The following is a 203903-nucleotide window of genomic DNA, read 5'->3' as shown; positions in this document are numbered from 1 at the left end:
AAAATATCTTCTTTATACACACCACTTCTAATTTTAATATCACATGTCATTTTATCATTTAAAGCTAATTTCCACATTTCAGAATTCCACTCTTCTATTCTAAAAATCACATCTAGTTTCCAATATCTAGCTATTATAATTCTACCTATTATAATCATAATTCTAATCAATTCTTTTTCATATTTTGTTAATTCTATTTCCTTAATTACCAACAATAATATTACTTTCCCCATCATTTCAAATATCATTTTCTCCAATTGTTGCCAAAACTTTTTAACCTTATCACAATTATACCACATATGTTCATAAGTCCCCAATTCCATCTCACATCTCCAACATTTTTTACTGATTTTTTTATCCATTTGTGACAATCTTACTGGAGTCAAATACCATTTCCAAACAACTTTATAATTGTGCTCTTTAATCCTTATAGATAAAGTTCTCATAATTCTACTCTTCCAATTCACATTCCAATCTGACTCTGATATTTCAATATTAAGATCTTTTTCCCAATTTATCCTCATCACTCTTTGTAATTTTTCATCAGAATTTATAATCTTATAAACCCTACTAACGAGTCCCTTTAGCCCAATTTCATCTTTCATAATCCGAGATACTAAATATTCAAATTCGGTTTCACATCTATTTATCGAATAATTTTCCTTAGTTTTTGTCCATTTTCTATCTGTATTTTTCAAACCAACTTAACCCTAATTTTTCAATAATTTCTTTATTCCTCCTTTCATTTTCCATAACTTTTATCCAATCTCTAATAATTTCTATATTTTCCTCTTTAATCACTTCATTACGTATTATATTATTTTAATTGGCCAAATTCAATTGTCTCCCCAAAAGATTATATCCGAATTAAAATTTTAACAAATTTATTCCACATTTTACTTAATCCCTTTAACCAATAACTTCTACTTACACATTTTAAATTTGCTTTATCTAAAAACCACCTTGATCCAAATTTCTCTATATCCTTTAACTCTAAGTCTCTCCAATAGTTATCTTCACCTTTTAATATTTTTACCACTATCCGGATACCATACGCACAATAATAATTAAATAATTTGGGGATTCCTAATCCACCTTCCTTTTGATTTTGATACCACATTTTCTTCACTAATCTAGGTCTTTTGCCACCGTTACAAAATTTATCCAGTTTTTTCTGATATCCTTCAATATCTTTCTCTGTCAAATTTAGTGGTAGCATCTCGAATAAGAAGTTGAACTTAGGCAACAACATCATCTTACACAGATGATAGAGGAGTTGCAACACTGATATCAGATAGGGTGTATTTTGAAAAACATAAGGTAATTTTGGATGAAGATGGAAGATATGTAATAATTGTTGGAAATCTTAATGAGGAAAAAGTGACACTTGTTAATTTATATTTACCGAATGAAAAACAAAGAGAATTTCTTGAAAAAATAACAAAAATTTTGGAGAATGAAAGTGTAGGGAAAGTAATTGTGGCTGGGGATTTTAATTTAATCAGAGATAAAATAGACAGTACTAATCCCACCCGCTGTGGAGGAGCAAATAAAATGGGGATTTTAAATATGTGGATGCTTCGAAATGGTGTGGTTGATGTGTGGAGAGAGGTTAAAGGAATTGAGAGAGTATACACTTTTTTCTCTAAGATATACAATACATATTCTAGAATTGATTATATTTTTCTTTCTAAAGATTTGTTGAACAATGTGGATAAGGTAGATGTGGGAATTTTTAAAGATTCTGATCATGCAGAAGTTATGGTGGACTTAGATTTTAATTTTGAGAAAAAAAGAAGCTATTGGAGATATGACGAGAAATTGTATAAAAATGAAAAGGATAAAAAATGGATACTTAAAAAATTGGAGGAAAGTTGGAGATTAAATGATAACGGGGAGGTTAAATTTGAAATTGTTTGGGATGCGATGAAAGCGGTGTTTAGAGGGGAGAGTATCAAATTATCAAGTAGGAAATATAAAAATTATAAAATTAAAATGGAAAGAGATAAAATCAGATTAAAGAATTGGAAAATCAATTTTGCTTACTAAAGAAAAAAATTCTTCAGGAGCTTAATATGTTAAGAAATAAAATGATAGAAGAAGATACAGAGTTAGTAAAAGAAATTTGAGATTTTAAATAGGAATTTTTTGAATTTAGTAATAGAAATTCTAAATTATTGGCAAAGATGGCGAAAGATAAAAGAGAGAAGAGAGAAATTGGAGTTTTGATAGATGATAGAGGTATAAGATGTTATAAAATTAGAGAAATGTGAAGTGGTTAGAAACTTTTTTCAGAATCTATATTCAAAGAAACCAATTAATCGGGGAAAATTGCAAAGCTATTTAGAAAAGTATGTGGTGAAAATTGATCAAACATATAAGGAATTGATGGAAGAAGATATAACACAAGATGAGATTAATGGAATAATACAAAAATTAAAATTAGGGAAAGCTCCAGGTGAGGATGGATTACCTGTTGAGTTTTATAAAGAATTTAAAGAATTAATAATACCAAGACTGCAAAAATTATTCAATGGAATATTACATGGTGGGGAAGTACCTTCGTCATGGAATAGAACGGTGATATCCCTAATTCCTAAACCAGATAAAGATTTAGAAAGGATTGAGTCCTATCGGCCCATTTCTTTAATTAATCAGGATGCAAAGATATTTACTGCTATTATAAGCAATAGATTAAATAAATTTATAGATAGATATATAAGTTATAATCAAGTAGGTTTTGTGAAGGGTAGATACATGAGTGATATTGTTAGAAGAGTATTAAATATTATAGATGTAGCTGAATATAATGGTGATAAAATTGGAATAGTATCATTGGATATTTTTAAAGCTTTTGATTCTGTACAATGGGAAACTATTAAAGTAATTGTGGAGGCTTTAGGCTTTGGTAATAAGTTTATACATGTTATTTCAAAACTGTACCAAAAGAGCAGTGCAAGAGTGAAGGTGAATGGAATATTAACTGAAGAGATAAAATTAGAAGCTGGCACGAGACAAGGATGTCCCCTGTCCCCAACATTATTTTTATTGGCTATGGAAATATTGACAAAAATGATAGAAAAAGATGAAGAATTAGAAGGATATAAAGGGTATAAGATAAATTTGTATGCGGATGATACTTTAATTATTTTGAAAAATGTAGAGAAAGATCTGAAAAAGATATATAAGCATTTGATAGAATTTGAGGAAATGACAGGATTGAAAGTAAATTGGTCAAAGTCAGAATTATTGATGGATAGTAATGGTAATGAGTCTGAGAATATGCAAGAGCAATTTGGGATAAGGATTAAAAACACATTGAAATATTTGGGTATAGTGCTTTCACTTAAGGTTAAAGAATTGAAAAAACTTAATTATGATGTGGTGATTAACGAAATTGAGAAGAAGATAGATAAATATAAAATTTTAAAATTGTCTTGGTTTGGTAGAATTGCAATGTGTAAGATCATATTCAAATATTCTATTGGAAGTTTTATCTCAAAGTATTTCAATTTCACTGGATGTGCTTAAAATCTGCATATTTTCTTAACTTATTAACTGCCTTGTTTGCCTCGTTCCTCCTCTCCTCATTTTTATAATCCTCTAATCTTTAATACAAATTTTAATTTTACATTATTATAACATGCTTTTTATATTCTTCTCTATCATTGCTGCAAGCAGTTCTTGCTTCAACTTTATTCTTTGATATTATGAGTCTTAAAGGTCAGCCATCTAATTGCAAAAGTGTTCCTTCGGTGTGTCCTGAAATCACAAAGACATTCCCCTCCTGTATTTCTTCTTCTGCCTTTAGGTGTCAGTCTTTAGTATTGTTTTCTGTTTTGTTCTTTGGTGTTATCAGTCTTAAATTTCAAGTTCCTTTGAAATTGTCCTGAAATCACAAAGACATTTCCCTCCTGCATTTCTTCTCCTGCCTTTAGGTGTCAGTCTTTAGTCTGCAGTTACAATCCACAATTATCCATTTTGGAACCTTTCCTTTGTTTCAATTTGTTGCCTCTTTTCAATCCTGTAAATACATTATAATTCTTTAAATCCAAGTTTATGAAGAGTAGAGGAGCTGGGAAAAACTCAATTAAAGTCACTTTTTAAAGTTCTAGTTAGTTCCACTCTTTTTCCTTCTTGGTTATAAATTTTTAAATAATCGATAAAAGCTTCCAAAATTCTCCAAAGTCAATTTTAAATGGAAATGATATTTTCTCTGCTTTTCCTATTCAATTAGGGCTCTAGAAATAGATTCCAAGCCATCTTTTGTCAGATTTTAGGTATCTTTAATTATTTCCTTCCATTTTCATTTCCTGTTTAAATTTCTCAGTTTTTCTTTAAATGCTTATTAGTAAAATTGCCTTAAGTGCCTCTTCGTGAGCTGGTATTGACTCACCCGGCTTCAATATTTTATTCAATATTTGTGCTTTATCCCCCTGCCCGTTCTTATGGCCATCCCGACTTCAAGCAGCTGGTGATGGCTGCGGTCCTCCTTGCTGGGTTGAGGGACAAAAGCTGGAGCTACAGGGAATTTGCAACTTTCCTGTCTGCTCCAGCGGCTCCCTCATTCTTCGCTGCCCCTGCAGGGCAGCTATGGTCCGAAGTGGACCCCCATTTCGAGGGGATTATCGGCACTCACCCCGGACCTCTCGGGCTTCATGTCCATTTTGTCATGACGCTGGCCACTCCTTCTCTCTCTATTCATCTGTCTTTGAATCAGCACAAATTGTTCCCTCTCCTGACTTTATAGTGACCATTTCAGATTACTGCCAAATGGTGCTGACCTGATTATTTGTCTGCAAAACCATCTGCACATCAGACCACTATAGTAGGATTTTGTCGATAATTTCTAGGCTTGTTATTTTCTATGTTCCTCTTCCAACAATCTATTTTGTCATTACCCAAGTTCAATAAAGTGAAAACCAGAACAGACCAGATCAGATTTAGTAAGGGAGTTAAGTTACAAGCAACTTACTCTGAATTTCTCTTCCCTTCATTTCCCCCCCTTATATAGACAGATACGTGCAGACTTCCACATTTCTTTGTGTTCTGTTTAGATTGCAATAGGAGTGGAGGTCTAACACTAGCTGAGCCTCCTATTCTATTTCCCTGGTACACAATTGCACTGTTTTACTATCCACACTTGCATTAAACAGTAAGGGTTAAAGCAGTTACTGCTGAGTAAGTAGTCTAGAATTGTTTCGTAGTTTGATCAATCTGCAGCGCAATATTGCTAATTCTGATCCACCAGCAGCACAATGTTGCTATATACAACTGTATGCAGAGATTAACTGCAGAATGGCAGCTAGGGACTAGAGGGGAAGGCGTATTAACAGATTAACAGGGTTGGAAGGGACCTTATAGGTCATCTAGTCCAATCCCCTGCTCAAGCAGGAGACCCTATACCATTTCTGACAAATGACAGCCCAATCTCTTCTTGAAAGTCTGAAGTGATGAAGCTCCCACAACTTCCAAACATCCACTCAAAATGACAGATAAGAACTCCTTTGATTCCATCTCCTATTGATTGCTTGACTCTTCCTTCAGGGTAATGGTTGAAGTATACATTAACAGATTTTACACTTTGGACTACCATTGAAACCTGTTAGTGTAAGGCAAAGAACTTATCCCTATTTCCAGAGGTGGGCGGTGCATTAATTAACAACCGGTTTGCCTCAGCACCGAAAATGTGCATGCGCCCCTTCTGCGCATGTGCTTTGCTCACACACACGCTTGCATGCAGCTTAAAGACGCAGCTAAATAGGACGGCATAGCACCAGGACGGGTGGCTGGACCCACCCACAGGTCACAACTACCGGTTTTCCTGAACCGGTATGAACCGGTTGAATCCCACCCCTGCCTATTTCACATACACAGTGTAGACAAGATGAATGCAACATCATGGTAAAAGAGAAGAAAAAAGGTGTTGCCAGTGCATGTTGGTACTACAACCAGGTGAAAGTGGGAACAAGCCAAAGATTCTTATCACAACTGTTGCTACCATTACCTCAACTTAAATGTCAGTGGTATATGACAACATATAATTGGTCTAAGTGACAGGTGCAACCCTTGTAAATTTTTCATATTATTTTTTATGCTTGCTGAATTTGTAGCCGCTTTATCATGTTGGTTCTTATTAGTGGTATTTATTTATTTATTATTTATTTATTTATTATTTAAATTTGTATACCGCCCTTCTCCCGAAGGACTCAGGGCGGTTCACAGCCAGGTAAAAATACAATACAATAAATACAAATTAAAATACAATTAAAAAACTTATTAAAATTTGGCCAGGATTAAAATTTGGAGCTAAAAACCCATTAAAACCCATTAAAACACTAACCCAGTCCAGCGCAGATGAATAAGTAGGTTTTAAGCTCGCGGCGAAAGGTTCGGAGGTCCGGAAGTTGACGAAGTCCTGGGGGGAGTTCGTTCCAGAGGGCGGGAGCCCCCACAGAGAAGGCCCTTCCCCTGGGCGTCGCCAGACGACACTGTCGCGCCGACGGCACCCTGAGGAGCCCCTCTCTGTGAGAGCGCACGGGTCGGTGAGAGGTATTCGGTAGCAGCAGGCGGTCCCGTAAGTATCCCGGCCCTATGCCATGGAGCGCTTTAAAGACATTCACCAACACCTTGAAGCGCACCCGGAAGGCCACAGGTAGCCAGTGCAGCCGGCGCAGGATAGGTGTCACTCGGGAGCCACGAGGGGCTCCCTCAATCACCCGCGCAGCTGCATTCTGGACTAACTGTAGCCTCCGGATGCCCCTCAAGGGGAGCCCCATGTAGAGACCATTGCAGTAGTCCAGACGAGACGTCACAAGGGCGTGAGTGACTGTGCACAAGACTGTGTATCATTTCTGAAGTGAATCCAAGGCCAAAAGTTGGTACTATACATATGCAGAGATAGTTTCACAGTACCAGTTTTGGAGAAAAACCTCAAATACGATTGGAATTTAATTTTGTACATGAAGTGTAAGGAGGCACTATATTGTCCCACATTTCTGGCAGCAAAATGCCTTGAACTAGCTTTCAGTGGATTACACTGTTTAACATATATTTCCATTTGACATCTGAATCCATAAAACCATATAGGACTTGATTTGAATTTATGATAGTTCAGAATTTTCAAGCTAATATCTAAATATCTGTGAGAAAATAAAAATCCATATTCCATAGGGTATTTCATATGGAATTAGCTTTTATAAAGTTAGTGCAAGTTTGCAAAGCATTTATCAAAGCTTGTGAACTATTTCATGAAATTTCAATTTGTTAATAAATTTGTCTTCATGGGAATTTATTTTCCTCATGGCAAGTATAGCTGTTTACATTAATTGACTCTAGATGAACACTGCTTTGGAAAACACCGTATTTAAGACAAGTACCACTACATTTTTAAAAAATCATGAAATATAGGTGAGACTGATAAAATTTACCTTTTAGTTCTCTGGCATTTTTCCCAAATATTTTAGAACTTAATTTAAAAAGACTTCTAAACACATTTTGTCAACCAGGCTGATTCTGTCTATTGACAAGAACTAAATTAAAAATACAATCATCTGACAATAAAGTACAGTAGAAGATCCTTGCTTAGCTGAGATTAATACTTCATAATATAATTAGTGAAAGAATCTAGGTAGTCTTTATAATCTTTCCTAGCATTCTCAATGTATAGCAGTGAAAGAAAACTATTTAAGCTTAGATTCAGAGCAGTGGGAAAGGGAGATTCTCAGAATTACACTATGTAGCAAGGTGGGCAATCTGTGACCTACTTACTGTCCTCAATCCCTTCCTTTTTCTTTTCCTTCAACCATGAGTCTCTAGAAATTAAGCCACTGAAATTTAGCAGCGAAGTTTTTTTTAGAAGGAAAGAGCAATTTGGCTTATTATTTTAAGTAACAAAAGCTAAAGACAACTTTGGGAGAACTACATAGTGATGTGAGGAAGCAGGCCTGGCAAAGGACTACCGTAACTGCTGATCCAGTTCTACAGAGAAATTATTGAGTCTGTCATTTGCACCTCTATAACTGTCTGGTTTGGTTCTGCAACCCAACAAGACTGACACAGACTTCAGAGGATAATTAGAACTACAGAAAAAACAGTTGCTACCAACCTGCCTTCCATTGAAGACCTGTATACTGCACGAGTGAGAAAGAGGGCTGTGAAAATATTTACAGACCCCTCACATCCTAGACATAAACTGTTTCAATTCCTACCCTCAAAACAATACTACAGAGCACTGCACAACAGAACAACTAGACACAAGAACAGTTTCTTCCCGAACGCCATCACTCTGATAAACAAATAATTCCCTCAACACTGTCACCATCACCCATCTCCTTCCACTTACAATTTATATTGATAGTTTCCTGATTGCTTATTTGTAACCTATGACTATCATTAAGGGTTGTACTTTATAATTATTGATGAATGTATCTCTTATGTACACTGAAAGCATATGCACCAAGACAAATTCCTTGTGTGTCCAATCACACTTGGCCAATAAAAAATTCTATTCTATTCTATTCTATTCTATTCTATTCTATTCTATTCTATTCTATTCTATTCTATAAATTATATCTAATTTATAACAGAAAGAATATTTATTTAAACTCTCTTCTGATTTTACCAGCAAATTTGGGTATCTCAATGAGATGAGAGCAGTTTGGACATTAACTGCTGGAAATTATTTTTACGTACAATAATTTATATACTGTCTTCTCCTAGAACTCTATCTACCTTACAATCAACAAAATGAAACTCATCATCTGCACAAAACTGCCTCTTTAAGTTAGCTATTTCCAGCTAAGTTACAGTCTCTATCCTTCTTGCTTGTTGGAAAGGAACTGCTTTCTCTGATTTCTGAAAGAAAACAGGAAAGAAGCCATATTCACAAGCTGCTCCATAGCAAAGGACTGAGAACACTGATTCTTTGTCTCCCTCCTCCTTAACTAGTCACAGAAGATGGACTTTCAGCCTCTACTTTCAGGTTGGGCAAAATGGACAGGCAGACTTTGCCTGAATCAACCACAAAGGACTTTAACAGTATCTTGAATTGGAACTAGAAGCCTACTGATAACCAGTGCAGTTCCTATTAGATTGGTTTTATTGTACTGAACCACTTTGGACCAATCACAGGCTGGCAGATGAATTCTGACTAGTTCTAGCTTCTGGGACAAGGCCTTGTAGAGTGAATTGCAATAATCCAAATATGAAATGGCAAGGGCAAGAGTTACTGATGTCAGAACTTGTTGAGCCAAAAATGGTTGTAAATGGTGCCCCTGCCAAGGCTAAGAAAAGGCAGGAGCCGTAAGTCTAGGATCCTCAAATCACACTTTTTTAGCGAGTTTTCTATCCTACCTATAATTTAAGAAACGAGGAAATCTGTAACCCAAAATGGGAAATTTAGAAATATTTCTGCTGCCTGACAGAAATCTCTGAAAAATATCTTATCCCTAATTGATGGGTGAGACTCAATTAGCAGGCTTGAGGGCTCTCATTCACTCCATCTGTCCTGTAAACATACAAAGATGACTCAGTCAAATTTTCTCTCGCCTGCCCTCCACCAATCCCATTGACTAAGCAAGAACTGTGAAAGCTTTTCTGTTTGGGAACTTTATAGTTTTTACATCCTTATTACTGAAGCCCGAAGTGGTTTTTATATAGAAAAGTAGGATTTTTTTCCTTAATAATATGGTATGCCATTTATATATGGCAGCTGAAATAATGACTCAATGCCTTTACTGTTCCCATCTCTACTTTTACTGCAACTGCACTCCCATGCTGGCTATTTTTACCCAGGGTGATTTCATACATCCCACCAAGCTATAATAAGGTGGCTTTGATTTTGATCTCTAAAAACCAACGTGCATCTTGGCCAATTCTTCATGCTACATAGGGTTTGATGCTGTTGTTTTTTCCAAACAGCCACTCTCTGTGCCAATCCTTTCTGATGTCCAGAAGTTTCAAAAGCAAGCTGAGTATGGCATGGGAAGGGGGGGTGGGGAGGGAATCTGTGGGTCAAAGAAAACACAGTAGTCCAAATCAAAGGCCCCACTGGGAATGTTTTACTAGATGATTCCAGTCAGAGCTACATATCTCGACTCTCCGAGAATTAGGCTTTTGCTGCTTGCCACGTTATTTTAAGAAATGTGGTGGAAGTTATCAAAGGTGATACTAAAGGTTGATGCTAATAGTTGATGCTAATTGGAGGCGATCGGCCTTGCACCCCGCGCCGCTAGAAAGGAGTCCGGAGAGTCGGAATTAATTTTCAGGGCTTTTGAGCACGTGCTGAGTTCCCTTCCTCCGCCTCTGCAACGGGCCTGGAGGGTAGTCGGTATTAGCCGTTGCAACACGTCGGCATTAGACTTTGCTTCTGCTCTGCCAACTCACGGCTGCGACCTGCCGCCTCCAGCCCCGAATACGCTCGGTGGCGGAAAGGGGGCGCTGAGAAGGCAAGCAGGCTGGAGAGGGCGGCGACTCGGGGTGGGCGAGGCTGAGCTCCGGGCCGCGGCTGCTCCCGGGGGCCAAGCGACAGGGAGATCTGCTGGGCTGGAGCGGCCGAAGGACCGCGCAACAGGTAGGGGCTGCCGGGGACGGCGGAGGAGGAGGAGGAGGAGGAGGAGGAGGAGGAGGAAGGATTCTCGCGGAGATATCCCTTTCCGCGTCTGGTCTCAGGTTTCTCTGGTTGGTTTAGTTTCGCTCGCGTCCCAAAGATTCTCGTGTGGAAAGGAAACTCCTTCGATGGGGCCCCAACTCTTGACTTCATGGCTTCTGCTGGTCCCATTAAGCGGTGCGGTGCTGCTTCGGTCGCCTCCGTGCTTCGTCTGCCGTGGGAGATCCCATCTCCCCTCCCCTCCCCATCGCGTCCTGCAGTCTTCAGAGAGGACACGTTGGACCCGCTTCCTGTACGATTCGTCCCTCACGAACACACACTCGTTCTCCGGACATCATTTTTTCCCACAGTTCCCTGGTGCCAGTTCCCAACCTGGGAATCATACGACTTTCTGTCATTTGGTTTTAGTCCCATCGACCGGAGATTTTGCTTTGCTGCTCATCTTATGTCACCCCTGCCGGTTACAGGAGTTACTTTAAGAATATAGACTCAGAAGCAGCTCTCCAGACAGAGGTGACTGACTTTTCCCTTTTCCTTCGTGTTGACAGGGTTTGTCAGTATCCCTCGTTCAGTGTTTCTCAACCTTGGAAATTTGGAAGGTGTTTAGACTTCAACTCCCAGCATTGCTAGCTGGGGAATTCTGGGAGCTGAAACCCACACATCTTCAATTTTGCCAAGATTGAGAAACAGTGCCTTAATGCAAGACGAAGCCTACATCTGACATTCATTCTGCTTTTCAAATGGTCAATTCCAGCCTCATAATTATTGATGCTTGCTGATCATTGTAAATTGTGAGGCAAGACTCAAAAGTTGTGTCATAGTTGGCTGCCTTTTCTGACAATTGAACTTGAAAATAAAAATCAGTGATCCTGCTGTAGAATTATAACGTAACATGTTGAGCAATAATAAAATAGCGCAGAAAGGAATTGGTTATTGACTAAAGAAATGCTAGTTATATCTGATATCACTAATATAATAGAGTGACAGTTACTGATATATATGCCTTAGTTAGAAATAACTCCTGGGTATGAATAAGGTCAAGGAGCAAAATACAATTATATGGTTCCTTTTAAAAGATATCTAGTTTCCTTTAAAAAAAATGCTGCAACAAAAAGGGGAAAATTTTGAAAAAATTATTGCCATTAGAAATATGCCCTTGTTTGATTTTGGCTTGATACTTCATGTATTTTTGTTTTGGTTTAATATCTCAAAAACTAGAATGTACTGAGCTAAAAAAAATTTAAAATACCCTTTCCCTTGAGATAATAGTACCCAGTTAACCTAGATTCATTCAGCATCTTCCCAGATCAGGGATGCACTGAAGTCTTTTAAACCATGTGGTTTCTCTCCCCCACCCCCACCCCCCATACTTCAGGATTTTTGAATACATGTTTCTTAAAATGATGTTTAGACTTCAGTTCATATTTTCTAGGTTCAATGGTCCAAACCAGTGAATGTTCAGAAAGTTCTATAAATTATAACGTTAGTACAAATATTGTTGTTTCTTAGTGACCCTGTGAGAAGTACTTAAGGCCTCCATTAACAAGTTAAAGTGCCACCCACTCACCACTGAGTCAGTTGTAAACAATGCCAGAATACAATTTGCTACCCTTATTGTTTATTCCTGTCCTGACTCCCTCCAAAGTAATGGGAGATAGACTCTAATAAATTTTACAACTGAAGATGACTTAAGCTTATTTCATTTGTACTCTGAGGGACGAGATGAAGGCAATGTTACAAAAGGCCAAGCATCAAAAAATGTTGCCAGGGCATATTTATGCTGTGAACATGTTCTTAGATATCCATCGTCTTGAAATTGCATCACGTATTGCCAAATTCCTCGTCTGGACACACTTAAGATTTGTCATAATACACATGCTGTACAGTGTCTCTCTTGGGCTGATTCTTTTGCAGGTCTCATTTCTGTTTCTCATCATCATTTGGGCCTTGTGGTGCGGTCATTTCTGGCGCAGCTAATTTTTTTTCAAATTTGATTTTCAAAACTCACGTATGAATGTACCAGAGGACGGCACTTTAATAAGTTTTTATCATCTTCATTTAAGCCAATTCCTTCACATACTATGATAAATTGTATCCCGTGACAGCAAATTTATAATGGTGAATATGCAGTTGGGTAACCCTGCTTGCTTGGAAGTGTGCATATGAGGGAAAGGGTGTGGTGGGAACAGTAATAAGATTGCAAGGAGGCCAAAATGCCAGCGGGTGCTGAAGGCCCCACCAATCAGCCCTATAAATGTTAAGCATTGGGCTTTTGCCTGTGTATGCCACATGTTAAGTTATGACTTGCAATTTCCATGTAGAAATTTGTTAGTGAATTAATTCTGATTGGCCTAAATTTTCCACTTTCTCTATTGCTTTTCTATATCTATACAAAGCAATTCCTTTACAAATTTTGGGAAAACTTGTAAAGAGTTCCTAGATCTGGGTTGTTGTTTATTCAGTATTTCTGAATTCATGCATCACAGGGCTAACTGTGGCATACAGAGTGACAAAAAAGGGAATTACATTTTCTTCAGTTTATGGTTTGTAGGCAGGAGCCTCTCTGAGGTTATAACTAGGAACAAATATCTCCACAGAGTTAAGCATATTTTCTAGAATAATGTTGTGCCTGCTGATTGCTTGTCTGTTTGAATGGTGTCACTGGCACCATTTTAAAGGATATTTCTCGGTGTTTGCCTCCTTCATCACTGGACTTTTAACCGATAGTGTAACTTCGTATACAGTACATTCATATATTTAATTTGGACAGCCTATTATAATAATACATGATCCTTCTTTTTTTGAAAAAAAAATACATGATTTTTGGTTTTTGAGGGATTTTTTCCCTCTTTTCTAAGGTTATTCAGTAGTCTTGACAACTTTCTATTATCTCCTGTATCGGAGGCAATATGCTTCTCTTATTACAGAAGTGTTAATCCAGCAGGACATTTCTTATTTATGTGCTTGCTTGCCTGCTCTGCTTCTAGTAACTTTGTTTTTAAGTTTGTATCCTTGCCTTGTACAAGAAACTAAATCCAGTTGTATAGATCTAAGTACCCAGGAAGAAGAAACATATAACTGTTGCCACTGCTCATAACCCATGAAACCTTTAACTTTGGCATCCAATAATTTTATTTTTGACCATACTGGCTGGTATTAATTTTCAGACCCAGATCTACTGGGAGGCATTCTTGCAATTGAGTTTCTAAGTAAGAAGTGCCCCTAAAGTTTTGTAATGATTCCATGTAGCCTTTGATTCACCATCATTTGTTTGATTCAAAGTTATGACGGCCTTGAAAAAAGTGACTTGCAACCTGTATTAGTGCTTATGACTGTCATATCACCCTTCCGCTGTTGTCATGTAATCATAATTCAGATGTTTGGCAACCGGTTCACATTTACAACTACTTGCAGCATCCTACAGTCACATGATCATGATTTGCAGTCTTTTTTTTTTTTTTGCTGCTTTGTGGCAACAAACAGCAAAAAAAAAAAAAAATGCCCAGTGGGAAAACTTTTTATTTAACAACTGCGTGATTTGCTTAACAACTGTGGCAGTTCGTTTAACAACCATCAAAGATATTGTTGTAAAATCGGATCTGATTCGATTTAACAACCACAACAATTTTCATTGGCAATTCCAATCCCAATTGTGGTCATAAATTGAGGAATGCTAGTATTATGATTCTGCTTTTGTTTCTCCAAATGAGAGTTGCTTTGGGCTGCTCTGATGGGGATCAAGCAACTCTCTGACTATTAGTTTTTCCTAACAGAGTGAACTGAATGGGCTCAATCAGATGCTGCAACCATCATAAATATGAATTAGTAGCAAAGCATCTGAATTTTTATCACATAAACATGGAGATGCTACAACAGTCATACATGTGAAAAATAGACATAAGTCACTTTTTTTCAGTGCCATTGTAACTCTAAACAGTCACTAAATGAATTGTTGCAAGTCGAGGACAACCTGTACTTTGTGAAGAAACAGTTTCTGCATCTCAAACTTTTTTAATATGGAAATTAATGTCAGGGCTGGAAATAACCTTCCTGTGGTATTGTAAGATGCTCTGTACACCCTGTTCCATACACGCACACACCTACCATCATCAAATATAGAATACTGAGTATAACTTTGGTGTCTTGGTAAATTAAAGTGTCTTTCCCCAACATCAACTCCAGATGTTTGAGCTACAATTTCCTTTAGCCCCAGCCAGCCTAACTGATGGTCATAGTGATGGAAGTTCTCTAATTCAGAGCTCTCTAGATGCATTGGACTTTAGTTGCCAGCTGTTTGAAAGACATCAGATAGAAAAGGTATTGAAATTGAAAGCATCTGGAAGGGCACGCATTAGAAACATCTTTTTTTACTCATATAAGGAATAGTGTTATTCGTATTTGGGTCAGTAATGAGTAAATCCCAGGTGTTTTACACCTTTGCTGAAAATACATAAGGGGTTGTGATAACGGTTTTTGGATTATTATTTTTTTGTGCAAATGGCTAATATGCTTTACTGAAATGTGCTGACCATTCTTATTTATTTAATTTATGTTTAATATGGCAAGCTTTGCCCTATTAAACATAAATTACAGAATCCATCATTCTGTATTTATGCATAAATTACAGAATCCATCATTCTGTATTTATGCTAACATAATGCCGTTTTCCAAATGGGGAACACATGGAAGGAAAATTGAGAGTTTATCGCAACACAATTGGGAGATAGTTTATAGATGCAATGTCTGACTAGGAAGTTTTCATAGTGTTTAAGTTCTGAATGCACATACACGTATGGAACTGGGTATATGTACTGATTCATTGAAGGAGACATGGATCTTTTATCTAGGGAAATAAGTGATTAGACCTTGCCTTATTAGCATGACTGAAGAATAATATTTTTCTGGGGATGGATTGGTTCTTCTGGACGTGCCAACTCTGTTCATTATGGCATATTAATGGTTAGGAATAAGTAGCTATTCAATTCCCCATATCAAATTACAGATTACTGATAATTATTGTCTTGTGCTTGTCAATTTTAGTGTTTGATAAGCATCCTCATTATCTGGGAATCAGGTTTGCCAGTCATATGGCTGGTTCAGCTTGCATTCAGTTTGAATAGGAGCCTACAGTAGTGACTGTTCAATTTGAAAGGGCTGATTGAAGTGACAAGGATGGGGACATTATTAGGCATACACACCCACATTCCTTCTATAATGTTAAACTTCACAAACACTGGTAAGGTTGCAGAGACCTATTTCCTTATACCTAAGAAGAATACTGTAAGGGGACTGGAGCAAGGGTCAGAAAAGGTTATTCTGTGACTAGGACAAGTTTTCTAAGTGGGAAGGGGATAAAGGACTTATTTTCTATTCTAGGCTTTCCTGGTATATTTGCCTGTTAAACTGATGCAGCCATTCCCTAATTGCAGAATAAGAATTATGGGAGGTTTGGTGAGAGCTAATAGTGGTTAAGTCCAAAAGCTATCCAATATTGCCTTTACTGTTGTCCAGCCCACAACTGTGGAAAAAAGATGCTTCCTCTGAATTTCCATAGGTCTTGGAAAAACAAAACCCACCTTTCCCCATTAAAAGACCTGCTAAGGTGCCTGGAGCCCAATGATGCCAGGGTTGCTTACACAAACCTCATAGAGCTGCAGCGTTTCAAAGATGATTCCCAGGTTTCAGAAGCAGAGAAAAAAACTGACTTAGTTCATGTATTAACTGATGTTACGTGATTGCAGCGGTCTGAAACTGGTTCAAAATGGGCATTGAATTTGTATGGAAATGCTCATAAACTTTGAAATGTAAGGGTTAGTAACATCTATAGATACCTTTCTCAATCTGGTGCTCTACCAATGTGTTTTATTTATTTTCATTTATTTGTTAGAATTATATCCTGTTTTTCTTCTGGGAGCCGAAAGTAATTTATACAAAGAAAATCTCTTCATTTTATCCTCGCGATAGCAAGCCTTACAGATAGGCTGGATTGACAGTGACTGGTTCAAATAAATGTTTACCACTAAGGTGAAGTTTGTCAGGTCCCTTGTGTTATTTTCAAAGATGATTGTGACACTTTTGGCAGAAGAAATGGAAGCACTGCAAAGGATAATCTAAACCTGTTGTGAGGGTTTAGATTAGTATTGCTGAGGAAACCATGGAAAATTAAATTCAATGAAGTTTTGGCTATCAGGATCTTCTGAAGACCAGAGGAATCCAGTCATCTTGCATATATAATAAACCTCCATGAACTTATACGGCAGAAGGATGATAGGGATTCTTCTACTATTTCTATTCATTTGTGGATGTCCCTGAAATAAGAGGGGAGGAGTACTGGCAGGGAGTTAAAGTTGATGACTCAGCTGTGGGCCAAGGCTTGGGTACATAACATGCTTCCCCACCTCCTTTCCCCTGAATGGCGTTCTCCTGCAGCACACTGGCCTGTTATACTTGGACTGAATATTGCTGGTCAAAAGAAGGAAGCTGGAGGCAAGAAATCTGGGAACAGTTTTCTGTTTAGGATAGAAGGCTGGGTTCTCTAATCAGGCAGCCGGATGAAGCTGAGAGATTGTTTCCTCCCTCAAGGCCTTAGTTTGGAAGAAAGATTGGCAAGCAGATGTTCCTGAGGAGACAACAATATGTTGATGTTTTATCATGGAATAAGCTATGGTTTTTGGAGCCAGCCTAACAAACACAAGGGAGGGCTGGCTGCAGAAGACAATCCTATACAATGAAAAGGGTCCCAAGGTTTAAACCTCTTGTAACTCGCCAAATTACAATATGGGAAAAGTTATAGTATGCACACATTGTTCTCTTTTTTGTATCTACCTATTTGCGTAATCAATATAAGATATGGAACTCTTTGAGCAATCTTTTAAATTGCATTTTCTATGTTACAATAGCTAGAGGGTTGTTCTGCCATTGGCCTTCCTTATAATCATCATTTTTTGCTCATTATTATGCAGCTGATTGAATCCTTTCCTTAGTAGGGTCATAATAGTGCAGGGTTTTTTCGTTTACACTTTAGACATGATAGGTTGGCTGTTGTCAAAAAAGTAAAGTAACACTGGATGTCTGCCATGAGTGTTTTAGTTTGGATTCTTGCACAAAGATGGAGTTTGCACAATGGTCCCTCTATAATCCTATGCTGCAAGGCCACCTTGACTTGCATTATTATATCTTCGGAAGGCAGTAGCTTCTGTGCTAGATTATCAATATTTATGAGTTGGGACACTTCTGAATCTATTTGAGCCTTCTTATTCTTCTTCTGGCATCATAAGAAATCCTGCCTTAAGGAAGGAGTACATCATGGACAGTTCGCAATACTAGAGCAACCTTCTGCACAGTCAAATCTAGTTCATAATTGTCTGCACTGACTTCCTATTGGTTCGCCAGAGCCTAAGATGGAGCCTAACACTTTCTGGCATTGCCAGGAACGGAATCTAAAGCTTTGCAAGCAAAGCATGCAATCCACCACAGAATTATAGCCTTTCTATATATTGTGCCAGTTTGATTTTTCTCCAAAGTGGAGAAAAATGTGCTTCTTTTCTAATCCTCTATAATCATTTCAGATTTAATACTCTTTATTGGCCCTGTAATTCATATTAAGATTATTAGATTATTTATAGCTCTCTGTCGGTGGCTGAGTATTCTATACGGTTGGGATATAAATAAATAATTATAAATAAACAAATAAAAATTTGCCATACATTTTAGTCATCTTTCCATCATTAGCTTGTCCACATTGTCACTGTGAATTTGCACCTCTTTCAGTGCTTTTATACTTACAGGGTAATTGCAATTGTTGCACTCCATTGTGGCTCCTTCACACAAAGAGTAAAAAAAAAAGCTGAATGAATTGTTAACTTTCAGCTCAAAGCTTCTCCAATAATCCAGCTCTTTCTGACTGACTGTAAAGTGTTAGAAGTAGCATGTGGTTGCCTATGAATGACATTATGCCAGTTATGTATAGGGATTAAGTGTCTGGGGTGCAAAGGCAGAACTAGCTCAGGAATGCCAACAATGCCAGAGGTCAAAAAGATGGCCAGGTAGGCAGGGAGAAATATGAAGTTCAGTGTGTTATGTGACAATGCAGAGAAAGCTTCTATTTAATCAGGCTCTCCTAAAAGACCTTAAAAGTGATATCAAGTATTTTACAATTTGAAGAATATTCCACATGATCTTTAAAGAAAGCAGTCGTGTTTTTCTAGGCTAAAATTCTACAGCTGGTAGTTATCTGGACAGTTCAAGGTCAGTAGAATGCTGCCAAAGGCAGTTTCTTCTCATTGTACTTACGTTGACTGGAAAATAAATTCTTAATCTGCAGATCCTTTTATCCTGGAATCTCTAAAACAGGAATCTCCAAAATGAGACATACAATATTGATCCCCAAGGATCAATGGGACTCAGTATTGATCCCCAAGGATCAAGGGGTCAGTATTATTGTTAATAGAATTAGTTAAGTTAAATGTCTATGGAGATTCTCAGTCATCCAGGTCATGGTTGTCCCAAAGTTCAAGAGGCAACTGGAGTTAATAAGTTAATGTTTCTTAAATTATTTTCATATAATAAATATTTGGGAGTCAATAGACAGGCTGGAACCTCATGAAAGGGTTGATGAGTTGAAGAGTTTGGGAACCTCTGTTCTATATTCCTCATGCCAGCTGCTTACTTTCTACCAGAAATATAGAGTACCTAAGCTCTTCAACTAAGATAGATAGACAGATAGATAGATAGACAGATAGATAGATATAGACAGACGGATGGACGGACGAACATCAACCTTTCTTGTATCCTTCTAATAGTTATACATTTGTAATCCTCATGGGTTTTTAAATCATGGATAACTGGAAAAAAATAGCTGTGTTATATATTGCTTCATATACCAAAGGCAGTTTATAATAAAAACATAATCAAAGAATACATTAGATAATATTAAACAACAATGTAAGAATGATATTCAAGAAAACATACTCTTGAATAAGATCAGGAACGGAAAAAGAACATTTTAAAAATACATAACTTTCATATCAGGCCTTAGTGGAGTTTTCAACAGGTGCCAAAAATGCAAGGGTTTTCAAACTTTTTCAGGCCATAGAATCAGGTTTTTTTTTGTGGGGAGGGAATTCCTGATGAAAAACAAAGCTCTAATGATGGGTCGCGATGGGTCAGACACGACTTCGCAACTAACAACAACAATGATAGAAAATTGGTTACATTCAAGTGAACCCTTTCTCCCTTATTGTTTTATTGAATCGTTTTGGATCCTCAAAATTCTGTGGAACATAATTTGATCAACTCTAGTCTGGTGGCTGCTTTCTGAATTTGGAGGATGAGCATTCCAAAGTTTGGACAAGACCTGTTGCCTAATGACATTGAACAACCCTTGTAGCATGTTCTTCAGTAACCAACCATAATGGAAAAAGCATTTAATCAGAGTCTTGGTCCTCAAATATTAAAACCAAATCTTTGAATCATTGCAAATGCTTCAGTACAGTTAGGGGTACTCTGGGCACAAGCAAGTTCCCCATTCGGTAACTTCTCCATTGCATTCTGTGGCTTCCCAGGTCAAGAGCAAGGATGGTCCTACCCAGACTGTATTACAATTATCTCAATGTGAGCTTATTTGATACACAAACCTGAACTTGCCTTTTCTGTGTTGTGGTCTTAATAATCATATATCTATGAAGAGGGCTGGTTCATTGTATCTCACAAAGAGGCAAAATACATTATCTCAAGATCTCTTATGGCTGTGATTTTTTGTTTCTAAATATATCTATTGAATTCCTCTGCCATTTTTCAGCAGCTGTTTTATTGGATGAAGTTATCTCTTAAAGTTGTTGAGGTTGGAAGTATTTATTTGATGCAATCCAATACAGAAAACCATAAGGAAGGATTTGTTTTATATACTGCATGTTGCAGCTGGGGTCATAGTTGAAAGGCAACTGGTAACATTGTTCTCCATCTATCAGCAATATAAAAGCTGGGAATTGCCAAGGCAGCATTTCTAAAAAAGGCAAGCTTCACATTGTTGCCATGTTGAAACCCATGCCTGATAATAAAGCAATGCCATCAAAACAGCATATTGTTCTCTGCAGTCCCTCATTCAAACTTACTTCATTCTGTTTTGTGGGTTTTGATACACATTTGTATCAATACACATCCAGTTATTTCTTTTTAAGAACTACACAGCCAGAGTTCTGCGTGTGCAAATGGACACTTCCCAGGCATGGCAACATGTTATCCCCTGGCTGGAAGTGGGGGACATATAACTTATTTATGGTCTAAGAGGAGGCAAGTGTGTCATTTTACGAAATCATGTGCTTTATCCCTCTTGATTTCTAATGCTAAAGGCATAGGACTGTGGGGAGCTCTCACATAAGTCTCATAGCATACAGCAAAGTCACACAGTCTGTATCTTTGGCACTCATACACTTCATAACTCTTCCCCCCTTTGTAAAGACTCTTTGGAAACCCCTCTACTCAAAATGGGTAATGTGCTTTCCTGCCACAGAGGAAAAATATATACAAAAATGGTAAACTCCAAAATTGGGTCAAAGCAGTAAAAGAGAAAAATTTTCCCCCTCCAAAAAAACAAAAACAAAACCCCACCCCAAGAAAATAACCCTGGAAACCTACCCATGCAATGCAGCCTATTAATTCCAAAACATTGCCAATCCCACCTTTTTCACTATTTAAATCAGGGGTCTCCAAACTTGGCAACTTTAAGACTTGTGGACTTCAACTCCCAGAATTCCTCAGCCAGCTGCCTGAGGAATTCTGGGAGTTGAAGTCCACAAGTCTTAAAGTTGCCAAGTTTGGAGACCCCTGATTTAAATGAAGAAATTACAATGACTAGGATAAAGCTGAGAGAATAGAACCACCAACTTTCCAGAAGCATCAGGAGAAAGCTTTTTCATAGTGTAGTAAACCTGTTCATATTAGTGGAATAAATGTTATAATTCCAATCCAGTTAGTTAAAGAGACAAGAACAAAATTACTGGAAAGGTAGAAAAAGTTTGATAGCCAGATCGGTTTTTTCCTTCTTTGAGTCTATTCTCACCAATGCACAATCCTGTGCGTCAGGGAAGTTTTAAACTTCTGTGCTTGCTTGCCCTTCTTTCCTGAATGTCATCTGTTTCCTTCCTAAAAACTCTTGTGATTTTTGAAATTGGGGAAATGTCTATTGAGCTAGAGCTCACATTAAAAAAAACACAATACCGACTATATGAACATTTGGAAATTTCCCACATATTGTACACATGACCAGTCACTAGAATTATTCATTCGCCACATATATTGTGATAGAACTGAGGTAGTAGCCCTGTTACCTTTCTGAGTAAGCTCACAAATAACATTAAACCATGGTTTGTAACCCATGGTTTATTGAATGGGGAATGTACATGAAACATGCTAAGCATAAGCCACAATTCATAAATAGTTGGCTTCATGAAATATTTTGTTTGTTAGAAGTATATTTTAAAAAAACATTTCCTTAACCTGGGAGTGAGCCAGAGAAAGGCATACCAAACAAATGTCCTCTTCATAATGGCTTCACCTTTAGACTGGTTTGGTAATGGGAGAGGCAGCCTTTCAGATAGGCAGAACTCAGTCCTTTGGGGGGAAACAATATGAAGTAAATTACACTACAGCATAGTGCAATGGAAGAATCCAGTAACTATCTGCTTGGGTCACTCTGTATGCATATCACACCCACTTTTCGGTACATGAGCTTCTGTCATTCCACCCTTTATAGATTATATTTGAATCCTACCCATACATTTTTAACAATATGCAGTCCTAATAGTGCCGTGATTTCTGGAGTCTGGACCTAGTGCTCCCTTGAGACTAGGTTTCTTTCATCTGAAGCCTTTCAAGGGGTGTTGAGTTTCATTTCATTTCAGGCGTGTTGAATTGATTCCCATAATCCTCAGCCATAGAGCCCACACATTTCAACTTGATTCATATTTTGCAGTGCTGCCATTTTTTAAAATATGGTTTATTGAATAACCGTCATTAGTTAGGCTCACGCAGTGTACTACACTAAATTATGGCTTAGTTCAAGAATGCAGTCCCTGAATATTTTTGCTTGGCTCCTGCAACTTCCTTTGTGAATTTCGAAAATCCAAAGTGTGGTTTTTCTACCATCTTTCACCACAGCTGTTGTGCGACCTTTCCACAAACCTTTAAAACTAAAGAAAGACTTGAAAATTTGATCAAAAGCCGGGTGGGGGCAGAATGAAAACTTGGTCCTACCCAATTTGAACAATTGCTCTATACACTTTTGATTCTCAGAAGGCAATTCCTTTCTGGCTTAGAATTGTGTGTAAATTAGGAACAATTTATGAATGGGATGACTCCCCACAGACTCCTTCCTCCCCTAGTAGTTTCATGTCAACTTTCCCCCATGACCTTTTTATGCATAAAATACAAGATTGCTTAGGACTGGGCAGAACAGTTTATCCCTGGGAATGCTAAGTCTATCTTGGAACTCATCAATCGGTCTAATTAATGACATTTACCAGTGAGATTTAGACCTAAACTGGATTTCAGATATAGGTTACTGTTGTATGTGAAATATTTTCAGAAGTCTACCAATCTTCACTCTCAAAATATTTTGGCTACAACTGCTATTTTTTTTCAGAGCTGCTAACCATGAAGCAATTCTAGCCCAACACACCCAGGACTCTTAGAGAAGGCTGGTCTAGGACAAGGTGGGGTTGTGCCAGATTACTCATATACATGTACTTAATAATTCCTGCCTCATGTCAGGACAGTACTTCTCCATATACTACCATTAATGGTATATCAAGCAGATATCTTTGTTGTTTTGTTGTTAGTTGTGAAGTCGTGTCCAACCCCTCACGACCCCATGGACAATGATCCTCCAGACCTTCCTGTCCTCTACCATCCTCTGGAGTCCATTTAAGCTCACGCCTACTGCTTCAGTGGCTCCATCCAGCCACTTCATTCTCTGTCATCCCATTCTTCTTTTGCCCTCAATCTTTCCCAGCATTAGGCTCTTCTCCAGTGAGTCCTTCCTTCTCATTAGGTGGCCAAAGTATTTCAGTTTCATCTTCAGGATCTGGCCTTCTAAAGAGCAGTCAGGGTTGATCTGCTCTAGGACTGACCAGTTTGATCGCCTTGCAGTCTAAGGGACTCGCAGGAGTCTTCTCCAGCACTATAATTCAAAGGCCTCAATTCTATGGTGCTCAGCCTTTCTTATGGTCCAACTTTCACAGCCATACATTGCAACTGGGAAAACCATAGCGTTGACTATACGCACTTTTGTTGGCAGGGTGATATCTCTGCTTTTTAGTATGCTGTCTAGATTTCCGATAATTTTCCTCCCCAGGATCAAGTGTCTTTTAATTTCTTGGCTGCAGTCCCCATCTGCGGTGATCTTGGAGCCCAGCAAAATAAAATCTGTCACTACCTCCATTTCCTTCCCATCTATTTTCAGGAATTGAGAGGGCCAGATGCCATGATCTTCATTTTCTTAATGTGGAGTTTCAAGCCAACTTTTGCACTCTCCTCCTTCACCCACATCAAGAGGCTTTTTAGTTCCTCTTCACTTTCTGCCATTAGAGTGTATCATCTGCATATCTGAGGTTGTAGATATTTCTCCTGGCAATCTTAATTCCAACTTTTGATTCATCTAGCCCCATCTTTCTGATGATGTGCTCTGCATATCAGGGTGCAGAGTGACAGTATACAGCCTTGCCAGACTCCTTTCCCAATTTTGAACCAATCAGTGGTTCTGTGTCCAATGCTCACTGTTGCTTCTTGTTGCAGCTGTCTTACATATCAGTGTTGCTCACTGTTGCAGATATCTTACATATCATTAACTGCAGATGGTAGTTTGAATCTCAGATTTATCTCATCCAAAACAGATAGTCTACCAGTGAACTTAGCTCCTTCTCCCTATCCCTGTCCTTGGATGTACATGACTAATGTCAAGTCTTCTGTGAAATTCATCCAAGTTCAAAGTGAAACAGGAAAGGGCTAGAGGAAGAGCTGATTGAAAATAATAATATCTGAAAGCAAGCTAGGGAACAGAGGAGGTCAGCAGGTCAGCAGGCAGATGGCATCAGGAGGAAGTAAAACAGAAAATAAGGCCAGGATGATAAAAAGCAATATCTTATATGAAGACTTTTATAGAAAATAGGAGTGAGCAACTAAGAGAGGGACAATGGTTTGTGGGAAAAGACAGATGAAATGTATTTATCTTTTTATTTGACTTAGATGCTGAATGGTATTTACTAGCCTACTAAATCAGGGTTCTGCAACCTTGGCCACTTTAAGACTTGTGGACTTTAACTCCCAGAATTCTTCAGCCAGCAAAACTCTGGCAGTTGAAGTCCACAAGTCTTAAAGTGACCAAAGTTGGAGACCCCTATACTAAATCTCTCATGCTGGTGTGGATCACATAGACTTGAGATGTAACAAAGATACTTTACAACTGTAAGACTATAGACCTAGTATGATAATGTTGTCCTTTAGCTATCAGGAATGTATGCTGAAATAAATTGTATGATTGGACTTGAGAGTGCCTCAAGAGCACTCTGGCTGGCAAGTGGTGCTGTCATTATAGTTTTAATACAAGACAATTAAAGGCAGCAATTGGTGGATTCTTCTGGCTGCATTTCCCTTCCTTGTTAGCCTCACCGGCCAATAGGAAAAATAACTCCCCATTGCTGTTCTTAATGCAAGGTGGATTGAATTTGAGTAACAGAGAGCAAATGCCTGGGATGGAGGCTTTTACTGTTTTTCAAGTTGCTAAATGACTGGCTGTCAGTACAGAGAATTTCTGGATGGTTAACCTGCCCTCAGGCTACAGTATTTCTCAACACAAAACTCTTATTCTTTTGAGCATTTAAACCCGTGTACCAAAATAGTCTGACAGGTTATTTGAAGAGTCTGAATATTAAGATTGTTGGGGGTAAGAGGAAGGAATATAAAGATGGTTTATTTGACCAAAATTAAATTATACAGGTATTTGTGGAAATTTTTAATGTTTTTTTTTCCAGGACTGGGTGATGATGATATTTTAAAATTTTGTTTATTTGCTAAATTTTAAATTTATCTGATTAAAATTAAAATAGTTATGTTATCTCTGATTATTTTTCTTGGTTTTTACTGACTACATTTGGATGATGAAATTTGTGGGATTTGTTTAATGATAAAAAGTGAGATATAAATGTAAAACAAAGCAATAAAATGGGCTCATTAGATCAAATTTATAATATATAGGTTATTATTTTGGGCAATTGAATGGATTTTTTCCTGATTAGAATGGAAGATGAGGTTTTAAAGACTTGTTTATAGAAAATGGGATGAGATTATTTATTTATTTATTTATTTATTTATCAATCAAAGTTATTGGCCACTCATCACAGTTTAACTCTAGGGGACTTACAATATTAAAAATAGAACTATATAAATAGAATGCTACAAAACAGTTAAAATACAAAATATAAAATATGATAGCTAAAAGATGGGGAGAGGGGAATTGATGTGAGATGCAGAGGTTGTTTATTTGTATTTTAAGAGGTGGTAATAAGTTGTTACATATGCTTATACTTTCTGGGAGAATAATGGGGAGTTATTTCTTTTCTTTTCTTTTTTCTTTCTTTTTTGCACTTCTTTCTTTTCTGTATTATCTGTATATTGTAATCTTTAATAAAATTATTATAAAAAAAAATAAAAATAGTTAGCAAGGCATTGTTTCACTGTGATTAGTGAGATGTGGAAATACATTTTGTGTTCCACAAAAGAGTAGCTGACGCAAGTCTTTGCATGATTTCTGGAACGAGCTGATGTTCTTGCGCTTGTGCAATCTGTTACCTGCCTTTTTCAATTTGTAACATGCTGGCATTGCTATCCTAATCTGGATTTTGTATCTCTTTATTGCAGATTCCAAAGATGGAGACAGGCTCCCTGGTGCGGGCTGTCTTTGATTTCTGCCCCAGCGTATCTGAGGAGCTGCCACTGTTTGTGGGGGATATCATTGAAGTGCTGGCAGTCATAGATGAGTTTTGGCTGTTTGGGAAGAAGGAAGGAGTCACAGGTACATCTAAAAGGTCTTTGGGTCAGTTCACGAAGTTGATTGCGTCAGAACCAAAGATGCTTTTCAAAAGCAACTGGGCTTCCTTTGTTTTTTCTTGACAACGTTTCACTTCTCATCCAAGAAGCTAACTTGGTTCTGACTGATTGGTGGGGAATGAAAGGATTTATGTTCTTTCATTTCCCATCATTCAGTCAGAATTGAAGAAGTTCTGGGATGAGAATGAAACATTTTCAACAACAGCAACAACAACAACCAACGTCTAGTTGCCTTTTGACCTGGATGACTGAGAATCTCCATAGACGGTTGGGGTAGAAGTTCTAGAGGAGCTGAACAAGTAAAGCTAAGTAAAGAAAAAGAAATTTCATCCTAAATAAAGATTTTAATACTCTTAAGCCTTTCTTTACTACTATTTAGCGGTCAAAAGATCAATAACTCTTTGATGAAAAATTAGAAAAAGATGTGATTGAATGCATATAAGCACCACCCCAATGCCCTTTCTGCCTGGTGGTTAGTGGTAACTTTGGAATTGGAACTGAACTTCCGGTCAAGGAAAGCATCATTTTCTACCTTTAAAAGTATCACATTGTAGACCTCTGCAACCAGCAATGCAGCACAGCCCCATTCTGGTAAGCCTGAAAGGTATGCTGCACAATTTATGCTGACAGAAAAGTCTTTTTGGTTCTAGGACAAGAGGAATGCTCAGCAAATGGCTATATGGATGAGACCATAGTCTCTGTGGAGCTATTCAGGAGACATTTTTATCCCCTTCCTCCTCTTTTATTGAAGGGGCGTTTTGGTTTCTTTAGCTAATACTTTTTGGTATTTCTGTAAATGTTTGGGCTCCCACACACTTCCTGATGCCTCTCTGTTGTACTGTTTGGTCTTGCAATTAGAGAAATGAGATAGCTATTAATATATCAGAAGCTTGCTTCCCTTTTTTCTTTTTATAATTCTTTGTTTCCTTAACCAGTCAAATGGAATATAATTCTCAATATACTCAGTATATGGTAATAGAATAGAATAACAGAGTTGGAAGAGAACAACCCCCTGCTTAGGCAGGAAACCCCACACCACTTCAGACAAATGGTTATCCAACATCTTTTTAAAAACTTCCGGTGTTGGAGCATTCACAGCCTCTGGAGGCAAGTCGTTCCACTGATTAATTGTTCTAACTATCAGGAAATTTCTCCTTAGTTCTAAATTCCCTTCCAACTCTGTTAATCTGTATCTGTAAATTGCTTCTGTCCTTGATTAGTTTCCACCCATTGCTTCTTGTCCTGCCTTCAGGTGCTTTGGAGAATAGTTTGACTCCCTCTTCTTTGTGGCAACTCCTGAGATATTGCTATCATGCTATCATGTCTCCGCTAGTTCTTCTTTTCATCAGACTAGACATACCCAGTTCCTGCAACCGTTCTTCATATGTTTTAGCCTCCAGTCCCCTAATCAACTTTGTTGCTCTATTCAGTACTCTTTCTAGACTCTCAACATCTTATGGGATCAGCGTAGCCACAGTACCCTGAACAATTTGTGATAGTTTTTAGGGCAGTGCCTGTTTTGAAAATTAGCAAAATGACCCAAGACTTTTGACCTCATAAAAGCACAGTGTCTCTATCTTTCATTGAAACTGCCCTTTTTTCTCTGTGCAAACCTGAAAGAAAATGATAATACTCTTGGTCAGATTTATCTTATGGGATCATTAAAGGGCATGGCTACTTATATAGGTGAGGTATGAGTTCTATCAGAATTTTAAAATATATACATATATTTCTAATAAAGGAGAATATTTGTAGCTCAGGATTGCAATGAGGAATCCTTAATGCTCTCTAAGCTTGCTTGTTTTTTTTGCAGACTTTACATTAACCTAACTAGGTAACATCATCAGTGCCCTGGACCCCACATATATTTCTGTTAGACTTTTCAGTAACATTCCTCAACCTGTTGCCTTTCAAATATGTTGTTACTATAACTATCAGTTATAGTAACTGAGAAGTCAGGAGGTTGAAGAAGGCTGCCTGAGGCAATGCTCAGACATGAATCTTCATTTGTACTGATCCATGAAAATATTTGGAGCTTAGAGTTGAAACTTGAATGTACACACATTGTGAGCAGCGTCAGAAAACAAGCAATAGTGCAATCTAGTAGAGTAATGATAAATGAGAATATTTGTAGCTTAGGGTTGAAATGAGGGGTCCTTGGTGCTCTCTGAGCTTGCTTGTTTTCTTGCAAACATTTCATTATCCAAATTAGGTAACTTCATTAGTGTCAGTGAAGTTACCTAACTTGGGTAATGAAATGTCTCCAAGAAAACAACCAAGCTCAGAGAGTACCAAAGTCTCCTCATCTTCATTTGTAGTATATTCTGATGGGATATAGTGAAATATTTGACTTGCCCATTTTAGCTTTTTTTTTTAACCTACCCTGTTGTTAACTCCATGAAATGGTGAGCATGTACACAGATTCAGAAATAATACTCATTAATGCATGCATACATTTTTACCTATATAAGAATTCTGAAATGTCAGCATCCTTTTTTGAGTTCTTTTTCTTTTAATGTCAGTATCCCTGTTAAGCCTCAAGAACCAAGAAAGACAAGGAATTACTTCTGAATAGTTTCCTTTATTGTTCTTCACCTATAGATACAATCTTCCCAGGCTGTACATTGTGATGCAAGCTTATTGTATTTGCATCATGATGTTACAAAAAAAGAAGTTAGTAACAGAGTTGTCCTTGTGACACCACAAGATTGTTGTTAGTTGCGAAGTCATGTTCGACCCATAGCGACCCCATGGACAATGATCCTCCAGACCTTCCTGTCCTATACCATCCTCTGGAGTCCATTTAAGTTCACGCCTACTGCTTCAGTGACTCCATCCAGCCACCTCGTTCTCTGCCATCCCATTCTTCTTTTGCCCTCAATCTTTCCCAGCATTATGCTCTTCTCCAGTGAGTCCTTCCTTCTCATTAGGTGGCCAAAGTATTTCAGTTTCATCTTCAGGATCTAAGATCTTCAGGATCTTCTAAGGAGCAGTCAGGGTTGATCTCCTCTAGGACTGACTTATTTGTTTGCCTTGCAGTCCATGGGACTCTCAGGAGTCTTTTGCAGCACCAGAGTTCAAAGACCTCAATTCTTTGGCGCTCAGCCTTTCTTATGGTCCAACTTTCACAGCCATACATAGAGACACCACAAGATAAATTTTATTAATTTGATGAAATCACAGCTTGCTGCAGATGGCTCTGGCTTATTGTTTTCAAAAGATGAAAGAATCAAATTATGGAAATTAATCCTTAAATATGGAGATAATCCTAAAATGGTAATGTTATATTGTTTTGATTTTTGATGTATAACAATTGTTTTATTATAAAATTTAAATTATAAAAATTATTTACAAAAAGATGGGTGTACAGGTATTTATGTTATGAAACAGCAATTCACAATAATTGTTGTTGTTCAGGAACTTAATACTAGAAAAGCAGGACAGAACAAAAATTTGTGGAACTTTCTGCCAACAATGATTATTCCCTCTCTGTGTGTGTGTGTGCGTGTGTGTGTGTGTGTGTGGCTGTCCATGTGCATATGTCTGAAAGAGAGAATGAGAACAGATGAAAAAAAGTTGAACAAGTGCTGATTACTAAATAAAAATGGTAACATATGCATATCACGTTAATTTGCTGAAATAAACTGTGCCCATAAGAAGACCATTTTGAAAAAGCTTTCTGATCTCCAGTAGCTGTATAGCAGCTATCTTTTGAGAACGTAAGAAAGAAAACTTGAAACAACCAGGAGAGGGAGCCATTCCCAACTCTCTGCATTCATCCATTGCTCAATCTTGTGGCTCATCACAGAACCAAAAATTATTTACGCCAGGGGTCTCCAATCTTAGTAACTTTAAGGTTTGTGGACTTCAACTCCCAGAGTTCCTCAGCAAAGCTGGCTGAGGAACTCTGGGAGTTGAAGTCTACAAGCCTTAAAGTTACTAAGGTTGGAGACCCCTGATTTAAGCTGTACCTTAATTTCACCACTAAGAGATAAGGAGAGTTAACCATCAACTGAATCACTTGATTTCATACATATATTTCAGGACCTGTTTTTAAACGTATTAGAACTATGACAATCATTAGAGATATTGACAAGTACAGTATTATAGTTGATGTCTTGGTGGTCCCATATCTAGACAGAAAATATCAATGCTTTTTCATGGACAAAAGCTCTAGATACACTTACTGTCTAGATGAATAATGACAATCACATTTCCAGTAAAAAGAACAACCTTATGGATGGAGGGAAGAGATTGTCCCAAACAAAGGAAAAGCAACATACCTCTCTTGGGTGACAACCATTCCTTTGATCCTAGAAGAAAGTGCTGGGAATTTTCTGTAAGGGTATTAGGAATCAAATCCGTTGTTTAGTTATATTTCAATCCTTCCATGGCTCATTTCGGTCATCTTGTTTTATGCCAGACTGGATCTGACATGAATCTGACTCCTATTTTGTTGAAAGATACTGGGAAATAGTTCTATCATGAAGGATGGTTTAAATCTTAGCATACTAAACATTTCTGAATTGTCATCCAGTTATAAATGTTTGCTGTTCTAAAAAAAAAGAGGATTAATGTAGAAACTCATTTGATGCTTCTGTGGAATTTTCTATTTCAATTAAGAAATTTTAATTTTCCTTAAAGGTACAATTGTGATAGTAGAAAATACTAAATAAGATGGACCAATGACCTGGTAAACCATAACACATTTTCCTTACATTTTCATATTGTTGATGTTACCAATGGAAGTTATCAAAGTTTGTCAATTCTCATGTAGCAAAACTCAATTCACGTTTGTGGTTTCCAACAATGTACACTACAGAATTTCTTTACCTTAGCAAGTGTATATTAAATGAGGAAAGCAGTGTACAAATCCCTCAATTTTATGGAATTGACAACAGAATTGTTAGCACTAAAGACAGCTTATTACACTGCTCACTTCCCACCATATTTTCAGTGTGAAAGGCTGGGAGAATCCTGATGAAAAGGATGGCAGCAGGAGAAAACTTTGTGGTGCTTTTATGCCATGGTAAAGAGTGAAATAGATGTCAGGGGAAAGAACCATGACTATCATTTCCACTATTTAGATTTTTCCCTCCTTTTCTATTGAAAATGCTCTTTGCTCTTATCCATTTTAGGCCAGTTCCCCAGCAGCTTTGTAGAACCTGTGGATGTTCCTGTTATGAAACAAGGAGAGAAGCTATTCGTTTGTATCAGCAACTTCACTTCCCAAGAGCCTGGCAGCTTGGCCCTTCAGAGAGGTACTGGCGATTTCCATGAATTCCTAACTCGGGCAGGAGTTCCTTAATGCTCTGCTCTTCTGTAGATCTCTGTCAGTCCATCAAAAGGAATTCTCTTCTGCGTCCTTTCTCCCTTACAGTTCTAATTACAGCGGTCCAGGGATTTCTGCTTCCGTACCTTGGTAGTCTTGCTCTATTTGGAACAGAAGTCTGATAATCTCGACAGTCACTAGGATAATTGCCATTTTCCAGCACATTTGGACTAGTGGTTAAGGCAGTAAGCTAGAAATTAGGAGACTTCGAGTTCTAGTCCTGCCTTAGGTATGAAAGCCAGCTGGATGACTTTGGGCCTGTCACTCTCTTTTAGTCCAATCCACCTCACAGAGTTGTTGTTGTGGAAAAATAGGAGGAGGAGGGAGTATTGGATTTGTTTGCCACCTTGAGTTATTCATAAAAATAACAAAGGCGGAATAAATATAAATTAATAAATATAGTTGTTTGTCAGATGCAATTGAGAGCAGTCTTTGTGACTGGCTGCTTTGAATTGAAATCATAAGTTGGAGTACAGATAGTTCTTAACTTAGAACCATTCATTTAGTGACAATCCAAAGTTATAGCAGCACTAAAAAAAAGTGACTTGCAATCAGTCCTCACACTTATAACTGTTGCAGCATCCCTACAGTCATGTGATCAGAGTTTGGTCTCTTGGCAACCAGCATGTAGTTATGGTGACTGCGCCATCCCAGGGTCATGGGATCACCATTTCCAACCTTTCCAAATGGCTTCCAACAAGTAAAATCCATGGGGAAAGCCAGATTTGCTTAACAACTGTGTGATTCATTTAACTGCAGTGATTTGCTAAACAACCATGGCAAAAAGGTCAACATCCACTCACTTAACAACCGCCTTACTTTGCTTAGTAACAGAAATTCTGGTCCCAATTGTAATTGTAAGTTGAGGACTGCCTGTATAAGGAGAGGTGAAGAGGGAATGCTTGAGCTATTCTTTTTGGATGACTACTAGCAGGAGTAGGTTGGGGGTAATCCTGGCTTTTCTTGACCCCTTGACAGCTTTGTACCATCAGTATTGGTATTGAATGACGTATCATCAGTATGTGGATGATACCCAGCTGTATATCTCTATCCCTGGTGAAATAAACAATGTTATGGATACCCTTTCATGGTGTTTGGAGACTCTGGGGGTCTGAGGGTCTAGACGGGGAACAACAGGCTTCAACTGGTAAGACTGGATGTAGGAAGGAGGCTCCCTTGTATCTGGGGATTATCATTTCCAGTCTTGGATGGAGTTTGCTCTTCCCCAGACAGACTCAGAGCTAATATGCAGATCCTCTTGGATTCATGATCCCTGCGTGATGACAAGGTGGCAGTCATTGCAAAGAGGTTTTTGGTCAACTTCCTGTTTTGCCTACTAGTTATGCCCTTTCCTGGATCAGAAAGCCTTTCTTTCTGTCATTCATGCCCTGGTCATCTCACATACAGATTAGTGCAATGCAGTTTATATGGGGCTACCCTTGAAAAGAATCTGGGAATGTAGAATGTGGAGACACAAGCAGTTTTGGGTGCCTCTATGATAACACCTTGGCTATGTTAAATGCATCGGGTGTCAGTTTACTTCTGGGTCCAATTCAAGATGTTAACTGGTTGGTGTAGAAGTAAAATAAAATAAAAATCTGTTCCTTATCCCTGCAGGAGACCTGGTGATTTTGAATGATTCTATAGCATCTCCTTGGCTGAAAGGCCGGAGCAGCTGGGGAACCAGTGGTTTCTTCCCATCATCCTGTGTCCGAGAACTCAGCCTCTCAGGTTTTGGTCCCCGATTCCTACATGGCGCAACACTGGAAATGCCATCCTACGCTCTGGGTCAGGCCCGAGCACTGATGAGTCTTTCAGCCCAGATGGAGGAGGAACTTGATTTCCGGGAAGGGGATGTGATTATCATCGTTGGAATTCCAGAACCTGGATGGTTTGAAGGGGAGATTCAAGGTCGCCGAGGCATCTTCCCAGAGGGGTTTGTGGAGCTTTTGGGTCCCCTAAAAACCATCAATAACCCAGATGATCCAACTTCATCAGAGATTCCAAAGATAAATGGAATGAAAGATACATATCCCCAGGAAGATGAAAAGCCATGGAGGGATGAAATGGCACTGCCAGGACTTTATGGGATTGCCCTCTATAGGTTCCAAGCCCTGGAATCAGCAGAACTAGACTTTGAGGTGGGGGAACGGATCCGAATTCTGGAAGTTCTGGAAGATGGCTGGCTAGAGGGCGAACTTCGAGGAAAACGTGGCATCTTTCCTCATCGGTTTGTGAGGTTGGAGGAGAACTGCCTACAGCCTAGAAAGCAATGGAAATCTGGATATTTGCCAAAGGGGGTGGATTCTGTTATAGCCAGCGTTCACAAAGCAGGTTCTCCTGGCATGTCAGAGGAGCCTGGCTGGAGTTCAGACTATACTGAGGAAAAGACTTGTCAACTTCCTTTGATGCAAAGGAATTCTTTGGACTCTGAAATAAAACAGAACCAAATACCAAATGACCAGAAGGAAAGCTGCCTTGGCTCTGTTCCTTTAGAAGTATCAGGCACTTCCTCCCTAGATTCTAATAAAACTGTCAATGGAGTTTCTTCCATACCTCATTCTCCACTTCAGGTAAAAACCCAACACTATGACCATTCGGATAAACCAAAGCCCATTCAAACCCCCAAAACTTCATGGGACCATTTGAAAGGCTGCAAGCGCTTAGAGCAGGATGGAGAGGCTCATAGTCTGATCCGCCACAACATTCTTTGTGAGGACTTAGTTGTTTGCATGGATAGTCAGCAGCAGAAACCTAAATCTCATTCTTCCAGCTTCAGTGGAACTCAGGAGAGCTTGGACATTTGGCCTGTCTGTCAAGGTACTCAGAATGAACTCCCTCCAGGTGTGGCCCATGGGGAGATCTGTGGGGACCTTGACTCAAAACTGACAGAGCAGCTGGCTCAGTTTGAACAGAGCCTGACAAATCCTATTGGCCATGGTGGCTATGACGCTTTCGAGCAGGATAATGTTGCTCGGCATTTTTCCATTCTGGATTTCAATTGTGAGAGAGATATTGTATGTGGTACAGTAGAGAATACTTCACAGAGAAGAAAGGTGCTACGGCCACCCCCTCCTCGACCTGGTATCCCTGTCTCTGCCTCACCACATGTACCAGTAAGGCTCACCCCCACTGCATCTGTCTCACAGGGTATCCCACCTTCTATGCGACCCTCCAGGCCAGCACCACTTCCACCTCCAGGGAGCCAAAGGAAAAGCCCAGCCGCAGTTAAGCAGCAGCTGGGGAGCAGAGATAGACAAGGGAACACTGTTGAGTCTGGAAGAACATCTCCATGTCCTTTCTTATTGAATCGTATTCAAGAATTAGAGCAAGAACTTGATTTTTACAGGAAGACTCACACAGAGCTCAGTGCAACATTGGAACAGCCACAGGATGAGGCTGGACAAGCTGAGACATTAGAGAACGTGGACCTCTGTGACTGTAAAATATCATCTCTGTGCCTGGAGCTACAGGAGCTGAAGGGTGAGTACGGTCAGTCGCAGTGAGGGTGAATAGAGAGGACAGACCCTACCCCAATCTACGTTTTGCATTGGTGGAATTGAAAAAGAGAAAAGAATATATGTAGTTCAGGGTTGAGTCCTTGATACTCTCTTGAGCTTGGGTGTTTGCTTGCAGATGTTTCATTACCCAAACAGGTAACATTATCTGTATGGAGAAATGTCTACAAGCAAACAACCAAACCTAGATGTCTATGGAGATTCTCAGTCATCTAGGTCATGGTTGTCCCAAAGATGCTTTTTTCAAGAGGCAACTGGACTTTCTGTTTTTTCTTTGAAGGCATTTCGCTTCTCATCAAAGAACCAAACCTAGAGAGCACCAAGGACTCCACAAAGAAAAGAGGAAGTACTAAGAGACTATGTTAAATTCAGCCCTATTCTCTCACAACATATTTCTGGTTTTTAAGGTGTAAAATAATATAAACTGCCTCTTGCTCTTCCAGGATCTTTGACTGGGGCAAGTATTTACAGAAAATGTTGTTATATTCAATATCTCATACTGTCTTTCCAAAAGAGGCTGGGAAGAGTGTGCCAGATTGGATCTGTATTGGGATAATTGTGGGGAAAATACATTCTAGATGTCCACTTTTCTTGCTTACAACTGTAGTCAGATAAAACTGTAACTTCAGCAGTGATATTGTGTAATGCATTAGTTATAAAAAAAATTGCCAAAGCTTTTGAACATGTTGCTTACTCACAGCTGTTTCTGTGCAACAACGATGCCGTGACAATGTTATTACCACAGAGCCACTTAACTTGTTTCAGGTGTTAAAAAATAAATATGTAACAGTAATGGGGAAGCAAATTCCTTTTACTCCTCACCCCTTTTACTCCGATTCTGTCTGTTAACAGTGAAACCCTGCATAGAGAATGCAAACAGGTAAAGAACATGCAAGTAGCCCTCCAAAATGAATACTGTGTTTAGGCCGAATGCCCAAACAAGTTCTTGCATATATCCTACAACCCAGTAAGAAGCAGAATGGAATAGCATTAGGAGTAGCACTTAGACTTGCATATTGCCTCATAATGCTTTACAGCATTCTCTGGGCGGGTTAAATGACAGCATATTAACCCCAAACAATCTGGGTCCTCATTTTACTGACTTCAGAAGGGATGGAAGGCTGAGTCAACCTTGAGCTAGTTAGGATTGAATTTCAGGCTATGGGCAGAGTTAGCTTGCAATACTGCATTCTAACCAGGATGATCAACGTCAATTAAGTAGAACTTGAAAGGAGTTAAGATTGGGGAAAGAATGAAAATAATAAAGTTGTTCTGAATCTTAGGAGAATAACTTGCTACCAATCACCGTGTGCATAAATTACGATGTACAAATGCTTTCTTTCCATTTTATTGACTAGAAAGCTATTAGCACTTGGGAAGATACATTTTAAAATGCCTGCTCTCTCAAATCCACTGAATAAATAAGCAGTTTGGCTCATCTGAGTTCTTTGCAGAGCATCATAATTGTTTCTTTGTGCTTTTCTCCTCTTCCTGCCCCCTCCCCAGTAATGATTATGTAATTTTGTTCATTTTTATGAGGCACAGAGACTTAAGAAAAATAAACATGGGCAAATAAAAGAATTAGTGATCATAGAAAGACAGAAAACATCTTTTTCCTGTTATCTTCTTAGAAAATCTGCTGAGTAGGTGTTTTTGTGTTTTTCTTTGAAACCTGTGAAATTAGTTGGCTTTCTATATAAACTGCTGTATTCTGCATTAGATGCCAGTTTTATTTTCTGAAGTTTAATCATTCCCATGCTAATTATCAGCGACTTAATGTCTATCTAGGATTTTGTAGACTTGAGACAGTGAATTAACTGAACTCTGAGATATGAAAAGCATTCAGGGTCAGTGTTGTATTATTTGCTATGTATTTGGGCTTCTTGGATGAAATATTATGGATCACTGGGAAACGGGTTGATGCGGGATATCTTAATAGTCAAGATTATCAATGTTTCTACTACAAGAAGACCAGAGACACGTAAGAATCCAGAGTGCAGCAATTTTCCAAAGCTGTGTGCTTTTTCAGAATGTATTCCCACACCCAGAGAAGTCCTTGGGTGATATAAACACATAAACCACATGCTTAGTTTTCCTGAACCTACGAGCCCTAAAGAGAGGTCACTTACTCCTGCCTTTAGCATTATAAAGCAGAGAAGCCGGTTTGGGCAGGGCACTGGTCCAATCCAAACTGTGGTATTCTTGTTATTCATTACCTGCCAGCAGCAGGGAGAGGCTGTCTGAACTGGCTGCCTATTGGGTACGAAGGTTACACAGCTTCTCTATTGTAGGCAGTTAGTCAGCACCGTCTCAGGGGTGAGGTGCAGGGAAAGAGTAGTTATGAAGGAATGGTGAACTTCTGAGAAAAGAAAGGGGGTGGGGTGGATAAGAGCACTCCAGGAAGAATATGAGCATTTATTCTGAGTCCAGAAATCAGATAAACTCTCCAGGACAACAGATCTGTCTGTCACAAGTCACCAACCGTGAGTACAAAGACTACAGCTCTGTAAGAAGAGGAAAGATTTATAAGGAAGGTGGGCAAGATGGTGGTAGCGAAAACTGGAAGAGCAAGTGTAGAAACAGGGACCTGTATGGCACCATCAGACCTGTGAAGAGAGTCTGTGACCATTTCAAAAATGGAGATAGTGGATACAGGGACAGCAGTGTGACCAGAAGCTGCAAGGACTATGTGGAGGAGGGTAAACAATCCGTGGACCAGAGGAAGATGAATCTGTATGAGGAGTATGAGACAGGAAGCAATGGTTATCTGGAAGAAAACGGCTATTATACAGACTTTGAAAATAACACCCCAGTGGTTCACAAGAAATCTTTTGTTGTGCATAAGGGTGGCCAGGATGCCCATTTTAGATTCTCCAGAAATGCAGAACATTTGGATACAAATTGTTGGAAGGGAAATTGGAATTTCCGTGACCGTGCAACAGAGGGTTGGAACACAGGTGGCCATACCTTGGATAGGACTGATAAGAAGAAAAATGACAGGTATGTGGACTATAGCAGTAACCGGAAATACTTTGGGAAGCCAGAAAGCTTATTTATGTTGTGTGAAGTCTCATCCAACGCCCAACATTCAGAAGCAATTTCTGGGAGTTGTACCACCGATGTTATACAACACTCTGCCCTAGAAGATCCACCACCTAGGACCCTGAGAAATGAGAATGGCAATCGGGAATTAGAACCTGGGTGCCAAATCGCAGTATGCCAAATTGCCAAATCGCAGTATGCGCCAGATACCAAAAGGATTGAAACTGCAGCAGGTGCACACGGCTGGAAGGGTGGGTGTCCCAGAACACGTGCAGGACGCTCAGACTGGAGTCTGGACTGGGAGGATGAAGCTGGAAGGGCAGGTAGCACAGAAGCCTGGCAACGGAACAGTTGTTACCGTCGTACCGCTCCCAGCGTCCTCAGGCACCATATAAAAGGAAACCAAGGTAAGTTATGGAAAATCATCAAAGGATTGTGGGGCAAACTCTACAGTTCTTTGGATGTCAACACCTTCCCCAGACAAGCAGCCCTAAAACAAACACCTGCATTTACCACAGCATTGGAAAATGAAGAACTGCCTGTCATTCATCAGCTATTTTGTAGAAATTAAATAATTGTTTCTTATACTGCAAATAATCTTTATACATTAGACTTGGTTTCTTTTGTGCTTGCCTTTTCTCTTTCCTGGATAGGATAAACAGCTACTACTACAGCATTAGTAAAGTGGCCTGCTCCCTTTCTCTATATGGAGTAGCTTCCAAAAGAATCTTTAAGCTCAGGATTGGATCCTGTGCAGTTCTTTGGAACTAACTTTGCAGCTCCTTTATTGGTTTATTAGTTAAGGTGTTGAACAAAGACCCTGAATCTAGTCCTCCCTCAACCACTGAGATACTTGGGCCATTCCTTTTCAGTTCCATCTACCTCTTGGGGCTGTTGCTGAGGAGACTAAGAAAAAAGTGATCTGTATATAAAGTTTCATAAATTTCAGAGTTCTAAGCTAAGCCAGGTGTGGAGAATTAATTTTTCCAAGGGACCACATTCAGAAAGTAGGGCTGCTGTGAAGGGCTGAACCAATAAGGCTGTGAAATGTGTAGGCATGCACGCAGGCACATATGTAAATTGGGGGTAAAAATTGTAATCGCCTTCAGAATAAAAGCAATGTAGTGTGCACTTGGTGTACACTTATATACATTTAAGTTCTAATTTCTCATTCATCCCACGTGGGCCAAACAGGAACAGCTTAAGGGCCGGATGTGGCCCAGGAGCCATAAAATGCCCAGGTTTAGTCTAAGCAATTCATATGGTACCGTGAATATTCCGCAGAACCTCTTGGAAATCTTGGGCTGTGAGATTGTTAAATGTGTAGAATTGAGAGGCTGACCAACTCCCAGACAATCATGGAGAAGTCTCCAACTGTTATGGAGAAAAATGTGTTTATGTGGTCGCTAGGAGTCAAAAACAACTTTATGGCACATAATTAATTAATCAACTCTCAAACAGTTCTGGGCAGCTTATATTTTAAAATAGAAAATTAGCACTAAAGAAATGTTAGATAAGTCATTATGTAGAACAACTAGCCGGTTCATACATGAAGTTTTGTGAACATTTTGTTAACTAGGACTTCTGGTTAAATTACAGCAGGTTAACAGAGTATGCTAAACTACAAATACATCGTATTTTAATACCAAATGTAAGCCAGCCAATATCTCTTTGGGCTGCAATCTTAGTTTATCCTTCTCCAAATGGCATGTTTTTGATATCTTGCTTTGCAACCTTCATAATTTTAAGCCGATTTATTTGAGAAAATTAATTTAGCTGGGTTTCTCATTTACTGGTGAAGTGTTTCATTTTCCTTAATATGAAGCTTGCTTTGCCTGCTGCTTTGAGCTTATTCTTTGCAGCAGTAGAACTTGCATACCTGCCTTACAGCATGTCCGTTCACTTTGATGCAGTTCGCTTGGATTAGCTATAAGGAAGTTATCTGTACTTGCATTGAGAAATGTAGGTGAGAAATGCACTGAGTCTTGTTTTGTTTTCTGTGCTAGAAATCAGCTCAATTTTTATGTTCGGCCATTGTGCTAGATGCATAATGTTGTAAGCAAATGTTATTGTTCCTTTATTGCCATCAGTGTGCATAGACATTTACAAAGTAACTCAAGCAAAAGATCTTATGCTCTGGTCTTGTTTATCTTAAATCCTCCCTTATGGGTTCCCTTGAAATATGAGTGTAACAAGGCCTGGTGGGCTCAGATTTGAAGGCAGCGTTGTGCCCTAAGAATCTGATAAAGCCTTTCTGTATTATCAATCAGATCTTAGATTACAAAAGGAGAAGCAGAGCTAATGTGTGATTAAAATTTGGGCATTTGGCACCTGACATGTATTTGTAGCATCCTTGTAGCATCAAATCTTGGGATTTGATCTTCCCAAAAAGCTTCTGAGGAGCAAAGGCAATGAGGGAAGCTGAATTTGCTTAACTGTCATGATTTGCATAAAAATAAGGTTGTAAAATTGGGCACAAATTACTAAATGGCCACATCACTTAGCAACAGAAGTTCTGGGCCCAATTATAATCCTAAAACAAGGACTATCTGTAGTTTCATCATTTGCCACCTCCCAAACAGATACTTATGCATCCAACCCAGGGGTGAAATGCACTTACCTTCGCTAGCGGTTCGGGAATGTGAGCACGTGCGCCTCTTCTGTGCATGAGCAGAGCCTTCTGTGCATGCACAGAGGGTCAAAAACGGGACGTAATGACATCCTGGGGGTAGGCGGAGTCGGCATCGTTACCAGTTCGCGCATGCCGGATAGATCCGGCCAGTTTCACCTCTGGTCCAACCTATACATCTTATTACTCTGTGTGTTCTGGGTGTAACACTCAAGTTGCTTATATTCATCTGCTACTGTAATACACACACACACACACACACACACATATAAAGCATGCACTTCTATATACCATTCGACCGTGTTATAGGTTATTATCTACTTATCTCTTATTACTCATCTCTTGCTTCTGCCTTTATTATCAGTTATACAATGCTCAGTAGACAGTGGCCTTAGTATTTCCTTCAGGCTACAAAAAATTGCTTATCTTTCAATAAAGCGATCATATTGGACTCACCTTCGTGTTAAAGTGAAACCTACCTTTGCCTAGAGTGAAATTTTTAGCCATTGACCAGAAACAGTGATTTCTCCCAGTTTGAAACAGTAGAATAACTGTTTTTCTTTCTCTACAGTTCATTGTTATCCTTATAATTATGGTTATTATGCCTTTAACTTGCCTTTTGTTTAACATTTCTTTGTCATGCACTCCTTGACTTTCTTTAGTCCAAGAAATAGGTAGGTAGAAATAGGGCTTGAAGTACTCTTGTGGCTCTTCTAATGAGTTAGATTGCAAAATGTTTGGTCATTCCTTAGTCATCCCTTATCTGAGCATAAAACAGGAACTGTGTTTGACTTTCTTTATGAGCAAATGGATATTACTGTTACAGGTTCCTTTCTAGACAACCTGGTGGAGGTTATTGGCCTTAATCTTTTCTCAAACTGGCATTTAATCCTCCTATAGCTGTTTGTCCATCTGCCTCTATGCTGTTTAAACCTTTCTCAGATTTTCATAGTTTACAGCAGCTAAAAGGCTGAGAATGACTAACGAATCTCCCTACTTCCCCCCCATGCAGCATTCCAGAGGCTTTATAGTTCAGTTTCCACTGGAATAATATAGAACATTGACATTTATGTTGTATTTGTAATCTAAATTCTAATTAGAGCGAAAAACACTAAGTTAAGTCTCAAAAGGATGGAATATATATATATTGTGCAATAAATCCTTTATTCAAAATTCTGATCCAAGCTACCCTAAGACAAATAGACACCTATTTGTCTTCGTAAATAGCAAACAACTGAATTATGTAACTGATATTCATGATACAAGTAAAGCTAATTTATTGATTAGGTGCTAATTTCTCACATTTCTATTTTCCTCTAAAGATTATAAAATAAGTCAACTCCTGAATTACTTTATTCCATCCTACAATCTTAACAAGAAACCTGTCATTTGAAAATAAATTTAAAAATATGTACTGATTAGTATCTCATATCAGATGTTAAGAATAAATACGCAGATCTCTCAAGATTCCATCCAGCTAAACTACCATATATATATATATATATATATTACTGTTTCTCAGAAATTCAAATATTTTCTCCCTCGCTGTCTGAAAGGTTTCCCTTCCAAAGTTCAGGGAGAGACTTCCAACATCAAGAAATGTTATTCTTTCCAACCCAAAGCATTTGTCTCAGGATTCTCTCTGTTTACCTATCACTGTGATAACCATTTGAAAACAGAATAGTACAGAATCAAAGTTGGCATAGGAAGAGACAACAGAAAAAGAAAAATCTAGCTCTTATCAAAAGTTGGATTTAGGGCAAAATCAAACAAGGACTGTAAAGGAAAGCAGTATTCTGAAAAATATCTCAGTCCCTATGGGAGATGCAACTGGACAGTGGCTTGAAATGTGAACACAAGTCTATTTGAATTTTCCTCCTTGTCATGTGACCCAGAGCACAGGCACACCTTCAAGGGGTTGGAAAAAATCCAAAACCGTGTTCTGCATGTTTTACTCGCTTTGTTTTTTTAAAATACAATTTTTGACTAGCCATTAGTTACCAGCACATTCACAGTATTCCAGACAGTCATATTCACCTGTACAAACAAGTTTGCAAGAATTATCCATGTTTGTCAAATGTGTCATATTGTTTGTCTGGATTAGTTTCGGATAATATTCTTCGGATAAGAATTGGAACGTAGTCAGCTAACATGTATGACAATTACCTGAGAGTTTGACACTTGCCAGTCTCAAACTGCTTGCAAGATCTGGCTAACTTTGGGTTAGGATGCAAAGAATTATCTGATGGACGCAAAGACTACTTTTGGAAGAAGTTGTTTCATAACTTCTTAGGTAAAGAACAAAGTTGCCATATCTCAGTATAAAAAAAATTCTGAGCAAATCAGTTTTTGGTATTGCCAGCTCATATACTATACAGAACTTAAATGCCCAAACATGCTATATGAAGCCAATCACTGTAGTTTTTCAGTTTTCAGCATTAATAATTAACTCTAGCCATTGTAATTTATTCAATAACCATGATTAAACAAACCATAATTTAGTATGGGTCTTGTTCTTTAAGATTGATTTGTATTTTAATATGTTGTAAACCATTCTGCAGGTTTTTTAAAAAGGCATAGGATATGTAAATTAAAACTTAAATATAAATATTGAATTATGGAACAATTCACCCAATGATTGCAAATTAAGATTTGCAATCTACTAATGGCATATTGATGCTTTGTGAGAAATTACCATAAGCATGTCTGGCATGTCTGCTTTGTTTCTACACCCTTCTTAAGATGATTTGCTCTGTTGGGCAAAGATTCCTACTGATAGGCTGTGAAAGATGCATCTGTATATGCTTTACCTGTGAATACGAGGACGTGGTGCAAGATCATTTCTAATAATTTCAACTGGTGAAAGATTTTCTAGGAAAAAGTGCTCCTATAATTACTGAACCTGCATCATAACTATGCATGACCTAAGCTCAGACAATCTTGCTGCAGCTCTGCTTACTAAGAGCTTTGGCCCCTTCCCCCTGCTTGAGTGGGAAATCCCGACAGATTTCTAAGGGAAAATGCCTTTTGGCAGAAAAAATAATATTTCCTGTCATGGCAGGTGGAGGAGAGTAAACTCAGTGCCTAAATTCACAGGTTACACTTACTTTAGCTTATCTTACCCAACCTTGTGCCCTTCAGGTATGGGATGCAACATTGAGCAGAACTTGTCCAAACAGGGGGCTGTTTCATTAATCATAATTATAGAATAAACTGTGGTTTATTCAGCTAACCACAAGTGGTACATTTGTGGATCACATTCAAGCAATATACAAGGCTATAACCCGTGGCTTTGTAAATGGCTACGGTTATCTTTGTACAACTCAGCAAGCCAAAACCAAACCATGGTATATATGAGCCCAGCCAGTCTGTGAGTAGGATTTCTTCTATGGCTGAAGGAATCCCCAAAGAAGGGTTATCAACAGGTGTGGAGGAACCCAGAGTTTTGCAGAAGTAGAAAAACAGGCTAGGAAGGGGAAATCCTAAGAACGAATCAATAGGGTGGGAAATTGGAGGAGAGGGGAGAGAGGAGGAATAAAATACAATATCTTGGAAGGGTATATGGTGGACTAACTTGGCAGTATTTTGTTGCAGATTCCAGTTTTAGAAGCCCAGAATTACATACTGAGAGTTACAATCTATTGATTCTTCCTAGTGCCCCACCCCTCTAGCAGAGATTCCTCTCTCCCACACCCTCTGGTGCCTGTGCCTCAGCTCAGTGGAGGCTGGTTCTTTGTCTCCTTGTTTGCTCTGCTGCTTTTTACGCAAAAAGCAATGAAGCCTGAAACAAAACAGAAACTTGCTTTCAATTAGATATTGTGGCCATGTGCATGTCAGACCCTTGTAATTTCCTCTCGGTTGAAGTGTTCTGGTTGCACTGGGCAAAAATCCTGGATTTTTTTTCTTCTTCTGCAGATGTAGGAGTTACTCTACTGGAAGGGTCCTTGGTGCTCTTTTGATCTTGACAGACATTTCATTACCAAACCAGGTAACAACATCACTGCATTGATGATGTTACCTACTTTGTGTAAGGAAACCTATGCAAGAAAACAGACAAGCTCAGAGAGCACCAAGGACCCCTCATTTCAACCCTGAACTGCAAATATTCTCCTTTATCATTACTCTGCTAGGTTGCACCATTGTTTGTTTTCCTGACGCTGCTCACAGTGTATGTACATTCAAATGCAAGCCACACCTTCTTGGAATTTCTTATACAACGCACTTGCTATTGACTCCCTCAGAAGGGGAGGAATATGCAAAGAACAGCAAATCCCAGCTGTCTGTTGCTTGAAAGACAATGCAGAAAGCTGCTTTCATTTGGCCTTCCAAGTTCACATACCAAGCTGGATGTTTCAGTCTTGTTCTTAATTGATGGAATCCTTCCCAGGCTTTTTCATTAAAGAAGTCCTACAATGGGTGTGGAATCTACACTCAAGAGGGCCTTCAGTAACTGCTGCCAGATTACAGTGTTGTGCAGAACATTTCTAACACAGCGACTTTCTTTTCCCAGTAGTTTCTGCCCATCTGATCAGATCTAATAGGGAAGGAACCCTTGGAGTCCCATCCTTCAGGATCCATAGGAGTTTATCTTCTGTAGCTGTGCCTCTCCTTTAAAATGGTTTTCCACTTAAACTCAGATCAGTACCAAACTGTTGACATTCAGGATTATCAGTCCTGAGAAATCAATGATTGCGCTTTTTGATGATTTGTGGTAGGATCAGGATGGTGGTGAAGCATCTGTCCTGGCTTTCCTGATTCTCAGTAGCTTTTGGTGCCATTGATCATAGTCTCCTTCTCTACTGGCCTAAGAACTTAAGACTCGGGAGATGGTGTTGTAGTGATAGTCCTTCCTCCAGGACTGATGTCATTTGATGCTGATGGGAGCCTTGGGGTACCGTTCTTTCCTGGGCTCTGTTTAATATGTACATACAACTGTTGATTGAGACTTTCAGCATGGGTTGAAGTACCATTAGTATAATGATATCAGTCACTATACATCTCTAACCTTGGCTGATGAAGTGATGTGGTCAAGATTCTTTGCCAAGCTTAGAAGGCTATGGGATCTGGAGGAGATCTAGTTTAACCCTAGCAAAGCCAAGTGGCTTTGAGTTTTAGGGGTTCCCATATCTGGGCACTTCCCATCATTAACTCTGGTTGGGTTAATACTCCACCAGATAGAACCAGTGTGCAATTTTGGAATCTTTCTGGATTTTTGTTTAAGGAGCGGGTAATAACAGTAGCCAGGAGGGCCTGTGCACAAATCCATTTTGTGCACTAATTTCACCATATCTTTATCCCCTCAAAGTTGGACTCTTGCAACATGCACTACATGGGGCTATTCTTGAAGATCACTTAGAAGTTACAGTTGGTTCAGAATTTAGCAGTGTGGGTAATTATCACAGTATGCCCACATCACAGATTGATTCCCAGTGAACGTCCACGTACAATTCAAAGCGCTTATTATCGTGTATAAGGTCCTTCTTAGTACAGGGCTGGGTTATTGCAAGATTACCTACCTTTGATTATTCTACACGTTCCATATGATCTTATATGGTGGAAGTTAGGATGGCCCCACCTTGTATAAGGCATTGAAAACTTGCCTTTTCCTTTCAGGCAGGAGGACGCTTTAGAGACAGGGATTTGGGAGGTACAAGTGGAAGGGCAGATATGAGGGATGCTCAGAGTCCAAACATGGAAAAATCTCTCCCTGTCTAGTTTAAGAAGAATTTTAGTTAATATTGACAGAATTGAGATAACTGGAGAAGTTGAGCTACTGAAACCTCTTCTCCCCTTAAAACAGTTGCTTAAGCAAAGTCTTTGTCAATCAAGTGTCTATGGTATCCTTTATCTTCCCTATATTCCACCAAGTTAGCATAATTTAGACAATTAAGGATAATTCTAAACCTTCAGAGAAGTTTAGTAGCAGCAAAGAAAAAAGATTATGAAGGAAAAGGTCCCATCCAATAAGGGGCTATGCAAAAAGTATTTGTGATCCTACGGTAGTTGGAGTTCATATGCAGTAAGAATTCAGGGTCATCACAGGATTACATGTTGACCTAATGTGAAACCTTCCTAGCAAGACACAAGATATTTTGACTTCTATAAAACAGTTATATACCAAAGCTGTTGGCCATTGCGGTTGCCAGGTCTGAGTGAAGTATTACATTGGGGCAAGAAAGTTGTTGATGAAAAAGACAAATAGCACTAAGCAAAGGACCAGCCTATGTAAATTCACACAAATTGTGGTGTTCTCATTGCCCTGTAAATGTTGCCTTCTCAACGGCTTGCTTTCAGCCATTAGGATTGTCTGCCTCTTTTCATACAGCAAATTCTTGATTGAAACAATGCATCTATATGCATGCGTCTCTGCATTGGTCACTGAGGGTAGGCGTGAGATACAAACTGCATGCCGGTAAACTTCCAGTCATGGAAGACAAGAGGGTAGCAGCTGCCAGCCTCATTGAAATTCAGCCCACTTGATCAGAAGAGTAAGATCTGGTACCAAGAAAACAAACTTGCTGTTGTGCCAACTAATGCAGTGACCTCTACCCATTGGGTCTACTTTTTTTTGTGGCCTTTGAAAATAATAGCATTTATTGTAAAATGCTGTTGGTAGGTTTCCAAAGAGAGAGGCGGCTGGTTTCCAAGTGTCATTTGGAGAACTCTAGAAGAGGGGTGGCGAAGTTTGCTTTGATTTAATTATTGATACATTTTTCTAACACATGTAAAATGAGGGAAACACTGTTAGAATTCCTGGAAGTGTTTGATTGCCCTCATGCCTGGGGGAGCAATTTTTTTCCTTTCATTTTACACAACCGTATGTATGGGATGGAGTTATGGGAAAGCGCCTCGGGAGGGACCCGCAGGAATGCTGCTGGGAAGAGCACGTGACTTTTTTTTTCCTTTTTAAAAGACTCAATGCCGAGGATTTTCCGGGCGGGAAGGGGCGGTGGGTGTTGTTCTGAGACCCAGGAATCTCCATGTGAACCTGAGGCTGGGGTGGGGGTGGGGGACTGGCTTCAATTAGACGACAGCAGGTGCAGTAGAAAACCAGGAATTGTTTCAGGACGAACTACCAAGGAGCCAAGCTGAATCGCATATCTGCTGTCTGGAACCTCTTTTCCATGCCGTCAAAGTCCAGGCAAAAGTAACTTTGCTTCTTATTAGCATTGATTCACTAGACGGCAAAAAACACGATCCTGGGTCAGGAGAAAACTCTCCTGTTGTTTTGGTTTAGCCGGTCGCGCCCCAGCTGTATTAAGTCGTGCAACTTAACATGGTTCCCATCACCAATCTCTTTCCACTTATGACTGTATGACTGTAACTTTGTTGCTGGCAATCCTTATGATTTATATTGATATATTGACCATTTGTGTTGTAAATGTTGTACCTTGGTGAAGGTATCTTTTCTTTTATATATACTGAGAGCATATGCACCAAGACAAATTCCTTGTGTGGCCAATAAAAAATTCTATTCTATTCTATTCTATTAATACAGCTGGGGCGCGGCTGGCCAAATGTGGCCCTCAGCTCTTTCCTGTTAAGATCTGCATTCGCCCAGCACTGTCCATCGGATATCAAAACTTGTTATCCGACAATCCCCGAGGCCTCGTTTCAGAGGAAAGGAGCATCGGAGCTGAAGAACTGGGGTGGTCGTGTCCACGGCCGGAGATTCCCAGCTCCGGGCTTTGATGTTGCTCCTGATCTAGATAGCCTCTCCCTCCCCGGGGCTATTGAGATGCTAATAAGCGAAGAGCGCAGAGCTACGGCTCCAGGGGTCTGCTTTGTTCGGGCGACCCTCGATTTCTTATCAGAGACAGGCTCCAGTTTGGAACCGCCAGCGAGGACAGGGATGGCCTCTGCATTCGGCTGGGGGAAAAGCGTAGGGAGGTGATGGCAGGTAGGATCGCGGGAGACGTACTGCTGGGTTAGAGCTCTGCGCTCGGGGGCTGAAGTTGCTTGGAGCCAGTCGCGGAACCTGCTGCGCGCTCCTTTCGCCCGAGGCCACGCCTTCCGTTCTCTCCTCTTCCCAGCCGGCCCGGGAAGAATTCTGGGCTGCCCAGGCTTAGCGGCGCGTACTGGAAGGCGCAAATGCACCGCTCGTGTTTGCGCGGCTCCTCGTAGGAGGAAAATCCAGTGCTGGGAGGTCAGAAGTCCCAGAGTCGTTGGAGGGAGAGGAAGAATACCCCGTAGTTTTTGTTCGTGCCAGTCACATCCTAATAGAAACTCAAGGGGTTCAAAGCGCCCCACGTTCGTCTCCAAATGGGGCTGCGTCTTGCGAAAGTTCATTTGCTCTGGGCGTGTTGGCAGACGCTGTGTTTTATTTCTTTGTTTCTTCAAAGAAACAAAGTCGATCATACTCAAAAATTCCTTAATGTTCACTTCTTTATGGTTACAGTCCATTCAAAGGTGGTCTCTGATTCTCTGTAATCTTTGTTAAATTCTTCTTCTATTCATCCACTTCTTTCCCCCACCCCCCAGGAAAATCTTGACCTTTATGTAAAAAAGAATGATGCTATTGGAACACTTTTTTTGCATTACAAAAATACTGTTATTATAGTATTTCCTTCTTGAGACTTTTAATATCACTTCCTTTGTCTTTCCCCAATTTATGTGCCGAGGGTTTCCCATCTTTATTCGCAAATTCAGAATTTATTTGTTTTGCATAATTCCATCTTTATTTGCATCTCTCACTGTCTTAACATAGAAATAGAAGTTGCCTATAAAAACTTAATTTGGCGAGTAATAGTTATCATCCTTGGGGATTTTTCTAATTCTTCCTGTATTTATCTCATCCGAAATCATTTGTATTTTTTCCTGCCTCTTCTTTTGGAATTCACTATTATATAAAGCATCCTCTTAAATTAAAAGCTTCACTTTTATTCCAACCCATTCTTACTTCTGTGTCTTTATTAAGATTATTCTCAAAAAATTCTTTTAACTTTTTTTTGTAGTCCTCCTTTATTAATAGCATCTGATTCAATCTCCATATAAAAGAGCCTTTTTTCATGTAAAATTAAAGACACTTGTTTGTGATCTGAGAAAACAAGTGTCCAAATTATGAACAATAGTAGCCAAACCTTTGAAATCCAAACCATATCCCTGAAAAAGTTCCATGTCTTTCAGTAAAATAAATGAGTCCTTTGACTCATCATTTTTAATCTTCATCTATCAACAAGTTCCAAATTATCCATTAAATTAAAAAAAACATATTTGGTAGCATACTGAGTGTAGGGGAAGTGTATGAAACTATTAAAAAAATTAAAACGGGGAAGGCACCTGTTCCATATTCAGGGTCAGCTTATTACTATAAATATTTTGAGGATGAGCTTTTACAATAAACAATATTATTTTACAGAATGAATAGCTGATAGCTGGGAGGAGGCTAGTAAACATTAATATTTGATGCCCAACACTTGACTTCAGCAAGAAACTATTGGCCAATATCTTTATTGAATAATGACTATAAATTGTTTACCATGGTTGAAAAGTTAAAATAATTTTACAAAACTTTATATTCATGAAGATCAATGTGTGTTTTTATCTAAAAGACAATTAAAAGATATTAGAAATATTTTGGATATGCTGATGTATTTGGAGCAACATAAAAAAATAAGCTGCATTAATATTCTTAGATGCAGAGAAGGCTTTTGACAATTTGAATTGGATTGGTGGTGTTTTTTTGTTTTTTGTTAAAGAGTCCTGGAATGAATCTTGGAGATAATTTTATTAAATGGGTAAGATTTATCTATTTAATCAGAAATAATTGTAATGAAGAGCTAACAAAACCTTTTGAGATTCAAAAAGGAACAAGACAAGGATGCCATTGTTTCTAGTCTTGTTCATTTTAGTTCCTGACTAGTATTGACTAGAGGTCAAAGAATCAAGGGAATTAAGAAACTTATAAGTTAAGGGTGTTTGCAGATGAACTGGTGTTAGTTTTGGAGGAACTACCTAGAGAGAGTTGAAACATTAATGGGAAAACTACAGGACTTTTGTTTGCTAACAGGTTTTAAGATTAGCAATAATAAGTCAAAGATGTTAACAAAAATTATGAAATTAAAAAGTCTTAATAGAACTGATGGGAGAAAATTGGTATTAAAATTGAGAAAAATGTAAAGTACTTACCAGAAGGTATTTTTATAACAAATATGAATTATATATTATTTCAAACTAACTGTTAAGATCTGAAATTAAGAAGGATATGTTAAGATGAGAGAAATTAAATTTGTCATTATTAGGGAGAATTTCTGTGCTAAAAATCTGGGCAGGGGGTTGGACTAGAAGACCTCCAAGATCCCTTCCAACTCTTGTTATTATTATTATAAATCAATGTACCATAAAAAATGGAAAAAAATACTTAACATACAACTTTAGATATAAGATAAACATAAGGTGTTACAAGATGCAAATCAAAGAGAGCAGTGAGGTTACTGGATTGGAAAATATATTTTACAGCTTCTTGTTTGGTCCAGGCTGGCTGAGGGACTCTGGGAGTTGAAGTCCACAAGTCTTAAAGGGACCAAGGTTGGAGACCCCTAGTTTGATCTGATGAAGGAATGGATGTTGCTGCGAAACAAGTGACTTTTAGAGTTACAAGATCATCACCTGGGAGTTGGATGGTATGGATATTTATGGCATGATAAAACATTTTATTAGATGTGCCATATTGAGAATATGGAATAGATATAGACCCTGGTTACGTCTGAAACACCTCTGTGGATCTCAGCACAAGAACCATTTCACAGAAGCAGGCAAAGACAAATGGGTGATATCCTGGGAATTATTGGAAAACTCAGGGAAATATAAGATTAAATCAAGAGAACAACAATAGCAGGAAAATGCAGTTATCAATGGTTTTCCCATTTATAGTTATCAGAAAGATTCAAAATGGATAAAGAAGACTTACGGTATGGAGCAAAGTAAGGCAGAATTTGAAATATAATTTGAATCAACCCGCTACAGTCAAATGTTGGGACATGACCAGCCTGATTTTATGACCCTTTTTATGGCGATTATTAAGCGCTGTGGTCATTAAGTAGACCCATGATCAGTTTTGCCTAAAAACAGAAGTAACCGGTCATAAATGTGGCTGTGTTGCCAAATGTCTGAAGTGCGGTCATGTGACCATAGGGGTGGGTGACCATCAGAACTTCAGGACTGGGTCACAACTCCCATTTTCCGTAACATTTCATAATGTTAAATGGTCTCTTAATGACAGGTCCTGTCACATGCAGAGAGATAGAAAGATTGGATGCTATCCACCATGGTAGAATAATGAAATTGACAAAACTTGCTATGACAAACTTTAAATATAAAATATTTAAAATATAATAATAACATACCACTAATTAAAATACAATTGTATTTGTAATTGCGGTGAAGAATATCAGAAGCTACTTCTTTGTAACTTTATAATTTTTTTTCCTGCTTTTTTATTTTTTTATTGCAATTTGCACTTTTTCTATTATTCCTCTTTTTTGCCTCTCTGTTCTAATTTGGTTTGTACTAGTTCCTGTTATTGTTCTTTAAAGATTTAATAAAAATTATTTTTAAAATTCCCTTAAGATTAATTTCTGCACTTACGACGACAACTAACCATTGTTCTCAGGATGGTCATGGGATAGTTTTGCATTCTTTTAATGCCCATTGCACACAGATTGCTGAAAAATTAAACAAGGGTCTTCCAAGCAGTTTCAGAGCTGAGGTGGTATTCGCTTTAGTGTGTTGCTATGAAGAGAGTATTCATGTCTACACTTTCCCATTCTCTTGAATCTCCCAGACAACGACAGGGTTTCTTTAAGTCTAGACAAGCAGAAGTCAGCACAATAATGATCCCATCTGTTCTACTCTAGGATAGTAATAAATAAGGATTGATAAAAATTTGTGATATTGTTACAGTGCCTGATTTCATTTTTGGAATGAACAAATAAGGACCATTGAAGGAAGAATTGAACACCCCTAATATTTTTGATCCTTTTTCATTTTTATGATTTGTTGTTGTTACAATGGATCCATAGCCCTGTTCCATTTAATATGAACTGAAAAGTAACTCCTACTGAGTTAAGAATAAATATATCTATTGTATTATATCCTTCTCTCAATTTCCTTTTCTTTTAAAAATCATCAAATACAGCACTTAAAATACTTATTGGTTACTTACAGTGGTCATGGAATGAACAACATATGGTTACTATGTTGTTTTTAAAATTCATTACATTCTACTTGCATTTCAGTAACTGTCAGTCATTAAATTACAATTTTAATTAAAATTAAGGTAAATTATATGTAGGTATATTTTTAAAAAATGGAGTGACATACAGTACTTAGACTGGTGCTACCTATTTATTTATTAGATTTGCATCCCATCTTTATTGCCTTATAAGTAACACAAGGCAATGAACATACAAAATACTCTTTCTTTGTGTTTTACCCACAAGAACAAGAGGTGCTTTGGGCTGAGAGAGAGTGACTGGCCCAAAGTCACCTAGCTGGCTTTCATGGCCAAGGTAGGACTAGAACTTATAGCTTCCTGGTTTCTAGGCCAGCTCCTTAACTAGTACACCAAACTGGCTCTTGTCAGACTCCTTCTATCCAGAGGATTTTAAAGTGATTAAAGAGACATTTCTTTTATTTTCCACATGAATCTGTATTTTCTATCGTAAATAAGATAAGTGTGAATATGTGCTTTGCAACGATTCTCCTCCCTTATGGCGAGTTCTAGTCAGTGTTGTTAGGGGAGTCCTACTATGGGATTAAGGAGAGGTTAAAAAGGAGAGGTGATACCTCTCCTTTTTAACTTTTATCTAAAACTACCGGGGGAGGTCATCTGATGGCCTGGGATGCAGTATCCTCAAAACACTGATGATATCCATACATCTTCACCCCTTGCCAGACAGGTGATGCTCTTGCAGTGCTGGCTGAGTGCTAGGAGGCTGTAAAGGTCTGGGTGTGGAGGAACAGGCTTTGACTCAACCCTGGCAAGATTCAACGGTTATGGGGTTTTGACCCTCCAGGCTCAAGTGATAGTCTATCTGTGACTCTGGAAGGGGTGCCATTCCTCTGGACTGAGCTGGTACACAGTGTGGAGATCCTAGTTTCACAGCTCTTGCTCAAGGAACAGGTGGCAGCTGTGACAGGGGAGGCATTTGCACATATACATCTTATATCCCAATTGCATCCTTTTTTGGACTGTGAGGTTTTGCTCATAGTCACTCAAGCCTTGGTCACTTCATATTTGGATTATTTCAACACACTCTACATGGGGTTTCCTGTGAAGACCACGCGGAAGTTACAGCTGGTCTAAAATGTGGTGGAATGTGCAATGATGGTTACTTCTAGGTGTATCCACATTACAATCTGTATTAAACCCCTGGCTCCCAGTTTTCTTCTGAGTGCAGTTCAATATGCTGTCATTACTTTTAACACCATATATGACATGGGACCAGGTTTTCTGCAGGACCATCTCTCCCTAAGAACATCTGGCTATCCTTCTAGATCAGACAGGGTGGGCATGCTCCTACTACCCTTCCTTAAATATTGGCATCTTATGGAACCTAGGAAATGAGCTTTTTTCATGGCAATCCCTGCCTTATGGAACATCTTCCCCCTGAAATTTGGCAGGTCCATCCTTCTAACCTTCCAAGAAGCACTTAAGAGCTGGCTTTTCCCTAAAGCCAAGGGATAGAGTGAAATTGATTAGATGAACTTGTGGGCTGCATGTGAAAGTTTAGCTATAGGTGCCAGGTTTTAATTTTTTCTTGTTTCAAGATTTTTATTGTAAATGTATGGGGTTTTTTTTGTTTTGTTTTGTTTTTGTTTTGTTTTTGATGTGAGCTGTCCCGAGTTTGGGCAGCTATATAAATATTTTAAATAAATATGTAAAAAAGTCTTGATTTAAAATATATTTTATTGACCTTAGATGAAAAACCTTGTACAAACTTCCCAGTGTAAATCTTGTCAAACTGTCTCTGGTACTTTGCTCTTGCCAATCTCAAGGACTAGAGGACAATTTTCATTCTCTGTTCTAATTAATTGTTTCTACTAACACAATCATCACTTACTGAAATCCTCAGACTAATCACAAGTGGGAGACTGGCAGGAAATATGTGGGTAGTGCAGCTTATGCAAAGAGGCTGTTCAAGACTAAAAGACCTATTATCTGCTAAATGCTAGCTGATGGTCTTGTGTAAGTTAGATTTGGCTGAGAGCCTTCCAGTTACCTTTTGCTGCTTTATATTGAGCTGCTGGCTCCGAGTTTCTGTCCTGATTGCCCTGCTCTCTTTCAGAAATGACTCTGCTAACATCCCAGCCAACATCACTGGAGTCAGCACCTCCCGCAGCCACCACACCAAACCCAGAACAAAGAATGCTGGAGAAGAGAGCAAAAGTCATTGCCGAACTGTTGCAGACTGAACAGGATTATATCCGGGATCTTGAAATGTGTGTCCAGAAGGTCCTGGTGCCATTACAGGAGGCACAGGTGAGAGTATAATGTGTAGCATTTCACCAGAAACAACATTATTGAATCATACTGAGCCATTGAGTATAGTGGTTAGAGCACTGGGTAACATTTTTGGAGATAATACAAGAAATTAAGCTTTCTTTCTTCCTTCCTTCCTTCCTTCCTTCCTTCCTTCCTTCCTTCCTTCCTTCCTTCCTTCCTTCCTTCCTTCCTTCCTTCCTTCCGCCATTATATCTATCATATTTATATAGTTGCCTGTCTCAAGGATGTGACTAGGCAATGTACAATAGAAAACAGTCATAAAAAGTCATAAAAAGACACAAACATTAAAAACTTCAATCAAAGCTTATTAGGTAATCCTGAACAAGATCACTTGCAGATGTCAGGAAGAGATGAAAGGTATCACCACGCTAACTTGAGCTGAATTAATTGTATTTGTATAATTTTGTAGAGAAGCAGAGGTCCTGACAGTGGTACTTTTTCTGGAATTTGCAGAGGAAATACTTGCTCCAGAGTTGAAGGGGCCATTTTTAGCTGTTCTTAGTATCAATACCAGCAATGATGATGCTAGGGTGTTATTCTTGGTGCTCAGTATTTATTATTGTTTTGTAGCACTGCTTTATGTTCATGGGGAAAAGGTCACAAGATGAATTTCCATATGAAAACAGAATGCCCCGGAACAAATTGCCCTTTGCTTCCTCCTAGATGCCACATGTAGATTGTGAACTGCTGTTTGGGAACATCTGTGGGGTAATTGCTTTCTCAAAGAAGTTGTTGAGTTCCCTGGAAGCCGCAGATGCTGTTGGTATGTGTTTTACCTATTGGTACTTTTGATAACAGTGCTCCGTGATAACCCCTCCATGGTAACTGTGTACAGCATACAGCATACAGTCATGCCGGCCACATGACTACAGAAATGTCCTTGGACAATGCTGGCTCCCTCAGCTAAGAAACAGAAATGAGCACTGCCCCCTAGTGTCAGGCACAACCAGACAGGAAACCTTTACCTTTACTTGTGGGATATCAGAGCACTAGACTGGAAGGAAGGAGAATGATTAGAGGAGGCAAAGATAGGTCTTGCTTAGGGGATGCGTAAGCCAGCCTTCCTCAGCCTTGAATCCTCCAGATGTATGGTCTGCAATTACCAGACTATCAGCTGCAAAAAACTACTGCTAAGAGTTCTGGAGTTCATGCTTACACCTCAGGATGGCACCCATATTGGAGAAGGCTGATCCAGCCTGCTGATATCAGTATAATTTTGCTAATTCTAATTCATTTATCAAGCGGTGCTTTTTTCCCAAAAATTATATCTGAATCGGAGGGATTACTTTCATCCAATAGAGCTTTTCTCTTATGTCAGTGCTTGGTTTTCCCCTCAATTAATTTGAATGGAAACCGAATTACAGAGCAAATAATGGACACAGAACTTGTCTCTTTTTTATAACGAACCGGGTAACTTGAGAAAATAAATCAAGCTAGAATAATTCATGACTTCATATATGGCAGTTGTCCAAGTTTCAGATGAGTTGTATTTTCCATGTCCAAGATGAGGAGGGAAAAACAGCATATTTGTGATAGAAGCAACCACACCCGGAGTCCCATGCTGATTCTGACGGCCCACAGTTAAAGAAGATATTGCCTGGTACAATATTCTTAGATAATATTAATGGTGCTCTTCATTGAATTTTGGGGTTGTTTCCCATATCTGTTACATCAAGAAATAAAGAGATTGGCTTTTTTTGTTTTTCTTTCAGAGATATCAGCATTAATATTTACAAATAATACACAATAACCAAAATTCTTAAAATATGATTTCATACAGTACAAGAGAGGCACTGAAACTAGAAAAAGGAGGCCATCAGGAGTACATTTTTCTTACTGGAAAAAAATATGAAGGAAAATACTAAAATAATGGTTCTTAACATTTTTGTAGAAATTGTTACAAATCTATGTAGCCTGGAATATATTTTACAACTGAGTTCTGCGTGATGAAGAATTCCACGCAAGAATCTTTTTTGTAACAGGAACAATCTCAAAATAAACCAAGCTGCATTTAAGATATTTATTTGTTAAATTTAGATATTACCCAGTATCCAAAGTGACTGAGGGACTTACGCTGCCATAAAATCATAAAATAGAAAAACATGACAATTAACAATTAAAAAGAATTGAATCAATTGTCACAAGATTCATAATGTTTCACAATTTCCTGAATTACTGAATTTATATTGAGCTGATATTTATATTGGCTGCATATCTGTTTACAATATATATTGTACTATTTAATTTTATTATTATTCAAAGTAAATAGTTGTTTTATCGCTGAATTTAATGCTTGATGCTTTTTATGTGTTTTATAAAATAAATAACTTAGTTATTTAGTTATTTAATCTAAGCAATATGATACGGCCTGTGTGCTACCACATTAACAATTTACTTCCGTTCCTAAGGGCCAGTCTTTCTGGAGCTACGGGCTGAGCTGGAGGCTGTGTATAAGGTATATTGCCAGAATCACGATGAAGCTATTGCTCTTCTAGAGGCCTATGAAAAGGATGAAAGGGTGCAAAAGCTCCTGCTGGAATCTCTGGAGATCCTCAGGTAAAAGGCAATATGGACTTCTAAGCTGCTTAGACAACTGCTGATTTGTGCTTGTGTGGTATTTGAGACACTGCCTCAGGTGTATCTCTTATCCTAGCATAAGTGTGACCTTATGAATTAAAAAGTAGAAGGGGATGCATACAGTGGCTGCTTGACATGTCCATCTGCTGATTTCACTGCAATTTAGTAGCTGCAAGGCAATAAAATAAAACACGCTCATCATCTACTCTTTCTTGTATGTTTTTCTTCCTGCTGCGGGACTGCCAGGAGTCTGTACACTGAATGGTAAGCATCTTTATATATTATTGATTTACTTGTTTAGGTGTCTAAAACAGCAGAAAAGGATTTGGAAATATAATGGGGGATGAGCCATTTGTAGGAGACAACTACAGAAATCATTTGCATGGTCGGGATTCAAAGAAGCGAACAGTTTACAGCCCTGTTAGCCTGCTTAGATTGAGGCGCGTGAGATAGGATTGGGTGTGGCAAGATGAATAGTGTAGATATTGAGCAGGTGCAACTAGTCAGCAAGGGAATATTGTTAACATTAGCCAGAGAAGGATGCATATAAAGATTTGTGGAATTTAGTGGCTGGGATCGCTGGTGTCATGCTGTTTAGCTGTGAAGAGCTGGGGTTTCTGGCAAGAAAATGGCTTGATAGATGTGGAATTACTTGGATGTAATAGTTTAGGTTATAGAGAGAAGTCAGTTTTGAAGGTGAGTGGTTACTAGAGTGCATGTAAATGTTAATATATATATTGCTAGTCCATATATGATATGCCATATGCCAAATAAATACTAGAGTGCAGTACATTTAGCAGTAGAGTCCAGATGTCACTTGATTCCAAGTGCTCCTTTGTGTTCTAACACTTTCAGGGGTTGCACCAACTATATTGACCTGGGCTCCTTCCTGATCAAGCCTGTCCAACGTGTGATGCGCTATCCGTTGCTCCTGATGGAACTCCTGAGTGCTACTCCCGAATCGCACCTTGATCGTGCTCCTTTGGCAGCTGCTGTCTTAGCTGTCAAGGAGATCAATGGTAACCTCAACGAGTACAAGCGCCGGAAAGATCTAGGTGAGCTGCAGGGCAACCAACATTGAAGTAATACAGCCAATGTGGATAAGTGGGAAGGAGCTGTGCAATGCTGCATTTGAAGATTGCCTGTACCAGGTGGGCTGCTGTGAGGGCGTGTGGTTAAACTTGCTTTCTCCACAACACTTCTCAGCCAGTAGAGAACTGTATTCTTTGAGATCTATTTTTAGTAGACATGAAGTATAGACCAAGTTGGGAAGATTGGATTCATCTGAGAGTTGTGTGAATTGCAGTCCACACATCTAAAGTGTACCTGGGTTGGGAATAGCTATTTCTGTGGGTGTTGAGAATAAGAACAAAAAAACCATTAAACTTTAATACAACTATGCTGTGCTCACTAGCTTTGATGGTGTTCTTCCGGTTTAAAAGTAATACTCAGGTGGCGTTAGAATGAGATAGTGAGAATGGGATCTGTAACAAAAACTCAGAAAAGCCGGTCAGCTAACAACTCCCCAGTATGGGGCTAATTCTGTCTCCTTTTCAGTGTTGAAATACAGGAAGACTGATGACGATAGCCTGATTGAGAAGATCTCCAAACTTAATTTCCACTCTATAATCAAGAAATCCAATCGGGTCAGCAGTCACCTGAAACATCTCACGGGTTTTGCTCCCCAGGTGAATAAGAGCTTTTTCTGCTCACATGTTTTAAAGTTTTTACAAGGATTTGGCACAGCGGGAACCTTCCGAGGGTTCACAGCCTCTCTCCCTCCCTCCCACCCTCTCTCTGGCAGCTCAAAGATGAGGTTTTTGAGGAGACTGAAAAGAATTTCAGGATGCAGCAGCGTCTGATTAAATCTTTTATCCGGGATCTTTCCCTTTATCTTCAACATATCAGGGTAAATAAGTTTTGTCTGTCTATGTGTCTGTTAAAGGGGGAAGGGTACCTTGAGAAAGATTGTGATATCAGTCTCTAATAAGACTGAGGAGTGTCAAAGGAATGGATTGGAAGACTCTCCCATGGCTAGGCTTGTATAATGCCAGGCCCACAATTCAAGACTATGCCTGCCTCTGGAGCTAGTTGGAATAAGAGCATATTTCAAGCCAATTTATGCTTATGAGATTGTTGTTGTTGTTGTTTTGGCCTTCAGGAATCAGCTAGTGTTAAAGTGACAGCAGCATTGAGTATGTGGGAGCTGTGCATGGAGAAGGGTAGTGCTGAATTGGAGCAGTTCCAGAAGATTCATGGTTTCATCAGTGATCAGCTGTTCTCTGATTTCGTGAGTGAGAGCTTTATTCCTTTCTTTCATTTGAAAACTTAGGTAAAATATCTACTACCAGAAACATTGGGAAGACGAATCTGTTTAGAAGAGATTAAAGATCTTTTCCCTAAGCAGTAGACCCAACTGGCTTTTGGCTATAATAAAGTGTTCTCTAAGCATCCTTCTCAGCCTCTTGCTCCCTCCTAAAGGTTTTTGATGAGAGGTCCCCTTTCCCCAGTTCACTGGTCATTTTGGCTAGGAAGTTATAATCTAAATCATCAGGAGGACATTAAATTATTATTACTACTACTACTGTTACCTCTACCACCATCACTACAGGCACAGAATTACAGAATCCCTAGAAATATGGAAACGTTCTTGAAAAAACATGAAAGTTCTAAAACACTATAGACAGCAGCTGGCATGTAAATTTGCTGGACAAATAATACTATGGCAATGGAGAGAAGAAAATATTTGATGGTTTCAAAATTTCTGCTAAATGTGGGAGATCTTACATTATGAGCCACAGTGGTTAGAGTGCAGTATTGCAGGCAACTTCTGCTGCCTGCTGGCTGCCTGCAATTTGACAGTTTGAATCTCACTAAACTCAAGGTTGACTCAGCCTTCCATCCTTCCGAGGTGGGTAAAATGAGGACCCAGATTGTTGGGGGCAATATGCTGACTCTGTAAACTGCTATGAAAGGGCTGTAAAGCATTAGGAAGCAGTATATAAATGCTATTGCTATTCAGGGATAAAGGAGAGAGAGAGAGCCATTTGTCTGCTGCTCAAACGGGATTTAATTAGAAGACCTTCAAGGTCCCTTCCAATCCTATCATTTTATGTCCTATTTTGCATTAAACATATACGGCAAACCAATAAAGCCTATTTGATTATAATGATAGTATAAATGAAAGGGTTTGCTTTTGTTAACGGAAGAAGTTTTCTTGTTCAGTTTCTACTGAATCCATCAAAGTAATTTGGCAGAGTGGGAAAAGCTGCAGTGTGATACCTAGGTCTGATTGTTGCTCTCTGCTTTGCAGAAGAAGCGCACTGAGCGTCTGGTGATCACCCCTCTGAATCAGCTGCTGAACATGTTTGCTGGGCCTCACAAACTGGTGCAGAAACGCTTTGATAAGCTCCTGGATTTTCACACGTGCACTGAGCGAGCTGAGAGGTTGAAGGACAAGCGGACCTTGGAAGAATTACAGTCAGCACGCAACAATTATGAGGCCTTGAACACCCAGCTGCTGGATGAACTGCCCAAATTTCAGTGCTGTGCCAAGGAGCTTTTCACTAGCTGCCTGCGCAGCTATGCTGAGGCTCACTGTGACTTTGTACGTCTGGCACTGCAGGAACTTCAGCCTTTGCTCTCAGTAAGTACAGAAGCTGCGAGTGGCTGGCATTGCTAGTGCTTTCCATGAGAATGGAAGGAAAGAGCATGGCACTTCCTGGTTTTCTTCTCCATCTTTTCCACTTTTAAGGCATGTTTTCACTGAGCATACAGACCTCTAAATGAAATGTTCCTTGGAGGAGATCCATGGTAGAATTATTAATACTGATTACCTCTCCACTAACACGGATATGAGAAAAAGTAATCCTCACTGTTTTGGAACCATCAAATTATCGTCATGGTTACTCTGAATATAGTGGGTTATTATTGAGAAGAATTTACCTAAAATTGTCCTTTTCTGACTCGTGCCTAATATCGCTTTCCTCTATCTCAGCTGCTACAAGTGGTTGGCAGGGAAGGGAATCTTATTGCCATCTTCCAGGAAGAGCATAGTAGAGTCCTCCAGCAACTGCAGGTCTTCACCTTCTTTCCGGAGAGCATTGCTACCACTAAAAAGCCCTTTGAAAGAAAAAGCCTGGAGCGCCAGTCAGTGCGAAAACAGCCCCTTCTGGGCATGGTGAGTTCTATACAAGTAACAAGAGGTGGAGGGCTGCCCTCTAGAGGTGGAATTATGACATTAATGTCAGTATGGTCATGGTGAAGATTACTTGGGGGCTTAATGTATTCTTCCTGATATTGAAAAGAGTAAACAGAGAATCTGTGGAATGCATTGCCATCAGATACGCTAATAGTCACCAAGGTAGAAGGTTTTAAAAGAGGGTTGGATAATGTCATGGAGGTTCAGGCTATCAGTGATTACTAGTCATTGGCTATAGGTTACTTTTTGAATCATAAGTAATATACTTTAAAAGCCTATTGTTGGGAGCAACAACAGAAAGTTCTGTCATCCCAGTTCTTCAACCATGTTTGTGAGCTTCTAAAATGTAATGCTTCAACTTGATTACTATACTACATGAAGCTCTTTGGCTGATCTAATATGGTACTCGCCAGTGGTGGGACCAGTTCGCTGATCGCATGCTTTGTGTGCCTGCTTCGTGCTTCACGTGCGCATGTGCATGTGCAGTTTGCAAAAACTTTCCACTTTCACATTTCTACTGGGGAGAGCACAGCTGATTCTCATGGCAATCCACTCTGCCGCACTAATCAGCTGAGAAAATAAAGATAAAACAGGAGCCTGGGCAGACGAGTGGGTCAGTCTGAACATCGGGAGGAACCGGTTCGCTACCAGGTGATCGTCGGTGCTACCAGTTCTCCCAAACCGCTGCGTACCGGTAGCAACCCACTACTGGTACTCACTATTTAAAGATGAGTCTAAGTGAAGAACTATAGATGCCTGGATTATTCCCTTCCCCTTCACTGGAGTTGTTTTTCTCTCTTATAGCCCAGTTACATGTTACAGTCAGATGAACTGCGAGCAGCCCTCCTGGCCCGCTATCCTCCTGAGAAGCTATTTCAGGCTGAGCGTAACTTCAATGCAGCTCAAGAGTTGGATGTGTCATTATTGGAGGGGGATCTTGTGGGTGTTCTCAAGAAAAAAGATCCTATGGGCAGTCAGAATCGTTGGCTTATTGACAATGGAGGTGAGTGGAAATGTTTCTGAACCTCAGCCCTAGCTCCTGTTCCCAGCTTTATTATGCTTAGCATTAGTGATTATTTTCTTCCTTGTCCCATCTCTATAGTGACAAAGGGCTTTGTGTACAGCTCCTTTTTGAAACCTTACAATCCACGCTGTAGCCACTCAGATGTCTCTCTGGGCAGTCATTCATCTGGTGACTCTGAACTCAGTGGTTCTTCCTCATCCCATGGAATCAGTACACCAAACAACATTTTGACCATCACATCTGTTAACAGCCCGCACAAGCCTCCACAGGACTCTGGCATCCCAGGCAACCTGATTAATTCTGTTCAGACTCTCTCAGAGCTGGATGCTGTTTGCCAGCTCCAGATGGGTCCCACTGTGGACTCTGCACAGCCATCCCGCAATCCACCATCATCTCGGCGACACAGTAATCCAGATGCACGAAATGGGCACCAAGCCCGGTACAAGGCAAGGCCAACCCCATCAGTGGACAACTTAAGGCTGAAGAGCAGTGAGTGCATGGGAAATCAGGTGAGTGGGACAGAAGCATATGTAGACACATGCTTGTTGCTTTTAATGGCCTGATTTTAAATTTCATTTGATCATGGTTGACCAATTTCATTTGGTCATGGTTGATTATGACCAAAACCCAGAATTGATTGGATTCATACACTGGACAAAGCCAAAATGGGTCAAACCAAATTCTGCTTTATGGTTTGAACAAGACTAGTATATCAATTCTAAATTGGCTAGCTAGTTTTTATAACTAACATCTTCTTAGTAATGCAGTATTTTGGATGACTAGGAAGAATTTAACATAGCCTCACACTTTGCTGAAAGAAATGCACATTTATGTAGATCTACTCTGGAAATAGGTTTCCTACTTATAAGAGAGAGAATCTCCAAAATGTTGTGTAGCAAAATAAAAAGAACAATTTGGAAGGTGCACGCTGGGTTCTGGTTGGCCCAAAGTGAAGATAGCAATTGGTTTTCTCCTGTGCTCTTTCTCACCTCCTTCTATATTTTTTGCTTCCAGGTCTATTATGCCCTTTATACCTTTAAGGGCCGCAATTCAAATGAACTGAGTGTAACAGCCAATCAAAGACTAAAGATTCTACAATTTGAAGACATAACTGGCAACCAGGAATGGTGGCTGGCAGAAGCGCATGGGAAACGGGGCTATGTACCATCCAGTTACATTCGCAAGACTGAGTACACGTGAGATGCTGGAATAGGAGATGTCACAAACTGATGCCTTGATAACTACCATGCAAGGGCGTAATCTTGCATCCACGCCATTCTTCTGAAAGTTTGGATTTCAGTATATTTATGTGGGGAGGTGGATCTGGTTTCCCCCAAAGTTGGATGCAATGCTCTTACTGTGCAGCCTGAGACAGCCCTGTCTTCCTCTTAGCAGTGCTGTGTAGAGCTCATATTTCCAATTGAGGTAGACATTCAGTCCATTAACTGGATTGTAAAGTGGCTGGAAATCATGCAGCCAAGAGAGTTATCTGACTATTGGTGCAAAAGCATGAGAAGAGAGCCAGTTAAGATAAAAGGAGGACTCAGATTGTTGGGGGCAATATGTCGACTCTGTAAACTGCTTAGAGAAGGCTGTAAAGCCCTGTGAAGTGGTATATAAGTCTAAGTGCTATTGCTATAAGTCCAGTATTTCAGAAGAGTCGCCAAAGGAGTATTAGGTATATTTGCTGCCTTGAATTATTTATAAAAATAATAAAGGCAAGATATAAAGAAACAAATGAATAAAATCGCCTCTTAAGGCCCAATCTTCCTGTTGTCCTTCAGCAGCTGGTGCTCAAAAGGTGTAGCTGAACCTACTAATAGTTATGGCAAATAGCTGTTGGTATTTCTGCCCTTTGTGAAACCACGTATCTTCAGCCCTGTAAGGAGTGAGCCTAACAGAAAGGCAGGGGGTTCAGAGAAGTTACCACCAAGAAGCAAGTATTCCATGTGTCCTTTCCCTGTCCCAGTATTAGTTAATATTGTTTGCTGTTGGGCAAAATAATTCTTTGGTTCAGGTTTGGTGCTCATCTTGCATGCTGCAGTATCTGTGACAGGGCAAGGCTGCAATTCTTTTGTCCCTGACTCAGGTCAGAGCTGGAGGGGGAGCATTTATGCTCTGAGGGAAGCAGCAGAATGTAAAAGCTGTGTTTTGCTTCCTGAGTAACTTGCTTGAGTTGCTGTTGTGTAAATAAAATATATTTCTCAAATTACTTGTATTTATTTTGGACAGAAACAATGCTCTTTCTCCTAGTGTACAAATTTATTTTCCATATTCGGGTAATCTTAACTACAGGCTATTGAGAAGAATTATATATGCTGCCCAGAGGCTTCCTTTTGGAGGAGATGGGTGTCTATATAAATTTGATAAATAAATATAAAAAGTTACTTTTTTAACTCCAATAATAACTGGTAAAAGTTTATATCAAAAACTAAATAAGAGAGATTTATCTTACAAAGACTCTAAGCATTTTGATAAGTCCAAAATACTTCTGGAATCTTTTTTATGATCTTTTTAATAAAGACCAAAAGATTGAAAAATAACCTGCTAGTAGCCTGCTTCACTATGCTCTCTCTCATTGTTGGCTCGCATCGCCTAGAATCTTCAGCCAGCATAGAGGACAATAATTCAGTCTATCTTGAATTTACCAGATTGGGAAAGAGTGCCTCTAAGAAGAATAGTATAAAAGCCAACCTTCAAAAAACTATATACAACATACATGCAAGAAGGTTATGAAATCTGAATTGCTCAGAATGGTTTCCCACATTTTATTCCTTGATTTCACGTAGAGACCCTGTGGTAACATGTTAGCATGATGCCAAACCTCAAGTTCTTTCCAGGTAAGGAAACACATGCCGATGCTGACCCAAAAATAATAAAGCTGCCTTTAAATCTCAGGTAATGCTCTGTAAACTATAGTGTTTTAAGGGTAAGTGACACTAGCAGCACTGGTAACATTTTTCATTCAGTGCCAGTGGCAGATCAAAGAAAATCGCAATGCCGCAGAAGGTTGCCGGTGATTTTTCTGCCTTGAGCTTCTGTTCCTCTAAAGTGCAGTGTCCTGACTTCTTATTATGCCAGCTTCCCTGGCCATCCCTGCAAAGATGCCTTGCTGTTGAAGCAGCTCTTCAGGGCTGTCAAATTCTACAATTTTTCCTTCCTGAAGTACCATCACCCTAGAAGAGAAAGAGCAATATGAATTTGGGAACGTTTCAATACAGGTAGTCCTCAAGTTACAGTAGTACGTTTAGTGACTGTTTGAAGTTACAACGGCACTGAAAAAAGGGACTTATCGCCATTTATCACACTTATGACCATTGCAGCATCCCCATGGTCACATGATTTATATTTGGATGCTTGACAACTGACTCACCTTCATGACAGTTGCAGTGTCCCTGGGTCATGTGATTCCCCTTTATGACCTGACGAGCAAAGTCAATGGGGAAACCAGATTCGCTTAACTAATGTATTACTAATGTAACAACTGCAGTGATTCACTTAACAAATGTGGCGAGAAAAGTTGTAAAATGGGGTAATATTCACTTAACAAATTTCTCGCATAGCAACATAAATTTTGGGCTCAGTTGTGGTCATATGTTGAGGACTATCTGTACTTACATGCATCACCCATTATATAATTTTGAAAGGGTGAACAGAGGAAAAGAGTTGATTGGATATCAGTCCAGTTTCAGCAAGAAAGTATAGATTTAGGAATCAAAATGATAAAAAGGAAACCAAGTGAGACATGCAACAAGACTTAAGAGTTTTTTCTAACCCTCTTAATTGCTCTTGCTTATGATCTCAGCAAGAGTCTGGAGCTTTATGGTAAAAACAATAACTGAACAATAGTTTATTCTCCAAAATGTTTTGTTGGGCTTTCTTTCACTAGATGCCAGTTCCCAGATTATTCTTTATTTTATATAACAGCAGGAAGGAAAGAAAGGACACAGTTATAAATTATTCTTACATAGCCTAACATCCAGCAAAATTTTAAAATGTGGAATCTCCCTCTGGAAAGCCAACCTATTACCCTCCTAATAATGTTATCTTGCAAGTGGTATGGACAGGCATACTACCTGGAACACTGTGCAGTTAGCTTGACCGATTACCAGTGATAGCTTTATCGTCTAAGAGTTTGTCTAATCCACTTTTAGACTTACTTGATGGCCATTGTTACATCTGATGGTAGAAAAGTGCCTAGCTCCATTAATTCTTGTTTTACTCCTCCGCCATTCCATTTCTTTGGATTTCTTAGGTCTTATTATTGAGAACCAATAGTATCCATATGATAAAGAATTTTATGTAGTCATGTGGCCTACACATTTCCTAATGTCTTTTCAGGGGTCTTAAGCTGACCATTCCCTTCCTGCTTGCTTGTTTCAGTTTTTGTTTACAATAGGAACAGACATTTCTATAGTTGATTTATACTTCATCATATGAATACTGACTTGCATTCAAGATCTATTTCATTGATTTATGTCAATTTATAAGGTCAGTATAAATTAGCAAGACCAAAGCATTACTTTGATTTATGTGGCAAAGTGCAAGGCACAGGCTCAGTGGCTCTGCCAAAATGCTGAGCTCTGAAAGCTTCTGTGCCGCCTTTATTGCTTTCTACTGAGTGGTGTAAAATGGATTTAGTGAGATCATGGCATGTTTTCTAATACTGCTTTTGTAGCAGCTTACCATCTTGCCATGAATACAAAATAAAGTTTAAAATACTTGAGAGAAATCTATAATTCTCTTTTTCTTTTTTTGAGAATTTGTGGCTAGAATCCAACCTGACAGAACAGCTTTCCTCAAGGGGAAAAATAGCTGGTTTGAACAGGTTATGTACATTCTGGCTTTCAAGTATTTGTTGTTGTTTTGCTAAGTCTGTATTGGTTTTTTCTCTTAAAATGTATATTCCGCTTGCCAAAGTATTTCTCTGCTGTCTTATCTCAGAAATCCATCCATTTAAAAAAAAAATCATACTAATGGATCTCAAATCTTGTTTTTATTTTTGGTCCTATTTCAACATATGTACATTTGAAAGAGATTACATTTGAAATTCCTTGGATTTCTGTGTTATATTTAGATGTCTATATTATATTTACATTTCTTTTAGGAACAGACAGGCATGCAGGAAGTGTATTTTAACTACTTTTACTACAGATTTTTTTAAAGTGCTCCATACAATCCTGTTGTGGCAGATTTCATGCCTGTAGTGTAATATTCTCTATCATGGATTCCTTTGCTGCCTCCCATGGCTATTCTGCATGGTCTTTTGGGTGTGCATGGTAGAAATACTCCGCTCCTGGCTGTCTACCTTTTCGCTCACTGACACAGACACACACACACTTTTACCTATGGCTGTCCATGATGGTGTGTAACCGATGGGCAATGGTGATTACGGTGCAGTTGGCAAACTCGCTTCGGATTGTTTCTTGGATCAAGTGATCAGTTTCCATATCTACAGCAGCTGTTGCTTCATCCAGAATCAAGATTTTAGATTTACGAAGCAGGGCTCGTGCCAGGCATACAAGCTGCTTCTGCCCCACACTGGAGGGTGGGGAGGAACACAAATAAAAATTGATTATTGATGCTACTATAAAAATTAATGCAAATAACTGCAGGAAACTGAAATGAACATCAGTTCAGATAATACTCTCCATCAATCAAGCCAGGCTGTGTGACTCAACTACAGAATAATGCCAAATAGGAGATACTTGAATAGCACAAGCACGTAAGGTATCTTAAGATGACATCAGCTCATGGCCATTTTCACTAATTTCCTATACCTCAAGTTCTCTCCTCCTTCGCTCACTGGAGAAGACAACCCTTCAGGTAGAGCTTGTACATAGGACTTCAGGTGTGCCAATTCTAGAGCATGCCAGATGTCTTCATCTGAATACTGATCAAATGGATCCAGATTCATACGCAAGCTCCCCGAAAAGAGTATAGGATCCTGAAAATGTAGATACAAGGCACTTTAGTCAAGGCTAGTTTGATTAAGAACTATGGCTAAGATAAATTGAGGTAAGAGAGTAGAAGTAGATAAAGTTACAGATTAACAGAATTGGAAGGGACATTATCTAGTCAACACCCTCCCCCACCCAAGCAGACCCTACATCATTTTTGACAGATGGCAGTCCTGTCTTCCTGAAAGCTTCCAGTAATGAAGCCCCACGACTTCTGAAGGCAAGCTGTTCCATTGGTTGATTGTTCTCACTGTCAGAAAATTTCTCCTTATTTCCAGGTTGAATCTCTCCTTGTTCAGTTTCCATCCATTATTTCTTGTCTGTCCTTCAGGTGCTTTGGAAAACATCTTGACCCCCTCTGTGGCAGCCCCTCAAATATTGGAACTCTGCTATCATGTCTCCCCTGGTCCTTCTCTTCACTAGACTAGCCATGCCTAGTTCCTGCAATTGTTCATACGTTTTAGCCTCCAGTACCCTAATCATCTTGGTTGATCTTCTCTGCACTCTTTCTTAGAGTCTCAACGTCTTTTTTATAGTGTACTGACCAAAACTGGATGCAGTACTCTAGGTCTTACTAAGGCTTTATAGAGTGGTATTAGTACTTCCCTTGATCTTGATTGTATCCCTTTGTTAATGCAATTTTTTTTTTTTACATTTATATCCCGCCCTTCTCTGAAGACTCAGGGCGGCTTACAGTGTGTAATTTAGGATTGCATTGGCTTTTGTGGCTGCTATTTAACTGGTTGTCCACACAGACTCCAAGATCCCTCTCACAGTTACTGCTATTAAGCCTGGTTTCAACTAATCTATATGTGTACTTTTGTTTTTTCTTGCCTAAGTGTAAGATTTTACTTTTCTTTACATTGAATTTCATTTTTTTAAATAGGGCTCAGTGTCCAAGTTTGAATTTAACCATCTGAAATTGCTTTCTGCTACTGTAATGGTATTGGGAATGACATTGGGAGAGTGAAGGAAGATCTGCAGGCTAGGCTATGGTCAGATAAGAGGCAGCTGAGCCCACAAAAAAAAAGGGTAAGTGACAAACATCTCAGAAGTGACTCTCCCTACTTCTTGGATTGTAAAGGTTGGGGAGTTAATGTAACTTACTATAAAGATAGAGCTATTACTCTTGGGTTTGCTTCTTGTTTGGCCCACCTTTCAAGGCTCACAGCTACTGTACATCCAGAGCAGATAATACACTTTATATAGTAGCTGGATTAGCCTATTGTGTCATTCCTTTCATAATACATTGTATCATCAGTTAACCAAATGGTGTGGGTTTGCAGAACAAACTAAATCGCATAGACACATCTTTAACATGTTGTGTAAACACAGCCCATATGTAGAAGAGGTAGCTATAGTATTAGCTACCTCTTTGAATAATTGAATTAAGTTGAATTGAATAATAAAATTAGTAAGTTTCTTCAGCTCTTCAGCCTCCTTCACTCCTGGAATTCAAAAGGGTAATTTAAATTGCCTAGATCAGGGGTCTCCAACCTTGGTCCCTTTAAGACTTGTGGACTTCAAGCCAAGCTTTGCTGGCTGAGGGGCTGAGGGAGTTGAAGTCCACAAGTCTTAAAGGGACCAAGGTTGAAGACCCCTGGCCTAGATCCCCTGTTAGTACCTACTCTAAAGGAAGTAGTAATCACAAGATGGTAAAAAAAGAACACCTCCTTATCCCTCCTTATCATTAGTGCAGATGGAGTTTGGTACAGTATTCATGCAACCAACCACAGGCCAGATGCATCACGTGCAGGCCACGCCCATCCCAGTTCCGCAAAGGGGAGAAACGCAGTGAAACATCACGTGACAGCAACGTGATATCGTGAGTTTGACACCCATGCTCTAGGGTTTCTTTTACCTGTGGGATGATCGTGAGTTTCTCACGTAGGTCATGAAGGCCAAGTGTTGCTATATCAATTCCATCAATTAAGATCTTCCCTCCAGCTGCTTCCAAGATGCGAAAGAGGCAATTTGTAAGAGAGGATTTTCCAGCTCCCGTTCGGCCCACCACACCAATCTGAGAAGGCAGAATTCAAGGAATTAGGTGTCTGATAAAGCCTTAATTTCTCTCTTCTTGTGGCCTGTGTCTGTGATCCAACTGTGCTTACATCCTCCATTCCTGCTATTGCCAAATAGGTCCAGGACAGGTTGCTCAGTAACTGTTACTTTGCTTTTGGCAAAAAAGGTCATTCTTGATATCTGAGAAATTTAGCATAAATTACTATATGGAATGTAGGCCCAGTACAGACACCCTTTTCTCATTTTATCTCCGCTTGATTTCACTTTTCTTTCTCCTGGACCATACTCATTCTCAGTAAAACCTTGAAAGCTCCATTGATGCCTTTTCCCAAGATATCTCACCTTCTCAGTACCCTTGATGTCACAGTTGATCCCATCTAGAACTAGCTCTAGCTCTGGCCGATACCGAACCTTGTAGTCCATGAAAGTGATTTCTCCATTGTTGGGCCATTGAGAAGGTGGTCTCTGTGTTGTCACCCATGGTGCCTACACAAGGGAAGATGACCATTAGAAGAACATGCTTAGAACAATTTCACACATCTCTTCATCTCACACATGTACACAAGTATATATTATTTGTGCAGCTCCACTTTCTGTACCTCATTTGCAATTTCTGTGTATTCATGCAATCTCTCAATAGCCACAATGTTTGTCTCCAGCTCCGACGTCATTCGTACCAACCAGTTCAGAGTTTGAGTTACCTAAATGAATTAATGGAGGTATCACTATCATTCTGCTTCTTCAATTCCCTCTCTCTGATCAAATACTTACATTGAATATATTCCATTTGGATGCAATTTATAGACCCCAACAAGATTGTCATTTCCATATTCATTTATTTTACAAAAAACTGTGATGTTGCTAGTTGCTAGAATAGTGCAGAGGAATAACTTCAACATTTTTGGGCAATGCAAAGGGGAAACTTTCCAAATGTTCTTGAACTAGAATTCTCAGCATTTTTCACTATTCAGTATTTGGGTTAGATTGGACTACTGGGAGTTCAAATGCAGGGGATCTGGAGGCCCTCAGTTGTATACAGTCAGGGTTAGTTACCAAATTTTCAAGAAAAAATCTTATTTATCTCATTCCACTTTCTTTTCAACACAATGCTTATGAACTGATTTATAAATCCACTGATTTCATCTGAGAATGTATAATTTCTAATATATGACTTTCACTGTCAGAATTAATCTTATGGTCAATTGAGCATCACATTTAAAGTTTATCTGTTTGATATTTCTCTTATTGTTAGTAGTACTATACTACCACAATGGACTTGCAGTAAAAACTGTGCCAGAAGCCCATGATTCGGGGATTGCAGCCAGACAGATTTACAATCAAAACTGATACATCAGATATGTCAGTAACACATACACAGCAAGCCCCCATTCAGCTATCTCTTTGTCTTAAAATATGAGTCTCCGTTACTCACATTCAGAGCCGAGGAGATGGAGAGTCCCACAATGCCACTGTTCAAGGAATCTTTAACAAAGACTGCTAGAAGTGCTGCAAAGAAAACTGTCAAATTCCCCACCAATTCTAGTCGCACAGCCAGCCACCTTTAGAAAGAGAGAGAGAATGGGAGTCTATGAATCTTATAAGCAATATTTACTGCTTTATAAAGGAGAGATTGTTCCAGAATAACCTCAAATTAATCTCCTCTCACTGGCTTGCAACAGAAATGCCCCGTTTACCTTCTCCTGACCTCCTAAATACCTGGTTCATACTACAGATAGTCCTTGACTTAAAATAGTTCACTTAATGACTGTTCAAAGTTACAATGGCACTGAAAACATTGACATGATCATTTTTTCAAATGTATGACTGTCCCAGCAGCCCCATGGTCACATGATCAAAATTCGACCATTCAGTAACTGGTTCATATTTATGGCGGTTGCAAGGTCCTGGGGTCATGTGATCCCCTTTTGCAACCTTCCAACAAGCAAAATTAATGGGGAAGCTAGAGTCCCTTAACAACCATGTTAGCTTCTGTGACTTAACAACTGCAGTGATTCACTTTGTGGCCAGAAAGGTCTTAAATTGAGCAAAACTCACTTAACAAACAGCAGCAAAATTTTGGCCTCAATTGTGGTCATAAGTTGAGGACTACTACCGTATACATCAGTCAATCACTCAAGAGGAAAAGAAAATTACTTTTAAATTTCAGATTTATTATTGCCAATCTTCCCAATTTCATGTCTTCCAAATATTATCTGAGAATTCAAGAAGTTGGTCAAATTCATGAGGAAGAAACCAAACTGAGAAGTACTAATTCTAATGTGTATTCATAGAGTGTGACTATATTATTATTTATCCATTTATTACATATTATTTCTCCCTTCTACTGGTTACAGTTTTTATTGTTGTTGTTGTTATCATCATCATCATCATCACCATCATCGTCTTCATCTCTGTTGTTTTACAAGTAATTCTCTACTCTACTTCACTTCACTCTATTCTTTAGAAGGCTAACCTTAGGAGGATTATTTAGTGATGCTACTTGAGGATAAATGGCCCACATTAGAGTAAAGGCCAGAAACTGGCTAGATGTACCTATCAGATCATGCTCTCACACAGGCTAGAATATTGCAAAATGTCAATGATCTGCAGAAAGTTCAGCAGTTGAGGATGGGAGACCAGTTTTCTTACATGATGGCAGTGGACAAAAAAACCTGACAATCTACATCATAGATTTATATCTTCTACAGGAGACTTGCCTGTTGGAAACAAGCCAAGAGTAAACAGACTTCTGATTCACATCCACAATCTTCTCATTGTGCTGCAGGAAGCGTTCCTGATGCCCAAAAGCCCTGATGACTGAGAGACCTGATACAGTCTCACCAAAATGGGAATAAATTGGAGACCGGGTGACAGAGTCCAAACGTCGTAGCTGGCGGGATGTAGCCACATAGAATTGCTAGGAAGAAAGAGATAGCTCAGCAAGATCCATGAAACTATATTAAGACACATCATATTGGAGTTTGCTTTTCTCAGTTTTAACTAACATAAAACAAAGTTGTGGCATCCTATCGTTTCAAGTGTACATTATTCTGGCACATAATTCTTGTATTTGAGCAAATTGTTTATAATTAATGTTCCTAAAGCAAAGGCCTACTTCTCCACAACATAGATGTGTGTGTTTACATACAATTCACCTCAGAGTCTGGCCATGTTCTTTTAACATGTTCTTTGCTATCTTATCACTGTCATAGCTACAGGGGAATATCATTTCAGAAATGAACAAAGCAAATACTGGGACATGTCTTCGTTATGAGAGGAAAAGAGGCCTATTCAATTTTAGGAATATGTGATTTAATTAATCTCTTGTTTTATATATCCAAGGTTCAAACAATTCTTCATTCTATGGCATTTTCATTATCATCAAGACTCACCAGAAAATCCATAACAGTGTTAGGGTTAGGGTTATTTTATAGAAAGATGTACGGGGAGTCAACATTTTCTGACAGAGATCCAAAAGAGTCAAGTATACTTAAGAATATTAGAATGCAATATTATTGAGTATTGAGAGTACAATAAGATATTAAATATTCTTTATGAAACATACAGGACTTTCACTGTCTTTTGTTTCACATTCTACAAAGCATCACAGATTTGGATCTAAAGAGGCGGCAGCAGCTGTCTTTAGAAATGAATTTCTGAATAAGAACTCTGAAGGTTTTATTGCAAGAATATGCACTCCCAGCCCTATTGACAACTCACTAGAATGAAGTAGTACAGGATCCCCAAAGGCAGGATGATAATTGCAAAATAAGGTGTAGCTAAGCAAATTATCACTAGAGTACTGAGAATCATAAAGAAGCAGTTCATCCAGGAGCGAAGTGATATTGGAATAGTCTCATCCACAGTGAAAATATCCTGTAAAAAAGAAGGTGATAATAAAAATAAAACTAGTAAAATAAGAATACTCAGCAGAAGCATATGATGCAATCTAATGGTACTTTTATACCAAATTCAAGTAATGCCTGCCTTTATTATTTTCATATTGTATGCCATCTTTCCCATGATGCTTGGTGTTTAAAATAACTCTGTTGCAGTGGTGAGGATATCTCATAACTGTTCTTGGATTATAAAAAATAATTTTCTGCATTCAAGGATTTCAATACAAAATGTTAAAGGTAGTATTTGGGCATCAGTGATGGTTGATAAGCTAATAAGAAGACTAACTTAAATTTCCTCCATATAGAAGACACAGAAAATGCATCCATGGCCAATTTTCTGTTTATGAATGGCTTTACTCTTTCCTTTATTCAAATGTGCAAAAATCCCTAGTTCACATGTTAGCAAAGGTTGGCTAACTAAGTTATGGATGGTTAATTACTACATTGTCTGTAGCAGAGGGAGCGACTGTGTGTGAAAACAGCTTGGCATGAAGTCCAAATTGGCCCAGATTGGAAAATATTAGAAACCCAGTATTGAAATGTCTGAGCAAAGAATATGTGTGAAAGTATCAATATAATCAAGAATTAAATTATTGACCGGTGATAGGAAATAGATCAAAGTAAGTAAGGCAAAATCTCTAGCCTAAGAGAAAATATCTAGGAAAGACTTTTTTGAAACACAGGAGGAAGGTGGAGATTAGATCTCTGCAGCGGGTGAGTCCCAAAGCCTAAGGGCCTATCTGATTTGATCAGACAAGCAGATGACTTGGGAGAAACCAGTCCTAAAGATAATTATGTCATAGCTATGAAGAACCTGTAAGGTAATAAGTTGCACCTTGCATTGTATCCAGATGCCAACCAGCAACCAATGCAGCTCCTGAAGCAATAGAATCACATAAGTATGGGAAACACCCATCAGCACTTGGCCACTCTATTTTCTACCAGCTGTAGTTTCCAAATGCTTTCTGAGAACTCCATTACACAATCCAAATGACAGATGACTAGAGGATGACAGATTGTGAGCAGAGTTTTCTGATCCAGAAATTACTGTAATTAGAACACTAGAAATAGCTGTATTATAACTCTTCTAAACACAACTGCCACCTCCTTCTCAAGCAGGAGTTGCATCCAGAAGGACCCTCAGATCCAAGCCCACTCCTCATGATTAGTACTTAGGCTGTATCAATTATAAAATCCTCACAAAGTCAGAGTTTTGACCTTGGCAAATCTGTTCACTATACGACCAGTTGGTGTTGAATCAAAGAAACTCATAGGCACTCGCAGGATATTACTGAGGAGCTGTTCGTGCAGGACCCGGGAAGCTCGGATAGTCCCAAAGGAAGCAAGAGCAATTGCAATCAGCAGGAAGAGACCTAGAAGAAACACAAGCACTGTTCAGACCCCAATGCAGGTGGGGATCGTTGATAGAGGTACTCTGCATAAAATGCATTTGGCTTCTGTTACCTTTGTGTTGCATCTTGATGACATCATAAACATGCCACTCAATCCTCTGCTATGTTGTCTCAATTCATTCTGTTCTGACATACAGAATTCAAGCCTCCAAAAAGAATCTACCAACATGTTTGTATAGTATAAATTATCAGATTGATGATGAGAGCTAGAGGGGCTTTTTATGCTGTTTATGATGATTTTCTGTCCCTCCAGAGACAGAATAAGGTGTTTTTTTTCCCATCTGAGGAGGGGGTAAGGGAAGCAGATAATAGCAAGTGGTCTGACTTTGGGGAAACTTACTGTTGCTTCCACCCAGTATTCCATAGATTCCAATACGCATATCACGTTGTGTGACCGGATAGGTCTTATTCTGATAGCGTAGAGCATCATTCGTCCAGTCACTAAGCCAGAGGTTGAAACCAATGAAGGATGCAGCTTGTCCAATATAACCAATGAGGATGCATATTGAGAGGCCCCAACCGATAGCATGAAAGTATTGCAGATACGTCAATAGCTTCACCTGCATAGCACAGCATTGTGATGAATCATACACTGCACAATTGGTTTGCACTTTCTAATGTTAGGTCCTGCAGACTCTTTTCATTCCAGTAAATCTAGGTCTCACAAATATATTGACATGGATATAATAAAAACAGCTTAGAATATAATAACTAAAGACGGAGCTATTCTCAGGAAGGCTGTAGTGGAAATCCAAAAATTCTTATATTAAGCATCAGATAATGGCAAAAAAAAAAAAAAAGAGTACAAACACAAGCAAACCAGAATCGAGACCACAAAACTAGAATGTCATCATACTTTCTTAGGGATAAAGCTGAAAGTGTGGTCTGCACTTGGGAAAAGCAATTCTGAAAACATGGGTTGGAATGGCTGCTGTTAGGCAAAACCAAAAGCCCTCCCAAAGTTACTTTCAGCCCATCCCCCAACCCTTAATGGGACATGATTGTTTTACAGTCCTGGCTCTGCCAAGAAATCTGAGAGGGAAGCAGTCAATTGAGGAACCTGCTGAGAAAAAAGCAGACTGGCCAACATGGCCACACTATTGGGTTGATTTAATGGTGATCACAGCTGGCAACTTTAGCCCCAGCTTGGCCCTTTCAGAGCTATGCTGAGGTCCATAGCCTGCTAGGTTAGCATACCTCTCACCCTCAGCCTGAGGAAATGGAAAATGATGTCCAGGCAAGACATAAGGTCAGCTGCCAGGACCGGAAGCCACAGTAAGCATTCAATCTTGGCTTCATCCTGCCTGGAGCTTAGGAGCTGAGCTTGGTTGCTTAACAGCAGCATTGCTTACAGTGGAGTTGGAACCTGGCTTGGAGTTTAGCAACAACTTTGGTATACAATTGTAGGCATATAAGGAACATCCACATTGAGGCAGCACATAATCTCCAATGACTGCAAGAATTTTTGAAGAGAGACAAGGACTATATTTCACTTTAATAACTTTAATAACAATAAGGACTAAGCTCTAAAGCATTGAGTGAAAAGGCATTGTCTTGGGGCACATATAAATATATATATAATTTAATTAAGGTATATAATTATACTACATAATGTTAAAAGTTCACAATTTTGTGGAGCTACATTATTAGTTGTCCACAGCCATATGCGGCCTGTGGGCCACAGGTTGGACAGGCCTGCTCTAAAGGGTTATGTGGTTAAACCAATTCATATGTGCTAGGAGGATGGAGTTAGCCCTGCAAAAGCCAATGCAACAGCCTTTCATTGTGGAAGGTGTGTGACATAATAACGTATTGTGTAAAGTTATCATAATGTATCTAGTCACAGCAAAAAGAAACCCCCACAAAGCTATATTGATCCCTTTACTATCCCCCATAAATAATCTCTATCTAGTTCTTTGAGAAGGGTGTAACACTCCCATGTCTTCATCTCTTACCTTGCCAGTTTCCATGGCTTCGTTATCAATCAATCTCTGTCCTTTAAACTCTGTCAATGTTTTCTTCTCATTCAAATGCCCTTGATGAACCTTCCTGATGGATATGTTACTGCTGGTACTGCGGCTAAAACAGAAATGGTAATGGCAGAATTTCTAGAACTTGGCTGCTCTGGCATTATATTGTCTTGCTTTTTAAAAACATTTCTGGAAAAGAAAAATCTTCCAAAGGGTTCATAACAGTGGTGAAATCCAATTTTTTTGTGGGTGCGTGGCTTGGTGGGCATGGTGTGGCTTGGTGGGCGTGGCTTGGTAGGCGTGTCAGGGGAAGGATACTGCAAAATTTCCATTCCCACCCCACTCTGCGGTCAGCCAGAGGTGGTATTTGCCGATTCTCCGAACTGCTCAAAATTTCTGCTACCGGTTGTCTAGAACCTGTCAGAACCTGCTGGACTTCACCCCTGGTTCATAATATCTATGCAGTATGCACCCCTGCCTAAAACAGCTCAGAAAGGAACACAGTGATGAAATTCTAGGTTGGCTAATACTATAGAAGTCCAGAGAAGCAGGTTGTTTGATGGCTCTTTCCCATTGGTTCTGCCCAGCCAGTATAACCTAATGGAGTTGGTATGTTCAGAGTTCATTCAATTAAACCTTGCCATCTATCAGGACACATACCCTCTCTATTGCAGCACCTGCCCTCTGGGATGAGATCCCCCATGGCTCCCATCCTGATGCCATCCTGGACTCTCTAAAAGAATATTTTCCCAAATTAGGTTAGATGGAGCCCCTTATTGGATGTTTTATACTGTACATGTTTTGTGTGTGTGTGTGCATGTGTGTACGTGTGTTTGTGTGTGTGTGTGTTCAGATTCCCATCCTTATTTATCTATTTTGTATTGTGTTTTTATTTAGTTTTTGTTACATTGTGAGCTGCCAAGAGATAGGCTGTGTGGGAAGGAAGGAAAAAAGGAAAACATTTTATTGTGTAGATATAGGGAGACTATAACTCTCAAAATTCCTTGTCAGAATGTTGGAGGTAATACAAACTATAACATTGTATGGATGATCCTACTTTGAGTGTGTTCTTCAAATTCTACCTAGACCAAAAGCAGGGCATATATGCAAGGATAATAAAAGTGTTACGCCGGCAGGTGTTGAGAAATTGATTTCTAATGTTGTTGTGGTAATAATATAAGTTCAGAGAATGACATGAGTAACTTTATTCCAGGTCTTGGATCTAGCTCCAAGAAATAAGTTACCACCATAAAGTTTTAATATGACATATTGGGAATTAATATGGGAGAAACTTAAGAGAATTATATTAATAAAATGTAATTAACTTAATTTCAATTAAATCAAATCAAATACCATTTTATATCTGGCTTTTGTTGTGATCCACTGGCAGCCTGCAGAACTGGCAGCAAAGTTGGACAGTGAGGAGGCTGGGGAGGAATATGGGTCTGTCCTGGAGTCTAGGAAAGGCTCGGACAAGGGCTCTGCATCAGAGGCAGAGATGGGGCCAGGGCCATCTGGGAGTTATGTGTTGCCTCCGGAGCCTCTAGAGTCAGACATCAGTGAGGCAAAGGAACAGGGGGAGCCTATTCCCAGTGCGTGCATGTGCAGAGCTGCCAGAAGGCAAGAACAGTTAAAACGAAAGAGTTGACTTGGGAGTAGGGCTTGGAGATGATTGGCACCTCCCATAAGACATAAAGGAGGAGCAAAGGCATGTGGGCCTTTGCAGGAAGCAACTGTTGTTCGTGCTGGCCGGTTTCAAGACTGCAGCTCTGTGTTGACTCTGTGTTCCGTGTGGCCTTGCAATGTTAATCACCAATTAGGTCTTGGCAGCATGTCAAGGGAGATAAAGGTGGGTGCTTATTAGCCTTATCAGAAGAACTGTGGCAGACTTCTGTCGGACTCTTTACAACTATTTGGGACTCATCTGTGAACGAACAGATTGAGAATGAACAGGCTCTGAATGAGCAGAATTCACAACCGTTGAAATAAAAAGAGGGTTTTCTGGGACTCATTGTGTGCTGTTACTGTATCAGGAAGCCTAGGTCAAAACAGGTTCATACATTTTGTCTTGTTTCTATGCAATTTTGCAAGTGCATGTATCCACATCATTTTTCTTCATATATTTGGTTAATGGTATATACCTCTGCAAACAAGTACTTTTCATCACCTTATCCTGGAGCTTTCAACTTGACTTTGCTTAGCAGTTGTTGTACCTGAGATGAACTAAGCTATGTAGTGTTCATAGTGAAACGATGGTCCACAATAGAATAAAGCAAGCACCACAGCAAAGGTGATAGAGAAGATTAGCTTTGCAAAATGGGTCAGGAAAGAAAGATGTTCTGAGCTCTGAAATCATCCAAGCAAGTTGACAGAGAAACCGTCTCAAATCTAGGTACTATCAAGACGTGTGGATGAGTGAATAGCCTCAATTCTACTTTTCAAAAGGATTTATTGAATTTACTTTGGTCCTTAGCAGCATTTTGTACCTCATTGTGTATTTTACTTTTTTCCCCACTGTTTTATCTTGTTATTCAGCATGTTAGGATTAAGGTAGGAAAATAAATACATATCCCATATATCTAGAAGATGCCCCGATTAGGGCAAGCTATGATAAGACGAGCATGAAGACAATGATATACTGGTTATACTGGGGCTGTCATTATTAATTATTTCTGCAGCACAATATTTTAGAAAGGAACATTTTCTTGAAATTGCCCACTGCTTTGTCTGATAACTTTTCCTTAGCCACAAACATTAGGAGAAGCCAGGCATTGCTGTGGTTATAGAAAGAGTTGTCATTATAACAATGAATTGCCCAAGATCCCTTTTCTATCCTTTCTATTTGTTGCTAGTGGATGTTCTGCAGTATGGTAAACAGTAGAACAAAGCTTTATAAATTATGGTCTGTGGATGACACAAACCAGCATCAGGAGAACAAAGATAAAATGTTGGTTGCTGAGCTGTTTCCAGTGATGCTTCAATAATTTGTGAAGAAAGATAACCAGACCAGGATCAGGAGATATACAAAAATCACAAAGGGGCAGGAAAAAAGAAGGGGGAAAAACAGTGACTGAAAAGAGGAGAAAAAAAACAAGTGGAGAATAGGAAGACAGAAAGGAATAAAGGAATAATGGGCTTGTAAAAGAACTGACCTGCGATTGAAGATTTTTTGTTGGACACTGGCCTCATTCTTCTGTGTCATAGTCACCACATCAGCTGGTACTTCTTCAGTTACAAGTTCAGGATAATCATCCAGTTCCTGCTCTTCATCCATTCCTGCTAAAAATAACCAAGAGCATGGGATATTTGAATAAAAGAATGGAAATAACTCCCAGGTGAGGAAATCTGAAGATCATCATATTACATCTTATTGCCATGATATGTGTTTTGTTATGGCTTCATCTTAATTAACTCATCTTAAAACAAAAGTAATTCTAGATGCTGTATGTTTAGTTACTGTTACTACCTTACCCATAGCTTCTTCTTCATGTATATTATCCTGCTGGTTGCCATACGTGTTGAGCAACTGAGCAAATGATCCGCTATTTGCCAGTAAGGTGCTGTAGGAACCACGTTCCATGACAGTTCCAGTCTCTAATACGACAATATCATCAACTTGTGCAAGGAAGCTTAGGTTATGAGTCACTAGGATCCGTGTCTGTAGCACAAATAAGCGTACCAAATTCAAAGAATAGTTTAGCATTCCTAGTCATGCTATCCCGGATTTCAGTCATATAAAATAAACAATGATTCTACAAAGTATTCAATGCACTCAACATTTTTTCTCTTTTTTTTCTTTTTAGATGTTTTTTTTAAGGTTTATAATAAAGTTTATTTATCTTAACAAATTTCATATGAATTTTCATGTGAATAAATAGAAAGACGTGGGGAAAAAAGAAAATATAGGAAAAGAACAAAATAAAGCAGCATCAAACACCAAAAGGGGGAAGCTATCATATCACATTTCCATCACATATCAAACAATACTAAAGCATATCTAAATTAAAGAAAATAAGTGTTAACTCTCTATTGTTACAAGGTTTTATAAAATCAAGGCCAAAGGAAAGCATTTTCTGACTGATAATGTGCCATCAAGTCATTTTTAACTCCTAGCAATCACATAGAGAGATTTTCTCCATGATGACGAAAAGGAGAAGATATTGTTATTTTTTTATCAGTGGATAAAATTGCCTTTTCAGAAACAGATAAATTACATATCTCTTGAATTTTAACATCAGAAACTTTTCCATTTTTCAAAACAATTCCCTAGCCCAATATAACCATGGCTCCTCAAAATAGAACATTATTGCCAATACAGTTCTCAGATACCTAATTCTTTTCGTGGTTGGATAATGTTCTGCCCTTGGTCTCTTTACCCCTCCCCTTTATTTTTCAACCATCTGAATTTCAGTATGCAAAATTTCCATACTGTGCCCGTCTCAACATATGCCATGGCCTACTTCTTACATTTTTTACCTGGGGCCTTTTTGAAATACTTTTTGAAATAAAACATTTTTAAGAAAATGTTGGATAACCATCTGACTGAGATGGTGTAGGGTTTCCTGCCTGGGCAGGGGGTTGGACTAGAAGGCCTCCAAGGTCCCTTCCAACTCTGATGTTATGTATGTTATAATGTTACCGATGATATACCCTCCGGCCCCCAGCTGAGAACTGCTGATTTAGGCGATCAAGTCTACTCTTTTCCCTGCCTTTTATTATAAGGGACAATGAGAACTTTATGTCATTCCTTAGTGATCACTCTTCTTGATGGTATTGACCATCAATTGTGTTGTAAATGTTGTACCTTGATGAACGTATCTTTTCTTTTATGTACACTGAGAGCATATGCACCAAGACAAATTCTTGTGTCCAATCACACTTGGCCAATAAAATTCTATTCTATTCTATTCTATTAAGAATCCAACAGAGGAAAATGTTAATGTTAGGATTAATGGTCTACCATTTTGAATAGTCTTACTGGCTTTTTAAACCAGCTGAAAAACCAAATCTTTAAAAAATCTTTGTACCCAAGCCAGTTAATATCTTTTCGGATGGGGATTATTATTAGTCTTGTTATGCCCCCATTGGAGGCCAGCTTGGATGAGGATGAGGAGCTGAAGCCAGGTATCTGGCTTCAGACTGAGGAGAGCACCATGGCTGAAAGGGAAACAATTCCGGGAACATCAGGGAATGAGGTAAATGTTCGACCGGATGAACAGCTGCCTGCGCAAGCATAAAAACAAAAGATAGGAGAAGCAGCGGGTCAATTCCGATGAGAATAGCTGTCATCTCTGCATGATCCATGAACAAATGCTGAGAGGCACAGCAAAGAAGCAGCTTTGCCCATCCTAATGAGAAACATCAGCCGGGGTTGACTTAAGTGGACAGAGGGTGTTGGTTGGTTGTTGGAGACAACCAATCGCAATTTGTCATTTTGTGCATGCTCTTGATTTTTTGTGCCTTGAACTGCTTTACTTCTTGTTGATTTCATTGTGCCTTGACTCCTTGGACTCCATGTCAATTTCCTCATGCCTTGAACCTCCTTACTTCCCATTGACTTCATTGTGCCTTGACTCCTTGAACTCTGTTTTGTTTTCCTTCTGCCTTGAACCTATTGACTTTGCATTGAATTTGTTGTGCCTTGAACTCATGGAACCATGTTTGCCTGTGCTATGCTTTGAAACAAGAGAGTTGGGGTGATTTACCTGGCTAATGTCCCCCCCCCCATGCCTTAGAAGCAAAGAGGAATGTGATTTGTTGGAAACAGACTTCTGAAGGACTGAACTTGCAGTTGGGATCTGGGGAATGACAAAGGGATTTGACTGTGTGAAATAAACATATTGAACCCTGCTCATGTGCTTCTGTAGAATGGTACAGGACAAGTTTCCTATATGGGCTATGTTCTGGTCTATGTTATTATTTTCTTCTAAGAAAGAAATATATGTTAATTTTTATAATAATAACAAATACAAAATATCCACAATCCTCAAAACAAAATCCATAGTACAAATTTACCTTATTCTGTAACAATCCTTCCGGCCCAAGCACTTTGTCAAAAATGTGCCTTCCCACATGGGCATCCACAGCTGAGAGGGGATCATCCAATAAGTATATATCTGCATTGCTGTATACAGCTCTAGCCAGGCTAACACGTTGTTTCTGACCTCCACTCAAGTTAATTCCCTATGAAAGAAAGAACACTGAACCTCTCTATGATCCATACCAGTGATATTGTTTGCACAATTCCAGGGTTACTTAAATCAAGATGATTACACCATGCAGCCTAAAGTATTTGTTTGCTTGCTAGCCTTAGAGTTTCTTGGTGCAATTAGAGAGATGGTATTAGCCAGTCATTCAAGATAGGAGAATAAGACTGATGAGGGTGTGATAAATTTTCTTGATAAATCTGGCAGAAATTAAACTAATTAATATACTGGCTCCCACCACTCTACCTTTCAGTACTTCTTTGATTACTGAGCTCAGCGGTGATACCTTTTCTCCAATCTCAGTCAGGTCTCTTCCTGGAAGCAATTGTAGGTCAGGAAGCAAAGCACAGGCCTCCAGCACTTGTTGATATCGAGTCTCATCTAGGGGGGACCCAAAAAGGATGTTGTCTTTCAAAGTGGCATTTTGTATCCATGCTTGCTGAGGCACGTAGGCCATAGAGCCCTGAAAGAAATGGAAAAATTATATTCAGCTATTTAAAATAGAAACTGGAAAGAACTATTGTCTTTTGTCAGCAGTTGGAAAAAGGAGGAGTGCAGCGGAAATAAAGGATATTCACTGAATACTTAAGTCTGGCAGAGTCTGTGGTAGAGTAACTTTTTTAAAACAATCAGGTGAGGGATTGGATTGGATTCCTTCAGACGGCAGGCAACAATTCAGAGTTTTGAAGGTCCAGCTTTATAGAAAATCTCTCTACAAGGGAATAAGCTGGCATAGAAACTCTCTGGTAGAACTATTTACTGGCAACGGAACAGGATGTTTGTTTTATTCCTGTTTTTAAACAGAAGTGAGCTTCCAAACAATGACCTCGCTTCAGGATTCTACCAGAGCACTTTGTTCTATTTATTACATAGTCCATATTTAATTCAAGAAAAAAAAGGTTTCTTTCACCTGAATATTGATGTGTCCCTTGATGTTCTCCATCTCACCCAACATGGCAGATATCAATGAAGATTTTCCTGATCCCACAGACCCCACTACGGCTACAAGGCTTCCATTAGCAATTTCCAAGGTGATGCTGTTAAGAAGAATGCCGTATAAACAGATGTGAAGTTAATGCCTGGAGGCAGTTTAAAAAATGGCTGTCAGTCCCTAGGCTAAAGAGTATAGTCTCCAGTAAAGCAGTGCCTCTAAGAATAAGAGAATGTGTTTGTTTGTTTGTTTGTTTGTTTGTTTGTTTGTTTGTTTGTTTGTTTAGTGCCCAATTCAGTATGTCACTGAATAAAAAGAATCCCCATTCCACAGTCCCCACAATCAGGGGTACCAATCTTGGCAACTTTAAGACTTCGGGACTTCAACTCTCAGAATTCCTTAACCAGCTTTACTGGCTGAGGAATTCTGGGAGTTGAAGTCCACAAATCTTAAAGCTGCTAAGGTTGGAGAGGCCTGATTTATATGGTGTCTTACTCTTTTACAGTGACATCAGAATCCTGGTCCCAGGCAAAAGAGGCCTCATGGAATTTCACAGCACAGGCTGGAAGAAAAAGAGAGGGCAATATCAACCTTAAGGAGAGAGAACTACTCAGCCCAGACCCAGTACACAAACACACTTGTACTTCTGCATATTTTCTCAAAAGCTTTGCCTATTCTGACCACCCAAGCCTGAATCCTAAACGTAATTTACCAGGGATGGAATTATGCCATATAGCTGAAGTGTTCAGGTCTTCACCTCCCAGGTACCGCTCTAGTCGATCAGTAGATACTTTCACCTGTAAAATTTAAAGACAAAGTCAGGCATGACACCTCCAGGGTCACCAAGCAGTCTTCTTGGATGTTTCCTAGAATCTACTTCATAGTTTTCAATATTCCAAGTCAGATTGAGGAACACCAGTCATATAGGTGACTGAACTTAAATTTGTAATATCTTAAGCTCTATATACATTCTAATGGAATTATTTGCCAATAATACAAAATAAATATGGGAAAGAGATCGGCATTAATTCTCAAGTCAGGCTCCTTCTCCCCTGATGTATATATTCCTTGTAAGGCTGCTCACTTGCACCATGGAGGATAGTGTTAGTGGAAACATGCCAAGTGGGAAGCGCAGGATATTGAAGAGTGCTATAGAAGTAAAGGCCTTCTGTGCATCCAAGATGTTGTTCTCATCCACCATTACATAGACAGCAAAGGTAGCTACAGAGACCTAGTGAGAGAAGTGGGAAAAAAAGGAATTGAAAATGGTTGAATTAAGGTTGTTTAGTTTCTAAAGAACGACTTAAGAATCTGGAGAAATGCCCACCAAGGAGAGACTACAACCCGGACAGAGTTTTAGAATATCAGTGAGAGATGTGAATTTTTGCACTTTTCCTCCCATATAAACAATTCTGCTTTGGTGTTGTTTTTTTAAAATTGCATACATTTTTGGTAAGCATTTGTAATCCATATATTTTTGTGCATACTTTTCCTAGTGTGCGCATTATTTGCAAACAAATCTTTCCATAGGACATGCCCATTCATATACAGTATTTCTATTATAATATCTGCATTAATATAGTTAAGACTTTTCTGTGATATACATTAATGCACATGTTGATTTTGGTACTAGCTTTTAAGCTGTAAATTGTATTGCAGAAATCAGGAAAGTGCACATATTTAGTATGTTCATATGTTCTGAGTCATCCTATATATTCAATAGATCCAGACTAGAATATTTATTTAAACAACTTAATAAAACTATTTCCCCATCCAGGTCTGACTTTTGCCAATTCTACACCAGATCAAGCTTACCAGCAATAAAAACTATAATATTCCTTCTCTAATTCATGCTTAAACATACCACATGCCTCCCACCGACCCGTACGCTCTCACAGAGAGGGACTTCTCAGGATGCCGTCCGCCAAGCAATGTCGGCTGGCGGCCCCCAGGGGAAGGTCCTTTTCTGTGGGGGCTCCCACACTCTGGAACGAACTTCCCCCGGGTTTACGCCAAATACCTGACCTTCGGACCTTTCGCCGCGAACTGAAGACACATCTTTTCATTCGCGCGGGGCTGGCTTAAATTTTATGGATTTTATAGTTTTTATTAATTTTAAATGGGGTTTTAGTTTTCTATATATTTTAAATTTTTAGGCAAATTATAATAAGTTTTTTAATTTTGCATTTTATATAATATTGTCTTGTCTGTTTTTATTTGCCTGTACACCGCCCTGAGTCCTTCGGGAGAAGGGCGGTATAAAAATCAAATAAATAAATAAAATAAAAATAAATAAATTAAAATGGTTATCGTTAAAGTAATGTAGTGTTCTCTAAAACAGCTAAAAATTAATCATTTGCTAATTACTTCTGATTATAGTTAAGTTTCTGCTTGCACTTTAGACTCTTTAGCCCAGAGGTCTCCAACCTTGGTCCCTTAAAGACTTGCGAACTTCAACTCCCAGAGTCCCTCAGTCAGCAAAGCTGGCTGAGGAACTCTGGGAGTTGAAGTCCACAAATCTTAAAGGGCCCAAGGTTGGAGACCCCTGCTTTAGTCTGAATCAGCCTTTCTCAATCCGGTTATCAACTGTCTTTGGCTATCAAACTCATTATTCATAGCTAGCATTGGCTTGAAAATTTATTTATTTTTATTAGTTTTATATGCCGTTCCATTCATGTCTGACTGATTCCAGTGCTGATGGGGTTTCCAGAGAGCAACAAATATGGGAAGGTAAAATGGTAGTTTGTGAAACAGACCTACAGTTAACCTTCAGTCCTTGAGATTTTTTTTAGTAGGATGGTCATGGATTTGCACTAAGTACATTCAGCTTTTGCAGTCTTCAATCCAAGCTCAGAGTGTAATTTTTTGTTTTAAGCCAATGTTTTAACTGAAGACAGGCCATCTTCATAATTTTGCCTTGGTTCTAAGTCAACAAACCTTTGGCTATCCCTCTTAATTAAAATTAGCCAAAACCATCTTTCCCTAGTCTGCTGTCCTGCACATGCATTAAGACCAAAACCCTGCAAGACAAGGCCATGTGAGAAATTGCTAAATTGCTGCAGGACTCATCCTCACTAAAATCTATCAGTATGAACAGAATCAATTTGTGTTTGAAACACAATTCTATTTGTGTTTTACATTTCATTTACTTGCTTTCTTCTTCTTAATGCCCATCCCATTCTCTGGATTGTCTTACTAGAAAAGGTGCACAAGAAAAGGCGAAGATGCCAACTGATTGTAGATGGAAAAAGTGTAGCAGCCCTTTCAGTTCCCAAGCCCGGATCTTTTCAACTTGCTTCTGAAATGAGAGCTCCCAAGCAAAGAACTTCAGGATCTGAAAGATACTCATCAACAGAAAAGAACACATGTAGCTCAGAGTTGAGTCATGGAGTCCTTGGTGCTCTCAGAGACTAGTTATTTGCTGGCAGATGTTTCATTATCTGACTAGGTAATATCATCAGTGCTAGTAATTGTGGGGAAAATGGAGGAAATCACATCTCCACCAACACTGGCAGGGCAAGCTATTGTATGTAACAAACAAACTCCACACTTACTAGCACTGATGATGTTACCTAGTCGGGTAATGAAACGTCTGCAATCAAACAACCAAGTTCAGAAAGCACAAAAAAACTCCAGATACTCATCAAATATGAGGCTCAGTCATACTGAGGTCTGCAACAATTCAAAACAAAAGAGATGGCTTCATTTCATTCTGCTTCCATTTTTAAGGTGGGCAACACCCAGCCCATTGGCCTAATACAGGGGTGTCCAAACTTGGTCCCTTTAAGACTTTTGGACTTCAACTCCCAGAGTTCCTCAGTCAGCTTTGCTGGCTGAGGGACTCTGGGAGTTGAAGTCCAAAAGTCTTAAAGGGACCAAGTTTGGACACCCCTGGCCTAATATGTACACTGATAATACTCAAAGAAAACATAGATACTGTCACATATTTGTTTCGGGATCTAATCTAAGAGGGACTTCAGGTAAATCACAGCTGCCGTACTACTTGTCTATTTAAACTGAGATATACAGTTCATAAATCTTAAGGCATCCTTAAGTACTCTACTGCAAATTAGTAGTGTGGTTTTCTGCTGTTTTAGACAGAACACACACAATAAGTTGTTTAGCCCTTGAAACAGATTTTGAACATTTTCAAATTTCTCAATAACCCAATCCTAAAATTCCTATTCCACCCACTACAGCCTCAGATCACCCCACCCAAATATATATTTAAAAAACCTATGATCCCTTCAAAAGGTTGTTTACTCTGATTTATACCATGACTGGAAAAATCTACAACCTTGGCTTACTATGGCTTCAGGCTTCTTTTTTTCTTTGTCTCTCTCCACTTTGCCTTTGGCCCTATCCAGTGATGTTTATAGAGCAAAGTACAAGTGAAGAAATACGTATCCCAACAGGAAAAAGAATTCTACTTTAAACCTAAGACTAACCAATGCAAGATAAGCAATAAAGCCCCACTGATGGCAATCAGTTTATTGCTCACCTTGATGCCATTAAGAATTTCATTCATTATTTTCATGCGTTCATCCTTGTGCTTCATATTTTTCATCTGATAAAATAAATGAAGTACATATCATAGCTGAGAACAGAAACATATAAAATATTAGATGTTTATGAGTACACCTCAACTGGTTGATTGGTTTTGTTTTGCCTTAGACCAACAGTTCTGAAATGCTTTGATCCAATCACTTCTTTCAAATCAATAAACAAAACCACCCAGACTCTGTTATTTTACTCAAGCATCTCAGCAGCAGCAGTCCCAAACCAAATCCTTCACTTACAAACAAGCAATTACAAATGCCTTGTTACCCTCAGAGTTGGCCCACATTACCATCAGTTTCAGAACCAATGCCTTAGACAATCAATGGGATTTGCTGCTGTTTCTGAAAGGAAAATGAGGGACTACAGCTTTGTCCTACTTTGTCCTACTCTAATGTTGTAGAGTAATGGTGAAAATGGGTGTATCCTGGGTGAAAATGATGCTAATAGTAGTGTTGAGGATTATCAAGTAAAAATTATTATTTTATTATCATGGAATAATAAAAATGAAAGTGCAGGGCATCCACAACAGTGATTCAACTCTTCTGCTTAGAGCAAAATCCATATTAAAGCATCCTGGATAAAATGGATGCCTCGTTTCCACTTGAATACATCCAGTGAAGGCAACTCAATCGCTTCTCTTGGCAACTGATTCCACTGTCAAACCCATGTTTGGAGAAGTTTTTTCTAACATCCAATTGAAACTTACTTTTCAATTAATCTATTCTATTCTATTCTATTCTATTATTCTAGGATCTTTTTCACATGAATTATTGCCAAGCCATGTACCCATTGCATGTAGAACCTGTGCATTTGTCCCTGTTAAATTTCATTCTATTATTTTTAACCCATTTCTTAATCTATCAGAACTTTCAAAACCTTTTGAATTCCATTTGTGTCTTCAAATGTATTAGGTATCCTTCTCAATTTTATTTCATCTGCTAGTTTGATAAAAATTGCGTTCATTTTATCACACCAATTATTAATAAAAATACCAAAGAATATAGGAACTAGTGACTTATAGTACCCTACTTTTTTTTTCCAATTTGATGAAGAGCAGTTGGTGTTTGAGCATGATTTTCTTAGCCATTCACTGAATTGTCATGACAGTCACCTCACTTTTAATCACTGTGCAAATCAGCATGTCATGGAGCACTTTGTGAAATGCATTACTGATGTCAAGTAACAATATTCCCTCAGTCTATTCAAGAAATGAGATAAAATTAAGTCTGGCAAAATTTGTACTAAAAAAAAATCTATGCTAAGTTCTGGTATTTATGATATTATTTCCAACGTGCTTTATAGATAATCTCTTTGTAATCTTTTCTATAGTCTTTCTAAATATTAATTTCTCTAGGATTTATGAAACAATTCAGTCAGACATCAGCTGGTGCTTTCAATATCCTAGGATGCAAGTGGGGACAAAGAGGTTGTCCCAAAAGCAAGTGACATGTATCACTTACTTTTGGGACAACCTCGATAAGATTCAAAGTCTAGAGTGAAAGAAGGACGATTCTGAAACTTCAACTGCAAATTAACAGAAATGGCTCCAGGAATTGAAAGATACCTGGAAATACAGCCTTTATAAACTGGAGATTTGGATGTGGTGGGGAGCACTACGTTGTCTTAATTATTTCCTTCCTCCAAGGCCATTCTCAGTCGATGCTGATCAAGAGTGGGAGATCTAGCTCCTGACATCTGCCTTCTGGGATCCCTTAAGGGTTGGTACTTTCTCTATTCCTATTTAATATCTATATGAAACCACTGGGGGAGTTCATCTGTCACCATGGGCTGAGGTATTGCACCAATATTCAGCCCATGGTGACCTAAGCAATTCTGTGACCATCCTCTCTTGGTGCCTGGAGCCTGTTTGAGGTCTCTTGAGGCCTGGATGGAGAGCAGCAGGCTAAAATTAACCCTGGCAAAATGGAGTGGCTCTGGGTTAGGGACTCTTTGGCTCTTGGAGTGTCATGGATGGGATGGGATTGCATTGCCATAGATTGCCCAGTGCATAAATCTGGGTGTTCCCCTGGACTTGCAACTCCTGCTTCAGGTAGAAGTTGTAGCCAGGAGAGCCTTTGCACAACTTTAAGTTGTGTACCAGTTATTCCCATTCATGGGCCAAAGTGCCCTTCTTACAGTCACCTATGTTCTCGTCATCTCGTCTTGACTATTATAATGGACTCTACATGGGACTGCTCTTAAAGAGTAACCAGAAGCTTCAATTAGTTCAAAATTCAGCAGCCTAAACTGTATGAGCCTAGACATGCACATGTGTCACCTCCTCTGCGGGAGCTGCACTGGCTACCAATCTGCGTTCAGGTACAATTCAAGGTGCTTGTTATCACCTTTAAACTTCTACATGGCTTGGGGTCAGGCTATTTGAAGCACCACCTCTCCTTTATTATATACATCTGGTCCATCAGAACAGGAAGGCAGGGTTATGGGGCCCATCTACTAGGGATATACATCTGGTGGAACCTGGAGTGAAATCTAAAAATTTTCCCTACCGGTTCTGTGGGCGTGGCTTAATTGGTGGGTGTGGCTTGGTGGTCAGGTGACTGAATGGGCAGGGTCAATAATAATAAATAATAAAAATAATAAAATATACAAAACTTGGGAGGCACCAGTCTACCTTCTTTAAAAATAGAGGCCCCGGTCTACCAATTGTTTTATTAAGAGGCCCCGGTCTACCAAGTGCCTTTTTTTGGCAGGCACCGGTCTACCTTCTTTAAAAATAGAGGCACTGGTCTACCAGCTGCCTACAGCACTGATCAGCTGTAGTGCGGCCCTTTGAAGTGGCACGGCAATCATTTAAGGCCGTTTGCAGCTATATCACCACCGAGCGCTTCAGGGACAGAGAAGAGGAACAGCGAGGCATGGGCAGTGAGGGGGGGCAGGGATTTTTGCTACCGGTTCTCCGAACTACCTGCTCCTATCGCTACCGGATCGCGCGATCCGGTCCAAACTAGGAGCATTTCACCCCTGGTTGGAACCATGAAAAAGGATCTTCTCAGTGGTGACACTTTTTTATGGAATATCATTCCCCCTGAGGTAAGATTGGCCCCACCCTGTTGCTTTTAGAAAAGGCCATAAAAATGCAGTTTCATCACCAGGCCTAGGGACAATGAATGGAGATAGAGTTGATTAACAGGCGGAATAAATTGCTGCCATGGGGGATGGAGGTGGCGGGGAGGACTGGTTATGGGTTTTTATTATATGGCAGATTTTTTCAATGTTGTAAGCCATCCAAAGCTACCTATGTGTTTGTTGTGACACTGAATAAACTTGTCAAATAAATAAATAAATAAATAAATAAATAAATAAATAAATAAATAAATAAATAAATAACACTTCTCCTCTTTTCAGCATTGCTGCCAGATTCACTATTTGTTTGCTTATTTTCTTTCAGTGTAGCCAGCTATTTACCTCAAGATGGAAAGCATCTTCATTTACTGTTCCTCCATCAGACTAGCATTGTTTTTTGAGCCAGAAAGCTGACTAAGCTAAATGCAGGGGTAAAAAGGAAGAGCTTCCTTGAGAGGCACTTCTCAAATGGGCTCTTGGTGAAACATGGGCCTTCAGCAAATTCCAATTATGCTTACCCTTCATGACAGCATCTGAAAAAGAAAACCTGTACTCACTTGAATATTCCTGGACTTAGTGACCAGCACAGCATTTAAAGGGATAAGTATCACCATCACACCAATCCCGGCAAGCACTGAGGGTCCCAGCTCAGTCCACAGAAAGACAAGACATATAATAATCTGCAGTGGAGATGACCACAGCTGATGCATATAGAGTGTGAAATCCATGAAGCGCTGGGCATCTACTGACATCAGATTCACTGTCTCGCCCACTGTTGATTCTTTCCGTGTAACATTGGAGACTGTAAGTGCCTGGGAACAGAATCGATTTTGAGGTTTTACAACAGAATATTTTTCAAATGCATTAATCTGCATCCTCATGCTCTTTAAATTGCTTTGATCAAAACCCCAATTATCTCTAACCAAACAAGTCACTGGCCAGGTGAGCTGGGACTGAAGAGAAATTGAAGCATAAAATATTTGAACGTTACAAGGTTGGGGAAGACCATTCTAGTATATTAGTTAGGAGCAATATTTTATTCAGCTAACTCAAAGCGGAAGTTAGTATGTGTGTGGGTGTGAGTGGGTGAGTGGGTGTGTACCAGTGTATGTATGTATGTATGTATGTATGTATGTATGTATGTATGTGTATGCATATGTATAAATCAATATATATAAATCAATATAAAGATCCAGAAGCATCAGATCTACAGCAGTGCTGAACAAACTCAACTTTTACACACAGACCCAATAAGAAGAAAGCATCCTATTAGCACAGATTGGCCAGCATTAGGAAAATCATCCACTCCCAGCAGTTCAAGAGCCAACTGACCTTTTTGTAGATGGCAGCCATAAGAGAAGTACGTAAATTCATTCCAAATTCAAAACACAGCTGGAAATACTGCTGTAGGCAGAGAGACTGCACCAACGCAGTCACAAAGAGCAGCACTGCGAACACAAAGCCCTGCCAAAGGTAGGCCTTTGGATCAGATGCAAAGTTGATTATCATCCTATAAGAAAAGATAACCTGTACATCACCCCAAATGCCATAGAGACTTTTAGAGACCATATACCAAGAGCACTTTCTGCTGACTCTATCTATACCAGCTTTGTCCTTCATGGAGTCCTCAATCAGGTTTGTACAATGCAAGCAATGAGTATCCCACATAGGACTGCACCCAGGAATATTTGGGATTAAATGGCCTACAAGACTCAATCATCTGTGATTCTGCACTATGTATATCAATTCAGAAATAAGATCCATTAAGCTCAGAGGGATCGGAGCCATTAATGCTGAGACTCACACAGGAGCCAGATTAATTTCTTCTGGGAATATGGTCTTGGGTAATAAAGTAGACCAACCTTTTACAGTGACTGAGACCATACCCTCAGTAGGTATTGGGGGGTAATGATTCAAAGTGGGTCAGATTATATCACATACATGAATGAAGGTGCAATTTAACTTTTTCTTTTCTGAGATTTAAAGAGGTTGGGTTGTTTGTTCTCTAAACCATGTTAATTCTATTTCAGAGCTTATGTTATAGTATCTTTCTGTTTCCTGACTCAGAATGGTGAGAAATGAAACACCACCACTCAGGAATCCAGAGATGTTTCAAGCGAGGCAAGTTTGGCGGGTGAGTGAGTCACACTAGCAGGGGCCACAAGGCCTTGGGCAGCTTACCTGTAACATACCCTACAAATAATTAAGTGGGATTGCAGCTGCATTGTTAAACTGGGACAAACTTGTTTTCAGGTCCTAGTCACAAATATGATATGCTGTGATTGTTGTTAGTTGCGAAGTCGTGTCCGACCCATCGCGACCCCATGGACAACGTTCCTCCAGTCCTCTACCATCCTCTGGAGTCCATTTAAACTCATGCCTACTGCTTCAGTGACTCCATCCAGCCACCTTGTTCTCTGTCGTCCCCTTCTTCTTTTGCTCTTAATCTTTCCCAGCGTTAGGCTCTTCTCCAGTGAGTCCTTCCTTCTCATTAGGTGGCCAAAGTATTTCAGTTTCATGCTGTGATATGGACACTTATGAAACTATCCTAACAATTTTAAAGCAGAAATCTGGAACGAGGTATTTATTTTGCAGGCTTACTTTAAGATCTATAACTGGCATTGGCAACTTTTAATCACTGAAAGCTGCAGTTAATTGGGGGTGGGGGGTGGCTAAAGACTGTAAAATGGATTAAAGCCATAACATACATTGGGAAGGGCTAACTGCTGGATCAAGTTTTGCTTTATCTCCTTTTTATACCTATAGTACATCCATTTCAGGGATTATTCCATAATTTTCCTCCTCAAGGGAGGGTAAATTGTGCTATTAGGTTTTCAGCAATCATAGCAAAGGGAGGACTTTGAGGATACTGAAAAATAGACTTAAAGGTTATTGATTGGCTCCTCCTTTCCACTTACTTTCAGAACAATTTAAGATATGATGCATCCATGACAGTTCATATCCTTGGTGGAAGGAAAACATTGAATCTGAATTTGGAGGCTTGGGATAGTATTAGAAAGAGCTGGACAGCATATTTAATACGATAGCAAAATGTAGAGAGCAAAAATATTGAAAAAGCAGAAGAGACATCGCAGAATAACATTTAGTCTCTGTATAGTGAATTTGACAATAGAAATAAAACAGCAACATGAATGAAGGCAAATATACATCTCCCAGAATAATGTTGCAGGATCCTATCTGGATCGGTCACTGGGGCCTGAGGTTTAGTCTTCCAAGTTTTCAGACTCATGCTGGAGCCCATCCTCAGAGAACTTCTCTCTCAACCAGAATGTTTGATCACCTCTAGTGACCAACCCAGATAGGATCCTGCAAAACAGCAACAGCAAAAAGATTTGTCTCAAAAATTATGGAAATATTTAAGATATGTTTATTTTCTAATTTTTATCTACTATTTTGAGCAGAATTTGACACAATCTTACACCATAAATTTTGTTAACTGTTCTGGGTTAATCCATCGGATCAGTGAGGCTTAAAATAAAACCTGAAATAAGGACTTACTTCAGCAGTTGTGGGTTCACAAACACCAGAAAATCATGTAGCAACTTCAGTGCCACAGATTTCAGCAGCTTTCCAGCACAAGTTTGAAACAAAGCAAAAATCAACCAGTGTTTAGCATGGTAATTTTTGGACTGTTCTCCAGCAATCGCCATTTTCTTGGGCTTTTTCTCCTTCTCTTCCTAAGTTCAAAGCAAAATTTGTTATCAAGCATCTGTTTATCTCAGTCCTCCAGACAGACCACCTATGATAAGAACCAATCTTACCAGGTGATACAGCAGATAGTGGAAAATTTCATGTCCTAAATTTCTCCCATTTCCATCATTGCCATTTTTCAGAAATAAAATGTAAGACTTCCCACAAAGTAGTAATATTTACCAGAACTAATGCATCTTGACTCTGGGCCTTGCTCAAGCCATTTGTGAGGTCAGTGCCTGCCAAATGCTGTTTCCTCTTCCGATGCCAAATCTCTAGTTTTCGTTGAGCCTTTCTGACCCCAGTCTTCATTCTCTTCTCAAATGTGCAATAAACCTGCTGTGTCTTCTCTGAATCCCTCAAATCCCAGAGGTCATCAATCTCTAATGGTTTCCTATATCCTTTGGCCACCATACTGAAAGGTAAGCAAATTCCATCAGTGTGAAATCCAGACATCCTGCTTACTCTGTATAGCTTTAGCAATGAAATGTGAGGCACAAGGGATGTCAATCCTGAGCAATAATAAGAATCTATGCCAGGGATGAAATGCTCCCAGTTCGGACTGGATCACCTGATCTGGTAGTGATCGAGGCGGGTGCTTCGGAGAACTGGTAGGAAAAATTCCTGCCACCCACTGCCCAGTTGAGCCATGTGATCATCAGAGGGTTGTTTTTTTTTTTTGGTTTACATTTATACCCCGCCCTTCTCCGAAGACTCAGGGCGGCTTACAGTGTATAAGGCAATAGTCTCATTCTATTTGTATATTTTTACAAAGTCAACTTATTGCCCCCCCAACAATCTGGGTCCTCATTTTACCTACCTTATAAAGGATGGAAGGCTGAGTCAACCTTGGGCCGGGCTCGAACCTGCAGTAATTGCAGGCTACTGTGTTCTTAATAACAGGCTTTTACCAGCGTGAGCTAAACCGGCCCCTACTTTTTTTACTTTTACTTTTACTTTCTTTGAAAACATGCTTTTAAAAGTAAAAAAAAAAGCATCTGATGATTGTGCGGCTCAGCTGGGATCGTCAGAACCCTTTAAAAGCATTTTTTCTACAACCTCTTTGGCCGAAGAGGCTGTAAAAAAAATGCTTTTAAAAGGCTCCTCTGGTGATCCCAGCTGAGTTGCCTGATCATCAGAGGCTTTTAAACGCATTTTTTACAACCTTTTTGGCCGAACAGGTTGTAGAAAAAATGCTTTTAAAAGTTAAAAAAAAAGCTGGCCACACTCACCCAGTCACATTAAACCCCCCACCACCACCAAGCCACGGCCACAGAACTGGTAGTAAAAATTTTACATTTCACCGCTGATCTATACCCTATTTCCATTTTGCTAAAGTTCTGTATTGACAACCCACCATGACCATACAACTGCTAGGAAGTTTGAGAAATGTTGTCTTGTTCTTTGCTCTGTAATCACAATATAGCCAATCAATAGAAATATCCATATTCACCCTTTTGTCCCTGCAACCACAGGTAACATTGCAATGACATGAACTGCCAGCATCTCAGATTAAAATATAAATGCTATTGCTTATTGTCGTTGACACTCCCTTGTCTTTTTCCAAGTAGAACTGCATACCTGTTATACCAATGGTAAGTGATGGAACTCAGGAAAGAGGCTGTGATCTCTGGGTTCTGTGAAATAAAGGAGGCAGAACTTTCAAGGTTAAACATTTAGGGAACAAAGTGATGCAGTCTGATCTTCCAAACAAGAATTTCAGTCACTCCCACTCTACAATGCATGAGGTGGGTGCTATGGCGAACTGCAATTAAGGCTCCCGTAGAACTGGTAGGTGGAAAGAGTCCTATTTTACTGGGAAGCTGTCTGAAAGGAGGCATCCTTCTCTAGAATGCCCATGACTATTCCCTACTTTGACAATTACTCTGCAAATTGAAACTTTTGACAAATGACTCTCACTTTCTTTGCAGCTTCCTTCAATTCAGGAGCAACGTCAGAAATAACTGAAACAGACAATAAGAGAAGTTGAAGTCCATAGGACCCAATGAAGAAGCTGAAACGTGGTACATCTGTAATGGAGCCCTGCAAGAGAAGAAAGCAAATGTGAATTATGAGTGGAAGTTCCAAAAAGAATAAAACTGCCTTGATTTTGCCTGGTAACTAGAGAACCTGGAAGAACTCTCTCCTATGTGTGGTTTCTTTTCCCACAGATGATGGTCCCCAAATCTCTACCCACACAGCATTAAATGTGTTCAGTGAGAGAAGCTACAACTGATAGATGGTTAGCTAAAACCGAATGTAGTAATTTTATTCATTTGCAGTGGAAACATGGCTAAAGGAAAAACTGCTACCAAGAGGCTTTATTACCCCATTTCTCCTTCTCTCTCTTTAGCTTCTCACCTGCACTGCTTGTCGGATAAGTGTCTGGAGCTGAAATATACCACTGATTAAAGAAAGCATGAAGAAAAGGAAAAGAATCCCCGAATCTCTGCACACAGTGAAACGACAGCTATCATGGATCAGCAAAACAAGTATCTGCAGTGTAGAGAAAAGCAGAGAGGTTATAAGTTTAAATTGCCTTAAGTCCTTCAGAAGAAAATAGTGCCCCATAAAATTGTTCTATCAGGAGGACATGGAACTTATTAATGGAGAGCAGCTTGAAGATTAACTTCTTTAGGTAACAAACCAAACTCCATTGCGACAAGTAATGCAGTACTTGCATTTAATAGAAATTGCAGGGAGGATGAAGCAAAGGGCAGAGTTGATGAAGTTAATGATGGGGGGAAAACTTTGTTCCCATTACTCTGTTTTCTTTTAAATATATTCAGGGCAAACCCCAAAAGTGTTATTTTATCTACTGATGAAAATATGACAAAATAACAGAATAACAGAATTAGAAGAAAATTTGGAGGTCTTCTAGTCCAACCTCCTGCTCAAGTAGGAGCTCTATACCATTTCAGGCAAGTAGTTGTCCAATCTCTTTTTTAAAACCTCCAGTGACGCAGAATCCACAACTTCTGAAGGCAAGCTGGTCTACTGATTAATTGTTCTAACTGTCAGGAAATTTCTCCTTATTTCTAGGTTGGTTTTCTCCTTGATTAGTTTCCATCCATTGCTATATAAAAGTAGCATCTTCAAGCATCTTGAGTGAAACCTGATACATCTGTTTTAAATAAGAGGACTCTTTTTCTTAAACAACATAAAAGAAAATGACCAGACTCAACAAGCTGATTGAGAATCTTACATGCAATGATTTGGGGGAAAGTCTTTGAATTTTCTCTCCTGCCCTTCCCTCTAATGCAGTCCCCTCTAACTTCACCTCATTAGATGTGCTGAATCAACACTTCCATCATGAGTGGGGAACATTGACCTAAAGAAAATCCACTCTCAAAATTTTTAATGAGTACTAGTCTAAAATAATAGAAATAGATTGGTGCTGAATTTATCAGTCTGGAGTCAGCAACATGGAGAGAAAACTAAATAAAAAATGCTTTTGTCCTGATACAGAATAAAAGTATGGCAAGAAGTGACTCTCACCCAAGTGACGGAATAGAGTACAGGATTTGTGTACTGGACAGCAGGTCTTCCATTACTAAAGACAGGCTCCTGTAGCTTCCCTGAGTCTTCAACAATGGTAAAAACCATTTCAGTTAATGCCATCAGTAAGAGCAGCAAAGTCAGCACCTGATTAAAAGAAGAGAGAGTAACATAAATTACTACTCATTGCTGCCCATTAGGATTCAAAGGAACAAATTTCCAAAAAGTTTACAAAGCATCAAAGAGAAGAAACCACAAAATAAAGGAAAACTTAAAGACTGCAATGTATTGAGCTTGGTTCTTGCTAAGGCAAAGTTCCAGTAGCTGACAACAAAACAGTAGTGGTTTGCAACTGTCTGTTTGTAGATTTGTTTTAAAAAACAACCTCCTAGTCTAGCCTACAGTCCAAAGAATTCCTAGTGGTCCAGGAAATCCAATACTAACTAGGTCCAATCTTGCATAGCTTTTCTGAGATTAGCAAAAATCTGCTAAATGGGACTAAAGCTGGACAGCTGGTACAATCCAAAAAGTATATTATGATCCAATGGTTTATCAGCAGTATCTCAATGTGTCTTGACTACTGAAGAGTTAATTAGTGTATCTGTATAACATTTTCTGTAATTGCTTCCATAAAAATTCCAATTTGGTTGGAGTAAAACTCTATGTTGGTTGGAGATGCATGTTCACTAACATCCTCAACAGTCTTATCTATTAAGTATATAGAGATGCTGGTCAACAACTACCCAACATGACTCCTGGTTGGAGAAGACTAACACAAGACTTGGTATATCTATATCAAACTAAGCTACAATGTAGTTTTATCTGGTTGTGCCTTAACATTGTATGAAACCAGCCACTTAGGCTTTAGTCAACCAGTCAGTCTGTTTTGTTTCAACTATAAATTATAACTATAATACAAAACCTGGGTAAGGTGGTAGTCAAATAATTAAAATAAAACTTAAACAGCTTAATACAGCAACTGTGTAAATATGTACTTATTTATTGACTCTGAGCAGTTCATAATATATTAAATCATAAAAACCCAACACAAAATAAAGCAAAATGGGAGCCACAAAAATACATCCATCAAGAGGCTTAATCTATCTTAACCCAAGGTCTGGGACAACTAGGTCTTCAAAGCTTTATGAAACGCCAACAGAGTAGGAATTATATAAATCTCATATCAGAGAATAGGTATTCAACAGAGAAGGTATACTTCTTGTATTCCAATAGATGGCAATGTTTGATGTAGGAGAATCTGAATTACACTAATTCTGCAGGCAGAAACTATGAGAGATAGGCAGTCCTCAAATAACCTGGCCCTATGCCATTTAAGGCTCTATAGGGAATGACTAGAACTTTGAATCACACCCAAAAGCATAGTAGCAACCAGTGCAAATTATGAAATAGAGGTGTCACATACCACTGCCTGCACTGCTGCCTTATGGACCAATATAAGCCTCTGAATGGTTTTCAAGGGACGCTCCATAGAAGAACATTGCAGTAGTGAGGTGATTATGGTATGAGTGACTGTCTGAAGGGTCTCCCAACAAGGAAGGAGACTAACTGGCACACCAGATGTAGCAATGTAGAAACAGAGCAGAACAGAAACTTTCTGTTTAGTAGATATTCAAGTACAGCTTGTCAACTTCCACAATATTATCTTCTAAGCTAAACTAATTTATCTATATATACTATTAAAACAGACATGTCTGTCTCGATGTAACCTTTAAATACAGAAACGGTATAGCATAGGGCAACAAGGTACCTCAAACGTGCTAATTTACAGAATGTATCCAAAATCCAGAACACATGATTTTCATGGAATTGAAATTTGGTAATAATACAAAATGTCATAAAACATTTCCTGTGGTCAGTTCCTGATGTTTTGATTATGCTATACATTTCAATATAAGCTGTTTTCAAAGCAGATACATCTCTGAATATCTCTCTGAATTTTTAAGAAGTTTTCCCATGAAAGCATTACATTAAAAACTCTGTAATTGTTGGAAGACATTGAGGAATCTGGTAAGGAAGCTATCTCTGAAATGATGATCCAACGAGTCAAGGGTTGTTTAGTTAAATATTAAATTTTATGGAAATCAGGCTGAAAGATTTCCTCTTTAAAACAAGGTCCAAAAATGTTAGCAAACAACAAATATAATAATGTGGGACGTTTGTTGAATTCATACTTATCTTTTTAAGACCAGGATTTGAGATGCTTTACTCAAAGAAATATTTCTAAAGCCACACAAAATAACACTGCCCTTTGAAATGCACTTAATAAAGTTGAAGGTGAATATGAGTGTAATACAGCCAATTCTTAGGCTTCAGTTTTAAGAAATGTCTTAAACAACAATTTTTAAAAATCCCATGCAACTTTTGCTTTTGGCTATTTTCTTGCAATTTCATCAGAGACAGCTAACCAATCAACTGCTTAATGCACTATATAATTTTTTTCTTTAAAAAACACTAAAAAATATGTGACTATAGCTGTATTCTATAACTATCAAGATTGCTACAAAACTAAGTTAAGTTCATCCATAGAACAAGACATTTCAATAGTACATTCATTTTAGTACTTTTGGGAAAAACAAACATTTAACATTAATTAGCAAATCAAAGAATACTGATTTACGGACAACTCTAGATCTATCATATCTGGATATTTTTTATTGTTCTTCCTGCTCTTTTATTTTTAGTTACATTTAGATCTATATTTCACAATCACATATACCCTCACACATATACGGTAGTACATCAATTAACTATATAGAACATGGACACATTTTAAAACAAGAACAATAATTTCATGCTATATAATATGAACTTTTTAAATTTTAAATGCTCATCTGGAATTTTCTCACATCTCTAACATCATATCTAGTTCAAGGGAATGATGGTACTCTTCAAGTTGAGTACCCTCTTACTGTTTGACCACCTCTGGGAAAGGACTTTCTCTCCCACCTGTTTTATGAGATACAGCTTGGTGACTGATGATTTCTTCAGCTTAGATTTGCACATGGGAAGAAGCTTCCATGGGCCAAAGAGCCAAAGGAAGCCCAGAGGGATCCAGACAAGAACTGTCTGTTCAAAGCAAAATGGCAGATCAGCATCATCGTTGTCCAGGAAAGAGGAATTCTGGGGGTAACAACAAAGAAACAAAAGAAATTTATGCTGAAGGCTCACTTTGAAATGGATTATTAAAATATAAAAAGTCTGTCTCTTACACCTCTTCCCAAGGTTCCATTGTGTCTTTGCTCTGCCAATAAATACAGCAACTACTGCAGTTTAAACGTTGCTGATTACTAAACACTACTTGCATTGATATCCATTCCCTACATCTCTTTATTATTTTTCATTGGTTCACATCCTCTTTCATTTGTTCTATACATACAACAGTATGGCTGATCTATAATTAAGTTCATTTTAGAAGGTAACATCGGAAAACATTTTTTAAAGAGTTTGTACTTTTCTACACACAGCTTTTTCCATTTTACAACCTTTCGTGTCTTGGTGATTGAGTGAATCACTGCAGTAGTTAAGTTAGTGACACTTTAAGTGAACCTGGCTTCACTTTGCTTGTCAGAAGGTCGCAATCACAGGACCCTGGGACACTGCAAACACTATAAATATATCTCAGATGCCAAACATCTGAAATTTGATCATGTGACCATGGGGATGCTGCAATGGTCATAAATGTGAAAAGCAGCCATAAGTCACTTTTTTCAGTGTTGTTTTAAATTCAAAAGGCCGCTGTAGTGTACATCAAAATCCAGTCATAGACATTCCAATTCAAGGTGTTTGCTCCATTCACAGATCTATTCTAATTTATGATTTCACATAATTTGGCCTCTTCAGTAGAGCCAAATTACGATCAACCATAATGAAGAAGAATGGACATTTGTTTACTCATCTAGCAACCTGAACTGGATCCTGAAAGGAGCTCTAAGGACAATGCCCAACCTCTTGCCTTCATTTTAGACAAGGAAGCTACAAGATTTTGTACTTAGGCTTCTGTTGCTGTAGATCTGCAGAAGCTTATGCAGAGCAGTTATTTTTAATTTTTAATTCTCAACATACCTGATTTAACCAAACTGAAGATGAACAATCTGAAATAATTTTCCAACTGTTTTTGAGCAGCTGGAAAGTGATGACAATGATGGTATGAAAGTATTATAGAAATCAACCCTCAGATATTCAATATTGGTCTCTCTGTCTCTCTCCCTGTCTCTCTCCCTCTCTTCCTGTGTCATAAACATTTAGTTATTTCCTCTGCTGAGCCTGGAAACACTTGGCTATGCTTTCCAATTCTATACTGTAAATGTGTATTGGTGGTTCCTCTTGTCTTGGTGAGTATCTATCATGGGATATCTTGGCCTCTTGTCCCAACTGGAAACAATATAAATGCCATATTATATGAGATCTTTACTATGTGTGCACCTCAAGGTTTTCACTCTTGCCTAGGGAAATATTGGAGAACAAACATTTTTTATTTTTTTCCCTAAAAGCCATGATGGCATGTAAATGGGCAAAAGCTAGTCTGGGCTTGTAAAATTGAACTACCGTATAAAAATCAGGGCGATTACAAAATATAGCAGAAGTGTTCTCTTCCCAAAATTCATAAAACTAAGATTTACATGAGACAATTAGAATTATTCGTTCATTTATATATGCTACCTAAATCACAAAAGTAAGTCATACATAATAATCATGTGATATATAACTTCAGAATTTAAAAGGAAAGCAACATATCTAGACACTGACCCAGTCAAAAACTATTTAGGAAACTAGCGTATTTTGGACAAAGTTAAGCAAAATGTCTTTTCTGACATGCTTTCTTTACAAGAGTGGGCTTTTTTATGGAATCAGTCAACCATCCAACCTGTATTACTGTTCACATAGATCACCCATTTTCTTCATCTTTGTGAAATAAAAAGGATTTTAATTTTAATAAAAGTCTAAATAATTTCTCTTCTTTAAAATGAATGTATTCATAAATGATAGTTATAATGTGCATTGAAAACAATGTAAACATTTTCCTGTAACTAATTTCTGAAGTCCCGACCAATAAGACACTGTAAATTAAAACCAGTAAGGTCAATGTTTCAAAATGGATATACAGCGAGTTTGTTAATGCCTCAATAGAAATCTTATTTGTGCATATTTGCTATATGTATAAATCAGTAACTGATACACGCTGTCTCAACCCACAAATTAAATTTCTTTACTGTTATCAAATGTCTTCTCACAATTCATGACGATTACATTTCGTGTCATCCTGACTAAGATTTATTTACCCAGAAAACGTATCCAGAAAACACTTACCCAGAAAACAGAACCACAAAAATGTTCCAAAGTTGCTGCTGCCATGGCCAATGATCTCTCCTCCAGCTGTTGTCAAACTATTCTGTCTAACCCAGGAAGCCAGGGCAAAAGTCCCAAGTGTTCAGCAAAGCAGTATTAGGAACCTGATAAAATACCATTAATCTTTAACCCTATAATCAAACTCAGGAACTGTGGAAAAGAGCTGGCTGGCATTTGCCTAAGACTTGGGAGATACAAAGTTAATGGATCTGAGTGGGGAGTAACAATGTCCTGGTGACATTCTCAAAATATATGATAAAATTTTAAAAGTCCTCCTTTTCCAGGAGTGGGTGGATGAAATATACATGGAAAGAGTTCTTTTAGCAGATTAGTTCTGCATTGGGAATCCAGTTTGGAGAAGACTATGTTTTCAAGTCAGTTTTGACTCTTGTTGATGGCCTGGAAAAGTCCAAGCAGGGGGTTTTTTTGGCAAAATTTTTGGAAATCGTTTGGCATTTCCATTGTCCTAGGGTTGAGAAAAAGTGGCTGTCTCACAATGACCTACCTGAATTTGACCCTAAGGAGGACTAGAATTATGGTCTCCCAGTTTCTATCCTGGCACCTTAATTACTACACCAAACTCTTTCCCTACTTACTCTCTTCCCCAATTTATTTCTACCCAGCAATGGTGATACCAATTTCAAAAAACATCAGAAACCACTGAAAAAACTGAGCACAGTGAAAAGGCTTCCCCCCCCCTCCATATACTGTAAAATGACTAAACCCAGAGCAAACCATTATTTAATTCTAAGGAAAGTGTTTGCTGCCCACAGGATGGGGAATCTACATCCCTTGGTTAATTAAATATCAACATATTTTTGAAAAATGTCTGTAGTAGAGACTTGCATTCGGTTGGAGGGCGAGACATAATCAGTAACTGGTTGTCGTGTGGGGTGTTATAATTCCTTTGAGAATTTTCTAAAAATGCAAAGCAGTAACACTGAGATATTCCTTCCCTCATGTTTTCTGTTTGACGGGAAGGGAAAGAGTTAATTTTATGCAGCAAACAGTCCATCACCTTCTTTTACAGTGCATGACTTGCACAATATAACATTTGGCTCAAAGTCTCCTGAACTCTTGCAACATTGGGTAAATGAAAACACAATTATTTATTGAACTTTTCTGACTTTGTTTTGCTCTGTGTATTCTTCTTGTGCAACTTCAATACTTCCATATGCAGCTTGTTTGATGTGTTTTATACATTATGCTATGACATCGGTATTTGGCCATCTGTACAGGCTTACAGTTCGTTTCTAAAGCCAACTGATTAAAAGATATTAATGGGATGTGCATATGAAGCTAGTGGACAAGAATCAATAAACCTTCAGAATAAAAAAAAATGTCCAGCCCTATTTAAAAGTTCAGTAGGACTTGAGACCAGGTTATTTGACAGGACAATCTCCTATATTAGTGATACAATCATTGCATCAAACCCTCTTTCAGTTTCCCTACTTCCCTAAATGAGGCAAATCTAGGGCAACAAGAAAGTGATAAGTGCTCAAAGGTTAAGTCTTCACTTATGGAATGTTCTTCCTAGAGTTTTTTGCTTGGCCTACATTGTGGTCTTTACAGCAAGAGAAGCTGTTTTTGTTTTCTTGGACATTTCATTTTAGTACACAAGTTTAATTAACTTTTGTTTTCTGAAATATTTCTATATTATATGTAAACAATATAGGTAGCTCTTGAATTATGGTCATTCATTCACAGAATGTTCCAAATTATGAGTACTGAACAAAGAGACTTACAACCTTGAAGTTCCGGCTGTTGCAGCTCCCCATGGTCACATGTACAACATTTGGGTGCTTGGCAACCAGTTTCCACTTATGACTGGTTGCAGCATCCCGCAGTTACATGCTTGCTATTGCCGAACTTCTCTCTCAATTTCCTACAAGCAAGTCAATGGGGAAGCCAGCAGGGAAGGACCCAAGCCGCTTGGGTAATTCTCCCCCTCACCCAGCCTTTCTTCACTCACATGCACTGCAACCTTCTTCCCCCTTTTCTCGCTCTTGTTCAATGCCCTTGTTCCCCAGTTCCTACACTCTAACACACATAGGAACTCCCTAAGGTTCTCCTTCCTCAGCCTCCCTGCACTCATTCAGGCACTGTTGTGACCCAGACCAAGTAGGTAGCAGGAAACTCCGCCCGTGAAACAAACAAACTTTATTCGAACAGTTGAGAATTACTTCATTTCCAGAGTAGTTCAACAAAATTAAAACAAGTTCCTTCCAACACAAATTCCTCAGTCCTATCGCAAACCTTGGTCCAATTAGGCAAACTGCCAAAGGCCTTTCTTGGCAAACGTTCAGAAGTCACAAAAATAAATGCACGACGTAGACGAAGCAGAAGACGAAGCAACTAACATTGTTTTCCCAAATGCTGTTGCTGGTCTGTTTTAAGCCTTATGGGAGGGGCCAATCATCTCTTGGCCCTACTCCTGAGTTGTCCTTTTTGCTTGAGCTGCTCTTGCCTTCCGGCAGCTCTTCTCATGCGTGCACTAGAACAGACTCTTCCTCTTCCTCTGCCTCTCTACTATCAGTCTCTGGAGGCTCTGAAGTCCACACCTCACTCCCCGATGGCCCTGGCCTCACCTCAGCCTCATCGCTGTCCGACTCCGTTGCCAGCTCTGCAGGCTGCTGGCGGACCACAACAGGCACACACTCACCAGTACCCTTCTTTCCTGGCTTCCTTCTGTATGTTCACACACATACGCACACACACACAAATTGCTCTCCTTCCCTTGGATTCTCTGCACTTGCACACATGCGTACCTGCACCCTATGTCCTCTTTCCTCAGCCTCCCTGAGCTCACACTGCACTGAGCTCACACCAGCCCACCCACAACTTGCTCACAGCCTCCCCAGGCCTCCCCCACACCCCTGAGGCATCCTTATGCTCCTTCTCTTGGACTCCCTCCAGTTTCCACTTAATGATCTGCATGTTTTGGGGTTATATGACAACTAGGCTGTCGCAAAGTGATGTGATCACATGCCATCACACTTTATGAATGCATCATTTTGTGACAACAATCCCAGTTCCAATTACCACCATATCTCAGGGACTACTTACTTGTACAACTATTGGAAGGTTTACCCTGGTAAACTAAGGAAAAATAGAAGGAAACTTTGCAAAAAAAAAAAAGTTTGCACACTTCCCAGAGTCATGTTTGAATAGCATTACTGACTCCTATTAATTTATTCATCATTTGTGACAGATGAAATCAATGTGCCTATGAATTTGGATATGGCAAAGCTTGCACTGCTAACTCTTGCCTTACTGATCCTTTGTTATACTTCCCAAAGGATGGAACCTTTACCAACTTTTTCTTTCTTGTCTTATGTGAAAGGATCCAATTTGTGGAAACATCGAAGCCCTTTAAACTGTCACAACCTGGAATCAGTTACAAGGTATTGCACCATTTTCCCATGCTGTTCTTGCTCTTTTAGTCATCCATTATCTAAATTACCTCTCACCCATTGCTAAATTCCATTTTATTCCGGCATTCCACAGAAACAGAGGCCTGAATTTTCATCCAATGAACTAAGAAGGGAAGCATAATATACTCACCTCTCTTGCCTGCCTGGAATAAACACCAAAGTCCCTACCCAAGCTGGACAAAACATGCAGCATGAAGAAGGGCTACAGGGATGAAAATCAGCTTCATCATTTATTTGAAAAGTAAAAGTCTAAACGAGTTTCACCCAGTGATGAATGCCTCTTTACCTAGTATCACGCCTCGCTAGAGTTTGCTCCTCATAGACAAATGATGTCACACTATTTAGTGAAAAGATTGCTTGAATGAAGACTAGGAAGTGGGAAGAGGAGAAAAACACACATCAGCATCTTCACTGGACTGATCCAAATACTACTGAAATGTCTACACTTAAAGAACGGGGAAGTCAGGGGATAGTAGGTCTTCCTGTCCCGTATCCTCTTCTTTTTCTACAGGACATTCTTTGCAATGGCATTCAGGGTCCTCACTTTAGTCACATCTGCCACCATGCTAGAATGCTCAGGTGTAGAGAGGGAGGTTCCCATCTTAACACTGGAGTTCCTAAAAAAAAAGCAACAAGTCTTTAAATATTATCTAAAAAGTAATCCTTGGGATATAAACAATTAACAGCTGTTCGAAGTTATAACATCCCCTCCAAAGCTACATCTGACCCCCTTTTGCCCTAACAACTGACTGTAGGTTATGTATTATCTGTAATTCAGTACCAATTTAATGTACGCATCCCCCCACTGGAACCCTGCAGCACTTGGACCTGTTCTCCACTTGGGGGCAGAACAAAATGGCAGCTGCAGGACAAACCACTCTGGCTGCCGTAACAATCCCTGAGGCACCCTGTACTTCACTTAACGACCTGCATGTTCATTTAACACCTGCAATGTGGGGAGCAGGGTTGAGGTTTAATTAAGTGAGATTCTCCATTTAACAGCAATCACAATATAGACCATAATGGGCAGATATTCATTATGATTGTATCTCAAGAACCACCTGAACCCAGAAAAAAATCAGGAAAAGAATAACTTCAAACCAAATTCTTATTTGGTCAATACACAGCATTTATCAGAACACCTCCTGTTGTCACTCTACTGAAATATCAAAATGCGAGTGGCTGCTTCAGTAGCCTGACAACTTCCTTGTTACAGCTAAGAAGTTAGGAACTAGAGATGAATTTTATTGCAATGCAGCCAATGCTTTTATTCAGTTTACAACTGTAAAGTTACATTAAGTAGTACAAACAAGATTAAGGCAAGGAAGAACTTGCCCTGTTACCTGAACTTCATGCCTGAGTTCTTGGCTGAGCGAGCCGAGCAGTGAAACTCAGAAGCACCAGAGCCTTCTAAAATTCTTTGTAGGTTTCTCTCTGTTATGCCTCCCCCTGTCAGAGATAATCCATCTCTGAGTTACAAATGAGAAGTTAAGCATAAGCGTTCACAAAAAAAGCCAATTTTCTCTAGATATTAGAGGGAAACTCTGCTCTGAATCTGGGATTATTTCTCAAAAACACTTTAGCTTTTAATATCAACGGATAGCGAACTTGCATCTCTTCAGCAAGTAAATCTGCTAGGTAATATTCCTCTTCAAGGACCAATTGCTGTTGTTTTTCCTTGATGGTATAGATAGAGTAGAATGGTAATACTAATGCTAGCAAAATTTAGAGAGGGGATAGAAATGAAGTCCAGTAGACTCTCATCCAAGAACTAACATAGTCTTTATCAATACATTCTTGAATTTTACCCTATATCAGCTAATGGCACTCATAACAAGCTTACCTGGTACAATAATAATCCTGCCCTTTGCCTATAAAGGAAAAAAAAGGATTAGTAACCTTACTTGTAAGAAAAAATAAAACTCACATAGAATCTTCAGATATCAGACTGACGGCTAGCTGACATTTTCTCTATTCTGAATTGTCAGGGGAAAAAAGGATAAATTATCAACAGAATTACAAAATGGGAGAAATAAAAGCTCACCTGTTCTATCAGTCGCTTTATCAAGGGCAGCCCCTCCAGGGCAGAGCTGTCACAGCCACTAGTTAGCACCCGTTCAAAACCTATGGATATCAGTGTTTCCATGGCTGTTACAGGATCACACACCATGTCAAAAGCTGCAGGGGAATTAAAACTCTCCTGGTTAAGACTAATTACAATTGATAAAATGTTATTTTAGATAAGTTTTAAATTTCAAATAGTATCAATCTTGGTTCTAGAATAAGAAATACAAGATTAGCAAATAACAGAACACATAAACTGGGAAAGGGGAAAACATAAAGAGTAAAATACAATATTTTATAAGATTCAAAAGACAGAGATGGGCCTGCTCTCCTAAATTTTATTACTAAATTAGCTGTTTGTCGTGGATTATCAAATGGATAACATTCCTGAGCAGCACTGATGTCAATATAAGACATTGACATTTAAGAGATGATACACAGCTCTGCGCATAATTGCAAAAATAAATATATAACTAGTGTACAGAGTTTTGTGACGGTATTCAATTATTTCCTAGAAAGTTTGGTTTTATATAGTCAATTATTTAAGCAATGAAATGATTATTTTTAAATTTTATAACAAACATAAATGTTCTGGTTTTTTATTGACATTTTATTTTATTTTATTTATTTTAAGTACTCATTTATTTTATTCCTTAAATGTTTTGATTTTTTTTTATGTTCAAAAGAAAAAAAGCTGCATTAGAACAAATCAGTCTGTATTAAAAAAATCTACTAATAAGAAAAGTCTAACCATTCATGCAATATAAACATTTTTGTAATAAATAAAAAGCAGAATATTAATTACGAGTCTGGATCTCCAAGTAAGGCTGAATTCCCTAGGCGGAAGCAGGGACACCTCAGACGACATTCTCACAAACCCCCACTGGCATGTCACAGTGCCTGGGCCTGCATTTTTCCAATTCCCTTTTTAAGCTATAAAACTCACCTCTGTGGAAGGTGACTGGCAGAGGGCGAGCAGCAGCTGCAAAGGAAAGACCACCAATCAGTAACATTCTCATGCTGAGGTGAAAAATATATTTTCTTACAAAAGACTTTTCATAAAAAGGCAGCTTGTATAATAGTTCAGCCACCTTGCTACCTTGAGACTATTTCTACAATCTGTATCAGTTTCTAATCTTGTCTACCAAGATAGCTTTTCAAAGTTTTCTCTACCTTTTGTATATGAAATCCCTTACAACAATTATGCTCGTGTACCCACTGAAAAGCAATCTTAGAATCAAAGAAGCATCCATGAGTGAGAGGGGCAATCTCTAAATTTGATATATAAATTAAATAAATAAATATTTTTATTCTTCTCCATAGACAACATGTCAATAAATCATTCACAGAATTAAATGAACATTTGTTTTGATGCTTTACATGTCTTTGGAACCAAATACCTGAAGGACTGTCTCTTACGCTAGATACACTACATTTTTTAACACAAAGAAAAGGCCTTTTCTTTGTATCAATCCAATTTTGTGACATTCTCCCTAAAGAATTGCTAGATTATTTTACTATATGACTATATTTTTGTTTCAAATATTTTACTAGCTTATCAAAATATAAAATAACAGAAGTACCAAGAAAAATGAAAATAAGGGAAAAGGGGGAAGAGAGAAAAGTGTAGGATAAGGGGGAAAAGGAAAAAAAACCACTGACTTCCAATTCTTTCTGGTGCAGTAGAAAAACCTCAACTTTTTACTTTTATATAATAATATATACTTGCTGTATGACTATACTTTTAGTGTCGGATCAAAATAATTTTATTTGTCCATACATTGTAACTAACTGCCTTGCCTTTGCTTCCTTGTTCATACGCTTTCAGTTTTACAGCTAAAATTATATTTACTTTTATTTGTACTATATAGTGTACTGTATGGAGTACCATATGGATTATATCTGTCACTTTGAACTTTCGTTCTCTATAAATTTGTAGAACCCATTCTGATGCAGAACTGTCTAGAAATTATGAACATAAAATTAAATGAAAAGGCTTCATTAAAGATGCTGAAAGCTGCCAATCTTTAAGGGTTATGAGTGCTTGGAAAATATACACTATTTTTTTCTCTGAAAATATGAGCTCTTGGATTAAAAAAAACCAAAAAACCACAACTATATGATTCATTTTATATGAGAAAGGACTAAAAAATTGGCTAATTCTAATAATAATGCACAATGCCTCTAGATGAACGGGAAGCAGTTATTGTAGCTCAACTATGATTATAGGAAATCATACATCCATCTCAACGATACATCCATCTCAACTCAGAAGAATGAGCCTGCTTCTCCCAAGCAATAAGAAGGGGGTCATAACATCTACCTATAAGACACCATTGGGGTTTTTCCTATCTGAAATTTGGATTTACTAAAGTTGTGGTCACAAAAATCAAATAAATCTTAAGGAAAGCAAGATCTAACCAAGCAGTTCTGTGCAGAGTTCCGTGTCTACATAGCCATCCTCAGTTAAAGCTCCAAATACCAGCCCATCTGCTCCATACTGCTTGGCAAGTTGGATGTCAACTTTCATCACCTCTATTTCCCGATCAGAGTAGAGAAAATCCCCACCACGGGGACGGATCATTACAAATATGGGGATTCTTGTGCATTGCTTCACTACTTGCAATATACCTATAAGTAATAACAGTGGTAAGACACATCAGTTAAAAGTTAAGATAGCACATGAATATGACACAACAGTAAAGTACATTATAACAAAAGATAATTATACCAACCCAAAAAACCTAGTTCCACAGTTCTGCTTCCTGCAGCAATAATCCAAAAGAAAAAAAATTCTTACCTTTTCCTAAAGAGGTTGGGAAGTAAAAGGGATGTTGAAGAAGTGCATATGAACAAAAATGAAAAGGTCTTAACCTGCTTCTAAAACATGGCTAATGCCATAACATTCTGGTTTCAATTAGAAAAATAATATCTTCCTTTTTATCTGACAATTGGAATGCAATAGATCATGGTGTCAAACTCGCAGCGTCACGTTGCCGTCATGTGACATTTCGCAACTTTTTCTCATTCGCAGAGCTGGGGTGCACATGGCCTGTGTGTGACACATCCGGCCCATGGGCAGCCAGTTTGACACCCCTGCTGTAGACCAAGAACTAGTTTACAATATTTTATAGCACTATTCAGTTCTCATCACTGTAAAGGCTGAGAGGCTGGATTCAGCTTGTCAACTCACCAATACTTGGTGTAGTTCCACCCTCCATCAAATTGGCACATAATTCAAGGCGACCAGCACCTGCAAAAGATACAGATACCGGTATACTGTTTGAAAGCAGATGTTAGAAACAATACATTTTTTGCTGTAACAGAAATGTTTCTGGGCATTCCTGGAAGTTCATTTACAAGGAAAGGGCTTATTTAATGTCCTCATTTGGACTTCTAAGTAGTAATAAATATGAAAAAGTGAATATGTATTCCACGTGATTTGCTGAGGGACTGATTAAAGTAAAACAACACAAAAACTCTAAAACAGCTGTATATGAATTATCTATTCATACAGTAGTGGGTTGCTACCGCTTCTCCCCAGTTTGAGAGAGCCAGTAGTGGAGATGTTGAAGTGACAGTGAACCGGTTCGCTCCAACTGTCATCTGGCCCTCCCACCCGCCCCTGCGCTATACCTACCTTTATTCCTCCGTTTTTAGCCCAGCTGAAAGGCGCGGCAGAGCGGATTGCAATGCCTCAGCTGTTCAGCCAATCAATGCGCTTGCGCAAAGTGAATGCGCAAATGCAATTGTGCGCAAAACGCATGCACGAAGCAAACCGGTGGGAACATTGGTTAGAACCCACCACTGTATTCATATAAATTTGCACCTTGCCTGTATCAGAGCACATAAAAGAATTGATGATATTAAAAGGAATACATAGGTTTATACTTTGTAACATTACACATCCTGCTTTTCCCTCCAAAAGAATTTCCAAAATGGCTTCATAATGCCTTTTGCAATAGCCTATGTCCCCCAGAGGTAGGTCTCCCAGTATCTTCAACTTCTATTTTATGCAATTACCTCCTCTTTCAGCGTTAATGGCAGATTCCACTGAATCAACACATACTTCCATGAGAAAGCCATTGGCCATTCCTTGAAGAGAAAGACAAAATGGAAGTTAAGGGGCAACTGAACTCTACCCTTGAAGAAAGAATAAAGCTATTTATGAAAAAGGTGAAAATATTCAAATAAATTCCTTGTGCGTCCAATCACACTTGGCCAATAAAATTCTATTCTATTCTATTCTATATCTCAAACTGTAGCTCTCACTGTTTCTTCTCCATGATTAAGCCAAATATATTTGAACTCAAAACTCAGAAGGTTCCTAGATTTTCATTTACTCGTCAAATTATGTCTACGCTATTGTAAACAACAGTCTGAACAACATAGCTAGGCATTATTAGTGAAAAACTAAAACTTTAATAGAAGACTCGATCTTCAACCACCTCCATATTACTTTTGAAAGCAGAATGAATATAAACTTCTGAAGACAATACTTTAGCACATTCATGCATTACATACAATAATTAAGGTAATTAAAGGTAATGCCAAAGATTTTCCTAAAGCACAAAAAAAGAAAATTAAGATGAGGGCATAAAGGGAGAGGCAACAGCTATAATAGTTTTGCTTATTAAAGATCCATTTTTTTCTCCATGTAAAAAGATTCTACTATATAGTACAATGAGCAAAAACTGATTTGCCTTCCCTCTCACTTTTTTCAGATAATTTAAAGTATTTTGGCTGTTAAATAGGAATTACAAAGTTGAGGAAAGATTTGGCATCCATAGAAGTGATGAATATAGCATCCTAGGCTAATGCAGAAAGATTTTAGACACATAAAGACTGACCTGTGATTGCTAATAAGTAATGCACCAACTTCAAGACTTTTGATTACTGTATTTTATGTTTCTTACACAATTGTCTATGATCAACTTTTTAACTATAAGACAAAATACCCACATGAGTTTGGTAACGCTAACTACTCTAACTTCTCTAACTTGTGTAGATAATTACCATTCTTAGTCCAAAGCAAATATTTCAACTATAAAATATTCAATAGCCTAGTTAAACATACTTATGCATAGTAATCATACATATTTTACAGCTGTTCTTAATCTTAGAATACTAGGATCCCATGTTCAACTGAAATAGTGCCAGTTAATTGCACTGTTGGCATTGTATTAATTGCTTATATTATTTTACATAAATGTGATGCAATGCTTTACATTATGGAAAAACAAAAGTAACTTAGAAGCTATATGGGCAAACACTTATCCTGAACTAAATATAACTTTATAAAGCCTTATTGTAACTGTATTATTTTAACAGAAGGGAAAACTGGAGACCAATTTATTTATTCATCAGAAAAATAGTGAAAGTCTTTAATAAAAAAGGTAAAAGTTCCCCTCCCACATATGTGCTAGTCGTTCCCGACTCTAGGGGGCGGTGCTCATCTCCGTTTCAAAGGCGAAGAGCCAGCGCTGTCCGAAGCTGTATGTTTTTCTCAATGAAAGTAGATGATTTGGGAGGATGGTTTTCACTAGAGCCATGAGGAGGGAAGAAACGCTTAACTCCATCACTTTAACAGCACTTGTGCTGATGCCGATTTCTGTGTGTCAATACAGACCCACTTCAAAGATCTAAAAAGTTTGCCGATGAGAGCCACCCTAATAATCTCTTCTATGTTATGCTCTTCCACATCTAAGGATCGTTTCAAGTGGATTAATATTAGCAGCGCAATCCTACACATGTAAATCCCAAACCCAGCAGAACTTGCTCAGGGTTGCGTGCGTACCTGGGATCAAAACCCACTGAATTCAGTATGAATTTAGGTCTTCAGCAGACACACAAAGGACTATTCTAAAAACAAAACAAACCCATCAGCCCCCTTATCTGCGGCGCCTTTTCCCGTTTAGTTTTCTGGAGTGGATGCAGCTAAGTGCAGCGAGCCAAACCCAGGTAGAAGTGGGGCTCCAGCGAAACCTCCCCACCGCATGATTCGCTTCTTTCGAAGCTATTCTGAACCTATTGAAGGTGGGTGGGTGCTCGCTGATTTAAGGGTATGCGTTCAAACTCCGCCTTTCCAAGCCTCATGATCCCTTCCGGCTCCCGTTCTTAGTTTCGCCTCCACCCACTCACCCTCGCACCCTCCCACCGGGCCTCGTTTCCGGTCCCATTTCCTCATTCTAAGTCAGTCACGGGGTGGGAGCTCCGCCGGAGGTGGCTTTAAGGTTGACGGGACTGCTGGGAAAGGGAGAAGGCCACGCCCCCAGCTCTCACCTGTCTTGACCTTGAAGGCGAGAAGCGCCGTGCCAACCATCACGTGATCCCACGGAACTTGCCGCACTTCGTTTCCGGGGAAAGTTGTCTTACTTCCGGTTAGAGGAAAGCAATTTGAAGCGATGCCCTTACGGACGGTCCTACTAGGAGGTACTCGGTTTTTGCTGGCACCCCGTCAAGGAAATTCTTCTGGCCAGGTACTTGCACAGTAGAATATGATTTCTTGATCTCTAAAGTTAGGGCTATCATCTGGGCTGCAAACATCCCGACAAAAATTAAATAATAAAGCGCATTTTATTATTCTGTCCTGCAATGGTCATACGGAGTCGTACACCCAAGCACACGCAAAACGTATTATATATGAAGTGACTTGGGATCATGTTTCTATGATAATCCTACTGTGTAAATACATCGTCAATGTATGTATATCAAGCAAGTATTGCTTGCTGTCACAGTTCGTGTACTTCTGTTTCCCAGAAAAATAGTCTCAATTTACTCTTAACACACCCTTTAAAATGAAACCTGCACTTTCCACATTGCTGGGTTTTTAATGTAAAAAAAAGAGAAGAGGCTTTATTTCAACAAACCAAAACATAAAAATGCCGTTGTTTATTTAAAACATTTATGCTTTTCAGCATTGAAAACAGCGTATTAGATAGCAAAAATAAGATAAAATCTGGTCTTAATTTTTGGTCCAAAATAATGCTACATGGACCTGAAATGGAATAGGAAATGGGGGGGAAGCTTACCAGTTCTTAACGTATTCTAATTCTTGGCTGTGATAAGAATAGGATGCTTAAAAAACTTGGTTAACATTAACATCTCCAAAATAAGATGGTTTTGCTGATCTGCCTTACAGTATAATGTAAAGGCTTGGCCATCCAGTTAAGAGGCAGATAATGTAAAATACAGATAAGCTTTGACTCACAATCATTCATTTAACAACTTAAAAATTATATCAGGAGAGAGTTATGATCGGTCCTCACACTTATTACTGTTGCAGCATCACCACAGTTGCATGATAAAAATCTGTGCTTTGCAACCAACATGTATTTATGTTGCAACATCCTGAGATCACATGATCACTATTTGCAACCTTCCCAGTTGGCTTCTAAGAGTCCATGGGGGAAGCTAAATTCATTTAATGACCATATGATTCACTTAATAACTGGAATGATTCATTTAACAACCATGGCAAAAAGGTTGTAAAATTGGGTGCAACTCACTTAATATCCATCTTGCTTAGAAACAGAAATTCTGATCCCAGTTGTGGTTGTAAGTTGAGGATTACCTGTACTATATATGTAGTTCATGATTGAATTGCTGGGTTTTGTTGATTGCTGAGTTTGCTTTTCTTCTTGCAGACATTTAATTACAAGGCAACCTCACCAGTGCCTTGTAATTAAGCATCTGCAAGAAGCAAGCTCAAAAGACAAGAATCCAGAATAAGCTGATAGAGATGGTAGTTCCTTACTATTGGCTTCTATCAGCTTCTTTTCTCTTTGAGGTACTTATGAATGTGGTCATCTCCAGAGGGAAAAATTGATGATACACACATAATATCATTATACAAATGCTCTGGCTTGCACACTTGATCAGATATTAAGATACAATGATATACGTTTTACAGTTGCATGATGACATTATTGTAGATGTGTTGCTATTTGCCATCATTGTTTGCTCTGGATGTTACTGTTTCTGAGAACAGTAACATCCACAATAAACAGACTTCTACAATAAAAATATAAAAAGTTGTACTAAGCTTCGTGGTCAAATCAGTTGACATTCTAATGTATCATTTTCTATTAGAACTCTTGTGAATGTGTTTTAGTATAGTATAGTATAGAATTTTATTGGCCAAGTGTGATTGGACACACAAGGAATTTGTCTTGGTGCATATGCTCTCAGTGTACATAAAAGATACCTTCATCAAGATACAATACTTACAACACTTAATGATAGTCATATGGTACAAATTTAACACTTAATGATACAACACTTAATAATAGTCATAGGGTACAAATAAGCAATCAGGAAACAATCAATATCAATTTTTTTGTGCTTTTTAAAAGCACAATAGCTTATCCTTTAAGTACATCTTAAATCAGTATTTTTCAACCTTGGCAACAAAGATGTGTGGATTTCCACTTCCAGAATTCTCCAGCCAGCATTCCAGGATGGGGAATTCTGGGAGTTGAAGTCTATACATCTTCAAGCTGCCAAGGTTGAGAAATACTGTCTTAAGTGATATATTGAAAGCCACTTTGGTATAATGGTTAGGCTAGAAACTGGGAAACTCTGAATTCCACTCCCACTTTGGGCATAAAGTCAGCTGGGTGACCTTGGGCAGGTCATTAATCTCTAAGCCCTAGGAAGGAAAATGTTGCCAATAAAACTGCAGGGAATCTATCCATCCCATTTTCAAGAATCAGACATAATTAAACAGAAGAAAGAAAATGATATACCAAAAACATTTTTTATTATGAAGTGCATCTTTCCAGTAGCTGTGGTTCCTTTTTTATTAACAGTTATCTTCTCAGTCCAGTCCAGTAGTAAAAATATTTAATACTATACTGTACCAAGAGTTTATATACTTATTGGAATAGTTAATTGATGTCTTATCTCCTTCTTTGTCTTTAGCAATGTCTCAGGTGGTGGCGGCTCCTGCAGAAACGAACACAACACAGTGCAGTTTCAGAAGCAGCTTCACATTCCAGAGTGGCAGTACCACCTGTACCCAATGTTGTGACAGACCGGACAATAGGACGTTGGCTCATAATCTGCAGTGGTACTGTGGCCGGAGCTGTGGTACTTGGTGGCATAACCAGGTGAGGAAAGTTATTTTCTCACTCTCAAATCCCCCATCTTTTTCTCACAATATATGCATCGTATTCAATGGATCTTTTTATATCCAAAAGATATATTTTTGCAACTTCCTCATAGCTTTGCTGTGTACGCTAAGTGTCTATTAGTGAATGTTTTAAAAAATATGTTTCCTTTGAGTACTTGTGTCATTCTTTTTATGTCTTTGAGGTAGGAGCTCTGTGCCTTAGTATTTGAGCTGAACATGTCATTTAAAAGTGCAAACTAAATATATTACATTTTTATATGACCCTTTATATCAATCTCCAGAGTGTTTAAAATAATCTTATTTCCTTTTCCCTTGGAAAATCTATGAGATATGTACATTATTTTTACTATATATGCATATCTTAAGTATTTTTTAATCACTAATAGGTTTGTGTTCAAATTCCCCCCCACCTGCTTTGCCTCTGAATCAATTTCTAAATTTCTTGTTATGTTCTAACTCTGCTTTTCTAGGTAGGCACCTCTATCATATTTTAACATGAAAGGACCTTCTTCCCTAATAAATAGTTTCTTTTTTTCTTTTTCTAAGGTTGACAGAATCTGGGCTTTCAATGGTTGACTGGCACTTAGTGCGGGAGATGAAGCCTCCTCAAACGCAGGTGGACTGGGAGGCAGAATTCCTAAAATATCAGCAATTTCCAGAGTTTAAAATGTAAGTATGATTCATGTTTAAGTTCCTTCAAATTAAAGTTCAGTTAGGAGGAATTGTATTATTTGCAAGCTCTCTTTCTACAACAGAGAAGTGGGGTGGGAATTGGAGATTTTGGCCACTTTTCTTGAGGGAATTTGAGTTGAAAATTAGAGAGAAATTATTAAATTTTGTTGCTGTTTTTTTCCTCTATTTTTGAAAACAAAATCCCCAATGCAACAGCCTGAACCATGACATGACACTGACAGAGTTCAAATTCATCTGGTACATGGAGTACTCACATCGAATGTGGGGGCGACTGGTAGGGTTGGCTTACATCCTTCCAGCAGCCTACTTCTGGAGAAAGGGCTACTTGAGCCAATCCTTGAAAGGTCATGTCCTTGCCCTGTGTGGGCTTGTCTGCTTTCAGGTAGGAATGGCTATTGGAATTTAGGAATAAATGGTTGTGGGTAGTCTTAAAATAACTGAGACATGCAATGAAAAATAGTAATATCTCAACATTTAAATGGATGGTGCTGAGCTATATATAAGTCAAAGCCTGTAGTTTAGCCTTGCAGAAGCTTGAAGTAATTATGCTAGAGATGGGTAGGCAATGAAGGAATGAAAGAAAGAATGAGGATGGATGGATGGATGGATGGATGGATGGAAGGAAGGAAAGTGGGTGGATCAGGCTGTGAACGTAATCCTGTTGTTTATTTAAATTCAGTTCAAGGCTAACTCAGCAGCAACCCACCAAAACGTTAGGGACTCCACAATCAATCTACCCCAAGGCTTGGGAGAACAACCAAGTTTTTGATAGTTTCTTGAAGATCCTTAAGTTAAAAACCACATGAGTCTTTGGTGGGAGGTCATTCCAGAGGGCAGGCCACAGAGAAAGTACATTTCCTAGGTTACACATGATGACATTGTTTAATCAATGTGACCTAGAGCAGCAGTCCCCAACCTTTCCATCTTGGCAACCTGGCTCGGTGTGGATTTGTGTGTGTGTGTGTGTGTGTGTGTGAATGGCAGGTGCATGCACATGCATGCACAACTCTATTGGTGCAAATGATGCACCGTCCACTTGTACGAGCAGTGGTCCCTTGCACTCATCCATGAAGCTCCATTCATGCAAGAGGAGAGTGCTCGCACACAAAGCTCTATTTGCATGAATCTCTGTTTTGAAATGGCTGTACACCGCCCTGAGTCCTCCGGGAGAAGGGCGGTATAAAAATCGAAATAAATAAATAAATGTAATATATAAGATATTAGCAGAAAAAGAAATGACCTTTGTTTCAGTATAACTATTTTGTTATTTTTGCAGGGTCTTTTGGGTTGGTATATGGTCAAAAGTGGATTAGAGGAAAAGCCAAATTCCCATGATATCCCGCGGGTCAGTCAATATCGTTTAACTGCACATCTGGGATCTGCTCTTGTTCTTTACTGCTATAGCTTATGGACTGGGCTATCCTTGTTGCTACCACAACATAAGGTATGTAAAATATGGGATTTGTATCTTGAATATTGGTTTGGTGCCATAGTCCTAGACAACATTTGCATTTGGAATAGGGAAGAGGTATGACAGGTATGTCCTATACAGGCTTAGACAGGAGGCAGAGATGGAGAATGTAATCAGAAAATATGTTACTTTTGTAAGATCTTTTATGTAGAATGCTATGAAAGGATTATAGCATATATTACTGTATTTGTGTTTTGGCAGCTACCTAAAATCCACCAACTATTACGCCTGAGAAAATTTGCTTATGGGACATCAGGACTCATCTTTCTCACTGCCCTCTCAGGTAAATGTCTGTGTTATTGGTGCCTTAAATTTGGAGGTGGGAAATAGGGGGAGATAAGAAAAATGCATCTATTGTAAGTCCTTGCTTCATCATGATAAGGTTTGCATTTTTGTGTGACATAAAAGTTCTTAAATCCCTTCTCCTGAAGGACAGTATACAGAGCTAGGAAATGTTATATGGTGTAAGGATAAAAACTTACCATCTTGAAAACTTTTAAATCTCATTGAAAAATTATCTTCAAGTTTTTCTGTTCTCTGAAACTGTAGGAGCATTTGTGGCTGGACTAGATGCTGGTCTTGTATATAATTCCTTTCCAAAGATGGGAGAACGCTGGATACCTGATGATCTCCTTGCTTTTTCCCCAATGGCAAAGAATATATTTGAGAATCCCACAACAGTGCAGTTTGATCACAGAATCCTGGTACGCATCATTGCCTTTATGCTATGAAGTAATAGGTTTTTTTTATCTAATTAGTTTTTTAAAAAATATAGACAAAAAAACCTAAGGTTATGGGAATGAATTCTACCAGCTTAGATGGAGTGTTAGCTTTTCCATACCTAATTTCAATTCCTGCCATCTATAATTTTAAAAATTGCTCCAGGTATGAAGGTCAGAAAGATCATTTTTGTTAAAACAGTAAAAATGTTGGCTCAGTTCTGAAGCTTGCATGATCCATTAAAACAAGGCTATTGCAAATGTACTACAATAGTCTTTGGAAACCCACCCATTAAGAGGATTTGAATATAAAAATTATGAAGATAATTTTTAGAGCCACAACAGTAGAGCTTAGAGACTATAATTTGAATCTCAAGAATTGCTGTTGACATAGTATAAGAGATAGGAGAAGGCTTGAAAATGCTTGAAAATGGCTCTGTATGTATCAGTATACCCAATACTTGTTCTACCCATTTCCTTCCTGATGAAAGCAAGATGGCTTGCTTTGTAAAATGGAGCTTTCTAAGGCTTTTGTGGGGCTGTTGGAAGATGTTTTAATAGTTTTTTCTTTCTTTCTTTAGGGCATTTCCTCAGTTGCAGCCATCACAATTCTCTATCTACTTTCCAGGAAGATCTCCCTCCCACGTAGAACTAGAATGGCATTTGCTTCCTTATTGACTGTAGCATATCTTCAGGTATTGATTTCTCATTAATGTACACATTTTAATGTACACATTTAAATTCCAGCCAGCAGAGAAATAGTATTCTCTGGGCTAAATGATAAACTGTCCTTCTAAATGTGTATGCACTTTAAACTAATTTATCTTGGATGATTGATTCAGGGATTTTAAATATAGTTAATAGCAACCATGACACTGTACAGACCTGCTTTTTTCATATAGCTTTGAGCTAGAAACAGACAGACAAATAGACTTGCCATATCATAATGGAAGAAATTGTCAGAAAAGGTAAAGCTGTGTAAGCATTATTTCATGAACCAATGGGTGGATTACTGTTGCAGTTGTTTCTTTTTCTTCTACTTGTAAGAGTGTAAAGAACGTAAGAGAGTGAGTAACCAAAGCTACTTACTTACGGTACTTACTTATTATAGCTATATAGCTGCCTACCTTATAGCAAACTTCAGGCAGCTCCCAACCAACAGTTAAAACAACATTAATAATAAAACAGCATAATACATACATATATTCATTAAAAACCACAAACATAAAAATCCTGGCAGAAAGTTACGCTGTCACATGCAATCCATCACTAAATCCTCTCATTATAAAGTTGTTTTGTATTACTGTTTATACAGTATACAAATGTAAGAGCAACAGATAAAAAGGTCTTCTGAACATTTGTAAAACATGCTATATACATTAAGTTATACCTGATTCAGCACTGATATTTTTGCTCCGTTGCAGGTCACCCTGGGTATCAGCACATTACTTCTGTATGTCCCAACTCCTTTAGCAGCTACTCATCAATCAGGTTCTTTGATGTTGCTCAGTATGGCTGTGTGGCTAATTCATGAACTCAGGGGGATTCCTAAATAGCTCAAGCATTGAATGTTCAGAATTCACATCTTTACAATATGAGCAATGTGATCTTCTACCTGAAGACTGAATTGAAGAAGAGGACTGTATAGAATGCTGTCTTGGCTTCATTGATGTGGAGAATACTGCTTCAAAACATGAATACAAACCATTATCTGTTTTGCTGGCCTTTTTCATGTTATAAAATGATTGAAATTATATCTGTGGAAAAAATTAAGGATTGTTTTGGCTATTCCTCATGTCCTGCAATACAGTTCATTGAAGATATAACCACAGACTTCCGGTGGTGACATCAGAGCGGAATGGGTGAGGGTGTGATCTACAGCTTCCGAAAGCCTAATTAATTCCTGAAAAGGAGCCCTTTAAAATTTAACCTTAAAGAATGGTTTGAATAGGTGTTGGAAGAATTAAAGAGGAGGATATACTCTGATTATTTGATATTTTATAATAAGCATAGTGAAAAGATTACAATATTTAATTAATTAATTTGATCTTAGGCTGAGGGAAAAAGGGGGGAGGGGACGACTGTTAAAGAGAAATTGAATGGTAAAATTTGATTTGGGTGGTGGTAAATAAGTTAAGGAATTGATATATAAGAATTATAGAATATTGATATAAGAAATTGTAGTTATAAATTCAGAGCAAAGTACATATATAGATTTACATAGATATAGATATATGTTTAACTGAGATATAGGATTTGAATATTACTAGTAGTCTAAAGTAAATAAGGGTGATAATACTTAAGTGTGTAAGAAATTAAATAATTAAATTAGAAAGTAGTAAATATAGAAGAACGTCTCAAATTAAATAGATTATACTTTTATGATATTGTGGAAGAACTTTACAAGAAATTTAACAATGGCAACCTCAACAATAGTAATGACAACTGGAAAAAAGCCTATTTCTAATCCAACACCTACGGCTTCTCGTACAATTCAATGGTCAATCGAAAATACGTTAAGGAAGGAGAAAGATAAAACAGAGCCAACAATGCATAGTATGCAAAATATGCTCCAACTAATTCAAGAGACACTGATGAAGTCGCAAGAAAGAATGGCAGATAATCAAGGAGAGGCTAGAAAACACCACCAAGAAATTAAAAATGAGATAGGAAAAGTGAAGGAAGATTTAAAAAACATGAAGGAAAAGATGGAAAATATACAACAAACAACTGTAGAAAATGAGCAAAAAGTCAAAAAAATAGAAACCAAGGTAGACCAATTAGACTTCAAGTCAGAAGTGGCGGAGCAGAAAGTATTACAATCAAACAAAGAATTAACAGATTCAATTATCTTCCTGGAAATGGAGAAAGCCTCATACTTCCTGCGCTTCCAGAATGTCGTGGAGGAGAAAGAGGAAGATCGGGGGCGGAGGGGGGGAATGGTCAAAATAACAGAATTAATACAGAGAGACAAGTCGGAAATAAAAGATACTATAGATGAAATTTACCAAGTACATAATAACTACATAAGAAGACACCGCTTAGCATAATAAGAGATGAAATCTATAAAAAGTCAAGAGAAGAGACTGTAACATACAAAGGGAAAGAGATTATAATTTTAAAACAAATTCCACGTAGAATTTGAGAGCACAGGCAACAGTATCAGTTCTTAACATCACACTTTATAAAATACAAAATAATGTTCAGATGGATAATCCCCGAAGGTATTCTCATTACATGGCAGGATAAGAAGTTTAAAGTGGACTCGATAGAAAAAGCTCAAGAATTCTATAAAAATTACCTGGAAGAGGAACAAGAAAGCAAAGACGAATCAGAAAGTAAAAGTCAAGAAGAAGACCGAGACAAAAAGAGAGAGAACTAAGGAAAACTCAAGAAAAAGAAAGAGAAAATATTGTGAGAACACAAATATTCACAAAATTTAAAAAACTAAATATAGATGTAATTTGCCTGCAAGAGGTTCATATTAAAAAAGGATTCCAAAAACTATTAGAAAACAAGAAATTAGAAAGATTACATGTATCTCTAGCACAACAGAAAAAAAGAGGAATTGCAGTATATGTAAAAGAAAAAAAATAAATTCAGAATTAGTGTATGCAGATGACAAAATTAGATATGGAACATAAACAAATTTTATTAGTAGTAGTATATGCTCCAAACAAAAATCAACAGGAATATTACAAAAAATTGCATAATAGAATAATAGAACAAGAAATTGAAAATGTATGCATAATAGGAGATTATAATGCCATAGTTGACAGTAAAGGAGATTACTATAGTAATAAGAAAAATAAAAAAGAAGGAAATATTACCTAAAGAATTCTTTAATATGGTATCAGAATTAAGTTTAAGAGACAAATGGAGAAAAATCTATAAAGAAGAAAAGCAATATATGTATTATTCCCACCCACATTAATTTTGGTCCAGGATTGACATGGCATGGATGACAATACAACTACAATCAGAATTAGAAAAAATATATATAGGAATAAATGAATGGGCCAACCACCCGATAATTATCCATTGGAAAGGACAAAAAAGGTACAAAAGATGGACTTTAAACCAAAATATATAAAGAGAAAGAATATAAGCAATTCCTCGAAAAATAGTTAGAGATTTTTCTAAGTGTAAATAACGAAGAAGATACGTCATTTTAAAACCTTTGGGATACATTAAAAGCATATATTAGAGAGGTGATGATCGCATATATGGCAAAGAAAAGGAAAGAGAAAAGGTCCCAGCAAAACAAACTACAAGAATAGCTTAAAAAATCAGGACGACCTACAGAAAGAACCCCAAAATAAAAGAGCAAAAGAGGAAAGTAGAATAATTAAACATAACTTAAACCTGATAACCCAAGAAGTGGCATTGAAAATAAAGATGGCGAAACAAAATTATTTTGAGCATGCAAACAAGGTGAGCACATGGTTAGCTTATAAATTAAAAAAGGAAAAGGATAAAAGAACGATACAATGTTTGAAAGATGAGGAAGGGAAAATCCAATATAAAAGAGAAGATAAGAAATGAATAATACATACTTTCTTCTCCAAACTATATACACAGGAAGAAACGATAGAAGCAGAAATTAAAAATTATTTAGAGGAAACAAATGTATATAAATTTACGGAGGAATAGAATGAAGTATTGAATCAACCAATCTCAGAAACAGACTTTGGAATTGCAATAAAAAGGCAAAAAAATAATAAAACGCCAGGACCAGATGGAATACCAGTTGAATTATATAGGAATATACAAAAACAGACAGGAGGATTAATGCTGGAAATATTCAATGAAGCACTACAGCAAGCAAACATGCCCCAAACACGGACAGAAGCCTTAATCACACTTATACACAAGGAAGGTTCAGACCAGCAATTAGTACAAAATTACAGGCCTATCTCTACTAAATTCTGATTATAAAATATATATGTCAATTATTGCTGAAAGGTTAAAAATAATCTTAGACAAATATATACATCCGGATCAAAATGGTTTTCTGCCTGGACAACCAATTAAAAACAATACACGGACTATAATAGACATATTGGAGTATTATGAAGTACACCCAGAGAAACAAGTTTCACTGGTTTTCCTTGATGCCCAAAAAGCTTTTAATAATTTGAACTGGAGATTCATGATACAACAAATTAAAAAAATGGAATTCGGATCAAAATTTGAAAAAATGATTGAAGATATAACCACAAATAATTTCAGTAGTACCTATCCTTAAATCCTATATATAAAAATGGCATGATGTAGAATAGGATTATGGAATGAGTGGCCTTGGAAATTTGGAAGTATTTGTATTCTATGAAGGATAGGAAAATGCAGTTTATATTCTAAATTGTATGCAACTATGTGCTTTCATATTTCTTTTAGTGGAATTATCTTCATTTTTAAATATTAACATATTGTGTATTATGAGTTCTAAATAAACATGATAAACATTTTTTCATTCACTGTTTTTTCATGTCCTCATGCAACCTATTATTAATAAGTTAAAAGAGAAAGCCATGTTATATTTTATGACTTGAAATGGTACAAGATTAATCATAAACTTCTTAAAAAATAGTAAACAGTGAAACAGAATTATGTAGGCAGGACAATGCTTTCCACAATCAGAAAACAAAAGCAAAGTCCAATTAATTTGGTTTGTCAAGAAGTCATCTCCACAATTGTTTGCTTTAATTCTTAAACATACTGGGTGCATGTTTCTTGTTTGACTTCCCTCTCTCAGGGCTGGCAATAACATACATTCAGAAAACATTTCTAATTCATACAATAAGCAGAAGCTTAGCCAGGTCACCTGCAAACACTAACAGCTTAGCTTTTGTAAGTTATCATATTCTTTGATTGTTTTTATGTTAAAATGAAGCGTGAACCCAGCCATTGTGTCCTGTAAATCCTGATTTATGTCTTAGTATAATATGTGAACTCAGTTACTATATTGCTATTCAACAAACAATTGCTTGATACGATGGGACTATAGTTAATTTGTCTGCCTTTTAAATGCTGTCTTATGGAAAACCTACAGTAGGTACTGGAAAAATATTTATATCCTGACTTTATTGTTTTTTATAAATAATTTAAGGCAGTGAACATATCTATTAGTCCTTCTCCTATTTTCCCACAACAACAACCCTTTGAGGGAGTTGGGCTGAGAAAGAATGATTGACCCAAAGTCATCCACCCAGTTTTCATGTGTAAGGCAGAACTCACAGTCCCCTGGTTTCCTGGCCAAAATGGCTTTCAAAAAACTCATATTTTCTTCCAGTCTGTTCCCTGGACACACCAAGTTCAAAAAGATACAGCCCACATTCAAACCCCTGTAATTATTAGGCAATTATTAAATTTCCCAGCTACAACAGGAACATATTGGTTTCTACTGCAATCAGTCTGTTTAATGCAAAGATGTTGAATATTTTATTGTCTATGTCCAGTTTTATGGTTGCTCTGATCTATCATATGTTGAAGCCAAACTTTTTTTTATTGGTGGAGAGAAGAGCGGGGGAAAACCTAAAAAGTGCTTTAACAAAAAAGTGAAAAAAATACAGCAGAAAAATACATAGTATATGTAATTACAACAATACACGATTAAAATTGTATATACTTGTCCAATGATGATAATCATATATTATCTATAGACAATCCACTTGTAAGTGGGAAATGTAATCAGGCCTTCAATCCATTGAATAAATGGAGCTATACATTTATTTTTTCAATGCTGCAATATCAGTTTGTAGCTATAAGGGCACATTTCTGTTGTCCAGTTACCACACTCCATGTACTAGGTATAAAGTTCAAAAGAATATTATCCTCTGAAATTTTAGCTTTCGTTGTCCAGTCATATTTATATAATCGACTTTCTCTGAAAATTTTAACTTAGAAGTTCAAGATAACTACTAATAGCATCTCCAAAAGTAAGCAATCCTTATTAAACATTCTCTGAGATACTAACTAAACTATATACATTTTTGTTGCATTAACCTCTTTTTAAGATCAAAGAAATTTAATTTTACTTAAGCCTATGAATGGCTCTTGTAATTATCAGAACGGGACTTTGATTATTTCAGAAATCCCCAAATAATTCCTTTCAGAATAAGTTCCTTCCTTAACATTGCTGAAATTTTACAAGCCAGCCAGCATTCATTCAAATACTGTAGAAATTAGGAAGATGGGTGGAGAGAGGTGGGCGCTTTTAGAAATGTGAAAAATAAAATATTTCGCCTCATCGAGAACGCTACCGATTGGGCACCCTTGGTCTAATCTATGCTGCAAGTCTCGAGGCTCGTTCGAGGCGATTTGGCAGAGGCCAAACGGACACCATTGTATAATCTGCTCGGATCCCAAATTGCAAAAGAAGGATCAATGAAAGTCCAGTGACAGCCAATCACCGCGACGCCTGCGGAGTTGGATCCGGAAGCAAGCCGGAGAGGCTGTCCAAGGGACCAATGAAGACGGGAATCGGAGAGAGGGGGCGGAGCCGTGGTTTTGCAGAAGTGGACAGCTCCTCTCGTCGATCCGAAACGGCCTCGCTATGACGGCGCACGGCTTAGCGTTGCCGATGGTCCTCTTCTCCATCTTCTGGGGGCTCGTGGGATTTGCGGGTCCGTGGCTGGTGCCGAAGGGGCCCAATCGCGGGTGAGGCTTCTTTCCGCCCTATCTCTTCCTCGCCTTCCATCTCAATTCCATCACACCATCTCAATTCAGGACGGAGCGTCAATAGCTTAGGAAAATGTAGGAATAGGAAAATGTTCAAGACCTTGAAGCCGTTCATCCAGCTCGGTGTACATTTCAATTTCCAAAATTCTCCAGCCAGCAAGTCCTCACATTCTCAAGCTGCCAAGGTTGAGAAATACTGATCTAGCTGCTCACCCCACCTCACCCCCTGTGCCCTCTAGCCTGCTTTCCCCAGTGTCCTCTTCTGTTGAGACCCCTGAATCCCCAGCCAAGGGTAGGGCAAGAGACATAAGTGATGCGTCCATTTTCAGAAACTGTGCCACCACAGATCAATGCTCTGTGTAGAATAGGGTGTATCATTTCCCCAAAGGGAAGTGGAGGCAAGTGTTAATTTATGCTCCTTGATTTTGCTATAGATAATCAACTACCAAAAGGCTTCACTAGATCATCTGGTAGGATTCTGGTACATGATGTACATTCAAAAGAATAATAGCTTACAGTACAATTATTTTATGCGTACAGCAGCCTAGGATGTAATTCTTGATTCTGTTATCCTGAAATTTCCTTATTTGCTTCTCTAACTTTTTTTCTTTTTTCTTTAGAGTGATTATTACCATGCTGGTGACAACTGCTGTTTGTTGCTATCTTTTGTAAGTAAACCATGGGAATGAGGTACCTGGGGCTGTTTCTAAAAAAAAAGACATAATGCTTTTCTAGCTGGGGATGATATAGTAATATAATCCCGATTCCTCCTTTCTGGGAAAATAAAAGTAATCTGAGATAAAAAGAAGCTATAGTTCATTCTTAGCATGCTGGTAGGATGATGTTACTCTGCTGTGCCACTGGAACAGTGTAAACATTTATTTATTTTATTATATGCACATTTTGTTATCCACAGCTTCTTTCAACATAATTTCACCAAGCATCTTTTCTCATATTTCTCATAAACATAACTCAACTCTATGGTACTTTGCAACATAATTCCTTTCACCCTCTTCCAAATAGCTTCCATATCTTCTTTCCTGGTGTTCTCTTCCCATTAATTCCATTGGGATATTATTGTATTTTCTAACACTTTTTCATGCAAAACATTTGTACTGTACCTTCATTTATAAGTTCCTTTTGCTCTCACTAGTTTCTTTCACTTCTTTATGTCTGTTTTTTTCTTGATTTCCTCGACACTATTTCCTATTCTGAACTGTATTCTTTACTAATTCTTATCTTTTATCATAAACAATTATATATAATCATGCTTTTAAATTAATTTAAATTAATTAATTGCTCTTTGTTGTGATTGTTGTTGTACAGCAATTTTATCTTTTTTTTCTTGCAGTTGGCTTTTAGCAATTCTTTCTCAAGCCAATCCTCTCTTTGGCCCTCAGCTGAAGAATGATACCATCTGGTATGTGCTCTTTCAGTGGGAATGACAGACCAATTTAATAGGTATGTATCCACCTATTCATACTCATAAAAAGCATAGAAAAGACTAGCTTCTTGTGGGTAGTAACCAATAACTGGAAAAAAAGGAGGATTGACTGCATTATTATTTGCAAGAGATCCTGAGTTTGACTCTTTACTTGTCCTAGGCCTGCACTGGTATGACCAAAATTTTTGAATCCAACAGGCTGTTATTCTTTTGGTCTGTGTATGGCAAAGAAGGGAAGCAGTTTATAGTTCTAAGACAGGTTCTCTCTCTTTTGAAAGTTCACTGATGATAATTTTTCTGTTTCAGGCTTCACCTTTCCAATCGAAAGTGTGATGGACCCTTTACAATCCATTTCCACTGTAGTGACCATCCCTGCCCTCCAATTTTAGCTGATACTTTGGCATATATCATCTTAAATGTTTTTATTAAGGATCCTACCTTCGTAACTGCAGTGAAGTAAGTAGTACAGTACAATAAGTGGTTATACCCTTGAAATTGAATCACTGTTGATAAGAGCTTTGCAACATCCTTCTGAAGAGAAAGACCTTTTCTCCATTTCAAATGACATGGTAGATTTGTAGGTTTCTTCACATCTTGATCTTTGCATACAAAGGTTCTCTGTCAGAGTGTACTTGCTTAGACATTTCTAATTGCCTATGTTAACTACCAGTTGTAAATATAAACATGGTATAAACTTGTATTGTGAAAATTAAAGTACTGTTTGTGACCTGCTGTTAGTGGGATCCTATTGGGTGAGTTTATCTACAATGAATCAGCTGATTTCATTTGTATCATTTTAAAGAACAGTTTTACCAAAATCAAATTTTGAGTGGAGATTTTGTTGCCAAGCGTGATTTCAGTCTAGCTACTCATGACTGGCAGCCAGTTTAGGCTGGTTAAGGCACAAGGCTAGAAGCCAGGACACTGAATTTAGCATCGCCTTACACATGAAAGCTGACTGTGTGACTTTGGGTGACTCACTCTTTCTCCTTTGAACTCACTTTAGAGCAGGAGTCTCCAACCTTGGTCCCTTTAAGACTTGTGGACTTCAACTCCCAGAGTCCCTCAGCCAGCAAAGCAAAGCAAAGCTGGCTGAGGAACTCTGGGAGTTGAAGTCCACAAGTCTTAAAGGGACCAAGGTTGAAGACCCCTGCTTTAGAGGGTTGTTATTGTGGGGAAAACAGGAGAAAGGAGTATTATGTCTTCACCACCTTAAGTTATTTATAATAATAAAGGCAGGATATAAATTAAATAAATTAGATTGAAGCCAATAAATGACTCTCCCTTTCAAAAGTAGAAATGGGAAAATGCAAGCCATGTAGCAGTTTATTCTGTGCAAGCATTCAAACTTTTTAAATATATATATATATTCTGTTAAATCTTCAAGTAGAAAGACACGTGAGGAATAATGGCTTGTGTAGCCCCTTGGGCTATAGAAAAGAAGCATTGAAGACGGTTTTAAGGAAATCTAATTACGTAGCTCAGTATAATTTATTGCTACAGTTCACTGGATTTCAAGTATTCAAACAAGTACATTATGAAATGTAGCCCACCATTTATTTAGACAGTCACTGTTGAAACAAGTTCAATTATCCAGAATGGTTTGTATTTCAAGATAGTTTTCTGCTATACAGGTAGTCCTCGAGGTACAACCCTAATGGAGCCTGCCCACTAGGGTCGTAAGTCAAAAACTTCTTCAAATGAATCAGACTTAATTTTACAAATGTTTAAAATTAAATTCATTAATTAAATCAAATGATTTGTTAAATGAATGAAATATGACTATTTCCTCTGATGCGTTAATTGATCACTGCCATTGTTAACTGAACTGAGAGGCTTTCTCCACTGCTGCCAGCCGCCCATCAGCTGTTTCCAGTGCAGCCTTCAGCTCAGGAACTAAATTGCCTCCAAGCAGGCTCCCAGAACTTTCCGCTTGTAGTTGCTTTTTAAAGACAGCTCAAGCATCTCCAGGTAGAAGGGTGGGGGTGGGGTGGGGTGTTACAGAACTCTCAGCTTAAGTTGCTTTAAAATAAAAAATCAACTGCCCTGCTAAGCTCAAGCCTATCCAGACAGGCAAGGACTTAAAAAAAAATTGCTAGTCAATTCAAGCCTCTCTAGGCAGCCAGCCAAATTGGGGTGGGGGAGAATTTCTGATAAATGCCTATTCAATCTCTTCTTAAAAGCCTCCAGTGATGGGGCACCCACAACTTCTGGAGGCAATTTAATTTAAAACATATTTTTTTAAAAAACACTGTGTCTGATCAGCACAAGCCTCTCTAGGTAGCATCAAAAAAACCAAAAAACAAACTCGGCACTGCTTGCAAAATCACTGGATCTTGTTTGGCCATGTAACCAGGGGGAAAAAAACCCTGCTAGCTTCAGGAAATTGCATGTCATAACCCAGAATGACAATGGAAAGTCAAAAGTTTAAAATGGCCACTGCTGCAGCAGTAACTGAATCCAAGTCACATGGCTACAGAGGCTTCTTTTTGATCACAATTTTGAATTTCTAATGTAAGTATCTTTCCTGAATAAATTTGTTCTTATGAAAATTCACTAAATGCACGGTCGTACCTGGGGATTACCTGTACTAGAAATAAATGAAATGCCCAAGGAAGGAGCATCCCCAATGAGCCATCCTTCATCATGTATGTAATAGGGAATCTGACAGAATCTCCATGCTCTCTATGTACAAAATTAAATTTCTCGAAAACCACAAGTGGAAAAAAAAGGTAGACTGTAGCAGCCAATTATAGTTTCTTTTTCTTCTAGTTTTAAAAGAGTGGGTTTTTTGTCCAATGGGTCCTACATTTTAAAACATTGTCCTCTCTCAGCCATTGGTACAACAAGATGCCTCTATTCAAAACAGAGGGCAAGCACCAGTATGAGCTCTTCACTTTCCTTTGCAGAAGATCCCTCAGAAAAGCTGCTTGGTCCTGCAAATATCCTATGGCAAGTTCTCCCATCCACTTTTTCCTGAGCAGATAGTTTTCTTTGGTCATTTGCATTGATACCGTTTCAACTCCAACAGGGATGGAAGTGAACTTTGGTCCTGTAACACTGCAACATGGTTGTCCTATCCCAGTTAGGAACTTCAGACACAATCTGAAGTCCCCTGACTGCCACGGCCTTTGGGGTAGAATAATATTGAGCAGCCACTCTGAGGCTAACAAGGAATGCTACAGTATTTTGGATTGGGGGGAAAAAGGGAATCACAGCTTTTGGCCCATTAAAAACCAGTGCCAATAAGGAAACACTGGACAGTCACTGCAACAGTCCTGACAGCATTCTTGTGTCAGGAGCCTTCTTTCTGAGCTGGCAGCGGTACAACTTCTTCTAGCCACAGCAGATCAAGGGGTGCTGACTGCAATGGCTGATGGTGGATACGGCGCAGACGGAGGAGGTAGATCCCAATTGCAAGCGTCACCACAAGAATACATCCAAAAAACAGATAATGATTGTAGACAAAGGAAAGATGGAACCAAGAGCTGTGTGACTGATGGAAGCTCTCCCGTTGGATGTCCCTGAAACAGAACAGAAATTGGCTACTGTTATACTTCTTGTATATCACATCCTCTCTAGTGCTTAGAGTGTTATATGTAAACCCTGCCCCCCCACCCCATTTTATCATTTCAATAGCATTGAGAGAGGTTAGGAAGCAACTGGCCCAAAGTCTTCTCATATGGTTTATAACTAAGTAGGGGTTTAAAACTGAGGCTTAATAGTTTCTTTAATCATACATTATCCTGTATCTGCTAATGTGTGATGCTGTTTAACGGGAATTTTGTCACTATTTACTTATAGTGGCTTTTATTTTACAAGAGGTGCAAGGACTGTGACATAGAGCTCCAACTCATCTTTCTTGTGATAAGGCTACCTTTCTGGATACTTCCATATATTGTATCATCTGCCTTCCCAGAGGCATGAACTCTTTAAGGACCCATTCTGTGGAAGAAGATTACACTCCTACCTAACCTCCACATCAGTTCATATACGGTATTCTAGTCTGACCTAAAAGTCAAATGACAGGATTTCAACTACCAAAAATTGAAGGTAAATAAACCTTCAATGCATGAAGAAAATTTAAATGCATGAAGAAAATTTAAGTCCCAGATACCTAAAGATTTGGCTTGTGTTAGTTCAAATCTCACAAACAATTTATGAAAGGAAGAGAAATATCCCCTAAAACTCTTCTTCCAAAAGGTTGATGTTGGAGTTCCCAAGATGACTTGACTCCTAGAGAAAAACTCACAAAACTCAGGAACTAACATACTATAATACCTGAGAGGTAAAAAGCGGGTTTTATAAAGAATGGCTCCCAACGTCCATTGCACTTCTCGGTCATATAACAACTGCACTGTACGCAGGCTAGAGTAATCTTTGGGGAAATGGAATCCTTCATGCAGAACCTGGTGCACCCAAGCTGACTTGAAGCATTGATACCTGCAAACAGAACATATCAGTTTCATTACAAAGATGCAGATCTGGGACTCCTCTTAGTAATTTCTAAGGCTCTTCTCCCAACACTGCAAACATAGGACTATAGATTTAATACCAGTTCTACCCCCAGTTCTTCTCCTGCAAGAAGTAAGAATGGCTCCTTACTTAACACGGTGGAGGTCTGCATGTGGTGAGTAAAGCTTGTCTTGGAATCTCTGTAGCAATACTGACCAGCTCAGGCTACAATAATCCTGGAGGGTAGTAAATCAAAGGGAGATTAGTGTAAAAAATAAGAGACACACAGAAAATTATCAAGGCAAAATTATCAAGTAACTCACTTGAGCAGCACGTGTAAATGTACTGCTTAGATAAGGTCCTCCTAGACGCAGCACATCATCAGTACAGTAGTAGAATTCTGAGAACCCGTAGAATTCACTGTTCATAAAATCAATAGATGCCTGATAGGAATTGCTCAAAGAACTTCCACTGCTGTTATCTCCAGCCAATAGAGGGCGCAGTTGTTCTGCACAGCTCCTCCAATCACCTTGGCCCCTGACGTGCATTGCCTGCCCACCTTTATCCACAACATCCTCTAGTCCCATTGGTAGGCACGGGTCCAAGACTGGCACTTCAGGATTCAAACCTATTTGTACACTGCGCAACCTACAACAAATAAATAAATATATCTGTAAAAATTAAGACAGCATTCCAAATTCATGGCACAGATCAGGTCAGAACATCAATTTTTCCCTTGCCCTCATTCAGGTTCCCAGTTTGTTACTTCCCAGATTATCCCTAAAACAAACACACACATCTTAATAACAGATACCTGAAACTTGAGACCAGAACAATTAACAATGGCATATAAGCTGACCTCCAGAGGCATAATCACCTGTGGCAGCAATAGGAGTACTATCTTCAGAGCTGCCTTGCTATTCAGCACAATGGGGGCTATTTTGGATTTTCATTGGTTTTTATACTTTATGATAAAAACCACTGAGAGTCACAATTTTAAGTTCCGTGGTACAGAAGCACATTCATTCAATCAGTCAATCATTATGACCTGGCTAAGACAGAAACAGTGAAGATCTGATCCTTAATTGCAGATTGAAGAACAATATGGACTGTTTTTGGAATATTGCATTACAGTACATAAATCGTATATTGTGATTTTCGTATTAAAGACTTTCCTACAAACTTCCCTAGAAGATTGGATGGATTGCAGGGCACTTTTTAAAATGTAGCAAGATTTAGTCATGAAATCTTAGAGACACATAATGCCGAAAGAGCATTCTCAATTTACTTTTTCTATATCAAATACTTTGAATTCTTTTGCATCGTTCCTGAGGTCTGATTCCAACTTTAATTTGGAATAATGTAGCAAAAGGAAAAGGGGGAATTGTTCAACTGGAAAACAAAGGGCAATAGTAATTTTTAAAATCTTTAACTTTATAGAGTTTATGGAGAAAGACAGAATGAGTCTTCTGATTGTATTGATTACGTATCCTCCATGCCAAAAGCCCCTTTTTCTGTGTATATAATTATAACTGATTCTGTGCAGCTTGGACCTTCTCTTCATTGACGTCTTGTAGTTTGTCAATCCCATTTGGGGCTTTCCTTGGTATGGGGAACAGAAAGTTCAATTGCTAATCCTAGGAAACCTTATGATGAATAAGAAATGCATTTCAGCAGCACAAGGATACCTGTTTTGAGCGATGGTCTGATTCAGCACCAGTTCTTCATATCGTTGCCGAGCAAAGTTGCCCCCAAAGCCCAAGAAAGTATTGACATAGACTCGATACACATGTTTTGTGTGTTGCACATCACATCCCAAGTTGAAGTCCGCAAGCAAACTTTTGGCAGCTTCCTCCTAGAAGGAAAAGAAAAGTGGTAAAAAGCTAAACCTAGCTGAGCCTCCCATTTCAAACCCTCCCTAGTCAATTGATGTACCTGCTGTGGGGAAGAAAAGGAGATTGAGTTTGGCACCTCATAGGCTATTTGCAGGGAAGCACCTCCCATGTCGAGGATCCCAACTGTTCTTTTTCGGACCATGGGCTCTTCTTGACCTGACAGAGTCACAGAAATCAGTGCATCTTCCTCTGTAACCCAGGTAGAAAGAGAAGAGAGAGAGAGAATAAATTACTATTACTACTAAAATATTTGCAGATCCCTCGCATCCTGGACATAAACTGTTTCAACTCCTACCCTCAAAACGACGCTATAGAGCACTGCACACCAGAACAACTAGACACAAGAACAGTTTTTTCCCGAAGGCCATCACTCTGCTAAACAAATAATTCCCTCAACACTGTCAGACTATTTACTGAATCTGCACTACTATTAATCGTTTCATAGTTCCCATCACCAATCTCTTTCCACTTATGACTGTATGACTATAACGTTACTGGCAATCCTTATGATTTATATTGATATATTGACCATCAATTGTGTTGTAAATGTTGTACCTTGATGAACGTATCTTTTCTTTTATGTAACACTGAGAGCATATGCACCAAGACAAATTCCTTGTGTGTCCAATCACACTTGGCCAATAAAATTCTATTCTATTCTATTCTATTCTAATTGTAGAGGGGGGGGAAAGAAAACGGAAAGAGAAAGGGAAAAGGAATTTATGCCTTTCCCTTTATTTTTGTTTCTGTTCTATTGAGGAGACAAAAAGGGAATAAATAAAATAGGACAGCCAGTTCTTTGCTCCTGCAAGGAATGAAGAAGTGCATAGAATTCCTTCCTTCATGTGTCAATGAGAAAACACCCATCCACTCATTGGGCCCCATATTTCAAGAGACCTTTCTCTAAATCTCACCTTCCGCATGATCAAATCTACCTAGGACGAAGTTAATGCCTATCCAAGCATAGACACCTGGAAGAGAAAGAACACAAAATGCAACATCAGACCCACCGAAGAAGCAGAGCAGCTTTGGTGCTTAAACACCATTTCTATATGGCTTTAAAAAAGGAACCCCCTTATAGGGGCAGGTACATTGGGCCAGAAAACAATTCGCCAAGACCAAATTCAGCCACCAATTTCAGCCAAATCTGGTTTCACTATATACATACACCTTCAGTCTGTCTTTAATATTGCATCACTGAAACATGAAGAGATTAAACTTGGATCCCTACCTTCTTGTTTCCCTGAAATCACTTCTGCCTGAGATTCCGAGAAGAGGAAGTCATATTCCAAGGGTATGTCCCTCACCAAGTCCCCTAGGATGGCCTCCTGCTGCCTGCAAAGATTCATAAGCAAATGAGGAATATTTCCTCCTATTATATTTACCCACCCTGCACTGTTTACCTTTCCGGAGAGCATAGCAGGCTCCCCCATCAATTTGAAAACCTGTCTCTTTAATTCTTGGTACAAGAATCCAATCTTTTTCTATTGGAACAGTTTTCAGTTCTAAGTTTGCAAATCTTTGAGCTTTAATATAGAGCTACAAAGAAGGTCAGGGTGATGATCAGTGGTAGGGTTCACTTATCTTTGCTACCAGTTTGCTCGCGTGTGCACCACTTCTGCACATGCACACAGCATATTTGATAACCTTTGTGTGGATGGGCGGAGCCTCCCACCGCCTCTGCTACCTGTTTGCCTGAACCGGGGTGAACCGGTAGCAATCCACCACTGGTAGTGATGGAAATAACTATATCTAAATGAAGAAAACAGAGTTGCTTTACAGTGAGCAAAATTGGGAAATTGGAAAAGAAGGGATAGCTAAAACCGTACCGAAAATTTGCCATTCAAGAGTTCTGCACTTTGAGAAATCTTTCCTATTCACTCCCTGTCTAATAGCCCAGTACTTCCTGCTTTTAAGGCCCCAAAAGGCTGGGATCAAGTCTAAGAAAGTTGTTGATCACTCACTTGTCAGGCAACAGCCTCATGCCTGCTGTACACATAATGTAGAGTGGTGTCTCTTTGTGCTTGACTTTGGGTACATAGGCAGCAGCAAAGGTGAGCAGTGGCTTCATATATTCATTAGCCTTCTCTGGAGTTTTTGCCAGTGTAGAGATTCCTATTCAAGAAAAGAACTGTCTCTTTAGTCTCTTTTACCTAGTTCAAATAACTTAGGCAGACCAGATGGCTTTATAACGGAAGTTATAAATAACAGTATTTTTAATACCACACTTTCTTAAAGTATGAACGAATCTAAAAAAATATTTTTTACTCCCTAATAATGGAAAAATATATATTTTATATATCCAAACCCTTTTAAAGTGTATAAATTTGCAGGTAACAAAAATTTATCCATTTATACTACAGGTATTAACATATCTGCTCTAACAAAACTGCTATTTTTATTCCATTCTGTTCCCTTCCATTTAATTAAAAATCTAAACTTTATTTTTTCAATTTTAGTTTAAAAAAGCCTTAAATAAAACAAGGTTGTTATATTTATATCTGTTATATCTTAATGAGGATGGGCTCTCCAGATTTCAACTTAAACACATTTTTTATTAAACCATAAAAATTAGGAAATATTGATGTAAATTATAAAGCTTTAAAATAGCTTTTTAAAAATGCAGTCTTTTAAGCATATTAATTTTCTGTACAATTTACTCAAGAAATATTTAAGACATGGAAGCTGTATGTGGATCTTTTAACCCTAAATAAATGCCTTCTCACTCTTACACCAGTTTATCTCTATTTTTAAAAAAGTAATGAAACAATATATTGGCTGAGAAGAAAAAATATTGTAAAATTATATCATATAATAGGTTTTATTTTATTCCATTATCTAAAGTTGAAATTTAAATTAGCAATTTAATTAAATTGATTAAAATGGACAAGTATTTTGAAAGCAGTTTTTATCCAACTTTTATCTAGTGTGTGTAATTAACATATATAATTTATAATACTAATTATTATGAAATAGGCTGAAACTGAACCTTAGCAAGATGGAGCTGCAGATTTGTTCATACTTTAAGAGAGTGTGGTATTATGCTAGTAATATTCTTGCTCTGAATAATGTTTACACTGCATTGAACAGAATTTGTGAAACATTTTAGTTTGTACAGGTGTTAGAATTAAAAAAAACAGATTAAAGATGACTAGTTAAGGTCACATCAACATTATCTCTTGCCAAAGTACAGATATACACCAGCATGTCAAGGACTACTATGGATTCTGCCACCTGCTTTTCATGGAGGTCTGCCTACTGTAACAGAAAGTAATTAGAACATTCCAAACCTGGTTTGATCTTCTTGACCACAGGTTCACTGCTGTGATCTCTCATTTGCCGGATGTCAAGTAAGTGATGAGGATTCCCATTATGTGGTGGCCAATAATATACAAAGACTCGGGACCCACTGCTCCCACAGTCAACAACCACCCCATAACTCAGAGCTGGATCCTTTGTGTCTGTTGCCTCCAAGGCGCGATAACGTGCTAAATACCTGCAAGTGGAAAAGTGATTTAGCATTGTGTGAAAATATGTAAGAGTAAATTTGCAGCACAGAAAACAAGCTGACTTTTCATAGAAGATTTTTCTATGGTTCTAGTCATCCCCAAAAGACAGTTATTCAGGTTTTGGAGCACCTTTAGCTGTAAGAGGACTACCTATCTATCTGAAAATGCAGCTAAGGAAGCCTACTTCATGACTGTGCATTTGTTAGCAAGCTGTTCCTTTAGAGGTAGTGCTATCCCAAGAGACTACACTGGGATTTAATGGAATCATAATGAACAAACAGCAACTCCATCTTGCTAAGGTTCAGTTTCAGCCTATTTCATTCCATCCAGACCCTATGAGCTTCCAGGCACAGGAACAAAGTTGTCCTTCTTTCATGAAGAATTTCCAGTGCATATCTTAGGCTCTTAATGCTGATTTTCTTTCCATTGTTCTATTAATTTAAGAACCAATGCAACCATTTTCTCTCCCCACTCCACCCCCCACCCCAAAAAAGCAGCATTATTAGAACAGGATCAATTTTACTAGTGGGAAAATACAAGCTGAATTCGGTCCAGACAACTCCTTTTCCTCCACCTGGGGGAGAACAAATGCTAACTTCTATCAATAAGAGAATGTGGATTGAGGGGAAAAGCACTATAATGTCTTCCAACTTGTTTTAGATTTCAATCAGTGTTTAAAATAAAGTTAAAATCTTTCTGCTTGCTAAAATAAGAGAAAAATCAGGCAGAAAGATTTTATATGACATAAATTGTGATCACTTTCTTCCCTTGATAATTTGTACAGGAAATCAGTCTCTATTCTCTAAATAGAGAAATTTAGAATTTATATTGTGCATACATAATATCTTCAGAATTTGGTTACAAGCAACCAGTGTCTTCTATGTCCAATATAATGACCGTTCATTTTACTAGACAATTTGTGCTCCACCACACTAGAGCAATATTGTTCTCTGGGGTTTTTTTCTTTCTAAAATTCCTTTTACAATGTATTTTGATGATCAACTAATTTGTACATGGAGACAACGAAACTTGATTGGCCCATCTTCTTTCCTCTCCAACAGGGTTTACACTGAGATCTAATTAGATTGTAGTCCTAAGCATATTTATTAAGTAAATTGCATTGACTGCAACTGGACTTATTTTTGCATAAATATAAAAGTGCTATCCACAATGAATAGAGATCTTGTGTAACAAATAAATCAATGTGATTTGGGTTTTAAAATCATAAGATTTCTCTCTGAAGACATGGATTTTTTTCTGTTGAGAACTTTATTTTCTCAGCTGTAATCTGTTGGGAATAATTTGCCAATGATAAAAAGGGATTAAGGGAATAATGGTCAAACTCCCACACTTCTTACTACCATCCCTTTTTTTCTTTCTCTGTTCTGTAAGTGGCTGGAAAAGAAACAGATCATTTTTATTTTTTTTATTTTTTTTAGTGTTTTAATGATTATTGTTTTTGTTTTAAAATGTTTTTGAGATTTTAATTGTAGTCTATGATTTTGAATTGTGAGCCGCCCAGAGTCGTTTGCTAAGATGGGCAGCTATAGAAACCAAATAATTTTTTTTATACATCAAAGTATTTGGCTTGCAGACAGCTTTTGGAATTAGGCTCCTGACTGTGGCTTCCAGCCCCTCCACCCCCATCCCTGCTACTCTAGAAAGCATCATTTGTTTTAACTTAGCAGATCTCATTTCAACCCAATGCTCCTCTTACCTACCTTTCAAACTGCCTATCCCTAGAATCAGTTTTCCAGTGCCACAGATTTTTAATTGCCACAATCAGTAGAAGAAAGACTGTAAATAACAAGAGTACCAGGGCCAAACGCTGACGGAGACAAAGGCTCACTGAAGGCACAGTGAAGTGCCAAGATGCTGGACACAGGCAGGAAAAACTGATCCTGGAAAAAGAAAAAAACAGTTTTTTCAAAGACTGGAGTGTAATCTCAACCAACATTGCTTATAAGTACAATGATTATAGCAGTATTTCTAAAATTTGTTTAGGATGTTTAAGATGTGTGGACTTCAGCTCCCAGAATTTTCCAGTGAGCTATCAGGAGTTCTGGGAGTTGAAGTCCACATATCTTAAACTTGTCAAGGTTGAAAAACACTGGACAATAGTATTAAAAAGCTAAGTGTAGATGTTTCTAATATCCACAAAAAATCAATTTGGCTCAAAGCTATACATTTAATAGGGTTGGGAGACAACATAGAATGTAACTGGGAACACACGAGATTCACAGATAAATAAGAACATTAAAGTCTGCAGCACTGGTTCTTTTATGCCATTAACAGCCCCTAGAAGCTTCTTCACCCAGAGATCTCATGACACCGGTTCTTCCACATGATAGAAGCAGAAGAAAACAAAAACAGGACCACTTTCTGATATCCTTGGAGGATCGTTACTAGGGATTGGACCCTCCCGAACTTCCGTCCAAGAGTCATTCCATCAGACTATGGCAGAAGGAAAGGAGGGATTGGTACCTGAACATTCGTTTTTCACCATTGCTTTCATTGGAAGCAAGAGGACAGAGGAGGATTGTACTTATTAGAAAAAAAATTAAACCTGTCAGCTGAAATACGGGTTATAAATCCTTTGAATAAATGGGCAAGACTTCAAAGCTTTTACCTGTACCAAAACTCACTGCAATTCCTCCTCTTGTACTGTACTGAGACTTACCCCCTACGCATACAACTGCAATGAGTGCTTGACATCTGCTTCCCCCTCAGCTCATTTTTCTCCAGTGGACTGGACAGCAGCTTTTAGAATTCCCACCAGCAAGCAGATAATAATTTTGTTTTGATATAGTGATGTAATGCTGCGTTATATCATCTCTCTTCCCTTTTCTCCGGGAAGTCTCGACCTACCTCTGTGCCAGTTTTGCCTTTTTGAACGCAATAGCAAAGGAGGAAGCTCGTCTCCCACTTTCCCCACCCACAGGAATCAGTCACCTTCTCCGACCGGCAGACAAGGAGTGCGATCTTTGAACCGTCCTGGATGCCAGCCAGACCGTGCTGGGCCAGTTTATAAGACCGAGGGGTGAGTGGGAAAAGAAGCATATTTCCCCTGAAACTTCGGGCATAAGGTTATTTCCCACTCTTAACTTACAGCAGCCGGGATACCGCCGTTTTTCCCCCTTAAAGAGGCTCAACCAACACTTCTCGTGCCGTCTGGGGAGGATGCAGACCTTGAATCGGGAAAGAAGGAAGGAGCATAAGGAAGGCAGGCAGGTTAACAGACTTCGCTTTCCCGTCACCTCACCTGGCCATATGGTCCGCCCGCTGTCCGGATTCTGTCAGCGTCCTCCACGGTCTCCAGAAGGGAGTCGCATCTCTTGCTTTCCGCCACAGGATCCCGGAGCTTGTACAGGAGAAAGTCAAGGAGGAGGATGTGAGCCCACCGAGTCCCCGACTCCCCTCTTCCGAGATGGCCACGGAGCCCCCGGGCGACTTCGCGCCTCCGAATTGAAGGGTTCCCGGGTCTCCCACTTCGCCGGCACTCAACAACTGCCGCTCTTTCCTCCGTCCAGAACCTGCCGGGGTTCGCTTTCCAGCCACGTCCTCAGGACGAGGGAGCTCGGAAGAGGCGGCCAATGGGGACGAGGCTGCGGTTGACGTAGCGGGCCCAAGGCGGCCGCTTTGAGCAGTTCGGAAGTCACGGCCCCGCCTTCTGACCTTCTTACCCAATCAGCTCGCAAATTCAGAGGGCCTTTTCAGTTCCCGAGACACAATCCCAATGCGTCATTAAGCAACCGCAGTCTCGGGAACGTCACTGGCCAATGCAGGGGACAATCTCGGCTGAAGGCGGGCATTCCAGTTTCATCAGTTGACGTCACGAGAAGGTTGCCCAATTCGGGGCCCTAAAGGAGAGTCTTTCGAAAGTTCGGCTCGATCGGCTTCGCTGTCAGCCGAAATTTGAGAAGCTGATGACGCCGTGGAATCCCCGATGAGCCCGCGCTCGGCAGCCCTCCCTGGGGAGCCACAGAGACACATGCTACCCACGGCAGCGTTGGTTTAAAGTCAAACCAACCAGCTTCTCCAAACAAACCACACGCGCCATAGAAAACGGCCATCCCTTCTTACCAGGCTGACTTCCAGCCTGACAGGCAGCGTAGCCAATGACTGTTCCCTTTTCCGACGTACAAGCGTGTTTGACGGAAAGATGTCCAATGGAATGAGGATAGAACAAAAGGTCAAAGGGGCACCGCCGAATACCTTTTTTTGATAGGCGGGGCTCAAGGCCGGCCTTTGCCAACCGACCAATTCGCATCGGCCTAGGGCGGCGCGAACACGGACCGCGACCAATCCGCGGTGCCAGTAGGCGGGATGGACTGAGCGGGAGCCGCAGGACCGAGTGGGGTATCCCGTAACCGACTCGACGGAGGCGCCATGGAGCTGGGGGCAGGCGGCGCGGCGGGGCCCGGTCAGCGGGGCGCGGCGGCGCCGGGCCGCCTGCTCCTCTTGCTGCTGGGCGGGGATGACGGGGGAGGGTCGGGTTGGGTGTGGCCGTGGCCCTCGGGGGGCGGCGGGGAGGGGGGGACAGGAACGGACACGGAAACCGGCCGGGAGCCGGACTACGAGGCCCTGCCCCGCGGCTCCGCCGCTTCCACCCACATGCTCGCAGGGGCTGTGGCTGGGGTGCTGGAGCACAGCCTTATGTACCCGGTGGACTGTGTCAAGGTGAGGAGAGGCGGCGAGCCGCGTTGGTGCCTCCGAGGGGCGGCGGGGCGGGCAGGGAACAGGCTCAGGTGATGCCTTCGAGGAGGGCTGGAGCAGGATCGCGCAGGGCTCCTCACGGGTGTCCTCCGTGAGGGTTGGACGTTGACCAGTTGGGGGGAATCCTTCGGCTCCCTCCGAATTGCTCCAATAAGCGACAAGGAGATTTGACAGAAGGTCAAAGGGATGCGCGTCTCGGGGTGGTTACTATGAATGAGGCCAAGAAGAAGAGGGAGCAACAAGTAATGGTCTCTTTTGCGGTTGGCGGCGGAAGTGGCAATGGGCAGTCTTCTGGGTCCCGAACTTGAGATGACAGTTAAGAAGCATTGCCACCAGCGATTGAGAAGTAGGATCTATTTCTTCCATCTCAGACTAGTCCCTTTTTGGCGGCAAAACGGATTGGATTCAGCTATTGCATAGGAGATCTTAAGAGGGTGGGGTGGGGGGAATTGTTTGGAAGTTTATTACACTTCCAGACACCTTTCACGGAATCATATTGTCTGCAAAAAATCTCATGTAAGTAGGGAGAGAGAGCATACAGCAGAATTAAAGCAGAGACTCAAATGCTGAAGGTTTGTAAAGGGGAAGTGGGTGGACAGAGTTTGGCTGGGAGAACTTATTTGAGTAAATCTCTAAACATATCTAACCTGCTCCCCCCTCCCCCCATCCCCGCACTGGCAGACAAGGATGCAAAGCCTGCAACCAGAACCTGCTGCTCGTTACCGGAATGTGCTGGAGGCTTTGTGGCGGATTGTCCGAACTGAAGGGATCTGGAGACCTATGCGTGGATTGAACATCACAGCTACAGGGGCTGGTCCTGCCCATGCCTTGTATTTCGCCTGCTACGAAAAATTGAAAAAGACACTTACCAACCTTATCCATGCTGGGGGCAATAGTCACGTGGCCAACGGTATTATCCCTTCCTGCCTCCTAACCCCATCCTGGGGTTCTAGTTGTACCAGTTGGGGCTCAGAGTGAGAGGATGCCAGATTTATTCTTATTATTCTGGCATTAGTACCCTCTGAACCCTCAAGGTTATGGACATTCTTTCATATGCTGTATTCTGCTTGCAGCAAAACAGTATGTTGGCAGTATGTCTCTGAGCAATATGTAATCTGTAGGGATTTAGGGATAAAAATGGGCAAATAAGGTTTCTGGCATGCGTTTTTGTATCTTATGTGAGAAAGTGATATGGTAGAAGAGTGACTTGATTGTTTGCATATATTTTTGTTTTTTAAAACATGCATACTGATGTGCTTAAAATACATATGCTTGTATTTGCCTCAATGCCTCTTTCTTTTAGCAACTTAATTGAATGGGGAGAATTCCAGACTTGCTATAACAGGTGCTCCTCCATTCATTTAGTCAAATCTGCTTCCTAAGAATAGCTTATTTCTAACGCTTCTATTTAATCTCTGATCATCTGATTGTGGCATTTATCTCCTAAATCTAAGACATAACTCATCACCTCCTGCATCTTTTTAGGAGAAAGATAGTATAGATAGTCCTCGGCTTATGATCACAATTGGGACTAGAATTTCCATCTTAAGTTGTTGTAGTAATTCAGATCTAATTTTATGATCATTGTCAATGAATCACCATGGTTGTTAGTACATCTGCAGTCATTAAGCAAACACCATGGTCGTAAGTGTACTCATTCTTTTGAATAGGTGTTTTTTGCTGCAAATTGACAAAAAAGGTTACAAATACAGTAGCTATCATTGACTATAGGACATAGGTTATAAAAGTAAGCTGGTTGCCAAATGCTGAATTGCAATTTTGTGAACATGAGGGTGGTGCAATGGTTGTAAGTGCAAGGACAGATTTTTTTCAGCACTGTCGTAACTTTGAAGACACTAAATGAATGGTCAAAAGTCAAAGACTGTTTATAAGGATGTAAATAGTAGGTTTATGCAACACTTCAGATTCAGGATCCAAAAGATGCTGCAGAGGGAGAAGGAGTATAAAATTAGCACTTGCCTACAACATTGTAAAGTAGCTATATCTTTTCCTGAATCCTATTCCTTCCTGCCCCTGCTTTCATTCTTTTGAAACACTTGTAGAAGATCAAAACTGAAATGCTGCACAGCTTACTAATAGTAGAATGATCTTAGCTTTTGTCTGATTCATATTAATTACAAAGATTACTAAGATGTTTAGAAGATATTCTGTTTCCTCTTTTTTTCTAGTTGTAAATGGAATTAATTTGGAGAAACATTGTATTAGAACCTTGATTGTTTCTGCTGTTCTCATTGAAAATTAAGGCTTACTTCTGCATAAGCTACTTGTCCCTTGGAAGGAATGGCTTATGTCCCTGTTTTCACATATATAATATTGTGATGGCCTAATCTGGGATGTCATTAAGACCCTCATGGGTCTCATCTCAACTTTTCTTCATATTTAACAGTCCTTGTCTTGCAGGTGCAGCAGGCTGTGTGGCAACATTGCTTCATGATGCAGCCATGAATCCAGCGGAAGGTAATACTGTTTTTCCTGTATGCTCCATTTTTCACGAAGATAATTATTTTTATTATCACCAGGAAATATTTCCTTGTTTGTGAGAAGAAAACGACACAGAGCAATTATTTCTACAAATTTTATTTGAATGATGGATTGCATTGACTGGAATATGTTTGTTTGTTCAGTTTCTGTATCCACCCATCTTCGTCAATGACTTTGGTGCAGTTTACAATTCAGAAAATATACTATGATTAAAAATAAAAACCTTTAAAAAATAAAAATAGTACAACCAGCAAAAATCCCATTAAAAATCCAATTCAAGCTATACAAGAGCAAGGTATTGACCAGTTAACAGGGCCCTTGGCAGATTCAGCACTCCAGGCTCAGAGGTGTAGCCAGGTTTTTAGGATCTTATAAAAGGCTAGCAGGGTTGGGGTCATTCTGATCTCTGAAGGGAAGATATTCCATGGAGCAGGGGCCGCTACAAGAAAAGCTTGCCTCAACAGTATGGTCTTGCCCTATTATAAACATGAAAAAGTGAATGAAAATTATATTGTAACATGGCTTCATGTTCCCTGCTTTCTGTAAGAAAACCAAAACTCATTCTAGTGGTCCTAAATATTTTCCACAATCTAGAAAGAGGGAGCTGGGTCTACTGATTTAATGCAATTGTATAAGGCTTGATAGATTGATAGTATATTCCTGTATTGAGGACTGTATTGAATACTGAAGCATAAGAGTCCGTGTGTGCATGTGTGTGTGTGTGCGTACACTGAATGCATCCTGCTTATACTCCTTTATTCATTAGAATTTTTTTCTTTCTTTCCCACATTTCAATATGGTTGGATTGCTGTTATCACCCATTTCCAGTGGTAAAACAAAGAATGCAGATGTACAATTCTCCATACCAACGAGTAACAGACTGTGTGCGTGCTGTATGGTGCAATGAAGGGGCAGGAGCTTTCTACCGAAGCTATACCACTCAGCTGACCATGAACATCCCCTTTCAGGCTATCCATTTCATGGCATATGAATCCCTACAGGAGCACCTCAACCCCCACAGACAGTACAACCCTAGTTCCCACATGGTGGCAGGTGCCTGTGCAGGTGCCATTGCAGCTGCTGCCACCACACCTTTGGACGTTTGCAAAACATTGCTGAATACACAGGAAGCCTTGGCACTGAATACCAACATCAGTGGGCACATCACAGGTATGGCTCACGCATTCAGGACGGTGTACCGCGTGGGCGGGCTAACTGCATATTTCCGTGGGGTTCAGGCACGTGTCATTTACCAGATGCCCTCCACAGCTATTGCATGGTCTGTGTATGAGTTCTTCAAGTACATCTTAACAAAGCGAAAGGAGGAACGGTTGTCCAGGAAGTGAAATGGCGTTATCGGCTTGGCTGGTGCCAAACTCAGATGACAAGCAAGACTTTGGAATTCTGATGCCGCCTCTTGCCTGCTGCTGCATTTTGCACAGCCCATTGTTCTCTCAATGGAAAGTATACAGCAAACAGCAACTTCACCTGCTTTTAGCTTATCATCTAACAAATGTGCCCCAGGTGTTGGATATAAATAAAGACCAGGGTGGAATTACTGTGAGCATATTGGAAATTGGGGTGATAGCCTGCATTTTCAGAAATGATTGCAGGTAAGAATTAGTAGAGGCAGAAGAAGTGTTAGCTAAGCTGTTGTCTATTAGCACTCACACAGACCTCATGCTCTTTGAGAAGGCTTTGATTGTTGTGGCCCTTGGCACTTCCAATAAAGTCTGCTTTATTGTCCTAGGCCTTGTCTCTTTCTTACCAGATGTTTCTGAGCATTTCTTTATGGAAGAGGGTGGAGACGTGCAGCTTTCCTGATGGTGTTAGATTCCAACATTGATTAGTAAACCCTTCCTTCTTATAGATAAAATAGATTAATTGCACTTTTATGACCTGAATTGTTTTGTCTTCTGATCTGAAGAGGTGGAAGATAGTAAGATTCCCTTTTGTAATGCTGAATGTTGTATGATGTACATTGAGATCCAAGAAAAGTCTGTTCTCTGTTGGATGCTACTCATAAAGCATTTGTGACTTTTCAACATTGACCACAGTCTATTCAGCACTATTACCAGTCCACTTAATCTCGGTATGTATGAGAATAGTGAAAAGAGACACTGCTTTAACTTGTGGTGTCCTTCAACTGACTTATTAGGCGTTGCATTAAAATCACACTCTGAAAAAGTTATATAATACATATATGCAGGGTAAAATTTGTTCACACGCTTATACACAAGTCTGATATGGAAGAACAGATGGGTACCAAACTGCAATTGAAGAAGAGGTGCTCTTGTAGAACATGTTACTCCATTAACCCCTGTAAAATATGCTGCTCTGCATTAGCTTGTGTTTGTAACAATAAGACCTTTTTCTGTCTCCAGCAATGAAATATGAATTTAATAGAGGCGATAGTAACTCTGTAATTGTTAACGTTTAACATGGAGTGGCCTAATAAGAACAAACTTAACTTCAAAGTTACAGAACTTTTGATGGTGATAAATGCATTTGTCATTATTAGGAATGAATTGTGATTAGCTTTCCTTCATCTCAAGGCTTAGAAACTGACATTTTAAAAGGGGAGACTATATAGAGGCAATAAATATAGCAATGCAGTTAAGGCAGTGTTTTTTAGTATGTTAATAGTTCTGTCAAAATATAATATAAATCTTTGTATAGCATTGCTGTCTTGTCTGCTTCAGATGAGTACATCCCAGCTTTACATTCCTATCAATGCATCAAGAGCTACAGGGGAAGGGACATTCTTGAGCCATAATTTGAACCAAAGCAGGAAGTAAAATATTTTCTCCTTGAAGTGTCATTTTGTTCATGCATAACTGCCTTGCGGCAACTTAATTTATCTTCTAATGACTTATCTTTTAGCCTTTGCTAGAGAGTCTTGTCCTAGGAAGTGTCACCACTTGGGAACACATGCAATCATATGTACCATACATTCTTACTGTAGCAATGTCTATTGTTAGGAAAATGCATTTTGCATTTGTTCTCAGCTTCTGCTTTACTTTGGTATCATCCTCCCTCAGGAATTAATTTTATGGTTTTTCCTTTGTCCCTGCATATCTTAAGATGATTCTTTAGCAATTTGAGATATCTGGGAATTGCAATCACAGCACATCTGGTGACGCCGGATCAGATTAGAAAAGATTAGGAGAGCAAGGATGAAAATGGAAATGATTGATCTCCTCTACAGTTGGCTTTATCCACACTCCCTGCTAATATCATCTAACAAATTAATAGGGATGGGGATAGGCGTTCCCTCTCCCTGTCATAAAGCTTGGGTAAAATGAGTCCTTTCTTATCAGAGATATCTCTAAACAAAGATATGAATCTTTAAAAGTTAAAGGATGATTCCATGTGTGCAGCTGCCAGATGCACTCAATAACTTTTTGTTTGGCTGTTCGTAGCTTGAGCCACTTTCTTTTGTGGTTTTGAAAGAATGGGAATAAATCTTTTTAGGTATTTCCACAGCTATACGTTCTTAGGCATCCTGTCTGCCTGGTCTCTGCCCAAATGTGAGCCCAAGGTAAGGATTGTTTCCCACCTCTCTTTTCCACTTCTCTGATTTCAGGTATTGGAATATTCATGCAGCAATAGAGTTAGGCTGGGTTTTGGAACTAAAGTATGAATACTTTATAAAGTATGTATGAATATTCTGAGAATGAAGGGTTATGGAAAGAACAGCAAGCAGTTTTGGTATCAACAGCTAACTGATAAGGGAACATGAAGGCCTTCCCAGGTGCATGTTGATAGGTCATCAGGACTGGTGATTGTAATATCTTTTTATAAACTATATATTTGAAGATGTAATCAGAAGCCTCCAATTGTAACATGTTCATTCTATTTACTCTTGAAAGGAATATCCTTCACCATTGATATGTGGAGTCTCTAGGGCTCTCTGAGCTTGGTTGCTTAATTGCAAAAGTTTTGTTATTTGGCTAGATACCATCATCATAACACTGATGATATTGCCTAGTTGGTTAATGAAACATTAGGAAGCAAACAACCAAGCTCAGAACACCAATGGTTCCACAGTTCAGCCCTGAACTACATATATCTTCTTCTATTGACATTATTTGATATATTTAGCATCAGGACAATTATTCGTGCTGCAGTAATTATAGTGGTAGGCCTTTTAAAAAATACAAAATATTATCTGCTGGATACAATGTTTCCATTATTGCTAATTTGGTTGATTAATTTTATACAAAGACATCCTAAATGTAGAACCACTCTTCTGTGGTGGGGCAGAAAGGGGAAATGTTAGTTGTTTGCTACATGAAAAATGAAATTGTCTCCTCTGTTTAAGGAGAGAACATGATCAATCAATCAGAATAGAGGTGGATGAGACCTTGGACATCTTTTAGTCCAACACCCTGCTCAAGAAGGAGACACTATACAATTTGAGACAAGTGGCTGTCCAGTCTCTTCTTAAAAACGTTCAGTGATGAAGCACTGACCATTTCTGAAGGCAAGCTGTTCCACTGGCTAATTGTTCTCATTTAAATGTTAATTGTTCTTGATTAAAGCCAGACATCATTATTTTCGGTTATAATGCTTAATTCTCTATAACAGGTAATTTCTCTGAATGAAAAATATGAACAATTTCTATACTACCGTAAGTAAATCCACTCTAGCAGTAAAGCCATTTAAGATGCAGTTATTACACCAGCCAATAGGTGGGGATGCTGCCAAAGGCACCGGTCCCATCCTCTTTCTTTATGCTCTGCCTAGAGAATACAATACTGTATCATCACGAAAGAGCTGCCCTTTCAACTAACACAACAAGGTTTGCACACCAAGAAAAATCCAAATTGCTGCTGCTGCTCCATTATCTATCATCTATGAGTTGCTAAGGAAACCACTGAGCTGGATTGAAAGGAAGCTGGCGTTAGCACTGCAGCCTCGTGGCAGTAAAGTTATTCTAGGCTTTCCTTAGGATGTGGGACACAAAATCACAAAATCTTGCTACCGATACCATATTGTTCAAAGAGGGTGGGAGGAGGTGATCATTCTCTAGGTCCACAAAGGGGATCTTCTACAAAATGTTGCACTGCTTGCATTCAGGCTACTCCATGTACTTGCTGATTGCCAATCAGAGTTCTCAGAGGGATATTACAGGGTTTCCCCTTAGTTCGTCATCCCGTGTCCCCATGTCCCCCCCTCCCCCGCCACCATCTTCCCATGTATTTATTTACATATTTTTACATACATCTGTGTTTCTCCATCAGGAAGGGTGACACTTCTAAGAGATAAAGTCTTGAAGAGATTTGAAGAGATTATTATCTATTAGATAATGAAAAATGTATTTAATCAATCAAATTATTTCTGGAAGGGATGTGAGAAGCTGGGCTGAAGGTCATGTGATATATGGAATTATCTTCAAGTAAAGAGCCCTTAGAAGGGGGAGTAAAGGATAGGGATACAAGGCCATAGCATGAGAACAAATTCCTGTTAACTAATTTCATGTGTCAGGTGAAAAGCATGAACTCACTATTCACAATTTCACTATTATTTATTAGAGAGTATTTAGCATGGGGCCAGGTGGGGAAGGGTAGTTGCAGGTGGGCTGAGATTCCTTTTTTTAAATTAAAACTAAAAATTCTTCGGAGATAATTATTTTCTTTAAATCCAGGAGTGCATAAGAGAAATAAATAAATAACTATTCTTCCCTTCATTTTCTACACAGTCGCTTTCCCTATAATGAAAATTTCAACTTGTCCCAGCCCTGCATTCCATAATGCTAGGAACTGGGACCATCTAATGAAGCTAAATGAGCTGTTGTAAATTGAGGACTACCTGTACTCTTTATGGATAAATCAGGGGTCTCCAACCTTGGCAACTTTAAGACTTGTGGACTTCAACTCCCAGAGTCCCTCAGCCAGCTTTGCTGGCTGAGGAACTCTGGGAGTTGAAGTCCACAAGTCTTAAAGTTGCCAAGGTTGGAGACCCCTGGGATAAATCATGCCTCCAGTTTCAAATTCAGTGAGCCTTTCCACACAGGTGGGTTATTGTGATAGGTATGTAGTTTCTTAGCCCCATTTGACCCCATCCGCCTAAGGCAGCCTCTAAATCAGGGGTCTCCAACCTTGGCAACTTTAAGCCTGGCAGACTTCAACTCCCAGAATTCCCAGTCCACCAGGCTTAAAGTTGCCAAGGTTGGAGACCCCTGCTCTAAGTCATCCCTGACCTGTGATTAAAGCCTCTGTTGCTTTTCTTCCTGCTCATGAAACAAGCAATCCAACTATGGCGTTTTTCTCCTTTCCTGGAGGGTGTGTCTTCTGTGTGGTCCAGTGGATTAGTGTTTCCCTGACCTTCAAATTTTAGCTACAACTTTGCTACTCCTTGGCCCTACCTTTTACAGAATGGATTTGCTGTGTCAATGATCTTCCTTCTCTTCCCACCCCTCCTTTTCCAGATATTTTAAAGATCAATTGTAAAATGTCAGGTCAGATGTAAAGAGAGAGTGGAAATGGGAAGGCAAAACTTCCAGCAGTAGTGTTACTGCTTCTCTTGTCTTGCTCACTCCAAGAGGTGACCAAAAGAGAGAGAGGCTGGGAGTTTCATGACTTTATAGTTTTGAATTGAATTTTGATCTGAACTTGATCTTGAATCTTTACAGAGACTACTCTGAAGAACACAGATTCTGATACCAATTGTGTGTATGTGCATCTTTGAGTTAGTTTTGACTTTTATGATTATCTGGATAGGTTCTCAAATTATTCTTTGCAAGACTTCAGAATTGGTCTGACACTGCCTTCTTCCTAGGGCTGAGAGAAAGTTACTGGCCCATGTCAGCCAGCTGACTGTGCCTAAAACAAGATTAGGATTCATGGTCTTCCAATGTCTAAGATTCTATCCCAGATATTTGCTTTATAATCTCCAGCAGAAGCTGAGTATACCTTGAAAATATTCTTGCAAAAGGAGTTGGTCTGCTCTGAAAAGTAACTCTTTCAGAACCTGAATGGCAGCATGCTGTGATGTGCTTTGAGTGGCAGAATGCTATGATTATGAGAATTGGGAAAAGAAGAGGAAACTGGACCTGATGGGCTTTTGATCTGATCCTATGATCTAATTATGACAGAGCAATCAATTAATAATAGATCAGTGTGACTGAGAGAATGAATAATGTTTCTACACAAACTAATTCATTGAAATCTGCTGCCATATAAGTGTTCCACAGTTGATTGCTTGTGTGCCATCTAATCACAGAATGAGCTGCTCATTAGTGAAGATCTTTCTCTTTTCTCTGAATATCCAAGGATCCCAAGGATTTATAACTCCTACAATTACTGGCATCCCAAGGGTTCCCTTCAGGCCATCTTCTCCAAAGGGGTTACAGATTCAATGCATCTGGAGGGAACTAGGCTGCCTTAACATTTTCATATAAATGTTTAATATTTGTGGAACCTTCCAGATTCATTTGGTAGTGGGGTGCAATTTAATTTGTAATGCAATTTTCCCACTAGTGGCAAGCATATGAGACTATTAAATATTAATTATTTAATTCTTCCATAGTGTCCTTGTTCATGTAGACCAGTACTTTCTTCTTTCTTCTGCTTGGACTTTATTTTTTCAGAGAGAAAAAAATATTATCCATCCATCCATCCATCCATCCATCCATCCATCCATCCATCCAGAGAAGTTGCAACTATGTAATCTTTCAGACTTAAGGGATCTGGAACAGTTACTATTGTCAGATTTCATGACCTTATGTGGGTTGTGTAACATCTCCACTCAAAAGTTAATCTAGGTTTGAAGCATTACACTTTTTTTCTTAGTGTCTGCATTTCTCCAGCTGTGCTTCAACTCTGACTACTGGAATTGCAGGTACTGATTCAAAGCTGCAGTGAAACATATTTGGAAATCACCAGGTTGACTAGTTAAAAGAAATTACCCCATGCAAATGGAAAGACGGCATGGTAACTGCTGCATGGTCCCATCCTGAAACCATTTCTATTCTTCTGAGATAGGGGTATTATGGAGGAATAATTCAACTGTAATATACCCCTAAATTATTACACTGTAGTGTGTTGTGCAGCCTCATTCCATTGCAGGTGGAGATCAAGCCCATGAGCCTGAAGGCAAAATCAATAGATGGCACGTCAGGTGATAGACAACTATCCCTATATCTTTCAAATTGCATTGCTTCATCATTGTAGTTGTTGTTTGTATTTATTGTGCTACAGCGGGTTTTTGTATGAAGAGTGGGAACAAAATTTAAAAATAGGTATACTTAAGAAGTTGGTTACCCCAGCGCCATTACCAAAACAAATTATCACCTGCAATGGACATGGTCCAATGTACCTTGCAATCTCCATAATTAATCCAATGTAATTTAGCTCCCAATTTAAAAAGCGGTAACAGTGCCTATATTCATTTTTCTTTTCTGTTCTATCATGTCCGATTCTTGGAGACTTCCTGAACAAGTCCCTGCAGTTTTCTTGATAAGGCTTTTCCATTGCCTCCTTGCTAGAGCTTAGGGAAAGTGGCTGGCCTAAGACCAACCAGCTGGTTTCATGTCTAAACCAGGAGCAAAGTCTCCAAATTTCTAACCTGATACCTTAACCACTACACCAAACTGGCTCACAGTATTGAATGACAGATAGGCATTCAAGACTTTTGGGTAGAACTGAAAGAAAACTTGGTCATCAGATCCAAACTAATGGTTGCAGAAGCCTACCCATCTCCTTCTGAACTGGCTGGTCCATTCTTACTTGTGCTCATTTTGATTTGTGTCTCCCAATGGCGGGATTGGAGCAATGCTACATGGAGACCTTAAGGTCATGTGGGAAAGATAAGAGCTCCTTACTGGTTATTTGTAGAGCTGAGACTCAACCTTAGAATGTACATTAGAGGGTCTCTATTGTTATAGTATGTGCACAACCTTCTGAAAATTTATGAGGTCAATCAGAGGATTGGAGAGAGAGGCAGAATAGGCAGGTAATATGTGTTTGCTTCCATAGACTCCACATCTCTTCTCTGTGCCCTTCAGTATCTTTTCCCTTTCAAATCTTAACCGAGGCGAAATTGGGCATTGGACTGTGTCCCTCTGCCCTATCTCGCTCTCGGGCTGCAGGCTTAAAAGGGAGGACGGGACAAAATTGCCTTAAAAGGAGGGGACAGTTTGCCCGTTCGAGTCGAGTCTAGAGTGGGGACAGCGCAGGTCGTCAATCTCGTGCCTTTGTCCCAACTCCCAATTTTGTAAATGCGCTTATTCCCGGCCCTGTAGCCACAATGAACTTCTCTGAGCAGTTCGCCAGCCTCTTGGCACCTTCTTCTTGCCCGGGACAAGGGAATGACAGTGGACCGCTGCCGAAGGGGCTGGAAGGAGAAACCTTTGACTCCGGAGAGTTGGCATCCGCCTCACCAACAGCAGCGACAAAGCACATCCCCATTTGGTTAAGCGAAGTAGTTGCTGCGGGCGTTGGCTCAGCGGCTTCGGGTAGGACTCGGCCACTGCTAGCCAAAGCTGGAGGGCTTCTACAGCGCCGCCGCTTTAATGCGGGTTCCTCCCCTTCAGCCACCATTCTCGGTGTAATGCAAGATTACTCTGGTTTAAGATTAGCTAACACGGAAAGGAGGAATGGGGGGGTGTCATACAGGTGAATTCAGCCCCAGGAAAGTGCTACGCCGAGCCTCGTGGACTAAACCTGCCTCTCACTTATTAGGCTCGAAGCAGGACATCTACCCTAGCAAATCGGAAAGGATGGAGTTGGGGAGAGACACTGGTTGCTTTCGCCAACAGGGCGCACCGTTAAAGTGTTGTGGGACTATAATTCCTACCAAGAGAGACTCACGACATTGTAGGGGGTCAAATACATTTTGGGGTGGAGACCCGCGTTCCCGAAGCATCTGACTATACCCACTTTCTCATGTCATTCCCCGATCCGGGCAAGTGAAGTGCCATGGGCATGGTATAAGGGCTTCGGAATTACAGGGTAGTTACCGGGAGAGGGTGGCTAAGCCTGCGCAAAGGACAAGGCTGGCACCGACTTATTCGCTGTCCCTGGGGTGGAAGCGGGCCAGACCGGCCCCGCATTTGTGCCTCCTTCATCCTTCCGCGTCATAGCAAGGGCAGATCTCGATATTGCACCTGATTTATTATTGGATCCTTAAACACTTCGCAGTGTGGCTACATCGATACATTTAATACACTGATAGCGGGAGGGGAGTCGAGGGAGGCGGCTTTTGCTTTGTTTAAGCGAAGCTGTTTTGGGCAGCGCCTGGCCTCTGTTTCCCCACTGCAGTCCAGGCGCGGAGCCTGGCGACTCCCGGGTTGCACCTGATCCTGCTCCGTCCAAAAGCTTCGGGGCCGTTGTGGAGGCCGGTGGGGGCTCTCCCCAGGGGAGTCCAAATAGGGAATATGTTCTTGTCGATCGCGGCGATCCAGGTTAGCTCCGAGAGCGGACGAAGTGCTAGAGACCAGCCACAGACAAAGGTCCCTGTCCCACTTCGCCGGAGGTCGCTTCTTCGGGCGTCGCTCACTTTCTCCCCAAAGGGTCCCAGCGAGGCCCCTAGTGTCTGCGGAGGACCAGCGACCCTCCGGCCCGCGGAGTTCCAGGAGCAGTGCCGCCTACCAGGCTCGGATGCCCTGAGTGCAAGAGGAGCCGGCGGCCCCCTGGTGCAAGGGCTGCGCTCCGCCGGGGAAGCCGCCCATGTTTACATAGGGCCCTGGTGATGGTTGCACCGAGGGGCCCATGCTGTTGGCCGCGGGGTAGCTGCAGCTGTAGCCGGCGCCGTAGACTGCACCGGTGGAACCGCTGTAGGCGTAATTAGGGAAGCCGTTGTACGCGTAGGAGGCAGCGGGAGCGTTGTAGGGCGCGCTGTAGGCCTGCGAGCCCCCCAGGCATGGCTTGCCGTCCCTCACCAGTACTGGAACGGCCACTCTGCGTGGCGGCGGAGGCGGCGGCGGAGGCGGCGCTGGAGGCTGCTGGGCCGCCCCTGCCGCTGGGCCGCCGAGTTCCAGGGCCTTGTCCTGTCGCTGCCGTTTGCACTTGTAGCGCCGGTTCTGGAACCAGATCTTGACCTGAGTGGAGGTGAGCTTGAGGCTGCTGGCCAAGAGCTCCCGCTCGGGAGCAGAAAGGTAGCGCTGCTGCTGGAAACGCCTCTCCAGCTCGAAAACCTGCGCCTGCGAGAAGAGCACCCGCGGCTTCCTCCGGCTGCGCGCCTTGGGACGCTCCGAGGCCTCCCCCGCGGGTTCTTTGCCTGCAACAAGAGCGAAAGTAGAAAGGAGTAATGGAGCAAGTCGCCTAAGGGTGAGGCAGCCGCCTCTAAGCGCGATTGTTGCCCTTAAGCCATTGATTTCAGTGCAGCCAAAGCCTGGAGATACACCTAGTAGGAGACCCTTTTCAGACTTCTACACACCTGCACCACTTGATGCCCTTTCCAGGTTTTGGGCACGAGTGTCTGCAATCTCTGCCAACACGGTAGGGATAATGGGAATAGGGCCATCAGCTGTTTTCTGGAATGAATGAGCATGGAGAGAAACCCCCCCCCCACTCTTTGGGAAGCCTCCTTTATCTTCTCCTGAGTGGTGCATGGATTTGTCCCCGGAGTCTCTCTTGATGCAACTAAAGAAAAGTAAATCCTTAGGATTCCTATAATGATTTGCTGCATAAAATTTAGTATACTGGTAAATCCCATGAAGTATTCATATCTGACTGCCATCCTGCTTTCTATCCACCTTCAAGCCACTGTGATTTAATTCACACATATCAATTTGAAACAAACCATTTTCTGGGTTAATCTCTATTTTACAGGATTTACACTCAAGTCCCAATGATTACAGAGGGAAGATTCCACAAGAGGCAAGAGGACTTTTTAAAAAAAAAAAAAATCAGGCAAAAATAAAAATGGAGCAGAAAGCATTTTGACTTGATGCAGCAAGTGCAACACGACCAACCAACCAGGTTTGAATAAAGACCCCAACCAGGTTAGCAATGTTAGCTCTCCAACTACACACACTTTAGGACTTGGAAATGTGAGAGCAGCCCTTGGAGGCCCAGAACTGCCTGCTGTTTTCCTTGCCCAGAGTTTGGGAGTCGAACTGAGCCTAGATCAATTACTGTCTCCTCGCCATTAAAAGGGTCTGGTTGTCTGAAAGAACTGGGAGCTGGAAGAAGGACCTTTGCCCACTAGATAAGAGAAGGACAATTTCAGTATATCCCCCCTCCTGCAAATACTGCAGCACTCTTCTCTTCCCCATCACCACGTTTAGGCCTGGCAAGCCTGTTCTAAACAGATCAGGAATAAACTGTTTTCTCCTGAGCAAAGTCTGGTGGCCAGATTCTTCCCTCTTTGGGTGCTCTACCCGGAGGGCCTAGGAGAGCCTAGGAGAGCCTAAAGCTGTCTCTAAATCTGACTTCCTATGTCTAAGCTCAGGAAGGCTTGGCCTTTATCTCCCCACTCTTTGTGAAGAGCTGAGTGGGCTTGGGGGAGAGTAGAAATTGCTTTTCTAGTTAGCTTACAACCCAGTTTTCTAGCATGTGACTGTAACAGGGCTGACTTTCAATGTGAAGGCTATAGGGTTGCATGCCCTGCACAAAGTTAACCTGGGATGGTTCAAATAAACTAATCTTATTTCATAACTAAAATCATCCCACACCAGCCCTTTAGGGATACAGCCTGATACCTGTGGTCTCAGTATTTCCACAAGGGAGATCATAACCTAGAGTGCTTCGACAGCACTCAGCCTTTCCTAGCGACAGGCAAGACAATTTACTCTCCAAAACAGCCTCCATCATGTCTCCACTATCCCAACAAGACGGGGGTGCTAAAGCCGAGACCACCTGAAGGACCCCTAAAAAGGGGCTGAAGCGAACATGCAGACCAAGAACACACACCTCGGAAAAAGCGTGCTGGGAAGATGTGTCCCGCGCTCAGCATCCCGGTCTGTTCCGGGTGACAAAGAAATATTTCGGATGCTCCAGAAATAGGGCAGGGCAACACGGATGATACCGGCTCTGGGCCACTCTTGAGAAGGTCTCCTGAAGGAACTCGGCCAAAGCCCTGCGCGGGGTGTAGGCGGGTTCTGCTACTGGCCCCAAAGCCTCCCAGGGTCGGGGCCCCCAGCGTTCCTGTACTCACCGGTTTCCGAGTCCCGCGCCGGCTCTGCCTCCTCCGCCAGGCCTTTGGGCTCGCAGGTGCTCCGCAGCACCGCCTGCACGTAGCTGCCTGGGGAGAACCCCCCGTCCGCTTGGCTCTTTGTCGAGGCCATGGGGGTCAAGAAGGGCTGCTGCTCCTCGCTCTCTTCCTCCTCCTCTCCGTCCGAGAAGCGGCAGCTCAGCAGGCAGGAGGCAACGGCGGCGGCGGGGGTGAAAGGCGGTTCGAGGGGGCTCCCGAGACGTTGCTGCTGCTGCTGCTGCTGCTCCAGTTTCAGGATGTCCTTGACGGAGAAGGGGGTGGAAGTGGCGGGGCTGGGGAGCATCCTGGGCAGGGAGGCGGGAGAGAGAGAGACGGCCAGCCCGGCTGGAGCAGAAGGGCCGCGCCCGGGAGCGAAGCCAGGCGAAGTGGCGTCCATGCGAACGCGGCGCCGCCTCTGCCAGTCCCCGCCTCGGCGAGGACCAGCAGCCCGCTCTGGACTCGGAGCCGCCTCTTCGGCCGAGCGGGGCACGTCACGGCGAGGAGGGGCCGGGCCGGGCCGGGCCCCCATTGGAAGGCGGGGAGCGGGAGCGGGAGCCGGCTCTCCGAGAAACCTGCCCAAAGGTGAACTGGCAGCGTGGAAGAGCCGGACCGCCAAGGCTTCGGGTCAGAGGTGACCCGGCGGGCGCCTTGAGTCCGAAGGGGCGAGGAGCCTCGTGCCCGGCCGCGGGAAGCTTGGCACCACCAAGACCGCCGCCCGGGCACGGTTCAAGGGGAGCGGCCAGAGCCGGCTGAAACAATGAAGTCCTGTGGGCTCGATCTGGCCTAGCCCCTCTCCCTGCCCTCCCCCCCGAGGGTCGAGTCCGGAGATCTCCTGCCCGTCCCTCGGGAATTGCTTGGAGTCGCTTGGCTTGGCTTTTCCCAGAAGACTCGAAGGGCCCCGCAGAAGAAAAGGACGGACAAGGATGCCAGCAGCCCTGTTCCCCTACCCGGCTGGGTAAGCGGGAGCTGCCTTGGAGGGCGATCGGACTGCTGCAGAAGCGGGCGGAGGATGGGCAACCCGTCCCCATTGAGAGCCATTAAGGCGAAGAGGAAAGGAAGTTTCAACCGAGGAAGGAGACAGCGGCCATCTGCTCTTTGTCACCTCTGACAATGCTCGTCTTCCTCATCATTTAAAGCAATGCCCTAAAGAGAATAATGGCACATCATAATCGTCATCACAAGGATAGTTACGGTAGCTGGCAGCACTATCTATATATGCGCGGTTGTTAAATGTTGTGGGTTGCCTCGCTGGACGGTTTTTTCTTTAAAAAGATCAGAAGGCCATTGCAGACCATTGCACCATTGCAGGGTGGCTTTTCACCCTGATCAAATGACTCTCCTGCTTCAGAAGCAGCGTGCCTGAGGTTATGTGAATAGGACTAAAAGGGATTGGCAAAGGGCATGAGTTTTCTACTCTAGTTGTCTGATCGATTATGGAACAGGAATACTATATTTTATTATTCCTAGTAATAATCATATTATTTATAAAATCTATCTGTAGAAAAAAATAAGTCAACATAGCTGCTGTAATCTTGTGTTCCACAATTAGCTGTGATGATCAGAATTTGTTCTGTTGTGTATGCAGTATGAATAAAAAGTTCCAAATTTCATTTCATTTCCTTTCCTTTCCCACAGATGGCTGAGGAAGGTGAGAGGAAAGTACCCCAAGTACGTGGACAGTTCTGAAAGTCACCTTAGTCATTTTCAAGTTAACTTATTAGAATGATTTAGTGCGGCTATTCAGTGAAGTCACTACCAATGGATGAAATTCGTGCGAAGTTTCTTAATTTCCCTCTTGTTGGCTCGCTGTTCTCTCCTGGGAATTGTTGCAGTTGCAGACTTCAGGAGCAGAGGGAAGGGAAGGAATGGGAGGCTTTACAGCCTGGTCCGGTGAGTGCTGAATAGCGAAAATTCTTCCCAGGCTCTGTTTCCTAACTCCCTCCTCCCAGCTCGACCAGCTGGCCCCTTTTTCCCCTGCCAAGGCTGACTGACTGACTTTCTTCCTTTCTTCTTTTCTTTCTTTCTTCCTTCTTTCCTTCCTTCCTTTCTTTCCTTTCTTTATTTTTCTCTTCTTTCTTTTTTCCTTCCTTCCTTCTTTCCCTCCCTCCTTCCCGCCTTCTCTTCCTTTCCCTACCCTTCTCTGAGGTGGGGGCAAGCTACAGAATCCCAAGCAAAAATAAAAACCCACAAGATTTCTGTACCAGCTCTCTGCAAATAAACGTTGAAGCAGAGTAATATCTCAGAACTGCATTATCAATTTATTTGAGTCTCCTAGGTTTCCAAAGAGGCTACCCAACTTGTGCCAAGTTGACTTGTAGGAGGGTCTTGGACGGTATCTATGACTTCCTGTACTTTACTTTGCGGTAGCCATTACTTAAAACGGATTCACAGAGTTTAATAGATTTTATTTCCCCTTGAAATAAACTGTGTTGAGATTTTAAACAAAATGTAAAGATAATGACTTTTATAATTAGATTGGGGGCGGTCAGTAGGGAAAAGAACTAGGAAGGGTCTGTTCCCGTCCCCGACTGGGTAAGTGACTTCCATTCGATAGGAAATGGATGTAACTGCTCATCATTGACGTTCACAAGGATTCTTCTGCCCGGCCGGTTATAGCACCTTTCTTGGGAATCTGCAATATAAAGGTGACGTTTGGCAGCACTTCCGCTGTCAACAATAATATCGGTAATTTCACTGAGCAAATGGACAGCAGAAGACTCTTCTGCTAATCTAAGGAGGTTAAAAATAAATAGGGGAGCCAAGAGGCATGGAAGGTGGGACGCGGGCTCCAGAGGAAAAATTAAAGTATGAACGTATCTTTTCTTTTATGTACACTGAGAGCATATGCACCAAGACAAATTCCTTGTGTGTCCAATCACACTTGGCCAATAAAATTCTATTCTATTCTATTCTATTCTATTCTATTCTATTCTATTCTAAAGCGGGTCCCCACGGCCTGGCCACGAAACCATGTCACGCAAACTTGCTAGGCTTAGGCTGCAAACGTCCCGGACACACATTGAGGATTTTTACATTTGTTGCTTTCTCTTTGCGATCAGGAACAGAAGTTCTCCCAAATCGGAGTGGGTCGGAAAGCCGTTGAGATCCTGATGGAGATCCTGCAATACCATGCACTTACCAACGTCTCCATTAAAGGCCGGCGAGGCCTGCTTGTCAATATTTTTGCTCTTGTAAATAATTTGATGGGAAAACGGATTTAGGGTCTGGCGATCTGCTCCCGAAGCCCAGAGCCTTAGCGCATTTTCGGAAGAAGATTGTCCCATCTGCAAAAGAGCAACTTTGGAAAGAAGTATTTCCTGCCTACTTTGCTTCAGGGAGCAATCCGAAGCGCAGCTCAAGGGCCGCAAACAACAGGGCGATTTCCTTTTCAGTAAACACGTCTGGGATCTGGCTGAAAATCTGTTACAGTTGAGAGACCAAAGCCTATTGAAAAAGATTCACCGAGAAATTAGCTTGCTACGGCAAAAATAAAAAAAAATTAAAAAGGAGTTTCTGCTGCTTTGGAATGAAACTCTTTTTGTCGCTGTCTTAGTAGGTAGGTGCCAGTTTAGGAATCTGGAAGCAACGCTTGTTTGTGCGAGGTTTTAATTCGTTTTTAAACGAACGGAATACAACGGTAGTGCGTGCATCTCTCTCTCTCTCTCTCTCTCACACACACACACACACACAAACTGGGCAGCCTGTCGAGATGGACTCTCATTGAGGAAGCTCCGCAAAGCCAAAAACTTAGGACAAGCAGAAAAAGACTCAGCACCAGCAATCTGTAAAAGGACACGAACCAGCTCGAGGCCCAGCAGCTGATCCGGCATTGGCAGGATGACGTAGCTGTATACAAGGTCGAAGCCGGCATGCTTGGGAAGATATGATCGCCGTATGGGAAGCACAGCGGTCACTAAGCGGAACCTGCCTCTGTCCGTAACTTTAGGCCAGTTTTCGGAGTTGCAGCCTCTTGGTTGTCTCAATTGTAGCTCTACGGAAATGTCCCACCGTCGGGAGAAACAGGCGATTTTCCGAGAGCGGAGCTGGCGGGAGTCGGCTACCTCTTAGTCCTGAAAGCTAAAAGATACCAAGTTGGGATTTTTCGCTGGGCCGCTACGAAATGCAATTCTCTGGAGACACCAGGACGTTAATTTTTTTGGATTAGAAATTTCACCAATCGGCGGCTGGATACACCGCGTTCACTCTCCCGAAACCAAAGCATGACAGTATTTCTAGAAAGGAAGCCAGTTGTGGGATCTACCGGTAGTCCGCGAGAGGGTTGATGCAACCACGCATATCGCATCAAGCTGTGTATCTCTGAGGTGGAAGGAGATTTAGAAGAGATTCATGAGACAACTCCAGGAAAGGCCGCAGAAATCGTGGGCTACCTGAGGCATCCTTCACTTTCCCCGCTCCTCCAGTTGCGTAGATTATGGACAAAACTGTGGTGCATTAAGTCCAAAACCTATTTTGAGCCGCAATGGAGCAACTGAGAAGCTACTTCCAGCTTCCTAGCTCCAGCAGAAGATAGTCTTTCAGGCAGAAACTCCTTCCTTCCTTCCTTCCTTCCTTCCTTTCTTTCTCTCTCTCTGTCTCTTTCTTTCTTTCTTTCTTTCTTTCTTTCTTTCTTTCTTTCTTTCTTTCTTTCTTTCTTTCTTTCTTTCTTTCTTTCTTTCTTCTTTCCTTCCTATTACCTCTCCCAGGGTTCTTCTCTAGCTGCTTTGTCTCAGGCTTCTGTTATTTCAAATAAACTAGAAAACTGGAAAACGTCCAAATACCTTCGAGGCGTCTGAAGACTTTTCTCCCCCTCCAGAAACTGAAAAGCTGCACTTTCTGGTATTTCTAATCTTTAAATTACCAAAAAACTGATGTAAATCTCACCTGAATAGAGGAAGTTGTCCTTGATAAGCCTCTTTTTTTCCATCTTCAACTTTAAGGCTGCAAAATGGAGGTGTTAATCTTGGTCTTTTAGTAAGAAATGCAAGAAAACGGCGTTTGAAATAAGTTGAACATCGCTTGCAATCCTATCCTCATTTAGGATTGCCCGCTTTGAAAAACGGTTTGCTATTTATTATCGCAATTATTTTTCAACTGAGATTGAAATATTTCTGCCCAAGCTGCTCCTTCACTGCCAACCCAAGAACCTCTGTCTACTTTGCCCACCTTGATCGAAACCACCTTTACCTGAAGAAAGTTTGAAACAAAGGAAGGTTGACTTAGGTGCAAAATGGAGATCCTCCTACCTTACTTCCAGAAAGATTCGCTTACGAAAGCAGCTTTAGGATTTACAAAAGGGGTGGGGGGGGACGGACATAATTGTTACCTATGAACCATTTGAGGAGCCAGCCAGAGGAACATTTCACGCGCGCTTTCTGGATAGGAGAAAAAGATACAGAAGCAGCTTTTAACATCGAAGTGAAAAAGAAACTTCGTTTAGCTGGCCGGCCGAGCGGAGGACGAATCCCTTCTTCCCATTGATCAGAATGGCTCTCAAATACACCCGAAAAGGACCCGCTTCCAAGTCCCGCAGCAAAGAGAAGCTCTCGAGGTGGAGCCACCAAGCTTTCAAAAGCAACAGCCTCGAGTTCGTTTCTCAGGCGTCCGGTTGAAGTTTCTCTCCGAGCGCCCATTCCCTCATCTCGGCTTTCCTATCCTCCCTGTGCTCCGGAGGGCGAAACCTACTGCTGCTGTTAATGGTTATTGTCTGGCAGGGCCCATTAGCCTCTTTTGTTGCCCATCCGCCCTCTCGGGTTTTAGCGCTGCCTTATTGTTGCAGCCGCCCCGCGCAATGTTTAGACAAGGGATTAAGGTAATGGATGAAGCCGGAGCCCTTCGGAACGAGGGGGATGGGAATCGGAGAACGACCGTAGCAGGAAGCCCCTGCTCTGAGGAAGGAACCCTCCTTGTGGCCTCTAATAGCTCCAGGAGCCCGTGGGCCCAGGTGAGACTTCGCAGCCTCCAGGTCCGGCCGCTCAGGTCCCGAATAGACCCAAGGAAACACGAAAACGCCTCCACCTTAGTTCAAGCTGGACCCCGGCGATCCGCCCAGGGAGGCCTTGGCCGGATTCAGTCTTCGCCAAAGAAGTGCGAGAAGGGGGCTGATCCTCAGGAGAAAGAAGTCGGGCACGGCGATTTCCTCTTGCCTCCCTCGTTTTGCTTCTCAAGGCTTCATCCAGGCTGAAGCGGTGGGTGGGAGAGGGGAGGGGGGGTCCGTCCAAGAAACATAGGTTGAAACCCCGTCCTAAATCTCAGCGGGGTGACCAGTTTAATTTTAGTCAATTGCCCTCTCACTGAATTGAATAAATAAGTTGTTTCTATCCGCATAAAATTATTTCCTAAAAATGTAATCATTCCAAAGGAAAAAAAAATGCTGAGTAGATATTATTTTAAAGAAGAATTGCCCCGTTTTCATGCAGGAATGAATATTTGAAAAACGTCCTAATTGCATTAGTGTGTGTATAGATACATACATACAAAAAATTTACCTTTTTTTCCGAATTGTGGCGACTTCTAATTCTAATCATAATAAAATCCACTTTGCTAGCCAGAGACAGTCCCTGAGGATGGGCTCCAGCACGAATCCGAAAGCTCGGAAGACTAAAACCTCTTATCCCGGTGACGGAAACATACTAGATTCTGTAAATTATCAATAGTTTCCTGCCTCTCTACAGCCAGTTATTGACGGGAATCGGGATGGGCTTGAAGGCGCGGAGAAATTTCTTGCAGAGCTTTCCCCCGCCGTAGATACATTCGGAGGAATTATTTTGAGAAATTCTCAGTGCGCTTGCGCGATAATAGCTTTCGCTAATGGCGATCTGGCTGTGGCATGGCATGGCAAGGAATGAAAGTGCAGGGGAGGGTCGGGCTAAACGACCCAACTGCTCAGTCAGCGGTTGAGTCCGCTTCGGGTGCTGGTTGAACCTTTACGTCTTCAACTTCTACGTCCAAAGAGCTGGGTATCCGACACACTCGGAAACACCTGCAGGAATGGCACCTTCCCCTTTGTCCACAAATTTTCTTGGGTTATCGTTGTATTTTGCTGATTTCCTGTTACAACCTAAACATTAAAATGAATAAAAATATAACACTGGTTATGACCCGAACAAAATTAATCATTTTTATTCGTCTGAACAAAATTAATCATTTTTAGTTTTCGATGTCAACGGAGATTCTCAGCCATCCAGATCACGGTTGTCTCAAAGGTGCTTTTTTTCAAAAAGGCAACTGGACTTTTTTTTTTTCCTTGAGGAACATTTCTTTTCTCATTTGAGAAGTTCTTCAGTTCTGACTGAATGGGAAAGCAAAGTCCAGTTGCCTATTGAAAAAGTATCTTTGTGGCATTTTAATTTCTCCTTGATTTCAAAGCGGACCTTAAGAAGATGTCGAGATGCCTCCACTGGAATCAGTATGATCCCATTGAGACGAAGCTTACTCGGGAAAAGGGATGCACAAATGCCCAGAGTGTTTTATCTTCCTTTCCTGCAGTTTATGCACACGTGTGAATATTGTGACAAGACGCACGAATAAGCAAAAGGGGAAAGGCAGCACTATTAAGAAAATCCGGACAGTAGCTGTCTGTTATTGCCGGGACCCTCCCTTCTGATTTTGCTCTCCCGAGCTGGATGGATCCAGTGGGTCGCCCGAGATGCTGGATCGCGATTCTGTTTGCCTTCGGCTTTGCCTTTGGGAGAGTGGCCTCTTCTCCTTGAGCCACTTCCTCGCAACGAGCTTCCGTATCTCTGGACCCCCTTGCCTTAAATCAGGGTTCCCCAACTGGTGCCCTCCAGATGCGCTAGGCCAGGGTCAGCTCCCATTTTGGATATCTTGGGCTTGGCCCCATGTTCTGCGGCTCTGGCGGAAGAAGGCAGGCTTTGTGGGTTCCCTCATTCCAAGCGCTGCAAAAGAACTGAAACTCTCTCGGCCCTCGAAGCCGCCTCGCCAGCGCAGAGCTGGGTGGTGCCCATGATTCAAGGGCCAATTCAACCAAGGCATTTGGGAGAAGCTTTCCCCACATGGAAGCTCAGCCTGGACTCATCCTTTGACTCTCACACTGGCTATTTACAGAATCGACTCTTGGCCGGTGGTCTCCAGAAGCTAAGAGGAGGGGGACACCTTGCCCTCCTTATGCCCCTCTCTTTTCACTCTTTTCGTGGTAAGCGAAGGTTTTCGCCAGATCGGGCCGCACCCTTTACAAGTCAGTGGGGTGCAGGGGGCGCCGGAGCTGGAGTGCTCTGTTTCTCCCCCCCCTCCCAAATCCCTTCCCGCTTTACTCCATATTTATACAGCGCCTGCCCTTGTGTAAACTCAGCCCAGGCCGTGGTTATTCTCAGGCCGGGTCTGTTTGTCCTTGGCTGTCAGCATCGCCCGGTGAGAAACTGCTCTTCCCGGCGAACCGGCCGCGCTGATTTATGTGGGAATCCCTGCACCGAGGGAATGTGGAGCTGCCGAGTGGATGAGCCTACGGGAGGCTGGGCAGGAGCAAAACCCGGGAAGGCTCCGGGCGGGCGGGCGGCGCCTACTGGTCTCCGGAACTGCCTTCTCAGCCAAAGGGCGCCTTTTCACTTGGGTAGACAGGCTGAGGCTGGCCGGGTCGGTCCCAATGAGGAGGGGGCTCTCTTGGCTCTGGGAAGGGCTCTTGGGCGTTTCCACACGGAAAGAGCTGTCACCCCCACCTCTTTTGCTGATTCCTCTTTAAGTTCATCCTTCACACTCAAATTTAACGTTGGTCCCCGACTCAGAGCTCTTCATGTTCTTTGGTCTTCAAACCCCCTGCCTGTTTCCCAATCAGCATGAACCTTTGGTGCTAAGTGTAAGGTTCCTGGAGGGCACCAGGTTAGAGAAAACTAGCGTAGAGCATTATTTATGGACTACTCATCGGAATGGCTTCCTCCTCAAGGGTGAAGCTGAGAGAGATGATTTTAAAATCTTTAGGATTAGCATCAGTTACTTTATCAAAGATTGGAAATCTTTTTGCTGAAAATGGGGGGGGGGAATGAAATGCTCTTTGGATCAGGTGATTAAAACGGGTCAAATATGGGAAGTGTGGGGGGGTATCATGTAATGTAATTTTAAAGAGGGAGGAGAAATAATAAATTAGTTTGTAAAGGACACCAGAAGTCACTTTTTAAAATATTCTTTTTTCTCTTTCTGTCTATATTGTTCCTTGTACTTTTTTTCTTTTTTTCTCAATTTTTTTTCACATATTTAATGTTTTTTTTACTCGTATAAAAACACCTAATAAAATCATATATTAGAAAGGATTAGCAGCAATTACCACATGCCTAAATCTGCCTATCGTTTCATTATCATCTTTGCTTAATTTTTGGATGAATTTCTTTTTCTGAGGGATTACACTCCAAGGAGCTTCCACAAACTGTGACTATTGAGAGAAACACAGCTGAGGGAGAAAGGCTATTCTCAGATAACAACTGCTGTCCATGCAGCTTTTGAGCAGATTGGTACAATTATTAAATAAGGTGTTTTATTTGTACAAGAAATGTATGTGCCTGTTTTGTGCTCACGATGATTCGGGCAAGCAATGCCAAATTAAAAGGCCTCCAGGTTTGTTCACTGGTAGATGGGAAAATCTGATTCATCTTATCTAGTCCCACCTGGGTAACATCAGGTAACTTAAAACCAAACCCATTGCCTTGTTGTTGCAGAGAGTTCAGTGGCTCTTCTTCACAGAGGTTGATGGATGCATCTCCATCATGGTTTTTATTTATTATGAATCAAATTTATATGGCCATTGCACCCAGTAAGTGATTCTGGGTGGCATACAAACGATCCAATAAAACAATAAAGAAATAAGAATACCATTAGTTAAAAATGTGCTGTGCATAATTAAGCATTAGATCTGATTTGATTAGTAAGAACTTAAGGTCAGATTCAAGGCCTTAAGTCTAGATTGCAAGACTTTGACTGGCAGAGAGCAAAATATTCTTCACAGCTAATATAATCAACAACTGGATTAAGGTAAGGACATAGGTTCTCAAGTGGTCCTTTGATAATGATCTGAATTCTCTTTCTTTCTTTCTTTCTTTCTTTCTTTCTTTTTCTTTTCTTTCTTTCTTTCTTGTTTCCCACATTTATTATCTGTACAAATAACTCAAGATGGTGAACATATCCAACACACCTTCCCCTTCTATTTTCCCCATAACAACAGCCCTGTGAGGTGGGTTGGGATGAAAGAGAGTGACTGTCCCAAAGTCACCCAGCTTCCATGGCTAAGGCAGGACATGAACTCGTTGTCTTTTGCTTTCAAGCCTGGTGCCTTACCATTAGAACAAACTGGCTCTTAACCGCTAGACCAAACTGTTCCCAATGGGTAAATTTCCCATTTGAAAGAGGGATTGTTGATCCCAAAAGAGCAATATTCAAGATTCATTTGTGCAGTACTTGTATGTGTACCTATAACTTTCCTTTATTCTTCTGCAGTTGGTATCTGGCCACATTCAAATACAAACTTTCAATCTACACAGGTTGGTTCTGCCCAAAAACTGCTTTTAATTTCTGAGATGATTGTTGGAGAAATTGTATGGGTGTTTATTCAGATGTAATCTTTATTGTGTTAGAAAAGGTTTTACACATAGTAACAGTGCATTGCATTGTGATGTAAAGCTAATATAATACCATATGGAATAATTTGAAGCAATGAAACAGGCCATTCAGCTGTCAGAGAAGATGAGAATTCACATGCATATTTCATCCTATCCCAAGGAGTTTTATACATATGTTGTCTTTACTACCAAATAGTGAGCAATACTGATCAAAATTGCTATGCTTTCTAGATAAAATACATGTGTGTGTGTGTACATACATTCATTGAAGTGGGATAATGCTTTTGGTATAAACAAATAACAGGAATTGACAAATAAGGGAATTATCCATTTCCCTTACCACACTCCAAACTTGTTCTTTTTCCAAGCAGAAACTATGGGACCTGTGATATTTATTTGTGAACCTATCTGGTGTAGTGGTTAAGGTAACAGGCAATCTGGAGCTCTAGTTCCACCTTTGTTGTGCCTTTGGCACAAAGCCAGCTGGGTTATCTTAGGCCAGTCACATTCTCTCAGCCCTAGGAAGGTGCAATGGCAAACCAGTTCTGAAAAATGTTGCCAAGAACATTGCAAGGACATGTCCAGGAAGTCTCTGAGAATCAAATATGTTTGAACAGAAATATACACAGAGAGAGAGTATATATATGTGTGTGTGTGTGTGTGTGTGTGTGTGTGTGTGTTTTCTGAGGTTTTCACGGGTGTTTGTATGTAGGTCTTTGGTTGTTCGGGTTTTCTCCCGTGTAAAATTGACACTTCCAATTTTACACGGGAGAAAACCCGAACAACCAAAAACCTATACACACACACACACACACATATACAAATATTCAGTGCATATATTCATACTCCCTGTAATATCTCATTTCTACAAAATGCAAAAAGTAAAAGAAAAAAAGGAACAAGAAAAAAAGAAGAATGGGATAATGAAAAATAGAAAGGAATGGTGGAAAGAAAACTTGTTTAAAAAAGAAAATCTACCAACTCTTCATTTGGAGTGTGAAGAAAGGATTCTTCTAATCAGCCCTTCGGCAGCACAAAAGTCTTCATTGGCTAAGTGTAAATTTAAATTGTAGTAGCCAATTTGTTAGAAACATCATTCATCCCAGACTGAATCCAATTTAATTGTGCTGGCTGCAAAACTCCTTTAAATGTTTATTTTTAGGACTTTTTAAAGAGGTTTTAAGCAGTCAGCTCTTAATAATGGTTGCAGTAGTGTTAGGAACAGTGGGTAGCTCTAATGTGTAAAAGCTATGCTCAGAATCAAATTGCAGGAGTGTGAAAAGGTCATATTGTCACTGAGTCAGAGCAGGGTAGGAAATGTCTCAACACAGAGACACTGCTGGCTGATTTTATATGGAATATTTCATGCCAGTTGTGTATCTAAGCCGCACAGAGCCATCAAGCTACAGGCTGTTAAAGGAGACAGTTAAACATTCCTCTTCTGAAGTAGTAGCGCTCATAAATCACATTTTAACAGCTTGTTAGATCACAGTTTTCCAGTGTCTGAGGCCCAACTCAACTTAGCATAGGGACCCAACTGCTGTTCATACTTAGTCATCCATGAGCTTCTTGCCTTTGCGTTTGAAAGGCTTGTGGGATACAATGTGGGATAGCCAAAACCATGAAATGTTATGCCCCAGCCATTCTTGCAATGGTAAATTATGAATCATATGCACTTTTAACAAATGAGGCAAATGAGAAAAAACAGAACTAGATAATGAGCATACTTACTATACACTGATGCTACTGTCATTTTATTGATGGAGGGAGTCTGTATTTTTTAGAATTTCATGCTTGGCAGAAATTCTACAGTCATAGTTTTTTTTGAAGTTGCATTTGCAATTTTGAGAAGACCACCAGGACAGCCCAGAACTATGATCTAGTCTTGGAAGTTTAAAAAAATATGCCCTGGGGAAAGTTAATGTGATTTTTCCTTTATATTATTACCAAGTAAATAATGTAAACATGCCCATTAATTATCAGGAATCAAGCTCAACTTGAGATAGAAATATCAGGAATCTAAGAAATTCTCCAGAAGTCCCAAAACTTGAGGAGGGGTGGGGGAATAAAGAAAGGAACCCATTTTATATAGTCACTTATTCCAGTGGGTTGAAATGAAGAAAGGATCTCCACTGATGACCTTAAATGAGGCAGTAGAAGATGCTCAAGAGTCCAATAGTTGCCTATGATATGATACTATCATAATGCAAATGATGCGAATTTTTATAATGTGCTTTCTTTCCCTAACTCATGGATGCTATTTTCCTGTTTAAGCAATAGAGTATGAGAGTCAGTATAATTAACTACATATCATTGTTCATATTACTAGCTGTTAACCACTTAGATTTTGTGGTTCCTGGATGTTATCATTTTTGGGTCTTTTTCAAAGGCAGTCCCACACACAGCACAGTACATTAATCTAATATAAGCTAGACAGTTTCAAGCTATTACATGCATTATACTGATTAGATAAGATTTCAGGAGTAAAGATTTACTCAGTATATATCAGCTCTATTATTAAAACACACACACACACACAGGCACATGACACAAATCAGACTTCTAAAATGTACCATTGGCTGCTGTACTCTTGGATCTAGAAAAAAAATCACATTAGAAAGGATATGTTTTGTTGGACTAATTTCTCTTTATAGTACAAACTTGTCCTACACTTGTAGTCTTTGAATTACAATTCAAAACATTCTTGCACACAATGACCAACCAAGGTCAAAGACTATTGGGGATTGCTGTTTAGCAACATCTGGAGACCACAGGTTGCTTATCTTGCGCTTGAACAAATTGAGATTGTAGAATGGAGTGCAGATCCTAAAGAAAGGAGTAACATTATTCACTGTTGAAGAAAACATAAGAAAAAGTGTTTAAAAGGCCGAGCTAGAACATTTCTCTTTCCAGATGTGATAGTTTTCTATGTGCCTGTATATATTGTTTTGCATGAGGAGAATTCAGAAATGGTGCCCCAGTTTGAATTGCTATAAACTGCTACCATTCTGCTTGGGCCAGGAATGATTAAGTGATCTGTAGTCAGTATAGATAAACTAATAACAACTCAGTTGCTTGGATTTGGAGATAAGATGCTCCACCCCTTTCCTATAAGGCATCTTTATGATCCAAATTCCTATACTGTATAGAGAAATGTGAACACATTTCCCCCAAGTAAAGCATTTTGTTGTGGCAGGAGGGGATTTCTAGGAGGAAATTGTGCAGGATGAAGCACTAAGCCCAGTTCCCTGGTGCACAGCCTTGTCCAGAATGAGGCACTGGCCTTCTGTTATTAATATATTTATTTTATATAATGAAGATTGGGACATCCTGAGCACAGTTTGGTTCTCAGTATGTTAGATTTCAAAAGATACCGACTTGTTTATCAGGCTAGAATGGGTAGACAACTCACTTTAACTTAAAATATAAATAGTCTAACACGATGTATCACTTTTTTGGGAATCTTTTCAAGAAAGCATTCCATAGGCAATACAGTATAAACAGTAAAGATAGAGATAAACACGTTTGTAATTTTATTTAGGTTTACTTATTAAACGTCTGAGTCATTCTATCACCTATGCTAGTATTTCCAACATTATGCCCTGCAGATGTGCTAGAAAGGATACTGGGAATTGTAATCCATCATATCTGGAGGAAAGAATTTCAAAATGCCATGAGAGGAGCATAATACAATTTACTATGAATTATTTATATTACTTAAATTATATGTAACAATTAAATTGAACATTATATATCCATTTTAAGTAATATACCTCAGCAAAATAACTATCATCTATTTTGTAATGGTCCATATTTTATACAGCAAAAGGCATTTTATTCTGCAAAATGAGCAATACATGGAGTACAACAATGGCATTACAGTATATATACTTTATCAATAAGTGTATCGTACAGTAGTATAATTTTTTCCCTCTGAAATTTTTGTTCACTAAGTTTTCTTGAGAGTCTTGCCCTAGGCTATTTCTATAGAGAAGGGACCCATGCTCACCACAAGATCAAGACAGCCTACACACCAGTTCACCCAATCCTGCTGACAACTTGGAAAGCAGAAACGGTGTGTGTCCTTGTACCAACCTTTGGGTGACCTTTCAGGGACATTCTGGGAGCCACTGGAAAGAATTTCTCATTGTGTTGTCTAGGAGTTTCCAAGGAATTAGTCAGCAGGCTGGAATCGGGCTGCTTCCCCCTCCCCACCACCCTTGGAGCTGGACCAGTTTGAGAGAAATGTTGCTAGGGTGACAGCAAGTTGTGATGGATGGACTGAACGTGGCTGCAGAGTGGCAGGGCTGCTGGTCAGTTAGCCAGGCCTGTGTTTATAAGAAGGAAGAGGCTGTTTCCTGGAGTGAACATAATGCAGCTCTAAAAATGGCAGGGGAAATACATCATGTAAGGGGAGGGCTGCTGGGCAGCTGAAGACTAGAGCAAGCTTTCAGGTCAAGGTGCCTCTGACAGGCTTTTTTAATAGGCTGTTTGCGTGAGAGTTTGCTGCTGTTTCTCTCCGTTTCTGCCTTCCTGATGGCAGCAAAGGCTGAGCCAAGATCCAGGGAGGGCCTTTCCAAATTGCCTCTTTCCAGGGCAGGCTGATTTGTTTAGAAGATAAATAACCAATAATGTCTATTGTTTAATGCTTGTTGGTGACATTACTTCCCTAGAGTATTGGTCTTTGGTCTTATGCCATTGCAAATGGAGAATCTGAGACTTGATACGGTGGACAGAGTTCAACTGCCAAGGAAAGTGTAAAATGAATTTTGCTTTGAAAAGGGCAAACATTGCGTTGCCCTACCCTTCTCCACCTCTGTCTCTACTTAAGCTAAGTCACCTCAGTAGGCAAAAACTACTCTGCATCATATAGTGCTGCATTATATCAAATATCTTTCCATGTTCTTAATTATGAAAGCACAAAACACACATAGATAGCTATTATCTGAGACCACAAAGCAACTAATTAATTCACCATTTCCTTTTTAGAATAGAGTAGAATAGAATTATAGGGTTGGAAGGGTTGTAAGTCTTCTAGTCCAGGGGTCTCCAACTTTGGCAACTTTAACCTGGAGGACTTCAGCTCCCAGAATTCCCCAGCCGGCAAAGAGAATTTGCCGGCTGGGGAATTCTGGGAGTTGAATTCCTCCAGGTTTAAAGTTGCCAAGGTTGGAGACCCCTGTTCTAGTCCAACTCCCTGCCCAAGGCAGGAAACCTTATATACAAACCGGGACAAATGGTTGTCCAATCTTTTCTTGAAAACCTCCTGTGATGGAAGACCTAAAACTCCAGGAGACAAGCTGTTCCTCTGATTGTTCTCACTGTAAGGAAATGTCTTCTTAGTTACAGGTTGGATCTCTCTTTGATGAGCTTTGACATACCCAGATTCCTTAACCATTGACTGTACAGTTTAGCCCCCAGATCTTTTATCATCTTTGTTGATCTTCTCGGCACACTTTCTAGGGCCTCAGTGTCTTTTTTTGTATCTTGGTGACCAGAATTCAAAACAGTATTCCAAGCGTGGCCTCATTAATGGAGTATAAAGTAGTACTATCAGTTCTTGTAATCTTGAGGCTATCCCTTTGTTGACGAGGGCCCGCATTGCATTTTTAAATCTAAGTACTATAAAGATTTCTAAAAAATGATTCTGGTGGATTCTTGGAGAATAAATTTAATAGCTTCCAGCATATTTCTTGGAAATTCAGCTACAGTAGCTAAAGATAAATTTACAATCCCAAAATAAACTGACTTCATTTCATCGAGAAATTGATTTCTTGGCATGTATGGTGATTTGGGGGCACTTCAGGAAACACATTAAGAGCTACTGTACAAGACTCCAATAACACGTTTTCCTCCAGCTACTACACCACTACTGTAATTTATAAAGCAAACTGCTGCAATGAGATTAAATTGTCCAAAGAAATGCCCACTTCTGGCTTGAGACTGGATTTCCTTTTTTGCCTTCCTTATTCTGTGCGGGAATTCTTTGAACAGTATTAGCACTAATTTGTTGCCTTATAGCATAATTTACTCACTTGTTTTCCTAATAGAGCCTTAAAAGTTCTACACAGCAACTGTTAACTACATTGTCTCAACCTTAAATATTTTGTTGATGCTCAATATATCTTTTTTCACTTATTAACTTGCTTTCTCCAATCATTTTGCTGCAAGCTACAATTAATGCTACTTGACATTTATGTTTAGACTAGAGAATTGAGTGAAGGTAGAATTTCTGCTAGGTTTTTGTTTGGTCTGAGAATAGTGAGAAGGAAGGAGAGCAATTACAATACCTTCTTCTGCACATCTGCTAGGGCTTTAGTCCATTGCTCTACGTCCGTCCTCCATTTCCTGCTCCACATGAAAGGAGATCTTTTCAGGGCAATTGCTCAAATCTGCAGGTAGAATCCAATTGATTTCTCCTCTCCCTCCAGCCATCTAACCTTTTAAGCTTATTAAGGAGGAATCTTTTAAGGGGCATGACTACTGTGGAGTGGGTCAACTCATCAAGGCTAGGTCAATGTGAATGGTCCGGCATGGATGGGGCAGCACAGCCGGACCACTGCTTGACTTTATTCTGCCTCTTTGTGTCACTTTTACTACTATCTGTAAATTGCACATCCAGACTTTGACTTATCTTAAAATAAAATACCTGAATCAAAAAGGCTTGCAGTAATAATGCAACTATATTCAAGTACAATATATGTAAAGCGGAACCAAGTTCAGCAAATAGTTATTAGGAAGTACCGCTGTAACATCATTACAATTAACATTCATTCACTGATTTTATAGCATTTATTTTGAGAAGAAATGCAGTATATAACTACAGTACTACTATTACTGATAGTTCTACCTGTTGAATAGCCTAATTCTGTGCATATTTAATTGGATGGGCCACTTTTTTTTTAGTTGGACTTATTAACAAAAAAATAAGCATAGGATTGTTGTACTGAATTTAAGAAATCCACCTTGTTCCATAAATTGACTTGTGATTTTCTGTACTCAATAGGAAGAGAAATCATTATGCTATTCCATTGTGAGTTTAACATACAAAATGCTATCTGAATTTCCATTGTTTGGCTACAATTTTTCAAGGAAGCAGTGCTAGTCAGCAAAAAACATGCTACGATATGTCTATAAAGATTTCTGCTGTTATGCAGCAACATCAGGAAAATATTCATTTGAGTATCAAATTCAACCTCATGTCACAATTCCTTGTTTGGGAGAATTGACTCAATCATATGCTAAGTACCATGCTATTTGAGCAAGGATCATCTTGATTTGCTTAGTTTGTTCTGGATGTTTTTCTTACCCTGTATTTTAGAACAATTTACAGAGAAGCAGAATTAAAAGATAATGGCTGATGGAGTCAGAAGACCTCATCCCTGTTCTGTCTACTCCTCAGCTCTCTTAGTCTCAGCTTTAATACAATTTTCAATATTTAAAATTAGTGTAATTTTAATTGTTAATATTTTAATTATTTTTACTTGTTTTATAACTTATAAGCTGCCTAGAGTCTGATTGTAGGGGAAATCAGTGGCATAAAAATTTAATTAATTAATACATACACATTTTATTGATACTGGTCATTCATAAAATGAAACACTTAACATTTTAAAAATGGTTCGTATACTATCACTATTAAGAAAACAATTATTATTTTCACTATCTAGTTGAATGTTACTTTTAAATTCACTTTTTATCATCACTGCTTCCTCCCAAGTGTGTATGTGTGTATATATGCATGTATACACAGTATATGACCTCATCTGAAAATATGTGCATTCCAGAATTTTTTAAACTATCTCTATTATTTTAAAACATTTACTATTATCATGATTCCACCTTCTTCAGATTCCAACCCAGGTATAGTATTCAATCTTTTGTTAGTAATGGAATTAAGTTTGCATCATTATAAATATTTTGATCTGTGCTGTAATGTTCTTCCTGTCCCCAAATCTGTCACTATCATGTTGTTACTCAGAGTCTTTCTTATCATGAGTTTTTGATTTGAACTTCTGGTTAGATTACTTATATCAAGTTATCTTTTCATCCACAGCCACACTTTTCCCTGTAACATTTTAACATAAATGCAGATAGAATAAACCAAGGACTGTATTGCAGATGGAAACTGCTTAGACTCCATATATTCTGATCAGGATTATTTTATTTAGCTTGTGTAACTTCTGTTAATCTATATCCCCTGCTATAATCTCAGATTCTTAACAATTTTGGAGGCTTTCTGCATCTCCTACTGTCCAGTCAGAAGCTCAGTTAAAGAACTAGTCTCCTCTGAATCAGATTTGAGACCTGGTGACGCCATATCCACGTCAATGATGCTTTCTTGGCAACAATATGGGCTATACTGACAGAAGGAGTTACTGTGACAGTTAGCAGTACACAGGTTTTTCCTTATAAATTGTCTTGGCTGCCAATGAAAATAATTGTGCTTCCCCCCCCACCCCGCCAGCAGTAAATATTACTAGCCTGCAGATATTCCCCTGGAACATAGATATCAGTGAGCAAAATGTAGTAGTAAGAATGGGGCATGACTCTGCTTGTTTGGATCATAGCCTGGAGGATGCTGTCCTGTGGCAGAATGACATGTTGGGTTTGCTCACATTCTCCTGTCAATTTCTACCAGTGATTGGCCCAAAGCAGCCTCTTGTTTCAATAGACAAAGGGAAGACATGGGTGTTTCCTTCATGAAGGATGAAGCATGCTGAGTGAAATTCTAGGAATGAAACTGAGTCACTTGACTGATGCATTATTTATTTATTTACTTATTTAGAACATTCATATAGCTGTCCATCTGGTACTGAATTCTGGGCAGCTCCTAACCGTTATAATAGCATTATAATAGCATCATCATACTATAAATATATACATACATACAACCACAAATAGTAAAAAAACAAACAAACCTGGCATCATAATAAACTTTAACAAGCAATCTATCCCAGCTGCAGACCCTGTAGTAGAGCTTAAGCCCCACCTGCAAGGGGCTTTTGAAAGTGGATTCCTATAGCAGAGAAGTTAAAGTGTAAAGTTAACTGGATAAAGAGAGTTTTGCCTACCGATAGTATGTTAATAGTCTTCTCCTGCCTCTTGAAGTTGCAATAGTCATAGTAATTCTGGCCCAGCTTCTCTGAGGTTGCTCCTAAAATGTCTTCCTTCCCAGTATTCTTTCTGAAACAATCTATCTCTGTTACTGTAATCAAAATAATCTGCTTCTTTTCATTAACTTTGTGTAAGGATATAATTTGCATTAATTTGTATGGAAGAGTTAAACAGTAAAATTTATGCCACTGCAAATAGTGTCCAGTTTGTTGTATATAAAGGCAAGCTTCTAACTGGACTGGTTTTTTAAAAAATGTACCATCATCATCAATAGCAGCAACAGTAAAAAAAAAAGGAAAATGGAAAAGGAAAGCCCCGCCTCTTAGGAACATCATGCACTCCCCAAAGTGAGATAGGCTCAAATATTCCAGGCCCCTCATAACATGATTTTGCCAACAAGTTTGAGAATCCCATAAGTTGCTGTATGATAGTTGACTGGAAGTAGTCTTTGCATTCTGTCTTTTATTTAGTTTTTATCTTGTTTTTATTTTACCTGAAACAGCAATTCAATTTTTGTGTATGTTTGTATTGTATGCTTCCCAGAGTCATTATGTGAATGGGTGGCTACACAAATGTGCTAAATAAACAAACAAACTGTAACAAAGTAATTGTTGTGTCTTGCCCGCTCTCACCGCAGCCGGGGTCTGCTTATCTGCTTCCGAACGCTGAAGAATGTCCTCCCGGCCCCAGCCCTGGCTCCATGCCCAAGCAGGCTGCAGAGGAGGGAGCACCCCCCGGCCCCAGCCCTGGCTCCATGCCCAGGCAAACGGAGCAGCTAGACCCCTCCCCCTCCTCCACAGCATGTGAGCCTGAGGAAAGTTTATTTCCAACAGCTGCTGATTGGAGTGACCCTCGCATCAGAAGACTGGATAAGCGGAGGCAACAGAAGGAAGGGAGGGGCAGGCCTTAATGAGTGCTGAGTCATGGAGCCACACCCCATGGCCTATATAAAGGATCTGCTTTCTGGCAGTCTCTGAGTCAGGCAAAATCTAAACATATCTTGCTGAAGTCACTTTCTGGTCTCCTGCCTGCTCTGAGGACTTTGCTAGGACTTTGGGCAGAGCTGCAGAGGCAAGCCTGATTTGGATTTCCCTGACCCGGCCGTCAGCGGAGGAGTGGGACACGACAGTAATAAAACTTGTTTTTAATACCCTGATTAGATTAGGCCCTCTCCACTCAGTGGCTGGTCACTGCCCTATACAAGCATTACATACAGGGCTTTTCAGTTGATTAGCAACTTCTTTTTGCCCCTTCTACTTGATTCAAAGATAGTTCAATAAAACCACTGGCCACATTCCTCCCTCCTCCCAACTACTCTACCAGCATATCTTCTGTTCACCCTTATATCTTCCCTCCACAGATGGGAAAGACAAGAAGCAAGGAAATGGCCTTAGCCCAGACTGAATGACAACCTGTCCCTGTTGTCAACCCACCATAGATTGGGATTTAATAAACTGGCTTTAGAAATAGCTGGGAACAGCACATGAGACAAGTAACTTGCCGCTAAAAAGTTTGTACTAGACATGCAGCTACTTAATAGGATTAGGACCAAAATTGTTAACGTTGTATTAGCACATACATTATTTTTCTGTTTGGGATTTTTTCATCCCACATCTGGTTCTATGAAATACCCACTCAGATTCAAACATTCAGTTAAAAGTATTATCATGGCTGATAAGCCACACTTCCTGCTTTTCATAGTAGGAAGATAACTCACTGTTTCTCAAGCACAGAAGCACACATTTTTGTCCTTAACCTACCTGCATAACACCACAAAGGCAACCTCTGCCTGTCTTTTCTTGCTTCACATCAAAAATAGCATTTTCTGATTTCTGCTGGCACAAGCTGTGCTGAACAGTCCATTTGCTACACCTCATCTCATCTATGTAGAAATGCTTAGCTTTTGTGTATTGGAGTGGGAATGACCATCTCATCCTAGGAACATTTGTCTTGGAGTGCTGGGTTGCCAGACTGAGAAAGGGGTTAAAAAGTAATGCATGGAAGACAAGCAGTGAAAGACTGCTACAAAAAGATGGGAGGTGGAAGAAAATAGCATTAGAAAAAAATGCACTGTTTAACTATCGATAAGTTCTAGGTGAACTTAGCTTTAGTAAGCATGGTGCAGGATATGTTAAGTGAATAGTTCAAACAGTATGTGCTGTATAAAATCCTATGTAAGAAATCTCCATTCTGTCTCTATATTCTATATCTCTGGAGAAGGATACTTTGGGAGATAGGATTAACCTATAAAATGGACATAATAGCTCCCCTTAATGAGGGATGGTGGTAGTGGATTTAAAAAGCTCAAGTCAAGGCTTCTTAGTCTTTAGATATGCAGAAAATCTACAGTGAATATGGGATAATCATATGAATGAGAGCATCATCCAAGGTTAGTTTTGAAGAAAGTCAGGTGACCTGGAGTGACTGGAAAAAGAGGCAAGAGAAGCAGGATAAGCCTCATCTATGAGGCCAGTAGATTTCACAGTGGAATTATTTTCAGCCAACTGGAAAATGGGTAGATAACTCTTCACTTCAACTATGAGAAAGGCTCTAAGCACAGATTTTAAAATGTGTTCTGGTTTAACATCACACATACAGTAAAACTTGCACATGGATGATATTTTTAAAATTGAAGAATTGTGGATATTAAGTATCAGGGGTGGGTACAGAATGAGGTGATTGGAAAGTCCAACTCAATTTTATTTGGCAGCAACAGCGCTGAGGATAAACAACAGACAGAACGGCACAACAACAACTGAGGAGAGCGTCTGACAACCCTTTTATATGCGAGCTGTCAAACGCTGCTCCAATAGCGGTTCTCGGATTTCCCGCTATCTGTTCGGCTCGCGCCTTGGCCAATCAGCATTCGCCTGCTATTGGCAAGGCGCAAGCCTTATCGGATCTCCGAGGACCTAACACCCCTCCCTTCCCAGAGCGTGCAGACGTAATCCTCAAGGTACGCTGGCCTCCGCCGACTCCGCCCAGATCTGCGCAGTTTAGGGGCAGTGGCTGGTGGTGAAGGAGCCGCCGGCCTGCCCTGGGAGTCCGCGGAAGGCCCCGACCATGCCGACGTAGGAGGATCAGATGCTATCGGATCGGATCCCATCCTCATCGCCAGTATTAAGTATCAGGGGTGGGTACAGAATGAGGCGATCGGAAAGTCCAACTCAATTTTATTTGGCAGCAACAACGCTGAGGATAAATAACAGACAGAACGGCACAACAACAACTGAGGAGAGCGTCTGACAGCCCTTTTATATGCGAGCTGTCAAACGCTGCTCCAATAGCGGTTCTCGGATTTCCCGCTATCTGTTCGGCTTGCGCCTTGGCCAATCAGCATTTGGCTGCTGTTGGCAAGGCGCAAGCCTTATCGGATCTCCGAGGACCTAACAGGGGAAGCATTGTTTTACATTCGCTGTCCCATTAAACCCTGTACGTGTAATGTTAAGGGGGAAAATTGGCTAATTATCCAGTGCTACCTTTATCCTCTGTGAAAGGTGTGTGCTGGAAGAAATGCAATTGTCTTTACCACCAATAAATAATCTCTGGAGCCAATGCAGGCTGTAGAGCAGACAGATCTGGAGCTGGGGTGTATGCCTAGAATGAACTGGGATTTGTCCCAGACATCTGGTGGGTCCCTTTTCCTCACTAATCTTGACATTATCTCCCAAACAGTCATCACTTGTTTTCTTTGGCCAGGCATCTTATTTACAGTCCCCATCCTGCTTATGGTTCATGGTTTCATTTTTCTCTTGATGTTTACAGAGATCCGTCCCAAATATTTGTGACGTGATTTTATTAGGGGACTCAGAGAAAATTCAGACAGTCACCATCTGGTTCACCATCTCCCACAACTATCAGCCTTGTAGAACAGGCTTGAATTTTGGTTTGGTAAGGATTTGGCTTTTACTTGCTTTCTGTTAAGATTCATATGGTTGCATTCATTCAGAGAAAAATTCCTAGGAATAAGGCATTGGCATTTAGTTTTCTTTGAATTAAGAAATTAAGAAAATTTTTTCAGTATCTTATATAATATTTTCATAATTTACTTAGATATTATTTAAATAATAATTCAAAGTGACAAACATATTCTACACATTTTCATCCTATTTTTCTCATAACAACCCTGTGTTTGAGGGGAGTTGGGCTGAAAGAGAGTGACTGGCCCAAGGTCACCTAGCTGGCTTTCATGGCTAAGGCAGGACTAGAACTCATGGTCTCCCACTGTCTTGCCTTAACCCCTACGTCAGTCTGGTTCTCAAATTGATTTAATATAATAATTTTGAACCCCAGCTTTTCACCAAATTAACATTGCCATTAGAAGTATAAATCTGCATCTCCTGGCAGCACCTAAACTGGATTATCATGCAAAAAAGATAAGGCTTCTGTACTCAGTAGCATGAAAGCAAGTTCTATATGTTTGGTCTCCTAAGCCATTCAGTTCTATGGTCAATCTTCTGAAAATACAATTAAGAATCTGTGACAAACTCCTATAACTTTTTTATTTCACCAAGGGATGATAGTGATGAACTTTATTCTGTGGTCGAGACAACACTGAGCCACTGATCTACCACTTGAACAAATGACTTCAATATATTAGAACACTCTTAACATTTTTAAAAATCAAACAATAATTTCATCTTTCCTTTTAAAAACATGTGTTTGGCATGGTAGCTAAGACAGATAAAAAGGGCTTTTCTGTCCTTTGACCATAGATATGTCTGTAGCTCCAAACATTCTCAACCAACCAGCCTAAACCTTAGGAATGCTGTTTCGAGAAAGGAACCAAGATAGACCATCTATTTGAAAGAAGGAATGGTCAGATTTAGTCTTTACTCTGAATTTTGCCTAATGTCACTTCTTCAGATACAGATTTTCAGTATTTTTTATTCTATTTCTGCCTAACAGATGGGGATAATCTATGATGGGAAACACAGAACATGGTTATTTATAATATAGTATATCATCAGTCTCTATTAGAGGTATTGCAAAAAATGATTACAGGGTGCTTTAGAAGTTCAGGATTCCCAAACAAATGTGTTTTCTTTCACACTGCCCAACATTTTGCCATGCATGCAATTCTCTTAAAAGTTATATAACAAATACTTGGTTTGCAGGAGTTCCTTCCTTTTCCAATTTGACTAGCATAATTATAGCTTTGTTCATAACTTGGTTTTCCATATCTGAGCACAATCTGTCCAAAGAAAAACACTTTCTAAACCCATGTACTTAAATGGGATTTCAGCATGTGTTTGATTTACTCATTGAAAACAATGGGAATTTTAAAAATGCTAAAGCTGTATCTAAACATTAATGTGACTGAAGGATTGACAGGCAGCGCTCAATCTATAATTTTTGAAATTATCTAAATCAAATTACATACTTTATAGCAAGTACATTCAAGTTGACCATATAATTTTAACCCTTGTTTATAAATTGTTTCCTGTTTTGCACCTTTTGCCCTCAACCTAGAAATTGCATTGCACACCCCCACGTTGAATCCATATTGACACTGTTGTCAACCCCATTTGCTCAACTTCTCTTCTTGCTGATTTGACTTTAGCTCTGAATAAGCATCATGGAATGGATTTGATAAAGAAAGGCCAAGCATGTAAGGAATATAATAATAATGTCTTCATGCTGGCATTAAAAAACAACAACCTAACATTAACATAAAAATGAACCTGGAGAAGCAGGATATGTGTGGCAAAGGAGCTGTGGGGATGAACACTCCTTGGCTTTCAGGGACAGGGATAACATTTTCTTGCCAAAAAAGCCTTGTTGCACTTGTGAGAATGTGGCAGCCTTAAGGGAAGAACAATGCCAGGGCTTTTGTGTCCAAGCAGGAGTTTATCTCTGGGGATCTCACCAGGTTTCCTGGGTCAGAGAACACCTCTTTGTTTTCCGCAAGTACAGGAACACAGGCCTCTAAGAAGCCAGCCTGCACTGAAAACACTCAACTTCCATGCAATGGCAGAGGCACACTGTACTCACTTCCCCCTGCCCCTCCCCTGCTCAAAGGGGAAGGGTGAGGAGTTGAATGGAAACCAATGTCATTGCACAGATTAGCTTGTTTCCTTCATTCATTCCCACTCCTGAATTTGCACTCTCTCGCTCACTGTATTTCATAACTTTTCAGGAGGCAATATTCTCCCTTAGTGGAGAATGATCCTCAGCTCCATCCTGCAGGACAATTCTCTTGGGAACCTGCAGTTGCACTGGGCTCTCTTTTCTTCCCATGAATTTTCAGCAGTGGATGTGACTGTAGTATATTAAGGAAGGTTGCAGAACACTTCGAGCACAAAGCATTTCACTTGAGATGGAGCATCCATCAGCGTAGCACTGCCACATATGATTCACCCTTGAAGTCCCCAGTTAGGGAATAGTAGCTACCTCATGTTGTTAAAGCTGGAGCAAAAACTGAAGTCCTCTTCTCTCTTGGTCAAGTTTGTTCAAGCTATTTTATACCTTAAGGCAGTGTTTCTCAAGCTTGGCACCATTTACTGTAAGCTGTGTGTACTTTGACTCCCAGAATCCCCCAGGCCCCAGCCATCTTAAAGCAGAAACACTGCCTTAAGGAGTTTATTTCCCAAGCACCTCTTCCCATACTTTGGCTGATAAAAATACTAGAGTAATATTTAATCATGGTTCCCCCAACTAATTAAGAATCCTTAACTAAAAAGCAGCAACAATTTACCTCAAATATTGAATGAGAATGGGAACTGATTTCAGCTGCTGCCAGAGGCTTGCTACAACAGAATTTTATATTCCTTATCTGCATCAACCATCCTTATCCTCAGGTTTTTAAAAAAGAAATGTCCCCAATGTAGCAGGCTCTGCTGCAAGCTTAACTCTATCTTGTTTCCTGCTTCAGCATTTCTAGTAAATAACGGGTGATGCCGTGACACAAATCCCAGTGCTTAAAATGAAATGGCCACCCACTGCCTGATCCCTTAGCTGGGGCAAAACTCCGTTTGTTTGAATTCCTGAATGACTAAATACTTGGGATGATTCTCCCCAAACTAGGGGAGCATTTAAAAAAAAATTGACTGCAACTTTTCTTAACTTCAGCTGACCCTACAATTCTCTTTTTTTAGCTTCTGACTCGGTGGCACTTTTCTAATCTTCATCTGAACTGCTGAATCATTCTTCTTCTCTCTTTTTGTCATGCAGAGATTCCCCTGCCTACCCCATAATGTTTAATATATCTTCAAACATTCCCATTTATAGATCAGAGATTTGCCTCCAACTTTTCAATGAACAAAGAGAACATGAATTGGGAAATTACATCTTCTCCCACAAGTTCTTTCTCTGGTCAGTGTCTTTCCCTTATCTCCTGCCCATCATCTGACTGTTCTTATGTTAAGTACCACACGTAAGATATGCCATAAAATTGTGGCAAAAAAGATATTGATCATTGCATTGAGAGGGGCTCAGTACTGCATATTTACTTGTACAGGAAATGTGTATTTCCTGCCAATGGAAATGACTTTATGTTCATGGATAAAGGAGAAAAGATCAAGAAAGGAAGCTAAGGGGAAGCTTCAGGATCATTAGCTCCCATTTCCTCAACATTTTAAAATCTACAAAATAATTTATCCAGCTTGCACTAGGGACACAAAAAGGTATTGCAAATATTTATTTTCCTATTTTGGGTATACAGTAATGAGTTTATACATGGTGAGAAATATGCCACTTGTATCAATCAATCAATCAATTAAATCTTTGTTTCAATGATATATTGTAAAATACAAGTACAATTAATTACATCCATTTCTATCACTAATACATATAAAAGACAGAAGATAACTGAAAATTATTCTTGGCAACATAATACTATGAAATTAAAATATTAATATAACTTTATAAAACCAAAAGAGGAATTCTCAATACATTTACCCATGCCCTGTACAACTAATTATTTATTTGCAAATTTCAATTGCTTCCAGGCAAAATCTACCAATGTTGTATGTATGTAATAAATGGTTCCTTATCTGAGAGGATAAATCAAAAAGAAAATTCATTAAAAATTCATTATGACCATAAAGAAAGAATGAAATTTCCTTGAGTATATTGGTAATAGGTGAAGTGTAAAAGTACTTGTGTGATGGTGTCAATAGTGTATGTGCAACATGGACAAGTTTTCAAACATGTGAATGTAAATCTCCCATTAAAAATGCCAGGGGATAAAACAACATGTCTGGCTCTGAAAAAGAATCTGCTGTGCAAGGAAGTTTCAGGTATTGTGTATCTGTCCGGTTTCCATCTGGAATAAATTGTGTGAGCTTCAACATGGATTGGAATATGGCTTGTATTGTGAAGATTGAAATTGGTCTGTCAGTCCTGATGGGGAGAAAAGGCATTTGAGCCAATAAGTAAGAAAGACATCTGCAAAGTCATGGAATCAATCATTAACCAATCCATTACCCTCCACCTAGAAACAAACAAACTACTCTCTAATAAACAATTTGGTTTCAGAAAAAATTATCCTGTAATCTACAACTTCTACGCTGCAAAAACATATGGACTACAAATCTCGATCAGAGCAAAGCAATAGATGCAATTTACATAGACTTTGATTCAGTGGTACATGACAAACTACTTCTAAAACTAAAATCCTATGGCATCTCCGGACCCCTAAATAATTGGATAGCTGCATTCCTGTCAATCAGACAACATGGTCAAAATAGGGAGCGCCCTATCAAATCCTTCACCTGTTAATAGCGGTGTCCCCTAAGGCAGCATTCTAGGACCAACACTCTTCATACTATACATAAATGATATTTGCGATCATATTATAAGCAATTGTGTTCTCTTTGCTGATGATGTAAAAATATTTAACACCATCAACAATGCTGCTACCTTTCAAAAAGACCTTGACTTGGTGTCAGAATGGTCAAACAACTGGCAACTCCAAATCTCAACCAACAAATGCTCTGTCTTACACATTGGCAAAAAGAGCCAGAACACAAAATACAAGCTGAGCAGACACGACCTTGTAGATGACCTTCACACTGTCAAGGACCTTGGAGTATTCATATCTAATGATCTAAGTGCCAAAGCCCACTTTAACAACATCACCAAAAAGGCATTAAGAGTTGTAAACCTAATCTTGTGTAGCTTCTTCTCCGGTAATATCACACTACTAACCAGAGCCTATAAAACATTTGCTAGATCAATTCTCGAATACAGCTCATCTGTCTGGAACCCGCACTGCATATCAGACATTAACACAATTGAATGTGTCCAGAAATATTTCACAAGAAGACTCCTCCACTCCTCTGCTCGCAGCAAAATATCTTATGCCACCAGACTTGAAATTCTAGGCTTAGAAAACTTAGAACTATACCGTCTTCTGTATAACCTAAGTGTAGCTCATAAAATTATCTGCTACAATGTCTTACCTGTCAATGACTACTTCAGCTTCAATCACACAATACATGAGCACACAACAGATACAAACTTAAAGTGAACCTCTCCAAACTCGATTACAGAAAATATGACTTCAACAACAGAGGGCCAATGCCTGGAATACACTACCCGACTCTGTGGTTTCATCCCAAAACCCCTAAAATTTTAACCTAAGACTGTCTACTGTTGACCTCACCCCATTCCTAAGAGGTCTGCATGGGGCATGTATAAGAGCACCAGCATGCCTAACGTCCCTGTCCTAATGTTTCCTCTATTTGTATCTATTTTATGTATTCACTTCATGCTTATACTTATATATATATATATTACCTAATATGCTCTTGACAAAATAAATAAATAATAAATAAAATAAATAAATTGACAGCCATGTTCTCACCTTCACTTTCTATTGCCCTGCTTTGCTTCTCACCATCACTTTGGAGGCTAGGTTGTAGTCAGGATTCAGCAGAAATATGGGAAAGCAGGGGAGGGGAGGCCTTGGCTTCAAAAGAAGCAGCCCAGCATCATCCTTCAAAGAGAAAACACAACTTCTGAATTGCATGAAAACAAAAAAAATCACATTTATGGCATGCAGGTGGATCATACAAATTCACTTTCTTTTCTTTAAATAAGAGGAAGCTTAATGTAGGATTAAAATCTGAATATAGGATTAAAAAAGGTATTGAAAAAGAAATTTCATTATAAAATATCATTACTGTCATTATCTTTATGTATTTATTTTTTGTGCCTCCTGCACTGAGCTCAGGACAGCATACATTCACAACATGTCTGAGGTATGTTAACACTGCAAAAGAATCACTGACCAAAGACATTAGAGGAAACTCAGCGGATGGTTTCAATCTGAACTTTTCTAGTTTTAGTCCAATATTCAGACCCCTGCACTTACATGAGCTCTCCCAATCATGGAACTATAGCAGCAAGCACCACAATGCTAATCCTAAAGCTGCATCAAAAGCCCCAAATATGAAAACAGCTGAAAAATAACACTTTGAAAATGTAATCTCTTTTTGGCATGAATACACCAAGTTGTATTTCTAAGTGAATAGACAGGAAACAGTTGCTATTTTTCCTCACCTTTTTGTTGATATACATTTTTTCTATACATCAAACGCCTCAAGAATAAAGAAAATTTCCTTATATTAGATATGGCAGATATAGGAACTGTATTAGTTGATGAAACAAAACTTGTGCCTACAGATAACAGAAGGGATTAGATCAAGTTTGGATGAATCACCACTAGTTTTGGAACATGTCTATGTGGTGAACAAACTATTCAGCAAATAGATATTGTTAACCCTATAGTGTTCAGGAGCCCAATGCTCTGTCAAGGAGATACAGAAACAGAAGAGATTCAAGATGCCCAGAAAACTTGAATGCATTATGAAAATGGATAGCCACAGAAATGGAGAATCTATTTTTTGGTAAGATATTGCCATGGAGGATATCACAGGAACCCAGATATAGATATGTATAGTTAGGTTTATGCAAAGCAATGAACAAGTATAAATTTATAATTGCAGTGCACAAACTTGGGTGCTCTTAAGAAAATTTAAATCTAATGTGTAGAAGAACTAATGAATGTTTTGGGATAGTCCGTTTATCATATTATCTATCCATCAGATGTAGTTTAAGAGGGCAATACCCCCCAAAAGTAAGCAATTTCTTCATTTAAGTAGCCAATATGGCAAAGCTGAAGAAATAATTAATTGGTTCCCTATAATAATGTAACAAAGGAGGGGAGGAAATCCTGATGATTGCCTGTGGTTTTCAGCCCTGGACGCTGCCTGCCTCCAAGCTTCCTTTATCTCCTCCACAACAACTTTTGTAAGTCTTGAAGTTTTTGATCCATCATTCCCCTAATTTGATGACAGTCAAATTTTGAGACCCACACCAGGCTTGCCTGACAGCTATCATTTCTTCTTTATCTACCCATTTACTTTCTGGCTTGCCAAATTTATATCTGCAGTCATTCTATATAACATCCTGCATTTTTCTCTTACTGAATGTAGCACTGACTCTTGTATGCATGTATTGGAAGATAAAAAATCTTTGCCTAAAATTATTGTTTCTGCCTCCCTTCCCTGTTGGATCTACTTCCATGTGGACCAGAATCTGTAAACTTTTGCATCTTATTACCCAATTTCTCCCCTTCCAGATAAGTTTCTATAACAGTTGTTCATACCTTGATGATGATGATAATGATCCAGCCATATGTTTAGACTGGATTTGGCAGTTTTGCCTACCTATTGAGTGTTTCCCTAGAACATAGGATAGGAAGATGTTGACATTTTATGTTGTTGGAGGTATTATTACTGCTGTGGTTCATTGCGCAGTCAGCTAGATGTTCAGACTGTATTTGGCATTTTTGCCCTCCTATCGATGATGATGATATTATTATTCTGTGGTTAGATTCACAATCTAAGTAAAAACATAATAATTGAAATCTTAACCAAGGGCCGTAAAATTATTACGGTAATGCCTAAGGATATTATTATAATTTGCATTGTTATATTTGTGATTCTTCAATTGTTCAGTCTTATAGGAAATGAAAACATGAATAGATAAGTGTGTGATGCTCATGGGCATGTGTATGTATCTGTCTATATATCTATCTCTATATGTTTCTGGGGATATGTTCATTTCTCACTTTAATTCTAAAAGTCTCTGACTAATAATTTGGTCTTAATTGTTTTTTATAGATTTGCACCAATCTTTTTATGTAGCAGAGTTTTCAATCCATTACACTGTCTCCAATATACGATGGCTGTTATAACCACTAAAGCATATTTAGTGTCTAGTTCTTCTACAAAGCTTATAAAATAGTTGAGCACCAGATAACAGTTTTAGATTGATGCTTTCCATCAACAATGCCCAAATTTTTTAGCTCTAAACCTATCCTTGCTTTGTGCCAGGCTAGCCCCAATTATTGATATTTGATGAGTCAAATCCACTACCACTCTTATAGTAATTAAATCATATTTATAACCTTTTAATAATGCTTCACATATCGCCTTTGGCTGACCCTGATATATGTGGAGACAAATTCCCAGTAAGTATAAATGAACACGTTAACTTGTTAACAATGCATGGTTAATATTGAAGGCCATTGCCTATAAATCCTCAAGATTGCTACAGGACCAAAACCAATCCCTGGAGTGTTTCATATCCTCCTCAAATGATCAGTTTCTGATGAAGTAGATTTCAATTTTTCCCATCTAGTTCTTTTCTTACAAAAATTTTTTTCAGGCAGAGGAATGTAAACATGCTGGAGCTTTGCTGTCTTTGGATTTCTGGTTCTTGTCCCAGAACAAGAATGCATTAATGAGGAATCTAGGAAAATGGAGACCTTTCTCTCTCTTTCGTCCATATACAACGCACGGCCCATAATTGTACTAATGATTCTGAAGAGATGGCCTGGAATATGAGAGGAATATCTCTGTGAAACCCTTCATTCCTTAGACTCTTAGAGGAACTTAGACCTAAGTGATGGGTAAAGTTTTGGTTTTTTTTTAAAGTTTCCAAGATGTCAAAAAGGCAAATGACAGTGATGAGCACTGGGAATAAGTTATAGTTCAGAGGATTTTCAAAATAATCTGCATGCACACGCCTCCATGCTGGGCGAATGAAGATCTCCAATCTAAATGGGCAAGCATTTAAAATTACCGCAGATTCAGTAAGATGAGAAGGAACTACAAAATAGGAGGAAAGGATAGGAGAACAGTAGCACAGGCTGGTCAACATAGTGCTGTCTGATAGATATGATCCTCAAAAAACCCCACTTCTCCAGTTCTGCAAATGTTTAAATGTTTTAAACATTTGCGGAAGAATGTTTAACTGTATGCAAAGATGAAGCTCAGAGAGCACCAAGGGCCCCACAGTTCAACCCCAAACTTCAAATATTCTCTTCCATCTGAATTCTCTCCAACCATATTTTGGACTCCACTGACTAGACCAATCGAAGGACAGAAACTTAATCATATTCTGCAGCCAATCAAAACAGTAAATTTTGACCACAATATTCTTTCCTAAAAATCAACAAGTAATTAAAACAGATGGCTCATCCAAGTCCAGTCAGTGAAATGTTCACCTGTGTTTACAGTGAAGTCCATTTGTTCTGTTTTTTCAATGTGCAGAATGTTTAAAATCCTGTATAAACATTCTTATAAAAATACTTATTCTCTTATAAGGTGGTCCAAGGGCTCCCCTTTAATTTCCCCCCCCATGTTCTTTTTATGCAAAAAACTGTAAGTAGCTCTAAGGAGCAAAATGACTTCTGAAACCAGCATGTGGACATCAATTTGGCCACAAATGAGCCTGGCACAAGGCAGACATATTTATATCCTAGGAAGATAACATGGTATCACTTTTTGACACACTTAAGATTTCTTGTGGTGATGACTTTCTGAATATTCATCTGCTAGTTACAACAGCAGGTAAACTTTCTCTCCATTTGGAGCAGTTATTACTTGTGAACCAAAAAGGGAAAAGTTAAAAAGGCAAGCCTAGTGTGTCACTGCCTAGTGCCAGTTTTTTTGTTAATATCCAAATGATAAGCATATAACAATCTATTCCCCACTGTAATGTCTATTTGCCTACTAGACCAGGGAAGTGAAGATTTTTCAGGCTGTGCTGTTATTATTAGGATCAGAATATAAATTGACCAAATTCCTCAGCAACTCTGAACTGATTCTCTGACCTATTATCTTATAGAATTGCCTTTCATCTTTAGAATTGCCTGTTTTGTAGTGATACTAGCCTGTAGCAACATACCAGTAGATTTAGAATAGATGCCTGTTGTAATTGAGTTTTGTTAGAACTGCTGCAATACAATAATCTCCAAACATCTTGGAGATTGCTAAAATCTGTTTTTTTCTGCGATGCACAAATATCAGGAAGCAAATAAAATTACTTGACTACTCAGAGCATTAGCTTTAATATATTCTGTCCAATTATGTACATGCTTGATAAGGGAGGACTGAATTCCTAATCTGGATGCCTAATGCTTGTTTCTGAATTGTATGATCCATTTTTGTCTTGTGTGCTTAGCTAAAAAGCAATACAAACAGTATATAGACTGTAGTATTTGCTGTTCATATCTTTGTTCACATTCCAAATGTTACACTGAGCTACTCTGCATCCTTTGGAATTTCACAGCCTCACTGAAAGCTATGTAGAGCAATAATGGAGAAAAATATTATTGTTGAAAGGATGAGTAGAGTGTACACATGTAAACACATAGAGGTCTAACTATCTCAAATGACCTTCCAGAATCACAATATCATGTTTCTAAAGGTTTCACTTTATTCCCCATACAGACATGAAATTCTTTTCAATTCAAGCTTGCATATGAATCTTCGGCTAGTGTATGCAGGAGAATGAAGAGTTAATGAGGGAGATCTAGATCAACTTTTAGAAATCAGCTAATCTGAGAAACATGACCTAAAAAGTTTCTTGACCTGACCTTGGGGCTGAGAATGAAAACAGTCCACCCTTTCCCTAGTCTGGACCTGTCTACAAGAGAACAGTTATGATCAGAAGAATGTTAACAAAATCACGTCTCTGATGCAACACAGTTGCCCAAGATTTAAGGAGCGCAAGTAATACTGAAGCAAGTTGGTTATGCCATCAGAGTATGAATTATGGGGGATGGGACATAGGGAGGCAAAGTCCAGGATTTTTTTTTTAGTAGAAAATCTATATAATACAACACAATAGAATTGTCTTTTTTGTGTACTGGAATAACTGACAAAGTACTACTACAATCTGTTGTCCTTCGTCCTGTGTAAAACTTCAGTCCAGAGTCAGTCTATAATTATCTAACTGTGCCACTAATTAGGACAGGAAATTACTTAGTAAGCATAGGAAACACTATTGGTAAAAATGCATAGCTCTGCAACTGCTACAGATGTACTTGAGATGAACCAACAGATAGGCAGGAAGAAGACTGGTCACTTCTTGATCTGGAATCATCACCTATTTCCTTCTGCAATGCCATGACAGTGAACTTGAATGTGCTCAGGAAGAATGATCCTTGCTTTGATACTACAATCATTCAGCTCCCTATCCTCTCCCCTTTTGGCCTGCTCTAATTGGTAACCCTTTGTTCTCTCATTTGTGGCAAGAGAAGGAGGCAGCTTATTATTCTACCTTTTTCGCTGTCACGGAGGAGCTGACTCTACTTGAGGAACTGGCCCATGGCTGCGCCATTACCATGGCTTAACTAACTTTCCCTAAAATCTCAGGCAGAGTGACAGATATAACAAATAGTTTACTTTGCCAAGGAGCTTAACAAAGTACAGGTGGTCCTTCACATACAACTATTTGTTTAGAGACCATTCAAAATTACAATGGCAATGAAAAAAATGACTTATGACCATTTTTCTCACTACGACCATCGCCGCACCCCCATGGTCACATGATCAAAATTCAGGCGCTTGGCAACTGACTCCTATTTATGACTCTGATAGTGTCCTGGGGTCATATGATCACCTTTTGTAACTTTCTGACAGGCAAAGTCACTGGGGAAGCCAGAGTCACTTACTAACTTAACAACTGCAGTGATTCATTTAACAACTATGGCAAGGAAAGTCATAAAATGGGATAAAACTCACTATCTTGTATAACAATGGAATTTTGGGGCTCAGTTGTCAGAATTTGAGGAATCCCCTTATATGTCTACCCCCGAGTCATTTTCTAGAGAAAGGAAGAGCCAAGAACAGAAAGATTTACACCCACACCCAACTCTCTACATTCTCTGTGGGGAGTCCTTTTCTCAAAGGCCTCCATGGTGGATGTAAAAACATAAACATGGATCTCTGCAGGGGCCTTGCTGTGGGACAGGACTATGCAAGGAGTGGGGGAGGAGAGCCTCTCTCACACTAGATTCAGGTGTGTGAGTTTATGTTGAATGGCAGGTCATTTCTCTGCATCAATCATAGTCAAGAGATGAAGGGACAGGGGTGCCTCAAGGCCCCTTTCTACATTTTCTCTTTTTACATACTTGTCCAGGATTGCTTTTGTGTACCTGTTCAAGATTAAAGTGCAGTGGGTAGGGGCCTAGAGGGTGGAGTATTATCTTTCTTTTAGTAAACTGACTCAACGATCATTGCTGATGCTTAAATACTTTTACAGATTTCTGGCTCATTTCTGAGCACAAGAAGAAAAGTTAGTTTTTGAAATTTAAACTTTAAAAGTTTGAACCTTTTACATAGCTTTAAAGTCTTATATTATATGGGATTTCTAGACAGTGTGATCTGTAAATCAGAGAGCTGGTGGTCAATCAAATATATTGGGTTATGGAAACTGGCAAATGAAATAGCTGATAGAGGCCAATCCAGTGGAATTTGGATATACCTTTCAACTATTAATATTTTCCTAACTTTTAGTCTGATATATTATGACATAAGCAATATTGTTTATTAAGGCTGTGATCTTCAACACACTTTGGAACACATCATGATTTGATGATGAATAAATAACATAGGATTGCAAAATAATGGTGACTGGTTTTTACAGCCCTAAGAATTTTAAGCATTATCTCAACATCTACAAGCAAGAATTGCTCACACTAGGTTTGCCATAGACTGCAAATTAATCACTTGATAATGCTATTTATTTACTTTGTGTGCTTATTACCAGCTCTTCATTGAAGTTCTCAGAGCAATTTACAATAAGAAAACTGGAGCTAGAACCACACTAAAACAACAGTCTAGAACAAATTTCTAAAATAAAACACCCTCATATTTAAGCACCAGAAAAAATTAGATAAGTAAAATTGTTTAAGTTGGAAGACAGAGTGCAAGGGGAATGTTTGGGACTCAGAACTCAGATGTCAGTACAGAGAAAAGCTTGACTGTAATTATTCTTGTTTTACTTTGGACAAAAGAGACACTTTGCAGGAGCATCTTGGAAGCTGGTTTAAATACCATTGTGATCCATTTATTAGGTGTTATTCAAAAAGTTACAGCTAACCATAAGAGACCTTTCCCAGATTTCCTGCTTTGTATTTTAAGAATGATCTGTTAGCATCCAGATAATGAAAGCTCTTTAAGCTTTCTGTGATGGAAAATATGTTTAACTCAATTCTTATTTAGAGATTACTAAGTCTTCAGCCAATAAAAGTGGTACAGCAGCACCTCCCAGTGGCTACGTTCAAGTAGCTATACTGAACATAGAAAATTGAAAATGTTATAGTATGTTGTGTGTCTGTTTCTTATTAATTGTACAAGCAATGCAAGGTGGTGAACATATTCAATACATCTTCCTCTTTCTATTTTCCCCACAACAACCCTGTGAGGTTGGTTGTTTGGGCTGAGAAAGTGACTAGCCCAGAGTCGGCTTAGCTGGCTTTCAAGGCTAAGGCAGGACTTAATATAAATACATGTACATTGTTTACATTTGTGGCGAAAGTTGTAGAGAGTGTGGTTGCATGGCAGCTTCCCCAGTACCTGGATGAAGCTGTCTATCTAGACCCGTTCCAGTCCAGTTTCCGGCCCGGTCATAGCACAGAGACAGCTTTGGTCGCGTTGGTGGATGACCTCTGGAGGGCCAGGGATAGGGGTTATTCCTCTGCCCTGGTCCTATTAGATCTCTCAGCGGCGTTCGATACCATCGACCATGGTATCTTGCTGCACCGGTTGGGGGGTTTAGGAGTGGGAGGCACTGTTTATCGGTGGTTCTCCTCCTATCTCTCCGACCGGTCGCAGACGGTGTTGACAGGGGGGCAGAGATCGACCGCGAGGCGCCTCACTTGTGGGGTGCCGCAGGGGTCGATTCTCTTGCCTCTCCTGTTCAACATCTACATGAAGCCGTTGGGTGAGGTCATCAGTGGTTTCGGGGTGAGTTACCACCTGTACGCTGATGATATGCAGCTGTACTTTTCCACCCCGGATCACCCCAACGAAGCTGTCGAAGTGCTGTCCCGGTGTCTGGAAGCCGTACGGGTCTGGATGGGGAGAAACAGACTCAAGCTCAATCCCTCCAAGACGGAGTGGCTGTGGATGCCGGCACCCCGGTACAGCCAGCTGCAGCCGCAGCTGGCTGTCGGGGGCGAGTTATTGGCCCCAATGGAAAGGGTGCGCAACTTGGGCGTCCTCCTGGATGGGCGGCTGTCGTTTGACGATCATTTGGCGGCCGTCTCCAGGAGGGCTTTTTACCAAGTACGCTTGGTCCGCCAGTTGCGCCCCTTCCTTGACCGGGATGCCTTATGCACGGTCACTCACGCTCTTGTCACTTCCCGTTTGGATTATTGCAATGCTCTCTACATGGGGCTGCCCTTGAAGTGCACCCGGAGGCTGCAGCTAGTCCAGAATGCAGCTGCGCGGGTAATAGTGGGAGCAACTCGTTGCTCCCATGTAACACCAATCCTGCGCGGCTTGCACTGGCTTCCTGTAGTCTTTCGGGTGCGCTTTAAGATCCTGGTCACCACCTTCAAAGCGCTCCATGGCTTAGGACCCGGGTACTTATGGGACCACCTGCTGTTACCTTATGCCTCCCACCGACCCGTACGCTCACACAGAGAGGGTCTTCTCAGGGTGCCGTCCGCCAAACAATGTCGGCTGGCGGCTCCCAGGGGCAGGGCCTTCTCGGTGGGAGCTCCTACGCTCTGGAACGAACTTCCCCCTGGATTACGTCAAGTGCCTGATCTTCGGACCTTTCGCCGTGAGCTGAAGACACACTTATTTATTCAAGCGGGACTGGCCTAATATTTTTAAATTTTCAACTGGGGTTTTATCATCATTTTAGGGTTTGGAATTTTAAATTTTAAATTTTTAATACCGGCCATTTTTTTCTAATTTGCTCGGTTTTAAATTGTTGTTTTAATTGTATATTTTTTATATTTTTTATCTTTTGGCTGTACACCGCCCTGAGTCCCTCGGGAGAAGGGCGGTATAAAAATTTAATAAATAAATAAATAAATAAATACATTTGTCTGTTGTGATATCTGAACTGAGCTTTGTCATCTTTAATCAGTTATTATTTGTGTGAGGAATTTTGTCAAAAACACTCTGGCTTCAAAAGGTTATTGAGTTTGGGAAGTGATTGGCATGGATAGTGTTTCAAAAATGGAATTCTTTATGGAGAGTTCACCTAATCTAAAACATATTCCCCAACACAAAATTGGAGAACCCCCCAGTCTCACAACCTTCAAGAAAGTAATTATTTTGGAGTCCTTATTGCTCTCTGAGCTTGGTTGTTTGCTTTCAGAGGGGCACTTATGTTGTCTAGTTGAGTATTGAAACATCTGCAAACAAACTCAGAGAATGATAAGGACTCCACAGTTTAATCCTGAGCTACATACATTCTCTTCTATTAAAACTAATTATTTTATAATTAGTTTGTCAATTTCAAAGCACTGAGTAAATAATTTACCAGAGCAATATCAACATATGGTGGCTCAACAGACTAAGCAGTCTGTTATTAACAGCTGCTTACAATTACTGCAAGTTCAAGTCCCACCAGGCCCAAGGTTGACTCAGCCTTCCATCCTTTATAAGGTAGGTAAAATGAGGACCCAGATTGTTGGGGGCAATAAAAGTTGACTTTGTATATAATATACAAATGGATGAGACTATTGCTTAACACAATGTAAGCCGCCCTGAGTCTTCGGAGAAGGGCGGGATATAAATTCAAAAAAATAAAATAAAAAATGAGCCAATGCAGAATTATTAAATGCAGTAAAATCTAATGTATATTATTACAATGACATTTGCTGTCAACAGCATTGCAATATAATACTCAAATTCTTTACATAATCTTTAAGATTACAAATATCCAAACCTACTCTTTTAAAACAAAGGGTATTAACATTTTTATGAACTTTGGAATAAGGTATTAGAAAGCTTATACTCTTGAATCAATATATTCCTCTTTTAGATCACACTGAACCTACATCTCATTCTGGAAAGGAATAGTAATTTCCAAAGTAAGTTCCCCAAATCGAAAGCAATTTCTGATTTATTTCTGGAAACTATCAAACCACCCTAAAAATGGGGGTGATTTCCCTCCCCCCCCCCCAAAAAAAGGAACAGAGTATGCCAGACATTTCCAGAATGTTCCAGTTTTGAATTGCTGATTTACTTTTCTGTGTCCTTCCTTCCTTCCCTTAATAGTTTTTCTTAGATAATTAAATTTTACTGTAATAAAAAATGCCCACAAAAGACAGCACAGTGCCTACCGTTCCTGTCCTATTGTTTTTTTCCCTTTTCTTCTTCCTATATATATATATGCTTATACCTCCTAATATTTACTCATATATATGTTTATATACTATATAATCTTTTTGTATGATGTTGTGACAAAATAAATAAATAAATAAAATAAACAATGAAGCTGAGTGGGCTGAAAATGGATTCTATATGTAATGTGCAAAATAGCTTAACTACATGCATTGAAGTTGGCATCAAATCACTTCAGCCATAGGTTTTTTCATATCATTAATTTGTTATTTGTAAGATAGGACTTCAGGTTTGCAGTTCTTTGTAAAACCTGCTATTTCTTCAAATCCTCATTTTAGCCCTAAATTGAATCAAAACAGAAATCAGGAAGTGGAGAAAAGTTTTCTTCCTTCTTTTTGTGCCAGGGCTGTTTTCTATTTCTGAAAGGAATGAGGCTGATGTTTCCTTGCTTACAGTTTCTTCAGGGGGGCTGGGGGCACCTACTGAATTTTTGCTTGCAATATAAAACATCTGCCAGGAAAAGTTGCCAAAGTTTGTTTAAAATCTTCCATCTATCTTCTGGATGGAAGAAATGGATGCAGAAAAACATCATAAACAAACAGTT

The 203903-nt window shown here is 39.6% G+C and overlaps 8 protein-coding genes across 19 annotated transcripts; 4 read left to right on the top strand and 4 right to left on the bottom strand.

Moving 5' to 3' along the window:
* The first annotated feature begins 10444 nt into the window (after nucleotides 1–10444).
* On the top strand, nucleotides 10445–65841 carry DNMBP (dynamin binding protein). 5 transcript variants are annotated; one of them, XM_058187079.1, is made up of 17 exons: nucleotides 10445–10573; nucleotides 26522–26675; nucleotides 31849–31971; nucleotides 33660–35525; nucleotides 55520–55713; nucleotides 56401–56500; nucleotides 58146–58293; nucleotides 58561–58578; nucleotides 59170–59369; nucleotides 59872–60002; nucleotides 60119–60223; nucleotides 60476–60604; nucleotides 61628–61960; nucleotides 62312–62494; nucleotides 63320–63518; nucleotides 63618–64048; nucleotides 64554–65828. In XM_058187079.1, exons 2-17 carry the CDS (start codon nucleotides 26531–26533, stop codon nucleotides 64737–64739), a joined length of 4491 nt encoding a protein of 1496 aa, XP_058043062.1. In that variant the 5' UTR covers nucleotides 10445–10573; nucleotides 26522–26530; the 3' UTR covers nucleotides 64740–65828. The 5 variants fall into 5 exon arrangements, with proteins under 5 accessions (XP_058043062.1, XP_058043065.1, XP_058043063.1 ...); XM_058187080.1 differs by lacking the exon at nucleotides 10445–10573 and adding an exon at nucleotides 10987–11122 and having other exon boundaries at nucleotides 64554–65837; XM_058187081.1 differs by lacking the exon at nucleotides 10445–10573 and adding an exon at nucleotides 26867–27314 and having other exon boundaries at nucleotides 26538–26675.
* A 7-nt stretch (nucleotides 65842–65848) lies between these two features.
* ABCC2 (ATP binding cassette subfamily C member 2) lies at nucleotides 65849–110010 on the bottom strand. 3 transcript variants are annotated; one of them, XM_058187076.1, is made up of 32 exons: nucleotides 109880–110010; nucleotides 103760–103933; nucleotides 100793–100939; nucleotides 99656–99790; nucleotides 99215–99337; nucleotides 98876–98931; nucleotides 97478–97709; nucleotides 97103–97281; nucleotides 94916–95093; nucleotides 94141–94395; nucleotides 90441–90506; nucleotides 89136–89273; nucleotides 87024–87170; nucleotides 86652–86736; nucleotides 86435–86501; nucleotides 85919–86045; nucleotides 85295–85471; nucleotides 84818–84985; nucleotides 82274–82460; nucleotides 81955–82081; nucleotides 78788–78911; nucleotides 77173–77392; nucleotides 76639–76793; nucleotides 75242–75397; nucleotides 74239–74438; nucleotides 72954–73080; nucleotides 72121–72222; nucleotides 71864–72007; nucleotides 71361–71519; nucleotides 69320–69486; nucleotides 68886–69080; nucleotides 66417–66715 (listed from the first exon to the last, which is right to left on the bottom strand). In XM_058187076.1, exons 2-32 carry the CDS (start codon nucleotides 103814–103816, stop codon nucleotides 66586–66588), a joined length of 4530 nt encoding a protein of 1509 aa, XP_058043059.1. In that variant the 5' UTR covers nucleotides 103817–103933; nucleotides 109880–110010; the 3' UTR covers nucleotides 66417–66585. The 3 variants fall into 3 exon arrangements, with proteins under 3 accessions (XP_058043061.1, XP_058043059.1, XP_058043060.1); XM_058187077.1 differs by having other exon boundaries at nucleotides 81955–82078; XM_058187078.1 differs by lacking the exons at nucleotides 77173–77392; nucleotides 78788–78911; nucleotides 81955–82081; ... (17 more) ...; nucleotides 103760–103933; nucleotides 109880–110010 and having other exon boundaries at nucleotides 65849–66715; nucleotides 76622–76739.
* Nucleotides 109811–117996, bottom strand: CUTC (cutC copper transporter). Of its 5 annotated transcripts, XM_058187089.1 has the most exons (10): nucleotides 117799–117896; nucleotides 117455–117519; nucleotides 115681–115752; nucleotides 114851–114910; nucleotides 114079–114288; nucleotides 112604–112639; nucleotides 111638–111771; nucleotides 111437–111464; nucleotides 110937–111042; nucleotides 109811–110210 (listed from the first exon to the last, which is right to left on the bottom strand). In XM_058187089.1, exons 3-10 carry the CDS (start codon nucleotides 115748–115750, stop codon nucleotides 110099–110101), a joined length of 756 nt encoding a protein of 251 aa, XP_058043072.1. In that variant the 5' UTR covers nucleotides 115751–115752; nucleotides 117455–117519; nucleotides 117799–117896; the 3' UTR covers nucleotides 109811–110098. The 5 variants fall into 5 exon arrangements, with proteins under 5 accessions (XP_058043072.1, XP_058043070.1, XP_058043069.1 ...); XM_058187087.1 differs by lacking the exons at nucleotides 117455–117519; nucleotides 117799–117896 and adding an exon at nucleotides 117940–117996; XM_058187086.1 differs by lacking the exon at nucleotides 117455–117519.
* Nucleotides 117997–118002: 6 nt separating this feature from the next.
* On the top strand, nucleotides 118003–129146 carry LOC131200397 (cytochrome c oxidase assembly protein COX15 homolog). Its single transcript, XM_058187084.1, has 9 exons — nucleotides 118003–118136; nucleotides 120580–120767; nucleotides 121337–121459; nucleotides 121679–121865; nucleotides 122760–122927; nucleotides 123156–123237; nucleotides 123504–123658; nucleotides 124255–124368; nucleotides 125098–129146. Exons 1-9 carry the CDS (start codon nucleotides 118062–118064, stop codon nucleotides 125227–125229), a joined length of 1224 nt encoding a protein of 407 aa, XP_058043067.1. The 5' UTR covers nucleotides 118003–118061; the 3' UTR covers nucleotides 125230–129146.
* A 2004-nt stretch (nucleotides 129147–131150) lies between these two features.
* Nucleotides 131151–133870, top strand: ATP6V0E2 (ATPase H+ transporting V0 subunit e2). Its single transcript, XM_058188185.1, has 4 exons — nucleotides 131151–131332; nucleotides 131974–132021; nucleotides 132705–132814; nucleotides 133104–133870. The coding sequence occupies exons 1-3, from the start codon at nucleotides 131229–131231 to the stop codon at nucleotides 132796–132798; spliced, it is 246 nt and encodes an 81-aa protein (XP_058044168.1). The 5' UTR covers nucleotides 131151–131228; the 3' UTR covers nucleotides 132799–132814; nucleotides 133104–133870.
* A 383-nt stretch (nucleotides 133871–134253) lies between these two features.
* ENTPD7 (ectonucleoside triphosphate diphosphohydrolase 7) lies at nucleotides 134254–146750 on the bottom strand. Its single transcript, XM_058188181.1, has 12 exons — nucleotides 145919–146750; nucleotides 144378–144557; nucleotides 142438–142643; nucleotides 141112–141262; nucleotides 140379–140482; nucleotides 140062–140118; nucleotides 139188–139336; nucleotides 138941–139107; nucleotides 137576–137900; nucleotides 137403–137488; nucleotides 137079–137240; nucleotides 134254–136321 (listed from the first exon to the last, which is right to left on the bottom strand). The coding sequence occupies exons 1-12, from the start codon at nucleotides 145924–145926 to the stop codon at nucleotides 136093–136095; spliced, it is 1824 nt and encodes a 607-aa protein (XP_058044164.1). The 5' UTR covers nucleotides 145927–146750; the 3' UTR covers nucleotides 134254–136092.
* Nucleotides 146751–146914: 164 nt separating this feature from the next.
* Nucleotides 146915–151624, top strand: SLC25A28 (solute carrier family 25 member 28). 2 transcript variants are annotated; one of them, XM_058188182.1, is made up of 4 exons: nucleotides 146915–147336; nucleotides 148054–148282; nucleotides 149794–149850; nucleotides 150703–151624. In XM_058188182.1, exons 1-4 carry the CDS (start codon nucleotides 147046–147048, stop codon nucleotides 151218–151220), a joined length of 1095 nt encoding a protein of 364 aa, XP_058044165.1. In that variant the 5' UTR covers nucleotides 146915–147045; the 3' UTR covers nucleotides 151221–151624. The 2 variants fall into 2 exon arrangements, with proteins under 2 accessions (XP_058044165.1, XP_058044166.1); XM_058188183.1 differs by lacking the exon at nucleotides 148054–148282 and having other exon boundaries at nucleotides 147179–147336.
* Nucleotides 151625–160132: 8508 nt separating this feature from the next.
* On the bottom strand, nucleotides 160133–163417 carry NKX2-3 (NK2 homeobox 3). Its single transcript, XM_058188522.1, has 2 exons — nucleotides 163021–163417; nucleotides 160133–161097 (listed from the first exon to the last, which is right to left on the bottom strand). Exons 1-2 carry the CDS (start codon nucleotides 163409–163411, stop codon nucleotides 160466–160468), a joined length of 1023 nt encoding a protein of 340 aa, XP_058044505.1. The 5' UTR covers nucleotides 163412–163417; the 3' UTR covers nucleotides 160133–160465.
* Nucleotides 163418–203903: the final 40486 nt, after the last annotated feature.

Source organism: Ahaetulla prasina, chromosome 6 (genome assembly GCF_028640845.1).
Source record: "Ahaetulla prasina isolate Xishuangbanna chromosome 6, ASM2864084v1, whole genome shotgun sequence".
Taxonomy (NCBI): domain Eukaryota; kingdom Metazoa; phylum Chordata; class Lepidosauria; order Squamata; family Colubridae; genus Ahaetulla; species Ahaetulla prasina.
The sequence above is the reverse complement of the archived record's forward strand: the minus strand, read 5'-3'. Positions and strand labels throughout refer to the sequence as shown.

Bases quoted from the DNA above. Each gene is read 5' to 3' on its own strand.
- DNMBP (XM_058187080.1), top strand. From the start codon at position 26,531: ATGGAGACAGGCTCCCTGGTGCGGGCTGTCTTTGATTTCTGCCCCAGC. The intron at 61,961-62,311 runs GTAAGTACAGAA...CCTCTATCTCAG, and splicing joins AACTTCAGCCTTTGCTCTCA to CTGCTACAAGTGGTTGGCAG. The intron at 62,495-63,319 runs GTGAGTTCTATA...TCTCTCTTATAG, and splicing joins AACAGCCCCTTCTGGGCATG to CCCAGTTACATGTTACAGTC.
- LOC131200397 (XM_058187084.1), top strand. From the start codon at position 118,062: ATGCCCTTACGGACGGTCCTACTAGGAGGTACTCGGTTTTTGCTGGCA. The intron at 123,238-123,503 runs GTAAATGTCTGT...CTGAAACTGTAG, and splicing joins CTTTCTCACTGCCCTCTCAG to GAGCATTTGTGGCTGGACTA. The intron at 124,369-125,097 runs GTATTGATTTCT...GCTCCGTTGCAG, and splicing joins TGACTGTAGCATATCTTCAG to GTCACCCTGGGTATCAGCAC.
- CUTC (XM_058187086.1), bottom strand. From the start codon at position 117,844: ATGAGGAAATGGGACCGGAAACGAGGCCCGGTGGGAGGGTGCGAGG. The intron at 115,753-117,798 runs GTGAGTGGGTGG...TTTCTCTTCAAG, and splicing joins CCCGGTGGGAGGGTGCGAGG to GAATGGCCAATGGCTTTCTC. The intron at 111,772-112,603 runs GTGAGTTTTATA...ATTCCCCTGCAG, and splicing joins GCCAGTCACCTTCCACAGAG to CTTTTGACATGGTGTGTGAT.
- ABCC2 (XM_058187076.1), bottom strand. From the start codon at position 103,816: ATGTGCAAATCTAAGCTGAAGAAATCATCAGTCACCAAGCTGTATCTC. The intron at 99,338-99,655 runs GTGAGAAGCTAA...CTTCTCTTGCAG, and splicing joins TTATCCGACAAGCAGTGCAG to GGCTCCATTACAGATGTACC. The intron at 98,932-99,214 runs GTGAGAGTCATT...TTTATTTCACAG, and splicing joins TGAAGGAAGCTGCAAAGAAA to AACCCAGAGATCACAGCCTC.
- SLC25A28 (XM_058188182.1), top strand. From the start codon at position 147,046: ATGGAGCTGGGGGCAGGCGGCGCGGCGGGGCCCGGTCAGCGGGGCGCG. The intron at 147,337-148,053 runs GTGAGGAGAGGC...CCGCACTGGCAG, and splicing joins ACCCGGTGGACTGTGTCAAG to ACAAGGATGCAAAGCCTGCA. The intron at 148,283-149,793 runs GTATTATCCCTT...CTTGTCTTGCAG, and splicing joins CAATAGTCACGTGGCCAACG to GTGCAGCAGGCTGTGTGGCA.
- NKX2-3 (XM_058188522.1), bottom strand. From the start codon at position 163,411: ATGGACGCCACTTCGCCTGGCTTCGCTCCCGGGCGCGGCCCTTCTGCT. The intron at 161,098-163,020 runs GCCTGGCGGAGG...CTCTTGTTGCAG, and splicing joins GAGCACCTGCGAGCCCAAAG to GCAAAGAACCCGCGGGGGAG.
- ENTPD7 (XM_058188181.1), bottom strand. The intron at 137,901-138,940 runs GTATCCTTGTGC...TATTTGTTGTAG, and splicing joins CAGACCATCGCTCAAAACAG to GTTGCGCAGTGTACAAATAG. The intron at 137,241-137,402 runs GTAAGGAGCCAT...TTCTGTTTGCAG, and splicing joins GCAGACCTCCACCGTGTTAA to GTATCAATGCTTCAAGTCAG.
- ATP6V0E2 (XM_058188185.1), top strand. From the start codon at position 131,229: ATGACGGCGCACGGCTTAGCGTTGCCGATGGTCCTCTTCTCCATCTTC. The intron at 131,333-131,973 runs GTGAGGCTTCTT...TTTTTTCTTTAG, and splicing joins CCGAAGGGGCCCAATCGCGG to AGTGATTATTACCATGCTGG. The intron at 132,022-132,704 runs GTAAGTAAACCA...TTTTTCTTGCAG, and splicing joins GCTGTTTGTTGCTATCTTTT to TTGGCTTTTAGCAATTCTTT.